We start from the raw sequence: 269,402 nt of genomic DNA, 5'->3' as shown, positions 1-269,402 counted from the left end.
TATAACTGGGAAAACATGCTCAGGGTAATGAAACAGAGAAACACGATGGCAGAAAAAGATCGTATGGCCCATCCAGTCTGCCCATCCACTCAACCAAGTCAGCATTATAATTCTCATTACTTCCCTAGAGAGCCCCTGTATTTATCCCATGCTTTCTTGAATTCAGATACTGTTTTTTTCTCCACCACCTCTACTGGGAGGCTGTTCCATGCATCTACCACCCTCTCTCTAAAGAAATATGACCGAAGATTACTCCCTGAGTCTACCCTTTTTCAACCTCATCTCATGACCCCTCATTCTAGAACCTCCTTTCCACTGAAAAAGGCCCACCTCCTGTGCATGGAAACCTTTGAGATATTTGAATGTTTCTAACATATCTCCCCTGTCTCGCCTTTCCTCTAGGATATACATGTTTAGATCTTTGTCTATCCCCATATGCTTTAAAACAAAGACCACTGACCATTTTAGTAGCCTTCCATTAGACAGACTCCATCCTGTTTATATCCTTTTGAAGGTACAGTTTCCAGAATTGTACACAGTATTCCAAAGTGAGGTCACACCAGGGTCCTGTACAGGGGCAATATCACCTCCCTTTTTCTGCTGACCATTCCTCTCCCTATGCAGCGAACAGGGCCAGTGCCTTCTACTTTGCGTCCAATCCGCCATCACGCAGCCCCACCCGGGCTCATGCACTTTCTCCCATTTCTCAGCACAGAGCAAACCAAAGCAAGATGGTGGGAGGTTGCACGAGCCAAGGTCCGGCCTAAGAGAACCACCACAGGAGAGGTGGGGGAGGGGGGACCACATTACTGCATAGCTTGCGAGCTGTCAATGCTTGCAAGAGAGAGAGAGAAGCGCTTGTTCGGGTGAGGATGGACAGGTCGCTCGTCAGTCGTCGCTACTGCCCCAGAGACCCTGGCACCCGAGGCCGCCACCTAATTCACCTAGGGCTTCCAGCAGCCCTGACAGCAAAGCATCGTTCTGGCTTTTACCGTTGCTGTATGCACCTGTTTGGCTATCATAAGACCATCAGATACAGTTACCCATAGATCCCACGCTTCCTTTGTGCTTAGAAGAATTTCACTTCCACTACTGTATCTTTCCCTTGGGTTTTTTGCATCCCAGCTTTATCATTGGCTGGGCCCATACTATGGAACACGATGCCCCCTGAACTCAGATTACAGAATAATCTCAAAACTTTTAAGAAAAAGTTAAAAACATGGCTCTTTAAAAAAGCCTTCACTAAAGAGTCTGGAGGGTAGAGAATGAAAGTACAGGGTAATGCAGATGAGAATGAATTTACTCAATCCTACATTTAAGAAGTAATATCTCAAAGAGATAGTAACTCAGTAATATATCTGGACTTGACCAACATTACTCAAATAATGATTTTATTTATGAAATTGTAACCGAACTTTATTGGCACCTGTTAGAATGTACGATAACCTACATTAAATACCTTAGTCTATGTGCCTATTTGTAAACCGTTGCGATGGTATATAACTTAGCGACAGTATAGAAAAGATTTTAAATAAATAAATAAATAAATGCATTACTCTGCATTTTTTTTTTAAGCATTAAATCTTAGCTACCAGACCCAGGCTTTATTAATTTAGCTTGGCACAGAGTAAGAATCAGCACTAACAGCTTTGAGTGAAAATTCACATTCATGTATGTTCTGTCTGCGCAGTCCATGGGCACAAGTCAGCCTACACAGTAGATGGTGACTGGCACTCATCGTTTTAACTTGACCAAAGGGCGTCAAATCCCTGGCTAGTGCAAGGAGGATCTAAACGGATGCGTGTGAATGGTTGTGTGACTGAATAGGGTTTGATCAACTCCCTCCCTCTCTTGGAAGAAGTGTGATGGATTGATCCTACTGAAAGCAATGAAGTGTGGCAGCGCGCCTGAATAGAGCCTAGACCATAAAATCTATTGTACTCCTGTAGCCCATATTTTATCTAAGCGCTCCTGATGCTTTCGCCCAGTCTGCTTTGCTGCCCCTGAATGCGAAAGGCTTTTCTCCCTCTCAGGGAAGCAAAGCCGATTCTCGTGGTTTATGTACTGTTAAAGTGTCCGCATTTTCAGACACCCACTGTCATTTGCTACTTCTGCTGGCCAAATAGCCAGTAAAAACGCACGGATTGTCTGAAAATGGAAAAGAAAATGAGGAATCATTAAAAAAAAAAAAATGTCACTCTTGTCAATATTTCTCACCTGTATTGAAATCTGTTTTTTCATGTATTTAAATGGAAGAACGTCAGTGGAAAATTGGCAGCTAATTTTACAGAATGCGACACGACATGTTGCTAGATTTAACTATTTATTTATTTTATTTATTTATTTACTTTTATATACCGGTGTTCGATTTTACATATCACATCGGTTTACATTTAAACAAAATTTGCAGGAACTTATGCAAACTAGTGACATTGCATCCCAGAATTCCTGAACTTTGCAGATATGACTGGGCATCACAGTCCTTGCACCTTCTAGATCTTTAAAAAATCAAAAGGAGATCCTCGTTCAAAGGGTTTGTGCAGTTTAACCAGACAAACGTTGGGTGTTTAAATTTCCCGCTCCTCTGAATACATCACTTAACTCTGGGGCATTATCCAGCTAAGTTTAGGACTGCCTCAGAGCAGTCCTGAAGTTATCTGGGTCAGTTTGGCTGGATAATGTGAACCTTAACTGATAATATTCAGAATATAGCCTGAGGCCATAGCAAGCAGAGGAGCCCACCTGCCCACGCCACCCCTTCCCATGAAAAATCCCAAGTAGGTACAGGGCGTCCTCCGAACTCCCAAGGATGCTGGGAGTGTGACTCATTCCTACCACTCCCCGATGGGCGCAGCTTGCTCTGACAGCAATGCCGGTAGCATATGCTGGCAGGAGTGGTAGAAACGTACCGGGCTTCCAGCGGCCTTAGAAGTTCTGGGCGGGCAGGTTGGCAGGGAGCCTGGAGCCTTCATGGCATTTTTCATATTGGGAAGGGGGGGGATGGCAGAATTCCTTGGGCCACTTTTAATTCTTTTGGAGGGGTATCGGGTGCTGAGCCCCAATGTGATTTTTACTTATTCCTGGAAAGATTTTTTTTTTTTGTTACTTAACTGGCTGTATTCCGTATAGAGCTGGTTCAGGTTGTAAGTTATCGTGGTAACTTTATATTACAGCCAGGTAGATGTAAACTTATTAATGTAAGTTAGCCCAGATAACTTTAATCAAGTATATTCAGAGACACAGCTAAAGTTGTCTGGATAACTTTACCCCGAGAACATTAACGGGAGACCTGACCCTCTGAATATTCGGTAACGTGATCCTGATAAAGTTAGCGGGATAACGTTGCCGCGTGCCAGCCTACTGAATTTGCATCTAAGGATGTTTAAGCAGGCTGTAATGCAGCCAGCCATTTCCAAGGCTCTGAAAGTCCTTCTGCATGTCCTTTTTTTTTTTTCTGATCTTAAAAAGACAGAAACAGAGAGAAAAGCCTGGAATAATGGCTTGAATGTTGTCGTCCTCACCTGCTATGACCTCTGTCAAATTGTTCTGAAGGCCTCACTCTGTCAGGGATACTGCATTATGTTGGAGACAATATGGATCCCTGGCTTATACTGAATGTGTCAAGAGTTTGTACCTATATTATTATTTTTTGTTGAATTAACCGCTGCAGCCAGTACTCCCAGATCTTCCTAAAACGAGTATTCTAGTAACCACCCCCCCCCCTTTACCTGTGAGCCAATGACCACAGCAATAAAAGCTGCTCCGTTTTACCTTATTTCAAGAACCAGGGCTGCAATAAAATAAATAAACAAAGATTTAACCATAGACAAATATGAATTTAGATACGGTCAAACCAATTTTCAATAATACTCTGCCTTATGGAAATAAACTATGAAGAATTACCTTATGTGTACTACAGTACCAAGGCCCCTGTATCCCTCGAGTATATATTTTACACTAATAACTGGAGCCAGTAATATATATACACAATTTCCCCCAGGCCCTCGGAGGGCAGCTGCTCTACTACATATTTAGTCCCTTAACTCTTGGGGCATAGTAGCAAAGTGATCTACCCTCAGTTCATCTGACAGCAACAAGCATTCATAAAGCACACAAAGAGTGCAACTGGGGATGTGGAAACCAATGCTCCCGTCTGCCCCTGGGGTACAGTGATGGGACCAGGCATGTAAGAGCTAAAATTGGAAACAAAGTACTTGGGTTTAATAGTAATGCACAGGCTTTGCTTATGGTGGTTCGACAGAAGAAAAATCAGGAAATAACCAGTATACAATTAGTATCCAAAAAATAACTCGTTATGAATGTGACTCTTTGCTGTCAGAAACCTCTTGAATTATTACAACTGTATTCTACTGTTAAAAATATGAACTTTATTAATAACACAATGAAATTACTATGAAAACAAATTTTTTGTTGAAAGAGGGAAGACCTCAGTATTGGGAAAGGATCCAATTGGCTAAAAAAACGTTTCTGAGACAATTGTTTCAGTCACTGGTCTTTTTATACCCCCTTTTTATTTTTTTTTCCCTTTTAAAATTCCTCGTTAGATTGTTATCTTCAATTTGTTTCTACTTTCACCACAGCAAATAGTCTTCAGCCATTTTACTTTATAGTCCTATTTTAGTTCTAGACGGAAAACCTCTTGCCGTTCTGAACTTGACTAAAAGAACATTACTTTATATGTTCCTTTATGTAAACTTTATCCCGACATTGAACAGCAAGGCACTTACCTCTCAACTTGCTCCTTGTTGTTTATCTTCTCATAACAAGTATGTGCCTTCCACAAACACTGTGTATTATTCGGCCGCCGACCAACAAGACTGAGGGTAGAGATAAAATTAGTCAACCCTGATGCAGCGTTGAAGCGAAACGTTGGCCATGTTGGTGGCGGCCGAATAATACACGGTGTTTGTGGAAGGCACATACTTGTTATGAGAAGATAAACAACAAGGAACAAGTTGAGAGGTAAGTGCCTTGCTGTTCAAAATGTCGGGATAAAGTTTACATAAAAGAACATATAAAGTAATGTTCTTTTAGTCAAGTTCAGAACGGCAAGAGGTTTTCAGTCTAGAACTAAAATGGGTTATAAAGTAAAATGGCTGAAGACTATTTGCTGTGGTGAAAGTAGAAACAAATTGAAGATAACAATCTAACGAGGAATTTTATAAGGGAAAAAAATAAAAAGGGGGTATAAAAAGACCAGTGACAAACAATTGGCTAAAAAAAGTTTCTGAGACAATCGGATCCTTTGCTTCCAGTGGTGACAAATGTCACTGGAGCATAGTCTGATGGCTCTCACTGATTTGGGCAATGGCCAGACCTCTGTCCCTTAGGGTGTATGGGCATGGTTGCTCACTGTCCCAACAATCCCTCTGAGTAGTGGACTTCCCTCTGCTCTGTGGGATCTTGACTCTCTGTGAATAAGGCTGCAGCGAGCATTGCCTTGGTCACTGCACACAGGGGCCTGACAGCAGCTCTCAACCACAGCAGCAATGGCAAAGGCTTAGCAGTGAAGTGATGCTGTAACGCTTAATGGATTATAGATAGTAGACAGCTTGGAACAAGACTATCTCCCACTGCCCAGCCTAGCTCGGATATTCACTGTGGGATCCTTATAAGGGCAAGCAGGCCTAACTGGGCAAAGTCACAGATTGCACGTCAGCTCCCCTATTCTCCTATCTCCCAACTGCATTCAGAATCCTGGGCAGATTTTAAACCTTTGTTCTTTCCAGGTTTCTGATGGACCATAGCCTCCTCTAAGCTCCCATTGACTTTTACTGTCATGTGATCAGAGACATAGTATAGTCCCATGAGAAAATGACAGATCAAGGTAGTCATATTGAGAAAGGCTGCAGCTGTCCCAGAAGGAACGAGTCAGCAACGTTCCAGATGCATCTTTCTGACAGTCATGAGGATATCAGGTGACTGCATAAAGCAAGGTAAGAGGTAAGCTACACAAGAATTTCTCTCTTATATTAATATGGATAATGAATTAGCAGTGTGTGTATAGTGTATAGTGACCTGATTCAATTGGGATTTCGTTGACAGAAAAAGTTCACCACATTTAACAATTAATAAAATGGTTGAAAAATTAAACAAACATTCAAAAGATTTGTTAAATTTAATTTTCTAATGGCGATAGTATCCTTGATGGCAGGCATTATACAATAATTGCTCTTTTTGTCTAAATGTTAGAGAATAAGAAGCATGGGGGCGGGGAGAGCTAGACAATAGAGAAGGCATCATATAGATAGATAGATAGTCATTTTTGTGATGATATTTGGAAGCTATCCAATTCAGAAAATCTGTTTTTATATCAAAGATTTCATCGTCGTTATCTTCCAACACTGCTACATGACCTGTGCAGTCCAATCTTCTACATCGTTTAGGAATGTCCTACATAGGCAGTCAATCTCCCACTTCCCAGCCTGGAGCATGGAAATTTCTGGGAGATGTGGGAGAGCGGTGGAGGCCCAGAAGGAAAGGGTCTGCGGCTTCCGTGGAGGTCACACATACACTGCAGCTGCTGGCAGCATTGGAGAGCTGTCAATGCACCAGAGAAAAGGAGAGCAAGCTAAGGCCCAGAGCTACCTTTCCGAAGAGGGGGAGGAAAGACGAGAAAGGGAAGGGAAAAGAGAGAGGGAAGATATAAATGGTGGCAGAGATATAATAGAAAGAAAATGGAGTAATGAAGGGAAAGGATTGGGGGGGGGGGGGGTGAAGTTGATTTAAGGATGAGAAGGAGAGGAGAGGTAAATGGTGGGGAAATGGAAGGGAGACTGTAAGAAACCTTGATCTCTACCCTGCCCTCTAGCTCTTGCCCCTGCCACACAAACACACACACTAATATAAGTAAGCTTTTATGAGGGACAAGCCGTTAAGCCCGTTAAAACGGGCTACATTACATTTTCTTTTCAGTCCATTTTCTAACACAGCACCCTTCTACACTTTTTCTCCCTCTCTCCCCCTTCCCCTCGTTCACTCCTCCCCTTTCCTCCACTCAGTCTTACTCACCCTCTGTCTCCCACTGCCTCCTTCCCCTCACTCTCACCTCCCTCCCCTTCCCTCAGTCACTCCCACCTCTCTCCCCTTCCCTCAGTCACTCCCCACCCTCTCTCAATCCCATCCCCTCCCCCTCAGCCCTCCTCCACTCCCTTTTTCTCTGCTCCACAACTTCTTACCCTTCCACTTACTCACATCCCTGTCTCTCACCTCTCCCTCTCCCCTCACTCCCTACCTCCCTCCCACACACTCACCCACTCCTCCCTCCCTCTCACTCAGTCCCTCCCCCCCCCTCACTCTCACTCAGTCCCTCCCTCCCCCTCCCTCAGTCCCTCCCTCCCACTCAGTCCTCCCTCCCACTCAATCCCTCCCTCCCTCCCTCTCACTCACTCACTCCCTCCCTCCCACTCACTCAGTCCGTCCCTCCCTCTCTCTCTCCTCCCTCCCTCGCTACTGGCCGCCGCTGCCGCCGCCGCCCAACACCACCACCACCACCCCGCCGTTGCCGCTGCCACCCGCCGCCGCTCAACGCCGCCATGTTTTTTTTTTCTGGCAGAGACCGACGTGCTCGCCCGCACATGCGCGGTAGAGCTGGTCTCTACTGCGCATTTGCGGCACATCGGTCAACCTTCAATTATTAGGTTGATATTTGATAAAAGAAGGAATGAGATGTGTTACTCTTCAATTGCCATGCATGGAGCAGTGGTTCTCAATCATTTTTTAATATTGGGACACACCTGGCAGATAAGGCTTACAGGCCTAACACACTGAACACTTGACCATCATGGGGATAAATGTAAACATATACTCTGCATCCACAGGAACCCGCACCCCACTCCCCCAATCCCCAAACAATGGATGCAGAACAGAACCAGGATATTTCAATTACAACTCACTATATAAAAAAAAGATATTCTGATTCTGGTGCTATCTCAGTAACAGAAACACAAACTCCCTTATTACCAGGTGCATTGTAAAATACAAAATCTGGAAAAAAAAAACAAAAAACACTCGCACATGTGTAGCAAACCTTCCGTACCACTGCAACACTAATTCTAAGAACTCAAACAGCAATAGCCCTTCCTATGAAAAGGCAGCAGTGCAGCACCAATGCATGTCCTATTGAGAATGAGAAAACGCAACAAATAAGATTGATACAAATCTCTACCTACTAGTAAAATACCTCACCTCAGTCACACATACAGACCCAACCTTTACCAAATACAAAATAAAAGACCACAAATTACAAATGTGGAGACAAAAACTAGAATGGAAACCTCAAAAAGCCACTCTGCATGCAGTGCAAAACTGGAGAGCTAGAAAGAGAAATACATATCCTCGTACCCTAAGCAAAAGTACAAAGATAGAAGAAATGCACATTCCCCATGCTGACATATTATGGTTCTTGCACCCGTCCCGCCCCTTCCATGCCTCCATCATCCTTCACTTTTCCCCAATTACACAAATTTCAGTCATCTGCTCACACTCATATCCCTGCCCAGCATTCCTGACCCCCTACATCCTCTTCCCTGTGCTCCCTCTCTCCTGTGCTGGACACTCCCTACCCCTTTCATCCCATTTGCCTGCCTGCCCAGCTACCCCAACCCTCTTTTTCTCACCCCTTCCTGCTCAGCAGCCCCCACATTCCTTCTCCATTCCACCTTCATCTTCCCAGCACCCCCAACCTCCTCAGGGTGAAGAGATCAGCAGCAGCATCACTCCCAGACTCAGCAGGGGAAGATAAAGTTTGCATCCCATCAGGCCCAGAACAGCAGGAGTTGGCAATGTCTCACTGTGATCTGGGTGAAGGAGGAAACAACCTCCCACTGGGCCAGAAAGAGAAGGAAGTGAGAGTAGCCTCCCATCAGGCCCAATGTAAGAGAAGTCAACCAACAACCACTGGGGCTGATAAGGAGACAGCAGCCTTCTGCTGGCCCTGCGACTCGCCTCCCAGGATCTCACGACATACCAGTGTGTCCCCACACACCTGCTGAGAACTACTGCATTGGAGGATGAGATCATTTCAATAGGGACACACTGTAAAAATGGTGGCCTACTTTACATTCATTTTCAAAGGGAAAATAGGTGCATGCTTTCCCTTCGGAAATTATCCCCCCAAAGCTATCTGCACACATTTACACCTGTTAATACGCGTGCATAGTTTTGGGGAAAATTTCCATGCTAAGTGCAAGGCCCTCCCTAACCCTGCCTCTGGAACGCTTCTGATCACTGTGCTCAGAGAGGCCCTACCTGTGCAAGCTTGCCTGTATATCGGGTGAGCAATTTTGTGAAAGCACTGTCTTACCTGTGGAAATGGTGTTGAAAACTTTCCTCCCAAGGTGCATGTGATTTGCCCCAGGCCTCACAGTGAACCTCCTCCAATAAAGCGGAGTCCTTATTTTTCCTGGCCTAGAACTTAGTAGAACTATAAATACCTTTTTGGCAAGCTATGCAAAAAATGTTTGAACAGAAATGTTTTCAGCGAGCGTAGGAAGTCATTACAGAAAACAGGGGACTATCCAAAGCAGTGATGAAATACCATCCTGACAAAAGGCAATTGTTAGGGCTGGGACTGTTCTTGAACATCACTGGCCTAATCAGACTGATTCCAGTGACCCAGCCTGAGTAGATTAACCCTGTGCAGCCTGACAGCTACCTCATCCGGCAGTGATTTATACAGACCGCTATGAAATTCTCAAACTTGCTTAGGTCTGCCGTTGTCGAATGTAAATTTCCTAACTCAAAAAAGAGAAGGGGAGTGGCTTAGTGGTTTTAGTAGTGAGCTGAAGCAAGGGCTCGAATTCTGCTTCTGATGTTCCTTGTGACCTTGGGCAAGTCATTGCCTTCCATTGCCCCAGGTACCAACTTAGACTGAGCATTCTCCCTGGGGCAGGGACCCACTGACACCTGTAGCTGAATTACAACTCACAGGCTTGGAATCCTGGTTAGTCATACCCATGGCGTGGTCACAAATATATAAATAAATGTGGTATTTAAATACATGTGGCTTTCATATATGCGATAAAACAGTTTGGGCTCACCACTTAATACTTATTACTTACACCACATGCAGGTTTTACAACACGCAAGGCTCCCTCAGAGCCAGAAGAACTGCAGAAACGGCAGGGAAATGTCCAGTTCCAGTGATCACAAAACCACATCCTTAAAAACTGCAGACACTCTTGGGTTTGGTTCCACTGGTTTCTGTTACGTTAGCAACAGCAAACCTTTCCAGCAAGATGTGAGCACGATTATGACTTTTATTTCTGAAATATTATTTTGCTCAGTAACATCCACATCTTTTGCTGTGTCCCCAGCAGGTCTTTCTAAACCTCCATGTTAAAATAAATAAATGGTAAATAATCCTTTTACAAAGCAGCATCTTTCAAATTTTAGGCTTTTGTAAAACAACAGAGGGTTGTTTTCAACAAAATATTTTTGACCTCTGAAGGGCAAATAGTTGAAACCTCCAAACAGCAATTGTCATAAAGGCACATATTTGGCAAAAAAAAAAAACCAACCCCAAAAAACTGTACCAGTCTAAAAAACAAAGATATGCAGAGGAGCCCCAGCCGATGCTCCATTAATGCCTTACACTCTTCCCAAAGACATGCTCATCCACTGTTTATTCATCGCCAGCAACCTTTTCTTCAAAATATTTACCTTGAGGTAAATATTTTGAAGAAAAATTTTTTTTTAACTAAGAAATTAATATTGCCATGAAGAAATAGACTAATCATGATAGATATATATATATAAACACAGAGACAACTCAGTATTAACATATTAACACCTTTTTTTAGATACATGTTATCAAATGATTAGTCGGATACAATTATATTGCACAGTAACATTTTGTTACCATGAAGGATATGCCTATGGTTTTATTCAATATGTTTTGTAAATTCAGTATCTGATCAATTTGAGCTCTATTAAATTAATTTCTTTTGCAATCTTTTATTTTAGATTGAAATCTGACATAAGAATTTGTTTATGTATTTTCGTTTTGACATCAGAAATCATGTGAGTTTTTAAAAAATAATTCTTGAGAAATATTGTGAAACTTTGTATAAATGTGATAAAAATTTGTTCTTAATAATTAAAATTTTTTTTTTTAATTTTATAATTTTAGCCCCTGATGCAGCCTTAACTGGTGAAACTCGGCCGGAGTCGGGCTCTGTAATTACACTTAATAAATCTTTCCACGGCATAAGGTTGTCCCCTTGTTGTTTTTTTGCCTTGTGCAACTATAGGCCATCATTTTATGAGCATCATATTTAATAAAGAATGAGAGACCCGTGAATATTTAATTTTCAGTTAAGTATACTTTTTTGTACATTGCTTTCCATTAAGAGAGTTTTTCAAATATTTGACATAAGCTTTGTTAAAAGATATTTAAGATACTACTACAAGTGTTTTTTGTTTTGTCATGAGTAGACCTTGTAGGCTCCTACCCCATTATCTGAGGGTTTAAGTGATCCATGAACATATCTTTGCACTTGATTAAGATAAACAGGCCTTTCTTGATTAAAATTCCATTTGAAGGTGTTGGGAATTTTGTGATAAAATTCATATACCATTGGACTAATTTCCTAAGTGTATTACATTATTGATCCATGGTTTTAAAAAAATGTTTGCTTTTTTTCTTTTGTGCAAGGATACAGAATTACCTTTTGCGGTAAGAAGATATATACTGTTTCAACTGAGTGAGACTGATGTAACGGATATTGATGAGAACATTGAGAAGAATTGGAAGGTACTTTTAGTATTCCTCTATAAAAGGATAAGTACACAGCTGAAAGAGAAATGTTTAATTGTACCCTTGCTAATGCTGAAGCCTTGCTGTGGATACTTGCCTTGATTAAATCAGTGTCGCTAAATATCTCCTGAACTTTTTGTATACTCTGAATTCTGGGAACTCCAGACATAAAAGTTGTTTGTTGATGACATATTTGTATGTGAGACCGTCGTTTATCCCAAGGCATGGGTTCGATAGAGGCTGGTCCCAATGTAGGAACAAAGTGGGGAGCAGTCAGAGGGGGTCACAGAAGGAAAATAGGTATGGCTAAGTTTCCACTTTAGACAATATCGCCTTTGCCTCTGTGCCAAGCCAACTACACCATCTGTTTGAACAAATGTTTGTCCCAGTGGTTTTCTTCCTTCCACAACTCTGAAATGCCTATAATGTCTATATCCTTGTATAATTCCATACATTCTAACTCACCAGTCTTGCTGTTCAAATTTCTGGCATTCACATACAAATGATTGCATGCAGTTTAGAGTCATTCATATCTAGGTGCTCTTTCTCTACATCTGTTTGGGCTATTTCAGCCTTAAAAACAATCTCACTACTGGGATATTCTAACTTCCCTGCTTTGCAAGTATTTTTGGAAAATACCTCTCTCCTCTGAACCATGTGCTTCTGAGCGACTGTCGGCTTTCCCCCATCATCTAGTTTAAAAGCTGCTTCGTCTCTTTTTTTAAAGTTGGAATCAGGCTGCTGATACTACTTTGGTCGGAACAGGTTCCCCCCTCTTCCCTAGAATGTTCCCCAGGTCCTAACAAATATAAAACCCTCTTCCCTGCGCCATTGTCTCATCCACGCATTGAGACTCTGGAGCTCAGCCTGCATCTTGGGTCCCGGGCATGGAATGGGGAACATTTCTGAGAATGCAACCCTGAAGGGGTGACAAGTCTGCTACCTCTGCAGCAGGCAGGCAACTTACCAAACGATTCTCACGCTCACCAACCACCCAGCTATTTATGTTCCTAATGATCGAATTGCCCACTATAACTGATGTCCTAAACATTCCCTCTTGGGCACACAGCCTTCGGGACACATCGTTGGTGCAAGAGGATAAAACATCACCTGTAGGGCAGGTCCTAGCTACAGGATCACTTCCTGCCACACTAAGGTGATGGTCTCCTGTCAGGTGACCTTACTCCTCCAAAGCAGCCCAAGGTCTGTTTGACTGGAGTTGGGATCGCTTTACTCTGTCCCTGAAGGTCTCATCTATATATCCTCTGTCTGTCTCAGCTCCTCCACATCTGCCACTCTGGCTGCCAGAGATCGGACTAATTCTCTGAGAGCCAGGAGCTCTTTGCACCGGGTGCACACATTCAACCTCTCACCCAAAGATAAATAATTATACATGTGGCACACTTGGTGCAAAAGACTAGATAGCTCCCAACTCACTGCTGGACGTCTGTCTACATCTTAATTTTATTGAGTTGCTAAAGTTTTAAAGCTGATTCAAGAGTAGGTATATCTCTCAATTTAAGGATTTTTAAAGTATTTACTTGGTGTCTTTTAAATGTAAAGTTTTTAAACTGATAACTATGTGACTTACCTAGTTTGTGAATGAGCAGCAACAAAATTGGGGTTAATTGTATCTTCTAAATCACTGACTTATTTTGAAGATTTTCCTGGGGTGTGGGTGTGTGTGTGGGGTATCTATAGAACAAAAAAGTGACTGGAATGGGTGGGAGATGAGGATATGGGGGGAGGGGGGGGGAATCGAACTAGTAACTAACTGTCCAGAAAGCAGTACTCTCACCTTTTCAGATCAAGTAAGTGATCTTTGCAAACTCACAATTCTAATACTTACAAGCAACTATTAATTCACAAAATGAATCCAAAGTTTATTCTCTCTAAACATACATAATTCTTAACACTTGCAAACTCTAAATTATCTAAAAAATAGGGTCAAGCATATGTGACTTCAAGATTTATCAGTCATGAGTAAAAGTTCGGCAAAGGACAAACTCATCTTGGTGATGAATACTGTATTTGATTGGATGGATGGTATCAGCAACTAAGCTTTAGTTTCTGGGTCATGGTTTGATAATAAACTCTGCTGAGAATAAATAGGGCACACCTGTCAAGAAATTGAAAGAGCATCTTTGCTCATAGATTCACCAGTTCTAGTGAGGAGGGTTTTTAAAACATAACATAAAAATTGCCATGCTAGGTCAGACCAAGGGCCATCAAGCCAGCATCCTGTTTCCAACAGAGACCAAACCAGGCTATAAGAACCTGGCAAGTACCCAAACACTAAGATCCCATGCTATTGATGCCAGTAATAGCAGAGGCCATTCCCTAAGTCAACTTGATTAATAGCAATTAATGGACTTCTCCTCCAAGAACTTATACAAACCTTTTTTAAACCCAGCTACACTAACTGCACTAACCACATCCTCTGGCAACTAAACTCCCAGAGCTTAATTGTGCGTTGAGTGAAAAAGAATTTTCTCCGATTAGTCTTAAATGTGCTACAATGATAAAAGCCCACAGGTAAGTAGGACATATAAAAACTATAATGAAATTGTGAGACTGGGGAGGTGTACAGAGAGTTCTTTATTAGCAGATGCACTGAGCCAGTAGTAAAATGGAAGGCATTCAAAACACCCAGTGGAAAATAGAAGTCTTGGAATGGAGACCTCAAGGGTATTGGTATAATTCCCAAGAAGGAACAGATAGGAAACAAGAAAGTGGAAGGTAGGAAAACAACTTGGAAAGTCAGGTGTGCAAATACTCGTGCTGTACTCATTGAGCTACAAGTCACCATCATATAAGGACATAGATGTGATTGTTACAACTGAAATCATAGTTTAGTGATAATCAGAACTGTAAGGGGAATAAATGAGGAATTGTACTCTCTTCAGAAAGGATAGGATAAGTAAAAAAAAAAAAAAAAAAAGGAGGAAGAGTAGGATTATACATTAGGAACAAAATAAAAGCCATTCAGATACCAAGTAAGCAAGGAGCAGCTGAATTGTTGAGCTGTCTTGAAGAGACCTAAGGCAATGTTTCCCAGCCCTCTCCTGAAGGCTTGCCTAACCCATCAGATTTTCAATGCAGTTTTCAGTGCAGATTTTCAGTGCAATTAGTATAGCTGTGTTTAAAAAAGGATTGGATAAGTTCTTGGAGGAGAAGTCCATTACCTGTTATTAATGAAGTTGACTTAGATAATAACCACCGCTATTACTAGCAATGGTAACATGGAATAGACTTAGTTTTTGGGTACTTGCCAGGTTCTTAAGGCCTGGATTGGCCACTGTTGGAAACAGAATGCTGGGCTTGCTGGACCCTTGGTCTGACCCAGTATGGCATGTTCTTATTGCCACAATGATTTGCATACCTGAGGTCTTCAATGTATGCAAATCTATCTCATGCATATTCATTGTGGCAATCCTGAAACCCAACTGGTTAGGTGTACCTCCAGGAGAGGGTTGGAAAACATTGACCTAAGGGGGTCTAATGTTTATACAGGTGAAATTGATAGCTGCTATCACAAGAGGAAGAGCTAAATATAGATATGATCAAAGCCAGCTAGAGAATGGGATACAAAGGTGAGGTGCTGCTAATGGGAGACCTAAATCTACCAGAAATAGCTGCAGGATCAACTAGAAGTAGGGGTGAACTGAAATTCTTACAATAAGTCTTTCATGCAACGTATTCATAACCTACCCATGATAGGTGACATTGGCCCTTGTACTGACAATTGGAGACAGTATCGCTGATTGATTTATGGTTGGGGCACTCTGCGGGTCAATGATCTCTATACCATGTGGTTTCAATATAAACACTTGATCAGAAACAAACTATACTCAAACAAGGTTTCCTAGATTTCAGAAGGGCTAACTTTTAAGAAAATGAATTATTGTTTAAGAAAGCTGTGGTGGGAGGAGGGGCTTTAAGAGATACAGAAGAACTGTAGACAACAATAAAAGGAGCATTAAAATGGCACAAGTCATTGTGTCAGCAGTGTTAGCAAGGGGAAAAGAATGAAGAGACCACTATGCTTCAGTAAATAAGTAGGAGAAAAAGAAAGAGCATTCAGGAAATGCAAACAAAGAGCATGAAAGGCAAAATTCACAGAAGAATGAAAGGGAGACAAGAATGGGAATAAGGCAAAGGCTCAAAGAGAGGAGGATATTGCCCAATCAGCAAAAGCAGGAGATAAAACTTTCTTCAAATGCACAGTATATAAGTAAAAACAGTAAGACCAAAAGGGGACTGGTAAGAATTAAAAGCGGAGGACTTGGTCCCAAAGCGGAGGGTCTGAAAATTGGCCACTGAAAATAGTTAAACTCATTTTAAGTCAGCCATATCCAGGCAAATTGATTTTTAGATGCGTGAAAGTACAAAAGTGTTTCCATAACACATATTTTTGGCCACCTAGAAAAGAGATGGAGGGCGGGGAGCATTTCGGAGTCGCATTTTAAAAGTAAGTGCTTGCATTTATTTTTCAAAAAAGTGTGCAGCAGGCATGCCAATAATGCAGATACTCTACACCACAATTTCTAAACAGGTATGGGCACGCGCGTACTTGTAGATGCCTTAACAACCTGACATTCCAACAGAATGTGCATGGGTGCCTTGCGCTGGCACACTGGCCTGTTTTATGCAGGCTTAAAAGGGTGTGCTCACGGCCTATTGAAAATGTCCCCTAGGGCAGTGTTTCCCAACTGCTGTGCCATGGCCGACCTGCAGGTGAGCTGCGAGAAGAGGAGGATATGAGAAGTTGAGCCGCCGGCAGTCTTGTTTCATTCTTTGTCCGCATAATGTCCTCCTGCCAGCAGAGGGGGTCAGAGAGCAGCACCTAGCTGCTCCTGCTGCCCTCTCTGTTAGCTCTCTCTTGCCGGGTGTGCTGGTCTCGTCCCGGAAGAACAGCAGCACCAGGTAAGCGCTGCTCAGACCTCTGCTGGCTCCAGGGAGGTCAGAGACAGGAAGCAGCAACAGCTGAATGGAGGGGAGGGGGGATATAATTGTGCCACAGAGTGTACGGGGGAGGGGAGAGGAGAGGGAAGGGAAGGTAATGATACCAGAGGGTGACAAAAAGGGAAGGTGATGATGACAAGGGCTAGAGGGACTGGGTAAAGGGGCAAGGAAGTTGATGATATACCAAGAAGGGTAGAGGGAAGGGAGGAAGGTGATAATGCCAGGGGAGAGGGAAGATTAAGATGATGATGGTGCCAGAGGGTGGAGGGAGAGGGGTGGGAAGAGAAAGTGGTGGTAATTCCAGGGGTGGAGGGAGAAAATGATACCAAGGGGTGGAGGGCGAAAAAAGGGAAGGGAAGAAGGTGATGATGCCAGGGGAGAGGGAAGATAAGGTGATGATAATGCCAGAAGGGTAGAAAGAGAGGGGAGGGAAGAGAAAGTGATGAAGCCAGGGGGTGGAGGAAGAGGGGTAGGGGGGGAGAGGGAAGGTGGTAATGATGCCAGGGGAAGAGAAGGTGATGATGCCAAAGGGTGGATAGAGAGAGGGAAGAGAAGGTGGAGATGATGCACGGGAGAGGGAAGATTAAGGTGATGATAATGCCAGATGGTGGAGGGCAAAGGAAGAGAAAGTGGTGATAATTCCAGAGGGTGGAGGGAGAAGGTGGTGATGATGCCAGTGGGTGAAGGGAGAGAATTTGGGGAGCGGGAAGGAAAGAAGGTGATGATATCAGGAGAGAGGGAAGAGAAGGTGGTGGTGGTGGTGGTGATGATGTGAGAAGGTTGGAGGGAGAGGGAGAGAAAAGAGAAAAGAGAAGGCAGTGAAGCCATATAGGTGGAGGGATACAGAGAGGGAAAGAAAGGTGGTATTGATGCCAGAAGGGTGGAGGGAGAGTGAGGGCGATGATGCCAGGGGAAAGGAAAAGGTGGCGATGATACCAGTGGGTGTGGAGAGAGGGAAAGGAAGACTGTGATGAGGCCGGGGGGGGGGGGGGGGCCGGGTAGGGAAAAGGGAAGGGAAGACAAGGTGGTGATGATTATGATGCCTGGGGGGGTAGAAGGAAGAGGGACGGGAAGAGAAGTTGATGGCGGCAGGGTTGGGGGGGGGGGGGGGGGAAGGAAAGGGGGGTAGAGGGAGAGGGAAAGTGATGATGCCCAAAGTAGGGGGGAGAGGAAAGAGAAGGTGATGGTGTGCCCTTATGAAATGAATCCTGTGCCAGCTGTGCCATGATACAAAAAAAGGTTAGGAATCACTGCCCAAGGATTTCACCTCGCTGACCTCGAGCATTTCAAAATGCCCCTGAGGCACTCGCGCCAACAAGAGGCGATGATCTCCTCCTACTGCTTGCCATATGCTGTAGTGACCTCGCAGCGGAAAGCGGAGTGGCTTCTGGTTCCAGCAGCAGTGGGATTCCTTTTCACCTAGGCTGTCTGGAAGAAAAAGAAAAGTACCTGTGAATCAGTAGAAGATGTTTAGAAAGGCATTGCTAATGGTACCTGCTGAGCCTAGAATAGGGAAATTAACTAGATTATTCGTAGTTAATGAAGAGTAACCACTGCAGACCTCCTGCCAAGAGGCTTGGGGATGCTGGAATAATGCAGTTATGAAAGTGGAGATGAATGGTCTCCTTTAACAGCCTGCAGGCTTGAGTCATTTCTAAGATAATTTGCTATGTAATTGGGCAGAGGTATTGCAAATCAAATTTTCTGTAAGCAATTTTTGAAGTACATGCTATTCACAGGGAAATGAACAACCAAAGTATAAGATCAAAGTCACCTGCCAGATTTGCTCTGAAAATAATTCTGTGCCTCTTATATTTCCCTGGCACCAAGTTCATCCGAACCTGTGCTTTGCTAAATTCCATACAGAACAGCTACAGCCGACCTTAAAGAATATTACTGTGGATAAACGCTGTTTTCACGTCCCATGTAGGCTGATTTAGAAAACATCTATTAAAAAAACAAAAACAAAATCCAATCCTTTCTGCGCTGTGTTTTTCTTTTGTTTTTTTTTTGTTAACACAATTTTTATTGTTTTTCAACATCAAATAAACAATACAGAGAACCTGGGGTCTCTGACACATTCTCTGTCGCTTCAATACAATAGAACAATAAATTGTAAGGTCTCCCTAACCCCACCCCACCCAAACCCTCCCCTCCTGAAGGTGAACATTGTTAGTCAGGGCTATGTTCCTTTGAGCAGCCAATGTTCTATCCACGATGCGTCACTCCGCAAAGAAATCGTCCAGATTAAAGGCCTTCTTCATTCAAAATCAGGCTGCAGGACCGATGAGAGAGAGAGTTTGTAAATAAAAGTCCCAAACTTTTAAAAACTGTTTCTTGTGCTGTGGGGATTGTCTCGAGGTTACTGCCTCCATATGCATCATCCGATGAAGGCTGTTACGCCAAGTCCAGTATGAAGGAGGTGCTTCCTCCCTCCACTGCAATATGACGACCTTCTTGGCCACGAAACATGTTTTACCAAATAAACAAGAGCGCGCCCGCAGCACGCACCTTCAACGGGGAAACGCAACCAAACAGCAGCCAGAAGGGAGACAGGGGAAGACTCACATCAAGCAAATCTGCCAGGTACCCCACTACCCTTTCCCAGTATTTTTGGATTGGGGGGGGCATTCCCAAAATGCGTGGGAGAGGGTGCCTCGCGCATGGTGACATCGCCCACATTCAGCCGAGCTGGATATTTTACAGTGAAATGCACCTTGGGCTGAAAGGTAGCGTCTGCGAAGAAATTTAAATTGCATTTCTCGATGACACATATTCCCTGAGACCTGAAAGACTCGTTTAAAACAATGGCGTAGGATAGCCCCGGTGATCGTAAAAACTCGGACCCTGTTCCATCTCTCTACAAGAATGGAATATGTATCAAGAGCCGATAAAAGCTGAAGACGTCTATGATAGGCCGGATAGGGAGGGCCCATTGGATTTCTCCAATGGAGTTAAAAGCGGAGGCTTGCTTGGACACTGGGTACAAAGACCCAATACAATGCTTAAGTTATAGATATGGGAACACCTCCCCCCCCCCCCCCCCCCCCGACAGTCCATACAGATCCCGCAGCTCAGGGAAAGCCACGATCTGACCCTCAGGCGATAATACGTGGCCCAGTGGCAAAAGGCTGCAGTTTGGGATCCCAGAGCAAATTCCGGGTTCCCTTGAAGGGGCAGCAAATAAGCACACAGCTTGTCCAATTTTAAAAGAGGAGTCAGGCTAAGCCAAGATGAACGCAATGGTTTAAACAAGTACATTTTGCACTAAGAAGGTGGGGGGCTTAGGGGCCTCTGCCTGCTGCACAAACCTAAGGTCTAGGGGATAGACTAACATTTTATCTGCCCGCACATCCGTAAAGGTGGAACCGCCCAACAGCCAATCCCAAATTACCCGAAGATTACTGGCCAGATTATAAAGAGCCAGATCTGGGAACCCCCAGCCCCCCCTGTCCCCACCTCTCCCGCAGCCAGCTCAAAGGTATTCTGGCTTCCCTACCTTACCAAAAGAACTCCCGCTGCGCCCTGTCAAGCTGTACTAACTCCACGTGCCGCATGTGAATAGGCAATGTTTGGAACAGATATAACCACTTTGGCAAAATAAGCATTTTAAAGAGGTTAACTCGACCACCCAGCGACAGCGGAAGCTTCTGCCAAGCAAACAATTTATCTTTAGTAAATTTAAGCAACGGTTGGGCATTAGATTTATAAAGCCGTATCAGCGTGCGTGGTATGGTAAGCCCCAGATAAGAAAAGGAGTTGCCTGCCCATTGGAGGGGGAAATCTTCCACCCAGGTACTCTGCAAGTCTTCAGGACAAGCCAGTGCTGTTGATTTCCCCATATTTAACTTTAGCCCTGAGAAAATTCCAAAAGCCCATATTAAATGAAGAAGGGGTAGTAGGGACTTACGTGGGTCAGTAATAAAAGCTAGAATGTCATCTGCAAAAGCGGCATATTTAAAAGTAACCGACTTGAACCATATGCCCTTTATGTCCCCGAGCCTTGAATGGATTGAAGCAATGGTTCTAATTGCAAAATAAAGAGCAAGGGGGATAGTGGGCACCCCTGTCTAGTGCCCCTAGCAAGTGGGAACGCTTGAGACCTTGCGCCATTTGCCATTATGGTTGCCTCTGGTGCATGGTATAGAAGGCGCACAGCATTATAGAACAGCCCTTCAAACCCCATCCTGCGCAGGAGATGGAAAAGATACTCCCACTCGACCCGGTCAAATGCCTTTTTGTCGTCAAAACTGATAGCTAGGAATGGGTCCCCCATTTGTTGACACATTAACCATAGCCGCAAGTATTTTACGAACATTGGTGAGAGCATACTGCTTCTTCATAAAGCCAACCTGATCTTCCCCTATCAGCGAGAGTAGCACCGCCGCCAGCCTATCTGCCATTATTTTGGTGAGAATCTTTTGATCAAAGTTCAAAAGGGATATTGGGCGATATGACTCTGGCTGAGTTGGGTCTTTCCCAGGTTTAAGGATAAGGGTGATATGAGCCGAGTTCACATGGGGAGGAAAGGAGCCCTGCTCCAGTAGTTAGGAGTATGCCCATACCAATGGAATACCCACAAGGTCAGCTACACCCTTGTAAAATTCAGCATTGTACCCATCCGGGCCTGGAGGCTTAAAGCGCTTTGCAGTTCGGATAACAGACAGAACCTCTTCCAAGGTTAGTGGTTTATTTAGCCCATTCCTTTATTCCAGTGTGAGCTCTGGTATATGTAATGAAGAACAGAACCGCTCACACGCTTCTTTTGTCCCACCCTCCCGAGGAATACAGGTTACTATGGAAGTCCCGAAACTGCTGCAAGATAGCCGTTGGTTCCGTGAGGATCGTGCCAGTTGCCGATCGCAGCGCTGGGATGTGCCGAGGCCCCCTAGCTGCACGCACCAAGTTGGCCAGCAATTTCCAGACCTTATTACTATGCTGATACAGCTGATACTGGTAATACATAAAATTCTTACTGGCTCTTTGATGTATCAACGTATTGCTCTATCCTTGCACTGTTAAAAATTACACCCGAGTAGAGCCCATATTGGCCCTATTCAAGGCTGCCCGAGCTCTGTTTAACTGAGCAGTCAAGGTCAGAAGCCTTCGGTCCAGGGCCTTCCTTCTATGGACCATATGTGAAATAATTTCCCCCCTTAATACAGCCTTAGCCATATACCAGAAAAGTACAGGGGAGGTAAGATGCTGAGCATTGGCCTCTGCATCTTGTGCCCATTTATCCCTTAAGTACTCTTGGAATTTGGCATCCTTAGTTAAATAATGTGGGTAGCACCAGGGGCATAAAGCTGTGCCGGCAGCATCTAGGTCCAACTCCAACCACACCGGGGCATGATCCGAGATAAGCATCTCGTCAATACCCATGGTGCCTACTTTAGACAGGGTTCGGGCACTAATCAAGAAATAGTCTAGCCTAGAAAGGTACCATGTGCCCTGGACAAGTGAGTAAAATCTTTCTCCCCTGGGTGAAGGATGCACCAGACATTAATTAGGTGCAGAGAGTGCTCCAAAAAAGAGGGGCCCTTGCCATATCCCACATCTTGGCGAAGAGGGGGAGATTTGTCTAATTGCGGGTCTCGGATGGTGTTGAAATCACCCCCGATTATGATATGATCACCAAGATGAGGAAATAAAATTTGTTAAATTCCCCTAAAGAAACTGGGACTGTAAGTATTGGGAGCATACAAGTTACAGAGGACGACCTCGACCCTGTGGACTTCAGCTACCAGAATAATATACTATCCCAAGTGATCTTTAATTACGTCCTGTACTCGGAGCGGCAAGTTTTTATGAACCAAGATGGCTACTCCCGCTGAATGGGTGGTGGCCGAAGCATAGTACACTCCCCCAACCTCCCCCCAAATATCTATGCAATTTGTCATGTTCCCCATAATTAAGATGCATTTCTTGGAGAAATACTACACTAGATTTTTTCTTTTTCAAAAGCGACAATATCTTTGATCGCTTAATGGACGAATTGACAGACATTCCAAGTGAGTAAACCAATACCATTTTTAGCCATATGAACAAAAAAATACAGCATTGAAAAAAACAAAAACAGTTTTTAATCTGCAGTGGGAGCCCTCCCAGCCCAGGCTCCCGCCTGCCTAACCTGTAGCCGTGCGGCGTGGTCGCATCATGAATAGAGCGGTAAGTACCGTGGAACACCGAACAAATACATACCCTAACCCTCCCCCCCCCAACCCCCCTAATCCCTCATCAATTCTTTTCCCCTTCTGTCTCAAAGCGAGACACGAGAACACTACCATGCTGGTCACCCCTCCTCCCCCCCATCTGCACCACAACAACACTGAACAGTAATATAACTGATACAGGGAAATACATACAAGATATTAAGAACATGTAACTTCCCAGCCTCCAGAAGTAGGCACTTTAAATTGCAGTTATAAGCTCTGAATATCATAAACCAGCAGGGGCAATACAAACAATTATATTACCCTAGCCCTTAGGGCCATCTGCAGTAGCCAGCCATAGAAAAAAAACAAACAAACCCATGACTGCCTACACTATTAAAAGTGGTAGGTACCAGGCAGCTGTCAGATAGAAGGCTCCAAAAATGAAACCTGGTCCCAGCGCCTGCTAAATTCTTGCCGAATACAAAGCTGCTAACTGCCATGTAACTTTAAGGCAAAGGGCTCGGGAAAAAAAAAACAACCCAGTCCCAACACTCCTCAATTTACTGCTGCGTGCCATTTCCCACATGGCCTGCTCACTCCTGCAGCTTTTAAACAGAACTAGGCCCCAGTCGATGGGCCCTCTCTATATGCAACCGGCCATGCATCTGTGAAAGGCTCAGTTCATTTTCCAGCCAGGTTTCTAGCACCGTGGGAAGCTGTCTGTTGTCGATTGATTCAGGCAGCCCTACAAATTGTAAATTTGAGCGATGAGATCGATTTTCAAGGTCTTCGAATTTGGTTGTTTTTCTACCGTTGCTTGCAGGGCTGCAATATCAACCTTCGCGGTCCGGAGGCCATCTTGTGTGTCCGACACGCGGGACTCCAACTCAGTAAACCTCACCTCAATCTTGCCCAAGTTCGCCGATATTTCAGTTACCTTGTTAGAGATGAGTTTTATATCGGGACCCAGAGCCTCCAGGACTGCAGACTTCATATCAGCATACCCCCGCCACAGGTGGCGAGTCTGACGGGCTGGTGGCAGCCATTACAGATGCTTCAGAGGGTTTCTGACGGTCTTTCCCCTTCTCCTTGTCTTTGCAGACAAGACGAGAGGTCATTCCAGGCCAGATCTCTGCCCCAGGGCAGTAGCACAAGCTTCCTGGATCGTAGGCTGGCTTAGAGTGGCTTTAGTGGTGCAGATGGGGTCCGATGCAGAAGGCCTGGCGCCGAGAGAGGGAGAGGTACATCCTCCTCCCTCACTGCATCATGTGATCTCCTGCTCTGTGTTTTTAATTCAGTACTATAACAGTGGGACTCTGGTGTCTCACGTCACTGTATGTAAGAAATGCCTGCAGTGATATCACTGTGAAGCAGCATTTGTAATGTAGACTTGAAGTCACGAACACTGGTTCATATTTTAAGGGTGGCATAGGAACATTTTTTTTTCATTACATTTGTTTATCATTTCCTTTTCTATTTCATTTCATTTTTCCATCTCTCATTTATTTCATTTGTGCCCTTCATTTTCAAAGGGGTCAGTATTCAGAAAGCCAATGCTGGTAAAATAGGCTACTACCTGCATAAGACTTGCCCTTAAACTATCCCCTTTGCCCGATCGAAATAAAACCGCTGGCATAATCTCTTATTGCAATCAACAGTCTACTTACCAGCCTCAACCTCGTTCTCGATACAGCCAAAACAGAAATCATGATCATTTCACCCCAACACAGCACCTTCACCCCCTCCCTTCCTAACACCCTCCCCTCCACAATCTCCACTTCACAACACGTACGAGACCTAGGTGTCATTATTGACAATCAACTTAATCTAAAAAATTTTATCAGCTCCACGCTCTAAAAAAAAAAAATTAAAAAAAAAAAAATTAGACCCCCCTCCTACACTACAACAACTTCCGCACAGTACTCCAGTCCATTATTTTCTCAAAATCGATTACTGCAACACCCTCCTTCTAGGCCTTCCCAAAAATGCCATCTCACCTCTCCAAATGCTGCAGAATGCCGCTGCCTGTATTTTCACTAACACCCGCAAAAACGAACATATCAGCCCAATTCTCAAAGAACTACACTGCCTCCCAATCTCATCCCGAATCATCTATAAGACCCTCACCATAATACACAAAACCTTACACAATCAAAATATGCAGTGTGGAGAGGTTTATTTGGCAGTTATCCACATAAAGGGCATATTGGAGCCCATGAGAAGAGATCAGTTTACCCAAGATGTAGAAGGAGAAGAGGTCAAGGACAGAGCCCTGAGGGACACCAGTCAATAACTGGATGGCAATGAAAGAGGATCTACTAGAGGATACACTGAAAGTGCTCTGGGAAAGCTAAAATGAGAACCTGGATAGGGAGGATAGGATAGTGGTCAATGGTATCAAAAGCAGATCGGGCAAGGAGGATAATGACGGAGTAGAGCCAGAGGAGCTAGCCTACAGCTACTTGTTATTCACTTCCCTTTCAAAGAAGGAATCAATCCTCATTCAGAAATAGGGGACCAATTTCTATTGATATGCAGGCAAAGAAGAGCCTGGGGTTAGCCAGCACCATTTAGGAGTATGGTGACAGTGGATCGGGACTGACCAGGGATCACACCTGTCCCCTTTGGAACCTGAGGACAGTGGGGAAGCTGGGGAAGAGTTCTTGGGAGGAATGGGAGCTAGCCTGGGAGTGGGTTTTGGAGCATGGGGGTAATGTTATTCCTCAGGGGGTAGGACTTACTACGAGAGCCTGCAGTGAATATTGTGCTGGGTGGGGGGAGGGGGAGGTTAAGAGAGAGTTTGGTATTGCAGTTCTGGCCACCAGGGGTGGGCTGGCATTCAAACGGATTTATGCTCTCTTTAAGCCAGCCACCCAGAAGGCGCATCACCAGGCACTTCTAGAGGTGTAGCTAACTCTCTCAGAGTAGTGGAGTGCGTAAAGCTGTTTCATGAGCTACACCACTGGTAGGCATCACAAACAGATCAGGTTTTCAGGGCATCCACAATGAATATGCATGAGATACATTTGCATACAATGGAGGCAGTATATGCAAATATACCTCATGCTTATTCATTGTGGATATTCTAAAAACCAGAACCTGCTTGTGGCACTCCAGATCCAACGCTGCCTACCTCTGAGCTATGCTATTCAGTATGATAACAAGCTGCTTTGCATGTGGTGTAGTTCATTACCATACCAGCATTGCACCTGATTTTTGTGATAGGAAATAATGCAAAAAAGTTTAAGAGAATCACACACTTTAAACATTTATTTCCCCATAGTGTGTTTTTTATTGTGTGACAAATGCTGAACTCGGCATTTACTGCATACAAATGGATTAGTGCAGCTTAGTAGGCTCCTTTATTTCCCATTACATGAACCTACTTACTTAAATTTTAAGCTCTTCAAGGGAGGGATTTTCTCTGCCTGTGTGTCATTGGTTGTGTGCCACTCTGGTTCAGGATCCCTTAGAAAAGCTGAAGTAAAGGAAAATTACATAGTTTTTCTTCCAAAGGCGTTTGAGACCTATGCTCATGCTGCCAGAAATCCTGATTTTCATATCGATTCATGGGAAAAACGTGAGAGATAATCCCTCACACTGCCACACATTTTATAAGTTATCTGCTTTATTACTTGCATATGTAGTGTCTCTGTTTTTATTCATTTATTTAATAGCATTTCTGAATTGGCTTTACGGATAAAACTAATCGCCCAAAGTGATAGACAAAGACCACAATTTAAACAAGATAACAAAATTCACATATTTAAAACAAAATCATTAAAAATATAACAAAACAGATAATTCCAGCCCCCCCCCCCCCTACAAATTTCTCATTCTTCCAGTACGAATTGTGCAAATTATCAATACATAGATAGGGTACTCTGCAATTAGCATGAAATTTCAAAAACTTGTTATGCACGCTTTACACATAAGGCTGTATTTATGAACAGTAGCACAGAAGCTGACTAGTTCATTGGAGAATGTGATCCACCTCAGGAAGAGAGAGCAAGCTTTCAGTCCAGGGCATTCTTATAAACTTAAATACAGTTCTGTCATAATCCCTACTTATTAAAAAAGAAAATAAAATCATGGCTATTCAGCCAAGCCTTCCCCTGTACTCTGCCCATCTTACTGCTAGGTACCCTCCCCTTAACTATGAAAACAGTGTTCTACTTTATGTGCCATGTTTACTTATCCTATTGCCAGGAATCCTCCCTATACTATGAAACCAGTGTACACTGTGTACTGCTACTTCTATAGTTTTATATTGTTCACAAGTTCTTTATGGCCACCCTATGTATTACAACTCAGATCTTTTTTTGTAATCTTCTTTCTCCCTTTTTTAGGAAAAGGCAGAATATCAAATGGAAATAAATAAAATACAATGATATAGTCAAGCAGCTTCAATCTCAGCTCATTCTGCATTGATCTGATGATGGGAGCAGTAACTCTGAAAACTTCATCACAGTTGTATTATGGTAGTCCAATAAAATGTTTCACCTTCAACTTCTTTGTTTATTTTTACTCCTAAAACAAAAGTACTCAATTAATTTGATTTGAGGCCGGAAAGGAAGCCATGGTAAATAGCTACTGGGGAAGGCCAGTGAATTAAAGAAAAAGAAAAAAAAACCCCACTGTTCAGAACTTGAGCAGAGGCTATATGGGTGACTGAATAGCAGCAAATTAAGTGATAATGAACATATAAAACATTTGGGACCTTTGTCAACTGCCTTGAGTGGCACAATTTTGGGGGCGGTAGCAGCAGAAAACTACACATGCAACACTGGTCCTGATTCCTTTCATTTGCCAATGCTGAGCCAAGCTTCAGAGCCCAAGTACTAACCTGTGACAATGAAAATATGGCGTGAAAGGCACCTAACCCCTGCCCCATGTAGCGCACCTGGCTGAGGCGCACTCATGTAATTAGAACTGGTTGTCCTGGGAGGTTGGGCCTTGGACTGAGAAGGGTGGAGATGCTGTTTAGCAGTCTGGAAATGAAGTGCATACGACCACCAGCAGCAAGGGAATGTGAAGTCACATGTGTGCTACAGTCATGACAATCTAAATCACTCTGCAGTGTCAGACTGTGGTGAGGGAGGAGGGGGAGATAGTGCCCAGAGCACAGCAAGAACAAGGCAGGGGAAGACTGGGAGGAATAAATGGGTGCAGCTGTGGCTCCGAGAAGAAGAGGTTGCGGCTGGGGCTCGTTTTATTCTCCATTCCCTTCCTAATAATCCCTAGCATTCTATTTGCTTTCTTGGCTGCTGCTGCACACTGAGCAGAAGATTTCAATGTATTTTCAATAATGACACTGAAGATAAACCTTCTCTCTTCTCAGTAGATGTGAAGTAAATTTTTGCAATAGGTGGAGATGCTTCAGGGGGGATTTTCAAAATCTCCAACATGTATTTTTTAAACTGCTTCAGTGGTGAAACAAGATTTAGGCTTGGAAAATTCAATACTCAAGTTTAAGTATCTAATGGCATTTTCTATATTCTCCAAACTCTTTGGGGTAGATTTTCAGAGCCCTGCTCGCCTAAATCCGCCCAAAACCGGGCGGATTTAGGCGAGCAGGGCCCTGCGCGCCGGGAAGCCTATTTTACATAGGCCTCCCGGCGCGCGCAGAGCCCCGGGACTTGCGTAAGTCCCGGGGTTCTCGGAGGGGGGCGTGTCGGGGGCGTGTCGGGGGCGGGCCCGGTCGTCGCGGCGTTCCGGGGGCGTGTCGGCAGCGTTTTGGGGGCGGGTACGGGGGCGTGGCTACGGCCCGGGGGCGTGGCCGCGCCCTCCGTACCCGCCCCCAGGTCGCGGCCCGGCGCGCAGCAGGCCAGCTGGCGCGCGGGGATTTACGTCTCCCTCCGGGAGGCGTAAATCCCCCGACAAAGGTAAGGGGGGGGTGTAGACAGGGCCGGGGGGGTGGGTTAGGTAGGGGAAGGGAGGGTAAGGTGAGGGGAGGGCAAAGGAAAGTTCCCTCCGAGGCCGCTCCGATTTCGGAGCGGCCTTGGAGGGAACGGGGGGAGGCAGCGCGGCTCGGCGCGCGCAGGCTATACAAAATCGATAGCCTTGCGCGCGCCGATCCAGGATTTTAGTGGATACGCGCGGCTCCGCGCGTATCTACTAAAATCCAGCGTACTTTTGCTTGAGTCTGATGCGCAAGCAAAAGTAGGCTGATCGCGCTTCTTTTAAAATCTACCCCAATCCATAGCCTTGCGCGCGCCGATCCAGGATTTTAGCGGATACGCGCGGCTCCGCGCGTATCCGCTAAAATCCAGCGTACTTTTGTTTGCGCCTGGAGCGCAAACAAAAGTAGGCTATTCGCGCTCGTTTTAAAATCCGCCCCACTACATCTGGGTGACCCACTGAGCCAAATGTTCCAATTTCTCCTTTTGCAAAGAAGTTGAAGACTCGGTAATTTGGATATGCCTGTGGATATCTGCAGTAGCAGAATCTAATGAAGAGAGATTTTTCCAAGGAGATCAGAGCCACCCAAACGTAGTCTAGTGTTATTACCGAGGGTTTAATCACATTTACCTTGTGGATAAGGCTAACCAGCTCTTCTTCACGGGGAGATCCAAAACCTTCCCAGTTCCCAGCAAGTTCCTCTCCAGCTGCAGGTGAGGAAGCTAGGACAGGCAAACTCCCCATGCTATTTCCTTCTCCAAGGCTCGGCGTTCTCCCAGCAACATTGGGTGAGCCACCCTAGCAACTTTCAGGCTTGACACCAATTCCATCTGCCCCTGCAACAGCACAGGCTCACCCAATGAGTCGCAGCATGGCAGAAAAAGGGTCGTCGGAGCTCCAGGGCTGAAATAATAATGCCTCTGTATCGCTCCATGGTGCAACCTCATCTTGAGTATTGTGTTCAGTTCTGGTCACATCTCAAGAAAGATATAGCAGAATTAGAAAAGGTACAGAGAAGGGCAACCAAGATGATAAAGGGGATGGAAAAAGTCCCCTGTGAAGAAAGGCTAAAGAGGTTAAGCGCTCTTCACCTTGGAGGAGAGATGGCTGAGGGAAGATATGACAGAGGTCCCCAAAATAAGTGGAATGGAACGAGTCAAGGTTAATCAGTTCTTTACCCTTTCAAAAAGTACAAAGACCAAGGGACACAATGAAGTTACTGGGTAATACATTTAAAACTAATAAGAGAAAATACTTTTTTACTCGATGCATAATTAAGCTCTGGAATTCGTTGCCAGAGGATGTAGTGAAAGCTATTAGTGTAGCTGCGTTTAAAAAAGGTTTGGACAAGATCCTGGAGGAAAAGTCCATTAACAATTATTAAAGGAGAGTTGCAGAAATCTACTGCTTATTCTTGGGATAAGCAGCTTGGAATCTATCTACTTCTTGGGATCCTGCCAGGTACATGTGACCTGGATTGGCCACTGTTGGATACAGGATGCTGGGCTTGATGGACACTTGCTTTGACCCAGTAAGGCAAATCTTATGTTTTTATCCTGCTGCTGTGAGTTCTGATTTAACTGCTATACTGGAGAATTCAGGAGAAAGTCAAATGGTGAGCTTTATTTTTCCTCAAGATCATGATTTAATACTGAGACTTTTTCTTAGAAATAGGAATATATTGTATTATGGGCAGAAGGTTTGGATATATCCAGATATTACCAGATTTACACTCTAGCTATGCGCCAGGAAGCCCAGGACCTGGGGGCTCAGTTTATTGTACATTACACATAAATGCATTTTGAAAAATCAATAATGCTAGATCAGTTTATTTTGAGCCATCTTTCGTAGATTCTCATAAATTACCAGTGGAAAGTTAATTAGCTATGGTTGTTATTGTTGTTCTGTCTCTTTTTTTTTTTCACATTGCCTGATTCCAACGCTCTTTTGATCCTTGGCCCCCTTATATTTCTTATATCCATTGTATCAATGTAAGGCCAGTTAAATATTTAGTTTTATACTGTAATTTATTTTTTTCTGTGTCTATATTTGAAGATGTGATATGGCCTCAATTTACAGTGACATGTATTTTTGTCTTAAATGATGTGAAACTTTTTAAAAATAAAATTAAAATAAAATTAAAAAATAGGTAAGTAAACATCCTTTATATACCTGTTCCACCCCATTCATAATTTTATAAACTTCTATCATGTCCACTCTCATCCATCAGCAGCAGTCAACCCTGGTGCTTATCCTTCAGTGTGGGGAGAAGAGGGAAGGAGCACACCGCAGATGTGTGTGCAGTACAAATGGACGGGACATTAAGGCGGCCTTTATTTGCTGATCTTAGATTCCTTTCTGGTACATGTAAGTGAAGAGCCGCGTTTAACTATTCTGTTTTATTGTAGTTTAATGATTTATGAATTAGGCCTAATGCCTGGTATTAGATTCTGTATTTTATCAAAAGTTGCAAAGCTACCAGAGTGGGAGTAATATGATCAAACTTTCTTCCTCCCGTAAGTACTCTGGCAGTTGCATTTTGCAGTAATTTTTTTTTTTTTTTTTTTATAGCATTTCACCACTTGATCCAGAAGAAGGTGCATCCTTTGCCATAATTTCTTTATCTCCTGCCCCATCAGGGTCACTACTGGGCAAGTGTCAGAGACGGGAATAGATCTGGGTATACGAGGATGAAGTCCAAAGAGAATATAAAAGGGGGCTGAACCCGTGGAATTTTTTATATGATTATTATGGATGAAGTCAGCCCAAGGAAATAGAGTGGCCCAATTATCTTGTTGTTGATTCACATAGGCCTGTAGAAAACCCTTGAGGCTTTGATTCACATGCTTGGCTTGTCTGTTACTCTGGTGGTGGTAAGCCAAGGTAAAGTCCAATGAAATTCCAAACTTTTTACACAAGCCTTTCCAGTAACAGGCGGTGAACTGAACCCCTCAGTCTGAGAGGTTGTGAAGCTATAGGCCATGTAGGTGGAAAACGTATTGAACAAAAGGTTTAGCAACTTTGTTGCGGATAGGAGACTAGGAAGGGGTATGAAATGCGCCATTTTCGAGAATCTATCCACTACTACCCATATGGTGGTGTTGTTGCCAGGGAGGGGAAGGTCAATGACAAAATCAGTGGCGATATGTGTCCAGGGTTCCTTGGGAGCAGGCAGTGGCTGTAACAACCCCAAAGCCGTACTCTCACACTTTCATTCAAGACATATGAAGGGCAGGACTCTACAGAACATTTAACCTCAGTCTTCACCTGAGGCCACCAGCAGTGTCACGCAATTAGTTCCAATGTCTGAGTGATGCCAGGATGACCAGACAGGTGGGAGTCATGAGCCCATTGAAGAACCTTCTGTCATAGGTGCCAGGGTACCAGTGTCTTTCCGGGCAGAGTGGTGAATGTGGCTACAACCACAGTTTTAGCTGGATCAATGATATGGTGTGGAGTCTCCAGGGTTCCCTCAGTATCAAAAGAGTATTGGTTTGGCAGTTCTTCTTAGTGGGCCGGTGCCACAACTCAAACTCAAATCGGTTAAAAAACAATGACCAGCACCTTACCTGGGATTTAGCCTCTGGGCTTGTGCCAAAATGATCCATGTGCTGTATCTATGGACCCTTGGGCTGAGGTGAGATTGGCTTCACATTTACCAGCCCACATTCTCCTCACGTTGAGCTTTTGGATGCCGGGGCTGACAGGACTTAGGCAAGGGTCTCTGCATATGACTGGAGACATGGTCCAAGGACAGCATAGGGTCATAGGCAGGCAGCAATTAAGTGCATCCAGGGTCCAGGCAAGGATTAAGGCAGGCAGCAATCAGGCACATCCAGAATCTAGGCAGGGGTCAAACCCAGGTATCCATCTGAGGAAGAGGAAAAGGGATGGAAAGGGCTAAGGCAGGCTGGGCAGATGGAGATTGGAACAGGCTGGGAAGCAACAAGCACTACTCAAGGTACCTGGACCTGTTGCAGAGGCAGGGAGCAGCACTGGTGAATTTATTACTAGAGGCTACAGGGACTTTCCCGCCACAATCCCTTTAAATAGGCTAACGGGTGCGCACATGCCTAAGGATGGGTACGGCACGTTGTGGATGGTAGAATCCTGCTATGTGGTGTTTGGCGGCATGTTGGTGGCATTTTGCTATGTTGGAAGACAGAGTGGCCGAACCCACCCCGAAAGTAAGGGCGTTTGTTTGCAGAGGCAGCCCGCAGACCACTGAATGCAACACCATGTAGATGGTTACTGGGTATTTATGTCTCTCCAGCAAGTGTCGCCATTCTTCCAAGGCCAACTTGATTGCTAGCTACTTACAATCACCAATGGTATAATTCCTCTCAGTGGGAGAGAATTTCTTTGAAAAGTAGGAGCGTGCCATTCTGGTTATGTTGCAGGACAGCATCTACCCTGAGGGGAAATGCATCTACCTCCAAGATGAATGGCTTGGACAGATCTAGATGTTGTAGACACAGTTCTAGAGTGAACTCTTCTTTGAGATGTTCAAAAGCCTGGATAGCATCCTTGGTTCAGTTCTTAGTATCAGAGCCCTTTTTAGTCAGGGTTGTAAGGGGTGCCACTAAGGAGGAGTAGTTGTGAATAAATTGTCTATAGTAATTAGCGAAACCCAAGAAGTGCTGGAGCGCTTTAAGGCCCACCGGACAGGGGCCACTCCAGTATGGCTTTTACTTTATTGGGGTCCATTAGTAGTCTTTGGCATGAGATAATATATCGTAGGAAGGGAAGTTTGTCCCGTTCGAATATACACTTCTCTAATTTGGCATAAAGATGGTGCTCCCAGAGCCCCTGAAGAACCTGTTTTACATGTCATCAATGCTCTGTCTGAGGTTTAGAGAAGATCAAGATATCATCCAGGTAGACTATCACATGGGAATAGAAAAGGTCCTGGAATATCTTGACGACCATAAATTAGAATATTGCGGAGGCATTGCATAGCCCTTGGAGCCCTTTTTAAATATTGGGGTTACATTGGCCACCCTCCAGTCTTCAGGTACAATGGATGATTTTAATGATAGGTTACAAATTTTAACTAATAGATCTGAAATTTCATTTTTGAGTTCCTTCAGAACTCTGGGGTATATATACCATCCCATCCAGGTGATTTGCTACTCTTTAGTTTGTCAATCTGGCCTACTACATTTTCCAGGTTCACAGCGATTTGGTTCAGTTCATCTGATTCATCACCTTTGAAAGCCATCTCCGGAACTGGTATCTCCCCAACATCCTCATTAGTAAACACAGAAGCAAAAAATTAATTTAGTGTTTCTGCAATAGTCTTATCTTCCCTAAGATCCCCTTTAACCCCTCTGTCATCTAACAGTCCTCACAGGTTTCTTACTTTGGATATATTTTTAAAATGTTTTTATTATGAGTTTTTGCCATTATGGCCAACTTCATTTCCAATATTCTCTTAGCCTGCCTTATTGATATATTTTTTTTTTTTTAATTTTTAATTTTGCATTTTCAGAATATAATACGATATCCATCAATTAGGAATTCAAGAGTATATAGGAAATTATGATTAAAGACAAACATCAAGGCAAATACAACTTATATCTCTCATATTAAGGAAATATTGAGGAACCAAGATTAAGGAAATTGGAGCTAAATTAAGTATTTCAATCAGACAGTAAAATAAGCTTCCCTGTAATAACATCCCAAGATTTTATACACTTTCAGATTTCCCATCCAGAAAGCCCCTTAATTGTCCCAGTTCTAGAAATATGTATGTTTCTTTTTGGTACTTCAGAACACATCTGCAGGGATATTTCAATATCATATTTGCACCTCGATTTATCACCTCTGGTCTCATACGCAGGAATACTTTCCTGCGCTCCTGAGTAGATTTAACAATGTCAGGATATATCCATATATTCTGTCCATAATATTTATCTGCTCTTTTCCTAAAGAAAAACTTTAGGACCATGTTCCTGTCATGCTCGAAGGCGAAAGAAACCAATAAAGTTCCTCTTGCTTTAATCTCTGTCTGAGATGAAAGTTCAATGATATCAGTTAGATTCATAGATTGTTGTTCCTGTCCATCCGATGCCTTATTGATATTTTACACTTAACTTGACAATTCTTATGCTTTTTGAAGGATTTTTCAAGGATTTGTTTTTGGCTAAAATATCCTGTTTCACCTCACCTTTTAACCATGCCGGTAGTCGTTTTGCCTTTCTTACACCTTTCTTAATGTGTGGAATACATCTGGACTGCGCTTCTAAGGTTGTATTTTTAAACAATATTCATGGCTGTTGTATACTTTTAACCTTTGCAGCTGCATCTTTCAGTTTTTTTTCTATTTTCTTCATTTTATCAAAGTTTCTCTTTTGAAAATTTAGTGTTAGAGCTGTAGATTTACATATTGTCCCCCTTCCAGTCATTAGTTCAAATTTGACCATGTTATGATCACTATTGCCAAGTGGCCCTACCACTATTACCTCTCTCCCTAAATTTATTATATCTTAAGCCCAGTGATAACTAGTGGCTTTCCCCAAGTCTACCTGACTAATAACTGTTCATGGACCTTTCCTTCAGGAATTAGTTCAATCCTCTATTGAAACCCACTAGGGTGGAGGTGAAGGTGGTGGCGATGGTGATGTCAGTGGAAGAGGCCTTGTGCCTACATCTTTGTCTTCCTCCTCCTTGTCCTCCGAAGTACTTGTGTCTGAAAAGAGAAAAACGAAAGCGTTACTGATGCACACAGTGAAAAGATCCCGAATGGCAGGGTGGAGACACAGCGATTATTATTTGTTATTGACATTATTAAACAAGAGCTCACTTCTTACACCTCTTGCATCTTCGTAAGTCTGTATTTGCCTAATATTTCAAAGTTTTGATGTTAAACCAACAACAAATACCTTCCTGCAGCGTACGCCAGGCCCGAAGGAAGTCCTGCTCCTCCCTCCTGCAGGGTTTTCTGGTTGGTACTACAACAGTGCATGTATATATATAATATACTTGTGATAATATACAAGTGTCACGCATGCATAATTTTATAATGTGTTGGGTGAAATGGTGCACAAGGTTGTAGGGTCCACAAGGCAGACTTCTTCACCCACTAAGCCACAGCTCTTGTTCTTCATTCCTGCACGAGCCCTATAGCCCTATTGTTGTGAATGCAAAGCACTAGACAAAAAGGCACCTGTCTTGAGAAGGCCACAGGGACTTCCTCCACTTCCACTTGCATGTCCTTTATCCGCTTCACAACAGTAAAGAGACATCATTTTGGTGTATCAGACACCTATTGCCATGGCCTTTCCAAGGCATCCATGGTTGTCTCGGCATGTGCTACCTTCCCGACACCAACATAGATGCTCCGCTTGGCCTACACCTATAGAGGCCTCGGAACTTACCTCCCATGGGAAGGCAGCCTGGGCACCAGCTGGGCCTCATCGGCCCAATTCTGGTCCCGTGGGTGCCCAGGGCGAAAATACAGGTGGTGCTCGTCCTGAATTAAACATAGGCCAGCATCCTGTCATCCCTCCTCGTGGTATGGCTACCCAACTGCGCTCAAAATGGCCATCTGGGCGAGGCTGCAGGGGAGGGATGTACACGTTCATGCATGTACATCCCTGAGGCTCCATGGGCCTTTTGGAGGCAGGGACACCGAAATCTAGAAGCCGAAGGAAGAGGCCTTGCGAGGCGTCCCTACCCCCAACAGGCCTGCGGAGCCTCAGGGACACCAAAATCTAGACGCCGAAGGAAGCCAAAATAATACTGTGATGCAAATGATAGAGAACAGATAGTCAAATAAAAAAAAACCCCAAAACTTTTTATCAGGTTTATAAAGCCAAAATTATACTTTTCAGTGCAGGGAACTTTTCATCCTTTGATCACAGCTCCTGAAAGAAAACATAAGACAGGATTAAACTTCTGCTCTACTGGCATGAAAAGGATAATATCAAGGATTTTGCAGAGGTATGTCGTTGAATAAAGGAGAGCATCAATATCAAGAGATATAGGTATAATTGATAACAACTTACCGTATTTTTCGCTCCATAAGACGCACCTAGGATTCAGAGCAGGAAAATTAAAATAAATAAATAAATAAATAAAATGGTGTGCTAAACTGGCTCTGTTCCTGGGCATCTGTGCATCTTATGGAGCAAATTAGGGGAGGGCATAAAATGTTTTTTTTGCCCCCATTCCTCATCCCAACCCTTTAAATTTAATTAACTACAACCCCCCACCCTCCTGACCCCCCCAAGACATGCCAAAAGTCCCTGGTGGTCCAGTTGGGGTCCGGGAGCAATCTCCTGCACTCGGGCCATCGGCTGCCAGTATTCAAAATGGTGCTGATAACCTTTGCCCTTACTATGTCACAAGGGCTACCGATGCCATTGATCGGCCCCTGTCACATGGTAGGATGGATTCACAAACAATATACCCGTATTTAAATTTTTAATATGTTATATATTTTATTCCATATATTAATTAAAAAGCATACATAAAACACACCCTATATTCACACACATTCACTCATTCATTCAACTACACATCAATTTATACACAATCTTTTAAAAATTATCAAATACATACATGTTCCACATTAACATTAAACATATAAATGTTACCCAAATATTGCAATAAACCCTAATTACAATGTAAACATATCCCTTTAATTCAATTACAATGTAGACATATTACTTCAAAAAAATTTTATTTCATTCCCTCAGATTAATTATTGTTCCCTGAACATCTCATGTTTAATATCCTTTATTTTATAAGATCTTTTCAATGCCTGTCCCTTAATCGTAATTCTGCTGCTGTCCCAGGGGAGCCAGTTTAGCACACCATTTTATTTATTTATTTTAATTTTCCTGCTCTGAATCCTAGGTGCGTCTTATGGAGCGAAAAATACGGTAAGTTGTTATCAATTATACCTATATCTCTTGATATTGATGCTCTCCTTTATTCAACGACATACCTCTGCAAAATCCTTGATATTAAACATGAGATGTTGACAAACAAATATAAATAAACTGGTTACAACATTAGCAAATTGGAAATTACAACTCAAATGCAACATTTGTGCCTTTTTTTTTTCACATTTTAGTTTTTTTTTTCATTAACTCAGGCAGTTGTTAAGCTCCTCTTCACCCCTTTAGCCACCCTCCCCAAACACAAAAAAAGCACATTTGGTGGTATAACAAGGTTGCAGTTTTACATATTTTCCGCCCTTCGCTGCCTCCAGCTTGAATCTGGTACTAGCCAGGCCAAGCTAGCACCTGTCACTGCCATCCAGGGAGCTGAACAACTGTGTGTCTCCAGCCAGTGGGCTGAGCGATGTCCAAATCTCTTCATCCTACCATTGTATTGCATACTACTCATTACCTCTCTCCTCCCGTTAGCTTACTTGCTGGGGTACACCCTTCCCTGAAGCTGCAACAAACACAGAAACCCTCCTAAAGCTCCCATCCCAACACCACACAGTTCCCTACACTCAGTCTTCCAGAAGGGTGGGTGACTGGAGGCACAAAAAGGAAAAAAAGAGGGTAATTTGGCTGGCTCACCCTTCCCCCATTTTTAATCCTTACCTGCTGGCCAGCCAGATCCTCGGGTGGTGCATAGCACTGCCAATGAGCCAACAGTCTTGCTCCCCCGTCTGGCACTATATTTTTTTTTAAACCTAGAACGCACATTTTTTTGTATACATCGATGTCTGTTTGTGTTACTTTAAATACTTCCCAACATTTGGAAAAATCAAGCCATCTGTGTACAGATGATGCATCCAGGCCATAAGGATGGGCCAGCACAATTGCACAATCTTGACTTGATGGATGTTGATCCGAATGCAGTACTTAAGGGTTCAGCCTCTGAGCAGGTTCCCCTTCTAGCTCTCAGTCTGTAAATAGGGAGATGAGAATTGCATTGTGAGGTCACACCCAGAAGTCATGTTTGAGGGAAGGCGAGAAATTACACAGCTACTGTAAGCTCATGGGGAAAAGGTTGACATGCTAATAGCCTCTGCATGAAATGATACAATATTGCTGTGCTTTTTCACACTATGGATTAGACATGTTAAGCTTTTCTTTTTCCTATAAATACAAAATGGGAGAAAACTCCCTGGCACACATGGCCTTATGTTTTTTTTTTTCATTTAGTTACTTACAAATATATTTCAATGGCCATTTAAATGTGACTGGATTCTAGAGTCACTTTCAGCTTTATTATGCCATAAAATGAAACTGCTGACTCATCTGTTACAGGTTTTCTTCTTGGTAAACAGCCAGTGTGCACTGTAGCCACAGCTGGTGTAATTGCATAATTGCTTTCAATTAATACATTTGTTCAAAAGCTGCAACTGTATGAAGCATATAGTTAAAGCCATAACAAAGGAAATGCCCATGGGTAATATAAAAGGAAAGATGGCCCTTTTCTGTAATTCCATTGAAAGGCAATTAGAAAGATACTGCTAATTAATTATATATAGACCTACTTTCACCTGAGACACTGCTATTTCTTACTGTCTTGAACTTTCCAATAAACATGCACCAACAACAAATGATTGGCCCTTGCTATTTTATATTGGTTTTTACATACTGTAGGGGGGCAACATGGTGATCATCAGGGGTAGCCTCTCCTGGGCGCCCAATGCTATATTTAAACGAGCTGGTGCTTTAAAAGTGACGTGCTAGGGAGAAATTGTGCTTCCCTACTACCCAGGAAGCGTGGCAGTGCGCTTATTGCTATGGGCGTTCAATACAAACCATAGAGAACATCATTAACTAAAGAATTAATTAAATGTATCCATCATAAAAAAAAAAACAACAAAAAAACTTTTCTGGATGCACAATACACACGCAATAGCAAAGGGCGAAATCAGCTTGGAGCATGTATATTGTGCAACCAGACTTAATAATCGATCCATTTTATTAATTTTTTTAGTAGATCTTTAGTAGATCTGCTGTTCTCTGTGGTGTTGCCTCTGTGGACCACCACAGAGAACAGTATGTATTTTCTTCATAAGTCCATGATTCACAAATGACTTAATGCCAGCTCTGGGATTGGCGTTAAATTTTCCAGATTAAGTGTGTGTTGGATGCCCGGGGATTTACTGTATCAGGGGGTAATAGGTAATAGCCTCATCTACATGGAAATTAATGTGATGGGTGCTATTAGCTACATGTTTGGGCATGCATTTTAGACACACTAATCCCCTTATTGCATCGGGTGTTACTCTAGTGCATCCAAAACTCGCATCCAACTGAAGCTAAGCCTGTGCACTAGGTTGGGTGCACTTTATTGCATCTGCCCCTCTGGTCAAGAGCCACAAACAGGCCTGATTTCAGAATATCCATGATGAATATGCATGAGAGATTCGCATACAATGAAGGCAGTGCATGCAAATTCTCTCATGCATATTCATTGTAGATATCATGAAAACCAGGTCTGTTTGTGACCAATGAGGACCAGAGTTGGCCACCCCTGGTGTGTATATAATACAAATATATGCAATTCAATATATCCACATGCAGAATAATTGATTAAAAAATATGGATTTCCCTTTGCAATAAATGAAATGTAACCCCTCTTCCACTCGGGGTTACAGCCCTGGGGAGCACTATGCTAACTCTCCCAGGATGGGATATGGTCACTTTTGGGCTGAGGGCTACACGTACAAACTGGGCTGAGGGCATACATAGAAAATTCACTGTCCACAGCAAATGTTGTGCTCCAGAACTAAAAGAAATTTAAATAATCAGTTCAACAGAGTAAAACAAGGATAATCTGCTCACAGTTCTTAGTTCACTCCAACAGCTAATACAGCAACCAGTTTCCAAGTAAAGAAAAAAAGGTCACAGTCCCCCACAGTCTTCTTGGCTCCCTCTCAAATCATTGGCCCTAGAACAGTAGATTCTTTCCCCAGTTTCCAGTTCTCACAAACTCCCTGGAACGGCCATAGGAATGCTCACTCCCTGTTCTTTCAATAATTAAATCTTCTCAGCCCTGCCCTGGTCCTGCTGGCTCCCAGGACAGCTGCTTCCTTTCCTCTGGTTGTCCTCTACTTAACTGTTACAAATTCAGATCTTTACTCAGGTCTTCTGAGGTCTTGAGAGAGCACCCCCACCTGAAATCTCTCTCCCCCCCTGCTTTCCACCCCAGGGAGGGGGTGACAGCTACATTCTTATTCCAGTTACTCTGGGGAAGTCCCGATCCATGGCTTATATTCCTCTTAAGCACCTGCTGCACCATATGTCAATCACAATGCAGTTTCTATTACCCCTTACCACCTTACTCTCCTTCTCTGGAACTTTTCCACTGTACACCGCAACCCTTAAAAGGACCTTCCCCTGAGAGAAAGCTAATATCTAACACACCTTCTAGTGGCACACAGAGGCCACATAAAATCTGATTCAAGTCACCTGAAAATAAGGAATAAGAATAGAAGGGGATTCCTTAGTCCATTAAACCATAGCTTAGGAGATGGATTGAGGCCTTTATCTAAATTCTTACACATTTCAGGTCTCAGGCCATTCATTAAGGGCTGCACATCTTGTGCATGAAGAAATATTGGGAAAACCTGATTTGTGCTTTCTATTCAGATCATTAAGACCAATTTCAGTATAAATGGGATGGGAGCACTTTTAGTATTTTTGTTGGGGATGCCAGGTAATTTTTGCCTAGCAAACGGCAGGGTCAGCTAACAAGGGAAGGAAGTTGTCTTAAGACTGCAACAGATTGGCCTTCTGAGCAAATTTCTTCTCTTGTTAATGGTACTAAACAGGCAGCCCTCGCCAAGTATTTCTAGCATGCATGAAGAGCCTTCCAGGGTCCTCTACCTTCTCCCTTCCCTTCTTAATTGGAATCACTAACAGATAAGAAATGTCTCCTTACCCAGCAATTTTCTGCCATTTTCATCCATACCACCATATGCAGCATTGACACCTTCTTCTGCCCAAGTGCATGGCACCTCAGGCTGAGCCTGACCCTCACTAAACACTCATTTTCCCATGGAGCTATATTCAAATTAAGTCTGGTGCAAGAAATAACATAATGCAGCGATAGGTGCTACTGTGAAGATGGAAACAAAGTCCTCTTTTACGTTCCATTACACCATGACCAGCTGAGATGAAGGCACTAAATAGTTTTTATGGCTTTCATCTCATGATAAAGCCAAGCATCATTTCCAACTTAAAATTGGTGGTCTTTGTGTGTTGTACATTTCTACGAAGATAAGGTTTTGCCCACACGTGTGATTTGTTAAAAGTGTTTAATGGCAGGACACAAGGAGGGGAGCATGGAGAAGCAGAGTCCCTTGGGGTGGGTGAAGTCAGGAAGGCTTGAGGATCAAGGACCTGGTGTGCATGGGGAGGACGTGGGGAGATAAAGCACATCTCCCTCTTCTGTCTTCCATGCACACATTTTCTCATGTTAACTGTCCCTCCCTCTCCTAGTCCTTCAAATCTGCTATCCTATCTCAGTTTCCCTCCTTTTTTCTCTCTCTCCACTTCTGCCCCCCCTCCCCCATTCCTCCTCCCCTCCCCTGGTGCTGCTGTTCCTCAGTTGTCAATTTCAAAACTTGACCGATCAATGTACCAACTGCTGGCCTGCAAGTATTGAGCCTGACAATTGCTGAAGCCAAGCAGCAACAGAGTAAGAAGAAGCGTTGAACTGTTGGGAATGGTGAGTGGGTGGAGGGGCCTATACAGGGCGACAGTAGCAGTGGGTGGAGGGTGTGGACCACTCTTCACCTCCTGCAGCTGCCATTCTCCATTTCCATAGTACCCACCAGCTTCCGCTCCACTCCCATCCTCTTGCTACCTCTCTGCAATCGCCACTCCAGTCTCTACCTTTCTGTTGCCACTCCTCGCAGGGACACAGCCTTCTGCTTCTGCTTGAGTGGCTGGTCATCTGCTCCACGCTCATTACCTCTTCCTCACTTAGTAATGGAAAGACTTTACTGTAATTGCTTTAACCCAATTGTTGACACACTTTTCGTTTCTACCCAGTTGATGACCTTCTGTTTTCCAACACCACTGTAAATGTTCTCAGTTGCATTTTTATCTATTTTTAAATGGACTGTAATCTGCCTTGTGGCCATTCTTGGTAAACGATGAAATATCAAATGTCTAAAAATAAATAGTGAATCGGTTGCTTCACTGTGGATATCAAGACTCCATTCAAGGAAGGGCAAAATATACAGAGATTTTTTTTATTGACCTATTTGTAGAAAATCATGCAATTTAGTATTTTGGCCTTTCTTTGAAACTTTTTATTTTTTGGAGAAAATACCTTATAAGCCAGAGTTGGCAAACCTTTCATGCACCAAGAACCAAGCAAGTAGAATTTACAGTACCTAAGAGCATCACGTTTTCAAGAGACCGGGGGAAGTGAGGGGCTAGGCGGTTCTAACAAGGACCCTCCTTCCCCCTCAACTCCACCAGTATCTATCAGTACCCTCCCCCACAAGTCTCTCAATTCCCTCTCCCTGTTCTGACTGGTCTTTCTCAACCCTCCCACCTTGCCCTCCTCAGTCTCTCTCAATCCCCCACCCAGTCCTCAGTCTCTCTCTTCCTTCAACCTGTGTCAACCATTCTCTCTCAATCCTCCCACTCTGTCCCAGACTCGTGATCAGTCTCTCTCAATCCCATCCTGTCCATATTATTATCTCCCTATTCCCCCAGCATGTCCCCACCAGTCTTCTCTCTGTCTTTCCATTCTGCCCCCTCCCCCCTTCTCTCTCAATCCCCCTACTCTTTCCTCACCTGTCTATCCGTTGTTCTTCCAGTCTCTCTCTATTCCTTCACCCTGTTCTGACCAATCACTCTTAATCCTCCCATCCTGTCCCAATCAGTTCCATCCTGGCCCTAATACTCTGTTGGCCCTCCCTGTTCCTATCAGCCTCTCTCAAACCTCCCACTAGTCTCTTTCAAAGTTTCCACTGTATCCCCAAGTCTCTCTCTTGTTCAGTTCCTATATCCTGTAACCACCAGTCTCCCTCAATCCCCATAATGCTCCCCCCACCAGTTCCTCTCCCCCACTCCCCACTCCTCAATTCCCTATCCTGTCCCTACCAGTCTGTTTTTCTCAATTCCTTCAACCTGTCCCAACCAGTCTCCCGCCATTCTTCCACTATGTCCCTACCAGTCTTTCCTTCAATGCCGCCACCTATTTCCCCCATCTTGACTCTTGGTAGCCTCAGCAAAACATCCCTCCACCCTATCCCTTGTGCTACTTTAGTCACCTACCCATCTCTCCACCCTCTGCCCAGCATCAATATCCCCCCTGACCCCTTTTCTTTTTCCCCTTGGCCACTCCTGCAATAAGCAATGTACCAGTACTGGTGGATCATAGTTTTTGTAAGCGAGTGGTAGCGGGGTGAAGGGAGGCTGCTCATCCTTTCCCTTCCCCTCCATCTGTAGAGAGTATTTTAATAGAAAATAATAGAGAGAATATATGTAATCAAAAAATTCAGAATATTTTTAATCCATTCCTATCAATTTACATTAGCATAAATTTAAGTAATATAAAAATTACAAAAATATATATGATTCACAAAAAGTCAATAAACATTTAAATTCTGAACATCTCTAGATGCATCATTTAACCCATAAAAATCATATCATAAGAACATAAGAAATTGCCATGCTGGGTCAGACAAAGGGTCCCATCAAGCCCATCATCCTGTTTCCAACAGAAGCCAAACCAGGCCACAAGAACCTGGCAATTACCCAAACACTAGGAAGATCCCATGCTACTGATGCAATTATTAGCAGTGGCTATTCCCACACAGGCCGATACAGTACAGTGTGCTCCGACGGAGTGCACTATTAGCCGGCATTTGGACGCACATTTTGGAAGCGCTAGCTTTACCCCTTATTCAGTAAGGGGTAATAGCATGTCCAAAACGCGCGTCCACCCTCCCCTGAACCTAATAGCGCCCGCAACATGCAAATGCATGTTGATGGCCCTATTAGGTATTCCCACGTGATTCAGAAAGCAAAATGTGCAGCCAAGCCGCACATTTTACTTTCAGAAATTAGCGCCTATCCAAAGGTAGGCGCTAATTTCTACGGGCACCGGGAAAGTGCACAGAAAAGCAGTCAAACCCGCTGACAGCCCCCGCTTCCATCAAAAAAGAGGCGCTAGGGGTGCGCTAGTGTCCCTAGAGCCTCTTATCGCCGGGCCTAATTTAAATAAATTAAAATACTGTTTCGTACGCACAGGAGAGTGGCCTATGCGCACGCCGGGGAGCGGGTGCTCGCCCGCCCGTGATTTTACTGTATCAGCCCGTAAGTAAACTTGATTAATAGCTGTTAATGGACTTCTCCAAGAACTTATCCAAACCTTTTTTGAACCCAGCTACACTAACTGCACTAACCACATCCTCTGGCAACAAATTCCAGAGCTTTATTGTGCGTTGAGTGAAAAAGAATTTTCTCTGATTAGTCTTAAATGTGTTACTTGCTAACTTCATGGAATGCCCCCTAGTCCTTCTATTATTCAAAAGTGTAAATAACCGATTCACATCTACCCGTTCAAGACCTCTCATGATCTTAAAGACCTCTATCATATCCTCCCTCAGCCGTCTCTTCTTTAAGCTGAACAGCCCTAATCTCTTCAGCCTTTCCTCATAGGGGAGCTGTTCCATCCCCTTTATCATTTTGGCTGCCCTTCTCTGTACCTTCTTCATCGCAACTATATCTTTTTTGAGATGCGGCGACCAGAATTGTACACAGTATTCAAGGTGCGGTCTCACCATGGTGCGATATAGAGGCATTTTGACATTTTCTGTTTTATTAACCATTCCCTTCCTAATAATTCCTAACATTCTGTTTGCTTTTTTGACTGCTGCAGCACACTGAGCCGACAATTTTAAAGTATTATCCACTATGATGCCTAGATCTTTTTCCTGGGTGGTAGTTCCTAATATGGAACCTAACATTGTGTAACTACAGCAAGGGTTATTTTTTCCCTATGTGCAACACCTTGCACTTGTCCACATTAAATTTCATCTGCCATTTGGATGCCCAATCTTCCAGTCCTGCAAGGTCCTCCTGTAATAAATCACAAGCGGATTGTGATACAACCACTCTGAATAATTTTGTATCATCTGCAAATTTGATAACTTCACTCGTCGTACTCCTTTCCAGATCATTTATATATATATTGAAAAGCACCGGTCCAAGTACAGATCCCTGAGGCACTCCACTGTTTACCCTTTTCCACTGAGAAAATTGACCATTTAATCCTACTCTCTGTTTCCTGTCTTTTAACCAGTTTGTAATCCACAAAAGGACATCACTTCCTATCCCATGATTTTTTAGTTTTCGTAGAAGCCTCTCATGAGGGACTTTGTCAAACGTCTTTTGAAAATCCAAATACACTACATCTACCGGTTCACCTTTATCCACATGTTTATTAACCCCTTCAAAAAAATGAAGATTTGTTAGGCAAATCTTCCCTTGGGTAAATCCATGTTGACTGTGTTCCATTAAACCATGTCTTTCTATATGCTCTACAATTTTGATCTTGAGAATAGTTTCCACTATATTTCCTGGCACTGAAGCCAGGCTCACTGGTCTATAGTTACCCGGATCGCCCCTGGAGCCTTTTTTAAATATTGGGGTTACATTGGCTACCCTCCAATCTTCAGGTACAATGGATGATTTTAATGATAGGTTACAAATTTTAACTAATAGATCAGAAATTTCATTTTTGAGTTCCTTCAGAACCCTAGGATGCATACTATCCGGGCCAGGTGATTTGCCACTCTTTAGTTTGTCAATCTGGCCTACTACATCTTCCAGGTTCACAGTGATTTCGTTCAGTTCGTCTGACCCATCACCCTTGAAAACCATCTCCGGAACTGGTATCTCCCCAACATCCTCATTAGTAAACACGGAAGGAAAGAATTAATTTAGTCTTTCTGCAATGGCTTTATCTTCCCTAAGAGCCCCTTTAACCCCTTGGTCATCTAATGGTCCAACCAACTCCCTCACAGGTTTCTTGCTTCGGATATATTTTAAAAAGTTTTTATTATGAGTTTTTGCCTCTATGGCCAACTTCATTTCAAATTCTCTCTTCGCCTGTCTTATCAATGTTTTACACTTAACTTGACAATGCTTATGTTTTATCCTATTTTCTTCAGATGGATCCTTCTTCCAATTTTTGAAGGATTTTGTGTTACTAAAATAGCTTCTTTCACCTCATCTTTTAACCATGACGGTAATCATTTTGCCTTCCTTCCACTTTCTTAATGTGTGGAATACATATGGACTGCACCTCTAGGATTGTATTTTTAAACAATGTCCATGCCTGTTGAACACTTAACCTTTGCAGCTGCACCTTTCAGTTTTTTTCTATTTTCCTCATTTTATCAGTTTCCCTTTTGAAAGTTTAGTGTTAGAGCTGCAGATTTATTTATTGTCCCCCTTCCACTCACTTATTGTCCCCCTTTCACTCACTCAATCACCACATTCACCATTCCATTATCATACTTAAAACAACGGTAGGTTTACAAGCATGTACATGTACAATATCAGTTACTTCTGGACAGGGTATGAAGTACAACAGACTTTCCTCCATAGAATGTAAAATCTTCAATGTCTATAAAATACATTAATGTGATTTCTTCTCTCTCAAAACTGTTGCCAGAAAAAATAAGGAAATCAGTCGTAACCACACCAGACTGCTGTAGATTCCTACACAGAAACTATATCCTGACTGCAGAATACTTCATCTCAGTCACCCAAATCTTTTTACATAGGGACATCACCAACAGAGACTGTTCTTTAAAACGAGATATGCTTCTCTCATAGCCCCTTTCTCCTCTCCCCGGCAATCACATCCACCTACAGATCTGTTCACATATTGGGGCAGATTTTATAAAACTACGCGCGTGCGTACTTTTGTTCACGCACCAGGCGCAAACAAAAGTACGCCGGATTTCAATAGATATGCGCGTAGCCGCGTGTATCTGTTAAAAATCCGGGGTCGGTGCGCACAAGGCTGCCCAAAATCTGCAGCCTGCGTGCGCCGAGCCGCACAGCCTGCCTCCATTCCACCCCCCCCGCACCTTTCCCTCCCTAACCCACTCCCCCAGCCCTCCCTAAACCCCCCCTACCTTTGTTGCACAAGTTTTTTTAAAAATATATGAAGTCACTCCTTCTCTTGTCCTTTTTGAATACAATGTAGCCCGGTATAACTATATCCCAGTCATGGTTTTCCATATTCTACATCTCCACAATAGACACACTATATCCAAGTCAGCCTCTTCTATGACTGCATCTAGAGTCCTGACTCAGACAATAATATAACAAGTTAGATGCATGCATATGAAGTCATTAACCTCTTTACAGAGCAGAGCTGGGCCAAGCCTGGGCATCAGTTATCTGCTCTTGGCTCTCATCATCCTTACAGACTATGTAAGTCAAACATAAGTCAACCCAGTGCTCCTTCCACCAGCTGTCAATATGCTGCAAATCCAACAAGTAAGGGAGTCGCATGGTGCAGGTGACAGAAGGAAGAAATGTTTGAATGGGTATAGAGGAGTGAGTCACAGAAGGAAAGGCATGAATGGAAGGCCATATAGTACTCAGGCTCCTCTTCTCTATCAGTTTTAGTTACTACCACCACCTATGGCACCTGAATATAATCCACTTTGAAGTGTCTGAAAGGCAGAATATATCAAATAGTTATTTTCTTACAGTATACTGCTTTTTTTTAAGTAGTCAAACAGTAATCCATAAGATTTTTGGGGATTGCTGCATCGACTGTGTTGATTGATTTTTAAAAAATGTTTTCTTAATGCTTTTGTTGTGTAAAGAGGAGCACGAGTAAAAATTATTGTATTGTGCGAGATACAAAAGAATAGTCTAAGAAGCTTAATGACCAAGCACTCTGGCCACTGAACACCAAATGGACTCATGCTAAGCCACTCTGAGATAAGCAGGCTTCAAGAGGAGGCTTGAAACCAGTAGGCCTCAAGAATAGTAAAGGACATTTTTCACTTCTATGCAAGTAAATAACCTACATTACAAGCCAGGACTCCACTGATAAGGACCTTAACCTAGAGACTGTATGGTGATTAGTTTCATTCGGCCAGCATGAAGATGTTTCACAGCTTGACAAGTGGTATGAGCCACGCCCTTAGGCGTCCTTGCAGAGACGACCAGGAAAAGTCACTACATACAGAGATGGACCAATGAAGAGAAGGGTATCCTGGACCAATGCCTAAAAGTCAGCATAAAAGGGCAAATAAGTTGAGTGACAGCCAATCTTCTGAATCCAAAGAACACAAGCAGATCAGACAAGACAAATTCCTGACCAGAAGGCAGACCTGAGGACTTCATCTGAGTTTCACTGAGAGACTCTTAATATTCTTTTGTGTTGTAACTGAATAAACATCACTATCATAGCATATATTGTGTGGTGTGAATTACAGTGTCTGTAGTGCTCATACATTTCCTTATCTCCTACATATGTAAGCCTCCCACCTGGTGCTTGCTAAAGAAACCACAATTCCAACAAGTCACCCAGTAAAATTTAAACCTATTAATTATGTGCACCAATCTTCTTTTTATATTTATTTTGTATTTATTTTATTATAATTTGTAGGACCTCCAAGTCCACAGTGTATATCAGTCACACACTGCTTCTACTCATAAGTCCAACTTTATTTTATTATATTGTATTAATTCCTCTTAAAACTGAACAACTTCAGGGATTTTAAACTTTCTTATTCAGTTTTTCTGTATCGGAGGTCACTACCAGAGCAGTCTTAATCAGCAACAGTCTTAATCACAAGAGCATAAAAACAGACTTCCCATTTATTTCAATGTTATCATCATTGCCCCGACATGGATCCACGTTTCAATATCTGCATCAGGGGGTCCCCTTTTATATATTGGAAACTCTTCTCATCTTTGGTCAACAAGACCGCTCTCAACCAGAACTCCACGTACTGCTATCACATTCTTTAATTCTCCGATACAGAAAAACTGAATAAGAAAGTTTAAAATCCCTGAAGTTGGGGTACAGTTTTAAGAGGAATTAATACAATAATAAAATAAAAGTTGGACTTATGAGTAGAAGCAGTGTGTGACTGATATACACTGTGGACTTGGAGGTCCTACAAATTGTAAAAAAATAATACAAAATAAATATAAAAAGAATAAGATTGGTGCACATAATTAATGGGTTTAAATTTTACTGGGTGACTTGTTGTTGGAATTGTCTTTAATTACATAAGCCCCCAGATTACTTTCAGGTAAGTTTCTAGAACTTTGACTGGCACCTACTGGGCATGCCCAGCATGGCACTAAACCTGAAGCCAGCAGGGGTCCCCCCTTCAGTCTTGTTTAAAGCTACAGGAAGTGCCAAAAAATAAAATAAGAAAACGTAACGAACCCAACACCGCGGGGTGGCGGGCGGGTTTCGTGAGGACTAACATCCTGCTGTCCTGTGAAAACACCTGTTACAGGTAAGCAACATTTGCTTTCTCACAGGACAAGCAGGATGGTAGTCCTCACATATGGGTGAGTACCTAGCTGAGGATGTCCGAGAAATGCACAAAATGTACCCAAGATGTGCAATAGGCACAAGGACTGGGGTGGAATTTGGTAGAGGTCATCCTGAACTCTAACGGGTAGGCGGAAGGGTGTTGGTACGTCAAGTTGTAAAAAGGTTGCGCAAGACAGACTGGCCGAAGATGGAATCTTGTCTTCCGGCCTTGTCTAAGCAATAATGGGCTGTAAAGGTATGGAGAGACCTCCAGGTAGCAGCCCTGCAAATGTCAGGAAGTGGCACTGAGTGTAGGTGTGCTACTGAAGTCGCCATGGCCCTCACAGAGTGTGCTTTAACATGGTCTTGAAGTGGAATGCCTGCTTGCTGATAGCAAAAAGATATGCAGTCTGCTAACCAGGAGGAGAGAGTCTGCTTACCCACAGGCTGCCCCAATTTGATGGAATGGAAAGAGACAAACAATTGAATGCTTTTCCTGTGGGCAGGTCTAAATAGAATGCTAGAGCACGTTTACAGTCAGAGCCTGTTCTCCTGGATTGGAGTGGGGCCTGGGAAAGAAGGTAGGTAGTATTATGGATTGATTAATGTGAAACTCCGATACTACCTTAGGTAAGAACGTAGGGTGAGTGCGGAGTATTGCCCGGTCCTGCAGAAGTTTAGTGTAAGGCGGATAGGTAACTAGGGCCTGTAACTCACTAACTCTGCGAGCAGATGTTATTGCCAAAAAAAAAAAAAATCACTTTCCATGTGAGATAGCGAAGATCACAGGATTGGAGAGACTCGAATGGTGGTTTCATGAGCTGACCCAAAACCAAACTGAGGTCCCAAGAAGGGGCCGGAGGGCGCAGTGGAGGCTTGAGGTGAAGCAAGCCCTTCAGAAAACGTGTTACGAGGTGTTGTACTGAAATAGGAACGTCCCCGACACCTTTATGGAAGGCGACCACCACACTGACATGCATTCTGATGGAGGAAGTTTTTAGACCTGATTCTGACAAGTGCCAGAGATAGTCTAGAAACTTCGTGGTGGAACAGGTAAAGGGATCAAGGGATTGAGAAGAACACCATGATTTAAGCCTGTTCCATTTGTAAAGATAAGATTTTCTTGTGGAAGGCTTCCGTGAAGCAATCAGGACACAGGAAAACTGGCTCCAAAAGGTTAAGGGGCTGAAGAATTAACCTTTCAACATCCAGGCCATCAGGGACAAGGCCTGAAGATTGGGGTGGCGTAGACACCTGTTCTGAGTGATCAGAAGCGGGTCCTTTCCCAAGGGAATGTGTCTGCAAATGGAGAGGTCCTGAAGTATTGGAAACCACGCTTGGCGAGGCCAGTGAGGTGCTATCAGGATCATGCTTCCCTTGTCCTGACATAACTTCACGAGAGTCTTCAAGAGAAAAGGAAGTGGAGGGAATGCATATAGGAGACCGGTTGCCCATGAGAGGGAGAACGCATCTCTTGGTTGAGAGTGTTGGCTGCGAGTGAGAGAGCAAAAGTTCTCTACTTTGCGGTTTTGAGGTGACGCAAAGAGGTCTATGTGAGGATAACCCCAAAGTTGGAATATTGAGTCCGCCATTGTGGGGTCGAGGGACCACTCGTGCGGTTGAAAGGCACAACTCAGCTTGTCTGCCAACACATTGTCCACTCCCGGCAAGTAGGTGGCCCTGAGGTACGAATGGGAGAGGGTCTCCACCCATATCTGTGCTGCTTCCTGACACAGTAGGTAGGAGCCCGTCTCTCCCTGTTTGTTGATGTACCCCATGGCCACCTGATTGTCCGTCTGAATCAGGATGACCTGGTTGGAAAGGTGATCCTGAAATACCCTGAGAGCATATCTGATTGCTTGCAGTTCCAGGAAATTGATTTGGTGTTTGGCTTCCTCTGGAGACCGAGATCCTTGTGTCTGCGAATTGGCGACATGAGCTCCCCAGCAGAGGTTGGAAGCATCGGTGGTGAGAATTATTTGAGGGTCTGGAGCCTGGAAGGGTAAGCCTTGGAGGAGATTGATCTGATTTTTCCACCAGGCTAGAGACTGACGAAGTGGGTTGATGATGTGGACAATGGTCGATAGAGGTTGGACAGACCGAGTCCATTGTGACCTTAGCGTCCACTGCATGACTCTCATGGCCAAGTGGGCCATTGGGGTAACCTGTACTGAGGACGTCCTGTGTCCCAGCAAGATGAGGAAGTGGCATGCAGTCGACCGGTGCTTAGACTGTAGCTGGTGTGTGAGAGAAATGAGAGTGAGAGATTGCTGTCGAGGCAGAAATGCCTTTGCTTGAAGGGTGTCCAAGTCTGTCCCTATGAAGGACAAAGTTTGAGATGGAACTAAGCAGGATTTCTCGTAGATTTCTCATGTGCAAGGTAAGATGTAGGGACGACAGAGCAGTTTGCTGAGTGGAAGCCCTGATCAACCAATCATCTAGATAGGGGTAGACGTGAACACCTTGAGTCCTGAGGAAGGCTGCTACTACTACGAGGCACTTGGTGAAGGCTCGTGGAGCAGATGCCAGGCCGAATGGTAGCACTCGGTACTGATAGTGCTTGGGGCCTCCCAGAAATTTGCGATGAGATGGAGTTATCGCAATGTGTGTGTACGCGTCCTGGAGATCTAGAGAGCAGAGCCAGTCTCCTCTTTGCAAAAGAGGAAGGAGGGAACCCACGGTTACCATCTTGAACTTTTCTCGGTGGAGGTACTTGAGAGCACATAGGTCCAGAATTGGACAAATGCCGCCTGATTTTTTGGGGATTAGAAAGTACCGGGAATAGAATCTTAGGCCTTGTTGGGAGTAGGGCACTGGTTCTATTGCTCTGGACTGGAGAAGGAGGGAAACCTCCTGTCGGATGTTCTCCATGTCAGCCGAGGTGGGGAATCTGGTGGGATGGAGAGAAAGTTCAGGTGATAACCTTGAGAGCTTATGGCAAGGACCCACTGGTCTGAGGTGATTGTGTGCCACCTGTTGTTGAAATGGCACAATCGACCTCCCACTGGTACCTGAGGCAGTGGAAGCTGGCTGCTGCTCTCTATGCAGGAGTCAAAAGCCAGAAGCAGGGCCCGCTGAGGAGCTGCTTGCGGCTTTTGTTTCCGAGGTTGACAAGACTGGGCCTTTTGGAAAGGTCTCGTGGAACGAATTCTAGACGGTGGTGGATAGGACTTCTTTGGACGGAAGAATGACTTTTTAGTATCCTTCCTGAATGGCTGTTTGGAGGAATACTCAGAAGGCATCAGAGAGAGTTGGCAAAGGGTCTCATGATGCTCCTTGAGTTCCGCCACCGTCCGTTGAATCTGTTCGCCAAACAGATTGTCTCCTATGCAGGGCAGATCATACAATCTGTCTTGTACTTCAGGGCTCAAGTCTGAAGACTTAAGCCAGGCCCATCTTCTTGCAGAAATAGGAGCTGCAGATAGCCTGGAAGTGGTGTCGAAGATATCATAAGAGGATCTTATTTCATGCTTCCCTGCCTCAAAACCCTTGTGTACCAGGGTTTGAAGCTGTTCCTGGAATTGCTGAGGCAGGGACTCTGCAAAATCCTGTATCTGCTTGAATAAGACCCTATTATATTGGGTCATATAGAGCTGGTAAGAGGCGATCCGAGAGATGAGCATTGAACCCTGGAAGACATGCCGGCCAATGGCATCCAGGAATTTCTGCTCCTTACCTGGGGTGAATGAAGAATGGGGTTTTGAGCAATTGCCCTCTTTTGGGCAGATTCTACAACCACAGATTGGTGATCCAGCTGAGGTTTCTGGAACCCCGGGGCTGGCTGTACCAAGTAAGTGGTATCTGCCTTTCGGTTGACTGGGGCTACAAAACCAGGGTGTTGCCAATTCTTTTTGAGAAGATCCAAAAGAACCTGGTGAATAGGGATGGAGGTTATTTCCTTGGGAGCATCCAGGAATTGTAACAACTCCATCATTTGGTGCCTATCATCTTGCTCAGTCTGTAATTTGAAGGGAACCAATTTAGACATTTCCTTCACAAATTTTATGAAGGATAAGTCCTCTGGAGGAGGACGCTTCTTACTTTCAGTAAGGGAAGGTGGCGATGGTAAATCATCGGTGACTTGAGAAGAATAGTCAGTCTAGGTGTCATAGGGATCAGCACCTGCCCCTCTAGGAACCTGAGAAGGATGGGACGATGATATTCCTGAAGGTCCTGGTCTAGGCTCTGAAGGCATCGAGGGAAGTACTAGAGGCACCGATGAAGGCATCGAGGGCACCGATGGATGGATCGGTGGCGCCGATGGGTGCATCGGCAGGACTCCCGATGGAGGAATGCGGAATGTTTCTCCTCCTGTTGACAGGGTAAGCGGGGAAGGCACCGGAGCCATCGGTGATACAGGAGCCATCGGTGGAAAAGCGGCTATAAGCGCTTCCATCTTCGAGAGCAGCGGTGCCAATGCTGCCGGAATGGGATTGATGGTCGGTTCTGCGACCGGCACCGATTTCGGCGCCAGGGGAACTTGAAGTCTGTGTATCACTTTATCGATGACCTCCTGAACCATCTGGTCCAGTTCTTCATGGAGACCTGGAAAAAGCAGCCCCGGCTCCGGAAGGGAAGAAGGAGGCAGAGGCATAGCCGGAGGGACCACCGTTAAAAGGCGGAGTCACGGCTCCCGATACCCGTCTGGGTGAGGGTTGCCTCGGTGACCCAGTAGCAGAAAGGGTCGATGATTTGCCTTCATCGATGGACCAGGCTTCTGGTGTCGATGCCGATGTTTCTCTTTACAATCCCCTTGGTCCTGAGGGGGAGTAGAGGTAGTCGAAGGCCGAGAAGTCGTCAATGCCGGCCGGTGGCCGATACTGGCACGAAGTGGACGGTGCCGGTTCAGATGACGCCAATGCAATAGACGGCGTCGGAGTTTGGGAACGGAAGAGAGGTTCCATTTTCTCCATTCTGGCCTTGTGACCTTTTGGTGTCATTAAGGCACATTTGGTGCAAGTCAGGACATCATGCTCGCACCCGAGACACATTACACAGACTTTATGAGGGTCTGTTATGGACATGGTGCGAGTACAGTTCGGGCACCGACGGAACCCCGACACCATGGCCTTTGAAAAAATTGAGCTTCGGTGCGGTCGATGGCCAGTAGGTCGCGAGGGTCAAACTCGACGGGAATTGACCGAAAACGGGTAAAAAACTTACCGGAGTACCGCGGAGTCAAAATACGAAAGAGGGACCCCTGTGGGATATAAAAGTTTTTAGTAATTCTGAGAGGAAAATTCCTGTCAGGAATCTCTGTGGAGCTCCTTAACCTGCATGGCTACTGCTATGCGGAAAAAAGAAGACTGAAGGGGGACCCCTGCTGGCTGCAGGTTTAGTGCCATGCTGGGCATGTCCAGTAGGTGCCAGTGAAAGTTCTAGAAACTTTGACAAAAGTGTTCCGTGATTGGGCTCCATCCGGTGATGTCACCCATATGTGAGGACTACCATCCTGCTTGTCCTGTGAGAACAGAGGATACGCATACATAACATTCTTGCCCCAATGATGGGCAAGGGTGTCAGAGACTGGTTTGCCATCTGACCTGCACAGGAAGCAGAATCGAAGCACCTTCTTGTTACAGGGGGAAGCAAACATCTATATCCAGGTTCCCCCAGAGGCAGAATATCCGATTTGTAACTCCTTGTCCAAGGACCATTCGTGGGCTCTAAAGGCTCAACTCAGCGTGTCCGCTACCATGTTCTCCGTCCTGGCCAGGTACATGGTCCTGTGCACCATCCCGTGAGACAGGGCCCATGACCAAATATGGACTTCTTCCTGACACAGGAGGCATGATCCAGTGCCTCCCTGCTTGTTGACATTCTACATGGCTACTTGGTTGTCTGTGTGGATCAGGACAACTTTGTTGGACAGCAGATCTTTTAGAGCCCATAGCTTGTTCCTCATTGCCCAAGGCTCCAGAAAGTTGTTTTGACAAAAGCGTTCCAGGGTAGACCAAAGACCCCGAGTTTCAAGCCCGTCTAAATGATTTTCCCACCCCAGGGTGGATGCATCTGTGGTTAGGACAATTTGGGTAGGGGGACTTCAAAATGAGACCCCCTGTTCCAGATTTGAAAGTACCCTCCACCAGGACAATGAGTCCCGGAGAGACGGGGTATCTCAGATGCAAGCCTGGTGGCTCTGAGTGGCCTGGCACCACTGCGACCTCAGGGTCCATTGGGCTCTGCACATGTCGCATCATATGCTAAACAGCCTTAACATGTGCCTATTGTATCTCTGCCGCTATGGTTGTCAAAGTGACAGCCCTCTGGCAAGGCAGGAGGGCCTTGGCCTGAGCCGTGTCTAGCAGGGCTCCTATGAAGTCTAACTGAAGTGATGGACAGAGATAGGATTTTGAGTAGTTGAGAACAAACCTTAGTGACTCCCATACCAGGATGGTCAAGTGCATGGACCTGGTGGCCCCTGCCTGAGATGTGTTCTTGATCAGCCAAGCATACAGATAAGAAAACATGTACTCTCAGCCTGTGGAGGTGCATGGCATTTTGTGAAGACCCATGGGCTTGATGCGAGCCTGAACGGCAACACCCGGTACTGGAAATGCTATTTTCCCCACCACAAATTGGAGATACTTCCTGTGAGCAGGGAAGAACTCAATATGGGCGTATGCATCCTTTAGATCAAGGGAGCATAGCTAGTCCCTTTTTTGCAAGATGGGAATCAAGGTGCCCAGGGAAAACATCTTGAACTTTTCTTTCTTTAGAAACTTGTTCAAGGCCCTTAGGTCTAGGATGGGACAGAGTCCTCCTGTTCTCTTTGGAATCAGGAAGTATCTGGAGCAGAATCCCTGTCCTCTTTGCCCTGGTGGTGCAGGATTGCCCGCTCTGGCAGTTAAGAGGGAGTAGTACCTCTAATAGTACCGCCTGATGTGCTATCGGCCCCCAAAATGGGCATGGAGGGCATAAAAACATGCCATACTGGGTGAGATCAAGGGTCAATCAAGCCCAGCATCCTGTTTCCAACAGTGGCCAATCCAGGCTATAAGTACTGCTCCTGGGGGAATTCTGCGCAAAAAACCTTAAAATTCTGCAAATTTTATATTGGTCAAAATAACACAATTTACATGACAGTCTTTAAGTAATTGCATTTTAAATTAATACAGAAAAAAGTTATTACTTAGAGATGCAGAATTTTACATATTTTGAGCAGAATTTCCCTAGAAATTCACTGTAAGTGTGTCCCCTTCCACTCACTCTCCCTACTCCCCTGGCCACTCTGCCCTCTCAGGCCCCAACTCCTCCACCTGCCAGTATCTCTCCCCTCCACCCCTAGGCTCAACCCCTTCCACTCTATTGCCATTCCCAGAGTTTGACCCTGTTCTCAGTACTGCCCCTCACACAGGCTCCCCTCTGTCCTTCCCTCTCTCTCACACACATGCTCCCTCTCTCTAGTACACATACACACACCCTCATACAGGCTCCCTCACACTCCCTCTCACTCTCGCACACACATCCCCTCATACAGGGTCCCTCTCTCTTGCATACAGACCCACACAAGCTCCCATTCTCTCTCACACGGGCTACCTATATCTCTCTCTCATTCACCCCTTCACACAGGCTCTGTCTCACACATACACAATCCCTTCACACAGGCTAGCACCCTCACATACACACGAGCTCCCAATCTCTCACACACACACTCCTTCATAATCTCCTCATATAGGCTCCCTCGCTTTGGCACCCACACTCAAGCATTCCCGCCCCCCCCCCCACTCTCTCATCTCCCATGCTCTCACCCAATAAGTTTAATTGGTACCCCTGACAGACAATGGACAGAACCCACTGGTCTGATGATATACTGGGCCACCGGTTCACAAAGAACCACAGCCTTCCCGGGTATGGACAACTGGCTTACACACCCTACGGCCTAGTCAAACCCCCATCCCTGGAGATGAAGAGCCGGCCGGGGCTTGGGGGCTCTCTGCTGCCTGGGTCAGTCATAGGAGCCCTGATGTTGACGGGAACGAGGCAGAGGATAGTATTTCCTTTGGCGAAAGAAAGACAGTTGTTGGAGGGTTTCGTGGTGGTCCTGAACTTGGGCCACCTCAACTCTCACCCTATCTCCAAAGAGATTCTCTCCAGTACATGGCACGTCAGCGAGTTGTTCCTGTACTTCTGGTTGGAGATCTGAGGCCCACAGCCATGCCATTCTACATTTGCCGATTCTCACTGCATAGACTCTCAATGCCATCTTGAAAACATCGTAGGTTGCAGACCTTGTGTTTTCCCGCACTCCAGGCCCTTATGCACTAGCAACATAAGGGTGGTCTTGCTGCTGTTGAGGTAGCTGCTCAGCCACCTCCTGCACCTGCTTCCAGATGTCCCACGAGTACTGGCTCATGTAGAGCTGGTAGGCAATGTGGGCAATAAGCATGGCACCTTGAAATACCTTCCTTCCAGGAGCATCCATCGCTCTATTGGTCCTTCCGCGGGAGCACCGAGGAATGAGTCCAAGAGAGCTTGGCTTCTTGAGGTTGGATTCAATCACCATCGACTAGTGGGGCAGCTGATGCTTATCAAATCTGGCAGCCTTCTGGACGAGGTAAATCCTGTCTGCCTTCTTATTGATAGGAGGCACTATGAGGGTTTGTTCCCATATCCTCAGCAGCAAGTCCTTAAAGGATCCCATGTACCATGACCACCATGATCTCCTTAGGAGGCTCCATGAACTGGAGGATCTCAAGCATTTTGTGCCTGGCATCCTCCTCCATCAATAACTGAAAAGGGATGGCTTCCGTCATCACCCTCACAAACCCTGCAAAGGTCAAATCCTCAGGAAGAGGCTTCCTTCATTCCTCTGGAGGGGAAGGGTCTTAAGGGAGTTCCCTCAGAGGACTCTGAAGCGTGTTCTCCCCAGGGGTCATAGGGTTCCTCATCCTGGATAAGTGCAAAGTGATAAGTGCAAGGTGATGCATATAGGGAAAAATAACCCATGCTATAATTACACAATGTTGGGTTCCATATTAGGTGCTACAACCCAAGAAAGATCTAGGTGTCATAGTGGATAACACATTGAAATCGTCGGTTCAGTGTGCTGCGGCAGTCAAAAAAGCAAACAGAATGTTGGGAATTATTAGAAAGGGAATGGTGACAAACAGAAAATGTCATAATGCCTCTGTATCGCCCCATGGTGAGACCGCACCTTGAATACTGTGTACAATTCTGGTCGCCGCATCTCAAAAAAGATATAATTGCGATGGAGAAAGTACAGAGAAGGGCTACCAAAATGATAAGGTGAATGGAACAACTCCCCTATGAGGAAAGACTAAAGAGGTTAGGACTTTTCAGCTTGGAGAAGAGACGACTGAGGGGGGATATGATAGAGGTGTTTAAAATCATGAGAGGACTAGAACGGGTAGATGTGAATCGGTTATTTACTCTTTCGGATAGTAGAAAGACTAGGGGGCACTCCATGAAGTTAGCATGGGGCACATTTAAAACTAATCGGCACATTTAAAACTAATCGGAGAAAGTTCTTTTTTACTCAACGTACAATTAAACTCTGGAATTTGTTGCCAGAGGATGTGGTTAGTGCAGTTAGTATAGCTGTGTTTAAAAAAGGATTGGATAAGTTCTTGGAGGAGAAGTCCATTACCTGCTATTAAGTTCACTTAGAGAATAGTCAATGCCATTAGCAATGGTAACATGGAATAGACTTAGTTTTTGGGTACTTGCCAGGTTCTTATGGCCTGGATTGGCCACTGTTGGAAACAGGATGCTGGGCTTGATGGACCCTTGGTCTGACCCAGTATGGCATTTTCTTATGTTCTTATGTTCCTCACTGAAAGCGACAGGTTCTCGGTCTACATCCAGAGATGTAAGTACCAGAAGACCTGAATGGGGGTAGGGGGGGTGCGGCAGGACTTGGTGTCTTTCAGCCTCTATGGAGCTTCCTTGGAGAAGGAACCTGTGATGACCACTATCGCTAGGAGGCGGCCTCTGTGCCCTACTGGGCACAGATACTGTTCCAAGAATTGACGCCAACTGGATTGGTAATGCTCCGATGATACGAGGACAGGCAGTACCGGGTTCGGTGCCGTCTGTGCTACGAGACCGAAAACTTGCAGCGCTTGGTCCACCACTAGCTGTACTCGATGCTCCAGCTCCTCCTCAAATGTTGCCAATGCCAAGACCAATTGGGAGGAAGGAGAGGTAGTCAAATCTACCTCAGACCTGCGAGGTGGATCAGTGACTGACATCAGGAACGGTGAAGACTGTCGTGGACCCCCAGTACTGATGAAGCATTGGCACTCCACACTGTGTGATCGCTTTGGGGGCATCATGACAAAAGCCAGTGCATCCTCAAGCCCGGCACTATACATTGACAGGGATCGGTGCCGATGCTTCTTCGGCTTCCCTTGATGCTCGGCCTGGTCCTTCCCTGGTGCCGAGGCCGATGAGGAACCAGACATCCTTGGCCTGGAGCAGATAGACGATGGTCTGTCTCCGGTGCCCCTATCCACCAGCGACATCGATGGTCCCGTCGATGGCTCGATGTCCATTGGTGCAGCTCCTTGGTCCTTCGATGCTGATGCCACTAATGCTGATGCAGATGGCTAGGACTTCCTCGACCCGAAGAGTTGATCCATTTTGTCAAGTCGAAGTAGATGTCCCCTTCAGGGTCATCTGGGCGCATAAGTGGCAACCTGGATGTCATGCAATGCTCTTAGGCAGAGGATACATCTCATGTGGATCTGTAATGAACATGGTCCTTAGGCACCAGGGGCATGGCCGAAAACCGGACATGGCCATGATGGACGAAAGGGACATTAATGTAAGACGATGGTGGTGAGCTGTCAATGGCCAGTGGGCACCGATGCACTGCCACAACGGGGGAACACTTTGGTAAGGCACTGAGAGGGACCTGGCAATGGAATGAGAAAAATCCCATGAAAAACAAGAGACAAATTAAGTTTTCCACAAAGCCAAAAAACAGCCAACGTGAGCTCACTCACACCATGATGCTTACAGCTCCAAGGGAAAAAAAAAAAAGACTGGAGAGGGACTCCGCATGGACGTGTAGTATAGGGAAAGCTGGGCATGTTCAGTGTGCCTAAAGTTCTAGAAACTTTGACATAAGTGTTTTGCATCAAGGCTCCATTTGATGTCATCCATGTGTGAGGACTACTATCCTGCTTGTCCTCGGAGAACTAGGTTTTACGCATGTAAATGAACATAAGAACATAAGAAAATGCCATACTGGGTCAGACCAAGGGTCCATCAAGCCCAGCATCCTGTTTCCAACAGTGGCCAATCCAGGCCATAAGAACCTGGCAAGTACCCAAAAACTAAGTCTATTCCATGTTACCATTGCTAATGGCAGTGGCTATTCTCTAAGTCAACTTAATAGTAGGTAATGGACTTCTCCTCCAAGAACTTATCCAATCCTTTTTTAAACACAGCTATACTAACTGCACTAACCACATTCTCTGGCAACAAATTCAGAGTTTAATTGTGCGTTGAGTAAAAAAGAACTTTCTCCGATTAGTTATAAATGTGCCCCATGCTAACTTCATGGAGTGCCCCCTAGTCTTTCTACTATCCGAAAGAGTAAATAACCGATTCACATCTACCCGTTCTAGACCTCTCATAATTTTCAACATTTCTATCATATCCCCCCTCAGCCGTCTCTTCTCTAAGCTGAAAAGTCCTAACCTCTTTAGTCTTTCCGCATAGGGGAGCTGTTCCATTCCCCTTATTTTGGTAGCCCTTCTCTGTACCTTCATGGACAAGCATAACTCTGGACCTTCATTTACAAGCATAACTCCTTTGAAAATTCACTCCATTGGGCTGAATTTTCAAAGGTTTTACATGCATAAATGGATTTTGAAAATTGCTACAATATATGCTTTTGCGCTTGTAACTCCTTTACATTTTGAACAATTAATTTTGATCTGATAATCGCTTGCTGTCATGGAGTCAAACAGCTTCAAGATCTGCTTCTGATGTAGGTACAAGAAGTTTCTCGTTAACTATCCAAGTCTGGAAGCAAGCCATGACATACCTGAATGTAATATGTGCTCAAACAATTGGGCTGATACAGTAAAATGCGGTTGTTGAACCCACTGACAGCCACGGGTTCGGAAAACGGACGCTGGCAGAATTGAGCGTCTGTCTTCCAACCTGCGGGCTTTTTTTTTTTTTTTTTTTTTACAATTTTTAATTTTTTTTTATTTTTGGGGCTTCCGACTTAATATCGTTTTTTCTGCTTTTCTGTACACTTTCCCAGTGCCGGCCGAAATTAACTCCTGCCTTTGGGCAGGTGTTACTTTCTGTATGGCGCGGGAATAACTAATAGGCTCATCAACATGCATTTGCATGTTGTGGGCGCCATTAGTTTTTGGGGGGTTGGACACACGTTTTCCTCACGCTATTACCCCTTACTGTATAAGGGGTAATAATAGTGCATCGAAAACGCATGTCCAGACGGGGGCTAATGGTGCGCTCGGCCTGAGCACACTTTTCTGCATTGGTCTGAATGTAGGCTGAAGCTGCCAGGAACCTAGAGAAGAAATACCAAGTTTTGCTGCACAAAGGCTGAAGCCAGCTTTAACTGGTCTGGAAGCCCACAGGGTCCATGAAGCTATATAGCAGCAATCAGGCTCCGAGGAAGACATGCACAGCTCATGCATTTTAGAGTGCCTCTATCCACAGGGCTGCACCAACCATGGAAAATCTCTCACCTGTGGATCACCCAGTGCTTATATCCAACAGAAAATAAAGCAGTCATAAATGCTATAAAACAGTTTATTCTGCAATAGTTTTATCATACAGAATTGCATATCTTTGGTAAAAATAAACTTTATAAACATTTCAATCAACAGAGGTTAGCATACAAAAACTAAACATCTGTTTGTAAATGGGCAAAATGAAATTTTTGTTTTTAGGGTTTTTTTTTCTCTTTTTAATTGAAAAAATGAATATTACTAGACTTATACTGGCAGTTACCCAAAATAAACTTAAGGACTCTTCTGAATCTACATTAGAAAACAAATTTAAAGAGAAAATGTTAACAGTGTATGTTGCTATGATCAGAAATTATTCTTACACCTTAACTTTGTAAATAAATAATTACAAGGAATTGGCAATTACAAATGGTTTCATATCACTATATAATGGCAACATAATACTTTTTTTTTTTTTTTTAATTAAGCATTTCTTTTTGGTTGAAGAAATGTTTGGTTAAAAAAAAAAGTTTTTGATAATGGCACTGGCAGGTAATGTGCTTTAAGGAATAATGGCAGATGCAACATTTAAAATACTCTTGCCTTTCAATAAATATTTGGACTACACCATCATTAATAGGAGCAAGTTTCATTTTAACCAGTTTTCAAGCTTGTTAAACATATATCCTATTTTTTTTTTTATTTTCAATGTTTGAGATTATTGAAAATGCAATAATTTAGAAATAAAATATGACTAAATGATGCAACTTGCAAAGCCATCCAAAATGTATTTCTCTGGAATGGATACATTTCAATTTACACAAGTCAAATTTCTCCATCCCCAGTCAAAATTTACATGTGATTCTTTAACACTTACCATTAAAGAATGCTAAAATATATATAGTTGGACTATTTGGTATGAACCCTTTACATATGTCACTGAAAAACGAATTGAATCGAGTCTAAATTACACTAGATTTATACTATATATACACACAAATATGGACACGATCTATAGCTTAGGGAAACATGCCTGTTATGAGAGCAAAAAGCATGGCATTATTGTACTGAACAATGTCCTGTCACCTGCACTTAATTTCCAAAGACCCAAAGCAACAGCTATTAACCAGTTTAGTATATGCATTGCTTTTAATCTGTGTGCCCACACTGATTCTTATCAGGACAATAAGGGCAGAGAAACAAGCCAGGATGGATGATAAGTGGTGAAGAAGTTGACTACACTGATCAACCAGGCTGAATGAATAGTATGAGAATCAATATGGAATGCAGCATTCATAATTTCAGTGTTTTCATACAACTTAAGTCGCTGGCTGGGGGCGGAGGCAGAGGACAGTTTGCTTGAAACGCTCTCAGATCATAAACTGATATTCATGATAACCCTGACATTACCATTCATCTGTGCACAAGATTTATGATATAAATAGTCACAAACCAGGACCAATGCCAAGGAACACTTACATCCCGAAAACCTGACTCATCATTTGGAGTGTTAAACATTTACAATGGTCTCATTTACAAAAAACAAAACAAAACAAAAAAAAAAAAGCTACAACAAACTGTATAGGGAGGTAATTAGCACCACAAAACTATAATAAAAAAAAAACATTCAATCAATAAATTAGGTTGACTGAGAGCAATGTTAAAAATAACATTTAATGGAAAAGGTATGGAGCTGCAAGAAGCATGGCCTACATATTTAGAGAGACTAGCTTTTAATGTTTAATACCAATGATTGTTCTAGTGGACATCTATAATGAAATAGCTTGACAATGAGATGATGCCATAATTGAAAAAAACAACACATGTCAAATGCAATCAGTATTCTGGCAAATTTTCCAATATCTTTTAAGCTATGGGAAAATCTTTATTCCATTGTGACCACATGAAAATATAAAATGGTACAAGAGAAAGCTCCTAGGCAGTCTGTCAAAACCCCCTCTCTCATTATTAAGAGAACACTGAAACTTTAAGACCTTGCATCCAAGTCAGTGTCCCAGCTAGAGAATTCTGCTGAAGCAAGGGAAATGCATCTTCCTCCCACCAAGCAGGCACCAATAAACTTGTTCTGCCTCCACATACAGACTATGACAACTCTGTTCGCTCCTGTCTCAAAGGTGCATCCACCTCAACTACGGCTCTGGTCCAACAGTCAGCAAACACACCTACCCATAAAGAGACATTTCATGTCACTACAGCGTCATTCCCCCATAACCACATTTTGGGATATATTCTTTACCCTCCACCATTCTTCTTAAAATTCATGACTTTTTTTTTTTTGTTTTCCATTAAGAAAGAAGAGAACAGCAGATGCGCTATGTTGGGGGGCGGGGAAGGAAATCAGGCTTCTGTCAGTCAGCACTAGAAACTCAGGCTGCAGCACTACACACCCCTCTCTCTGCTTCCCCCCCCCGGAGTAGAGATGGAAACCAAAGGCAAGGGTGTGAAACTGACAGACTGTGCAGCACCTGCAAATCAGCAGGGACAGATTTTTAGGAAGAAAGATGGGAGTATATCCTCAAATAGAGGGAGAATCCTTAACATGCCAATCCCCCCCCTCCCCCCCAAAAAATGCACATTTTTGTTGTGCCCACGAAGAAAGCAACTCTATAAGTCTTAGTTGTTTTTGTACAAACATTCTGAAATTCTACTTTTAGTAATCTTAAAACCACCCTGGCTAACACATTATGAATTCTAGTGGTCTAACACATTAGGAGGGAACATCAAATCACTTTCTCATTATATTGCTAAACCAATGATTTGGTCTCAGAATCCTCTGAGATAGCTACTTAAATTTGCTGGTTGAGCACAGGTCAACAGAAAAGAAGTGAAATGTTTAATGCCCCCCAGTAGAAAGCCTTTTTCCTACCTGCTTACGCTGGTGGTAAAAGAAATGCTCAACACTGTAAGACAACAGAGCTCGAGGCAGTCGCTGCCGATCCCAAGACAAAGCTACGTGGCACCAAACCCCAGGGACTTGTACAGAAACTGCACCAAAACGATCAACGAAAATCCAGGCACTGTTAACGGACAGCCTTCCCACTCCCAAAACACCTACGTACCCATTTTTCTCCCATTTTCAAAAGTTAAAATAAGCTCAATAAAAAAAAGTGTGGAAAACTGGTCAAAAATTGTATTTTGAGGATCTCCTGATATATACTAATAAGACTAATGGCACATCAAATAAGGTACCCAGTAAAGCCCCTCAAAGATAAAAAGGCTACAAAATACTTAAGCTTTACAGGATTCTGAAACATTCTTAACAGTACTGTACTGTCAACCAGCTTTTCCAATTAGCATGTCTGCATACTGATGCAGCAAAAATGACAAAAAAAAGACTTAACCAAAAAAAAGAAAGAAAAATTACCACCATACACCTATGAAATGTAAATAATATAATAATGTTTGCTTTATTTCTAAATCTTATGCCATTTACGTTATAAACCATCACCTTTGCAAGGCAAATGGAGAGAATTTTGTGGCAACAAAGGCAGTTACACTGGAGACTCTACCCCTCGGATACGGTGTGTACCCGGCACCCAATATGACACCCATGGTTCAAAAGGTCAAATAAATGCCCCCTCGATGAATAGAAGCTGTACATTTGGAAGGGGGCTTAAAACTGGTTTAAACTGCTGGCAACCAAAGAATATTAGTCAAGAGCCCTACATCAAAAGAGAAGGGATGAAAAATGACCCCAATGTCTTAAGAACAAGGAGTGCACAAGTAAAAAAAGAAAAAAAAAATGCAATCAATTCCACTATCCTGAGAAAGGGAACAAGCTCTTCAGTAATTTATCTTTCCTACCCACGTGTCAAAAACGCACCTCGGCAACAGTCAAATGGCCTGGCTAGTTATATAGTCCTCTCCAATGCCTTCCCACCTGGCCTTCAGGGAGGATGTACTTTATTACAGCCATTTCACTAACACCATTTACACCTGAAAGCAGACAAACAGTTTGTAATACTGCCATCTTCATCCCATGGCTTAGAAATATAAAAACATATGCAAAGATAAGCATTTGTTTCCCCATTTACTTGGCCAGTAAGAACATTCTTATATGGATAGGTTTTTTGATTATTTTTTTTTTCTTTTTGCTCAAATAAGAGCCTGTTTTTAATTCTTGAAAATGTAAAAGCACTTGAATCAATGGTCATAAATAATAGACTCTGGGGGGTTTGCAAGTCATGCATCTCTCCTATGAAAAGATTATGTAAATCATTTTCAGGAAATGCTTTAAAAAAAAAAAAAAAAAAAAAAAAAGGTCAAAAGCACAATTTAGCAGGAAAAACAAAAAACAGTTAACCAGTTCTTTTATGGCTTTGATCTCCTTTGTGAAGGACAAAAGTAGAAGAGTACTGCCACACAAAAAAAAAATAAAAAATAAAAAAAAATATATATATGCAGACTGCTGGAATTACTATTTTTTCCTATGCTTCTGACTTTGGGTTTTTGCAGTACTCATTAAAGAATCTAGGCATGTGTGGATTCCAGCCAGGTGAAGCAGTGATCCTGCTGCCTCCTTGAGCTCCTCATCAATATCCTGATGTAGCACCTTTCGAGACTTCTTCCTGGTTTGACCTACGTTGGCGGTATCCGTGCAAGGCTGAGACGCATAGCCACTGTCGCCCAGTGGATCGTCCTCGTAATCCGTGTCCGTCTCTTCGTCGCTATGAAAGCCTTCGCTGCCGTCACTTCCCGCGCAGCTGGGCTTGGGGATGAACTCGTACACTTCGTCGACAGAGGAGAGGGAAGACACGCTGGATCTGGACTCGCATCGCTGTGAAGTTCCACCACTTGCACTGTAATTGTGATCCTCCTTTGGGTCAATGTTGGCAGCCGCTGCGTCAGTCTCCTGGAGGTTCAAGGAACTGTGCTGACTGATTGCACTGGCATAACTTCTTTTCTTGGGTAGCACCACCTTGAGAGGCTGGGGCTTCTCGCCTAATCAAACAAAATATATACATATGAGTGAAATGGAAGAAAGAATCCCTGGTAATTTATCAGCAAGAGACATCCCCGCTCAAGCCCCCCACCTGTCAGCCAATTCAAAAGAAACATTGGGGCAGATTTTCAAGGATTTACGCGCGTGGGGCGGGTTATGCGCACCGGGCCTATTTTCAAAAGGCCCGGTGGCACGCGTAAAGCCCCGGGACGTGTGGCATCGGGCGCACAGGAGGCGGCTGTCAGTGCGAGTTAGGAAAAACTGATGCTCAATACAAGCGTCTGTTTTCTCCCACTACTGGCACAATAATCATGCACAAGATACCCGGCCTGATTTTTTTTTTTTTATCACCTGGATCTGCTTTCTGTGGGTCCTCCTACTTGGTATCCGGACGATAGTAAGAGGAGGACTCACAGAAAGCAGGACTGATTTTTCCCAATGAGCCCTGGAGCACGGCAGACCTTTACACCAGCCCTGGGCTGGGGTAAAACTTGCTGCGTTGCAAATGACGCATTGCCTGTGCGGGAAATTTTTTTAATCATAGGGATGAGCGCTATTAGCTTCATGGTGGTTTGGATGTGCTAACCCCCATTCTGCATCGGGGGTTATGGACACACGTCCAAGACGTGCGTCCAATCGCATGTAAAGCCATGCGCACTATATTGCATCGGCCAGTTAGTGACATCTGTACAAACAGCTGGACATTTATCACACAAGCTACCACAATATACAATAATCTGTAATCCCTGACCATCTGTGTGTATAAAGTATTAATAAGCCTATAGGATTGACACTACAAATATTGTTTCCAAAATATGAAAACTTCCACCCCGATACCCCAAAAAGTATTGCTTATTTGCAGCTTTATTAATATTTCCATGTAGACCACAGAATAGATGAGGCTTTTAAAAAAGGGGTAGACCTCTGAAAGGTTGATTTATATTTAAATGAACTTAGTGTGGATAAACCACCATTCCCGTAAATTTGTATTTTGAAACTGCTGTACGGAAAAAATAGTTCTCAATAAAGATGAACTGAAAAAGAAATAAAATGGGAAGTCCCTGGTATGCGCCAGCTTCCACTGCACTCTGCCTTCTGACCTCCACAGACTAACTGGGGGAAGCTGTTATATATCAGGATGAAAGAGACATGTCAGTAGAGGATCTGTACCTGAAAGTTTCTGTACGATTATTTGCTTTTAAGAACTTGTAACAAAACTTTTAGTATTATGTATAAACAGAATACAGAACTGAAAATGTTTAGTATTATAAACACCAAGGGTTCAAAATGATAAGGGGAATGGAACAGCTCCCCTATGAGGAAAGACTAAAGAGGTTAGGACTTTTCAGCCTGGAGAAGAGACGGCTGAGGGAGGATGTGATAGAGATGTTTAAAATCATGAGAGGTCTAGAATGGGTAGATGTGAATCTGTTATTTACTCTTTCGGATAGTAGAAAGACTAGGGGCACTCCATGAAGTTAGCATGTGGCACATTTAAAACTAATCGGAGAAAGTTCTTTTTCACTCAATGCACAATTAAACTCTGGAATTTGTTGCCAGGGGATGTGGTTAGTGCAGTTAGTATAGCAGTGTTTAAAAAGGGATTGGATAAGTTCTTGGAGGAGAAGTCCATTACCTGCTATTAAGTTCACTTAGAGAATAGCCACTGCCATTAGCAATGGTTACATGGAACAGACTTATTTTGGGTACTTGCCAGGTTCTTATGGCCTGGATTGGCCACTGTTGGAAACAGGATGCTGGGCTTGATGGACCCTTGGTCTGACCCAGTATGGCATTTTCTTATGTTCTTAGATGGAAGTCTGAGGCAGTGGAATTGTTTATTATATACCTTACATGGCTTGAAATTCAGAGAGGACTGGACTATTTCAAGGTATTTGCCATTATAGTTTTTTTTTCTGAGCACTTAGATCAAGTATGGCAAGTATGGTCCTCGAGTGCTATAAACAAGTCTGGTTTTCAGGATGTGAGGTATATTTGCATATACTGGGGGCAGTGCATGCAAATATCTCTCATATGCATATTCACCAAGGATATCCTGAAAAGCAGATTAATTAGATATCAACACAGAAAAGTCACAGGTTTTTTTTTGTTTTTTTAAAGAGCATTCATCAACTGAACACAAGTCTGAGAGAGATCTCCCAATACACTTTATTTCTATTAATTTTAAAACTAGAGATGAGCTGAAATGTTGATATTCTTGGCTGCAATAGTAAACCCCATTCGTTGTCTGGGTGCTTCTTGGTGAGCAAGGTTTAACCAATCACAGTCCACAATTGAACACAAAGCTATAAAAATTTGGGTCTTTAAGACTGGTATTTTTTGGGTTTGTTTTTTTTTAATTCTTAATCTCAAATCAGTCAAACCTCACCTACTGGGGACATGCAGAATCTGAAAACAATTTAAAAAATAGTGATTCTTCAGTTCACAGCTACTTAAAACCTGCAACCAGTGATCCACAAAACATTCACCCTGCAATTCACAATCAACATTTGTAGTTCATTACATTTCTGAGAATTATTTTGTGACTGATTTAGTGAAAACTTGACCCGCTGGTGTCCTGCAAGGGCTAGGAATGAATACCACTGTTCTACACGGTGTTCAAGAAATGGAAACCTCTGAATTCATTGTATGGTTAAGCATGGCAGAAAAGCAAAATTAAAAGGTTCTTACAATCTAAAGCTTGCTCCCGAATAGATGTGTTTAACAGCATCATTGCAGTGGCAGCATCTATGTCAGAATCTGCAAGGAGAAAAGATGAATAGTTAGCATTGGTTGTTTTGGTTTTTTAAGGATTGCTTTTTTGGGCACAATAGCTTGAGATTCAATATATATTTTGTGTACCTAGGTCTGAGCTCTGGTCATTAATTTCCTTCTGATCATGGGAAAGATGAATTCAAGCACAGAAGAGAAAATAGGGGGAAAGGACATAGGTCTTCCAAATGTGAGAACAGTCATACAAAATATTCTCTGTGCATATCAGACTGATGCTTTAGCAGGTGGGCAAACATCAAGCTTAAAACATCAAGATAATGAACAGAAAAATCAAGTCATGTTGAAGGGCTTGCAAGTAATATATTTTATACACAACTAGGAGGGAAACTTTCACGTAAAAAGAACTGAAATGCACCATGGCTGTCTGAACTCACAACTGAGCTGTCCAGCGCATGACTCCAAGCAAAGCTCCCAAAGCGAGCTAAGGGCAGCAGCAGGAAAACGTGTTGCATGGGGTGCGGCAGGGCTGGAGAGCTGACGGAGGGTTCAGTATGGGCATTTTAATGCTCATCTATCCAAAAGCAGAAGAATTGCAAGTAGGAAGACTGGATGGGCCAATTTGGTCTTTAAAAGAAAAAAAAAACCAAAACAAAAAAGCAACCCACATCATTTACTATGATTTACTTAGGTTTTTCCCTCAGCAGTCAGAGAATGGGAAAAGCGCCTTAGTAAATCAGACCCCCAACTCTTTTATAGTGCGAGAAAGGCATCCTTTCAGAAAAAGCCCGAGGGCTGGTGGCATTACTTCCTGGTACGTCTTTCCTTCATCAGGATTTTCGTGGTCTCACGTAGCTGTAACTTTGCTGTAATCTTTCGGCTCACCAGAGCTGGGCTTTTCGTACACTGCTGACAGCAGTGAAGATATGAATTACACCGAGCCCCTACTCTTTGTATGGTAAGGCTGGGCTGAGTTGTTCCAGGCATAGAAACATATAGAAACATAGAAGTGATGGCAGAAGATGACTAAACGGCCCATCCAGTCTGCCCAGCAAGCTTTCACAGTTATTTTCTCATACTTATCTGTTACTCTGACTGCTGAGGTCAGGGCCCTTTATTGGTAACATTTTGGTTCTAATTTCCTTCCACCCCCGCCATTGATGTAGAGAGCAGTGCTGGAGCTGAAACCAAAGTGAAGTATCAAGCCTAATTGGTTAGGGGTAGTAACCGCCACAATAAGCAAGCTACTCCCACGCTTATTTGTTTACCCTGCCTGTGCAATTCAAGCCTAGTTGGTAGTTGTCTGAATGTAAATCCTCTTATCTTCATTCCCCCCTGCCATTGAAGCAGTGAGCTATGCTGTATATGTATTCAAAGTGAAATATCAGGCTTAACTGGTTCGGGGTAGTAACTGCCAAATCTTCTCAACCCGTGACTTTCATGCTTTTATACGATTTTGAGATTTTAATGCTTGTTGAAAGCATTTCCTGGACTGTAAATTTAGGGGGGGGGGGGTTATTTGTGCATGACTTTGAAAAATGCAATTTGCTTTAAAAAAAAACAAAACAACAAAAAAAAAACCACATCGCATCCCAACAGAAATGGTCAAAAATGTTGCCTAAGCCTACAGCAAAAAAAAGTACAGCAATATGAAAAGAATGGCTGAACTACAAAGGGGCAAGACCACCCAATTTCCTACCTATGTCTTGAGATTCATTTCTGTGTATACTGTTTCAATATTGGCCTGAATTATCAGGCTGGATACATATTCAGTGAACAAGAAGTCAGACAATTCACAAGTCTGTCAGTCAGAGAAGAGAATTTGGAAGGGCAAGTGTTAGAAATTACATAGATACAGCAGTATATGATCACCTGTGGTAAGATCATGCCATTTTGTAATCTTTAGGTAGACAAAAGGATACTCTTTTTTTTTTTTTTTTTTTTTTTTACAGCAAAACTTTGTGTAACGTAAGGAGAGCTCACAGTACCAAGAGAAAGGAAATGCCACAATAATGATCAACACTGCCGTGTACCCCATAGATAAAAAAAAAAGGGCCCACCAGCTCCATACCATGAAGAGGCCTCACTGTGGAGTAAGTTATAGGAGGTATATGGAGTTAAAGCAGCTGGGTGCGGCTCCCCTTATGAATTCCAGTGATCATGAACAAGAGCTTTTCCTCACATGGCTCCATCACTCTGGAATACCTCACCTGCTGAACTTCGCGACATTTCAGATGTGAAGGTTTTTAGAAAACGGGTAAAAGGCTAATTTATTTCAAACTGCTTTTAATATATAATCATCTTTTGTATGAATTATTTTATTGTCTGTGATTTTGGGTTATGAATAAAGCAGTGGTTCTCAATGTTGTCTTTGAATACCTCCTAGCTAGTTTGGTTTTAGAATATTCATAATAAATATGTATGAGATATCTGCATAGAATAAGCACATAACATAAGAACAGGCCATACTGGGTCAGACCAAGGGTCCATCAAGCCCAGCATCTTGTTTCCAACAGAGGCCAATCCAGGCCACAAGAACCTGGCAAATACCCAAGCACTAAGAAGATCCCATGCTACTGATGCCAATAATAGCACAGGCCATTCTCCTAAGTCAACTTGATTAATAGCAGTTAATTTCTTCTCCAAGAACTTATCCAAACCTTTTTTAAACCCAGCTACACTAACTGTACTAACCACGTCCTCTGGCAACAAATTCCAGAGCTTAATTGTGCGTTGAGTGAAAAAGAACTTTCTCCGATTAGTCTTAAATGTGTTACTTGCTAACTTCATGGAATGCCCCCTAGTCCTTCTATTATCCAAAAGTGTAAATAACCTATTCACATCTTCCCAATGAAGGCAAGGTATGCAAATCTCTCCCATGCATATTCATTGTGGGATAATCTGAAAACCAGACTATTATGGGGTATTCAATGTTGAGAACCACTGGATTAAGGATTTCTAATGGGGGAGAAAGGGACAGGGTATAAATCACAAAAGTACCATTGAGAAGGTGTTATGACATTCCCCCCCCCCCATAAAAGGTATGTAATAAAACTATTTGATTAATGTGCTAACTGAAATTTCAGTTAAGATAATGAGACACAATAGCCAGAATTTTCGTTATGTGCGTGGCTGGGCCCTGCGTGCGTCGAGCACATTTTCAAAATGGCCCTGCCATGCGATTAAGCCTCGGTCATAGAAAAGGGGCGGACCGGGACAGTGGCCATTAGGCCCTGTCCTGGGGAAGCGCGTGCCAGCCGCCAGCCGGTGCTTGTAACTTATACCAGTCCAGAGGAGCGGGCAAGTTAAAAAAAAATAAAAAATAAAAAATAAAAATTCTAGGGTAGGTAAGAAGGGTTCGTAGCAGTACAGGGAACGGGGGAAGGCCTACTCATGTTGCCATATATTGCTTTTTAAAATCCCCCCTCCCTTGAGTCCCGACCCGCCCGCACAGATTTTAAAATGCGGCACGCATGTGCGCATGGGAACCGTATTTTATGACGCACGCATGTTATAAAATATGCTGCATCCATGAGTGCGCACCAGGAACCGCGTGCACATGGACGCCACGCCTTTTAAAATTGACCCCAATGGTTTCCTTTATAAATTTTTTGTATATTTAAAGCCAAATTTCTGGTGGTTTGCCAAAACTTTCTTAAAGTATAATACTCCAGAGCAGGTGTAAAAATGTCAGCGCGTCTCCCAAAGGTGGAAGGCACAACGCCAATAACCCACTAGGGCCAGTGTCAAAATCCTTTAATGCACATCCCCTTCATGTTGCTGTATGAACAATATCTTACACTTCAGATGTACAGAAGATTTCTAAATAGTTGTGTGTTCACAGGCACCTGGCAAGAGAAAGCTGGAAAATAAAAACATTTCAACCATCTTTACGGTCTCCCTTACTTTAACCCTATGACTTCTGTTATTCTACATTACTCGTCTTTTCTAACAGATTTCTATTTGTCCTCTTGAGAGTAAAATGGTTGTCAGGCTAGCACATGTGATATAGCAACTGGCGAAGATACTGCAAACTGTTCATTTGTCTGGTTTTTGAAAAAAACGTTCAAAAACTCTGGTTTTATTTTGCATCCAGGGACATCTCTTCCAGTCTAAGATGCTAATATATCACACTCATCTTACAGCGAGGAAGACTACAAGAGAGAGCAACGAGACCTCTATCTGCAGATACAGCACAGGGCTTGCGGAGGATACAACACCAGGAAAGGGAGATGCATGGCTTTAGGGTTAGCACTGTGAAGTGCACAGCAAAGAAGAAAAATGCTACCTTTACATTTGGGGATAGGGGGCAGAAAATCACACGCCCAGCCCCACAGCTCAGGCTGCGAATGAGATACAGCAGCAAAGCTAGCAAATAAAATATATATAACGTAGTTTCTAGTTGCGACAAAAAAAAAAAAAAAAGCTCTTGCTCTGATTTTGTTTCATTTCCAAACAAATCTTCATGTCTGAAGAATGTGAAAGCTCCCCCTTGCTTATTCTCTCACTACTGTGAATATAAGTAAATGAAAGGGTCACTGTGTGATTCTTATTGAAACCCTGTACAGATATCATGCAAAGCATGAATGTAGCACAAATAACTGAACTGCTGACTTGAAAAAAGCAGACTTTAAAAATAAGAGGCAAACATGCAAAGCATTCCTAAAGGCTGTGAAAATATGTAACGAGAGCATTGCATGACATCAAGGTCACTTTTTAGACATTCTGGCAACAAAGGCATCCAGGGATGCTAAGCATGAGCAGAACAAAAGGATTATATGACATACCTTTAGGAGATCTGCCTTTATTCGCTTTAAGTACGGAGGTTAAGTAGTGGGGAGGTGATAAGGAGCTGTAAGGCAACACAAATTATTCAAGTAGGCCAATTTTAAATGAGCAAAGATAATATGTTGAAAATGATTACAACTGCAACATCACAGAGTTTCAGGAAACAATTTGAATTTCTTTATTTCAAAACTTAACCCACCTAACCTCATCATTATTCTGCTGAACCCTTTCGCCCCCATAGCACCAGTAGAAAAGCTGTAGTTATTTCCAGTGCTACTGCCAGCGATAAGGTGTGAAACGTTATCGCCTGCCGCAGTACTGGCCCCTGGTTCAAAACCCCGCCCAAACTCCTCCCTTTTATTTTAAATTCAAATTCAAATATTCAAAGCGCGATGCGGTAATTATCGCGCTACCGCACGCAATAAGGCCCTATCGGGATTTGATGAATGACCCCCTAAATTAATAGGTGGGTTAGAACGACCCTCTCATAAAATGAGCGCGTCAGGTCAAGGACTCCCATCAAAAAAGCATTTTGGCTCAAATGGCTCCTGAATTCAAGATTTTTGGCAACAGGGCAATACTTCAACAGAAGAAAAAAAAGTAGAGTAGTGAAGTAAATAAAGCGAACAAGCGTCTTCAGATATGAAACCTAGTTTGATTTCAACTGTATTAACATGGTTTTAACCTGATTGCTCCAATAGCTAATCCATATCGGGGTTCAAATTTGATTTAGAGCCAACTTTCAGCCTCCATGCATGCAAAATAGCAATACAGATGGAAAGCATATTTTCGGGAACAGCATGAACTAAATTTATAAAAGTAGTCAAACCCAGGAATGATGGGCACTTAGCAAAGTTCAACCTTAAAATGCTTAGCACTCAATCAGAAGTCTATTTCATGACCAATAAAATTATTCCCTCCTATCAAAAACAAACAAATAAATGCATAGAGAAAAGGTGCTCGACTGATGCAAGCACAGTCATTATACAGTAACTTTAATTTTTTTTTTTTTTAATTTTCATTGTAAAGGAATCTGTGCATGTAGAGCAAAAGCTATGGTATAGGAACTCTGGGCAACCAAATCTTTCCAAAAAAAAAAAAAGGATCAGTTTGATGATATTTCACTTCGCTGTTAGCTTCTTAGCACCAAATACTTGTATTACGAAAAACTTCCATACCTGGTTGGAGGTGGAGCAGTGTAAAATGCAAGGGCTGAGGAAAATGGCTGCTTCTTCAGTGCTTGTATGAGATTAGGTTTATATTCAGGATCGACACACCACAATGACCCTTTTCCATTCACCTGCAAAAAATAAGGACTCTGTGGTATAAAGACCCATGAGGAAACTTCACATAAATTAGACTACATGTTAGAGCTGCTATTTTTAGCACAAAAATCTATTAATCCTTTATGTAAAATTAGCAAAAAAATGTTTTAGAGATTTGTGAACTATTCTTTCAAGAGTTAGCAGAGGAAGTACAACAATCTTTATCTCTGGTGAGAGTGGCGCAGTGAATCAATTCTGTGGATGTTATTATAATATAGGAAAATGGAACAGAATGACCTTTATCTAGGGTTGTTGAGTTCTTAACATGCAATATAATCTGGATATAATATGATGGATAGTAGTGATAGTAATGTGGTTTGATAAGATGAGTGACAATGGTTCAACCAGTGACTTACATATATGGGGGAGGAAGATGATATGGGAAAAGGTGTGGGGGGGGGATTGAGGAAGGTGGTTCACGGGTTATAGTTTGTATGTGTTATTTTGTAACGCTAAATGTGATTAAGGGGAGATAAAATGTTTTGTCATCTAAGTTGTGAACTGTGATGCATCGTTATATGTTGAACTACATTCATACACACCAAAATTAAGGTACATTTCATACCATACAATAGGATTATAGATATTATTCATATGCAATTGTCATATGGCACAACAAGATGGAAAGCATGGAGTCGGGACTTGGCGGAGGAGGAGATGGATACAGATAAAAGCAACTTTCCCTGACAGAGTTCACAAGTAAAAGTGTAGCGAGAGAGAAAATAGGTAATGAGGAGCTACAGAGTGAATGCACGTGAAAGAGAAGCTTTAATCTTAGGCAGCAGTGGTCAGAGAACCAATGTAACGACTTGAGAAGAGGGGCTACATGGTTATAGTAACACTGAAGGAAGATAAGTCATAGAGCTGAGAAAGATGGTGCAGTGGGAGGCCCGAGAAAAACAAGTTGCAGTAGATGATGGGAGGTGATGAGAGTGGATGAGCATTTTGGTAGCATGCTCTGAAAGGAAACAAAGCAGAGTTGCTTACCTGTAACAGGTGTTCTCCTAGGACAGCAGGAAGTTAGTCCTCACACATGGGTGAATACCGAGCTACAGGCTGCTCCTGAGCAACAAGAACCAACAGGAACCTAACCGGGTGCCAACGGGCACAAAAAACAGTGCTATTGTTAACAGGGTGAGACAGCCCGAACCCGAACATTGGGCCCTAGGCAGAAAGAGTTGGGTTCTACAGCTGAAAGATTCCAAAGGACAGATTGGCTGAAGCCGCTATTATGTTGATCATCCCTGCCCAGTCAATAGTGGGCGAACATGTGGAGAGAACTCCACATTGCAGCAGCCTTGCAGATTTCCGCTACGGGAGCTGCTCGCAAGTGAGCTACCGAAGCCACCATGGCTCTTACAGAGTGATTCTTGACATGGCCTCCAAGCTGAAGACCCACCTGCGTATAGCAAAAGGAAATACAATCTGCCAACCAGTTTGACAATGTCTGCTTGGTAACTGCAACTCCTAGTCTATTCTTGTTGAAAGAGATTAAGAGTTGCATGGAAGCCTGTAGCCTGCTGTCTACTCGAGGCAGAAAGCTAAGGCCCTCTTGCACTCTAAGCCCTTCTCCCTGGTGCAAATGAGGCCTGGGAAAAAAGGTGGGCAGAACGACTGACTGGTTAAGATGAAAATCAGTACCACCTTAGGCAGGAAGTTAGGATGAACATGCAAGACCACCCTATCATGAAAGAATTTTGTGTAGGGTGGATACATCACCGTCTGAAGCTAGCTGACCCTGCGCACCAAAGTGACTGCCACCAAGCAGATGACCTACTATGTCAGGTACAGATGACCTACTATGTCAGGTTGCAGGAGCTCGAAAGGATCTAGCATGAGTCGAGCCAACACTACGTTAAAGTCCCAGGACACAACAGGAGGCCACAGGGGAGGCTTCAGCTGAAGCAAACTCCGTATAAAACACCCCACTATGAGCTGGGACAGAGACGGGCGTACCACCCACACCCTGGTGATAACCACTGATGGTATTCAGGTGTACTTTGAGTTGGTCTTTAAACCAGCCTCCGAAAGGTGCAACAAGTAGTCAAGTAACTTTGGAGTGAGGCAGGAGAACGGATCCAAGCCATGGTTCTCACACCAGACAGAAAAACTCTTCCACTTCAGGCTGTAAGATTTCCTGGTGGAAGGCATCCTGGAAGCTACCAGGACCAGAGACATCATCAGAGAGGTCAAGGGACCGCAGAACTGGCCTTTCAACATCCAGGTCATCAGGGACAACACCTTGAGGTTAGGATGGGGCAGTTTGCCCTGAGCCTGTGTGATCAGGTCGGGGGAGGTTCCCAGACCTGCCTCGGCCAACAAGGGGGCAATGAGAATCATGGTCCCCCTTTCCTGCCAGAGCTTCAAGAGTCTTCCATCACCAGGGGAAGTGGAGGATACACATACAGAACGCCCTCACCCCAATGTGGGCAAAGGCGTCCAAGGCTGGTTTTCTGTATTCCCTGAACAGGGAGCAGAAGTGCCTCACTTTGTTGTTGCAGGGGGAGGCAAAGAGGTCCACATCCGGGAGCAAAGGCTGAAGATGCGATCCGCCACTGCTGGATTCAGGGACCACTCTTGGGGTCAGAACACTTTACTCAAGTGGTCCACAACCACATTCTTTGTCCCGGCCAGGTATATGGCTCGTAGGAGCATGCCCTGGGACTGAACCCATGACCAATCTGAATAGCCCCCCCCCCCCCCCCCCCCGACAAGGAATGACCTCGTTCCTCCCTGCTTGTTGATATACCACAACACTACCTGATTGTTGGTCTGGATCAGGACCACTTTGGTTGGATAAGCAATCCTGGAATACCCAAAGAGTGTGGTGGATCACCTACAACTCCAGGAAGTTGATCTGGCACTGAGCTTCCTGAGCAGACCACAGACCTTGCGTGCAGAGGCTGTCCACATGCGCATCCCAACCCAGGGTGGACGCACTTGTGGTAAGTACAACTTGAGTTGGGGGAGACTGAAAAGGTGCCCCCTGCTCCAGACTGGGTAGACCCTCCCACCAAGACAAGGATTTCTGGAGAGGTGGTGTAATGCGGATGCACACACTGAAGTCCTGGGTGGCCTGTTGCCACTGAGACTGCAGGGCCCACTGAGCTCTGCACATGTGCATCCAAGCCAAAGGGTAACATGGACAGTCATAGCCATGTGGCCCAGAAGGCGAAGCAAAAGGCAGGCCGAGACCTGCCGGCTTTGCCAGGGCAAGTGCCTGATTGCAAGGAAGATATGCCCTGGCCTGAGCAGTGTCCAGCCAGGACTTTGGGTAGTTTATGACAAACCCGAGAGATTCCAACACCTGAATGGTCAAACGCAGAGAGCAAAGCATCTCCTCTTGGGCAGCGCTCTTGACCAATCAGTCGTCCAAGTAGGGAAACATGTGCACCTCCAGACGGCGAAAGTGCGCACTCACTACTGTCAGACACGTTGTGAAGACCCACAGGGCCAAAGCAAGGCCGAACAGCAACACCCTGTACAGGAAGTGCCTCTCGGCCACGAGGAACTGCAGATACTTCTTGTGACCGGGAAGACCTCACTGTGGGTGTATGCATCATTTAGGAGGGGAATCAAGGTGCCCAGCGAAACCATCTTGAATTTTTCTTTTTGTAGAAATTTGTTCAAGGCTTTCAGATCCAAAATAGGATGGGGTCCCCCTGTTCTCTTTGGAACCAGGAAATAGCGCGAGTAGAACCCCTACCCTTGCTACCGCAGCGGAAGGGGATTGACTGCTCTGGCCATTATGAGGGCAGAGACCTCCATCAAGAGTATTTCCTAATGTGAGGACCGCCCCTCAAGAAAGGCACGGGAGAAAGTCCATGGAAACACCCTGGAAGTTCAACCGGTACCTTCGATGAATGATGGACAAGATCCACTGGTCCGAGGTAACCTGGGGCCAGTGGTCTGCACAGGATCGTAGCCGGCCTCTGACAGAGGGCCCGGTGTTGAGGGTACGGTCGCAAGGCTTATGCTCCCCCAAAGCCAGTCAAAACCCTGTAGCAGGGCTCGGCTGGGTGCCAGCTGAGGCCTAGGAGTCCACAGCTGTCTAGAGCGACTCCGGGAACCCCCATGTGAAGTACAAGCATACGAGGCAGGAGGATATTTCCTGTGGTGATAGAAGGACCGCCTGGAGCCCTGACGCGAAGATTTCCTGGCAGAGGATGGCAGGTCCGACGTATTGGCCGAGAGATGCTGAAGGGTCTCACTGTGATCCTTCAGTTGAGCCACAGCATCTCTCACCTTATCCCTACACAGGTTCTCGCCAGCACAGGCAGGTCCACGAGCTTCTCCTGAACCTCTGGTCAGAGATCAGGGGCTTGGAGCCATGCCATTCTACAGGCGCCGATGCCCGCTGCTGCCACCCTAGCTGCCATCTGAAACTTGTTGTAGGTGGATTGCACCTCATATTTACCTCACTTCAGGCCCTGCTGGGCGACTGCCAAAAAGGCTTCCTGCTGCTGCTGGGGAAGGTGCTCAGATAACTCCTGAACCTGCTTCCAGAGGTTCAGAGTATACTGGGTCATGTATAGCTGGTAGAAAGCAATACGAGCAATCAATATAGCATCCTGATGCTCCCAAATCCGAAGGAGCAACTCCTTAAAAATATCATGGACTGAACAGCCACTACCTCCTTGGGGGCATCTGACAAACTGGAGGACCTCCAGCATCTTATGTCGGAGAGGAATTGAAATGGAATGGCTTCTGCCATGGCCCGGACCGCCCGTAAAGGTCAGGTCTTCTGGCGGGGATCAGTGTCTATGGAGGGGACGGGTCTGAGGGAAGATCTCTGAGTCAGAGAAAGACTCGAAGGTATCATCTTCCCCCCCCACAGGTCATACAGGGCATCCCCCTCACTAAGGACCCCCTGGGGACCCTTGTGGAGGGCCCCCTGCCCAGGCCTCTCGGCTTGGTATAGAGGACATCAAGGCCACTGAGGGAACGGGAACCAGAACAAGTAACACCGGATGTGGTACCAAGGACCCCGACAATGGCGCAGGCCGCAGCAACACAATCCACAATGGGAATCGCACCAGGTGAAGGAGGCTTCGGTGGCCATTGGGGCGTTGACTAACCCTCAGGCACTGGCAGCTGCTGCATAGGCAAGTCACCCAGAAGGAAATCCAGGCGCTCCAGCACTGGTGCCTGCTCTGGCACTGGAAGTACCGGTGGAGCCGGCAGCTCGATGCCCTGCAGGGCTCAGATTACCGCCAGCTGTACCCTACGGTCCAGCTTCTCCTGAAAATCCACCAAAGCCAGGATGGATTGAGGAGGAGAAGGTGTCACAAGAACTCCCTTGGAGCCCTGGGATCGGAGGGGAACGACAGACTCCTGGGTTCGATGGAGGTCGATGACTCCTTTCTGTGGGGACACTTTGGGGGCATTGCGGTAGTCACCAGTGCAAACCCCGAGCCCGGTGCCATGCGATGACTGTGACTGGTAGTGATACTTCCGTGACTTCCCTCAGTGATTGGCCTAATCTTTCCCCGGCAACGAGGACGGAGACGATCCCGACATTCTGGAGTGCGAGGACATCGACAACAATCTATCCTTGGCCTCTCTCTCCCGAGAGGGCCTCAGTGGAGGAGTGGACAGTGAGGGTTCTGTGTCCATAGGTTCCCCGCGGCCTTTAGGCATCAATGCCCCCAACGCCAGAGTCGATGGATCATATTTTTTTGGACCCAAAAAGATTCTCCATCTTATCTAGATGGATATGGCAGCCTTTGGGGGTCATTTGATCACAAGAATGACACTCCCAGATGTTGTGCGATGCCCCCAGACAGAGGATGCAAACCTTGTTCGGATTCATGAGAGACATGGTCTGTGGGCACAGGGGGCATTGGCGAAAACCGGCCGCCATAAAAAAGAGCCAGCGAGCGGTCAATGACCAGCGGTCACCAATCAAACGACACACCAGGAATTGACCGCAAAGAAGGGGAAAAACTTATCACGCCACCCTACAGACAGACTGGGAAGGAGGAGGACCCAGGGGAGAAAAACTCGATAACTGACCAGGAAAAATCTTTGAAGAAGATCAGAGCTCCACAACCGCGACACAAACGCTTTGCGGAAAAAGATAGACCGAAGAGGGACCCCGCGTGGATGCGCAGTTAGCAGCATGCTGGGCTTGCTCAGTGTGCTAGTCAAAGTTCCTAGAAACTTTGACATAAGTTTTCCATGCCAGGCTCTATCTGATCATGTTACCCATGTGTGAGGACCACTATCCTGCTTGTCCAGGAGAACATATTTTAGCAATGCTATGAAGGAAGAAATGACATTTTAACAGTGTTTTGGATGTGTGTAGAGAAGAAAATAGAGGCATTGAAGATTACCTCAAGTTCACTCCAGAAGAGAGGGAGTGCCAGCATGGCCATTTGGCTAGGGCTATAATGTTCAAGGGGCCTACTTTTGTTGGGCAAAATTTAAAAAAAAAAAGCTAAATATGTCTATTTCTAACATGTATAAATAAAAATTTCAATTGTAATTGAAGAATTTGCTAACAAAAAAAATCTCGTAAAGCCTTCTTAAATAAATAAAAATGATTTGGGAAATTTAGAAAACGATTTCTCTTAAGTATGGCACGGGCCTAATTCCTGCTCTCTCTGGCCCTACACAAGTTTGTGGGCAAAGAGAACCAGGAGGATGAGAGCACTAACCTCAGAAGCTGAAAAAGAGAGAAGGGGGTCATCTTAACACAAATCTCATATGTACAAGATAACTATACTGGTAGTTACAATCCAGGAAGTAAGCCATATTATGTGATCATCCCATTGATCAGCGCAGTTACACAATGGAAGTATGAAGAAAGAAACAAAAAGAGAAAAGGAAAGGATCACAGAAAAGCGAGACACACAGATACAAAAAATATTTATAAATGGATGTCCACAACCTTTGATAGTGAGATATTTAGTTTCCTGTCAAGCAGCAGATCCTCCCTTTGAGATGATATAGATACATACACACACATATTAGATAGAGATATGATGGATATCCATCAAGTAGTCTCGCTGCCAAGCAGTGGCTGAAAATGCTCTTTTGTCTCTCTTCAAGTTGCCGAGGAGAATAAGTTGAGAGAGCTAGAGACACCCCACAACCAGAGAGATCCAGCGAGAAACAGACATTTAGATAGACACAGTTACTCCATACCCAGACACACAGACACAAAGATAACTTGACAGGCAGAATTACCACTCCTTGATAAAAAAAAAAAAAAAGCCACACAGACACACCAGACAGATTTAGAGAGAAGCATAGACACAGAGAGAGCGCCACAGGCAAACAGACCACATCACTAACAGTCATGGACTTCAGCTCACCAGACAAACATGGACACATACTCCACACCCAGACAGACCCAGAGAGCTACCACAGTGGTAAGGGCAGCAACATTTTTCAAAACACTTAGACGATAGCCTAACTTTTTGTTTTCTCTAGTTTTTCCATTTTTCTTAATTTGCCTTTTTTTTTTTTTTTTTTTAACATTTTCTTATGTTTTGATTTGCTTATTTAATCTTTTTACACTGTTTGCCTTTACTCTCTCTTCCCCCCCCCCCACCTCCCTTTTCTCGCTGGTCTTTGTCCATTTCCCTCCCCTAGCCCACCATTTCTTTTCCCCATGGGCGGCAACAGCTGTGATCTTTCTCTCCCAGGGCAGGGTCCCCGCAGCAGCAGGAACTCCTCCCTGAGGCTTGAGAATGGCAATTCTTCATGGGTTGTGTGTAACACCACAGTGGCTTCTCCCATGTCAAGTTCTGCTACAGAGTAAATGGCTCCCCAGCTAAGCCTGCCAGAGCAAAGGCAGCTCCTCTCCCTGGCCCACTGAAAGATGCATGGCTAAGCTGTGGCCTGCTTACAAAATTACTAACATTCTGGCAGTTCCTTACCTCCTGAGCCTGCAATACCTCAATGGCACTGAGACTCAGCAGCGCCATTTTTTGTTCCTAGATTGGGCAGCCAGTGTGCCCCCCCTTCGGAATTATTTGTGCTCCCCTGTTTGCTCACCCTGCCACAAGTGGGGTAAGCATGCAGGGGCATGGTTTTGGGTGTAACACCCCTTACCCTCCAAGTGTCTCCAGCAGAGCGTCTCACAGCAAGCTGCATCCAGGGGCCATGTATAGCTCAGGAAATAGGAAGTGCTACTCATATAGGCCCTGCAGCCAGAATTTCCTGGGGCGCTGGCTGGCATCACATTCTGACCTTTTGTATAAGGAAGCACTCTGCTACCAGCCAGCGCCCTCAGCAACAGGTCTCCAGCGCTTGTTGTTGCCTTGCCATGTCTTCTGCCTTCCTCGTTTGCCTTATCTTCCTCCAATTTCTCCTGTTTATCTCTCTCCTGTCCTTGTCTGTTTCCCAGGACCATTTCCATGCTTCCCTGTTTCATTGCTCTGGATGGAACCCCCAGTCCTGACCTTAGCCGGGACCTCGACTCTGCTTCTGGCTGCCTGCCCTGACTATCTCCTGGACCTCAGCTCCTTTGTCGCAAGTCCTGCTGGCCTCTAGAACCCAAGGGCTCGACCTGCGGGAGAGGGGGTTGACCCAAGTGAAGACACCGCACTCCTTGTGAGTGGGGTGTGCCTGCCATCACCCTGTCAGGGCCTGTCCTATCTCTTTACATGCCAGGCAATGCCAACTTGACAGCAGCCAAGGGCTCAGTTTCTCCCACTCGTGACACTGGGTATAGTTTCCAATATAGTTTTGTAGAAGGGGGAAATGGGGTTCTTACAATACATATTGAATGTGCGTTATGCGTCAGTGAGATTTTTATACTTTTTGCAATATGCTGCATTTGTTGCAACCATAGTGTAAGGTGGGCAGGGGAAAGAATAGTTTTCAAGGTGCCTGTACGTGTCTATGCTTCAGGCCTTAGGTAGGATTGTGGTGCATTTGGGAAGCAGAGGCTGCAAAACGTTGGTAAGCCGCCCCCAATTCCCAGCAGCTTGGCTCAGAGCCAAACTGTGGTATCCCAATTTGCTTTACTGCCACAAAACATAGGGGTGTAAATTCAAAGCAGATATGTTATCATGACTTTCTGTGACTCACTGAATACAGGTTTGGTTTCCTGTCAATGTTCTTTTTTTTTTTTTTTTTGTTAACTATTTATTTATATATTTCAATTACAATTTTCAATACCAATATCTTGAAGCAGAAATCCAGAATCGAAAAGCAACAGAAAAATTTAGGACGTTAATCATACATTCAATCAATTATTTTCCAGTCCTCAAAACAAGGGGATTCAATATCACTCCCCAAGATTAACAAAAGAAAGAGGAAAAATTATCAGCAGTTTTCAGTGCCCATTTGATTTTAGAGTAGAACAGTTTGGCACAGCTGAAATGATACTAAGACAGAGCTGTCGATGATAGTGATAAATATGTTCAGTCTGGCCTAAGAAACAGTTTCAACTGGCTAGGCTCAAAGAAAAGGTACAAAGCATCTTTTTATCCTACATAACATTTGCAAGGAAATTTTTAAGAACAATCCACCTGTTTTGTAAAACCCTCTGTCGCATAGGGGGAAATTGCTCCGGCTTTTTCTGAGTTTCTTTAGCAACGTCAAGTAACACTTTAACCTTAAGCTGCATGAAAGTTTCAGAGCACTGCCTAAAGAAAGAGATTGGCTATTAAAACCTATCTGGCTCCAAAGCAAGGGAAACGATTATAAACTGGCCAATTCACTATCCGAAGGCTGAAGCAAAGCTGGCATGTCCAAATTAGTCTCATTTTAAACCGAAGATAACTCTTGAAATTCCACATCTGTAGCACCTTCTCTTCTCTTGAAAGGGGGAAGGCAGGCAAAATAGATTATTCAGGAATGTGTAGTATTTCCAACAAATACTTCCCAAACATCCCTCTAGGAGATATCAATGGAAACTTAGTAAAAATTTAAAAAACAGATTTTTATTCTCGATCATGTTCTCCAAATTTTCCATTTGAGTTGACAAAAAATAAATGTTCTTTAATACGTTTTAGATCCGTTTAACATGACCAACTTCACTGTTAAATGTAGACATTTACTGTCCCAAATTTAAGGTGGAACCGAATATCTGAATTCAAACATTTCCCCACCAAGGGAATCAGCTGCAACATTATGAACTCCTCAGGCCCTCTATAGTATCCCAGATGGATTCAAGGGTAAAATGAATCTGTTATGCTGAAGCATGACTGTGCAGCTTTAAGAAGAGAACAATATGAAAGGCCTCTCTAAAGCTCCCATCAAATTCACTACCAGCTTGCTTCTCTCCTGGACCTTTGGCAATATTCTGGCTGGTCATTGCCGATAAGCTGCTTCCTTCCCATGTTCCCTGCCGTCTGAGCCAGCGTTGGGCGGCGGATTCTCCTCACCACGGTAAGGAAGCTCATGCTGCAGCAGGGTCCATAGGAATGATTCTATCCACTGGGTTCAAAAGTGCTATGGAGCCTGAAGGAGATGGGAGCACAACTTCCCCTCACAAACTCTCCAGTGGCTCGACCTCTGGCGGCAAGTGGCCATGGACAACGTGGGCGTCCATCGGACCAGATAGAGGTGGCACACTCAGGACTTCAGGTGAGTCCCAAACTTTGCCTTCCTCTGCCTTCATCTTCCACCCCATAGAAGTATAAAAGACAAGAAATTCAAGGAAAAATAAAGATCCATCCAAGGGAGCTCACAACACATTAAACTACCTGTCGGCCATCTTGAATTCTGTCCCCAAGAATGATCAATGTTCTTCTATTTAAAATACATATTCAGTATATCTTGAACAGTTAAAGTATTCTTGCGTACAAGATTTAGGATTACATAATTTTCTTATTCAGTTTAGTCATTTTTTAATGTTATGTTACAGTTAAAGAGCCTAATGTAATATGATGAGTAAAAATGTGTGTATTTCAGCAAATATTTTCTTAATGTATATGCTAAAAAAAAAGTTAATCCCCAATGCAGAACAGTAAGCTAATGGTATGCACATGCTTCAGGAGTTAAAAAGTGTGTAAACCTTAAAATGTGCACATGAATCCTATTTAATGCCAACCAAGGTTTACAAGATTTCTGTGCAAAACGTTTAGAGGCACAACATGAGTTAGGAGCACACAAGTTGTAAATGCAACTTTTGTGCACCAACCCTATTCTTTACAAAGAAAATACTATTTGTGTACAAATCGTATTTTCTGCATGTAAATGCCATGTACAAGACCACTACACCATGAACTGCAGGTTCAAACCAATAGACCTACACTAGACCTAGAAAGTTTACTCCATATCTGACCAGGACAAACTTCCAGCACTAAGAAAATGCAAGTTAAGCCTGAGCACTTCTCTGCATTGCTTAATATGAGATTTGAATGAAGAGCAGCTAATATGTGCACAGCTTTACTCGTGGTTGAATTACATTTTTTTTTTTTGCACTAAACTCCTTGTTATATCAGGACTAAAGATGTATGCATAAATACATGCCCACAATAGTGAGCTAACATGTATACATAGCCCAGCACACCTTATACTGGGGCAAAAGCAAGGCACTGCATAACATTCAAAGTAACAAGAAAAAAAAGAGCGAATATGGTTAACAACTGAAAAATCCAATCAATAAAATTCACAATATTCAAATTATTCAATTTATCTGAATGAGGAGGTGGTTCCTTATGCAAGATCATGAGCAGATTAGATAGGTAGTATGGTCTTTTTCTGCCATCATGTTTCTGTGTGTAATATATGAACAGCATGTGTTTTAATACAATTTATACGTCCTCTCTTGCACAACAGATTATACTTTTTCCTCATTCTCCATTTTGCATTGTGTCTTTTACTTTCATTTATATGCACTTTTTTGTGTCAGTGTGTTCAGATGTTTTCTTTGACTATGCAGAGATGTACAGAATAAGGATGTCGCCCTTTAGATCATGGTGGGTGACATCTTCATGCCAATAAATTGTCCAGCATAGATTTCTGGCGATATCTTTATGCTGGGTCAAAGCAGGACTTACAGAGCTGGTGAGGCCAGGGGAAACTCTGTGGCAACACTGAATTTAAAACCACTAACAACGGACACGTTATGGCAATTATCAGCATGATGAAATAGCCCAGAACAAAGAGAGGAAGCATGGTCAGCCAACGTCAATGAGGACATGGACATGTCATTATGAGAAGCAGCTGTGGTGATGGCACCACATCTGTTTGAATGTAGGAATAGAAAATACAGGCGCATATGTTGTAACAGACAAAAAAAAAAAATAAATTGGTTGAATTTGCACAAGTTTGATAGCTGTGAGCAGTAGTGCCAGCTGTAAAGGGAATGAGAAAAGGGATACAGAGTTAGACCGTAAATGTTGACGGTTCCAGTTTATGAAGTTAAATACAGTCTTTGTAAGCTACTGATGATGTATTTTGTTGGTTTGTTTTAATTATATGTATGTTTTATTGTGAACCGCTTTGGTTTAAAGTGGTATAAAAAAAACAACAAACAACTTTTAAATAAATACTGGTAATGTCTGAGAGCACCCGACTTGCCTTGGTATTTTAGAAAACACAAAGATGGGACACATCAGCAAGCCGAAGATGAAAATGTCTATTACCAAACCCCATCATCATCATTTGTAATTCTGAGACTCCTCACTCCTGCAACCCTGCAGTGCCTCAAAAAGACCCAATCAAAGAGCAGTTCAAAGGCCCAAAGGATTCTCAAAGTGGGCAAGTCACAGCAATCTGATGGATGCTGGATTCTTTTTACATCTGAAAGAGAACAAATTCTCCCCAGTTCTAACAGGCTAGACCTTAGCCACAGAAGACATACCACAATACAGAACTGCTGCTTTAACAAAGCATATTCTAGAACTATTTTTCTAGGAGGCTATTTTTAGTCATGATTGGGGGTGGGGACATCATGCCAAGCCCTTGTTATTTCCTGTTTGCCTGCTGACCTGGCCAACTAATCATTCTGCCCCACTCCTGTGAAAGCACTTAGGAGTCTACATAATCCAAACACCATTTGGTGCAAGCATAAGATTGCTGCTTATACTGCTTACCCACCCAGATAATTTACATTTCCTGCCCTAGCCCCCACATTCTGACACTGGGGGGGGGGGGGGGGGTGTCAGGAGCACCCTCAAGTATATTTCCTCTGCTAGATTGTCCTGTTTTATAAACCACTTTGCAAGAATTTGCATACTGGTTAAAAAAAAACCCCCAAAAAAACCTGAAACACTAAATTAAAGTGAATAGCTTGGAAAAGTTCTGGTTCTAGGGGGGACTACATTGTTTCCTGGTGGGCTGCAGCCCCCTTTCCCACTTCAGCGATCAGACATTACTGCCTTCCTGGCGGCACACCTGTGGGAGCCCCCTGCACCCTTGACCTCCCTGCCACCTTGCCCTAATTCCCTCTGGAAACCCGGTAGCAGGATTCCCTTTACCTCCTCTGCAACTAGTGTGCCTTTGCTGCTGTAAGGAGTCATCAGCATACACAACATATGTCACATACAGTAAAGAATCTCGCACATACCCAGATAGGACCTGAAAATAAGTCATGCTTTTTTTTTTTTTTTTTAATTTCAGAAATGAACACCTAAATTCTAGTAAAATGAAAGACGTTAAATATATATAATACATATAAACATACATATAATATGTATATATCAAAATCTTAAAAAAAACCAAAAACCCAGAAACTAAAGATTGCAAAATAATGTGATACTATCAGTTTCATGTAGAAAAAAAATAAATTAAAAAATGGCATGAAAATGGTTCAAGATATCAGATTTGGAAATCTGGACCTTTAATACCTGTAACCAAAAAAAGGATTTAAAATCATATTGGCATATAAAAAAAAATGATATATATATATATATATATATATATGCATGTGTGAAACATAAGCCAAGCATACTGACAGTTTATAAAATCAGTATCAGGTGGGGAGGGGAAGAACACACACATTTCTTGTTTCTTGTTAAGAGACATTTGTTAAGATGCATCCCGTTGCTGTTCAACTGCTTATTGTCTTATTATTGGAAAATCTGAATAAGACAGTTTAAAAAAAAAACAAAAAAAAAAATCAGTATCAGATTTCACTGTATAACTATAAATGCAATGGAAAGTCAATTTGCATCTTTACCAGTGCAATATCAACTTTAGCCATGGCATAAGCTACTACACTACAAATTATGAATCAGTTCTTCTGACCAGCAGGAACCAGAGACTAATTTGCAGCTGTAAACCTAAACTGGCCTCTAATTACTGAGCAGCAAAATGCCTACACCAATACTTTGAAGATTTGCTTTTTGTGAGGATGGAAGAAAGCAAGCAGATTTTGTTTATTCCTGATGTAATGCGATTATGAATCCGACAGTAAAAGGCCTCCAAATCTGTTTAAATAAAATTTTGATTCCAATATGTTTGCTGTAAAGTGATGGCCTCTCTGCAGAGTGCACCAAGAGCAACTGCCCAAGGTCAAGAAACTCCTCTACATAAAAAAAAAAAAAAAAGGACAACCCACGCAACCTTTAATGCCATCGTCTATTGTAGATCAGCGTTTCCCCAACCAGTCCTGGAAGGGCACCTAACCAGTCACATTTTCAGGACAGCCCCAATGTCATGCATATTCATTATGGACATCCTAAAATCCAGACTGGTTAGGAAACACTGACCTAGAAAACAAATTTCCTTTATCATATGGCCCGCAGAAATCAGGAGAACTCACATGGTCAAAGGTGGCTTATCTCCTTTTCTGTTTCAGATTTTCCTTCGGGTGCACACTGCTTTACTGTGGACTCTCTGCAGAAACATGCACCAGTTTAGGATTCTCTGCGCATCACATTACACCAAGTCTCCAGGGTAACTGAGGAGATGTTGATGGTAACCTCAGCAGCAGTTAAAATCCCAGCTTTTCAAATGTTGTACATTTCTGGCACTATATGGAGGCAGCCAGCTACAGTGAAGAGTATAATCACAAACCAAATTAGCAAGAGTGATTTAGGATTATAAACTGTTAACTGTCTGCAGGTGGATCACTTGGGCTTCTTATATTGACATTGAGGAACCTCACCTGTCAGTACCAGAAAACAAGGCTACAAAACGAGAGGAAGACAAGAGGCTGAAAATGCTTCAGTAGACATGAGCTTATTTTTTTCCACATCCCCAGGCACTAATTCACCTGTCGCAGACTGAATATAGGAGAAATATTTTAAAACAGTTTCGCTCTTGACTGCCAGAAAACATATATACTGAATTTGAAACAGACTAATAAAACTGGTTTTTGTTAACCAAAGTTTTAGAAAATGTATAAGCCAATTAAATTTTATTAAGCACAAGGAAAATGAACAGATAACAGTCTGCTAACCACTATTAATGCTTTGGAACAGCCTTGTGTGACTATCTGGCACCCCAGCCAGAGCTCTGCATTGGCCAGTGGAGTCCAGTTAAAGGCACAGTAGTTTTAAAATTCTGCTCTTTGACTAGAGAGGTGCTGGCCAAACGATCCCATTTCTAGGGTAAGGCAGATGTCAATTGTAATAGACATCTTTTTTTCTAAGCTGGGATCATAACACACGAGAAGTCCTCAAACACCGTTTTACAAAATACAGAGACAGGATTTGTATAAAAACTCGGAAAAAAAAAAGTGATGTATAGTTCCTTATACCTACAACAATTTACGCAGTTTATTACACTCAGATCAGCAATGGTTTGCAGTTCAATGCACATATTTTAGAGTTAATAAAGACAGAGGGAGACCTGCTTCAGTAAAGGCTTCTCTCCCAATCTGTGTCTATGGGGAAAAAGCTTAGTAAATATGGCCCAGAGGAAGATGATGGCTTTCTCGGCAGACATCGGACCACACCTTCCCTCCAGATCTGCAGGAACGCCCGCTTGTCTCACATTGTCAACAGTTTAGAAGCAAATACAGCTAAATGAAATGCTGCCATAGCAACCCAAACCAGGCTGTTGCTTCAGGCCATAGGCGGCCATTTCGCTACACAACTTCCAATGTCAGCTCTTCCAGTTTCATAGACTTCAAATTGATATCCAAACATACCATTGAGCCTGTCAAGACAAATACTTCCCCTCTCTTGTATTATTTTGTGACTACTCCGTATCTGTTGGCTATCCCTTCCAGGAGAACAGCTCCTCCTTGTGAGACAAGGGGATGAGTGTTTACAGCTGCAGGCCCCATTTGGAAATCCCTCCCAGGCAAGATATGAACTGATCCTTGTCTGGGATCTTGTACAGGAAAAGTAAAAACACTGCTATTCACTCAAGCGTTTGAGGTTATATATAATGCTATTAAAGTGGTGCTTTTCTATGTTGCAGAGTTGGTTGACAGTGAACGTAGCAATGTGCGGGATGTTTTTATGATTGTTTTACTGTACCCTGGCCTAATATTTTAAGACAGTGCGATTAAGAAATGGTTTTAAATAAATATTATAGATTTTAGCTGGTACTACAGTAATTATGTGAAGGAACAAAGTATTTCCTACAGAGTAGTATGAAGAGAGGCTAATGCAGAACATAGGTAGGGAACAAACTGATGCATCTCTCTTCCACCGCTACTTTCTGTTTAACTTAGGGGTAAGTTCTGCCACAAGGATCAGAAAAGTTTAAAGTCTGGTTTGAGATGATCTGAAGATTCAATGGCTCATTTGGATATGGTTATACTTTACTTAATATGCTCACAAACCCAGTTTAAACAATACCTTGAAATGTCAATGTTTTCCAACCTCTGTTGTAGTGATTAAACACATTTTTCATTATTTTTTCCTTTATCTCCCACCTTTTCCGTTTCTCTCACTTTCTTGCTTCTCTTTCTTCTGACCCAACCTTTCATTAAAACCGTCTTTCCCAGCCCTCAAGGACATCACTCACCAGCTTGCGAGTGCTATCCCTGAATTGTGATCATGGCTATGGCTGTCCCTGCCTCCACTTGCACCCCCTAACAGTGCAGGACTATGGACTTATTTTTATTTATTTTTTTTATGTTTGTTTTTTGTATACCGATATTCAACAATAGCCATCACATCGGTTCACATATAACAATAATGAGAGAGAGAGTTACAATGTGAATAGAAACAATGGTGTTAGACAAAGTAATAAATAACAAAAAAAATAAAACAAACTTAGTGCACACTCTGTCCCTACTGCAGCAGCAGCAACCAGGATCAAGAGTGGAAGTGCATGGTGTGAGTTAGGTTCACTTCTAATTCTCAAGGGTTGGTATTTCCCCTGCTAAGTGCCTTTTTATTCTACCTTCTGAAAGAAAGCGCAGTTGCTTACCTGTGACAGGTATTCTCTTAGGACAGCAGGATGTTAGTTCTCACATGTGGGTGACATCATCAGATGGAGCCCGGCACGGAAAAAACTTTGACTAGCAGACTAAGCCTGCCGCTATCCGCGCGTCCATGCGAGGTCTCCCTTCAGTCTCGTAACATAGAAAAATACGAGTGAGAAAAATAAACTGAAGATGAACCCAACATCGTGGGGAGTGGGTGGGATTCCTGAGGACTAACATTCTGCTGTCCTAGGAGAACACCTGTTACAGGTAAGCAACTGCGCTTTCTCCTAGGACAAGCAGGATGGCAGTCCTCACATGTGGGTGATTACAGAACTCCAGACTGCTCCCTGTGATCAGAGGGACCCACAGCAGCCGAACAAGGTGCCAACGGGCACAACACAACTGTGGCGCTGTGGGAAAAACAGGGACAGTCTGGCCCCACAGAAAGCACGATGAAAACAGTTGGGTTCAAGACTGGAATACATTGCGGAGGACAGACTGGCCAAAAGCGATGTCCTGACGACTATCCCTGTCGAGGCAGTAGCGAGCCGCGAATGTATGGAGAGAACTCCATGTTGCGGCCCTGCAGATTTTGGCGACAGGGACCACACGCAGATGGGCCACAGACGCCGCCATAGCCGGCACAGAGTGAGCCTTCACCCTGCCTGCTCGTAGCAGAAGTCAATGCAATCCGCTAGCCAGTTGGATAGGGTTTGCTTCCCCACTGCTGCTCCCAGCCTATTGGTGTCAAAAGACACAAAGAGCTGGGTAGACAGTCTATGACTTGCTGTACAGTCCAAGTAGAAAGCGAGCATCCGCTTGCAGTCCAGGGTGTTAAGGGCACGTTCCCCGGGGTGAGAATGAGGCCATGGGAAGAACATGGGAAGGATGATTGACTGGTTGATGTGGAAAGCAGTCACCACTTTTGGCAGGAATTTTGGATGTGTGCGCAGCACCACACGAACATGGAAGAATTTTGTGTAGGGAGCATACGTAACCAGGGCCTGGATCTCACTGACCCTGTGAGCGGAAGTGATCACCACAGGAACATAGCTTTCCAGGTGAGGAGCTTCAGGTCACAGGATTGGAGAGACTTGAATGGGTGCTGCATGAGCCGGGCCAGGACAACATTGAGATCCCACGGGTTGCCGGCAGGCGAAGCAGGGGCTTCAGTTGAACCAGGCCCTGCATGAAACGCCCGACCAGTGGCTGGACTGAAGTGGGCGCCCCAGCAACACCCTGGTGGTAGGCGCTGAGGTGTACTCGGACAGAGCTAATTTGAAGGCCAGCTCGGACAGGTGCCGAAGATAATCCAGCAGGTGGGGGAGCGGACAGGAGAAAGGGTCCAGTCCATGGCCGCCGCATCAGGTGGAGAAACGCTTCCACTTCGAGCTGTAAGATTTCCGGGTGGAAGGTTTCCGAGATTCAATCAAGACCCTGGAAACACCATCCGAGAGCTGTAAGGGCTGGAGGATCATGCGCTCAACATCCATGCTGTGAGGGCCAGGGCCAGGAGGTTCGAGTGGCACAGGGTGCCCTGGTTCTGCGACAGGAGGATGGAAGCCGTCCCCAGCAGAACTGTGGTGCGCTCATGGACAAGTCCTGGAGAAGAGGAAACCACACCTACCTTGGCCAGGAGGGTGCCACCAGGATCATGGTCCCCCAGTCCTCTTGCAGTTTTGTCAGAGTCCTCGAGAGAAGTGGAATACGGGGGGGTACGCATACATGAGACCTTTTCCCCAATGAATGGAGAACACGTCGCAGGCCAGATGATCCTTTCCCGGAATCAGGGAGCAGAATATGCTCACCTTGTGATTGTGGAGAGAGGCAAACAGGTCCATGTCTAGTGTGCCCCAGCAACGGAATATGTCGGCTGCCACCGCCGGGTTCAGGGACCACTCTTGTGGCAGGAAGGACCGGCTGACGGTCTGCCAGCGTGTTCAGGTGGCCTGGCAGGTAGGTGGTCCGTAGATAGATTCCCTTAGAGAGGGCCCAATCCCAGACCTGTGCCGCTTCTTGACAGAGGGGGAAGGAGCCTGTGCCGCCCTGCTTGTTGATGTACCACGTCGCCACCTGGTTGTCCATTCTAATGAGGACAACCTTGGAGGACAGCCTGTCCTGGAAGGTCCAACAAGGTGTACTGGATCGCTCGCAGCGGGACTCAGTCACAGACCAGAGGCCCTGATTATGCAGGCCGTCTTTGTGCGCCCCCACCCCTGAGGAGAGGCAAAAGTGGTGAGGGTCATCTGGAATGGCACGGGCTGGAATGGGAGTCTGAATTCCATATTGGACAGGGCCTGCCATCAGGTCAGGGAGAGACGAAGAGGGTCCATGACAGTCAGTAGTGCTTCCAAATTCTGGGATGCCTGCCTCCACTGAAACCGCAAGGCCCATTCCGGGTCCCTCATGCGGAGGCGAGCCAAGTGGGTCACGTGGACAGAGACCGCCATGTGGCCGAGGAGGTGGAACAGCAGATGGGCCGGTACCTTTTCTGTTGCGAATGAGGGAGAGGGCGACCGCTCGATCCCTGGGCAGAAAAGCTTTTGCTTGTGCCGTATCCAACCTGGTGCCGATAAAGTCCAGTCGTGGAGATGGATTGAGATGTGACTTGGGGAAGTTGATAACAAATCCCAAGGTGTGTAAGGTCTGAACCATCAAGGCTAGAGCATTCACGGCCCTGGAGCGTGATTCATTCTGGATCAGCCAATCGTCCAGGTACAGAAAGACGTGGACTGAGCGACGCCTGAGGTAGGTGGCCACCACCGCCAAGCATTTCGTGAAGACGTGTGGGGCTGAAGCCAGCCCAAAGGGCAGCACTTTGCACTGAAAACGTGCCGCCCCCACCAGAAAGCAGAGATACTTCCCGTGGTTGGAGACAATTGCAATATGGGCGTAAGCCTCCTTTAAGTCGAGGGAGCAGAGCCAGTCTCCCTTTCAGAGGAGCGGGATCAGCGTGCCCAGAGACCATCTTGAATTTTTCTCTTACAAGAAAATGGTTTAATGCCTTTAGGTAGAGCATGGGGTGAAAGTCACCATTCCTCTTCGGAATGAGGAAGTACCTTGAGTAGAAACCGTGGCCCCACTGCTCGCAGGGAACCGGTTCTACAGCGTCCGCCGCTAGAAGGGTGGAAAGTTCCGATTGAAGGACGACCTGATGGGCGGATGTACCCCATGATGGACATGGGGGAGCGGTCTCTGGGAACCTGCTGAAGTTCAGGTTGTAGCCCTGGCGGACAATGGAGACGACCCAATGATCCAAGGTATCGCCTCTCAATGGTGGTCGAAGCAAAGAAGCCTGCCACCAACTGGGGATTGACCGCCAGGGGAACTGGCGTTTGGCTCGTGGCCCCTGCCACCAGTCAAATGTTGGCAGACAGGGCCTGCTGGGGGGCTGGCTGGGTCCTCGGAACTCGATGCTGCTGGCCATGGCCCTCTGGGGCTGGACCGAGGCGGGCGAGTAGGGGCCGCTGGAGGGAAGTACTTCCTGAGCCGGTAGAAGTGATTGTGAGAGCCCGCACTGGAGGACTTCCTGGCAGCAGACGGGTCTTCAGAGGTTCTGGCGGAGAGTTGCTGAAGAGTATCATGCTAATCTTTCAGCCTCATCATGACCTCCCTTCACCTAATCCCCAAACAGGTTCTCTCCTTTACAGTGGAGGTCCGCAAACCTGTCCTGAACCTCCAGTCGGAGGCCCGGAGCCAAGCCAGCTGTCTGGCGCTGACACCTCTGGCGGCTAGGTGGGCTGAGCTTTCAAAAACATCATAGGTAGACCTGACTTCGTGTCTACCTGCCTCAAAACCCCAGTGAAGCAATGGCTGCAAGGGACTCCTGCTGTTGCCGGGGAAGGTCCTCCGCAAACTCCTGGACCTGTTTCCATACGTTGCGGTCGTATTGGGTAATGAACAGCTGGTAGGCTGCAATACAGGCTACCAGGATAGCCCCCTGGAACATTTCTCTCCCTATGCTGTTGTGCTCCCTGTATTCGCGCCCCGGAGGGGCACAAGCGGGTGACTGGCTTTTGTTTTGTTTTTTTTAAGCACGGACTCTGCCACCACAGACTGGTGGGGTAAGTGCCACCGTTCAAAGCCCATGCCCTGTTGGACCAGATAAGTTGCATCAGCTATCCAGATTACCGGGGCAACTGACACCGTGTGTTCCCACATACAGAGGAGGAGCTCTTTAAAGATGTTGTGTACTGGCACCGCCATGATCTTTTTTGGAGCATCGAACTGGATGACCTCCAGCATCTTGTGACAGGTATCCTCCTCCGACAGGAGCTGAAAGGGGATATAGCCTCTGCCAAGCCCTTTACAAAGCTGGCGAATGACAGGTCCTTGGGCGGAGATTGACGCTGCTCCTCTGGAGGCGAAGGCTCCGAGGGAGGGGGGGGTTCATTGGAAAACTCGGAGGACGCATCCAAGGAGTCGTTGCCTCACAGGTCAAAGGGACCCTCCTCCTCCTCACTAGGGTCTGAACGCAGAGGGCGGGAACTGGGAGGGGCAGTAGGCCTGGGCCCCACAGGCACTTAGGCCTGTGGAGGCACCGACGGCATCCATGGGCACCTGGTCCCCGAGGCCTCATCATCCTTGGAGGACCCGGTAATTGGGATTGCTCCGGTGGAGGGCATCTGTCGCTGAGGAGGTATTGGAGGCCTCTTGGACACCGGTTGAGCCAAGGATTTACAGACTCTCCAGCAGAGGCGCAAGCAGAAAAGGCGGAGGCTCGGGCACCAGTATGGGGGCTGGTGGCGCCGGCAGCTAGATGCTCCGAAGCGCTTTGAACACTGCTGATTGCACCCTGCGGTCCAACCCCTCCTGAAAATCCTGGGTAGTAAGGACTGATGGAGGGGGACAAGGTGTTGCCGGCACACCCTCGGAGGGATCACGAGGAGGCACAACGCCCAGCACCTTTGCCGGTGGGGAACGTCTCTGTCTACTGGGAGCACCGGAGGAGGCGGCCTCCGGTGGCTGGTGCCACTTCGATGGCGGCTCGGCATCTACTGATGTCGCTCCGGAACCGTGTTAAGACAGTGACCGGTATCGATGCTTCCTGGGTTTCTGGCGCTCAGCCCGGTCTTTCCCTGGCGCAGAGGACGAAGACAATCCCTAGGTTAGGGGGAGGGGAGACCACCAAGGATCAATCTCCCTCTCCTTGATCCTTAGAGATACTGGAGAGCGGGACCACCAGGGGAAGAGATGGGGACGGTTCCCTGTGATCCTTAGGTGTGAAGGGCACAGACGCCGAAGTGGAGGGTTTTGGAGAGCCAAAATCTTCTCCGTTTTATCCAGGCGCGCATGACGCCCTTTGGGGGGGTCATTTGATCACACAAACGACACCCTCAAATATCCTGCGAGGCCCCCAGGCAGAGGATGCACACTTCTTACGGATCCCTGATGGACATAGTCCTCTGGCACTGGGGGCACCATCAAAAACCTGTCACCAGTGGGGGAAAAAAAAAAAAAAAAAAAAGGCCGGCACGTAGTCTATGACAGATGACCCAAGGCAGGAGGTGGAAATAGACCATGAAAAACGACGGCAATAGCCATGGGGACCTACCGGAGGAACTGAATGCAAAGGGGGTCCCCGACGCAGAACCCCCCCCCCCCCGAAAAAAACCCAATAAAAACGCTTTCAAGGGTTTGGAGCTCCACAACCGCAAGGCTCCTGTACCGTGGAAAAGGAGACTGAAGGGGGACCTCGCGTGGACACGCGGACAGCGGCAGGCTGGGCATGCTCAGTCTGCCAGTCAAAGTTTCTAGAACTTTGACAAAAGTTTTCCATGCCGGGGCTCCAGCTAATGATGTCACCCACATGTGAGGGCTAACATCCTGCTTGTCCTAGGAGAAAAGTGCGTGTCCCTCTTTACCCTAAGAACTTGCATTTGGTGCCTTACCTACACCAGATTTTTAGAACATGTCCAGGGAAACACGAGGACTCAAAGGGGGAAGGGGGGGGGGCGGGTTCAGATAAGCATGTCCGTGGACTGCAACCCAGAAAGGAGGCTCCTTAACTTCTGGGTGGAACTTGTTCTCACTTCACTTTGCTCTCCAATTTATTCACCCCCCCCCCTCTCTGTTTCTCCTCCAGTTTCGTCTCTTTACTTTCCTTCTCCTCCAGTGTGTCTCCATCCCTTTTTTCATTTCCCTGCTTCTTCTCTTTCTAGCTTCCACAGCAATTCTTTCCTTGAAACCTTTTGCAGTCTTGACTTTCTAAACCCCCCTCGCACTTCCTGCAGGTGCTACCCTCCCCCTGCTAATTCACCAAAATCTGAGCTTTTTTCATCTGTAACATACAGCACACACTACACGGAAATACTTAGCAGTGGCAGAAGCATCAGCAGGAAGTTTGAACTGAAGGGGTGGAAGGCCATGGAAGTGGCAAGAGAAGGAGCCATCAGCAGTGTGGTCAGGGAGGGGCAGGAGCATTAGGAAGTAACCAGTAGTGGGACAGGCGTAGGTAGAAGGGGGTGGCATCCGAAGCAGTTTACCGAGATTCTGGGAGAAAAGCAGTCACAGAATCACAACAAACTGATGGCTTTGACTATAAGTAGCAATATGCCTCCTTTTATGCGCGGGTGTGTATAATGTATAACTATAATTAAGTCAGTGATTAAGCTGGTCAGATGCTCACTTCTCCACTTCTAATCTGCTCTGCTAGGTCCTTTGCTTGCATTGGCGCTATGTAAAGAGTCCTGTGACAGGACGTTCAGAAAAGAGCAGCTGCTCAGATGGCTCCCACAATTAAAACAAAAAACAAAAAAACAATAATTCTTAAATGTCAATAGAAGAATACAGGTCCACATTTTGAATTTTGCAAGAGCTAAATCGGCGATGAGTCAAAAAAATTGCCTATCACAATTTTCTGGCTTACCTTCAAACTAATAATTTGCTTATATATCCAGGATCTTTATGTGCCTTATAATCATTGTAACTCAGAAGAAAACACCCTGCTATTTTTTGGGCGCTAAGTCTAATTATATTAGCACCTGATCTTTGACACAGGGCCAAATGTACTAAAGGTGTTACCCATTTTGTGTCTAAGAAACGCCTCACTCTGAACATACTTGATTTGTCTCAATATATTTTTACTGAACAGAGACAACATTTCCTCGATTGGACGAATACTATCATGTTGTACAATGATTTATGTATAAAAAGCATCATTTTAGCATCAGCAACCAACATGCATATAACCTTTTAAATTTGCTGCAACTGAAGCCCGCACCCCAGAACTATGAACTGCAAAAATTACCCCAGAACAAACATTTGGCCCCCACAAGTCACAAACAGATGACCTGTAAAACGAATCTGCCATTCAACTTCTTCCCACAAAGAGAGACAATACTTCCGCCCAGTAAGTCTAAAAACAGCGATCTTACATTGCATACCAGAAACAGTCTTTCAAGACACTAATCACCTCTTACTTCTCCACTCAGTCGCGTTCCAGTCTAACCATCTCACTTATTCCAGACATATTCCAGCATTTTCCCTTCTCGCGCCTGTACACCTTCGTCTTTTCAATTGATCCCATTCACCGATTTTAATCAGCATACAATACACATAGGTACACAATGCCTGGTCCATATTAGAAGGTACCATTCCAGGAAAAAGGATCTTGAAGTCACTGTGGACAATACATTGAAACCCTCAGCCCAGCACACAGTGGCAGTCAAACAGAATATTAAGAATGATTCAGAAAAGAGTGGAGAATAAATATCATGCTACCTCTGTACTGCACCTTGAACTGTGTGCATGCAGTTCTGGTTGCCCCATCTTAAACAGGATAAAACTGAACTAGAAAAGGTACAGAAAAGGGCAACAAAAATGATAAAGGGGATGGAATGGATCCCGTATTTAAAATAACTTACTTAAAAAATTTCTAAACCATTTACCAGGCCCAATACAGGCCACCCAAAGTGGTGTACACAATCTTAACATTTTAAATAAAAAATTCAATTTAAAATTAAAAGGAGGAAATGCTAAACAGGCCAGGACTCTTCAGCTTGGAGAAGTGACAGAGGATTTTAACAGATTTACTAAATCACAAGTGGGGTGGAACAGGTAAATACGGGATGGCTTTTTTTATCCTTTCAAATAGTACCAATACACGGGGATATTCCAAGAAACTAACAGGTAGCAGATTTCAAAACAAAAATTGGAGGAAGCAGTTTTTTTTTCACTCAATGCACAATCAAACTGGAATTCGTGGCCAGAAGATGTGTTCAAAGCCATCTAGCATAGCAAAGTTTAAGAGGTGTGGGACAAGCTCCTGGAGGAGAAGTCCATATTCCCTTATGAGCCAGGTAGACTTGGGAAAGCTTATCCCTGGTAGTGAGCAACAAGGAATGGATCCGCTCTTTGGGATCGGGCCAGGGTCCTGTGACTCAGATTGGCCACTGCCTGGATACTGGGCCTGATGGACCATTTGCTCAGACTCAGCAGGACATCGCAAAGTTCTGATGTACCTGAAAGATCCCATAGCTACATCCCCCCCCCCCCCCCCCCCACTGAATAAAGTCCACATCATTCTCCACAACAAACATAAAAGAACTATTGCAAACTTCATACCAAGACTGTAGCAGCCCTTCTCAGATCCCAGCTTCCCTCAGTAACATTTACTACATTCAGTTTACCCTTAATATTATTAACATTTTCCCATCGTACCACCAGGAATCTTATACATTAATGTGCGGGCTCTTCAATGCACCCTCCCTTAATTTTATTTTATTTATTTTTAAAGCCAAGCATACATTTTTACAATCCCTGTAATGCAGAACATACTCTTATACTAGTTTTAGGCATTTTCTGACTGGGTGACTATAAATTAGATCAAGGGCATGCACTAGATGTGGTTTATTTGGATTTCAGCAAAGCCTTTGATACTGTTCCACATAGGAAGCTCATACAGAAAGTATGAACAGCCTGGATGTAGGTCCCAAAGTGCTGACTGATCAACCGAAAGCAGCGATACATGGAAGTCCCTCTGAGAAGGGACAGATGATTAGTGGAGCGCCTCAGGAACTGGTTCTGGGGCCAGTTCTGTTAAATATCTTTGTAAGCGATTTTGTGGAGGGCATAAAAGGAAAAGTTTGTCTTTTTGCAGTTGACACTAAGATCCGCATCCCTGAAGGAATAGAGAGAATGAGAAGGGACCTAAGGAAGCCTTAAGAGTTGTAAAAAGCTTGGCAGTTAAGACTCAATGTCCAAAAGTGCAATCATTCATTTGAGGTGCAGGAATCCAAAGGAGTTGCGATGGAGGGTAAGAGACTGATGAGAATGGACTGGAAGAGGAACCTCGGGGTGAAGGTATGATTTGAAGGTAGCAAAGTAGTGTAACAAGGTGGGGACTAAAGCCAGAGGGATGCTATGCCGCATAGAGGACCATTTCCCAACCAGCGTACCATGGAAAAGTCACCACTGCCTGATGCTCAGATCTGGACCAACCACTGAGCTCTGCTCTCAGCACCTTGCAGCAACAAGATGTACCAGTGGTGGCTCTTAAAAATGCACAGCAGTTCCTTTCTGAGGGACAATGGGCAGCATACATACAGATAGTTGGACCCTGCTTTGTGTAGAGCACACACTGCCCAGAGAATCTCATTGCCCACCTCCTGACCTCCTCTGAGTCCTTCTAGTCTGACTTATCCCCAGGCTGAGTGAGATGGGAAGAGCATTCTCTAGGCACTTGTTAGGGTGCTTTCAGGACGTTCTCTGTGAAGACAGGCCAGTTGGTGGTTGTGAAGGAGCAGAAATATCACAGCATAATAAAACTGAAATGATCAGACTTTTGGAAACCAGCAAGGGTGTAGGAATATTAAAGAATGCTAAGGGTTGGCCAGAAAGCTGAAGTATGTCAAAGGTCAGATTTGGTTTTGCTCCTCACTTCTGGGCTCAACTTATAAAAATTCATATGACTTACAAGTATGCAGTATTATTAGCATATAAGAGATAACAGTATTAACCAGTTAGAACAACGCTATGTTTTCAAAGAAACTAACATATTGGTGTGTAGGTTTGGGAAAGGTGACATATATACTGTATCCTCTTGCAGCTGAGTTCCCTTCAAGCCTTTGCATGTGTCTTATATTCTTACGGCAAATCTGTACTGCTCCTAAGATATATCTTGCTATTAAAGATTTTTCTCTTTGCTGGATGACAATATTCTGTGTTTATTCTTGCCCACAACAATCCTGGTGCTCAGTGTGAGGCAAGCTGTGGAAGGAGGGCCCACATGGTGTTCACTCTTTGTAGGAAAGGGATTTTTCCTTTCCCTTAGCACAGGGAACTCTCCATTTTCCCCCTCCCCATGCTTAAGGAAACACGCAATTTAAGCATTCTGCAAAATATTGACAACCGAGAGTCAAAATTTGACTTTCAGATTTTAGCTTTATTTTTTGGTTCCCAGGGCTGGGGGTTCCGCTGCAGGGTCCAGCGTTTACCTCTGGGGTATTTAGCAAATTTCCTCGGTAGAAGCAGGGCGAGTTTATGATTGGGTAAGCCTCAGGGTTCGATCCCCTGGGAAGGAGCTCAGATTAGTGATAATACAAAGGTCATCCAGCGTGAATGTATGTGCTTGAGTGCGATTAACTGAAGCAACTGCATGTTTGTTTTTGCCAGAATGTACAGCCACTTTGCATCTTGTGCAACGTTTGAGTGGGCTGATTTTGTCTGTCTTTCAAAGTCTTGGTTCTTCCTCCCATAATCTCTGGGTGACCAGAAAGGTCACAAGCTTATTGCACAGAAAGCAGGGTTCTCATCACAGAATCTTACCCTGGTGATAAAGAGCCGCTATCTTTGTTGGCTTGGTCCAATGCTACCTCATTCTTTTGGATATGAATTATTTTGAGTGTTGGGAGCAGCAGCAGCAGCAGCAGTGAAGGAGCTCTGGTACCACATGAGTCAGCCAAGATAAGTAACTGAGCTGGCTGTTCACACTGCATCAACTTCTCCCTTCTCCTGCAATTGAGGGAGCTGGGCAACCGTGACAAGCTCATGTCTATCTCTGCCCCCTCTCTCCCCCTTTGTTTTAAAATTTGGATGAGAGACTGGTGGGGCTTTAAATGCTTCCTCCTAGCTCTCGTTTTGGTCATACAAGCCTTGGCCATGTCTGCACTGTCCACTCTGTGGAGGCTGGTGTGCCACACAATTATTTATTTATTTATTTATTTTTAAAAAAAATAGGTGTGCCTTGGGTTTGAAAAGGGCGGAAAATCCTGCCCTAGATGAGAGTTCAATACATGAAACTCCAGAGTGGTAAACTCAGGATCATCAGCAAGAAATATTTTATCATGGAAAGAGTGGTGAATGCTCGGAATGCTCTCCCTGAGGAGGTGGTGAAGGCAAAAACAGTGCCAGAATTCTAAAGGGGTGAGAAACAGAGGATCCGCGCCTACATTCTGGGGTAACATATGGTAACTTTTCTGAATGTGGCTAACCTGCATGGAGTGGCAGTTACAAGACTTGAACACTTTGCTGGACAGACTGGATGGGCCATTTGGTCTTTTATCTGCCATCATTTGCTATATTGGGACCCAAGGCTGAAATTTGGGAGGAGGACCTGGGAGGAGGAACTTTTCCACCAGATCCTCTCCAGCCTTCTTCCTCCTCTTCTCCCTCTCTGAATCTTCTCTCTCCTAAACCTATGTTTCCAGTCCTTGAGCCTCTTCCCACCTCCAGTCCAAGGTAGTCCTCTAGTGTGTTGCCACCCCAACCCAGATTCTCTCCCTATTATGTTCCTTGTCACCCATAGTCCCTCTGCCTCCTACTCCCAATCTATTTCTTCCCTTTCCCTGCATGATCACTTCCTGGCTCCACTCCCTCCTACAACCCCCCACCCCCCATCCCATAAGTGGTCCCTTTCCCAGCTTCTCTCACCCACCCACCCACTTCCCTCTGCACTAGGCCTCATCAAGTCTGCTCCTTACTACTTCCATAGCCTCTTCCTCTCCAAACCCCACTTCATGGCCTCTTCTCAAGTCCTCTCCCTCCTCACCCCATAGCCCCTTTCAAGCTCCCCTCACTTCTCCTCCCAGCCCTTTCACAGCTCCTCCGCTTTCTATCATTCTTGCATGAACCCTTCTCAGTTCCTTTCCCTTCTCCCTACCTCATGGCCCCTTGCCAGCTACTCTCTTAGCTTCCCACCACCACCACATGGCCCCTCCAGACTCCAACTCTCCACCCCATGATCCCTTCCTGGCTTTGCTCCCATCCATCCCCAATCCACCCCCTCATTTGGGCTGGCCCTGGCTCTGGAAGAAATCTTCAGTATTGCAGCGACGGGAGGAACAATCAATAGGCAGAGGTAAACGCTGGACCCTGCAGTGTGTTTCACTCACCTCCAGCCAGGCTCTCAGGGTGCCCTGTGTCATGGGACCCCCAGGCAACGGCTCCAGGGCTGGATTTGTGCTCTCGGCATCCAGAGATAGTGCTGGGGGATGCAGGCATGTCCCCCACTCCCTCCCTCCTCGAAATTGGGGGGGCGGGGAGGGAATCCACTCCTAGCTGCTTAACTAAACAGCAGCATCCTGATCCCGTGGCAGCAGCAACTTTTCAAAAAACAAACATTCAGCGCGGGGTCTGCAACCGTTGCCTGCCCGAGGTCCTGCCCCATGCACGAGTTCACATAGTAACAGGAAACCTATCTGGGAGGAGAGGGCAGGGACTTGAGCTTGAGTCAGGCGGCTGCAGGCCCCACACTGAATTTCTTTAAGTTGCTGCTGTTGTGGGATCAGGACGCCGCTGCTTTAGGTAAGCTGCTGGAAGGCAGGCCCGGATAGAGGCAGAGCAGCAATGTTTCAACATCTATCAAAATTCGGCACTGGAGGAAGACGCCTATGCCTAAACCCAGGCTGCAGTAGTTCTGATTTACCCCCCCCCCCCTCACTCCCACCCCCGACCATGTTGGCCCTGCTCCTCCAAATTCTCATACGAAACCATGATCTGACTTTTAAATGTATGGCATCTTAGCTACAATTTCCAGGAATTCTCTGGAAACCTTTACACTTTGCGGATAAGCCATCAGGTCTGTTTATTGGGGATTAAGCACTGCTGTATATGTGAATTTAACTGTATAAACAAGAAAGATTCACAGCAATCAATAACATGCGCGAAAACCAGGACTTCATCTCTCTCTCTGCCCTGTTACAATAACTCTTCACAATAAAGACAAATACTCAGAGATGGGAATCAACAGGCCGCAGCTTTATTAAACAGAACAAACAACCAGCCCGAGCCCTCACAACAATAAACAAACTGTCATCCGCCACAAACCAGCAAGATGACTTATCCGCAGGCCAACCGGCCTACCGCTTATTAGGCAGTATCCCGCCACCTAACCTCCAGCCCCCGCCACCTGTCAGCAAGGAGCCAAGCCCAGAACAACCATTCGCCAGACAGGTATTGCCCAAACCGCTACTCCGTCAGGCCACAATATTGCATTAATGAGGATCGGGCAACCTGCTCATCCAAAGCTGCGACAGCAACATCTAAACAGTTCAGAGTCCAAAATCACAAACATAAGGGCGGGAGGGTGGGACGCCGCTTAGCCGGGACCCTCTAAGCAGGCTGAAAGCCCCCACCAAGCCACGCCTCACTTAAATACTCCCCCTCGTCCCGATAAACTCCTGTCGTGGCTCCATCCCATTGGGTGGATGCTGCGGGGGGGGGGGGGGGGCATTCAAAATTGAAATACTGTTGCACAACCCCCCCTTCACCTCTCCCCCCCCTCTTCTGGCATCAAGCCGCTGAAGTTTGCCTGGGGCGCCTGTTACATTCGGGCAGGCAGGCACTGCGGCCTGTCCGCCCTTCCAGAATTCACAAAATCATATTGTGTGCACGATAGCAGTTTGGCCAACTTCCGCATCACGTAGGCCTCACTGTTTTTCTTCAGAATTTTCCCCACTGCCTCCTTTTCTTATGCATATAACATACTAACCTCCATGCCAACCGATCCCCATTTAATCTTTCATTTTAAGGTTAGTGCACATGAACACATGCCCAAAGGCCATCTCCATTACTTCCTACATTTTCATATCTTCATTTCTATATTTTCTAGTAAGGCCTTAGGTCACAGGCAAAAATCACTGGTTCATATTTAAAAGGTTAAGTGGCACATTATCAAAAATCTGAAAGATTTTCATATAAGAACATAAGATTTTCCAAATCAGGTCAGACCAAGGATTCATCAAGCCTAGTATCCTGTTTTTAACAGTGACCAATCCAAGTCACTTGTACCTGGCAAGTACCCAAACATTAATCATCCCATACTACTAATGCCGAGAACAAGCACTGGCTATTCCCTATTGAATAGTAGCAGCTTATGGACTTCTCCAGGAACTTATCCAAACTTTTTTAAACCCAGCTACACTAATTGCTTAACCAAATTCTCTGGCAATGGAATTCCAGAGCTTAATTGTGCATGGTGTGAAACGTTTCTCCAATTTGTTTTAAATGTGCTACTTGCTAACTTATTGGAATGCCCCTTGGTCCTTCTACTATCCAAAAGAGTAAATAAAAAAGATTCACATTTACACGTTCAAGTCCTTTCATGATTTTGTAGACCTCTATCATATCCTCCCTCAACCATCTCTTCTACAAGCTGAACAGCCCTAACCGCTTTAGCCTTTCCTCATAGGGCAGCCGTTCCATGCCCTTTATCATTTTGGTCACCCTTCTCTGTACTTTTTCCAGTGCATCTATATCTTTTTTGAGATGCAGTGAGCAGAACTGCACTTAGTATTCAAGGTGCAGTCTAACCATGGAGCAATACAGAGGCATTATGACATCCTCCATTTTATTTGAGCAAATAATTTCAATGTAATATCAAAGATCTTTTTCCTGGGTGGTAACTCCTAATATGGAACCTAATACGTGTAACTACAGCATGCATTATTTTTCCTTATATGCATCACCTTGCACGTGTCTGCATTATATTTCATCTGCCATATGGACACTCAAACTTCCAGTCCTGCAAGGTCCTCCTGCAATTTATCACAATCCTTTTGTGATTGAACTACTCTGAATAATTTTGTATCTCCTGCAAATTTGATAACCTCACTCTTCAGGTACAACGGATGATGATTTTAATGATAAAGTAACTTATAACCCTACAGGTTTGAAATTTCATTTTTGAGTTTTTTCAGAAGCCTGGGATGTATAGCAACTGACAAACTGAAGAAGAGTAGCAAATCACCCAGACCAATCTGGCCTACTACATCTTCCAGGTTAGCTGTGGGTTGGTTCAGTTCATCTGACTCATCACCCTTGAATATTGTATCCGGGCCTAGATCACTACGATGCATCCTTCGCCTGCCCAGCTTGTTTCATAAGTAATCTCTGAAAGATTTTTCACAAAGAGTCCCATAATGCCTCTGCTCAAACTTAACAATGAGCCTTTGTGGTCCCACATAACAAATCTGCCTGCAGACATGAAACTCTCAAACTATACAAGCTTCACATGAACCATCTCATACGAATTCTTCCTAACTCACAGATTTTCCGCAGTTAGCAGAGCTGTTAACAAGGCTCCTATTTGCAATTATCATCATCATCATCTATTTATAGTCCCATCTTTCCACCACAAGAGTTTAAAGCAACAAATTAAAACACAACTGGACTCAGATTTCTAGGAAGATATTCTTAGACAAAGTCACAAATGATGAATTTGGGTGAAACCCTTTTTCTCAAATATTCATCTGTTTATAGTTAATTACGAAAGCAAGAAATAGTTGAACTTCAGGATATGCAAAAAATTTCTCTTGACTAAAAATTCCTAGATCGCAGGATTCCTAGCGAGGTCCTGAATGGCTGTCACAGATTGCAGCGGCTGTGGCGTCATCGAAGTTGATCTCAGGGGTGCTGATCATTTGGATCTTGTCCCCTTCCTTCCCTCATCCATTTATGGGCTTTAATCCTTTTATGGTGATTTTTTTTTTTTTTTTTTAAGTTTACACATTTATGCCCATGATTCAATTTTTCCTAGTTCTTTAGTGTATAAGTTGTATTTAAAAAATAAGAAAAAAAAAACTCTTAGCCAAGATTACAGTACAGTACATAAAGACTCACTGCTTCTCCCTCATGTTCTGTCTCCTCCACATAATCTCCATTTTGTTTTCTGAGAAAGCATCAGTAACTGTAGTTTTTCCAACATCCTCAGATATTTTCTTCTCTTTATTCACAGTGGGGTAGATTTTATAAGTTTACACGCGCGCGTACTTTTGTTCGTGCACAAGGTGTGAACAAAAGTACGCTGGATTTTATAAGATATGCGTGTAGCCGCGCGTTTCTTATAAAATCTGGGGTCGGCGTGCGCAAGGGGGTGCACATTTGTGCAACCTGCGCATGCCGAGCCCGGCGCGCGCTGCCTGTTCCCTCAGAGGCCGCTCCGAAATCGGAGCGGCCTCTGAGGGAACTTTCCTTCCGCCTCCCCTCACCTTCCCCTACATAACCCACCCCCCGGCCCTATCTAAACCTCCCCCCCTAACTTTGTTGGCAGATTTACACCTGCTGGAAGCAGGTGTAAATCTGCGCGCGCCAGCGGGCTGCTGGCGCGCCATCACCCGACCCAGGGGCTGGTCCGGAGGCCTCGACCACGCCCCCGGGCTGGCGCCATGCCCCTAGTCCCGCCCCCTGACCCCCAGACACGCCCCCTCCCGTCCCTTTTACGAAGCCCCGGGACTTACACGCGTCCCGGGGCTATGCGCGCGCCAGCGGCCTATGCAAAATAGGCGCGCGAGTGCCCTGCGCGCGTAAATCCAGCCGGATTTACACGCACAGGGCTTTTAAAATCCGGCCCAGTGACTTTCAGTCTTGGGGCTGGATAGAACAATCCAAACCTTGCTTTCGTATTTCTTAGTTGCTCTCACATTGCCAGAAGTATCTTTTCTATGCAGTGAGTTGATTTATGCAGTTGCAGGATTTCCCATAGTTGAGGTTAGCTGAAATCACGAACCACCATTGGTCTCAGCTTTGCTTTGTTGCTGATATTTTGGGAAGGAACACTGTGATCATTCAGTCTCTAAGTACTTCATAAACTATTTCCAGTAGCTTTGCAGGAAATGTCTCCAGAAATTTCCACTAGAGTTAACACCTTTCATTCCACCTGGAATCCCCCAAACTCCCCCTCTCTTTACATTTTTCAAGTCCCTTTTCTGTTCAGCAATGGATTATGATTTTGTCCGGCAGCAGTGCCATAGAGAATCTTGCAACAAGGAAATCCTTTCCCCCAATTCACCCCCCTCTTTTGAAATAAAGAAAAGAGCACTAAAAGGGAAAGCACTTACATTTTCAGTTGCATCACGCTTCCCTGTCACTAGTACTCTTAGGGATCGCAGCTCCTTCAGGATCAGGGTAAGGGAGGTGTCATTCTCAGTTCCTTGCTGTGGTGAGAACTTTTGACACGCTAATCAATGCTCCCCCCTAAGGATTGCGCGTGCATGGCTGTGCAGCATTACTCCTCAAAGCCACGTGTGGCAGAAGGAGCACGCCCACCTGTGGCCAACCTCTGCTTGAAAACAGCCCCTATGGGTCTTCCTGGCTGCTGATCGCTTGCTTTCCCGAGATCAGCATCCAAGAAGTGCCGGCCTGTGAATTCTGAATATGCCGCTCGTGCTGGTACAGAACAGCGATCGGCGGCACTGGGCCAATAAACGGCCCCCAGCTACTGCCCCCACCACTGGTTAACTCCGTAACCAGCGCACGATGCTCACAGCTGCAGCTGCCTGGAGTCTTTGCCCCCTAAGGCAGCCGGCAGTGAAGTTAGCCCTCCTGCAGCTGCACCACTTCAAAGGCTCCCCTGCTACGGACACCTTAGGGAGATAAAAAGGGCTGGTGGTGGTGTTTGGTGAGGAGGAACACATGATGGGAGGAAGGGAGAGTTGCTGGACCCACTCTGCTCGTGGGTGAATCGTGTGTGCAACAGTAAGGCACAGTCTGACTAAAAGGCAGAGGGAACACTGCATGTGATGCAGCTGAAGTCGCTTCTGCTCTGCCTGATTTACCACTGGCCACCAGTTACCTCTTGGGATGATTATTTGGAAGAGGGCACCATTTCATTTGTTAGGTTTATAGGTGTTTGGCTTCTTCTTCAGAAAGTAGACTAACATAGAAACATAGAAATGACGGCAGAAGAAGACCAAAGGGCCCATCCAGTCTGCCCAGCAAGCTTCACACATTTTTTCTCTCATACTTATCTGTTTCTCTTAGCTCTTGGTTCTATTTCCCTTCCACCCTCACCATTGAAATATCTAGCTTGATTAGTTAGGGGTAGTAGGGGTAGTAACCGCCGCAATAAGCAAGCTACACCCATGCTTATTTGTTTTACCCAGACTATGTTATACAGTCCTTATTGGTTGTTTTTCTTCTGTCCTGCTGTTGAAGCAGGGAGCTATGCTGGAAATGCGTGATGTATCAGTCTTCTCCCATGCCGCTGAAGCAGAGAGCCATGCTGGATATGCATCGAAAGTGAAGTATCAGACACATTTGGTTTGGGGTAGTAACCGCCGTAACAAGCCAGCTACTCCCCGCTTTGTGAGTGCGAACCCTTTTTTCTTCTCCCCTGCCGTTGAAGCAGAGAGCTATGCTGGATATGCATTGAAGGTGAAGCATCAGGCTTATTTGGTTTGGGGTAGTAACCGCCGTAACAAGCCAGCTACTCCCCTCTTTCTGAGTGTAAATCCATTTTTCCACATTTCCTCTTGCTGTTGAAGCTTAGAGCGATGTTGGAGTCACAGTAAGCATGTGTATGTTTATTGAATAAGGGTATTCTCATCTATTCTCATCTCTATCTGGCAGTAAGCTCTCTCATGTCCTCCTTCCCTTCCCCCAAACATTGACAACATTAATTTACTACAGTTTACAAAACACAATTAGATAAAGGGTCTGATTTACTAAGACTTTATCCTTTAGACACAGATTGGGAAAAAGACCTTAGTAGATCAAGCCCAAAGTGAATTAGTCAAGGTCACACAAAGTCCATAAGACAGCAGGAATATTACAAGCAGTCCCATGGCATAATTACTTCTCTGACCACCTTACTTATCATAACATTTATTTGTATAGCACTACTGGACATGCATAGCAGTGTACAATAGGGATAAGTATTCTATGAAAAGTCCCTGATCAAAAGAGCTTACACTAAGTGTTCCTGAGACAACGGGAGATGAAATGCCTTGCTCAAGCGAGTCAGTGGAAGCAGCAGGATTTCAACCCTGGCTTCCTCGATTTTATGCCCATCCTTCAACCACTAGATCGGGGCTTCTCGGCTTTTGGTTTTTTTTTGTGGCACACTTTCGAGTTTGCTCAATCCTCACGGCACGCCAAACCAAATTATGCACAATTCTCACTCCCCTTCCCCACACAGCGGCGGGAGGAGAGGAGCACTTTTCGCCTGCGTTCCTCATTCTGCTGGCTTCAATCTGACACCACGTGCAGAACCATCAGATCCCGGGGGATTACAGGGCCGGGCCCCGCCCCCCGCAGCACAGTCAAACATCCGACTGAAGCTGGCAGAGGAGGTGCACGCAGGAAAGGACCCACTCTCCTCTCCTGCCAGAGGGAAGGAGGGAGGGAGAGAAGATAAGACTACCAGAGTTCTGGTGGGTGCTCCCTGGAGTGCAAGTAGCCAGCCCTTCATTTTGGTGGGAGGGAGTAAGTCTGGTACAGACTGTCCCTGTGGAATACACACCTAAAACGCACATTCTTTAGGTATCGGTGCCACAAAATGTTTTTAGGTACAATAAAAAAAAAAAAAGCCTCTGTGCTGGTGGGTTTGTCCTGCATACAAGAGAATTATACACCAGAAACTCAAAATAAGCCATCAAAATTCAATTCTGTGTGGGAGACACAACCAGGTCAGAGACTTTGACCTGTGCACTAATATATTTTATACTGATGAGTTATTAATATTCTCTATCAAGCAATTCAAGTTTCCATCCTTTGATGTGTCTGGCTTGCTTTTCTGGCTGATTGACTTGTTCACGCTCAGGTCTTCTCCCGGTTCCTTTTCTGTTATCCTGCAACTCTCTGGTGTCTGCTTTTCTTCTTCGTCTCTTCCCTTGATGCTCTCTCTTTTTTTCATTCCTCCTCCATTATCTCCCAGAATTCCCCCACCCCTAAAACCAGGGTCCTCTCATATATCCCCTTCTTGCCCTATTCCTGAGTTATTTTTCTATCTTCCCAGTACCTGGTCCTCCCTTCTCTCTATCCTTGATCCTCTTTCCTTCTCCATCACCCTGCCCCTTAATTCAGGGACCTTTCTCCCTTCTTCCTCTCCCTCAGTCCCTGATGGTCTTTAACTCATCTCTTGCCCCTTATTCGTCCCCCCTGCTCCCCTTCTCTCTCTTTTTCCCCCCACTATTCCCCCTTCACACCTCCCCTGGTACGGCCCCAGCTGGTCTTCCCAATCTTCTCTCTACCCCTATCCCCCAGCAGCAGTGCACAATATTATGTTATCATCATCCCATTCCTCCTCCCCAAGCACACACACTCCTAACCTCCCCTCAACATTCACCGCCATCCTGGCACTGCCCCCAGCCCAGCCCAAGCATTCACCCATCTTCCCTTCCCACAAATCACTCTCTCACCGGGCAGAATCGCTGGGGTGATTCCCTACTCTGCTGTCATCAGAGTCCCAAGTCCCTGCGGCACAGATAGCTAGCGAAGGCCTGGAGCAGCAACTCTCCACGTAAACAGAGCTCAGCAGAGAAGAGCCCTGTACTCCAGAAAGCAGGTAGGGCTGAGGAGCGGAGCAGAGGAGCGGGAGAAGCAGTTTTTCCCCTGCCATTCACCGCTATGTGGGCTCCCCTGCTCTTGACCCTTCCTCAATGCTGTCTGGTTGCGGTGGAAACTGGGAAGGGAAGGGGGCTGAAGCAGGCGCGAAGAGATTTAGGGCACTATCCAATAAAATCCAGCATAAGCCCAGGGAGGAGAATCCTGCTGAGGCTGTCAGCAGTGGCAGAGGAAGAACTTTTCCAAGGCAATACCGGGCGAGAAGCGCTGCACTGGGAACGCTCTCCCCTCCCCCCCCCCCCCCCCCCCCCATGCTATCACTGAAAACAATGTGATAGGGGCTGGCAGGATTGAAGTTTGATTCCCAGACCTGATCCCTGGTCCTCAGGCCAGCTGGCACTGAGAAAGTCATAAGAGGGAGTGTTCCCCAGGAGGAAGACCCAGCCAGTAGCAGCACCTACTGTCTGGCTCAAAAGAGCATCTGTACCCAGTTGTGTGTGTGTGTGGGGGGGGAGAGAGGATGGGATCCTGGTCTGTGCTTATTGTTTGAAGAATTGCCATTGTAATATGTGAGCTAAATAAGAGAAAATAAAAAATGCAGAAAGTGCATGGGCAGTAGGGAATGAAGGTTGATTTCATCTAATCATTCCAATTTATAGTTCACACTCAGTTAAAGCAGATTCCCAACTTAGCTAGATACTCCAAGGAAGAGGAAATGGTAAGGAAAACAAAAAAAAATAGTAATAGTAATAATGTGGTGAGATAACATTTATGAAGTCTATGCATATATAAAGAAAAAGCACTGCAAACTTACAAAAAAAAACAAAAAACCACAACAAGTTAACATCCAGGTGATTGTCATGTCACAAATAAAGGTGAATTTTATTTCCTGTGCAAACCTTTAAATACTATTCAGCACCTGTTTAAAGCTGCCAAAGCAAAAAAAGCCAAAATTATGATGAAATGCACACCGACAAGATCCCTGCATCTCACCTTGCCGTGACTTCTCTCCACCTTCCGAAAACATTTATTCAAGGAAAGGTTGTGCCTTACAGAGTTCTTCCAACCCGTGGGGGCCGTGGCGAAGTAGGGGAAGCGATCCAGAATCCAACCATAGATCTCCTTGACCGGCAAGCACTTACTCGGGGAGTGTTCGATGGCCATGTAAATGAGAAGGCTAAAGGAGTAGGGAGGCTTGGAAGTGGCGGATTTCTTTTCCGCGTGCTGGCAGCAGGCTGGCGAGAAAGCAGGCAGGTCATCGCTCTCACTGTCATACAGGGGGCTCACGGCAGGAAGACCCTCGCTCCCGAGGCTGAAGTTATTTAAAAGGTTTGTGCTTTCGTGAAGCCAGTTCAAGTTTGTGAGCTCGTCGTCGGCTGAAACAGAGTCCACCGAGCTGGCCTTGGGCCCAGTGGCATCCACCGCTTCCGGCAGGCTCCCCATGCTGCAAATCTGGCTTAATCCGGCAACCTTTTCTGCTCCAGGTGTTTCAGCTTTCTTGTCTGGAGTCATTCCAGTTACTGGACCCATTTAATCCTATCGGGTCTATAACAAAGAAAACAGTTATTAGTCACTGTTAATCCTTAACATTTTAATCCCGTGCAACCACTAATCGTTCACACGCACTGAAGCTGGGCACAAGCTGCACTCAACGCACGCACCCAGGAGTGCCCCCATGACAACTACGATCTATAAAATGCTGGGACCGAGCGCCTGTCATTCTCCCCCCTCCCCACTTTATTTCTCAATTTGTTCGCTGCCGGTCTAATTTTAGCATTTAAAGATACACTAGTCAGCACTTTTATGATTGATCTTCACATTCTTGAACAGAAGTACTGTAAATCCAATGTGTCATCTTTAAAAACATTGCTTTGATGGCAGATTTCTTATCCACTCACCCCCCATTCCAAGTCTCAGATTGCTCTGTTGTTGGTCCTTGCACAGTATAAATAACAAAATGCATTTATGCGGACAGAGGCTGCACAGGCCAATGCAGACAGCAATCATTGGTGTTACATACATACTATTGTAAAACTAGCTTTCCGTCACACCCAGTCCTTGTGTTCAGGCTTCAGGATGAAAATATTTAAAAATGTAGCTCCTACATTGTAGAATTTGCTACCAATGGATGTTAGGACAGAAAGAAATGATCATAGCTTTCGGAAAATTTATTTATTAATTAATTGTTATTTTATCTATTTATTATTACTTCTTAATTGTTAACATTATTATATATATATTTTCCTGTTATTTGGATTAACCATGTTCATTGTAAACCGCTAACTTGAAGCGATAGTTACTGTTCATTGTAAACCGGGGTGATATGTATATTATACAGGAACCTCCGGTATATAAATCCTTAAATAAATAAATAAATAAAAAAATAAAAGTTAAGAACTGACTTTTCTCTAGAAATATCTGATTGAATGTGGGTTTAAATGCATTTTATTTTTTACAGTAGAGTTTTATAATTTAATGTTTTGGGGGGAGAGATAGGCACTGGCTGTCCTATTATGTTGGTATTTTAAGAAACTGGAGTGTATAGCGTGGTATTTTTGTGTGTTGTGGAATGTGTAAGCAGCATGTGTGTTTTGCATTTTTTCTGATATGTTCCATGTTATTATACATTTCTGTTGTTGTAAACCACCTTAGATGACTTATGAGCCAGGGGAAAGGTCAATATGAAGTTTAAAAATAATAATATTAATAAATTATCTTGTGCACCTATAGGAGCCTTTCTATAACAGTTTAAACCGATTTTCACCCTAAGATTAGATTTCAAGCCCTCCCCGCCACTGTTGGAAGGCAGAGTGGACAGAGGCACTTCCTGGCAGGCTCCCCAGCCCTTGTGCAGACCCAGAAGAGCTGCAGAGCATGGGAGCCAGAGCAAGCACATGCGGGCATCCTGCCAAAGCAGCACAGAGTCCTTCTGCTTGGGGCTGAATGGGAACCCACAACCAGCACTGGCAATGGGGTGGGGGAGAAAGGAAGAATGCTGCTGAGCAAAGGGGGAGGGGCATAGATAGGCCAGCGTAATAAGCAGCACTAAGCCTAGTGTGGGTTTTTACTCGCGTTTCAGTGTGGGTTTTTCAGCACTAACATTACCCTGGTATGTAAATAGGGCTTTAGCGCTGAAAAAAAACCAAACCAAAAACCTGTGGCAAGCTTAGCATGGGTGCAAGCAAATTAATTAGCTGTTACCCTGCAATGCAAAGAGGCGCGCGCTAGCGGGGAAGCTGCCTTACGCGGCTCCTACCACGGAGGGAAATTGAATGCCTGCTAAAAGGCAGGTGTTAAACTCCCCCCCCCCCCCCCAGCCGGCCTGACAAGTACTCGCTCCATGCCCAGGTTACCGAAGCTCCTCCCCAAGGTCTGCCCTGCAGTCACAAAATGTGCTTTTTCAGTTTAGCAAGCTTTTCTTTTTTTTTTACACTCCTGGTCTATTTGCATGTCATTAGCTTACTGCATTCTATGGGGACCGAGGCTTTTAAAACCCGGGCTAAAATCTCTCTCTGATTTTAGTGTGGGTTTTATTACATCTGCCTGAAAGTGTCTACAGATCTGGCCGCCTAAATAAATTCCGATATTTACCCGAAAAATAATCTGCTTCTCCCCCCCCCACCCCCCACTGATTTTCTCCTGTTTTCGTACTTCTTGTTATAAAACACTAAAATTCCAGGAAAATTAAAAATAAAACAAAAATGAAGATCCCTAGGCATCTGTTTTACTTATACAAACTGGAATTGATCTAGCACTTGGTTGAATTCAAAGGTCATTTAGCTGCTGGGGAGCAGTTTTGCCATAAAAGGCAATAAAGAAATTGGGCGACAACTGGCGACATCTGAAGAGTGAAGCCTAAAAAAAAAAAAAAAAAAAAAGGGGGGCTTAAACACAAGCTTAAAAGAGTCGGGCAGATATCCCTCCTGGAAAGAAAAAATGAGTAATCTGGTAATGAAAGGGGTGATAGTATCTTTACCTGTCTTCCAAAAAAAAAAAAAAAAAAAGGCGTTACAGACATTTAATGGACTGAAGGAAGGATTAATAGAGCAGAAGTGACTTAAGGCTTAACTGCATCAAAGCTGGACCATTTTAGCACAGCAGCCCAAGAAGCAACACGAGGGAAGGCCAGGTGAGAGAGTCACCACACCATGAGGACGCTCAAGAGAAGGGAAAAGAAACGAGTGAAGCTGGAGAGGAAGAAATGCTGCTGTGGCTGATGGTAGGAGAGGGGGAAGCAACCAACGTTAAGCTGTAAGGGGTGGATGGTGGGGGCAGGAGATGAGAGGAGATGCTGGGAGAGGAGAGATTGTACCACCCCCTACCCCTCCCTATTGCAGGGGGGGCAGATGCAAGGGAAGGCAAGAGGCAGTACTCCCAGGGGCGTGGCAGTGTGGCCCAACTTCCCAGAAATCGAAAAAAAATATCCTCTGCCATGCCACTGGGAACCCTGCCTGTGTCTCTCTCCTCGCCTAGCAAACTCTCAAGCTGGACCCCCCCCCCCCCCTCTCTGGCCCTCTCGGTTGATTTGAAACGTCCTATGTTGCCCTTCTATTCCAGGGTGCCACGTGTTTAACAAAACAGATAAATAAGATGTACACGCTGCTTGTGAACTGCAGCAGCCTGTTTTGCTAAAGCATGACAGCAAAGCAAAGGCTGGGAAAACTCTTTAAAGCCGCAGGTCAACCCTGCCAATAGCGAAAGAAACGTCAGTGGCACTCTTCCGTGCAGGGGTCGTATCTGCGAGACTCGCGCTGGCATTTGATTGTACACCCCCTACAACGGACAGCGCTGCGTACAGCAGTACAAGCGCCAGGTAAACCGTGCCGCGGTGAAGGACATGCGGAGAAGCGGCAGCAGGGTGCGCTGTCACCTACAACAGCAGCTGGGACACAGCCTTTACTCGTGACTCTCTCTCTTATTTGGGGGGATTAAGAACATAAGGCAGACCCATAGGTCCATGAGCCCAGCATCTTTTCACTGACAGGAAATCGTCTTGGTCACTGGGAGGAATCCAGCAGATCCTCCTAGGGAAGTGTTTTCCCCAAATTGCTCACTCACAGAAGTATACAGTGGAGAGGTCCAAATCTTTTTTTTATTTATGGACTTGTCCTCCAGAAGCTTGCCCAGACTGTTTAAACTCTGCTATGCTACCAGCCTTGACCACATTCTCTGGCAATACATTTCACAGCCTCAACTGTTTAATGACTGAACAAAAAAAAAAAAAATACATTTTAAGATTTATATCTGCTCCTTAATTAGTTTCATGGAATGTCCGCCAGTCCTAGTATTGTTTGTAAAGTAAAAGAATAAATAAAAAGTTTCCTATAAACTTGTTCTACAGCAGTCACGATTTAGTAAACCTCTATCATATTTCCTTCTCAGTTATCTCTTCTCCAAACATTTTTTTTTTTTTAAGAAGGGACAAAATTACTATTTTGTTTGTAGGTTATGCTGAAAGTGGCACTGTCAGACGTTTCTGGACTGATGTTATAAAAATGAAAAGTATTAGTAGGTGAAGCCAAGCAGGATTTCGTTTTACTTCCGGGGAACATTTTTGCTACAGCAGGTACTCAGGCCAGAGGAAATGGTGGATATAAGAAGACATAATTAAGGGGGCATTATTGGTGCTCGAGACCACCCGGCATGCCTTAATATTTCTGGCTGTGTCCTAAGAATACTCCCTACTGTCACGGGACAGGACATACTGAGGCTGGTCTGGATGCATAAACATTTTGTAACATTTATTTCAACTAGTACTGGTTACACTATGCTTTAATAAAGAAATGTAACACCACAAAACAGCTATTTTTTTTTTTCAGTGTATACGTGGAAGATATGTTGCTGGAGGGGGAAATAGCAATAAAGTGTCGACACAGAGAACCAAAATTACATGAATGCAAGAGCACAAACAGGCAAAACATTCCAGTTTATGAATTTCTGGCCTGTACCTTTCACCTCCTTCTGTTTAGGCACACGATCGCTAACTGGATCATAGGTATTAAAAAGAAAGGCTTTGGGGAGCACCGAGCCTCTCCAGACTGACTGTCCATGCTCCTAGGACTGAGGGGAGAGATCTCCCTGGTGCTCCTCAGCAGACACAAAGTCACAGTCCTGGTCAGGAGGGAGGGGCTGTTAATCTATTTAAATTAACACACCTTACAAAACAAAGTTTACACTACTTAAATAGAAAGTTCTAACTAGCTGTAAATGGCTAATTTATGAACTAATTTCCACCTCAATTGCTCCTTCTTAACTTCTGCCAGGTTAGCGAAAACCCAGTTAAAAGAGGAATTTAAATTAAAGCTACTGGGAACTACCGACTTGGCAGCTACCAACCAAAATCATTAAGATCAACCTTTCAGTTCTCGTTTCTGAGAAAAGAAAGTTTCTGAAGCAAAGTGGCATCACAGAAGGAAAATCCAGTGTGAAGGAGCACAGGAGCCTCCCAACGAGGGGGGCAAAAACCCGCAACAGAATTCAGCGGCAGTCAAGACAGTCGCACAGGAACGCTTTACGGCCTTCTGGCTGAGATCAAGTGTAAGGTCTGAGCCATGAGCCAAAACTGAGAACTTGTACAGTAAAGGTCAAGGGTCAATGCTCTCCCACTCAACCCCGCTGAGAACAATTACAGATTGAAAATAAACCAAACCCAAAACAGAGCAAAGCACGTGAAACGGGGAAACTGGACACCCATCTGGGTCTCGCGGTAATTTGTTGCCAATAATTACATTGCCATGGCACCGATCCTTGGCGAGGGCTCACCTGGAGTACTGCGCTCAGCTCCGGAGGCCGTATCTCAAAAGGGGTAAAGATGGAAGTGGTCCAGAAAAAGGCAACCAAAATGGTGCAGGGTCTGCATTGGAGGGCCTAAATATGTATGTTCTACAGGAAGAGGAGGGACAGGGGGAGAATCTATTTCACACACCTGAAAGGAATTAAATGATGCACAGAAATCAAACCTTTTCCAATGGAAAGGAAGCTGCAGAACTGGGGGGGGGGGGGGGGTCATGATATCAAACTCCAAGGAGGTAGACTCTGCAGCAACATGGGGGATGATGGATGCAAAGAATCCCCTCCCAGAAGAAGTGGTGAAAAGAGTAATGGAATTCGAAACGGCATGGGACAAACACAGAGAATCCCTAGTGGCTAGAGGATGGAAATGAAGAAACGGGCTAACAATTTTGGGTGTAATATTTCTGTCTGGCAGTGGCCTGCATGGAGCAACAGGCACCACCCTTGACAGAAGAGATGGTGGGGGAGTAACATGCACGCAGTAGCTGTTACTACCCAAAGCAACTTGCTGGGCAGACCGGATGGACCATTTGGGTCCATATCTGCCTTCGTTTACTATATTCTGCATTTCCACATTAGTGTTTACAGCAGGGGCTCTTAACCTTTCAGAGAATGGGGACCCCTTTTTCAGCCTCAAAGCCTTTATCTGTGGAAGTGGGCTTTTGAAAATTGCTACAATAGTATGTTATAGTCCTTTGAAATTCACCTGAAACTTTTAAAAATAGAACATAAGCAAGCTCTGCACCAAGTCCAGTCCTTGGAATGCCTAAAACGTGTGCCAAAATCGGGCTATGTGAGTACTTTTACTCGCACTGAGCCCTAGGCAATTTTATAAATGTTATTTATGCACAGAAAGTCATGTTTTTAGTTTCTTAAATGGCTTAAATGTCTATAATAATCCAATAAAGAACTACAGTATGTTTTGCTGTTTAATTAAAATGTAAGGTGCTTTTCTTAGCAGCCTGACATGAAAGTAGCAAAACTAACTTTTGTTCTGTGAAATCTTTCTTGCACCATTTGTGTGCTTTACAAAATACCATACGAGTTGTGGAAATGCAGTGCAAGGGCTCAGCCAACATATATAAAGCTAAGTAAGCAAAATACTAGGCAGCAGCCTGATCTCATTCAACAATACTGGAATTTCAAGGCAACTCGTCCCATAGGGGCAGACAAAACCAATGACCAAATCACAAATAAATGTATAAATATAAAACAAATTTCCTTTTCTTCCTGCTAGACCAGTCTAGGCCAATGGGATCTCTCATTCCACAGCTGCCAGAGACTGTGGAGATTTTTACTATTTTCTCTAATTTTCTAAAGAACCTAGTGATTCTCTCCACAATTTTAAAAACAGATAAAAATGAACCTTTTGCAGTACAAATCTACCAAGTTTAATTGACATTTAATAATCACACAGGAAAAATATTACATGAAAGCAAACCACACCTTTTCAGCAGGGCACAGTGAAATCTGCCAAACCTGTCAGCCACACTTATCAGTGAGAGCGAGAACATTCAAGCAGACTTTCTCAGTAGAAACAGATAGGATCGGGAGGATTGGGGGAATGGGAACTCAGCGAGGAAGCATTCCAACAAATACTGGACAGTTGGGGCACCCCCATCATAGACCTGATGGCAACCAGGGCAAATGCCAAAGACAGGCGATTCTTCAGCAGGTAAACTGAAAAAGGATCCAAACCCTGGCCACTGGACGCCCTCATGTAGGTGTTCTCCCCTGCCAACTCATAAGCAGGACCATAAAGAGGACAGGTGATCTTGGTCGCCCCCAATTGGCTGAGGTGACTGATATGCTGCCCTGGTAAGGCTCTTGGCCGGCCCTCCCCTGCCTCTTCCCAGAAAGCTCAGCATCCCGCAACATGATGAAAGACCTCCAAGCTTACTTACGGGCTTGGCCCTTGAAAGGGAGCACATACACGGAAGGGGTTATTGTTCCTTAGTTATATCAATTATATGCTGAGAGTCCATAAAGCCTCAACTTCCTCAGCCTATATACAGAACTGGTACATGTTTGAATGTTTTTGTCGCGATTCAAAAATATCCCCTTGGAAGGCAGATATTGTGAGTGTCCTAAATTTCTTGCAAATGTAGCTGGATTAATCCTTAACTCCCTGAAGGTACAAGTGGTAGCCATCTCCCATTACAGGGTTTCAATTAAAAAAGTGGCAGATAGCAGCACATCCAGAGCCTGTTACCCTATGGCTAGTACCGTCCTTTTTGCTTAAGGTCATTTCACCCTTTAATTTGAACCAATCTATCTTCAAAAGGTAGAAAGAGGCAGATGGGTGCTAGGAGGCTTCCTATTGAGATACCTTAAGGTCACTAACCAGTTTCACAAAATGAGTAAATTGTACATCCTGTTTGGAAGGCCTAGGAAGGGAGAGGTGGCTTCCTTTAGGAGGAACCCAACAAAAATCTGAAAGTACCATTTGTGTTATGCAGCCAAAAATTGCTCATAATCTTTATTTGTTTTATTAGGGGGGGGGGGGAAAGTCATTACAAGAAGTACAAAGCAAAGACAAACAATGCTGAGTGCCCAAAATTAAGTGACTCAAAAATAAGCCAAGTCCAACTGTAAGCAACACATCAAATAGGTTCAACCCCAAAGTAAACAAAGAAATCTTAATGTAAACAGGTAAAAACAAAATGAGAACATGTGGCCAGTTAAGTCCCAAAGCCACAAATTCCAAGAAGAAAGGCAAATATCTAGCATATAAATGCATTGTAAGAGATAAAGAAACAAAACCATTCAACAAGACACTATAAGACCCTCAAAGATTTGCGCCTCCCCTCCTTATCCAACATATCCAAAAAATGGGTTCCAAATGTTTAAAGCATCCAAATAAGTCTTACGTTCTGTTAAGTATAAATATGCCATAGATTATGAGGATCTGCTTGCTATTCAGCCTTCCTACTACCAGTGGTGCCCATGGAGCTACTCCTGCTCCAACCATAGTCTTCTCAATGGGTTCCATGACTCAGCAGGTTTTGGCCTATTTAACCCTTTTCTACCTTGTATTGCTCTGTAGCCTTCTCAGGCCTTCTGCCTAGCTCTGTGGCCTCCAGGTCTCCTAGTATGTCCTTGTCTGGCCTTTGGGCCTTCTGGTTAGTGACCTATGGGACTTCTGATCTGCTGCCTTTGGGCCTCTGTATTCCTTGTGTTCCCTGTTCTGTCTTGTCCTATATCCTTAACGATAGTGTCCAGTCCCGTCCCTTGTACCCAGCCCTTGCGTTAGCCTCCAGCCCTGCACTACCCTCATATACAGTCCTAGTCTCCAGCCACAGCCTAAGCCCTGCTGGCCGCCAGCATCCAAAGGCTCAACCTGTGGGGGAGCTGGCTGGTACAGGCAGAAGATTCTCTCTGCCCTGAAGTCCTGGGCTGCCCCCATGGTGGTCCCCAGCTCTAGCCAGACCCTCAGTTCTGACACAAATTTCAGAACCACAATAATGAGGGTTTAGAAGATCTGCACTGTAAAGCAATGAGGCATCTAGCAAAAGGGATGACATTTTAAATAGCCTCTCCAGCATGAAATACCATACAGATAGGAAGGTTTTAAACCTTCCTGAATACATACACAAATCAAGCCCCCTTTATTCATCCTAAGATCATATCCCACTCTGCTTATCTTAAAACTAAGATCCCTTTCCAAGTACTCACAATTGTATTCAGTAAGTAGGATTCCCCATTTAAAATATTATAAATAATAGCTATTAAATTTTTATTACCAAAAGCATACATCATTAACTTTTTAAATTCTACGTTCTCTACCACAAGACTTTTGGAATAGCTCCAAAAGAGCCCAACCCTTAAGTTGCAAATATTATTAAATGAAATTTCTCCTGAGATCCTCCAGCAATATAAAGGAATTACCATTAAAAAAAAAAAAAAAAATTGGTCCACCCTTTCAAAGTCACCAGCATGCCACAATGGAAAGTCTGCCCTAGTAAAGTGGCTAGGGAAATCCAGGTTATTCCACAGCGGAGAGAAGGAAAAGATGAGAGCTTCATCAAACCCGAGATCTTATACCACACTAACAAGACCAAGGAAATGAAGGGATGAGAGTCAAGGAAGAGGTGGTCAAAAAACGAATGGCAAGTTGTCCTTAGCTAACTCTTTCCACAGAGATCCAGCATTTATCTGGAAATGTATTCATCTAGAACGGCAGGATCTCCCAATATTAGATCGTAAAATCAGGAAGTTCCACTATGCCCTTACCCTTAAGGTCAGCCAGTATTTTGAACCACACATTAAGCCTCCTGCCCCACCAAATAAAGTCAGAAAATTTTTGGAGTCTCTTGCTGGGAGGAATCTGGATAGGTAGCATTCTCGAACAAGAACGGAGACCAAGGAAGTACATTCATTTTAATAGTAGCAATTCTATCAAATCATGAAATTTGTAGAGGAGCCCATAACGTTAAGTCAGTCCTCACCTTCCTCAAAGGCAAGTAATTGAACTGAAGTAAGTTGGACAAGTTGTTTTGACTTGATATATGGATTTACACACAGATTTTACTGAAACCTTTGCTCCACTTAAAGGGATTCAATTATTCCAGATCATCTTTAGGGTCAGCCCAAATTTCAAGAATTTATGTCTTGGTTTCATTTACTTTAATACATTCAGTAGGGTCTCTGGTTATAAATCACTTCTAGCACAACCTTCAAAGTTTTAACATGATTCATAAGAACATAAGATATGCCATATTGGGTCAAACCAAGGGACCAAACACAGTATCCTGTCTCCAAAAATGGCCAGTCCAGATAACAAGCACCTGGCAAGTACCCAAAAATTAAATATATCTCATGTTACTAATGCTAGCAACAAGCAAGGACTATTCCCTATTAATAGCAGTTTATGGACTTCTCCAGGAACTTATCCAAATCATTTTTAAACCCAGCAGCACTAGCTTCCTTAACCACATTTTATGGCAATGAATTCCAGAGCTTAATTGTGTGTTGAGTGAAAAATAATTTTCACAGATTTGTTTTAAATGTGCTACTTGCTAACTTCATGGAGTATCCCTAGTCCTTGTATTATCCGAAGAAGTAAATAACTGTTTCACATTTACCCGTTCAAGTCCTTACATGATTTTGTAGACATCTATCATACCCCCCTTAGCTGTCTCTTCTCCAAGCTTAACAACCGTAACCTCTTTAGCCTTTTCTCATAGAGGAGCCGTTCCATGCCCTTTATTATATAAACTGCGCAATACGATCATTACCATCAGCCCCCAACATATCCATGAAAACCCAACATGCTGCTGATCAATGCAGCAAAAGGTTCTACAGCTAGGGACAAGAGGGGCAACCCTGTCTAGTACCTCTAAAAAGAGGGAAATTCTGGGAAAGCATACAATTCAGTTTGAACCGAGCCATAGGATTTTGTATGAAGGCCCTTGACCCACTTGAGAAAATTCCTCCCAAAATCGAACTCAAGATGCATACAAATAAGGCCACTGAACGCTTTCTCTGAATCTAAGGAAACCAATAGGGGCTCCTCTCCCTTATTCTCCTCACATGGTACATCAAATTCAAGGTCTTTTAAACATTATCTGTTCCTTGCCTCCCTTTTATAAAAAATATTTGATCTCTATCAACCAATACTGGGAGCATCTACTTGAGTCTAATTGTCAGAATCTTAACTAAAAGCTTGTTGTCATAGGTTAGAAGTGAGATTGGTTTGTAGGTACTGCATTCCACTGGGTCCTTATCTGCCTTATATAATCACAGAAATATCAGCCAAAAGAGATGACGGCACCAAAGGCTCCCCCTATAGAACTCTATTGTACAGTGCTGCCAACCTAGGAGCATGAGAATACGAAAAAGTCTTATAAAATAAAAATAAGAAACCATCTTTATCTGGGCTCTTACCCACCTTACAAATTTTCTTGACCTCCTGAACAGCAATTAAGGCTCCAGATTACCAACCCTCTCGGCTGACAACTTAGGAAGAGAAACTGACCAAGAAAGAATTCGCCCTAAACGAATCTCATTTTTCTGACTTCACAGGAAAGTGATCTGATCTCCTTGATCAGGTTAAAGCAAGTTGTGCTCTTCAATGTGTGAGCCAATTTTATCTGCCTTATTTCCCTGATCACAGAACATCTGTTTAACTCAGAGAGAGTTTTACCAACTTTCTGCACAACAGATTTCAAAATAGCTTTTACTTAAAACCACTTTGCGCAGAACAAAGGAATGGTACTTCTGATTCACAGCCCAAGCCCTCTAATTACGACCTAGCCTTTTCTTCGAGAAGCTGAAATGAGCGCTTTCTAGCACTATTCAAAGCTATTAACTTCCCTCTGGATAGTAGCCTTAGCCGCCTCCCACAAGTAATTCCAGAAACCTCCTCAATGGCATCCAAGAGGGAAGAACACCCGTCCTCATCCTTCAGACAAATCATCCAACTTCCATCTTCCTGAAGAGCGATCCCCAATATCTAGAAAGCATTGCAAAATAACTGGGGCCTGACTGGACCACTACCACCACTCATTTCAGTAGGACCAAGCATCCTTTATCAATAAAAAGGAATTCAATTTACGTATACAAATTATGAAGGGTAGAATAAAAGGAATAATTACTTTCATTGAGATAAAAGTATTTGCAGGAATCCAAACCACGCTCTGCTAGCAGTCACTCAGAGCTCATTAGAAACTGGACCAGTGTTATCTAACCCAGGAGAAAAATTTAAGTTTCCCCCCCAATAAACATTCTCTCCTCTGAAAAAGCAAAGAGCTCAGCAAAACAAAAAGATCTGATCAACATTTAGAGAGTAAACGGAGGCCAGCTTTAAAGAGCACTCTGCCACCCTACATTTAACAAAAATGTAACGCCCTCTCAGATCCTTCCACACTTTACTTACTACAAAAGGAAAGTGCCTGGCAAAACGCAGAGCCACCTCCTTGGCCGCACATTTTACTTTCTGTATTTCGGGTGACTAATAGGCTCATCAACATGCGTTTGCATGTGATGAGCGCTATTAGTTTCGGGGGGGGCGCGTTTGACCGCACGTTCTCCACGCGCTATTACCCCTTTCAGTAAAAGGGGTAATAGCGCGTCAAAAACGCACGGCCAAACGGGGGCTAAATGGTGCGCTCAGCTGAGCGCACCGTTCTGTATTGGCCTGAATGTTAAGAAGGGGGGAATAAGAGTGATGCTTGAAAGGCCACCTAATTGATTTCCTGCAAAATATTGACTGTCCTACCAGAGGAGCGGTGTTCCAGGCCTCGATGGGGGATCTTGCTGGCCACGCCCCGAGTGTGACATCATTCACTGGAGATGCCCCGAGGCCCTTTAAAAATTGGGCTAGAAGCGGCGTGGGGCCGCCACCAGCGCGGCTTTCCTAGAACTTTGTTTGAACTTTGATGTTTAATGTTTTTGTTTCTCTATAATCCTTCTTTGCCTCCATATCAGGACCTAGCACAAATACCTATAAAGCGATGGTGGTGCACCCGATTGAGCCCTTTTCCTTTAAGGTGATGCCTCACTCAGTGAGAAAAAGGAGAGCGAGGGAAAAGGAATCCCTTCCAAATCTCGTATTAGGCCCAATGGATGCACAAGTTGAGCGGAGGGAAAAAATACCGGGAGTAAGTTTGTTAGCAGATGTTAGGGAAGAAGTTTCACCCGACATCTCCTCTGAACTATTAACATCTGTCCCCGATATTTCGGGTTCCACTAATTAATCCAGCTGAGGATAGGTTGTTGGAGCGATTGCGTACACAGGAGGGAGGTAGCTCGCTAGAAAGTGGTGAGGAAGGTGTTGTAAGGAAAACAGATGCTCCTACTGAACAAAAGAGAATTGGTGAAGATGCCGATAATGCCGTTTTGACATCAATTGGTGAGGAACTGGGGAAGGTTAAAAACAAAAACTGATTTGATTAAACCTAAGGAAATTTCATCAGACTCAATATGGGACGCCTTACAGGCAATTAATACCAATATGTTTAATCAAATGGTTCCATTACATGACTTTATTGGGAGGCATGATACTAGAATAGATAAAATTGAAAAAGATGTAAAGCAAACTCAGAAATCTATCCAGAAGATTGAAATAAAAGAAAAATCAGATACTTATACTTCCTTAATTAAGGAAAATCAATTATTAACATCTAATTAGAACAACTGGAGAACCAGTCAAGGGCAAAAAATCTAAGATTTATTAGTTTTCTTGGAGACCAGTTTACAGCTCCTAAAGATATGTTAAGGAAGTATATGCTGGATATTCTGAAAATTCCAGAACAAGCTATACCTATTACATCTAGGGTATTTTATATTCCTCACTATAAAAGGGGAGATGTAGTAAATCAGAATGAGGCACAGAAATTAGTCCCAACTGAACCATCATTGTTAAATTTAACAGAAATAATAGAAACATCCCAGGAAAAAATGATTACTCTTGCTACTCTTATAGTAGCATTTCTCCTAGAATCAGATAAGCAATTTGTTTTAAGAATGTTTTTCAGAAATAGATCTGCCACTTTTTTTTAATTTGAAAGTAAGCGCTTTCCCGGATTTTTCCAGGATAACAAAAGAGAAGGAAAGTATTTTTGTCTTTAAAAGCTAGAGAGGTAGAAATTGTTGCAATGTTTCTTCTTAAATTCCCATGCGAGTGCATTGTGAAATGGCAAGGTTTAACACATTTTATATTCTCCAGATCAATTACTTGTTTTATCAAACAAGAAAAGATTGCCACCTAGTACTTCGCCAATTGAGACTGAGCAGCAAAGTTAAGGTATTAGGTCCTGAAAAGAATAAATTCTCTCTCTGAAGTAGGTAATTTTCCTATAATTAGTTTTACATACGTTTTCCTACAGACAAGAAATAGGTTCTGAGTGAGGACTAGTAATGAGAGATTTATACCAATATTGGAGTTATTACTTGCTATTACGAAGTGTTCTTATAAAATGTAGTAAGAAACTGTTAGTAACTAATGATGATGTGACAGCAAGTGTAAAGTATGGATAAATTATATTGATGAAGTGTAATTAAATCTCTATATGTATTTCAATTCAAGATATTAATGCTTGTAAAATTATGTGAAAATGAATACAAAAAATAAAATAAAAAAATAAATGTGCGGCCAAGCTGCACATTTTACTCTCAGAAATTAGCACCTGCCTTTGGCAAGCATTAATTTCAGACAGCACCAGACAAGTGTACAGAAAAGCAGAACACACTGCTTTTCTGTACACCCTCCGACTTAATATCATAGCGATATTAAGTCAGAGGCCCCCCCCAAAAAAAAGAAAAAAATCTGCCTGCGGCCCACAGGTTGGAAAATGGACGCTCAATTTTGCCGGCGTCCGTTTTCCGAACCCGTGGCTGTCAGCGGGTTCGACAACCAAAGCCAGTAAAATTAAGCGTCTGTCATCAGAGCTGCTGACAGCCACCGCTTCTGCTAATGAGGCACTAGGGACGCGCTAGTGTCCCTAGCGCCTCCTTATTAGTGCGGGCCCTAATTTAAATAAAGAATTGTGTGCCCAGGAGAGGTGAAAGGGCGCGTGTCGGGAGAGCAGGCGCTTGCCTCAGAGCGCCAGCTCTCCCGTAGAGTTTACTGAATCGACCTGATTAGAAGCAAAGAGATAAGAGGCAAAATTCCCTGTCTTTTGCATTTCTTGAACAAAATAAACCAGAGCTTTTTTCCTACCAGCTTCCCTAAAAAGCAAAGTCCTTTTAGCAGGGGAATAGAGACCCTTCACATTTAACGAGCAGCAGGAAAAGAAAAAGCAGTAAGAACAGTCTCATCGTCTGGGACAGATTTACCCATCAAAACAAACATAAGAAAGTTGTACAGGAGGGCACATTACAAATACTGAGAAAATAAAACAAGGAAAACACCACCACAATTAATACCACCCACCAACCCCTAGATCCCAGGATAGCAGAACTAGTGCCAGGAACCAGCCTGATATCCAAGGATGAGAAGGAAGAAAAACCCTTCCAAAACTTAAACATTCAACGAGAAGGAATTTACTTATGAGTTGCTATCCCCAGCACTATATCCCATCCATTAGCCCAAATTATAAATAGATCTCTCTCACAGGGTCAAGTCCCATTGGCATTAAAGCAAGCAGTGATCAAACCCATTCTCAAGAAACCAACCTTAAACCCAAATGAACCTACAAACTACTGCCCAGTCTCCAACCTACCATTCATATCAAACGTTATGGAAAAAATAGTTAACATCCAGCTTACAGAATACCTAGAAAACAACAATATCCTATCCAACTCACAATATGGTTTCCGTAAATTCTTCAACACTGAATCCCTCCTATTATCACTATCCGACCACTTAATCAAAGGACTAGATAAAGGCCACTCATTCATACTTGCACTTTTAGACATATCAGCGACCTTTGACACCATAAATCATAATGTGCTATTCGATCGGCTAACCAAAATCAGTATCACAGGAACCCCCCTCTGCTGGTTCACCTCTTACCTAAAAAACAAAACACAAAGTAAGAATAGGCAACCAAGAATCAAAGCATTCAATCTACAACAAGGAGTCCCCCCAGGCTCCTCGCTCTCCTCAACCCTTTTCAACATTTACCTCCTGCCCCTCTGCAACTTCCTCTCAGATCTTGGACTCAAACACTACATATACGCAGATGATGTACAAATCGTCATCCCAATCACAGACTCACTACCTAAAGCCATTAAAACATGGGAAACTTCACTTGCAGCCATCGGTAATTTCCTCTCTAGTCTCAACCTTGCACTCAATACTGCAAAAACAGAAACCTTAATAATAACTCATTCACACAACCATCGCATCTCTAATCAACTCAACACTCCCCATAACTCAATTCTTACATCTCAACCTCCTCCAAACGCAATCATTACATCTCAACACGCAAGAAATCTAGGAGTCATCATAGACTATCAACTCAACCACAAAAAATTCATTAAGAACTCCCTCAAGGAATGCTACTTCAAGCTGCAAACACTCAAAAAACTGAAACCACTCTTACATTTTAACGATTTCCGGACAATACTCCAGTCCACAATATTCACAAAAATAGACTACTGTAACTCGCTACTCCTTGGCCTTCCAAAAAAAACACCATCTCACCCCTCCAATTGCTGCAGAACGCAGTTGCATGCATCCTCACCACCACGCACAAGAACGAACACATAACCCCAATCCTCAAAGAACTACATTGGTTATCTATTCAACAGCGCATACACTACAAAACTCTCACAATAATACACAAATCCTTACACAACCCAGATATGAAGTGGCCACATAGCACCTTCTCCTTCCGCAGTGCAAACAGTCCTATTCGATCACGCTATCTAGCAACTTTAAACATTCCCACACCCAGATTCACTCATTACAATGCCACCAGGGAGCGCCCCCTATCCATTGCCGGCCCCACACTCTGGAATTCCATGCCCACTGACATTCGCCAAGAACACTGCCTACACAAATTTAAAAACAAAAAACAAAAAACTCGGCTCTTCACCCAAGCATACTCATAATCTCAATTCCACTTTGCAGCCTACAACAATACATCATATACCACCCCTACTCCCTGCCCTCACAATAACATTCGCCCCCCCCCCCCCCCCCCCGCCACAAAGTAGCTCCCATCAAGGAGAATACTAAACTTCACCTTCCCATAGATTAATCTACTAAAACAGTCCAGTCCATACGCACAAATTTTATTATTTTAGATTAAATTAAATATCTATATACATGTCATTACAATGCAAACTCCTTTTGATCACTTTATTAAAGGAATTCTGCACTTAAATAAATATAATCTGCTTAGCTGGTTCTACTAAACTGGTCCTGTTAAACTGTCAGTATAGTATGCTATAAAAAGTGTTATATTGGTTACACTGTAAAGCACTGTTGCTATGTTGCCTGTAAACCGATTTGATGTCCAACAACGAAGGTCGGTATAGAAAAACCTTAAATAAAGAAAGGAGAGCAAAGGAATTAACCCAAATATAAACTGCAGAAAAAGAAAAACCCTAGAATTTACTCCTGCTCCCTGGAAAAACCTATATAAATCAAATTATTCCAGAAGTGCATACCACTTTATGGAGATCAAAGCACCCAAATACCAAAATATAAAAGTGGCGGGTGAAAAAAAAAAAGAAAAAACAAACAAAAAAAAAAAAAAGAGGTGGCAGAGATGGGAAATAAGAGTCTACATAATCCTTCTTTCATGCATACATAAACCTACAGATGTGCACTCATCCATAAAGAGTGATATAACAATTAACAGCTTACAGCAGATAGAAAACAAGCAGAGAGACGCGCCAATAAAACAGCAAGTGTCAGAATCCAGATATGCTGAAATGATTTTGTTCTCTTATAACTATTAACAGACAGATATGAGCTAGTCCAGTTCTCCGTTCGATTGTTCCGAAGAGGAGAACCTCAGTTTCTTCCTCTGATATGTTGAGGACCCTTAATTCTGGGGGAAGCTTTCAACCAATTACATTTTGCCAGGGTAGAGGGCCCTTTTTTGGGTTTTGACCTTCCCATCAGGCGATTCAAAATCTCCGATATTTTCTACTGTCCAGGTGAACTGCAATATGAAAAAAGAGCCCCACTGATAAAATATTCCTTTGTCTCTTAACACAGAAGCGAGGGGCTGAAAATTCTCTCTTCTTTTTAAAGTGCACTGGGACAGGTCTTGAAAGTTTGACTAATCAGTACCCCGGTGTGATAACAGAGGGCTGGCTTATCCTCAAAGTAGTGCATGCATGCCACAATGACATTCGGAAGTCTGTGTTCACCAGAAAGGAGCTTACCAACCCTGTGGGCTGTATCAGTTCTAATCAAGCGCTCCCCCAAACCCAGTATTCAGGTGTTATTGAGCAACTTAGCAGTACCTTTGTTTCCGCCCAACTTTGGGACTCTGGAGGACCCTCATGTTGTTCTGCTGGCGACGATGTTCCAGGTCATCCTGGTGCCCATTTCCATGGTCACTTTTTCCAAACCCTTACACATCTACAAAAATCTGTTGTAAAGTCAATCTGCTTTCCAATATGGATCTCATTTGGAGAAACCCTCTCCTTTAGGCCTATGATTTTAAGATCACTGATGGCATTACTCACATCAACTTAATTTACCTGACGAGATCAGAGAGAACAGATTCCACCACTGTGATGTCAGCACTCTGAGAAAAACTGGATGGTGTCTTAACCACAGGCCCTTCAGCGAGTTATTGTGGCTCGATGTGCTGCTGGTCATTCTATTGACTTTCATAAGTGTTATAGTGTATGAGGGCTTCTGTTCCATACCTGCAGCCACAAATAAAAGATATCCAAAAGAGGTGCCAGAAGACCAGGGAAGACAGCTAGGCCAAGAGTAAAAAGAGACCACAGTCCAAAAAAAATAAGATTCACCACCTAATTCATTATAGCTTAAACCACTGCACAGGTCAAGAAAAATTGCAATTAAAAAAAAGATTTAGAGAATATATGGAGCGTTTATGCAGAGAGAAACTTCAAGCTAGAAAAAGATGAGTTTTGCACCACGATATAGTTAAGAGCACAAACTCATGATGGGACAGAGTCTCTGCCCACTCTTTACCTCCCAAAACTGCAGACAACGCAGCAGATAGTTTGGGGCCTCCTCCATGGCTCTCACTTTGCAATGCAACCTGCTGAATGAAGGTATCCCATTTACCTTTTAATCAAGCTGGATACTGCTCTGCTGTCTCTTTGCTGCGGGCAACTTGCGCTCTGGAGGATGGGTGGCAGCCAGCTCGGCCTTCCCCAAGTTGTAAGGCTGCCAACCCACTTCCTGCCTCCAGGCCTCTGAAGGTCAAGCTGCCCAATCTAAGCTCCCCACAGCAAAGAGAGAGACATCCAGGATGATTAAAAGGTAAATGGGATACCTTCATCCAGCGGGATTGCATCAGAAAACAAAAACTGGGAAATAGAAAAATGCTCTATGAAGCAGGAAAAAAAAAAAGCAGTGAACAAAAAGCTTCAAATGGCATACTACAAAAACAAATGGAAGAGTTTTAAATAAAGAGAACCAGAATGCAATGAAAAATAAAAACAGATCCTCCGAGTTTACCAAAATACAGGATGAAGAATATATCAAGTGCATCAATGTACTGGATGAATTGAATAGATTAATATATAGATCAATGGCTGGAAGTTTTGGAACTGAAATGCTGATCTAAGTTTTGCTACTGAATTCATCAAAATATGTTGACCTGATGAAGGGTATGTAACACCTTAAAACTAGTCAACACATATATTCAGCAAGTCTAACACAGTATCACATTTTTTGTGGACCTTTTAGTTCCACACATCTAATACACAAAGTGCTCTGATGCAAGATAAACCTCAATTTAAGAAGGCCAATATGAATATCTACAGTACATTAAAACCAAAATCCTCATGCTGGAACAGGTTTGTAAAGAGAATGATTTATTTTCATATGTGCACATCAGCAGTTCAACTTGAACACCGTGAAATCAAAACAAGGCCTTCTCCCTGGAGTTATCAGCTGACACACACAACACAACACTTTGCTGGGGTATTTTCTCACAATTACCCAGTTATACACCTAGTCCAACATTTAATGACGGTGTGTCATCTGCTGCCTGCTGCCCTTTTTCTGTATTACATTTGAGACTTTTGATAATCTCATCGTGTACTAGCTATTGTACTGCATTTTGTTCAATGGCCTATTGTTTTGCTGACTTTCCATAAGGAGTGTGTTTCTAGCAACTGGTTTGCCTTTTGTGAAATACATTATTGTATGAATGTTGCAGCTTGGCAGAGTTTACAGAAGTCTGCAATCAACACAGCTCCATTGTCCTCTGAATCTCAACATGAAGAATATAATCCTGTATTCAGAACTTGTACTTCATAAAAAAAAAAGTACAAAAAAAAAAACACGCAGTATGTTCAGCTGCCAGCGGGGAAAAAAACACCACAAGTTACAAATAATGCCTTGCTTACTATTTTGCGTTTTCATAGGTGTCTTTACAGAAAACCAAAATGTATTTCAGAGACATACATAAACTCCGATTAAGCATACTTAAATGATATTTAGCAATGTGAAATTCTTAGGATGCCTGGGTGGGAGGGGGTGAGAGAAAGACTGAGCTTTTTCTTCACTTTTATTTTTTCTTTTCATCATTTCTTATTTGTCTTTTGACTTTTTTTTGCCATCACCTTCCAGCCTCACTGCAGCCCAGCAGTAGCTCCTGGTCCTCAGCTTTTTCTCCAGCAGTGGCACCCCTGTACTTTCTAAGTTCCAGCTCTCTCCCTGCTGGTGGTCCCTTCCACCTGGGCCCAGCGGCAGCCATTGAATTTCAAGCACCTATTTTTTTTTTCCCCTCAGCCCACCATTTCAATAATTACCAGGTCTTAACTACTGCAATATCTTGAATGTTAACAGAAGTATAGCCCATGACTGTAAAAGAGATTAATAGCAGACTGACTGCTGCACAGTATTTACCAAGAAGCTACTGGATAAATGTAACCGGTCTATTTGCAAAAGGAGTTCCCCTATTCTGTGCTTATAGCAAAAATTTGTTTGAAAATAGAAAAAAAAAACAGTCCAATTTAACTTGCAGATACATCTTAAATTTGGCAGAAAGCTCTAAACCAGTGCATATATTAATATATTTATTGGCACTGTGTCAAGATTTAGAAATGCTCATTTACATTAAAAACCTGTATTTTCCTCCCCATTTTCTTCCGTTGAAAAACGTTAATAAAGATAGAAAATTTCTCCATTGAGGAAAAGGCTAGAGCTTTACTAACAATTCCCCAGCCATCTGCTGTATAATGCTCAACTCGATGCTAAAGGATTCAAGCCATGGCTCTTTTATGGTCTACAAGGGGAGGACCAAGCCACAAAAGCAACTGCTCTCTGAAAGCAGCAGTACAAGCAAAAACATTTTTACATAAATTTACCTGCCAATTAAAATCACTGTAATGCCAGGGGATTTTTTTTGTTCAAAGTTATTTACTTGCTTTTGTTTTGTTTTTTTTAAACCTCCTAATTTGCCACATTTCCCATTCTGAATGCAAGTAAATCTTATTCCTGGGGGAATTCTGCACACAATATTTTTAAATTCTCCATACACAGTCAAAATAATAATCACAATATAATCGCTGTCCATCAGCATTAACAGTTAAACTAGAATTAAAAAAAAAAAAAAAGTTATTTCTCAAAGTTGCAGTCTTTAGGTTTTGGGTGCAGAATTCCTAAGAATACTGTAATAGTGCAGCCTAAGCAGGTATTCTGGTTTCCAGGATTTTAATTTGGCAATCCACGGAGCACAAGAAGAGCTCCAAGCTGCGGGAAGTGCTGACTTCTCGCTGCATCAATCCCTGCCACATTCAAGCTTGCTGCCAACAAATGCCAGCAGCTGTATGAAGTCGGTGCTACCGGCAGCTCACGGCTCCTCTCGGACTCTATAAACTGGCAAAATTAAGAAACCCAGAAACTAGAAGCCCTCACTGCAAGGCAATAGGCGACTCATTCCCAGCCCACTCTCCCCACCTGCAGATCATCCCCACCAGTCTTTGTATCCCTCACCTTTTTCCCCACCACCCCCCTCCCCCAGTACTAAAAGCCGATGCCTTCCGGCACCGCACAGCACTCGGCGGCACGGAGCTACCCAGTGCAGGCACTCCCGCGCTGTTCTTACGCGACAGACTGCAAGAACAGCGTGAAAAGTACGGACACCGTACTCTGCAAACTGACTGAGAGCTGTACAACGCCAGAAAAAAGCATCAATGTCCCAGAGGCAGCGCCAGGAAAGACCGACAGCGCACGGAGTGGGAGGACCCCCGCAGCTCGCTCTCTCTCTCTATGCTGCTTTTGCACCCGTTGGCCCGGACAAGCCACTGAAATTCTGTGGGAGAAGGGAATCCTGCACAAATCCTGTGAGGCACAGTGGCAGAGAATTAGCCACAGGAGTAAAATCAGAGCAGTGCTGTCCTAACTGAAGGATCCATTCATGAGAAGTATGGATACTGCACAAATGACTGAGGAGTGGATGCAAGACTTTTTTTTTTTTTTTTTAAAGGGGCAGAACCATAATAAAACGCACATGCAGCTTTTCAAACTAACCAACCCAGCTGGAGACAACTAACCCAGTTCGAGTGAAACTATAAAAATATAGTAAGACAAAAAAAATATATAAGAAAGTTAATCTAGGCTAAGAGCAAAAAAAAAAAAACACAAAAGGAAGCAACAGAACAAAACACACCAAAATTCAAAAAAAACACAAAAGCCCACCTCTTTAAATACTATAATCTGGGACAAATTCATATTAAATTAACATTCTCCCACTGGGGCAACTAAATGTAGTTTTATGTGAAGTGAAATGAAAGAGAAAGGAAAGGGTGGAGACTGGAGACCAGTAACAAGGCTTGTGCTGCTTAGGGAAGGGCCATGCAAACTTTTACAGCACTGACTAGAGGACTGGTGGCAGCTCCTGCTTCTTAACTGAGCAATTTTATACCCTGCTCTTCCAGTAGGGAAGTATGCAAAGCGCTGCAATGTTCTCTCTCAAATTACTTACAGTTTAAGTTTGGGCACTGACAGGCTAAGTGACTTGCCTAAGTTCACACACTGCAGACATGAGCTGTAACCTCTTATCCTTTCTTGCCAGTTAAAGCACTGGTGGGGCTGGCAGATATGAAAACGTATGGACTATTTATCATCCCTGATCACTTGCCCGATGGTCGGATTCTGAGAATTCTCCATAGTTCTTCCCATCCCCACTACAAAAACAAAACAAAAAAAAAAAAACCAAACACCACACATTTGTAATGCGATAGCCAGAAAAGGAATACAATTTGCTCTTGTGAAATTTCCCTGCAAGCAAAAGCACTTCTTTGCACAGGATGGAAGATCTTAACCAGAAGCGCTAAAATCCCTTCGCTGACTGCATCCAGAGCCTTTCGAGTACACCAAGCCAGAGGACTGGACCGATGCAATACTCTTTCCCTAAGAAACAGAACCTTGTGGAACACAACGGAAGCAAAATTTAAAATAAAAAAAAAAAAAAAGGTTTTGGGATCAACAAGAGTTTCATATCCAGAATTCTATGCTTGACTTAACTTCTATTCCAGACTAAATTTGGGTGGATGGGACAAAGCAGGGCAATTACCTAGGACCCCAGCACCACAAGACCCCTCTGGAAAAGCAGAGGGAAGTCACCGAAGCAGAGCTTCGGCGTACCAGACACTGGCTGGGCCTACTCCTTAGCTCAGTGTTTCACAGCCTCTCATTGCCCAAGGCACACCAAGATCAACAAAAAGATGTTGTGTGGCACTCCAACCTTCAAACAGCAGGCTGTGCAGACAGAGAGAGAGGACTCACAGTGCCAAAAGAAGAGCTAGGGAAGCACCGGAAGACCCGACAAAAGGAGAGAGAGAGGGGGCAAGGGCAGACAAACTTGGCATGATGGTCCAGCTGCTGCCACCTTACAAGTGAAAAAGGAAGAAGATGGTGCTCGGTTAGTTAGCTTGGGTTGCCGCAAGCAGCCGACAGAACTCCCTCACTGCTGCTGCTCCCAACACATAAAATATGAGTCATATCCCATGCTGGGTGCAGGCTCTTCCCATCTCACTCAGCCTGAGGATAAGACAGAGGCTGGAAGGACTCAAGACAGGAACAAGGAGGTGCAGTGGGCAAGTCTGCGTACCACACAAAGCAGGTCCCAGCTATCCGTGTCCTGCGCGCTGCCCGTAGATTACAATACGGGGGTTCAAGCCGTAGCTAGGAAGAGGAGTGCACAGTTACACATGTCCTGAGAAAAGGAGTTCCTACAAAGTTCAAGGAGCCACCGTTGGCGTCTCTCCTTGCGGAAAGGCGCTGGCCTGGATCTGAGCATCAGGCAGTGAGTGGTGACACTTGATTGGGTCCCAAAGGCTCACTGGTCAGGAGGCATTGCCTTCGTTTGAGTCGTGAGGCCGCCCCGCCGCGTCTAATTCCAGCCTTGCTTCTATTGTTCAAAAACTGCTCTGCTTTCCTTTGTCTTAGACTTTACCACGCTGTCCATTTCGCCAAAGCAGCTGCACAGATTGGAGGTCAGATTTGAATCCCAAACGCAAGCCCGAATTTGATTACAATGCTATATGGCATCATGTATCCAGGGCAACTGAAGCTTTCTGGTCTCTTGGGGATCCAGCAGCATCTTGGTCACAGCTTTAGGCAAAGAAGCATCTCATCTGCTGTCACTAGACTAAAATGTACGCAGCTGCTCTCTCTCACACCTAAAAAAACAAAGCTTTCCCAGAAGTGTTTGCAGAGAAAGAAATGCATCAAAACCTAAACTGTCATTTTTAAAGGCCTAATAATTATCTGTAAATAGGTTTAAAGATGATTTAATAAAAAAAGGAAAATAAAATTTGGCCTACTTTAAAAAGGATGATACAGTCATAGGTCAAAGAGAAAAAAAATCATTCAGAGTTAGTAACAGTTCAACAGGAAATGTACTTAAATGATTCACACTGACATGTACAAACTCAAATGTGGATAATGACACTGCCACTCATTCGCGCAAGCTCAAAAGGCAAGACAAACACATCTTGCTTTATTTTTCTATCTCCCTCCCCACCTTCCTCTTCAGACTTCTTTCGTCTTGTAGCATCTTGTGGAGGGCTATAGTGTTATGGAATTGTCCTTAATTATATTAAATGTAAAAGTTATTATTGTGACCAGAAAAAGAAGCATTCTTGGTATCTACAATTCCATAACTCCACCTTCAGAAAATGAGTCCATTCTCCGGAGCCCATAAAGTGGTAACCAGTTTTAATGTACCGTGCTTTAGGAAGCACCTACAGAATTATTTCAGATGCTCTGGAAGGAAGGAAAAAAAAAAAAAGTCTGATCTAATTTACAAATGTACCCATCCTATCCCCCTCCAGGACATCACTGGACAAAGATCGCTGCATCAAACTACTTTTGCCCCAGCATTCTACGCACCCATGGCCTGCTTCTGGGGTGCGCAACCTCTGCCATCCACAAGGGGCACCAGTGCTCCCTCCCAATGCAGCTGCACAAGAGCTGCTTCTCTTCCCGGATCCTTCCCTCAGGGTTGAAGAATTGCTACCACCCCAGGGCTGAAGAGCAGTTTCTCCTGCACTCCCTTCCTCAAGATGACCTACAGGGCCCAAAAGCTGGTGCCACCCAGCTTCCTCGTGAGTTTACTGCTCTTTCTCCCCCTTCCCCCTCCCATGATGGCCCACAATCAACCATTGCACACATACACAGCCCTCCCCCCCCCCCCCCCCCCCATCACTCGTGGCAGGACAGATGGGAGAAAAGAGCGGGTGGGGCTGTTGCTTTTAACTTCTTACTCCTGTTGCTGGCTCCTCTACCTCTTGCGTAGTTTGATTCAAAAAAGACCGATCTGCATGGGAAGAAGAGGAGCTAGCAGGAGGTGGGAGAAAGGGGGAAGTCAGAAGCAACTGCGTTTTTCTGTCTATGGGCTGCAAGGGAGGAGTATTGGAAAGGAAGAGAAGGTAAGAGAATGCAGGAGGAAAGACGGAAAGTTAGGGGGTGTTGAAAAGTGAGGGAGGAGAAAGGGGATGGAAAAGAGGAGGTTGGAAGGTGAAGGAGGGGAAGATGGAAGGTAAAGTAGAGGGTGGAAGGCGGCAGGAAGAATAGAAGGCGAGGAGTTATAAGTTGAGAGAAGGGAGGTGAGGGAGATTTCAAAGAGCAAGAAAAGGGGCATTTGTTGCAGGAAAAAACATGGGAAGCCAGAAAGCAAATCAACAAGGGGGAAATGGAGGGCTGAGATGAGGAGATACAGGAAGAACTGAAGGGAGAAAAGAGGAATGAAATCTGCCTATAAGTTTATAGTGCAACAGAAAGCGAGAAAACTGAGATGACAGGGAAAGAAAGATTGATGCCAGGGAGAAACTGAAGACAAAAAAAAAAAAAAATAGAAATACAGGAGACCCTAAAAAAGGGAGTTAGGAGACTAAGAAAAGCAGAAAAAAAAAAAAGATGCAGACCAAAATAAGTAGAAAATTGAAAGTGTCCAGGTAACAGAGGTAGGAGAAAGCATTTTTATTTTCATTGTATTGATTGGAATATATCAGCTTTGGGAACGTGTCTCTCTGATATCTTTGCATTTCACAGAGTATAAGAAGAAATGCATTTCTATTTTTCAGTTTTGCACAGCATGCAGTCTCTGGCTTCTAGGTGGTTTCTATTTCTAATTTATGGTCTGAGTATGAGGTAGGAGAGATATTTTGCTAGTTTGAAGCTTCTGTACAAGGCTCTGTCGCAGGTCTGCTCATTTTGTTTTTCCAACAAGAGATGTATTGTATTCTAGGCTCTTCTGCCTTTTCCGAGGTAGTGCTGTTGCTAGTGGAGTTGGTGCTGTTTTGGTATGGCATGTTTACCGTATACGTTTTGCAGGGTTTTATGCTGTAACACACAGTGCCCGGTAGTGGAGGGAGTTTGGATTGCGCTTAGTGAGAGGGCACCAAAATCAGAATTCTTTTTGCATGGTGAATTGAAGGGGGGGAACCTCCTAGCTCTGATAGAAGAGTTGTGTGGATGCACGCTATGTTTACTGAATTGAAGGTGCAGGGTTTGCACTGGAGATCTGTTCCATCCTGTGTAGACCCCAGGCTTCATTAGTGTCATCTGACCTATTTAGGGCAGGGGGATAGGAGGGGGGCAGGTATAGCACCCAACAATGCTTAACCATTGCTAGACAAGCAAAGCCAAAAAATTTGTCACAGAGTGATGAAAGGGCTGGGGGGGGGGGGGGGGGGGGAGACAGATCCCTGAAGAGGCTGCATGTGATGATGCGAGTGAAGCTGATGTTTTTAATTGGGATGGGGGCAGGGCACCAATTTCAGTTTTTGCACAAGCTGCTGGTCAGCATAAAGATGGCCCTGTACATACCTGCAAGTTCCCGCATTTTGGGCACATTTGCTTTATAAATAATCTCCGACAATGGGTGCGTCTATCGGTTTCAGCAGAGAGTTAAGAAATAACTATTAGGTATGGCAAAACAGCTAAAATAAAACCTTTCAATGAAATAAGCTTCTGTCAGAAACAACATTGCCACCACCCAATGACTGCTGAAAGGCCACACCCTCTTGTATATCCTGTTCCTAAGTGCAGGCCCATACTGATAGTCTTTTGTTACCAGCTAGCTGTACAAAGCACGTCAAGGTAATGTGCCTCAGAAAAGCAGCAAGTCCTTGGTCAATGTCAATGCATTTTACAGCGAAACAAAATAGAAGAAAACCAGAAAGCTAGGACTTGCTGATCTTAAAAGAAAGTGAAATAGAAACTATACATGGAAGATGTGTTTGTATTCTACAGGAAACCTATAAATTACAACTTAAAATCTTCTGATTTTAGGACCGTGAATCAGAAATAGGCAGATTTATTTGTCCCAGGACTCAAATTGGCTTTGCCACTTCCCTCTATAGTTAAGTAGAGCCAATCTTCTCCTGGGGTAAAGTGAAATGAGATTCCAAAATTGGGCTGAAAGAGCAGCTAAGTATAAAGGCAAACAACAACAGCATGCCACAGTGCTCATACATCACCATCTCAAGTCAACAAAATGGCAGAGAATGAACTTAGAACACATACAAAGTAATTACTCGTGGATGCAGCCTCCCCAGTCTTCAGTCAGCAGTTACTGGACACTGTGCTCTTAAAATATTGTTTTTGGGGACATTAAGATAAATTAAAGCTTCCTGTCCCTCCCAACTCACCTCCTTCCTGTGAAAATAAACCCTCCCTTTCATAACCATGCTAAATATTTTGAATTACTACAACAAGAAACCATTAAACACAGAATATGATAGCAAATAAGGACTCTAAGGCCCATCTATTTTGTCCAATTTGTTTTTTTACTTTTGCAGGGCCATGGACCAACGTGATCCCTGGCTTTCCCTTCACTTCTTAGCCATCAAAGATCCCTCTGGGTTTATCCCATGCTTTCCTGAATTCTGTTACTACTTTTTGCCTCTGTTACTTTCACTGGGAGGTTGTTCCATGCATCCATCACGCTTTCTGGGAAGAAATATTTTTCTATGCTGCTCCTACTTTTCTGCACATGAGATGGATTTTGCTGTGGTTATCACTTGTGTTGTTTTCATTGCCTTAGAACACATAGGCCTTTAATAAGGGCTTTTACTATTATCTTACGTACAATACAGCTATAGGTTAATCAGACCAATGCTTCAAAGCTGATGATGAAAGGTCCTTCCTACGAGGAGACTTCTTCAGACAAACTTCACATCCCAATCTTCAAAGTACTTCTGACATTTTTACAAAATGCAAGCACAACTTGGCTTCCAAGAACAGCCCTATAAACAGGAGAAATGTACAAGAGGTAAAATGTACTCTTCCCTGATCATTTTATTTCCTTAGGACTTATGAACTGGGATTTCTCTGCTCCTCAGCTGCCGGAGACAGAAGGCGCACATACACTTCATGCCCTCATTCTTGGCTGTAAAGGGCGGTGGCTGTAGGCCCTTGCAAGTAGCCTTCTGTCAACGCAACTAGCAAGGACCCCATATCACATACATACTGGTGTTTTGGGGTTTTTTTATCCCTTAAGGTCAGTCTCCCCTCTCAGGGAAAGGCAAAGATGATTACTTATTTCTTCATGAATGCACAATATGGAGTACACAATTCCCCTTATAAAACATTTAATGCAGACAAAAGAATATAAAATATATATTTGTGAAATTTTATGCTGGGATACCACCAACCAGAAAACTAGTTATTAGAACTGAGTGAAAAGGCTAACAATGTATTTAAAAAAAAATGTAATGCCTTAATTTCAAATGAAACTGTTAATGAAAAAGTCACCGGAAATCTGCTATCCTGACATTTTTTTAAGGCATGATTTTTCTATACTCATCTTTCCGATGAGTTTTATGAATCTCAGCTTTCCAGAGATAAAAGAATTTGTGTAACTCATTTTTTTAAGTTACTACGAGCTTACTGTGCAATAAAAATATTCTCAAGTCCAGAAACCTGCAGTAACCACAAGGCCTGTATAACACCTGTCAAATACACCAAAAGAGAACAAAAAGTGGAAAAAACTGAACATGGAAAAGGGGCTGGGAGTATTCGTCTCAGGGGCGGGCTTTTCAGGACGACTGCTGAAAGTTCTATGCTGGAACTGTGTGTCCTTCTGATTGACAGCTGTTTCAACCAATCTATGTTCCTGAATGGTGGGGAGGCGTCAATACTGTAAGCCTTGAAGATTTTTTTTTTCCTTAGGTTCAAAAGGCAAGAAGTTCCTTTTTTAATAAGGCCCTAAATTTGAAGCTGGCTATTGATCTGCATCCAGCTCAAACACCATTTCTACAAAACCTTTGTATGGATGGTGTTCAACTACTGTTAAAATAACAGAGATGCATAAGACCTTCATATTTATGTGGTGAGCTGAATACTGTGTCTGATGGAAATATTCCTACATGATCTCCTTGATTACTCAGTTCCTATTAGCAACTAGATGCGCTACTGCATTCTTCGTGGAATCAGTCCCTCCTGACAGAGCTGTAGTTCTCAAAAAGTCTGGCATATTGCTGCAAGGGAGACGTGATCTCATGCATGCATACCACAAAAGACAAGTGTTATGAAATATGGCTACCCTGTACAATTTGCTGGATAACGTGTCTACCTTTAAACCATCAGATCTTCTCTGAGCAAGTTACAATAAGTTCTTGATAATATGGGCAGCCAAGACTGACGCTTCTGCCCCCGGGCCCGCCCCTTTACAACCAATAATCCACAGACACTGAGTTGTGAGTCAACAGGCCGCAGCTTTATTAAACACCCCGGAGCCCGAGCCAGGCAAATATACATCTTCAATTCCCCATTTCTCCCATCCGCCACAAGTCAGCAAGATGGGCAAACCCAGGCTATCCCAGCCTGAAAACATGTAAACCCAGGCTGTCCCAGCCTGCCAGGGATGCTCCCCAAGCTGTCCCAGCCTGCATGAAGCGCCGCCCCTTTATCACATCCCCCCTCCCCCCCCCACCATCGAGCAAGGAGACGAATAAACCGACCCCCGCCGCCATCCAGCAAGGAGCCGTACCAGCCACAACTGCACCCAGTTGTTTGGCTATGGACCACTGACCTGCCCCCATTCAGGTCCGCCACCAGTTACCACAACATAACCCCCCACCAATCGGCTCGGGCTACCCGCTACCCCCTTGCCCCCCCCCCCCCCCACACACAAAAGCTGCGACAACAAGGCCCCAAACAACAAACAGTAACAACAAGGGCGGGTGAGTGGGATGCAGTGCCAGATGCCCAGCTATGAAGAAGGGCAGACCTGAGGGATTCACCTAATCCCTCAACCGGCTCCTCCCCCCCCCCCCCCCCTTTGCTAACCCATCGGGAGCCAATCAGCTCCCTCCACGATGTGGTTCAAAGAACCACCCAATCCTGGTGCAGCAAACTGCACGTGGGCCCGGGTGACCGTCCGGTCACCTAGAGGCTCCCCTCCCCCAGCACGGTGGCGGCCAGGCTTGCATCAGTGAGCCTGGCGCCATATTATCCTGGCCGGGCAGGCATGAAGCCTGCCCGACCTCTCAATCTCTGCAAAACACCAACTTTGTGTAGATCACTACGTACCAATCTTTCAGGTATACCTCATATGTATATGACTCATTAATCAACACCATTCATTCCTATTTTTGTTTCTTTCTATTATCTTTTTATAACACCAAGTCACAACAACAGAAGAAACTCTTAACCGCTTTGTGTGTGTAATGTTAAAAAATGTAACCCAGAGATATCTTTAGAGTGGACAGAGACCTGGCACGGTAATGAAATGCAGGGCCCTCACTTTTATTACTGCACTAGATATGCTTCTCACATTGCACCTTCCCATTTCTGCTCTCACCTCACACAGAGCCTGCCCCCCTACCTTTCCCTTTGTCTCCCACCTCTCTCATTACAGCCACAAGCGAAGGGAAGAAGCACTGACAACTGCTGCTGTTCTCCCTCCATCTCTTGCAGCTGATTAATTCTGTGGAACAAAACCAGCCACACATACATCTGGAAGAAGAGTGGACCTGGAGGGTAGGAAGTTGCAGCACTCTCCTGCTATGCCCTGGGGAGAAACACATGGCCTGCTTGGGGGGGGGGGGGGGGGGTAGCTGGGAGGCTCCCAGCTTTTCCCCTCAGCTAGTTTGCTCCTCCCCTCCTCTGCCACTGGCAGTAACCCTGTGGGGAAGCCTGTTCTCTCCCCTCCTGCTGCCGCTCTTTTTCGAACTGTGTGGATGAGACTTCCCATGGGTGCCTCCAGCTGCAGGTCTCAGTGCAGTCGCACTGTTTACACCAGCCTATAAAACGGCCCTGATGTAAACATAAAGGTTTATTAAAAAAAATTTAAATCCCCAAAATGTAACTTAGAACAATGTAAACAATGTAAACATTGACATACATTGATATATTTGTCAGATGCAGAGAAACTTTTTTTTTTTTTTTTTTGAGGCCTGGCAGCTTCCTCTTATTCCTTTGGCCTTCCAGCTCAAACAGAACTTGCCCCACTGGGGATATAGCAACCTGAGCTGTCACTCACAGCTAAGGAGAAATGTGTTCTTACCTGATAATTTACCTGATAATTTACTTTCCTCGAGTCCTCTTACTCATGGGATTTCTCCTTCCCTCAGATGAGAGTCAGAGGACACTCCACTTTTATGACCTCAATCTAGACTATAAGGGAAGTGTGGTCCGAAGCAGTTGCCAGTGACCTTCTGCCAGAGCATTGTGACAACAACCCCCCCCCCCCCCAAAACAAACATTTTGCTTTATGAACAGAGTCCACAAGGGCATTCCCTGAGTGATGCAAGAAGTGAGTGAGAAGATACATGCTCTCCAGGGCGACGTTACCTACTGAACCTGTGTTCCTGAGTGGGTCCTGGGCTGATCTAGCAGGACTCAAGAAAAGGAAGCAAGCACAAAATGTCTCCTTCCTCTTCTTCCTGATTGATCAATCTTTACACATGAGAGTTACCTAAGTGTGCCTCGCAGGGGAGCGGGGAAGACGGCTGTTTTACGGTCTTCAACCTCAAAGGCAGCATCTCCAATCTATAATACCTCATGAAGGAGTTAAGGATGACCAAGTGGTCACCTTACAGATTTCATCTAAAGAGGCTGAAGATGTCTCCATCTAAAAATGGAAGGTGATAGTCTCCCCGGGAAGAAAAAAAAAAGTAAGGATTCCTACATGAGAGGGCCTGTAGTTCCGAGATGAGTCTAGCAGAGCAAATAGCTAACAAAAAGGCAGTTTTTAGGAACAGGTCCTTTAAGGATGCCTACTTCATTGGCTTAAAGGGGACTTCACCAAAGCCCTTAAGACCACATTAAGGTCCCATTGCAAGACTATTGGTCTGAAGGGATGCTGAATATGCTTTACCATTAGAAATCATACTATATCTAGGTAGACTACTACCTGAGTGCCTTTAACTTGGCCCCTATAGCACGATATAGATGCCACCTGTATTTTTAGGTAATTAAGAGCTAATCCCTTGTCCAGGCCGCCTTCCAGAAAGTTCAATATTTGGCAGATGTCTGATTTCCACAGAGAGGATCTCTCTTTGAACATTTCCCAGATCCCGATAAACGATACTGGTGTAGAGGTTTTACATACCTTTAGCATGGCTGATATTACTGCTGAGGAGTACCTTCTCCCACACAATCATGCCCTATTGACGGTCAAGCCATAAATTAATGCAGGTGGCTTTCCATTAGAGCCAGCCCTCGACACAGCAGGCTGTGCTCCCTGGGCAAGCATAGAGGAGTTCCAATTAGCAACCATATTAGGTTTAATTACCAAGATTTCCTTAGCCAGTCTGGGCCACCAGAATGACCAAATGGTCCTCTATTCTTTTTGTCTATGAGAGGCCATGGTGGAAAGATATACAGCAGACCATATCTTGGCCATGGTCAGAGAAGGATATCTATTCCACTGGAGCCTACCTTCATCCTGAGGTTGAAGAATATGTCGACTTCAGCATTTGAACAGGTCACCATTAAGTCTGCGCATAGAGGACCCCACCAATCCACTATCCTTTTGAAGGACCCCAGGCTCAGTTCCCATTCCCCAGGGTCTAGCCTGTTTCTGCTGAGAAAGTCAGCTTGGAGATTCTACTTCTCCACTACGTAGGTTGCCAAGAGAAGGAGCAGGTTTTCTATCACTCATTCATATAGTTGGGCCGTTTTGTCTGCCAGCATGGGGCTGTGGGTACCTCCTTGCTTGTTAACATATGCCACTGCCAGGGTAAGGGCTGACTTTTCCCCTCTTATCAGAGGGAGAAAATGTCATAATGCAAATCTGATGGCCCTGGTCTCTAGTCTGTTTATGGACCATAATACTTCTTTCTTTGTCCAGTGCCTCTAGATTAGATGGCCCTGGCAATGGGCTCCCCATCAGCTTGCATCCATAGTCACGAGGAGCCAGTTGGGAGACACTAGGCTTATTCCCTTCTGTACATTAGAAGACTTCAGCCAACAATCCAGGCTCCATCTTATCACAGAGGATACCTGAAGTGGGAGCTGGTAATCTCAATAAGAAGGAGACCAGTGAGAGAGTAGAGACTACTGTAAAGGGTGTGTATGCTCTGACCCATGGGATCAGGTCTTGTGAAATGACATGAGCTCCAGCAGCTGGAGATAATCCCATATTCTGGGAGCCTTCTAAGAGCCTATGGGTAACACCTCAATCAGTTTGAAGACCATGTTGGGAGAGAGAGAGTAACTCACCCCTCTCCTGTATTAAACAGGGTGCCTCTAGGTTGCTCTTTGCATAGTTTATTACCTGAACTAATTGTTTCAAGAGGAAGACCACTGCCTCCAAGACCTGATGGTTTTCCTGGGCAGATCTGGCCTTTATGAGCCAATCATCCAGTTAAGGGTGTGCCATTATACCCTGTTTTCGATGGGCCACCACCACTATTATCATGACCTCTGTAAAGGTCCTAGGGGCTGTCATTAGCCCAAAAGGTAGTGCCTGGAACTGAAAATGTTTGCCAAGTACACAGAACTGTAGAAGGTTCCGATGGAAACCTCCCTGTATGTTCTTTTTTGGCAATACTACACTTCAAATCTCTCATTCTGCACAGAATCTCGGGGTCATTTTTGATCCAAGGCTAAACATGAAATCTCACATCAAATCTGTTATATAAACATCATACTTTAAGCTCCAACTCCTTCGATATATTAAATTCCTCCTCGACCTCTCATTTTCACACTGTTCTTCAATCTTTAGTACGCACCTAATTAGATTATTTCAATTCGGTCTCTCTCAGAATATCAGACAACTTCAACTTAAGAACATAAGAAAATGCCATACTGGGTCAGACCAAGGGTCCATCAAGCCCAGCATCCTGTTTCCAACAGTGGCCAATCCAGGCCATAAGAACCTGGCAAGTACCCAAAAACAGTCTATTTCATGTAACCATTACTAATGGCAGTGGCTATTCTCTAAGTGAACTTAATAGCAGGTAATGGACTTCTCCTCCAAGAACTTATCCAATCCTTTTTTAAACACAGGTATACTAAATGCACAAACCACATTCTCTGGCAACAAATTCCAGAGTTTAATTGTGCGTTGAGTAAAAAAGAACTTTCTCCGATTAGTTTTAAATGTGCCCCATGCTAACTTCATGGAGTGCCCCCTAGTCTTTCTACTATCCGAAAGAGTAAATAACCGATTCACATCTACCCGTTCTAGACCTCTCATGATTTTAAACACCTCTATCATATCCCCCCCTCAGTCGTCTCTTCTCCAAGCTGAAACGTCCTAACCTCTTTAGTCTTTCCTCATAGGGGAGTTGTTCCATTCCCCTTATCATTTTGGTAGCCCTTCTCTGTACCTTCTCCATCGCAATTATATCTTTTTTGAGATGCGGCGACCAGAATTGTACACAGTATTCAAGGTGCGGTCTCACCATGGAGCAATACAGAGGCATTATGACATTTTCTGTTTTATTCACCATTCCTTTTCTAATAATTCCCAACATTCTGTTTGCTTTTTTGACTGCCGCAGCACACTGCACCGACGATTTCAATGTGTTATCCACTATGACACCTAGATCTCTTTCTTGGGTTGTAGCACCTAATATGGAACCCAACATTGTGTAATTATAGCATGGGTTATTTTTCCCTATATGCATCACCTTGCACTTATCCACATTAAATTTCATCTGCCATTTGGATGCCCAATTTTCCAGTCTCACAAGGTCTTCCTGCAATTTATCACAATCTGCTTGTGATTTAACTACTCTGAACAATTTTGTGTCATCTGCAAATTTGATTATCTCACTCGTCGTATTTCTGCTGCCCATTTACTTACAAAAACAAAACTACACAATCATTATTACTCAAGTGCTACATTCCCTACACTGGCTGCCAATCCAGTGGCATATCACATATAAACAATCATCCATCATATACAATTTCATCAGCCCTTGGTTGCTCTCAATCCTACACTTCTATGTCCCTTCTGGAAATCTTAAAAACATCAAACCAACGCCTTCTTGAAATATCTTCTCTTAAACCCACCAGAACAGCTATCACACAGGATCAAGGCTTTTCAATTTCAAGCCCTACCATCTAGAATTCACTTCCTCTATTCATTAGATCAATACCCAGGGCCAAGGACTTTAAGAATGCCCTAAAAACCTACAATTCCTAATTTTATAGCCCTGCCCTCAGTCCCTCTTTTTCTAGCATTTTTTAGCTCTTCTTTAGATCCTGCCTAATCCAGTTTATTTCTTGTCATAGCTAGCTCTGCTTAAGTTGCATTTTTTGTTTTTATGTACTATATATGAACATATGTTATTGTAACCCACCCCAAACATTGGAGGGCACAGGCAACAAGTTCTTCGAAATAAATGGGGATATGAAAATATGCCTCTGCTAGGTCCAGATAGAGGCAAGGTACTCTCCTTTTCTTACTGGCACCATGACAAGCAGAGCGTCTCCATCTGGAAGTGGTATAAGAAGGCACCTATTTACTCATTGTAGGACAGGATAGAAAGAACTGTCCTTTGATACCACAAAACAGATTCAATAGGCACCTTGCCCCCTTTCCCAGGGAAGGGAAGCTGTGCAGCTATAGAAGCCTCCTGACTGCTACTCCTGAGGCTAGAGCCTGGGAGGACATCCTTACCAAATCATACACAGCATTTGATAGGAATATTACGCCAGACTCTAGCTATGCTGTCTTCATGCTCTCTGGGAGCTGCTGGATCCAGTCTAATGCTGCTTGGGTCACATATCCTTACAAATGGAGACCTGAATCAGCATGGCATTTGTAAAAAAATAGATGTTTTAGGATGAATTCTATCCTCTCTTGACAGGGATTATTTTGTGTGTTACTACTGAGATCAAAGATTCTACCCAAGGTACTCTAAGGAGACTGTTTCTCTCTTCTAGGGGCAAGAGAAATATTTTACTCATGGTCCTGCCCCCTTAAGCCCCCCCCCCTTGTGAATTATACCATTCTGTAAGCTCTGTGTAACAGGAACGCCTTTAGAACCCTCCTTATTCCATGAAGAATGGTGCCCCTATCATGATTTTGCCTGTTATATAATTACTCTGTGTCATAGTTCAGGCTGCTGCACAGTCTTTCCACCATCAGGGGTCCTTGGCAAGCCTCACCTATATTCTTGCCAAGTACCTCCAGAGCTCTAGCCCTATTTAACCCTTCCTTGTCAATACCTCAGTGCCTCTTCATTGAGTCACCCTTGGCTCTCTGACCTGGCTGCTCTTATCTTATTACCTTGTCTTGAGGCCTCTGGGCCTGCTTAGACCTTGTGCCTTGCTTGTGGCCTACTCGGATCTTTCCTTACTTTGTGGCCTCCAGGCCATCTGCCTCACTGCCTTCGGGTTTTAGTGTTCCTGTTCTGTGTTGTCTGGCCCTATCCTTGTCCGGTCTGTGTTGTGCCCGCCCAGTCCAATGCCTTGTTTTCATTCCCTGCCTTGCCATTGCCCCTCAGTATCCTGCCCAGCCCCTGTCCTTGTTCAGTAGCCTGTCCCAGTCTGTTTTTATCCAGCCCCAGTCCTTGCCCTGTATCTTGCTGCCAGCCTTCTCCAGTATCCAGTCCTCAGTTCCAGTTAGTGCCTGCGCAGCCTGCCTTGCTTTGAAACCATGAGGTTCAGTCATAAAGGCCAAGCCTTACTGGCCCCCAGAACCCAAGGGCTCAACCTGCAGGGGAAGGGGGAGGGAGGGCTGGCTAGGCAGAAGACAAACCCTAACCCAGATCTGTGGTCCTGCAGGGGGGCACCCGGAGTCCAGCCTGCACCCGTATGATAGTCCCCTTCTGCCAGATCCTTTGGGTTGGGGGTCCACTAGCTTTACAGCAGTTAACACTTGAGATAAGGGCTGAAAGCTCCTCCTTCTGGAATTGCCGGACTACTGTTGACTCTTCCTCCTCCAAGGAGCATTTTCCTCCCTCCTGAAAGCCTCCTCCAGGAGTTCCATAGTCCAAATCTTTGCCTGACCAAAAGCACTCCCTGGATTGATAGGAATGAGAGGGGGAGTTCAGATGCTTCCCTTGCCTCCTTAATACTGGCCCCTTTAGCAGATGGCTGCATCCTGAGGCCAGAGGCAAGGGAGGTCCCCCTGGCTCTCAAAGGGCACAAAATACTTGATGTAACAGCACTACAAATTCTGGGGAAAAACCTCCCTGCCAAGCCACCACTGGCCCTGGCTGCAGTCCCTGAGGGGTTAGCCACCCTACAATGTGAGCCTTTGATCCTGAGCTTCTCTCCTGCCAAAGCTTCCGAAGGGGCGCTAAGGGAATCTGCCCGCTGGGAGATGAACTTCCCTCCACTAAAACGGGTTGGGTTGGTTCAATCACAGAACTGATCCTCGATTGCTATTCCCTAACTGGGTAGGAGGGGTATCTTCTTCCTCCTGGGAATTCAGGTCCTGTCCACCATCACATACAGGACAGAAGGACACCATGATGATGGAGACCTGCTTTGCCCCACTGACCATGCAGCTCCTACTTCAGTCGAGTCAGGGTTGTCTATCTGCCATGGCGGTGTTTACTCTGCCACTAGAGCCTGCCGAGCTTCCCACAGCAGTCCCTACCCTGTTATCAACCTGCTACTCAAGGCGCTGCTCCACTACCGGCAGCAGGTCAGGAAACTGAATCAGGGCCCTCCTGCATAGCAGAGTGCAAGGCAGCCAGTAGATCATCAAGCCATCACCATCTAATAAAATGTATCTATTATATGTGGCCTCTATTTGGGTTTGATCAAGGACGGGGTCCTGGGGTACTCTCCCATTCAACATCACACAGCCCCCCCCGGGTGGGGGGGGGGGGGGGAGAATATACCTCCAAGGTCCCAAGGTGCAGGAGATGTCTCTCTCTTTCGGTGTAATATTACTGTGTGCATAACAGAAATAACTGCCAAAACAAACAACCTGAATACTTAGGCTGGGTGTTCCAAAAAACTTCCAATTTTTAGTAATTTGTTTATCCGGCAATATAAGAACATAAGAAATTGCCATGCTGGGTCAGACCAAGGATCCATCAAGCCCAGCATCCTGTTTCCAACAGAGGCCAAAACCAGGCCACAAGAACCTGGCAATTACCCAAACACTAAAAAGATCCCATGGTACAGATGCAATTAATAGCAGTGGCTATTCCCTAAGTAAAATTGATTAATAGCCATTATTGGACTTCTCCTCCAAGAACTTATCCAAACCTTTTTTGAACCCAGCTACACTAACTGCACTAACCACATCCTCTGGCAACAAATTCCAGAGCTTTATTGTGCGTTGAGTGAAAAAGAATTTTCTTCGATTAGTCTTAAATGTGCTACTTGCTAACTTCATGGAATGCCCCCTAGTCCTTCTATTATTCAAAAGTGAAAATAACCAAGTCACATCTACTCGTTCAAGACCTCTCATGATCTTAAAGACCTCTATCATATCCCCCCTCAGCCGTCTCTTCTCCAAGCTGAACAGCCCTAACCTCTTCAGCCTTTCCTCATAGGGGAGCTGTTCCATCCCCCTTTATCATTTTGGTTGCCCTTCTCTGTACCTTCTCCATCACAACTATATCTTTTTTGAGATGCGGCAACCAGAATTGTACACAGTATTCAAGGTGCGGTCTCACCATGGAGCGATAGAGGAATTATGACATTTTCCGTTTTATTCACCATTCCCTTCCTAATAATTCCTAACATTCTATTTGCTTTTTTGACTGCTGCAGCACACTGAGCAGACGATTTTAAAGTATTATCCACTGTGATGCCTAGATCTTTTTCCTGGGTGGTAGCTCCTAACATGGAACCTAACCGTGTAATTACAGCAAGGGTTATTTTTCCCTATATGCAACATCTTGCACTTGTCCACATTAAATTTCATCTGCCATTTGGATGCCCAGTCTTCCAGTCTTGCAAGGTTCTCCTCTAATGTAACACAATCCACCTGTAATTTAACTACTCTGAATAATTTTGTATCATCCGCAAATTTGGTTACCTCACTCATCGTATTCCTTTCCAGATCATTCATATATATATTGAAAAGCACCAGTCCAAGTACAGATCCCTGAGGCACTCCACTGTTTACCCTTTTCCACTGAGAAAATTGACCATTTATACATACTTGTTCTTGAGACAGTAAGTTATCTCAATTCTCCAAACTGCTCTTTATCTATGCAAGTGTCCCTCAGTATTAGGGCTCCAGGAATACCATAGCCTCCAGGGCATGGAAAAGTGAGGAACCTGGGTAGGCAGGGGGTAATCCTAGATGTGAGCAGAAGTTCCTTCTCAAAAATACTGGCAATCCAATTTTTATCCCACATTTCACAGCTCTCAAATGCATTCTCTTTTATTCCAGGGTTAATACCGCCAGTGGGGGGGGGGGGGGGGGGGTGTCTCCAGATAAACAAAAATGTTCTTACAGTCCTCTTCAGATGGTAAACTCACTCTCCACTCAGTGAGACTCCTTTCACCCTTACTTCTGGGCGAGAAGGGTGACAGCAAAACTTCCCACCCACAAAAAAAAAAAAGAAAACCACCACAACACACCAAAACTTCACAAAAAGGCAAAAACCTGGAACTCCCCTGCAGGGAGTCACCACTAGCTGTAGCATAAGGGAGTCCCTGAAATCCCCTACCCTAAGCAAAGGACCCAGGGTTTTCACAGGAAAACCTTCCAAAATGACAAGTTCAAAAATCTCTTACTGGCCGTGCATCAGGAAATTAACTGCCCACCCTTCCTATTCAGTGCAAAACCCAAGCAGTGAAGCCTAGCCACCAAGAACGGGGGGGGGGGGAGGGGGACACACACACAAAACACCACCCAATTCTTTCTCTGCCAACTGCCAATTCAAAATGCTACCCAGATTCTCTGATGCAGCCTGCCCTGCAGCAAGTTCGAGCCTCCCAGTGCAGCAACCACAGAAAAAAAAAAAAGAGTGCTCTAGCAAGAGGTTTGCTCCACTCAGGTCTTTGACGAAGGCCATCTGGTGGAGATACCAAATGTTTGCCACCCATACGGTTTATTTAAAAAAAACCCCAAAACCCCACACATGCCCGCTTGCCTGAGGCAAGTGGATTTTCTTGGCTGGCAAGGCAGGAAGCAGCAAGTGACGATGTCTTCATCCACCTTGGGACCGAGGAGGATGAGGAAGCACGGCCATCAGGAGCAGGAAGCAGCAAGTGACGATGTCTTCATCCTCAATGGGACCGAGGAGGATGAGGAAGCACGGCCATCAGGAGCAGGAAGCAGCAAGTGACGACGTCTTCATCCTCCTTGGGACCGAGGAGGATGAGGAAGCATGGCCATCAGGAGCAGGAAGCAGCAAGTGACGATGTCTTCATCCTCCTTGGGACCGAGGAGGATGAGGAAGCATGGCCATCAGGAGCAGGAAGCAGCAAGTGACGATGTCTTCATCCTCCTTGGGACCGAGGAGGATGAGGAAGCATGGCCATCAGGAGCAGGAAGCAGCAAGTGACGATGTCTTCATCCTCCTTGGGACCGAGGAGGATGAGGAAGCATGGCCATCAGGAGCAGGAAGCAGCAGCTTTGACTGGGGAGGAGGGGGGAAGCGGGAGATGTAGTCAGCCCCCCCCCTCCCCCATCTGGGCCACGAAGGAGAGTGAGACAGCAAAATGGGGGCATGTGGGGAAGAAGAGAGAACTGATGAGCGAGAAGACTGTGCCATTGAGGAGACTGAAGAATGTTGCACCAGGTTGCAGGAGGAGGAGGAGGAGGAGGAGGAGGAGGAGGAGGAGGATTTGTACTGCAAGGAGGAAAAAAAAAAATATATATACATATTTGCCATATATCTCCCCTCAACTCCTAACTAATAATTATTGGTGGGGGTAGAGCAGGAGTGTATGGCAAATGCATTTCATTCTTGGCAGGTAAGTCCTGGAATCCCATAGACGCTGCAAGAGCAACAGTGATGTAACACCTTATTGTTAAAAAGTAAATAGCAAGACAAACGAAATCTTATCAAAGCTACAGCAGAAGCACTCAGCAAATGCAACACACTCCATGGGGGGCTCAGGCAACTGTTGCGAGGAGGACAAAATATTTCTTATATCATGCCAACTCCAAGCCACTGGGGGAAAAAAAAAAAAAGTTTTCCTTTTAAGTGAGAAAAATACACCTGCTGGGCCATTTCAACATAGGTGTTTTCAACTGGCAAAATCCAAACGGCTTTTTAAAGTTAAAATTAAACGGGAAACCCTATGGAAATTCAGCAAAAAAAATATAACAATTTCTTACAGCACTCTCAAATAAGAGGAGATGGTTTGCCTAACACTTTGATTATATTTTTTAGTATTTTCCATATGACAATCACCAGGGGCATAACATTCGGAGAGAATGCACAGTTCCTTCAATAGCCCTCAATACTACTTCTAGTTTAAGCATTATCGTGCCGCGCGTGTCAGAAACCACGTGATATTTGTATACCTCGAATCCCACCACACCAAGCTCTCCTACGAGAGAGCTGTGCTGTTCTGGGGCCATGCCAGTTACAGAGCTTTCAAACTGCTCCCATTCAAAAGCTGAAGCGTTAGGAGCCAGGCTGGTAAGCAAGAACAGAAAAACTGCAGAACTGTTATACACAAATAGCAAACATTACTTGTCAGGTGGAAGGAATCTATACTTACGAGGATGTAAAACTGTTTTCTAATTTTGTCTCTCAAAAGACGGAATATAAACAAAAAATGACCAAATTCCAAAATATGATTAATAGATCTTGCAATACAGCAGGGAACAGATTACAGGGTGCCCTTTCAGTACAGGCGAACGACCATCTCTGTTACACTTGGGCAAGTTAGGGAGCTGCGATACTATGTATACTTAACGTTGCAAATGGCGTTCCCCACCTCCCTCCCCCTCCTCACCCCACATTCCCCTGAAGGATTTCTCATCAGCCATCACTGTAACTCCTGCTTAAAAAGCTCCGTGCAAGATTCTGAACGGGACAAACCGATCAAGACAGAGGAAAGCACGCGTCAGAGGAAAAAGGCAGAATGTGTGGAATGGTGACGATGAAAGGTATGTGAAGTCCCTGTAGGGGAGACCTAGTGCTATACCCTACTATGCTCTCTCCAGTGGACAAAATTCCTGAGGTGTAAAAAAAAAAAAAAAATTAAAAAAAAAGTCAAATATCTGGTCATTTTCAACCTGTGGGGAGTTTTCAACACAAACAGAGACTGGCTGTCTCAGGGAATATTCCACTCTTCTTCGGACACTTTAGAACTTCACAGAACCCAGCGGCCTTTGGGTTTCTGTGGCGAGGAACCCACCTCCTTGCCAGAGTGGGACCTCATGAGGCTGCTCCAACCGGAGGCCAAAGCTTTATTAGTTGAGAGTTCTGTGGTCTGGAATCCTCGGGAGGCAGTATTACAGCAATAATAAAAAAAAAAAAGCCTCTCCATGCACACCTAGGGGGTTCCCTGACTTAAAGAGCTTAGACCCATAGCATGTAATTTTCAAAAAAGATTAACCCCGTGTACATGGGCTTCTGAAGACTGCTACATTCACGAGCACAGCTCCTTTGAAAATTCGCTCCACGGGGCTGAAGTTTCTAAAGGTTTTAAACACGTAAATAGACTTTTTTTTTTTTTAAATTGCTACAGTGCATGATACACTTTTCGTAACTCCTTTGTGGAAAGAAATATTAAGATGGGGCAACTTAACAATGGTTTAGTGGCAGATTATGTATGAGTTAGCAGTTTTTATAGAGACTAGTTTATAGAGTGCCTTGCTAGAAAAATAAAACATCTTCAGATTAAAATGTGAGGATGGAGGAAAAAGGAGGCCTCATGTATTTGAATAAACTACAGTACCTGAATGTAATCCGCCTGGAAGTGCCTGAAAAGGTGGAATATAAATCAAATAAAAAGTTTCAGAGAGAAGGAAACAAGTCAGAAGGGTCAGGAGGCGAGAGTGAGCTTAGAGGAGAAACCACTGATAATCTCCAGGTGTGTGGGGGGGGGGGGGGGGGGAGGGGCAAAAAGAGAAATGAGGGGCCGAGTTGATGGGAGAGGAATACATCTGCACAGCCTGAAACGAGAGGAGGCAGGAATTTACTGTGGCAGCAGACAAGAGCCGGCAGAATGAATTAAATACATAACTAGCGGGCCATTGGACGCAAGTTTTCCCCTTACCCCTTATTCAGTAAGGGGCGGAAAACGCGCGTCCAACCCGCCGAACCTAATAGCGCCCTCAACATGCAAATGCATGTCGAATGCCCTTATTTATTTATTTAAAACCTTTTTTTATACCGGTGTTAGTGTGAACATCACATCGGTTTACAATATAACAAAATGAATAGAAAATACAATTAACAAGGGAATAAAACAGGTGGGCGAAGAGAGAGTCCCCGGGCGCTCTCTTCCGTTCGCCCGCTCTCCCGCGGACTTTACTGAATCGGCCCGTAGGAGGGGGCAGAGAGAGACACTCTCAGGCAAGGAAAAAGGAAGGAATTCTTCCCACTGCGTTCTGAACCCGACTGGAAAAAAAAAGGGGCAACGTGGGAAACAAGGGGGGAGTCGGAGAGAAAAGGTAAGTGCAAGATTATTTATATTCCAGAGCAAAAAGAAATCTGGAGCATTTGTGAAATAGTAGGCATTTGAGGGGACTGTGCCAGAGGAGAGGTTTTGCTGATATACTTATTTGTTCACTGATATTACTTGCATGACCGTCCTATCACTCTCAGAAGAAACAGAAAACAAGTTCACGTACTGTTCAGCCAAAAATCAATAAGTCTCTAGTTCTCTTTACATGTTCTCTCTTCCTGTCCTTTGTCTTGAAATTCTACCCCTCCATTTTGGATTCCCCAATCTATGGCTGTACCCCATCTCTCCTGGTCCTCGGAGCAAGTCTCTCTCTCCCTCCCTAAGGATGGCTCTCAGTCACCACAAATTCCACAGCTCTAAAAACAGAGCTTCCAATGCGTCACTTCCCACCACGGTGCATGGCACCACTGTCCTCCAAGTCTCGCAAGTACCCTTCCCAGTGGACACATTTGACAAAATCCTGCCCTTTGATCCCTTTATCCATTTGCTTTCCAATCCTTATCAACTGCACAGGGGAAGGCCTTCTCCACATGCGTACTATACTATCTATTTAGCATTTTATTTGTCCTAATTTGTTTTTTTTTCATGTTTTATGTATTTCACAATTGTACGCATATACAATTGTGAGCCACCTTGACCTTTGGATTGTGTGGCTGACAAATAGTACTAAATATAGTTTACTTTTTGAAGAAAGACCAGGATTGCTATTGATCTCCCTAACTCCTGATTTACACTCACATGCTCCTTGCACATCTTAATGAGAAGAGACTGGTGGAAGAGATGAATGAACCACAGAAACAGAAGTTGTGAACAAATGGCACTCAGGTTTAATATTGCTTTAGGAATTTGGTTTCTAGCATGAGCCGAAGTACATCTATTGCTTGGCTATTTATTTTTCAAGAAGCTGGTTAACAAACGGGTTTTTCAGCAAACATTTAACTGATGGAGGTGGGGGGGGGGGGGGTGGAATCAGTGCACATTTTACATTGTCCTTTCAAATGGGTTATATTTGGATTGCTGCTTGGTACTTTTATGCTGCTTCAGAATATATTTATAATAATGAATTTGAATAGCCTATGGATTATTACTCTATGTTATTTTTAGTTGAGTAACTATGATCTTTGTTTTACATAATGTTTTATTATGTTTTGGAGGTTGGTTAGGAAGGATGTTATGGATTAGGGCATCAATTTAATATTATGCCTTTCACTGTTTTTGTTCTGTTACTCGGTTTATGTTTTTATTGATATAACACATTGATTATGCTGTTGTAACTCTCCTAGAGCAGTAAGGCAAGTAACAAGTGTCAAAGAGAAGTCCATTATTTTTGCCCTTATGCCAATTCCCCTTCCAAATATTTAGAGCGCGAAAATCAAGAATAGCTATATGTTCAGAGTAATTTGATAGAACATTCTTTTAGAAAGAATCAAAGCCCAATTTTACTACATCATGTACAAGGATTTGGGTAGGCAAAGCCACAGGTGCCTGTTTTACAACCCACACAACTCTATCTTTATAACTTTACAGTGCTCTCTGATAAGCTGTAGGACAAAGAGGCATTTATTTACCTGATCTAATATAGTTCTGAGCTCTTTCACCTATAGGCTGGTAAAGCAAACCACCAATGACATCTACAAAGTTACTTTATACTCCAGGGACCTGCAGTAACGCCATGTGTGGAGACAATAAAATGGCAAGTGTGACAAAATGAGACAAACTATGAAGGAGTGTATCTTAGACCCTCCTTAAAAGCCTGGGATTAGGCATTCAGCCTGGTCCAACTTAAGCCACAAACAGGAAGGGAGTTCCACTCTGAGGGTGTTCTCCTTTGAAGGGGATAAGAAGCTAGGCCCAGGAGGAACAGAGCCTGGGGAAGGCGAATACTGCTAAACCGCAAGTTATACTGCAAACTGCGAAGGTAAGCAGAGCAGCTTCTATTTTGTTTTCTTGTTATTAACAAAGAAGTTTTATGAGAGAACAGCCAGAGTCCAGCCTGAATTTGTTCTCTGGCTAGCCCAACACTGCTCATGGTGTAACACAGGCTCACCAAGTCATGTTTTCTTAGGTGTAACCATGGACAAACGAAATTCACAGCAAGGATTAAACGGGCACATGATATAAAAGATGGACAGAACAAGTCTGAAAGTGGCATAGGGAGCAGAGAACCAGAAGTATTTTTTTTTTAAATCAATTCAGCCGTTTTCAGCTTCAACAATGTGGTCCTTGATCATCACAATTATACAATGCATCTTACTATCCCCAGTGTTATCATCATCTGATTTTTTTTTTTACACTGGAAATGTTCAGCTTGCTGCAAATGTTAGCTAATGTTCGAAGTCTTCATAAGCCAGATCTTTGTAGCTGATTTACAAATTACCTTGAAGCAGAAGCAGCTTATTCACTATTGTTTATCAATGCACGTGGCTTAACTAGCCATGGAATGGGCCTACAAGCCTTGCAAAGGACAGAATTAAAAAAAACAAAACACCTCTACAATGGGATAGGTGAACAGTTCTCCTACACTGCCCTAATACTTTGCACATTGAAAATACTGGATTTCACAGAAAGAACTGAAATGTTTCCATTACAGGAAAAAAAAAACCTAATACATTTGCATCTGTTATGTGACTACAGTAAATGCTTTTCAATTATTCTCAAGAAAGCAAGGATGAGTAGTTATACAAACGTAAACAAATAAAATGGTGATAACATACAAATTCTCTTTACTATACACACTCAGCTAGTAAAGTAATTTTCCTCTTTGTTTTAGTGTAATTTTGGCTTGGAAGTTTAATCCTGCTCCTTCCTTCAAACACAACCAGCCCTGACTGGGGGTCCAGTCGCATGTACCGAAGGTATTTGCTGTATTTTTCTAATAATGCAGGCCAGGAGCCACAAACCTAAATTCACTTGTAAAACCCTTTCAGCTAGGTGATACACATGCCCTTGGACAATAGTTAGAACTATCCTCCAGTCTCAGGGCTGCAAACATTACCTTCACAGGGAGCAAATGTCGGGCCTTCTGGAAATATTATTAGAAGCCTCACCTGTATTTTCCTTAAAACAACAAACTTAAAATGTATGATTTGATTAAAAACAGCTTTTCTCCCCCCATTCTGCAGCTATGTGGAGGAACTTCGTATACCCAGCCCACTGTTGCATCAAGGCATCTCACACAACTCAATTGTAAATACTTTGTCTAAAATTAAGAATCTGTGGACAAAATGGTGTAGTTGCTTGAAAGTAGGAAAATAAATATTAAGCAAACCAAATATACAAGCGAGCTAAATAAATATATTTCTTGACTATCTCAAGAGTTGACACTTCAGTGGGAAATCATAAATTACCAAGCCACAGATTTGCCTGGAGCCCATACAGAACAAAAACAAGTTTAAACTCACAGTGGCGTCATGAAACATGTACTGGGGATAGCTATGCAGTCTACCTTCAGCAAAAAAACCAAGATGAGAGTTTCCAAGCCTTCTTACAGGTTGAGTTTTACACAAACTGAAGGCAAATTGGATGCCCAGGATAACTATTACCATCCCTCAGTAAACACTGTGCTATTAACACCAATCTATAAAAATTCTGTATAATGTTACTAGCTTCATTTTTACTATTTTACTTTTCTTCTCAACAATCTAAATAACCTTCACAAGTTACACATTTCACCACTTGAAAGTACTCCTAGTATGTCCGTATTCCCACATTGCATTACTGTGCTATCAAACACGCCTCATTTATCAATAACAGCTCACAAAATAAACAGCTGCCTGTTCAATACAGCAGAGTAAGAAATTGCATATCCCGCCCAAAAGAAAAAGCGCCGATCATTGTTTTATACGATTTAAAATTGTGTCTGCATACAATTCAATTAATCTGCATAACATGCTTAGTCCCTATTTTTTTTTTTTTTTAGATCTGTAGAAAAGATGCTAAAGCTCAAACAACTGGGGTATTTTGAGGCAATCCAGTGATACATACATTCCTTCATTTTGCTCAGTTCTAATAGACGCTCAAGCGTCCCACTTCGACTGCAAGCGAACTCAACAAAAGGAAGAGACACCACTCATCCCCGCTTGCCTTCCCCGACACAAACTTGCTTAAACCTTTTTGTTAGAAAGCAAGTAGAGGGGGCAGAAAAAAAAAATCTTCACACCGCCCCAGGAGCACTAGAGGTCAACGATCGCTTTTTAGCTCCAACAAAAGAATGTAAAAAAGGTACACAGAAGGGAAAAGGCAGAGAGCGATTTTTCAAGAGAAGAAGCGATCAGTGTGGCGGCTCCAGGCCTCCGCCCTGCACATGGGCCGCTACTGCCAGAGGGGGGAGGGAGGGAGGCAGTGCCAGCCCCTGCCCGGCTCTCCCAGCACCACGTGGCTGTCACCCGCCGCCGCCAGCCCCTTGTGCGCTGGACTGTCCCAGTACCCATCGCTGGATGAGAGAGGGAACAAAAAATGCGCCCCCCCCCCCCCCAAGGGAGGCGCGTATCACCTCCGCCGGGATGAACCGAAACCCTCTCGGGAGGCTTTTCAAGGCGCACTGCAATCAGATGGTCGAGAGTAAGGGCAGCTGCTGCCCCGCTCCCTCCCTCCCTCCAACTCGGGGACCGACGCCGAGAGACGGAACCATGCGTCCGCCAAAGCCCGAAGGACACCGACTAAAGTACACGTGAAGCAAAGCCCGAGAAGAAGGCAAAGCAAAGAATGTCCCACTCTTGGGATTTCTGTTCATGCACCAGGCCGGTCCTCCATTCATGCCTGCCCAATTCGGCTCAAGCCGGAGAAAAGCTAACGTGGAAGGGAAGAAAGAAAAGAAAAAGCGCCCGACATCCCCGTCCTCCCCCGGAAAAACGCAGCCCCCAGCCTGTCTAGAGCTCAAACACAATGCCAAAAGGGTGAATCCCTCCAGCTTTCGATTCGCCCACCCCCATCCCCCTCCTTCCAAAAGCTACAGGCTCAACTCCCGCTTTAATCGCCCCGGAAAAAATAGCAACGCACGGCGCCGCCCTGTTCATGCCACATCAATGAGATCTGCTGCCCCCCAAATTAAAATATCATAAAATAACAACATGCATAAGCTGAAGAGTGAGCCGTTGAACAGCAAAGTGCAAGCCGAAAGAAACAAGCTTCCTAAGGCCGATACTTACAGCAGGCATGGAACGCGTCCCTGTGTACAATATGGCAGAGAGCGCGCGACGGGAATGTGTCAGCTCTAAGTCGCCGCATCCGCACAGAGTGAAGCAAGAGCACACCGCAGAGCGGCAGCAGCCACGCCACCAGGTGCCCCCGCGCGTGTCCATGGCAACGCACCGCCCGCCTGACCCCGCCCCTTCTCCTCCTCTCCTCTACGCCGCCCGCTCTCACGCTCTAGTTGCAGCTGCGCAGCATCAGCACGCCGCTTCCTCTCTGCAGGCTATGCTGGGAGATAACGGGGGTGGGCTTGTGCCGACGGCACTCTCCGAAGGAGTTTGGAAGCTTGAGGCAGGGAAAAGGAAACCTGCTCGGATTCATTATACACATTTACTTCCGTTCTAGGACAGCAGCAGTTGCTGAGGGGATGGTATGGGAAGCGAGGGAAAGAAGCAGATTTGCGCGAACAGTGACGTGGACAATAGAACCAGGGTTGGCGCGCGCCCTAGGTGCGGCCAGTGGGGAGGCGGGACAGGGCGGGGCGTTCTATTTATGTCACGACGTTGGAGGGTGGGGGGGAGCAGCTGGCGTCTGCGCCGGTGGCGTGGGGGAGGGGTAAAGCTGTTTCTGCCGTAATAGACTCAAATCCCTAGGGCGGGGTTATGCTGGATTCCTTCGCTGTAAAAGACTGGGGGAGGGCCACGTCTCAGTACTTCCGGTAGTGCGAAGTTACTGGAGGAATTCTAGCAGGCAAATTTAAGGCCGAACACTCCGCTGCCATCGTGCGGATTCTGTGCCGGAAGACAGGTGGATTTCCCAGAAGCGATGGCAGTAGTTTTGTTCTTTTTTTTTTTCCCCAGTGCTATTTTTTGTGGACAGAGAGGAAAAGGATAGGTGACGTCCAGATTGAGCTGTGCCTGCCTCGCCCCATCACTCCCAGTCCCAGACTATACTGTCTGTTACTGCTGCTGGCTCTTCATCCCAGTCTGGGCTATGCTTTTGTGCACTATCATACCCAGACTGAGCTGTGCCCACCCTGTATTTTCGCACTCAGACTAAACTGTGCCTACCCCGTGTCTTAGCACTCAGACTAGTAATCTGTGCCCACTTCTTCCTCACCCACACAGTTTGAATTCTATCAGCTGCTGCCACTTCTCACTAACTGGGACTGTGCTGCAGTATCTGCAGAGTATCAAATACATTTAAATAAATAGATTTAGTTCGTATACAAACTCTAGAATTTGTAAAAGTTATGAAGCAGGTCCAGGGCTATTCTTTCTTCCTTGCTGCTCAGTGAACATTTTCTGATTGCAACATTGTTAGTTTTAGAAGGCTATTTTTGCTGTTTCTTATATTGACAATTTATTGGACTCTGGTTTTATTAAATCCATCACATAAACCTTATTAACTACTGATAGTGCCACAGTGGGCAAGTTAGCTAAGAGTTCCATTCTCACTGACTTTGCCGGCCAACGTGCAGCTTCTATGCAGAAGGAATTTACCTACAGGAAAAGGCAACATTGACTGATTAAATGGTTTCATTGTGTCTTATTCATAAAATTCTTTTACACGGGACTTTGACCTTAAGTGCTTGAAGTAGTCATGCCTGTGCAGTATATTTACAGAGGATATTTCAGACCTCTCCTGGCTACTGTACTGTATATATTTACTTGGTATGCTTTTTTTTTCCTGCCACATACTCTTTCTGTGTTGGGGCTATTTATAACTGAGAGATGCAAGACTCGCTCTACCTTATAAACCCCCCAACATCCCCCCCCCCCTTATCGACTATTCCCACATAAATTCACACAAGTCTTTGTTTTTGGTAAGATAAAAGCCGCAGTTTATTGTTAAACACCCGAGCCCCTAAAATGTTAATACAATACAAATACAGAATTTCCCCCCCCCTTCTTGTCACCTTCCACTGTGCCCCCCACTTCTTCCAGTGGTAGAGCTCCACGTGACATCGCCTCAGAGCATCGGCCCCCCTTTTGCTCATTGGCTATCTCATGCAGCAGCCCCCCCGTGCTACACGAGATTCCCCCCTTTTTCCCAACTGTTTAACAATACAATAAAATTCACCATCATTTGGGCTCGGGTTTTCCGCCCACTGCGATGAACAAATTCACAACACTTAATAACAACATACCATTTCTCAAACTGTTGTGGGGCGGGGCGGGCGGGAAAGCCTCAACCAGCTGCCTCAGCCGTTCCTCACCAACTGGGTGCGAAACACTTCCCACAGGAACCTCATTCCTTGCCCAACCAATCCTCTGCCTTCTTTTGAATTTCTCACATTCCATTGGTTCTCATCGACCCTAACCCCCCCCCCCCATCCACTTGTTTACCCCAGCTCTAACAGCTCCCACTCGCTTGCCTCCAGTTATCCTCACAGAGCTAGACAAGCTCGCTCTGCTTCCACTAACTGAGAGATGCAAAACTCGCTCTACCTTATAAACCCCCCAACATGCCCCCCCCCCTTATCGACTATTCACACATAAATTCACACAAGTCTTTGTTTTTGGTAAGATAAAGGCCGCAGTTTATTGTTAAACACCCGAGCCCCTAAAATGTTAATACAATACAAATACAGAATTCCCCCCCCCCCCTTCTTGTCACCTTCCACTGTGCCCCCCACCTCTTCCAGTGGTAGAGCTCCACGTGACATTGCCTCAGAGCATCGGCCCCCCTCTTGCTCATTGGCTATCTCATGCAGCAGCCCCCCCGCGCTACACGAGATTCCCCCCTTTTTCCCAACTGTTAACAATACAATAAAATTCACCATCATTTGGGCTCGGGTTTTCCGCCATAGAACAATAACAATCTTCGTTGTCATTGTTCCCCCCACTGCGGCCCCTATCTTTTACAATCACTTGCTCTAATCCTTCCTGTAGTGCATTATTAAACAAATCAATACCCACATCGGATAAATGAATTCCATCGGATCTAAAATATCCAGGGATAACTTCCCTTGCCCACTCGTGTTGGACCCAGAATCCACCTTGCCTCACTAACCACTTGCCCACTTGTTTATTCAACTTTTTAACACCCTTATACCATAACGGTAACCCCAGAAATTTTAACCGCACTCCACCCCAACCGAGTAGCTGGCATTACATTCATCAACATGCTCAAATCTTTCTTAATTTTAACAATCAACTCCTTGCATGACCCCTCCCCGATATAATTACCCCCCAATTGGATCAACAGACATTTAGGAATATCATGCTCCAAAACACAATCCTGCAGGAAAGGTAAAAGGCCGTCCCATTTCATCCCACGATGACTAAGCCATTTTATGCTCGAATTCAGCGTTTCCAGCTCAAGGTGTAGTCTGTACGGCCTCCGTTCCGCTCTCTTCTTCGCCCAATGTATAAAAGAATGGCCCACGACCCAGACTCATTCTTGTTCCCCCCGACCTTTTCTCCAGTCTGTAAAAAATACACAACAGTTAGAACCAATAACCAAGCTTCTCGCCCTCCCAATGTTTCTCGGAACTGACATTCCTTCCCCTTTTAAAGTCCTTGTCGCATGTATGACATGAAAGCGTTGGACTTCCAACGCCCAATGGATTGTATGGCACTACGTGACAAACCACTCTCCGCCGCAGATGTCGCAGCCCCAATTCGAAATGAATGTGAAGTATAACGCCGCATATCCCAACCCAAGAACCTCAGCACTTTCTGTAACACTTGCACAAATTGATAAACTGTCAATGGCGACCCGTCTTCGTGAACCAAGAACGAACCTCAGACATTAGGTCTCGCCACCAAAAAACACTGCACATTTCTTACCGGGCACACTAACCTATCTACTGCAGGAACTAAAGTAACAAATTGGCCCTTCCTGTATTGATCGACCTTGGAGCGATGAATGCAAATGGTAACGACACTACTGCGAACCCACACGTTTTCCACCTTTAAACCTGATCCCGCTGCATTTGATTTAGATGAGGCCACTAGCTCCTGCACACTCATCGCCCCAAAAAATGCTAACACAAACGTCGTCCTAAACAAGGTCTTTTCGTATTCAGACCAACATACTTCCTGTAAACCTCCCACCAATAACCCCAGGTCCTCGTAACGTATCGGAAGCCTCCTATCTGGAGATAAACCTTTTTCCCTTCTCCATCCCCCCAAAATTCGTTTAACTAAAAACCTCATAGCCGGATTTCCCCAGCCCCTCACTTTTTGGAAGAAAGAAAATCCCACCAGGTGCGAACGCACAGCCGTTAAGGAATATCCCATCTGCTTTACCCACAGTATGAATCTAACTATCTCTTCCTCCTTTGCCTTACCTCCAATCCATCCCTCCCCTTCTAAATAACGGACTACCACCCTGTATCCCCGTATATAAGAGTTCCAAATCAACGTCCACGCTGAGACCGACCCAACCGCCAAAGATGCTGTGGAAACGGCTCCCTTTCCAAATTTGCTCTTGGCGCCAATTCTCGGAATTCCTGCCACTTAAAACGAGAGAGAGCATCCGCTATTATATTCAATTCCCCTGGCACATGCCTAGCTCGAATGGTTACATTCAACTTCAAACACTGGAAAACCAATTCCCGCAATAACTCTGACACCCTTGGACATTTAGCAGACTGTCTATTAATAACTTGAACTACCCCCATGTTATCGCACCAAAACAATACTCTCCTGTTCTCTAACTGCTGCCCCCATAAAAACAACGCTACCACTATCGGGAATAATTCTAAGAAATTAATGTTCTTGGTCAACCCTTCTGCCTTCCATCCCTCCGGCCACTGCTCAGCACACCACTGTCCTTGGAAATAAACTCCAAAACCTAATCCCCCTGCTGCATCGGTATATAACTCTTTATTGGATACTTCAGCTTTCTCCATTAAAATGTGTCCAAAAAGGACTCCCAGACTCCCAACTCATCCTTCACTCTACGAGTTACTCTGATACTGCATGATATTGGATACTGCATGATATTGGACACTTCAGCTTTCTGCATGATACAAACTCCATTAAATGTGTCCAAAAAGGCCTCCCAGACTCCCAATTCATCCTTCACTCTACGAGTTACTCTGATAAAATGGTGACTAGCACGAACACCAACCATTGCACTCGAAAGCCGCCTAATAAAGGCTCTTCCCATAGGGATCACCCTGCATGCAAAATTCAGTGCACCTATAAGAGACTGCATCTGCCTTAACGTGACTTTGGATACCCTACGTACCTTCTGTACTAATTCCTTCAATCTTGTGACCTTCGCATCTGGTAAACGCGCCTCAAATGTTACTGAATCAAGCTCGATACCCAAAAATACTAATTTCGATACTGGGCCTTCCGTTTTATTAGCAGCCACCGGGACTCGAAACCTATCAGCGACCTGCAAAAAACCATCTAATTGCCTCTGACATAAATCTGACTTAGCAGGGCCCACAAACAAAAAATCATCTAAATAATGCAAGATCCCCTCCCCTCCTGTACTTTGTTCAACCACCCAGTGCAGGAACGTGCTGAACGTTTCAAAAAAAGTGCATGAGACCGCACAACCCATTGGCAAGCACTTATCTATATAATACTTGCCTTCAAAGCAAAACCCCAACAAATGAAAACAACTCAGATGAATGGACAATAACCGGAAAGCAGATTCAATGTCCGCTTTAGCCAATAATGCTCCCTGTCCTGCCGATTGCACTAAATTAACCGCCCCGTCAAAAGAAGCATAATGAACCGAACAAAACTCCCGAGGTATATGATCATTCACTGACTTGCCCCTCGGGTATGATAAATTAATGATGAAGCGGAACTTACCCTGCTCCTTCTTTGGAATAACCGCGACTGGGGACAAGTGCATGTTAACGTACGGTTGTGAAACAAACGGCCCTGCCACCCTCCCTAACCGAACTTCAGCCTCAATTTTGTCTCTAGCTATATCCGCGTGTTTCGTGGCAGACTGGGCATTCCTTCCTCTATTACCTCCACTCGGTCCTACATAAGGAATAACAAAACCTTCCTTAAACCCGCCAAATAAAAATTGAGCATGCTCCCTATTAGGATAACGCTCTAACCAAGGACACATTGCTTGCAAGGAAACAGGAGAGGACGCCAACCTACTCCATTCTCTAAGCTTTTCCCCCCTGTCCTTGAGTGCTACTGACTCCTTGTCCGCATTTGATGGCGGAGTGCGCACCCCCACAGATGGAACAAGCATGTCGGAACTTGCAATCTGGGAATAAGCACACTGCTTTGTTAAATCTCAAGCACGTGTCATTCCCTCCCACTCTGGGCTTACCTCCCTGATTACTTTTAATAGCTTGCCCTCCCGCCCGAAAGGAATGTCCCACTCCTCCACTACCGCCCCAACCCAGCTCCCCACCCCGAACCGCTGCTCGCTAAACTTGTTCCTTGGACCCCGCTAGACCCTTTATATGTCATTTGTGTTAACCACAAATTAATGTCTTGAGAACCCCAAGACATTGCTTTGCTACCTGCCATCTTGTCCCGGAACTTTTCATCGTAGTTGAGCCAAGTCCAACCCTCATAGTCCCGGAACACACCAAGGATACTATCTGCATAAGACGATAGAGCCCCGTACTGGGATGAATCATAATGCCCTACCACACTAGCCAGCCTCAAAAATCCCCTTACCCAGTTGACAATGTTCTTAGCTACCTTGATGTTCCCCGATTTATGATGTTTCTTTTTATCTTTCTTCTTGCTCCTTTTTACTCCCCTCCTCCCTTCCAATAATCTAAAGATATTGACATACCTTCTCTTACGTATCTTCCTGCGAAGCTTTCGTGGCACTCCCTCCCATAACTCAGCTAGGGTAGCACTAGCAGAATGACCAACCCCATGCAAAGGTCCCTCCTCCAATACTGCCTTATACTTGGGGCCTGACTCAGAGGAATCTTCCGATGAATCTGAATCGCTAGATGACGAACTAGAAGAAGAACTCCTCTTTCTCCGTTTCGCCTTACTTTTCTTAATCATCCCCTCTTGTACCTTCTCACCTGTGCCCGTAGCTACATCGATCCCTTGACTAACTGCAAACTTTCGTCCACCCGATGGAACACTGCTGCCCTCGTGGCCGGTCATGTCACTTGCGAAATCCCTCTCTCTCCAGGCTTCTTGGCTCGACGTCCCTGGCCGGACGTCCTCCTCCCGATCTGCAAGGAAAAATACCTCCCTACCTCCCTACCTCCCCCATCCCCAAATACCCTCTTCCTCTTATCTTTTAACTCACTACTCCTCCTATGTCCCGGACTCCGGTCTGGCATGTTACTCCTAGGGACCGGACCTGGGTATGCCGCTGTAGTACCGCGGCTGGGAACTGCGCTGGCCGGCCTGGCTGCGTCACCCTTCCTAACTGGCCAGCCTCCGAAACCTTCCCAATATCCCACGTTATGGCCCTCGTGCACAGTCAAACCCTGACTCCGCAGCCCCTCCCTCTCAGCTTCTCCCTCAGACTCGGATCGCTCACCTGCGCCCCAGGGGACCTCCGCTGCTTTATTATGCATGAGCGTGACCTGCAAATTAGGTCTGGGGGGCGCGGCGCTCCCCCTGCTAGCACCTGGCAGTGGGAAACTCATCCTAAAACCCCTATCCCTTGGTACTGCAGGGGACCGGTAAACACGGGCCCCGGGGGTATCCTGGGGGCGCCGCGCGCTATTAGCAGCCCTCCCACCCTCATTCTTGTGGGAACCCCTGGCCCCTCTGCTCCCGGGGGCTCCCGCCCGCTGTCTAGACCTGCCCCTGGCCGGCTCGCGTCCCTACCCTGCTTGCCTACCCTGTGCGCCTGCAAAGGAGGCTGCTGAGCATCAGGGGCGCAGGGAGGGGAAGCTCCGCCCTCCGACAGGAAACTGAAGTCGAGTGCCGAAGCATTGAGGGAAACCTCTACTGCGTCTCCCGCCGGGTAGCCGCCGCGCACAGGGGGGGAGGAGGCAGGCACACAATCCACCTCAGCGGACTCGGGCCCGCTCTCGCCCGAGTCCGAGTCCACGAACATAGAACCCGCGCAAGGCGGACCCGGGGGGGAGGGGGGACCGCCGGCGCTGGAAGGGGAATGGCCGCCGCGAAGGTAGGGGAATCGGGCAGCGCGCGGCGGTTGAGCTGAGGAGGCGAAGCTGAGGCAGCGGCCACAGGCGCACAGCGGGAGGCCGCCGGGGGTGCCGGCTCAGGGGAGCCCGGGGAGAAACGGACGCGCTCCTTCACCTTCTTGGGCATAACGGACAAAGGAGGAAAGCTTCCGAGGAAGCACAATATTTATTTACAAACTTTTTTTTTTTTTTAAAATTTTATTTTTTAAGTAATGCCCTCCCTGCTAACAAAACCTGAAAATACAAGGAAATATAAGAAATTCGACTACTGATTTATATATATATTTTTTTTTGTAAACTCTAAATTCCTGATACAAAGAAGCAAATCATACCCTACACCCGAAAGCCTCAACCAGGTGCCTCAGCCGTTCCTCACCAACTGGGCGTGAAACACTTCCCACAGGAACCTCATTCCTTGCCCAACCAATCCTCTGCCTTCTTTTGAATTTCTCACATTCCATTGGTTCTCATCGACCCTAACCCCCCCCCCCCCCCCCCCATCCACTTGTTTACCCCAGCTCTAACAGCTCCCACTCGCTTGCCTCCAGTTATCCTCGCAGAGCTAGACAAGCTCGCTCTGCTTCCACAAAGGTTTAAATCCTTTACTGGATAAGTCCCAGTTAAACAGAACAGGATACTAATTTACTCAGAGTTGCTGTTTAAGAAACACAATGACAGGTTTTAATGAAAGGAGTAATTACTGCTAGATTTCTTGAAGAAATAGTCTATTTTTGCCAAAAGTTTCAAAAAGTCACTGTAATACTATATTAAGTGTGAACGCCTCTGACTTCAGGCAGTATTATGCCATTGCAGTGATTGATGACAGTAGCATGGTACTTGGAAAGGTCAGATCAGGGGAAATCACTTGATGATCCACTTTTACTCTGCACTAGTTGAGTGTAAAATATACTTTCACTTATTAACTGCGGGCTTGACCTGAAAGAGAGGAGTAGAACATACACACTCTTCTTTTACCACACTGTGATCATGTGAAAAACTTGAACATGACATACTTCTGGCTTTGCATTTTTGATCGATTATAGTTATCTAAGTGGGGTTGTTGCTGTTTCAGATGCTGCATTTACATTGTTGTTAGTATTTTGGTGATATGGGAATCATAAAAATAATTTGCCACACATTCAGCAAAGTTACTGACCCAAAATGTTTGCTAACTGATTGAAATGTAAGGAGTTGCTGATTCATTTTATAAATGCTAATCATTGTGTCCTGTTTTGTTGTGAAGGTCAGAATGGCTATTCTTCTCCTATGTCTGTTTCCTATTCATGTGAGGTGTGCAGTCCTAGCTATACTATTTTTGCTTGAGTCCAGGTCTCAATGAAATTACTCCAGGCAGAATTCTGCACCAAAACAAAAGAAAAACAATTCTGCACACAATATTTTACAATTCTGCATGTTTTATTTGTCAAAATAACATAGTGCCATCATTGTCTGAGTCAGGGGTGCTGAAACCGGTCCTACGGCCCACCCCCCCAGCCAGTCAGGTTTTCAGGATATTCCTAATGAATATGAGATTTATTTGCATGCACTACCTCCTGCATATGCAAATATTTCTCATGCATATTCATTAGGGATATCCTGAAAACTCGACTGGCTGTGGGGGGCCCATAAGACTGGTTTGAGCACCCCTGATCTGAGTAATAATTTGAACTGTAATACAGAAATCTTACTCCAACAATTTAAATGTTTTGATGCAGAATAACAAAGGAATACTGTAATGCTACATTATAAGACAGTGAACCCCTTCTCCAATTGGCCTCTCTCTCTCTTTTACTCTCCCCACTTTCTATTCTGTTCCCAAAACTCTCTCATCTCTTCTTTCATGCCTGGTCTCATCATTCTCTCTCTTTTTCTCCTCTTCCAGGCCTGCTAGCCCCATTTTATCTCTTCCTCCCCTATCCCCCAGGCCCAACACAATTTTTCTGCTTCCCCCTCTCTTTCCTCTCAAGCCTAACCCCTTCAAGATGGACACTATTATAGTGTCCTCATTTCACAAGCAGGACTCTTATCACTCTTTTCTTTCCCTCCCCTACTCAAAGCCATATGCCACCTCTTTCTCTCTCTCTCTCCTCCAAGCTAGATGCTACCACTCATTCTTTTTCACAACCCCTTCCTCAAGCCAGACTCCACCACATTCGCTACCCTCACTTCCATGCTAGACCCCACAACGCTTTTTCAAACCACTCCCTCCTCCTGCTGCAAGATGAAACTATCAGCCTTTAATGATCCTGCCTCAGAAGCTGTAGCTGTTGCATACAGGCCGTTCAAGCCTCCTCCCCATCTGTGGGTGCTGCCACCTATCCATGCCCATTGAGGCTGATGAGGCATGATGAGGCTGTGAGGGCCAAATCTGTCCTATATCAGCTGATGGTGCCTCCCTTCATCCAGCCTGCCCAAACCAATGCTACTTTCTCTTTCCAGTTGACACCTCCTCCCTTTTTCCAGCTCATGTGGGCCAGCACCAACTCCCTCCATTTGGCCCGTGCTGGTCATCATCTCTTCTCTTCATCTGTCCCACACAGGCTGAGAATATTTCCTCTTTCTGGCCTGTGTGGGCCAAATCGTGCCTGTTGCTGCTTCCACCCACTCAGGCAGGTCAGTGGTGCGGCTGCAGTGACAGATTCTACACACAATTTTTACATTTCTGCCGGGCCTTTCTTCCAGTCATACCCATGCCACTCTTTGGGCCCGCCGGGCCTCACAGCCCCTTTCCTTTTCTCCTCTAACTCACACCCCTCCTTACCTTTACCTCTTTTCTCACACTGCCCCTTTTTCTCTCCTCACTCATGCCCCCTCCCCTAACTCATCCTCGTTCACTCGTCACCTCCCCCCACACTCTCATCCCCCAGTCACTCCTCCTTCACCTCTCTGATCCCTGTTCTGCACCCCACACATTCTCTTACCCTTCTCCTTCTCCTCTCTTCTCCTCCTTTCCTTCTTTCTCACCAGTTCCTCTCATGCACTCAACTCCTTCTCTTCCCTTGATTCTGTCTTATTCATCTCCCCTTTTCCTTCACTCACACCATCTTATCTTGCCTTGCCTTCCTTTCTTTCCTCCCAGTTTTTTTTTCTTCCTGCTAATGTAGCTTTTATGGTTCCCTAGGCTCTGCTCTGCCTACTGCCTCCAGGGGAGGAGGGGACCAGAAGTGACTCATACTGTTCTCTGGGCTTATAAAAATAGAAAATTAAGCCCTGGCCAAGACTGGGGAGAACTGCTAACCCAAAGTAACATAGTTCCAGATGGAATCTTGCTTTTCCTTGTGGAATCAGGGCTGGTGCAAGGGTAATAGGTGTCATTTGTGAACCTTACAGCCTTGCACACACTCCTGGCCCCACCCTTCCCATAAATAATTAAAAAAAAATATGCATTTATAGTAACAGATTTTACATGAAAGAACATTCAGTGTTCTCAGGTAAAAATATCACTTACAACATGTATATTATTTACATGCACTGCTATAGTACCAATCAGAACATTTTGAAAAACAAAAAGACACCTGCAGGCATATGGTATTAGGACTATTGTAAAGCATGTCGTCCTTAAGAAAGCTTTAGATAAACTGAATTACAATATAGTAAATCTCCCATATGAAAACAGCACTAACTGCTAGCACTCAAACAGTAACAGCCCTATCTATGAAAAGGCATATGTTACGGGGCGTGGACCCTTGGGCCGGTTGAGACTGATGGCGTTGCACTGTGGGAAGCCACAGTGGGCGTCGTAGCCAGGAGGCGGCGCTGAAGAGGAGTTCCGAAGGCGGCTTCACCACTGGAGACCCGAGGTCCCCCCAAGAGGAGCCTATAGGGACACGGGCCTCTTAGACTTAGGAGTGATCCTATGTGACCAAGGACCAGAAAAGCAGCCGAAGAAGTCGTCGACGGAAGCGGTGGAGCCCAGGAGGCAAGAAGAGACTTCACCCTTGGAAGCCCGAGGTCCTCCCAGGAGGAGCACTTGAGGACCTGAGCCGCTGGGACTTAGGAGAATCCTCCGGGCAAGCGAAGAACCGGATACCAGTAGAAGAGCTGAGGATTGAAGCCGGAGTCTAGGGACAAGCCAAGGTCAGAAGTCCGAAGTCAGATGCCGAAGACAAGCCAGGAACTTGAAGCTGTAGCCAAAGTCAGTGGACAAAGCAGGATCAGAAGTCAGAAGCCAAAACCAGGAACAGAAGCTGAAGCCGGAGTCAATGGACGAAGTAGGGTCAGAAGTCAGAAGACAGACCAGAGTCCGAAGCAGCAACTAGTAACTCTGAAGAGTGAACCTCGTTGCAAGGCTTAAATAACCCGGCAGCGTCTGACATCATCATTGGGGCTGTCTTCCATTTCCCGCGCCGACCCCTTTAAATCTGGAGCCCCGGCGCGTGTGCCTAGGGGGCGGGGCCAGTGACGGGAAGTCGACGGCATCTCCCTCGCGGAGGGGACGCTGCAGCAGGCTGGGTTTCAGGCCTGGACGGCCGGGGAAGGGTTCCCATGGCCTGGCCTGGCCGCGAGGTGAATGAAGTCCCGGGGCATGGCCCGGGACCGTAACAGCAACACTGCAAATATTACACCAGGCCCTAAAACACCAATACACCTGATATTAGGAAAACAGAACAAGCCAAGCTGTTATAGATCCCTACATAGAAACTACATGCTAGCAGAATACCTTACAGATCCTCACCAAATTCAGAATAAAGAAACAAATTATAACTAGAAACATGCAGAAAAAAACTGAATTTAAAATCATAAGACAGATTCTGTATGCAGTGCACATTAGAAAAAAAACCAGAAACATCACCATTCCTCATTAAACATCAAACAATAACATCAAGATATATAAACCATCATAATCATAAAACCATAAAGAGAATAAATATTTTAAAGCAGTTGATGAATAGAACATCCATTGATTAAAAACATGCAATATTGATTTTTTAATTTTCCAAAATTGAATAAAATATTCCAAAACAGACACATGAAAGAAATATCCCAAAATTAAAAATAATCCAGCATTAAAAATCTCCAGCTCTCCATACTTGGGATCTTTTGATTGTTGTAGATTGGGGGATGGGGGCCTCACAATCTTTAACTTCTCTCTCACTGTCTCACACACACACACAGGCTCTCTCACTCATATATTCTGTCAAATTCAGAGGCTCTCTCATAAATACGCAGTCTCTCACACATACATAGGCTCTCTCTCACAACCATGTTCTCACACACACACACATGCAGGCACTCTTCTACACACCTGCAGGCTATCTCTCTCTCTCACATACACATGCAGTCTATATTTCACACACATGCACCTTTTAGGCCTCCCCCTTTTATCTGGGCCTTTTCTTCGCTGGTTTTGAATCACACCGCTGCTCCTTACTCCCCAAAGGGAGGTGGAAGGAGACCACGCTGCTTCTGCAATGTTTTGGGAGGGGAGGGCTGCGCTGCCTTGCAGGCCTCACTTCTGCCGTGTTAGGATGTTCTCTGCCGTGGCCTGCAGATCCTCCAGCGGCTCTGCAGATCTCTCTTTAGGCTGGGCACTGCCACGCCCACAGGTCTCACTTCTGGTGTAGCTTGATCGGCTTTGCCGCAACTTTGTAGACTTCTCTTCAGGCCGTAGCAGCCCATCTCAATTTCTTTGGTGGGAAGCTTTTTTTAAAAAAAAAAAAGTGATGGGAGCGACCGGCCCACCGGGGGAAGCCCGATCCCCCGATAGGCCAGTGCTCCCCAGATGATGTCTATAAGTAAAAGACCGGGATGGGAAATTTTCCCCCCAGAAATCAGACAGCAGTAGAGGGAGTCCCAGTTTTTGGGCACTTCCAAAATCTGATGCTGAAGGCACATCCCTATGTTGCCTCTGCCTAAATCCGGTCCTGAGTAGATGGAAATAGTTGAGTAAATCCTGTGATACATGTTAGATTCCTAAGGTTGTGTTTTCATAATAAAAATCAGAACTTAGGTCTTATGAATATTTATATAAAGAAGTATATTGATAGATTTGATGGATTTTCTCAAAGTAGATGAAAATATTTAACACAGTTAGAAATGTTGAAGTAGCTGAAACATTAGCAGGAAGAAGCGCTGAGTGGGCGGAGGCCTCGGCACAACTTAAAAATAAGATACAGGGCTGGTTTGTAGAATTTAGAGCAGACCTGAAGGCATTTAAACAAGAATTACTGGCTTCTATGTCAGACATCCATGATGAGATCGCCAGCTTAGGAAACAGGGTAGATGGGCTAGAGATGAGAGTGGATACCCAAGGAACTGCTCTTAATAAAGTGGCTGCACAACAGGATATCCTGGATGGAGAAATAATCACTATACAGGAAAAGCTTGAAGATTTGGAGAACCGCTCCAGGCATTGTAATGTTAGAATTAGGGGAGTCCCTGAAGCCCCAGAATACAGCAATGCCCTGGAAGTGGCAGGGTTAATCTGCCAAACAATTCTACAGGCCGGCCGTGCTATGGGAGACGTGCAGGAGGAGAATACATCAGAAAACATCAAAATAGAAAGGGCTCATAGAGCCGTCGGCCCCAGAACAGACTCCAAACCTAGAGACATTATCCTTTGCTGTCATAGCTTCCTTAAAAAATCCAAGCTCATGGAAATAGCACGTCAGAAAAACTCTTGGCCCTGGGAAGGGCATACCTTAAACATATACCAAGATCTTGCTCCAACCACATTATGCAAGAGATTTGATATGAGAGAAATCACTGCATACCTCAGAACAGAGAATATCAGTTACAGCTGGACTTTTCCGTTTGGACTCCAATTCATGGTGAATGGGGATGCTTGGCGTGTTAAGTCCCTCGCAGAAGCGGTAGGAGCCCTTAACAAGGCTGGTCATCAGCCCAACATAATAGCTCCGAAGAAGTCCACTAAGAATCTGAGGATGGATGACCACCCAAAATGGCGTAGGGTGGGCAAAGGCGGGAACCGGCTACGCCGACACTCTGAGGATTCTCGCTCGGCGATGTCAGACCAAGGGTAACCACAATGAGCTGTGGAATCTCCGACTTTTCTATGGACTACATCTTCTAGAAGCTCAACCAGAGGCGTCTTCAGCAATTTAAAGCTTATCCGCAGCATGACTTCCCCAGATATGCAGAAGGACGGACTACTAGAGGGGCAACATGAGTCGTGAGCATACATATGTTTGACTGATTGAAAGTTAGAGGTTATGGATTTAAAATACATTCAGAGTCTCGGGGGGGGGGGGGGGGGGGGGGGGAAGGGGGTGTTTCATGCCGGCAGAGAGTGACTCCCAGAAGAGGAGTTATTCCACTCATGTGGTGGGGTGGGGTGATATAATGCAAACGGATGTATTTGGGTCGTTCTCTTTATGGGACGCGATTAATTGCTCCTTTATTCCTTGCATGGTACAATGTCAAGCTGGACAGTCTTTTCCACCATGTCCAGGTTAAACATACCAGTGTTGGGTATGTCTACAGGTGAACGTGTAATGTCACTTAATGTGAAGGGCCTTAATCATTACCGCAAAAGGTTTTTGTTAAACCAAGGGCTCCACACGCATAATATATGATCCAAGAGACACACCTTCAGAAACGGCATGAAAGAGTACTATCTCTACGCCAATACCCCTATATGTATCTCGCAGCTAGCACAAAGAGATCCAAATATGCAGGAGTGAGCATCCTGATCGCTAAAGATCTTGTACATGAGGTTATGGAGTTAGTACGGGACCCTCTTGGACGGTATGTATTATTGAAATTAGAGTGGGGAAAAGGATAGTTACTTTTGGTTAGCCTATATGCCCCTAATACAGGGCAAAATGTTTTCTTTAATACCCTAGATGAAGTATTACTCAAACATGCTGAAGGCTCCTTAATTTTGGGAGGGGACTTTAATGTGACACACAGCCCCAAATTGGACAATTCGCTGCAGCGTCCTCCACTCCTAGTTTAGTTCGTCAGCGATTGTCATCATTGATATCGCATTGGCAACTGTGAAATGTCAGGAGACAGAGAAATCCGCATTCAAGAAGTTACACCTATTATTCGCATGCCCACCAACTGTACTCTCAGCTCGACTATTTTCTAGTTGACACACAAATTCAAACACGGGTGACTAACACGGGGATTGAACCCATTGTGTATCCCGTATGGATACAAGTGAATCTTTCTATCCAGGATCAAGGCCAAAGGTTTTGGTGGTTAAATGAGGGACTATTAAAAGACCCCAGCTTTGTAAAGCTGGGGTCTTTTAATGCTTTAGATGCTGATGCTATCACCTTTCAAATGGAGATTACTAAACAACAATATTATGAAAGGGGAAACAAGGCTGGTCGTCTATTAGCCTGACACTTAAAAGCAGTTCTTGCTCAAAATAATATTACCAAAATCAAGGATAATGGGGGTAATCTTATAAACTCATCTGAGGGGATTCGACAATGCTTCACGAATTTTAATGGACAATTGTATAACCGAGATAATGATATCGTAGTGGGTGAGATAGAGAAATACTTAAGGAATCTGCCTTTAGAGGCTATAACTGTTGATCAACGGCTGTACTTGAATAGCCCCATACTTATTTCAGAAGTACAATAGGCGATTAAAGCTCTAAAGCAGGGAAAATCCCCAGGCCTTGATGGCCTAACCGGCAGTTATTACAAAAAGCTTTCTCATATCCTGGCAGAACCACTTACAAATATGTTCAACTCTCTTCGTGGTACTGACTCCTTAGCAAACCATGCTAATGTAGCAGGTATTACTATTCTGGCAAAACCGGGAAGGGATCCCATTCACTGTGGGTCCTACCGCCCAATATCACTTAAATTTAGATCTCAAAATACTTGCACAAATATTAGCAGAACGTTTGAAAGGCATTATACCATCACTTGTTCATAATGATCAAGTGGGGTTTATAGCGGTCAGAATGGCCAGCGATAATATCAGAAAGGTAGTAGATCTGATAGATTGGGTCCATCTTAGACAGATACCTGCAGCACTTCTCGCAATTGACGCCGAAATGGCTTTTGATTTAGTGCACTGGCCTTTCTTGTTCCAGGTACTTGATAAAATGCAATTTGGTTTTTTTTTTTTCCAAAACTGGATTAAAAAATTGTATGAATTACCTCAGGACAGAGTAAAAGTGAACAGGGGATATGGCCCGCTGCTTAACATCCAAAGGGGGACCCGACAAAGTTGCTCACTTTCACCCATGCTTTTCGCATTATTTTTAGAACCTTTTGCAACGACAGTTCGCCGGACGGAGGCTATCACTGGAGAGCAGATCGAACATTTCCACTTCAAACTTTCATTATTTACGGATGACATCCTCTTTACATTAACTAATCCCCAAACATCATTACAAGGAGTTATGACTGCTTTGAAACATTTTCATAGGGTTTCAGGTTTTACGGTAAATGTAGAGAAATCAGAACTACTGAATCTCAATCTACCCAACCCAATTGTTACTACCATCATTTAGATATTCCCCTTTAGATGGGCTAAAAGCTCTATTAAATATTTAGGGGTTCAGATTGGCTCACATAGTTCTAAATTATATACACTTAATTACCACTCATTGTGGAACAAAATAGATAGAGATCTCCTAAGCTGGAATAGGGAGTATTGTTCTTGGCAGGGGAGGCTAGTAATCATTAAGATGGTTATCTTACCTTGCCTACTATATTTTTTTATCAACTATACCAATTTATATACCAACAGCCATATTAAAAAAATGGCAAACAAAAATCTATGGATTCATATGGCGAAAGAGACCACCTAGGGTGGCCAGAACAACTTTATTCTTATCCAAGTGAGCGGGGGGCCTGGGAGCACCGAATATAATCTGGTATTTTGCAGCGGCCCAACTATGAGCTCTAGTAGATTTATATAATAGCGTTGATCTCAAACAATGGGTTCAATTAGAGCAAACACAGGTAGGTTCTATGCCTATCCAAGCACTTCCGTAGCAGCCTAAATCTACTTGGAGACAGCTAACTTACGTGACCCCAGCTCTGGGTAATACATTGAGAGTGTGGAAATGCTGGAAGACTAAATTAGTAGGAATTTCGGAATACCACCAGATGTCGAGTGTTCCATAACACACATTTTAGGGCTGGCATGGATAACCCTCGATTTATAATCTGGGAAAGGCAGGGGATTGTCACCTTTAGACAAGTACTTATTTGAAATACTATATGGTCACCAGAGGCACTACAACTACCAGGTACCCTGGGACTAGGACAACTATTGGCTTATGCCCAGGTTTGGCACTTCCTACAGCAGCAAATACAGGCTAACAGAGTAAAATCTTCAAAAACACCTTTTGAGAACTACTGTATACAATCTGGCAGAATGAGGGGCATATTCTCAAAAATATATAAATTGCTGAATAATGGTACCCCCTATTCTGCAACTCACGTAATCGCCTGGCATAAGGAATTGGGTGAGGACCTGGAAAATGAGACCTGGGACCAGATATTTTACCATATAGCTAAAGTGTCGATTGCTGCCACTATACAAGAATAAACTCTTGCATAGATGGCATTTGACCTCTGAGAAACTACATAAAATGATACCCATGATTACAAATTTGTGCTGGAAAGGTTATGATAATATTGCCACATACATTCCTGTATGGTGGGAGTTCCCAAAGGTAGTTCCTTTTTGGAAAGGAGTATATGACTGGCTAGCCAGCGTGGTTACTGGAATTGGTGACATGAACCTTAAATGTGCCTTACTTCAAGTACCCTTGGACAGACTCACGAAATATGAAAATAAATTTTGTATGCAAGTTTTTGTAGCAGCCAGAGGGGAAATAGCCAAGGCCTGGAAGACGTCAGATATACCATCTATGGCAACCATAATCCATAGGCTACATAACCAGTACCAAATGGCTCGTCTTACAGCGGTAAGGCACGATACTATGAAACCCTTCAAATTGATATAGGATCCCATGATTATGTGGCTTCAAGGTCAGTCTGAAATCGCACCTGAGACATGTTGGACACATGTTGGACTTGGTGTGACAATGCCGAGAGGAATTGACCAGACACTTACACAATAATAGATTGCAAGGAATACTTAGCATGATACCACTATATATTTTTCTTTATTTCAATGTATTACATTTTCTGTTTTCATATGACGTTAACTTGCTAAAGGGGTAGACATGAAGAGTCAGGGAGGGGGGGACAGGGGGTATATAAGGGGGGATTCATACACTGATATACAAAAAATAAGCACATGTGTATATATAACGATGTCACTGTTCATTTTAATTTTAGTATAGCATTAAGCTTAAAGTATACTTTGTAAAAGGTTGATGGGGACTATTATATTCAGCATATGTTATCTTTATATGTTTCGTAATGGCTTGTTCGCTGTACTGTTCTTGATATTATTGCTGTAAATCTGTGTGTATTTAATGCTATGATCAATAAAGCATGTGTATTATAAAAAAAAAAAAGAAATGTTGAAGTACACATGCAGCACTTTTACAAGAAAAGTACTGTTTTAAAATCTAAAAACAATTTTTTGTACAATTCAAGGTACAAATCATATTTCCTATGCATGCCTGCTTAAAAATGGCCAATCCACAGGCTCTGTAGCACTACCACTGGAGATAACTCAAGAGCGCACCTTGGCAGAATTGCTTAATGAAGTGTTAGAAGGGGCTCTGGGGAGCCTATTGTTAAATTACTTTATGATAATGAAGAGTATCTCATCAAGTGGAGCAGAGTTAGCAAGAGCCCCTTGATAAGAAATTGGTAGCATATCACTGGGCAAGGTTTCTCATTTCATGGGTGCAAATTGCTAATATCAGAAGTTGACTGTGCACAAAGGCACATGGTGGTACGACTCAGTATGTATACAGTTTCCAGTAGATAATAGCATTATGGTACCAGACAAGCACTTGGATCACAATCCTGACAAGTTCCAGAGAATAAAGTGGTTGTGATCACATGGGACATTCCCATACAAACTCATAAAAAGTTATATGCCAGAAGACCAGACATATTTGTAAAGGAGAAAAATGCAAGGAAAGCATTGCTAATAGAAGTGTCAGGTATCAGTACTAAGTGACTATTCTGTACTTGATACAGACAGAAGATCATCATATATAAGGAGATGCAATTAGAGATGAAAAAATGTGGCAGAAAGATTCAGAGATCATTCTAATTGTCTTAGGCCAGTGGTCCCCAACCCTGTCCTGGGTTTTCAGGATATCCACAATGAATATTCATGAGAGAAAATTTGCATATTATGGAGGCAGTGCATGCACATTTTCTCATATGCATAGTCATTGTGGAAGTCCTGAAAACCCGACTGGCTGCTGGGCCCCCAGGACAGGGTTGGGGACCACTGTCTTAGGCAACTCTGGTCTGATTAAAAAAAGCTTCCAGGGTTGTAAGCTAGCTGCCATATGAAAGGTCCCTGATTCAATCCCCAAGTTGGATCTTCTGCTCCCTAGATCAGTTGGCGCATTCACAGTCCTGGGGGGGGGGGGGGGGGACAGAGAGGCAGGCCTCTGAAGGAACCACTCATGAGGCAAAGACAGGCTCTAGACTGGGAGGACATCTTCTCTAGGTGGAGAACCCTTTTCAGGAAGGAAATAGCAGAGCTCTAGGCTCCAAAACCCATGGACATTAAAGAAACATAGGAGTCCCAAGACAATCCTGAGCTCATGGATACATAAGAATAACTCCAGGGGTGGTAGGCCCCAGCTGGGGGAACTAGGACACAGATCTTTTGTATGTTAAAAAAAAAAAAATAGAAAAAGCTCAGGACTGCACACGTGGATTTCAGTGGGTGGAGAGGGAGGTTGAAATCCCCAGCAGCATTATACTGCAGCAGAGGACATGGGTACAAAAGAGACTTGTTAATACATTTCTCTGCTAAGGAGAAGTTTGCTGCAGTGTGGTGGTTGGATGTTTAAGACAGAAAAACTAAACTGCTGGCAATCTCACAACGATGTGAAAAAGCCTTTGTCAGGACTCTTTTTTTTGTTTGGGTTCTGTTTGTGTTATACACAGACTGAAAGGGACAGCAATCAATTGGGTTTGCTGATTACAGCTGCAACAAGTGAATAGGGAACTGGTTACCTGCAGGGTTTTTTGGGTTGTTTTTTTAAAGACTGAAAGCCTTAGCAATTACTGGGGTTTACCAATTAGGACTGCAACGTTTACCCTGTTTTTTGTTATTGTTGTTAAGAACTTAAGAACATAAGAACATGCCATACTGGGTCAGACCAAGGGTCCATGAAGCCCAGCATCCTGTTTCCAACAGTGGCCAATCCAGGCCATAAGAACCTGGCAAGCACCCAAAAACTAAGTCTATTCCATGTTACTGTTGCTGGTAATAGCAGTGGCTATTTTCTAAGTGAACTTAATTAATAGCAGGTAATGGACTTCTCCTCCAAGAACTTATCCAATCCTTTTTTAAACACAGCTATACTAACTGCACTAACCACATCCTCTGGCAACAAATTCCAGAGTTTAATTGTGTGTTGAGTAAAAAAGAACTTTCTCCGATTTTGGATTTTTTTCGGACTCTGGGGTAAAAGGCATAGGGAGCCTCCCTACTAAAGGAGGGGCAGTCTTTACTAAACTTTCTTTTGGAGCTGTTCATGGATGTGTAGAAACCTGGCTGCTCTTCATTTTTGGATTTTTTTTTTGCATGGAGCTGGAAGTTAATGCTGCTTTGGAGGAAGGAGGACAAGATACCAAAGACTATTTCTCCAGAATACCCATTGCAGGTACCCGGAGGCCAAGCCACGACAGAGTTGGACCACCACTCCAGCCCAGGAGACCATAGATGTTACACTTGTGGACCCTTGGGCTGGCTAGAAGATGTAAATGCAGTGCTGGAGGGTCACCTACAGCGAAATCGTAGCTGGGAGGCGGACAAAAACCAAGGTTCCAAGAGGATCTTCACCACTGGAGACTCAAGATCCTCCCGGGAGGAGCCCTTGGGGACCTGAGCCGCTTAGACTTAGGCGCGGACTCTGTAGGTGAGGTATGAAGAAGGTCCCAGAGACCAACAGGAAATTCATCACTGGAAGCCCGTGGTCCCCCCGGGAGGAGCCCGTGAGGACCTGAGCCGCTTGGACTTAGGCGCGGTCTCCGGAACCGGACGTCAAGGATCTCATGTACTTGATAGATGGTTTTTCCATCGGCTACTACAGCTGGAGTCTTTGGTGGAAGAGGATGGAAATGAGACAAAACTACTGGTTTGAGTAGAGAGACGTGAAATACATTATGTATCCGCAGGCTAGCAGGTAGATGTAGGCGATATGTGATGGGGCCCAGTCTATCGGTGACCACAAAGGCCCTATGTACTTAGGGGCTAATCGCATCGAGGGGATGCGAAGGCGAATGTGGCGTGTGCTTAGCCAAACCTTTTCCCCGGGTTTAAAGAGTGGAGCCACTCGACAACGTCTGTTGGCATTTTTCTTGGCAACTTCCGTGGCTTTCAATAATTGATGTTGTGTAGACTCCCAAAGGGAGTATAGTTGGTGGGTCGATAACTGGCCTGCTGGAGAAGGAACTGTTAGCGGAAGAGGCAAAGGCAGCAGAGGTTGCCTTCCGAATACAACTTGGAATGGGGACGCTTTGGTTGCAGAGTGTATGTGATGATTGTAGGAGAACTCGGCCCATGGTAGCAAGGCTACCCAGTCATCCTGCCTTTCACCAACAAAGATGCACAAAAACGTCTTCAAGGAGTGGTTGGTTCACTCAGCCTGACCATTATCTTGGGGGTGGAAGGATGAGGCAAAGTGCTTTCCAGTATCTTGCAGAGAACTGAGGTCCTCTATCGGAAGTGATATGCTGGGGAAGGCCATGTAGGCGGAAGATATGTTGCGTAAAAAGCTTAGCCAGTTCAGGTGCTGTGGGAAGTTTGGGGAGCAGTAGAAAATGGGCCATTTTCAAGAATCTATCCACGGTGACCCAAATGACTCTCTTTCCTTTTGATGGTGGGAGGTCTACTACAAAATCTGTAGAGATGTGGGTCCATGGCTCAGTTGGAACTGACAAGGGTTGCAACAGACCCCAGAGATGACCAGGCAGTGGTTTATGCCAGACACATGTGGGGCAGGAGCTGACATATGCGTAGACATCCCGAGCAATTTGCGGCCACCAATAGTGGCAAGTGATGAGTTCTAGAGTTCTGGCTTTTCCTGGGTGCCCGATGGTTAATGAATCATGTGCCCAGGTTAGTACCTTCTTGCGTTGGCGTAGCAGAACAATGGTCTTGTCAGTAGGAACCAAGTTGGCAGCAGACAACAAGACTCTAGCAGGGTCTAAAAAGTATTGTTGTAAAGGTGATGTATCTTCGAACTTGGTAGTCCGGGAGAGAGCATCTGCTCTGATGTTCTTAGACGCTGGATGGTATCGAAGGGTGAAGTCAAAGCGACTAAAAAACAATGACCAATGTGCTTGCCGTGGGTTGAGACATTGGGCTTTACACAGGTACTCGAGATTCTTGTGGTCAGTATATACTATTATAGGGTGTTGCGCGCCCTCTAGACACTGTCTCCATTCCTCGAATGCCATTTTGATGGCTAAGAGTTCTTTATCACCTATGGCGTAGTTCCTCTCCGCTGTGGAAAACTTCCATGAGAAGTAGGAGCACGGAAGGAGTATGTCGTTGTTGGAGAGTTGGCGAAGGACTGCACTGACTGCCAAGTCGGAGGTGTCAACTTCCATTACGAAAGGTCGCGAGGAGTCTGGATGCCAGAGGCATGTGTCGTGGAGGAAGGCTTGCTTCAGGTTTTCGAAGGCTTGAACAGCCTCCGGTGGCCAGTCCTTGATGTTGGCCCCCTTTCTGGTCAGAGCCGAGAGGGGCGCTACAATAGTGGAGTAGTGAGGTATGAAATGACAATAAAAGTTCGCAAAGCCTAGGAATCACTGTAAGGCTTTAATTCCACTTGGCCTAGGCCAGTCTTGGATAGCAGTCATCTTTTGAAGGTCCATGTGGAATCAAGTGGAGGAGACTATGTACCCTAGAAATGGTAAGGACTCCTGTTTGAAGGCACATTTCTCAGCTTTGGCAAAGAGGCGATTTTCTCGAAGTCGTTGTAGTATCCTACATACGTCTCGTCTGTGGGACGACAGATCCTTGGAATATATGAGAACATCATCCAGGTACACAATGACCGATGATTGGAGCATATCTCTGAGTACCTCATTCATGAGGTTTTGAAAAATCGTAGGAGCATTACACAAGCCAAAAGGCATGACCAGTTACTCAAAATGCCCATCCCGTGTGTTGAATGTGGTTTTCCATTCATCGCCAGCCTTGATCTGAACTAGATTGTATGCTCCCCTTAAATCCAGCTTAGTGAAAAGCTTAGCTCCCTGCAACCGGTCTAGGAGCTCCGGGATGAATGGCAGGGGGTACCTACCTTGGCGAGTAATGGTGTTTAAGCCTCGATAATCGATACAAGGTCTGAGGGTTCCATCTTTTTTGGCCACAAAGAAAAATCCAGCCCCAGCAGGCAATGTGGATGGCCGTATAAATCTTCTGTTCGGGTTCTCCTTAATGTACTGTGTCATGGCTTGTATCTCAGGAAGAGATAGAGGGTACACCTGGGGGGACGTTGTTCCTGGCAGCAATTCAATAGCGCAGTTGAAGGACTGATGTTCTGGTAGTATTTCCGCTTGCTCCTTAGAGAAGACATCGCTGAATTCCCTGTAAGGTTCGGGTAAGGACACCGATGTGGCCGCTACGGTCAAGCTGGGTTGAGGTACTGCGGAGATGCAGTTTGAGAAACAGGTAGGACTCCAAGCTACAATTTGAAGAGACTCCCAATTGATACACGGAGAATGTTTCTGGAGTCAGGGCAGCCTCAGCACAATGAAGTGAACGGACCTTTCTAGGACCAGGAACGTAATTACCTCTGCATGGAGCACTCCAGTGCAAAGAGTCAATGGCGCTGTGGTCGTAATAAAACTACCAGGAAGGGACGTGCCCTGAATGGAAGTGATCCATAACAGGGGAGTACGAGGAAGCACAGTAAGCTGTAATGGTTGGGCCAGTTCTGCCAGGATAAAGTTTCCCCCTAATCTGGAGTCTATAAAGGCTCGGGTGGAGAAGGTCCCTCCAGGGAACTCCAGAGTCACTGGTACGGGCCATTGAGGAGCAGAATTAGCACAGCCTATGGGTAGCTCCTCGACGATGCCTAGGCTTTAAAGTTTTCTGGATGTTCACCACACTGGGCCAAAAAATGCCCCTTTCCCCCGCAGTATAGGCAAAGACCCAGCGAGCACTGACGTCTCCTCACTTCCGGGGAAATGGAACGCCATCCTAGTTGCATGGGTTCTACACCTTGCCTGATGGGACAGAGGGGAGAGGATATGGGTTGTGAAAAGACAGGTGCCAGGGTCACTGGTCTTTGAGCCATCCTTCCTTCTCGAGCGCATTGCTGAAGCCTGTGGTCGACCCTCCCGGCCAGATCGATCATGCCGTCAAGATCGTCAGAAAGATCCCTGGCCGCCAGCTCATCCTTGATGCGGGACGACAGTCCTTCCAGGAAGATGCCATGATGACTGTCTTCTCTCCAACCTAGCTCCGTTGCCAGCATGCGTAACTCGACCACATATTCGGCCAGAGGCCGGCAGCCCTAGCGATGGTGCAGTAATTCAGCCACCGCCGTGGATTTACATGCGGGCTCATCAATTACCTGTTTAAAGGTGGAAACAAACTGCTGTAGGTTTCCTAGGAGTGGATCACTGCACTCCCTTAAGGGAGAGGCCCAAGCCAGGGCCCTCCCGTCTAACAAGGACACAATATAGCTGGTTTTCACCAGGTCTGAAGAGAATTGTGTAGGCAGTAGGGTAAAGCATATGTAGCATTGGTTAATGAACCCTTGACATTGTTTAGGGTTGCCTGAGTTTCGAGAGGGCAGTGGTAGCTGTGTAGAAGCCGCTGGTCCGGAGCTTGGAGCCAGAACTGGAGCAGGAGGCTCCACTGGGGGATGGGGGGGTGGAGTCTAACTGGGTTGCCAATCTTTCTACTGTTGCTGCCAGAACATCTAAGCAATGTTGCTGCTGCTGCAGCTGCTGGGCGATACCAGGAATGGCCTGAAAGCCGGCAAGGTCCGCCGGGTCCATGGCCTTGCAAACTGTTACACTTGTGGACCCTTGGGCCGGCTAGAAGATGTAGAGGCAGTGCTGGAGGGGCACCTCCAGTGAAATCGTAGCCAGGAGGCGGACGAAAACCAAGGTTCCAAGAGGATCCTGCAGCAAGGATCTGCTTTCCAGGTAATGCATTATCCTCTTGCACCAAGGATGACTCTCGAAGGACTTGAGCTCAGGAGGGAAGGGTTAGGTCAGCCATCATAGTGATTCGATCTTTAGGAATATAGATAGCTGGATGGTTGGTGGACATGATGATTGCTTGGTACCTTGCTTGCCTGGTGCAAAGGTGGCAGACTTCACACATCACCTAGATAAGGTTTTAGACAATGCTGGGGAGGAGTTGGCTGTCATATTACTTGTGGGCACCAAAGACATAGGAAGGTGTGGAAGGGAGGTTCTGGAAGCTAAATCTAGGCTTTTAGGTAGAAAGTTGAAATCTAGAACCTCCTGGGTAGCATTCTCTGAAACGCTCCCTGTTCCCTGCACAGGACCCCAAAGACAGGCTGAGTTTTGGAGTCTGTGTGGATGAGACAAAGATGCAGGGAAGAGGGCTTTAGTTTTGTTAGGAACTGGGCAACATTGGGGAAGGGAAAACTATCATCCACAAAATTCTATACGGAGCTATGACAGATTGGTTGAATACCACAATAAGATTACACGTACCGCAACATGACCTGAGATCATCTAATAAGGGTCTACTCACAATTCCGAACATCAGATCAGCCCACTTATGTGAAGTAAGAGAATGCGCCATATCTATTGCGGGTCCTAAATATTGGAACAATATGCCACCAGAACTGAGATTATAGCCAAATAAGAGACAATTTCGGAAAGGACTAAAAACATGGCTATTCCAGCAAGCATATGCAGATGAGAAAAATTAACATAGGAGCCTTATACATTTTAATGTGTCTTAACTTTTTTACTTATACTGCTTTTACTTTTTATCTTTTGGTAATTTAATAGTTTTAAAAATCCAGATTTTTTAATGTATATTTATAATATAATAATTGTATTTTTCTATTTTCCCCCCTATTTTTTAACTCTATGATTAACTGTGAACCACTGAGATGGATTTGTCCGTGCAGCGGTATATAAAACTGTTTAAATAAATAAATAAATAAACCAGGCTGCTGGCACCAACCTTTAAAAAGAAGATAGAGCAACTTTTACACTAGAACTTGGGGGATAGTCAACAGTCACTCAGCAGCACATGGTTTGGAGGGAGGTATCTTGAAAGGATATTAAAATAACAGGGCACATCCTGATAGAGAGGTTCAAAGAAAAGCATGCTTAACTCATTTGCCTATAAGTAAAGAGCAGATTGAGTTAAAATATTCCAAATTATCCCTGTCAATTGCGAAGAAAGTTGTATATAGAAATGAAAACCAGACCTTGAAATATCTGTATGTTAATGCCAGAAGTCCAAAAAAGTAAGATGGGAGAGTTAGAATGTACAGCCCTGAATGAAAAGGTAGACTTAATTGGTGGAAGGAGGATAACCAGTGGGACAGTGCTATACCAGGGTGGATCAACTTGGCGAAGGGGGGATGGCATAGAGTTCAACAAGACAGGAGACTAATTGCACAGTAGAATCTTTATGGATGGAAATTCCATGTCTGATGAGGAAAAATGGCCAACATGAACAGATGGATGATGAAATGCTAATGGAAATTAGGGAAGCTAATACATTTGGCAGCATAGTAATAATTAAAGATTTCAGTTACCCCAATTTTGACTGGGTCAATGTCACACCAGGTAAAGTTTCCAGATGAAATAAATGACTGATTCAAAAAGAAGCTGGTCTGAGAGCTGATGAAAGGGGGAGTCATTTTTGACCTAATTATTTCTGGAGTGCAAGATTTGGTGTAAGAGTTAATGGTAATGGGCCCACTTGGCAACAGTGATCATAATGCAATCAAATTTGAGTTAATGCCTGGAGGGAGGAGAGGACATTAAGTAAATCTACTGCTTTTGCATTTACATTTCAAAAAAGGATACTTTGATAAAATAAGGAAAATAGAAAAAACCAAAAGGTGCATCTACAAAGGTAAAGAGTTTAAATCAGGTGTAGCTATTGTTAAAAATCACTATCTTGGAAGCCCAGACCACATGTATTCCATGCGTTAGAAAAGGCGGAAGGAAGACCAAATGACTGCCGGCATAATTAAAAGGTGAGGCTATATTAGCCAGAAGAACTTCTTTCAAAAACTGGAAAAAGGATCCAACTGGAAGAAAATAGGAAAAAGTATAAGTATTGGTAAGTTAGATGTAAAACATTGATAAGGCAGGCAAAAAGAACATTTGAAAAGAAGCTGGCTGTAAAGACAAAAACTCTGCAGTAGGAAGCCTGTCAGAGAGTTGGTTGGGCCATTAGATGATCATGGGGTTAAACAGGCAATTAGGCAATTTTAAAAGGTGCGCGTGGGAGTAGATTTGTTCGCGCAACCCGGCGCGATCAAATCTACTCCCGATTTTATAGCATGCGCGCACAAGATAGGCTCGGCGTGCGCAGGGGCAACTTTTCGGGAGTTACGCGCGTAACCCTTTGAAAATCTGCCCCTCTATATGCTGTTATTTTTCAAACATGCACAGGTTTTAAACGGCTTATGGTTTTCAATACAATACTTTTCTAACACATATTGGGGCATTTCAAGTCTACAATATTGATTTTCCCTTTAAAAAAAAAAAAAAAAGTTAATATTAAGACATGACAGGGCAAGGAGGGGTGGATGACAGTGTGTGTACTCCCCCCTTTTAGGATGTAAAACAAGAAAGTATGCAGGGAGGACACCAGAATTTGAATATTCTGTGCAGTGTTAGAGAGCTGTGGTATTGTATCACTGGTAATCAGAATATTCTTTTTTGCATAGTGAATAGTAAGGGGAAGCTTCTAACTCTGCTCTGTGGTTACATGTTAAACCTTTAAATATCCTTTTAAGAAATATATTACTCAAATTATCATTATTTCCCCCACAAAAACTCCATTTAGCCCTGCATTTTGCAGTCCTCCCAAAAGGTGATTCTAGACCTGCCCCTCTGTATGGGGAAGAGGAGCACTGCTGTGCAACCCCTTTTTTGGCCATGATGTCATTTCCGGTGATGTCATCAAAGATGGCTGCCCCTGTTAGCCGTGATGTCATTTCCAGTGATGTCGTCCAAGAGGGTGCCCCCCTTTTAGTCATGATGTTATCCAATATGGCAGCCTCCAGGCAGCCAAGAAGGCTGTCCCATGGGCAAAAAAAAATGACATGGTTTGGGTGGAGCTGGGTTGAATGTTAACAAAGGGGCAGGGTTAAAGTAGAAAAGGAGCAGGACTTACCTTGGAAGTGAATGCTGATTGGCTGGGGCAGGGATTAAACTAGAAAAAGGGGCATGGACACCTGTCAAAACAGAGTTTTGACATTTACTAGGCCCCATATACTATTCCTGTATGTAGAAGAAGTACTCATGTATTTCGTCCAAGCAGATTATTCTAAATGATGGGACATCGGGTAAGCTCTGTGAAGCTGATCTGAAATGCCGAGTTTGTTGGTACAATTTAAGAATGGCCTTAAAGCTAGGCGGGGCAAATCCATTAAAACGTTTGAAAACAAGCATGATTATTTTAAATTTTGTGCACCAGTTAATCAGGAGCCAGTGATATTGGACAAGAATGGGTGTAATGTGGTTTCAAATATAAATACCTAAAACAATTTGTGCAGCTGAATTCTGGACTTATTATAATGCTCAAATAGTCATTTGTGGTAAGTCAAGGTACAAGGCATAGCAATAATCCAATAATGACATTACCAAGGAGTGTAAAGTTGTCCTAAGGTCATTCTAATTTAGAAAAGAAGCCTAAGCAACATGTGCAACTATAAAAGGCACTTCTAACTACATGATTAACGTGATTTAAGGGTGAGTTTAGAATCCATAATGAATCCTAAGTTATGGGCTTGACTAACAATAGGAATCTGAACCCTATTCACAACGATGGAGCTAGAAACATCATTTGAGGGAAGTCCAGCAAGATACTAGATCTCTGTTTTGTCCATATTCAGCGAGAACTTATTGCTTCTTAACCACCTCTTGAGCATTTCCAGGCACTATATCCAATGGATATGGTTTATTTGGATTTTCAGAAGGCGTAGTCCCCCATGAGAGACTTCTGAAGGGAAAAAATTGTATAATTCTGACTGCTGGACTGCTGAGCTAGGTCCTACTAAGTTTGTGCCAGCACATGTCAAATACTTGCTGTAAGGAAAGCGGTTGCAGGACATGGGCCTAAGTCAGCGAGAAGTGAAGGACATGGGGATGGCTCACATACAATATATGTGTGGTCTGTGTGAAACCCAACTACAAAGGAAAGTGCAATCATTGATAAGAGATGATCAATGTCTTCCTTCAAGCTGTGGGAAGAAAGTAAAAAAGGAGAACATTTGGGCAGGAAAGAAAGAGAATGAATGTTTGAGTGCAGGTGGTCTAGGGTAAGGAAATCAGGCCAGAATGACGTATTTAGAAATGATCAATACTTGGCAAAGGTAACTAGGAAAAAATGTATATAAGCTTTGTAAGATTGTGACATAGGCAAGGATGAGCTTAAGGGCTTCTGATAATTTGCAGAGTTTATGCTTATCCTTCCCAGACACCTGGCTATCATTTATTTACCATAATAAACATTTTACTAAATTTGTAAAATATCTCCGAGTCTCATGTCTGGTCTATGGGGGCTATAACACGAGGAAAATGTAAGAAACTGAGGTTTAAATATCTATTTTCAATCAATTCAGCTCTTCTGGAAATACTGCCACATGCCTGTATAAATGAAGCTTGAACTGATTTCACAGTCTTGACTTCATCTGCATCTGGTCCTAGCATTTAAGATCCTTTTAGGAGAAGGCCCTTCTCATTTTCAGAATAGGATTTCTTGGAAATGCTCACTGAGAGTTACATGCTCCTAGTAAGGCTCCCAGTTGCAACTTCCCTTAGCTAAAAGTTTTCATCATGTAAGACTGGTCCTTTTCTATGTCAGTCCCCAAACTATGGAATAATCTCCCACTGGAGGTCAGGGAAGAAACGGACCTGATGAGATTTCAGCACAAAATAAAAATCTGGCTGATGATGACAGAGCTTCTGAATTAAACTCTGGGAAAGTTATTCGGGCTTAAGGGTTGGAGATGTCAGCGTAAAATAAAACCTGGTTGATGATTACAGGGCTTCCAAATTAAATCCTGAAGTTGCTCTTTAGGCTTAAGGGACTGGAGGTGAGGCTTGAGTTTGTGGAATATCTTTTATGGTTGCTATAGAGGGATGGTAATTTGAAATGTTATTTTATTTGTTTTAATATTTACAGATTTTTTATTGTTGGTATAATTTTATCTGTTAAGCATGTACATCGCTTTGGAAATTTTTATTATAAAAACTGGAAAGCGATTAATACACTTTATAAATAAATAAATATTGCAAAGCAGAAATTTTTCCAGCAACAAGCAGGCGCTGAGAATCAAAATCAGCTGATTCCAATTTGCTGGCAACAGAGTCAACTGTAGAAGAGCACTGAGAGAAAGCAAATCCAAATTTAGCCATTAAATCCCATGTAGCATCCAAAGTCACAGTCTCCAGTTCGGAGGTACAAAACAAGCACCGCTACAGACAGTACCTGGAATAGGTTATGAAAGTCCAGCATTGCCCATAGATGAAAAAGAATCGGCAGTAACCGGCAAAGTCATTTCCCCTGATGGACACAGGGAATGAATGCTGAACTCCCTCTCCTCCGAACTTCCCTCACCACCAGTGCTGCCCCCATTATCAAGTGGGGGCACTTCGGATGAGTTATTCGACAGGACCGAAGGTTGTCGATCATCAAGGAGGCTGAGTGAGCCCTCTTTCACAGCTGAATCCAGTGCTTCTCCAACAGAAATGGTAATGTGGACCACCCCCTCAGAAGCAGGAACCTTGACAGAATCAATCAGACACTGCCTTGTCAAAGGGTTGGACTCAATGGGGTAAGTCCTAACCTTCTCCTTCCTCTTTAAAGGCATAGCGAACATAGTAAATTAGAAAAACAAACAATCCTGAAGAAAACCCAGAGAGCGTCCTCACCTTGGACTAATCATGCAGTCATCTTGCCCCCCCTGACTCTCTTCTGTGTAATAGGGAACGAGTGAGGTGATCAAATTTGCAGATGACAAAATTAGTGAATTCATGAGCAGATTGTGATAAATTGCAGGAAGACCTTGTGAGACTGGGAGATTGGGTACCCAAATGGCAGATGAAATTTAATGTGGATAAGTGCAAAGTGATGCACATAGGGAAAAGTAAGTGCTGTGTCCGTCGGTACCCGACGCCCTCTCTCCACCCTCCTTACCTCTTTGGCGCCTCCCTCTTCGTCCGCGGGAAGATTGGCTGCCACAGCGTTCTTCTGCCGAAGTCCTCCGGCATCCCCGGACCGGCTGGACGCTGCAAACTGCCATGTTTCCTGGAGGCCTAGGGGCGCGCATGCGGCGCGGCCCCAACTGAAGTACCAGTGATGGCGCGAACCTCGGGGGCGTCCCCCGAAGATGACGTCACCCGCGACAGATATATAAGGTCTTAAAATTTGCTAACACATTGAGTTAGCAAGGGTTACTCTACCTAAGCTACTCTGCCTCCTCGGACTTACTATGGGTACCCGCTCCTTGGGGGCCTCGCTCTCTCCTTTGTTTTTCAGGTGACAGTCTGGAACCGGTACTCGCTCCTCGAGGGCGCCTCGTTCCCAGACTTACTCGGTATTCTCTTCTGCCTGGAAGTCATCACTGCCAACTACATCAGTGAGTTACCATCGCTCTCTCAGAGCTTTCCCTGGAACCAGGTACTCGCTCCTCGAGGGCCTATACATTCCAGCTCCTGGGCTTCTATGAGACATTGTGTGAGTGTTACCATCTGGTTCAGTACATGAACTCTGCATACTCTGCCTACTCACTATATTTTAGTTTCTCTACAGCTCAGCCTCCAGGGATCGCTGTACCAGCTTCTGAGGGACTACAGCCCAGTCGGGCATTCCAGCTCACCACTGCCACCTCTGGTGGTTCAGTTTACTGTCTAATAAAAGAACTAGTGTGTGTCTGTCTCCATACTCTGAGCCTGACCTGTGGTCCCTCTCGGGATCTTCCCCCCCGGGGGCGTGGTCATCTGCCACCGGTCCAAGGATCCACTCACAACTCTCCTAATTAATAACAGATTGCTAATCCCAAGCAGACTGTTAACTCCGAATTGAACAGTAAGTCACACTGTAGTTACACAATGTTAGATTCCATATTAGGAGTTGCTACCCAGGAAAAGGATCTGGACATCATTGTGGACAATTCTCAGCTCAATGTACGGTGGTGGTCAATAAAGAAAACAGGAATTATTAGGAAAGGAACAGAGAATAAAATGTAGAATGTCATAATACCTATGTGACGTTTCTTAGCGAGACAACACCTAGAGTACTATGTGCAATTATGGTCGCTGCTTCTTAAAAAAGATACAGTTGCATCAGAAAAGTGCAGAGAAGAGTAATCAAAATAATAAAGGGAATGGAATGGCTCCCCTGTGAGGAAAGGCTAAAGAGGTTAGGGCTGTTCAGCTTGGAGAAGAGATGGCTGGGGGGTGGGTATGACAGAGGTTTATTAAAATCATAAGTGGAATAGAAGAGATTAGAGAGAATTTTATTTCACTCAATACACAATTAAGCTCTGGAATTTATTGCCCATGAATGTGGTGAAAAAAAAAGCAATAATATTTGGGTTTAAAAAAAGGTTTGGAAAGTTCTTGGAAGAGAAGTCCATAAACTGTTATTAACCAGATAGACTTGGGAAAAGTCACTACTTATTATTATTATTATTATTATTATTATTATTAATAATAACCACATATAGACTTGGGAAAAGTCACTACTTATTATTATTATTATTATTATTATTATTAATAACCACATATAGACTTGGGAAAAGTCACTACTTATTATTATTATTATTATTATTATTATTAATAACCACATATAGACTTGGGAAAAGTCACTACTTATTTCTGGGTGTTAGCAGCAAGAGATCTATCTACTGCTTGGGATCCTGCCAGGTACATGAAACCTGGATTGGCCACTGTTGGCTTGATGGACCCTTGGTATGGCTATTCTTATATTCTTAATTTTTAAGGCTCATGGCTGCAGATCCCAACCCTGATTCCTTTTGAGCTAGAAGTTCCAAGAAGCAGGAGGAATCTTTTGGGTCAAACCCCCCAAAAAAATTCCAGGCACTTCTTATATTACCTGAACGTGTTACACATTACAAAGTTCATAAAGAAACTATTTTTGGTACAAAATAAGTATTAAAATGAGCACTAGCAGTGTACCCTGGTCCCTGGCTGTGAAGAGCAAAATTCATTTGTGTTTTAGTATGCATACAAGAAGCCCAGCTGGAGATACTATCCCTGGAAAAATGTTCTGAGACTGTCTGTAGTGAAATCTCTGATATTCTAGGTTCTTATATTTGACTCTGTTTCATTTACCATGTACAACTATAATGTAGATATAAATTATGGATTTAGCATGAAGGCAGGGGCAATATTCCAACTCTCCATCAACATTGCAGTTCCACAGGTACAAATCTGCAAGCTAATTTTTACTTTAGGACTAACTTTAACGTTGCCTGCATTAGTGCATAGTCTGTAGGTACTAATGGTGAATAAAACAGAAAATGTCAATGCCTCTGTATCGCTCCATGTTGAGACTGCACCTTGAGTACTGTGTACAGTTCTGGTCACCGCATCTCAAAAAAGATATAGTTGCACTGGAAAAGGTACAGAGAAAGGCGACCAAAATGATAAAGGGGATGGGACAGCTTCCCTATGAGGAAAGGCTAAAGAGGTTAGGAATGTTCAGCTTGGAGAAGAGACTGCTGAGGGGAGATATGATAGAGGTCTTTAAAATCATGGGAGGTCTAGAACGGGTAATGTGAATCAGTTTATTTACTTTTATGGATAATAGGACTACTACGGGGCACTCCATGAAGTTAGCATGTAGCACATTTAAAACTAATTGGAGAAAATTCTTTTTCACTGAACGCATAATTAAGCTCTGGAATTTATTGCCAGAGGATGTGATTAGTGCAGTTAGTGTAAATGGGTTTAAAAAAGGTTTGGATAAGTTATTGGAGGTGAAGTCCATTAACTGCTATTAATCAAGCTGACTTACAGGCCGATACAGAAAAACGTGCGGGAGAGTGGGCGAGTGCCCGCTCTCCCGGCGCGCGCACAGGCCACTCTCCTGGGCACGCGATTCAGGAGGGTGGCCTATGCAAATTAGGGCCCACGATAAAAGGAGGCGCTAGGGGTAAAGCTAGCGCATCGAAAACACGCGTCCAAACCTGGATCTGTTAGAGAATAGCCACTGCTATTACTGGCATCAGTAGCATGAAATTTACTTACAGGTCTATCCTGTAAAGTGCAGCCGCATTTACCCTGCTCCTAAGCCGCGTTTTACTCACTTTCCGGCCGCGTTATCCCTTCCTGCGATCCCGAATCCACTATAACCTACTCCTACCGCGTCCTAAAATCCCCGGCCAACCCCTTCCGCACGCGGCATGGATATTGCATGCAAACGAGCGAATTAGCTATTCCCTAGCATCCCGTAACCCGCGCCCCGACTATCGCTATCTTTCCCTGCCGTTTTGTCGCGCGTTTAACCTGCAAACTTACCGCCTACCCTGACCCTGCGGTAGAGGCAGGGGTAAGGGTAGGTGGCAAGCTTTCCCCCAGCCCCCGCTCACCTGCCCCGGCCGCGATCATGGGTGCCGGTCTCCGTGGCAGCCCCCGTCCTCTCCCCTCCTCCCGAAGCAAAAAAAAAAAAAGCGAAAATAACGTTGCAGCCCCCCTCCGATGTCCGGAGGGGGCTGCAAAAAGTAAGTTGCTTCGCCGCTGTCAGTTCTTCCCTCCTCCCGGAGCTGCTTTTTCAGTCTTGCTCCGGGAGGAGGGGAGAATAGACACTGACAGCGGCGAAGCGAAAAAAAACCAAAAGCAATTTTGTTTTTTTTTCAAAATTTTGGTTTTTTTCCAAAAGCGACTTACTTTTGGGATCTGTCAAGATCCCAAAAGTAAGTCGCTTTTGGACGCCTGCACAACTTACTTTTTTTTGCAGCCATCAGCAGGAACACATGGCGATTGTGGCTCCCGTAGCTCCTCCCGACGAAGATGGCCGCCTGCACGGGGGAAAGCGTGCAATTGGCCGCTGAAGACGTGACGTCACGACGTTTAGCGTAACGGGATGTGACGCCACGTCTTGAGCGGCCAATTGCACGCTTTCCCCCGTGCAGGCGGCCATCTTCGTCAGGAGGAGCTACGGGAGCCACGATCGCCATGTGTTCCTGCTGATGGCTGCAAAAAAAAGTAAGTTGTGCAGGCGTCCAAAAGCGACTTACTTTTGGGATCTTGACAGATCCCAAAAGTAAGTCACTTTTGGAACAAAACCAAAATTGTCGCTTTTGGAAAAAAACCAAAATTTTGAAAAAAAACCAAAATTGCTTTTGGTTTTTTTTTCGCTTCGCCGCTGTCAGTGTCTATTCTTTGTTCCTCCCGGAGCAAGGCTGCTTTTCGCGCCCTGCTTCAGGAGGAGGGGAGGGGGGACTGGCAGTCCCGACTTCCTGGTATCTGTCATTTGAAATGACATTTGAAATGACAGATACCAGCGTGGCATGAAGCGTTAGGCCTGCGCACCCAGGATACTGTATAGGCGCTCTATCCAGTAAAATGGGTTGCGCGGGCCTAAGGCTTCACCCACGTGGTTTACATTTACATAAAATTAATGTTCAGGATCGAGCGGTAGGTGTGCTGCACTGTGCGTGCGGCAACCGCGGGTGCCGCAGGCGCTAACGCAGCTCTTCCTACCGTTTGGTACAGGATAGACCCGTTAGTGTTTGGGTACTTGCCAAGTACTTGTAGCCTGGTTTGGCCACTGTTGGAAACAGGATGCTGGGTTTGATAGACCTTGGTCTGACTCAGTACGGCAATTTCTTATATTCTTATGTATTCTTTCCAGCAGACTTTACACTAATTTTCAAAGTGATATGTTAATTTTTATTATTTTCCCTTTGAAATTTAACGCAGAAAATCTACCCACACATATTTTACCCCTGCTAATTTGTGCAGGTAATTTTTCTGAGAAGAAATATACTCATACTTTTGAAAATAAAAATGTATGTGTAAGCGCAAACTTCTCCCCAACCCTGTCAACAAGAACGCCTGATGGGCGGGTAATTTTTGAAAAGCTCATTTTCACAGGTAAGGCTTTCACAATTGCTCTCCCTAAATGAGAAGTGTGAAGATAAACTATTCTGGCACTGAAAGACAGATCTAGCAATAATACCAAAAGTGAAAACAGGCAAGAAAGAGAGGGATAATGAAGAATCTAGCTAATATTGTTAATTTTAAAAATATTTTTCCTTATATTTGTAAAGCTTAGGTAACACCTGTTTCTTGACTTCAAACTCAAAGCATTTAGGCCCAATAGATATTTTGAAACAATCACTATTAATATAATAATATTTTGCTTACGGATTTAGTCTTCATAAGAGAGGAACTGATACAGGACTGCCTAGCCTAAAGGCAATGGCAATGTCTCTTCTACATGACTTGGCAAGAATTAAAGTGAAATACATTGATGGGAGCATAACTTCCTAGACTCGGTGGACGTGCTGAAGATGGCACAAGAAGCGAAACAGAAAATAGCTTTAATTTTACAAGTGTGGCCGAGTCAATTGTTTCTGCTGTGTGGAGGCAAAACGAGTCCTGCATTTTAGTAGATAGCCCAGTGTCATCTTGCAGACTAGCCAGAAAGGCTTTGTTTTGTAAGGAGGGCAGAAATCCTGCAGATTTAATGGCCAATAAATCAGCATGACCTCCACTCCATGGCACTTTTTTTTTTTTTTCCTCCGCAATGATCTTTTGAAGCAGAAAATGAAGAGGCTGATTTTACAGTGTGTGCACACTGCCATCGGTAAGATAACAGCAGTAACACATGGAGCTCCCTCCAATAAAGGCCGTGTGGGATCATCAAAGACTCCATTATTGACGTGCAGTTTGTTTTTGGCAGTGTTATTGGGATGTCTGTTGGTTGCAGTGACTGAAGTGTTGCCTTTCTAACAGCAGCCCTTCAACTTGTTTGACACCGCCTGGTTTTGTTGCACTTTAAATTATTTTGTTTTGACTTCGCTGCAATAGAGACATCATATTACTTGAGGCCCTATCCACAGCTACAGTTCTATGCTTAAAACGTTTTTGCGTCGGCTTTAGTTTGCAGATGGCCTCCAGCTATTCTGACCCTTACTCCTTTCTGCTTCCTGGTTTCCCTTTGTGTCCGGAGACAAAACTGTTAGCTCTGTGCACGCAGATTTACTGCCTGCCATGTGGAGAAGCCAGAGGCAGACTTTTAGTGGTGCCTATCAATGCTTTCTCTATCTATCCTCCTTTTACAAAATTCTTTGTGGGTGATATATGTACATGTCTCCGTTTGGGGATGAAGTGCCTGGCTTTCTCACTGCCAAAAAAAACCAGGGTTGTTGTCCAAATCACAGTAAATTAGTGGTGTGTTACATTATTCCAAGATCAAAGGATTGTAATGTGCTTTGGTTTGTTTATGCGGTAGAATTATTATCTTGTTGCCTAATTCATTATTCTTTCTAGGCAAGTATCGTGTTTATAGTGGGATTGTGTTTTTTTGCCATGTCAGCTCACTACATTGGGATCGAGTCACCTCAGTGTTTTTGGTCTCCAAAGAGTGACTAATAATTATGTCCTGACTATGTTGGGAAATTTGGCTATTTCCTATTAGCAATTGTCATAAAAAAAAAAGGTTTGAGATAAGAGGGGTGCTCAAAAATATTCTGCATGGCTCTAAAAATGAAATTCAGGGAGCACAGGAGGTATAGTCACCATAGATCCTTCATTAATACTCTCCATTCCACCCACTTACTGGGCCAGAAGCACTATTTAATTATTGCGCTGAACCCAAAAGCACACATATTTGCATGGATTTCTGCCTAGGGCTGACATAGCTCTGGAAGGACCCTTGTTGCAGCTGTAATGGTGTATGAGAATGTTTCTTTTCTTTTAATTTTATTTTAATCTAGTGGTTAAATCAGTTAACCTAGCTCAAACAGATTTGAGCCATTTTATTCGATTACATGCCATGAGATGGAAAGGTGAAAATCTTGTGCCTCTTTCTCATGGGCAAAGCTGCTTTTAAAGAGGCAGTCAGTATTTTCCAGCTGGAGGAAAAAGGCAGACTAATAGCATTGGCCATGTTTCCTCCTGTTGCCCTTTCTCTGGCAGTGGGATTCCTGCGCTTGATCTCTGCAGTTTTATAGTGTGCAGTGCCATCACACGATGAGAACACCAGAACAGGGACCATGTCTCTTTTTCAGAATCGAGACATTATTTTGGCATGATAGTGTGTACGTGTTGCCACAGTAATATATAAAATGGTGTAACCCCCTTTCAAATATCTCACTGGGCAAGGAGGACATCTGGGAGCTGTTAGGTCAACCTGCATCTGACGGGGTTTCCTGTGTTTCCTTTGGCAGGGGGAAAGGTTGGCTTTATTTATTGGAATTTATCTATCACCTATACAAAAACAGACTCAAATTTAGAAAGTCAGTCCTGGTCAGTTTCCAAAGGTGCCAATATAGAGTCCTATATTCTATGAAAATTGACTTGTTTCTTTCTTTGCTTGCAGGTGATAATGATTACCTCTATTGGCTTGACTGCTAAGTCCATTCCACCAACTGGTCGTTGCCTCTAAAGAGTATTGCAGTTGCACCCAATGCTCCATAAGGGCCTTCATAGAGCACACCTTTCAGCTGCTCAAAAGACATTTTCATTGACTAGATCACATAGGAGACACACATCTTTTGTATTCATTACTGTCTTCCCTGACTAGGCAAGGTAGCTGTGAAGAGTGAAGACAGAAGAGAGGCATACAGATGAACAAGTTGTGAATGTTGAAGGGTCTAGTCTATGTTCAACATCCCAGAGAACTAGAATAGTGGCCAGTACTTCACCTGAGGACTAACTGGGTCATGTGAAAGTGTATGGTGTGTAAGTTTTGTCATAACATAGTAGCTAAAGATGTTTAGATGTTGTGTGTGTGTGTGTGTGTGTTTGTTTTTTGGCCTGATGTGACTCTGTGTTGCACCCATTCACAGACAGCTGCGACCTCTGTTGCTCACCTCTTTTTTCCCTGCACCAGCGATTTTTGGAAGAATGGCAGTCTCCGCCTGCAAATGCCGCTTTCCCCAGCGTCCCCGGGATGGCGTAGGTGATCCTGTCTGCCATCTTGAATCGGGGATTACCTAGGGCACGCACGTGCCAGGCCTTCTCTTAAACATGTCATGGCGGGAACCTTGGGGGTGTCCCCTCCGCATGATGTCACGCGCCAGTGAATTTAAGCTATTCGGACTTTGCTTCCTACGAGTTAGCAAGGACTTCCTTCCTGCTGAATTTCACTCCACTTGGAGATGCTTCACTTTTCACTACTCTGAACTCGTTCTTGCACTCTGGGTCTTGAACGCTTTAGGTACCCGCTCATTGGGGGCCTTGTTGCATTCTGGCTATCTGCTCTTCAGAGGGCCTTCCTGCCTGGAGAATCCATCTACTCATATTGGGACCCAGCCTTGTTCAGCCTTGTAAGTACGATACTCGTTTGTTACTATCTTGCTGATGGAACCTTCGGTGTACCCCGTGCTAGGGATGTGCAGACCAAAAGTTTAAGTTCATAAGTCCATAAGTCGAAAGGGGGTCCCATTTGCGGTCAATATGGACATATGGAGAATTCCATAAGTTGAGTCTATGTCCATATGTGCAAATAAAAATTTAAACCCCTCACCCGCCTTAATCCCGCCCCCCCCCCAAGACTTACCAAAACTCCCTGGTGGTCCAGCGGGGTCAGGACGCCATTCCTGAACTCCTTTGCAAGGAGCACGTGACGTCGGCGTCACGTCGGAGTGACGCGGCGTCACGTGATTCCCCTCGGGTTCGCTCCCGGACCCCTCGTTGGGCCCAAAAGGAACTTTTGGCCAGCTTGGAGGGGCGCCAACGTCACGTGATTCCCCTCGGGTTCGCTCCGGGACCCCTCGTTGGGCCCAAAAGGCACTTTTGGCCAGCTTGGGGGGGCCAGGAGGCCCCTCACGTCGGAGTGACGCGGACGTCACGTGATTCCCCACGCGTCCGCTCCCGGACCCTCACGGAACTTTTGGCCAGCTTGGGGAGTTTTGGTAAGTCTTGGGGGGGGGGATTAAGGAGGGTGAGGGGTTTAAATTTTTATTTAGATCAACAATCGCGATTTCCAACGTATTCAACATAGCTATGTTGAATAAGTTGGAAATCCGATCGTTTACGCCTCATCATTTTTTTAAGTTAAAAAAAAATAATAAGTTGCGTTTTCCATTTAAGTTCAAAACGAATGCACACCCCTACCCCGTGCCTCAGGCCACTACCGGCTCGCCTCATCATACCTCCTTCTACACTTCGGAGTGAGTACCATCATCTAATCTGCTCTGCTGACCTCCTGCACTTCTCTTACCAACATCAGTGCTGATTCTCGGCATACCCCGCGCTGAGGGCCACTACTGGATCTACCCCTGAGGAGTGTTCAACTAGAGGAGGAATTCCCTGGCGTACCCCGCTCCGCGGGCCACTACCGGGGATATCATCGCTGAGCCACCTTACTACTCTGGACTGTGTCTTTCTTTCCACTCGGTGGGTACTTCACCAATGTTCCAGTCTAATAAAGTCTCGTTACTAACTGTGGCCATCTCAGCTGAGGCCACGCCTATCGTGGTGAGTCCACAACCATAACAGAACATAACACTCTGCTTTTATTTTCTCTTTCATGTGCTGTTCTGTTTAAAGTACCCCATGGCATGGCAGCTATGGCTTCTTTTCATGCTGCTCCTATTTTTCTGATGGTAATGTGAGCTTTGAGGCTAACCTAGCATTGGCGTGAAGCTTCATCAAAATCAGAGAATGGTGTCCTTTGCTATTAAAGCTGCCAGTGTTGTATCTTTCTGGGCAGAAAAGCTGTTCAGCAGGTAAGAGGAAGGTAGTATCCAGACATGCAAGAATATAATTAGTTTGCTTAGAAGAGGGGTAGAAGAAGCCAATTTCACAGGCCCACGCACGCGCCCATGTGCGCACGGATCCTGGAGCGCGCACATGGACACGGAAATTTTTATAATATGCGCGCGTTGCCCTGTCCATGTTATAAAATACAATTCGCACACACACATGCGCCCCAGATTTTAATATCTGCGCGCGCATGTGCAGGCGGGTGGCCTTTCACGTGCGCGCAAGGGGGGATTTTAAAAAACAACGCACGGCAACGCGAGTAGGCCTTTCCCATTCCCTCCCAGTCTGCTCCAATTAAGGAGGGGACTGGGAGGGAACTTTCATATCCTCCTTACTCCTCCTACCTTTTCCCCTCTAATTCCCAACCCCTAAACCCACCCTGACTCCTTTAAATTTTTTTGTTTTAAAACTTACCTGCTCTAAGGAGCAGAAGTAAGTTGTGCGTGCTGGCCAGCTACCGGCGCGTGCTGTCCCGGCTGGCCCCGTCTTGCTCCCTAGCCTGCCCCCGGCCTTCCCCTTTTGAATGGCCCGGCACTTCTGCACGTACCAGGAGAGATGTGCGTGACCGGGCCATTTCTAAAGTGTGCTCGGCACGCGCAGGGCCCAGCCACGCACGTGTCTCCCGGTACCTGCACGCGCTGGGCTTTGAAAATTCGCCTGTTACCTTTCTTCATTCCTTCTATCTTCCTAAGCCATTGCCAGTTTTTTTCTTTAAGAGTTTTGTTCAGGTGTCTTTTGCTGCTGATTTTTTTCTCAATGGTTTCCTATAGTTACAACCTATGGGGGTTGTTTTCTAAACGTTTATCACGCGCTAGGGCCTTATCGCATGCGACAGGATGCAAATCAGCTGGAGGGGAGGAGTCGGGGTGGGGAGAGGGAGGAGTCGGCTGCGGCACCGCTGCCGGCGATAATGTGAGGACATTATCGCTGGCAGTAGCGCGGCGAATAGCGCCACCTTTTAAGGTGGCGCTATTTGAGTGAAAGGCTGCAGCTGGCTGCACTGCGGCTGGTGAAATTGCACCGCCGTGGTGCAAACGGCTGCGACCTTTCTCAGGCCCGCCTCCCCTTTGCCTCCCCACCCCCTTTTTCGCTGGATTCATCATTCTGCGAAGAATGATGAATCCAGCCCTATGTTTGTGTTTGGGAGGATATTTTAATAAGGCAGTGAGGTGATTGAAATACAAGCAAGTGTTTTTGGTTCTGTTCTTTTTTTTTATTATTTGTTTATTTATGAACTTTACAATAATCATAAGAAGGCCATTAAGACCTTTGGTAAAAAGTATAGAAGACGTTGAAATGAAAGTCAATAATGTAATTACTGATAACATTAAGAGAGATCAAATTATAGAGTCAACCCAGGTTGACCTAAAAAAAGGTAGCTGAAAAGAATGTAATGTTAATAAAAGAGAATCAATATATTACTAGGAAAATGGAAAATCTGGAAAACCAGATCCGTAATAAAATTTCAGAAATTTCGGCGAAGGAAATGTGGAACAAGTTTGCCTTGGAGTTTTAAAAAATTCCACAGCAGGCTTTGCCCCCATTGAATCAAATTTATTATCTTCCATCTTTTAAAAAAAAGAGATAAAAGACCAAGATTTCCCCATTGAATGTTTCTGAACTCCTAGAATCTTCTAGTCTAGGAGAAGCTCAACTGGCCACTTTGGTTATTTCTTTTTTTGTTAAATACAGATAGAGATTGGATCCTAAGGCTATATTTTAGAAATATTAAAGAGAAATTCTATCAATTAAATGTCAGGATATTTCCTGATGTTACAAAAGAAACACAATCAAGAAGAAAGCAGTTCCTTTAAATGAGACCCAAATTACTACAGATGGGAACTTTGGAGGACCGACTGGAACTAGTGTCCGCTCGGAGGGTGTAATGTGGGTCCCGTTCTGCGGGGGGGGGGGGGGGGGTTAAAGGGGGGAGGGGAGGATGAGAGGAGCGCGACCGTTAGGTCAGCGCGAGGACAGGGAGCGAGGGGAGGGGGTCGGTAGAAGGAGCGTTGGGCTCCATTCGTGGCGGGCAGGGATTGGAGGCAGTGGGTGCGTTGGGGTGACGGAGTAGGCCGCTATTGGCCAGTGGGGAATTTTGTCGGCTTAGGTGGGGGGGGGGGGGGGGTTGAGCAAGGGTCGCGCGGCACAGACCGGGGACCGCGCGGCACTTGTATCGGCTCCTGAACGGCCAATTTCGCTTCCCTCCCACCCGCCCGTGTTGCTGTTGTTTAGTTGTTCGGGGTGTTCGCTGTCGCAGCGGGGGAGACGAGTTATGCGGATGGCCCGAGCTATCACAGTTTATATGTATTGGTTTATGTTATGATGGATTTCAGCGGTAAGAGAATGGAGGTTGACAACTGGGGCTGTTGTCGGTTAATGGCTCCTTGCTGGAAAGAGGCGGGGGCCCCTTGGCCAGACTCCTTGCAGGTTAGTGGCGGGGGTCCACCCGGGTTGGCTCCTTGCAGGCGGGTGGCGGGGGTCTGAACCTGGTGTGGGGGTGCTGGAACATCGAGCCGAGTGGCTGGAGCTGACTATCCTGCCGGGGAGTGGCGGATGGCTGGGGGGTTTGAATGCTGAAATCTGTAATGTTATTTCTTGTGCCTAAGGCTCGGGCCACCAGGTTGTTAATAAAGCTGCGGCCTTGATTTACCCAAGTTAATGTCTTTTGTAATTTTTGTAATTTAAAGGGTGGATGCGAATGAGTGAGGTCCTGGATGCCCATATTGGGGTTGATCTTTAAAAAATACGCGATCGCGTACTTTTGTTCGCGCACCAGGCGCGAACAAAAGTACACTGGATTTTATAAGATACGCGTGTAGCCGCGCGTATCTTATAAAATCCGGGGTCGGCGCGCGCAAGGGGGTGCACATTTGTGCAACCTGCGCGCGCCGAGCCCAGCGCGTGCTGCCTGTTCCCTCCGAGGCCGCTCCGATTTCGGAGCGGCCTCGGAGGGAACTTTCCTTCGCCGTCCCCCCACCTTCCCCTCCCTTCCCCTACCTAACCCCCCCCTACCTTTGTTGGCAAAGTTACGCCTGCTGAAAGCAGGCGTAACTTTGCATGCGCCGGCCGGCAGCCCCGCTCTGTCCTCCGGTCCCGGGGGCTGGTCCGGAGGCCTCGACCACGCCCCTGGGCCAGCGCCACGCCCCCGGGCCCAACCCTGAAACGCCATGGCACGCCCCCGAAACGCCGCGTCGTTTCGGGAACGCCCCCGGACATGCCCCCTCCCTCCCCTTTACGAAAGCCCCGGGACTTACTCGCGTCCCGGGGATTTACGCGCGCCGGCGACCTATGTAAAATAGGTGCGCCGGCGCGCACAGGCCTTTTAAAATCCGCCCCATTATGTTTAAATTAAGATTCCCATGTAGACGCTGCATACTCTATCAAAATGTCAGGTATTGTTTTTACCAACCTTCACAACTTATAAAATTCATTACAGATAGAACTAAAGATGAAGGTTTGGTAATAGCAACCCCCTAGAGAGTTACAGTTAGTTCTCAATAATAGATAATAACTCCTCAGTTGGATTGTATTCTATTTCTTAGTATATTTGCTATTATATTGTAACCCTTAGAGTGTTTAAAGATAAACCCTTTCTATTTGAGGACTTTGGATAATATGGTTTTTGAATAATAGGTACCTCATAAATGTTATCTGAATTGTTAATTGTTATTATTGTAAATCATATGATGCTTGATATACCAAGATGTTCTTGTGTATGTAAATTGGGAAATTGATAAATTAAAAAAAAAAAATAATCATAAGAGTGAAAAAAAGGTATTCCAGATATTACAAGTTATTACATCCTTTACTACACATAACTTTAACTATAACTAGGAAAAGTACATAAGCCAATAACCCGTTTATACCTTATTCTCCTTCAAAAAAATTCATTTAATTAAGGTAAATATATAAGATTCCGCTTTAAACTAGAAAATAATACCATAATACCAAATACATGGAAAAAGCAAAAAAGGAAATACCCAAATTATTATACTAAATTTCCTGAGCTGGTTGGGCAGGCCTGTTCTCAGTTTTATGATTGTCCAAGAAAAATCTCAATTGGGATGGCTCAAAAAAAAAGGTATCGTATATTATTGAAAAGGAGCAAATATTTACACTGATATCTCACTGATAGCTTAGCTCCCATCTGCCGGGCTTCCTGACCCATATCTAAGAATTTCTTTCTTCGAGTTTGGGAAACCCGAGTAAGATCTGGGAATACCCAAATCTTTTGACCTAGGTACATTTTACTCCTATTTCGAAAAAAGGAATTCAGTACTAAATCTCTATCTGATTACAGAGGGATGCTTTTGGTAGCATTTGGTTCTGTTCTTATTTCCATATTTTATTTTTTAATTCCCCCTTCCTTTGTCTTATTTGCATCCCCAGATTTTTTTATTTGTATTCTTCTCCAATCTTATTATATGATTTTATTTATTTTATTTTGTGACGTGTTTTATTATAGTCCCTTTTTTCTGTATTTCCTTTAAGGTGCAAAATGAAGCCCGAATTTTAAGAGACCTGCGCGCAGCTAGGCCATGTGTGTGCCAAGTGCATTTTAGGAATGGCCCGGCCACACACATAACCCCTGATATGCCAGAAGTGCTGGGCTAGCGCCAAAGTTACTTCTGCTCTTAAGAAGCAGTAAGTATTAAAACAAAAAAAAAAAATCTAATAGTTAGGTATGGGTTAGGGGTCAAGGAGGAGAAAGGAAAAGGTAGAAAGGGTAGTTAGGTGGATAGGGAAGTTCCCTCCTAGTTCGCTCCTTAATTGAAGTGGACTGGGAGGGAACTGGGTAAATCCTACTCCAGTCGCCATGCGTTGTTTTCGAAAATTCCACCCTTGTGCCTGGAAGAGGTCACCCGCCCACACATGTACATGTGGACGTTAAAATCCGGTGCCTCTGTGTGTGTAGGAATTGTGTGTTATAACATGCGTGCGCCGACACGCACATATTATAAAATATCCGCATCCATGTGTGCGTGTCGGGAACCACGCACACATGGACGCATGTGCGGATTTTTTCAAATCAACCTCTTTGTGTTTAATAAATATGCTTAATGGGTACTCTTTTTATATTTACAGTTAGTTTAGATCTGCAGCAAAGATTTATATACATGATCTTGGTACCAATAGAGACAGTGCTGTCTATGATTGAGTAACATGGATTAAAGTCTCAATTGAAGATTTATGCAGACAAAGGTCTAAACTGAATTGCACATACAATATATTTATTTATTTATTTATTTATTTATTTATTTATTTATTTAACGTGCTTTTATATACCGACATTCATTGGGGTATATCACTCCGGTTTACATGTTAACGCAGAGAATAGAAAGACTAACGTGTCTTAATATTTTTACATTGTAACGGAGGCAACTCAACAATTAATGGGATTACATTTTAACAGAGGGGAAACATTGTAACGGAGGTACCTCAAAAACAACTTAACAACTCAGCATCAGTATAATTACACTAGGAGGTAGGCATCTCAAGAATTGTTACATTGTATAGATAAGTACAAAGGAAACTTAGTGGCACTTATTGTGTTACACATCTCAAGAATTATTGCATTGAACATAAGAACATAAGAAAATGCCATGCTGGTTCAGACCAAGGGTCCATCAAGCCCAGCATCCTGTTTCCAACAGAGGCCAAACCAGGCCACAAGAACCTGGCAATTACCCAAACACTAAGAAGATCCCATGCTACTGATGCAATTAATAGCAGTGGCTATTCCCTAAACCTTTTTTGAACCCAGCTACACTGCACTAACCACATCCTCTGGCAACAAATTCCAGAGCTTTATTGTGCTAACTTCATGGAATGCCCCCTAGTTGCGATGGAGAAGGTACAGAGAAGGGTAGCCAAAATGATAAAGGGGATGGAACAGCTCCCCTATGAGGAAAGGCTGAAGAGGTTAGGGCTGTTCAGCTTGGAGAAGAGACGGCTGAGGGGGGATATGATAGAGGTCTTTAAGATCTTGAGAGGTCTTGAACGAGTAGATGTGACTCGGTTATTTACAATTTCCAATAATAGAAGGACTAGGGGGCATTCCATGAAGTTAGCAAGTAGCACATTTAAGACTAATCGGAGAAAATTCTTTTTCACTCAATGCACAATTAAGCTCTGGAATTGGTTGCCTGAGGTTGCGGTTAGTGCAGTTAGTGTAGCTGGGTTCAAAAAAGGTTTGGATAAGTTCTTGGAGGAGAAGTCCATTAATGGCTATTAATCAATTATACTTAGGGAATAGCCACTGCTATTAATTGCATCAGTAGCATGGGTTAGTGTTTGGGTAATTGCCAGGTTCTTGTGGCCTGGTTTTGGCCTCTGTTGGAAACAGGATGCTGGGCTTGATGGACCCTTGGTCTGACCCAGCATGGCAATTTCTGGCATGTATTATTGAACCTACCAACAGATGCGATAAATAAAGAGGCCCAGCACTTCGCACAAGTTTTTATTGCAGCGAGAATCGAACTTGCAGCACATTGGAAATCTAATCGGATACCTAGCCTTCCCAAAGTCCAACACAGACTGCATAGTTCTTATCTACTAGACCGCCTCACTGCAGTACACCATGACCGCTTACCCTCATTTCAGAAGGTCTGGAAACTATATATCCAGTGGGTGGAAGACCAAGCCTAAATGGAGACTTAGGAGTTTCTTTGTCGCCCAGTTCTGGCCTTAGGGTTTTCTTGGCAACTGTTAGCAGCTATACTGTGGGAAATATAAGCTTTGCCAGCAAGCCATATCAGGGTTTAAACACTAACTTCCCTTCTCCTTGACATTTGCCTGAATAAAAGCATCACTTGTGCTTAAGTCTCTGCCTGGGAAAGGATACCTGTTGGCCCTGAATTCCTGGGGGAGGGGCTGGGTGTTCCCTAGTCAGAGGCAGGACAAAGTCAGGAGGTATAGATTTCAGCAGCCAATGATATGATCCGTGCACACCCCCTGAGCCAAAGCCAATGGTGTAATGACTCTTCTGTTGGAATGGAAAAGTAGCCAATCATGTAATGACACATCATCTGCCTTTGTAAGAATGAACAATAAAAGAGAGGGCCACACTGTGCTCAGCCCTTTTTTGACCTGCCTACCATGAGAACTGCCTCAAGTGTCTTCTTTGCCTCCATACACAACATGTGGTGACCCTGACTGTGATACTCTTTGCTCATTCGGCTGGACATAGCTTAGATGCGCATCGTTCAACAGATCTGCTAATCGTAAGTATATTAAAGTACTTTTTAGTATATTTAAGTATTTTTTAGCAAGTTTGTTCCCCACACTCGTGAGCAAATGGGAGGTGATTTATCCATGCAGCAGAGGCTACATGCTAAAGAGCTGCAGAAGATCATCAAGAATCATTATTTTGTTACCAGGGGGGAAATAGCACAAGTGAGATTAGGGGATTTAGAAAAATTAATAAGTGAAAAAGCTTGCCGCTGCCCTTGGTATTCAGATACAGGAACTTTAAATATACAGGACTGGGTGTCAATAGGCAATTGTCTTCATACTGCTCCAAGGTCCCCAATCAGGCAGTTATTGTTATGGCAAAAATGTACGGAAGCCATTGAGCACATGGGGATTAAAAGTCTCAAACAATCTTCAACCCATGTGCCTTTAGAAGCAGACAGTAAAAAGGCAGGCAATACACTCCATTCACCTACCCTTCCCCCACCTTATCTTCAAAATCCCTCAGAGCCAGCAAATTCTTTGTATCCTCAGCTCCCCATACCTACACCCAAAGCACAAGCCATTCACACATCTCCGCCCTCTTTAGAAAACCAGTTCCAGGGCACAATTAAACTACAACCTGGCATGGGAGGGGTGGTCCGCATGGGGTTTCAGCAGGAGCAAGAGAAAGGAAATCTTACAGGAGAAGAATTATTAGAAGGGCTTCAAGCCTTTCCCATTACAGAAAGGATCAATGATCAAGGCGGGACAGAATATAATTGGACCCCCCTTCCCTATAGTATCCTCAGAGAACTCCGTACAAGCATTAAGGAGACAGGTTTCCATTCCTCTTACACCCGAGGTTTGTTAGAGGGTTTGTCTAATGGCTACAAATTAGTTCCCCAAGATTGGAAGGATTTATCCCGCATGCTCCTTACCCCAGCCCAGTATGTAGTATGGGAATCTGAATATCAAAGGGAAGCATTAATAGCAGGAGCCAATTCGGGTGGCGCTTACCTCCCAGAACAGCTATATGGGTCAGGTCAATTTGCTACCATGGAACAACAAGCAATTGGCATACCAGCGGTCGCTTATCCAGCATTAGTCCGCTGCGTGAATAAAGCCTTTAAAAAGGTCCCCGATTCAGGGAAGGTTACAAAGTCATTCACAATGACCCGCCAGGCAGCCACAGAGCCCTATACACAATTTATTGATCGCTTGCAGGAAGCCATTCGGCGACAGGTAGACAATACAGAAGCAAGTGTGGAACTCATAACAAAGTTAGCTTTTGAAAATGCAAATGCCGACTGCCGTAAGGTTTTACAACCCATAGTTGGCAGACCTGATTACACCCTAGCAGACATGCTTAAAGCATGTGCAGATGTAGGTACCCATGCTTTTCAAATGGATGCCCTCGCTCTCGCCCTGCAGAAAGGCCAACCCAAAGGTACATGCTTTAATTGTAAGAAACCTGGCCACTTTAAGCAACAGTGTCGAGCCCCATAAGAGAACCGACTCTGCAGGGGACCCCAGATCACGGCCAAAAACTGTGTGCCCCAAATGTAAAAAAGGGTTCCATTGGGCTAATCAATGTCGAAGTACTGATCAGGGAAACTAGTTTCCGGGCCAGCAACAAGCCCCAGCCCAATTGTTGCCACCCCCATGATTCGAGTACAGCCAGCCGCAGCAGCAACAGTCGGCAGCGCTGGCATAGATTTATTTATTTATTTATTTAACACTTTTCTATACCGACCTTCATGGTAGAGACCATATCAGGTCGGTTCACATCGAATAGGGGAACTGAACCAAGAACAGTAACCAAAAACAAAAGGTTGAACATGAAAAAGCAAAGTTACATTTAACAGGGAAATTAAACTTGGAGGCATAGACTGCTGGAAGGAAGGAAAGGCTAGAGATAGCGGAGACATTATTAGTATAAACAGAGCAGTCAGGAGGCTCTTATTCTGGTCTTAGGGGTAAAATGGAAATCCATTGCTCCTAAAGGAAGTTCTGTCGACTATTGTGTGTCATGGGTATCTGAGAAGGCTTGGCGGAAAAGCCAGGTCTTAAGTTTTTTCTTGAATGTTGGTAGGCAGGGCTCCATTCTGAGGTCAGCTGGGATGTCGTTCCAGATAGTTGGGCCTGCTGTTGAAAAGGATCGGTCTTTAGTTGAGATGAGGCGTGTAGCTTTTGTAGGTGGGGTATATAAGATATATATAAGTGGGGATATAAGATATATATATATATATATAAGTGGGGATATAAGATCTTGTTAATCAAGACACCAAATTTGTAGCATTCCCGGGGCAGGTCACCCTGATGCCCTCTCAGCTTACAGGCCCTTTGCCTGAACAAACTGTCGGGTTAATTCTACCTCGATCCTCTGCAAGTAAAGCAGGGATCTTTGTTATCCCAGGAGTAGTGGATTCTGATTATGAGGGTACTCTTATGATTCAATTTGAAACAAAATCCTCCCTCACATTGCACAAAGGGGACTCCTGGGCACAGCTAGTCATGGTTCCATGTGTCTTGCCCGTAGGAGAACAGCAGACTGCCAGAGGCTCCAGCGGCTTCGGATTTACCCGAGCCCCGGCACTGCACCCTAGTATCCTAGCAGTGACTCAGGCAATCAAAAAAGAGAAACCGAAGAGAACCTACTTGCTAGACGGTAAGCCCTTTGAAGGCATTTTAGACTCAGGAGCCGATGTCTCAGTCATAACCGCTGATAACTGGCCCACTGACTGGCCAACAGTAGACTCCCCCTCGGTGTGGGGGGTAGGGGGACGGCAGCCGGCTCGCCGCAGTGCTCGCTGGCTAACTGTGACAAATCCCTCTGGCTCAGGCACAGCAAACTTAAAACCTGTAATTCTCCCCATACATATTAACCTTTGGGGACGAGATTTGATGAGTCAGTTTCAAGCCCGGCTAGTAATAGAAGATTAAGCATGTCTCACAGTAAACCCACTGCTCTCCCCTTAGCTTGGAAATCCACCACCCCCATCTGGGTAGAGCAGTGGCCCCTGCCTAACGATAAACTTCAGGCTCTCAATGAGTTGGTAAATGATCAATTAGTTGCTGGTCATATTGAACCCACTGTTAGTCCATTTAATACACCTGTTTTTGTTATAAAAAAGAAATCGGGAAAGTGGAGACTCCTCCACGATCTTCGAGCCATTAATGCTATTCTGCAACCTATGGGTCCGCTTCAGTGCGGCACCCCAAACCCAAACATGATTCCTAGAGATTATCAAATTTTAATAGTAGATCTGAAAGACTGCTTTTTCACTATACCACTGTGTGAAAGGGATAAACAATTCTTTGCCTTTACGGTCCCTGTTTTAAATAATCAGAGACCTACTAAACGTTATCAGTGGACTGTTCTACCACAAGGAATGTTGAACAGCCCCACATTATGCCAACACTTTGTGGATAAAGCGCTGCAAGGGTTTCGAAAGCGTTTCCCACATGCATTGATATATCATTATATGGATGATATCTTAGTGGCTGCACCTCAAATCCCAGATGACTGGCTGCTCCATTTATCCTCAGAACTAGCCAAATCCGGGTTGAAAATTGCCCCTGAAAAGGTGCAAAAACATGAACCATTTTTATATTTAGGTCATAAGATGCTGCAGACTTACTCAAGTCCTCAAATCCCACAGCTAGAAATGAATGATGCTTTTACATATGTACAATTACAGCAACTACTGGGATCCATCAATTGGCTGCGGCCCTATGTGGGTCTGCCTACCCATATGCTCAGCCCTTTATTTGATGCTTTAAGGAATAAGACAAATCCATCAGAATTGATCATTCTAACTCCTCAGCAGAAACAGATTTTCCAACAGGTCAATGAGGCACTGAAACTTATATGGGTAGACAGATGCGCTGACAATGTTCCCTTCACTTTAATCCTGATTCCGACCGCGAAACAGCCTACAGCAACCTTAACACAACTAGTCGAGAAGCAGACAGGGAACAAGACGCTAATCATTGAATGGTTATACTTGCCACACTCTCCTTCGCATACAATTAGCATGTTACCGCTTATGCATGCAGAACTAATTTTTAAAGGACGAGAACGTAGCAGAGTTTTGCTAGGACTTGATGTAGCAAATATAATAGTGCCTTTACCTCTTAGGGACTGGGAAAGGATGTTATGTCAATCAGCAGTACTGCAGGCTGCGCTGGCAGAATATGTGGGTAAGATTTCCTATCACATACCATCAGATCCTCGTATCCTTGCATTTAATCAGGTCCCACTCTCAGTCTATCCAGGACTATCGCCTACCCCTCTTCCCCAGGCACAGACGGTTTTCACCGATGGTAGTCCGAAATGGGGAGCGGTCGCCTGGCAAGTGCAAGGAAAATGGGTGACAAAAATTACACCACCTCAGCGGTCAGCGCAGAGAGCAGAACTAGCTGCAGTCATTCTCGCCTTACAATGTTTCATGAATGCTGATTTAAATATTATTTCTGATAGCCAGTATGTTTGTAACGTTGTTTCTTCTCTTCCAGGAGCGTATGTAACCCCTTCATTAGATGAGGATCTGTTATCCCTTTTTCTTACCCTGCAGTCAGTCCTCCAACACCGCACACACCAACTCTACATTGCCCATATCAGAAGCCACCAGCCTTTCCCTGGATGGATTTCTGAGGGCAATGCGGTCGCAGATGCGGCCACAAAACAGGCAGTGCTTAGCGTCACTCCCTGGAATAGTCACTCCATGTTTCATCAAAATGCTAAGTCTATCGCGAAACAATTTGATATCCCACTAGAGCAAGCCCGAGCTATTGTACAGCAATGCCCCCAGTGTTCACAAGTCACCTCTGCCCCTTCCATGGGCGTGAACCCACGAGGCTTACACGCCAACGAAATCTGGCAGATGGATGTTACCCAATATCCCTCCTTTGCCCCCTGGAAGTTTTTGCATGTAACCATTGATACCTTCTCACATTTTCTATGGGCCACGCCCCAAAAAGGAGAAGCTACCAAGCATGTTATTAATCACTGTATAAAAACTTTTTCTATAATGGGGTTACCCTCTGTCCTGAAAACGGATAATGGCCCTGCTTATAGCAGCCATTCCTTTGCTGAATTTTGCCAACAATGGAACATTAGACACATATTTGGCATTCCCTACAATTCCACAGGGCAAGCCATTGTGGAGAGAGCCAATCTTACCCTTAAGACAGCTCTTGACAAACACAAACAAAAAAGGGGGAATGCCATTGGACTTCCCACTAAGCAAGACTGGCTGAACAAAGTATTGTTCATTTTGAATCATCTAAACATATCAGGTTCAAATCAGACCACAGCCATGAGTAATCATTATGGGACTAGGGTTAGTCACCCACAGCCATCAGTTTTGTATAGAATATTTAATGTCTGGTACGGTCCCGTCCCCTTATCAAAGGGACGAGGATATGTTTCTCTGCTTGCTTCCATAGGTATATCAAGCCGTGGAAAGATGGAAAGGTGTCCAGGTCTACAGGACCCGATCCCAAACTTCTCCATGAGTCTCCACAGCCCTCAAAAGGACAGAGATCGGACTCCTTGCAAAAAGCAGCACCACATGACCTGGGGACAGATCAAGGCCCTATCCAACCAGTCTGCACAACTCTTGGAACAGCAGGGCCTTGAGAAAACTCCAGAAAACTTCTTATTGGCCGCCTTTTCTTGCCTGAATGCCAACTCATTAACAATTGTGTTCTGCACCCTCCTCCTTTGCCTTATTTCTCCAGCTCTGGCGATTTCAGAACAAGGACTCTGGCAGGACAACATGTACATCCTCGATGCACAGAACTTTTCACACCTGCTGAATCAAACAGACTGTTGGATCTGCACACACCTGCCAACCCATACCCGCGGAGGACTAATGATGCATGCCGTGCCATTTAATCTTACAGGATGGATGAGTTTCCCGTGGCCGGGAGGTTATCCCCTTAACTCTCCAGTTGGTAACACCATAATACCCATCAGCAGCCGTATTCAAGAGACTGCCGCTCTTTGTTGGGACTATAATACCGGGGATGGGGAGGGGCTTCGGGTGGGAAAATATCCATATTGTAACCGCACCATTGTATTAGAAGAAGTCATGTTTAGATCATATTCTAATGTAACAGTTTACCCTGAATTCCCAAATAACATCACAGAATACTTGCATAGCTTTACCCACCATATGTGCAATTGGCTGATCTCAGGATGTTCCGTGGGAGAACCAAAAAGGTGTGATAGAAAAGAAAAATTCTCAGACGGGCAATTTAGCCTGTGTGAGTATGTAGCCGCTATGGTACAACAAGTCAAACAGCCCCGTAACTGGTACACTAACCAGATAGGGAACATTTGGATGCTGTGTGGGCGTAGAGCATATATGCACATTCCCCCCAGATGGAGAGGCAGATGCACTCTAGGCTACATCCTCCCCTCTTACTATGCAGTCAAAAATTTACCCAAAGCAAGGCTCCGTAACAAAAGGGAGGCGATTAATAATCCCATAGAAAAGTTTACAGAAACTCAGGTAGCTAGAAGCCTGTTTCCTCCCATGGGAACAGCTATGAATTACAGGGACTTACACATCCTAGCTAACTGGACGACTGCCCTATTTAATCAAACAGTCCATGCATTAAAACTACTCACAACAGAAGTTTCTCAGATTAGACAAGTAGCATTACAGAACCGCTATGCCTTAGACACCATTTTAGCATCAAAGGGTGGTGTTTGTGCATTAATTGGATCTCATTGCTGTGTGTACATATCAGACTATAAAGCAAACCTCACACATACCATAGAGCAGATAGAAACCATGGTTGCTGATGCACCATTTTCAGACAGAATACCAACTTCTCCATGGGACTGGCTATGGTCCTGGCTCCCTGATATTTCTGGTCTCAAAAGGGTGATTTCTATTATAATTACTGTAATTGTCTTAATTATTTGCCTGTGCTGCTGTATTCAGTGCATACCCAACCTCATATCCTTACTGAAACCTTGCTCTCAGCCCAGATATAAAGATGTCTTGTATGCTGCTTAATGGGGAATCTTGAGCCCTGCAGAGTTGGCACACCACCTGCACCAGCTCTGGGTGATATGGAGATTCAGGAGCTCATCGGCAGCTGGCACACCACGTCGAATCAGCTCTCTTCTCTCCATAAGCCCCCTTCCCCTATTTCCAGCCCATACCATGACATAACAGATTTCAGTAAGGGTCTAAAGCTTTATTTGAGCTGCCCTAAACAAAAACAGAAAGGGTGAGATGTGGGAAATATAAGCTTTGCCAGCAAGCCATATCAGGGTTTAAACACTAACTTCCCTTCTCCTTGACATTTGCCTGAATAAAAGCATCACTTGTGCTTAAGTCTCTGCCTGGGAAAGGATACCTGTTGGCCCTGAATTCCTGGGGGAGGGGCTGGGTGTTCCCTAGTCAGAGGCAGGACAAAGTCAGGAGGTATAGATTTCAGCAGCCAATGATATGATCCGTGCACACCCCCTGAGCCAAAGCCAATGGTGTAATGACTCTTCTGTTGGAATGGAAAAGTAGCCAATCATGTAATGACACATCATCTGCCTTTGTAAGAATGAACAATAAAAGAGAGGGCCACACTGTGCTCAGCCCTTTTTTGACCTGCCTACCATGAGAACTGCCTCAAGTGTCTTCTTTGCCTCCATACACAACATATACACTGTGACCTATTAATATATTTTTATGGCCCCTTCTTATTCATTATTAATTACCTTATTAATAATTATTAATTACCTTAATTATTCATATCAAATTCTATCCCTTATGATTATATGTACTGATTTTAGTTGCCAGGGGTGGAGAGTGGGGAAACTTCTTAAACAGAAATTTGAAGCAAATATTTGTACTATGTTGTCATGTCTGACTTTATACTAATATGTTTGCACTTCTGCTATTTCATTGACATTGTTGTACATGTTATATTTTGCTTGATTTAATAAAAATGATTAAAATAAAAAAAAACTAATTAACAAAGAGGGTATCTCTTGCCAATGACAAGTTTCTAATGAGGATAAAATTTTACAGACATTCAAGGACGAATTTCTTTCTCTAACAAAGCCAACTTGATCGCTAATAAGAGAAGGCAACAATTTGGATAATCAATTCACCATGGGGCGGATTTTAAAACGAGCGCGAATAGCCTACTTTTGTTTGCGCTCCAGGCGCAAACAAAAGTACGCTGGATTTTAGTAGATACGCGCGGAGCCGCGCGTATCTGCTAAAATCCTGGATCGGCGCGCGCAAGGCTATGGATTTTGTATAGCCGGCGCACGCCGAGCCGCGCAGCCTACCCCCGTTCCCTCCGAGGCCGCTCCGAAATCGGAGCGGCCTCGGAGGGAACTTTCCTTTGCCCTCCCCTCACCTTCCCCTCCCTTCCCCTACCTAACCCACCCGCCCGGCCCTGTCTAAACCCCCCCTTACCTTTGTCGGGGCATTTACGCCTCCCAGAGGGAGGCGTAAATCCCCGCGTGCCAGCGGGCCTCCTGCGCGCCGGGCCACGACCTGGGGGCGGGTACGGAGGGCGCGGCCACGCCCCCAGACCACCCCGGGCCGTAGCCACGCCCCCGTACCCGCCCCCAAAACGCTGCCGACACGCCCCCGAAATGCCGTGACAACCGGGCCCGCCCCCGACACGCCCCCGACATGCCCCCGACACGCCCCCCTCGGAGAACCCCGGGACTTACGCGAGTCCCGGGGCTCTGCGCGCGCCGGGAGGCCTATGTAAAATAGGCTTCCCGGCGCGCAGGGCCCTGCTCGCGTAAATCCGCCCAGTTTTGGGCGGATTTACGCGAGCAGGGCTCTGAAAATCCACCCCCATGATTTTAGCTATCAATTTTACATCAAAGTTAAGGAGAGAGATAAATCAATATGATTCTGATCGAGTAGGGTCTTTATTCTCCTTGGGTATAATTGTAATATGTGCTCCATTATGATAAAAAGGGAAATTTGGATGGGAAATGAGATTATCTATAATAGCACTTAAAGGTAGTGAGATCTGAGGTAAGAATATTCTACAAAATTCAGCTGGGTAACCATCAGGGCCTGGGGCTTTAAGCATTTTGGCAATTTTAATGTTATTGTATACTTCCTGAGCCCGAATTAGTTAATTTAAACTTGCTACTTGGGATGCTGAAAGATAGGGCAGGCCTGAGTGAGTCAAATAATCTCAAAGGGCCCCTTGATCTTCAGGATCCACCTTATACAGAGTTTGATAATAGGTACGAAAAATCTCCCCCATGTCCTGGTCAGTATTCCTAAGTAGGCAGACAAAATAGCAGTGGCTATTTTCTAAGTCAACTTAATTAATAGCAGGTAATGGACTTCTCCTCCAAGAACTTATCCAATCCTTTTTTAAACACAGCTACACTAACTGCACTGACCACATCCTCTGGCAACAAATTCCAGAGTTTAATTGTACATTGAGTGAAAAAGAACTTTCTCTGATTAGTTTTAAATGTGCCACATGCTAACTTCATGGAGTGCCCCCCAGTCCTTCTATTATCCGAAGGAGTAAATAACCGATTCACATTTACCCGTTCTAGATCCCTCATGATTTTAAACACTTCTATCATATCCCTCCTCGGCTGTCTCTTCTCCAAGCTGAAAAGTCCTAACCTCTTTAGCCTTTCCCACACACATGCTATCTCTGTCCCTCACATAAACACAAATGCTCTCTCTCACTCTCCTACACACAAGCACAAATGCTCTCTCTCACTCTCCTACACACAAGTACACATTCTTACTCTCACTCTCCTGCACACATGCTCTCTCTCTCTCTCTCACTTCCTCCTTGACGTAGCAGGCAGCAGCAATCTCCTTCTTCAGCCCCCCCTGGCCAAGGGAATGATTTCTGGCCACGGGGCCATGCCAGCATTGGACTATTTCCGGCAGGGGTGCTCCTCCTTCTCTGAAGCAGCGTGGCCCCACCAAAATTATCGGTGTGGTAAGCGTGGCCTTAGTAAATGGAAAAGCAGCATGGCCCTCCCAGAATCAGCAGCGTTACCAGTAAGGCTGTGCTGCTTTTCCACTTACTAAGGCTGCGCTTACCACTCCGTCACTTTTGATGGGGCAGTACTGCTTTTCTCTTCCATTTCTTCAGCCGCTGGCGGCTTGCGCTCCAGCAGCGGCTCGTGGCACCTCTTTTATTTTTCAGCTGCCACTGTCCAAGATGGCTCTGCTGCGGCCCCGCAGGTTCCTCTTCGGGCCGCAGCGCCAGCAGTCTCTCTTCTTCTCTTTCACCATGAAGTAAAAAAAAAAAAAAGGCATAATAAAGTTAGGGTGAGGTGACTGTGGCAGGAAGGTTTCAGGAGCAATTTTGCCGCTTTGAAATCTTGCCACCTGAAGCAGCTACCTCACCCTGCCTCATTATAGAACCGCCCCTGTCCAGAGGTCAAAATATATACTATAATCTTCTTACCAGTCACTGTTCCCATGTCACTAATATATGGTTGTTCCAGTAGTGCCTTGATCAAAGATGGCAGTCTGTAATCCAACATATGGTGTAGCTATTTAGTCCTCCACCACTGGAATACTCATTATATCCTCCCTCATGTCAAACATGGCTGGCAACTCCTGCCAATGAAACCATTAGAGCCACTGATTCAGAATACATCCAACAAGCTGCCACTACTATCTTTGTTCCCTCAATGGCCTCTACAGGATTCAAGTTTTACAACATTGCTTGTTCCCCAAAGCCTATAGCAGGTTTAGAGGGCTGAAGTACATTAGAGAGCTGAGCAATTAAGTGATGAAGACTTTCCTGGAGGGTCAGAACCAATATTTGGCTGAGAGGAGGTGAGGTATTTTAAACATATTTCCTGTCTATAACTGATCTTCTAAAGAAAGCTCCTTGTTTTCCCTATACGTTTCACCATATATTTGGCAAGCAGGTAGAGAGATCATGCTAGCACCTAATGCAGGAGCCATTTTGGTCTCCTGCTGCTGCATCATTTTCTAAATCCTAAGCAGGGTTGAACTAAACCTGAGAGTACAAGTAGTAACTCTATGAAATTCCCCCAGCTCACAGGCCCAGTTCAATGTTCCTCTCAAGAAGTGACTATCTTTGTATATAAAATGAGTGAAATTCCTGCGCTATTTTCTTTTTTTTAAATAAATTTTAATTTGAATCCTTTACTTTTAGTCTTGTTGACTTAGTACATGTTTGAAACTTGTGTGCAGTAACACACAAATTTCCCAGGCGTTCCCAGGTATTACTGACTTAGGTTAGCCGCTGGGGTTCCTATTTTAAATGCAATATAGTAATTATACTAATTTATTATTTTTCTTCCACACTGTGTGAACTAAAACCTGTGTACTTTTTCTGCATAATTACATCTAGTCTAATAGTTTGTTTTAATAGTTGATGTGATGGAAATTTTCCCAGAGGCTAAGTAAATGTTGTAATGAAATAAATATTTTCAATTTTTCACTGTCGGTATGTCGAGCTAAAAATTATTCAGGAAATTAATCCAGTCCAGAAACATTGCAAGAACGCACCTCATTCTGCATTTAGGGTCTAATTCAGTAAGACCTGTCTCCCATTTTGTGTCTATAGAAAAACACTGATGAAGCAGACTGTCTGGTGGCTCATTATGGGGGTAATTTTCATATTTGTTCACATCTTTGCAAAATTTGTGGGTACTTTTACCTGCAGGCTTGCACCAGTGTTCTAAGAGAAAATACATGCATTCTTTCTCTTTGGAAATGATGCCAGGAGAAATTATTATTATTTCTTGAAAGCAACTCATGTAGGTTGGAAAATCTAATTTGCCCGCAGTTTCCATCCCTCCCCTGACCTAAACCTGCCCCCCCTCCCCCCGAGCCCACCTGTCTTACATGCGTTGTTGATCCCCATGCAATCTTTTACCCAGGAGCAGTAGAACACCTTTCATTTTGTGCTGGGCTGTGTTGCTGTGTGTGCAAACAAAACTACCTCTGTCCTTGCATCCCTAGCTCCCTAGTTGCTGAGGCCTTGTTGGGTAAAAACTTGGACGGGTCATGGCCATGGTGGCCCGTCCTGTTCTGCTGCCTGTGCTTGTACCTGGATAAAGCGTAGACAATCTTCAAACAGCCAATTTACCTGAGTAAATCGGTATTTACCCAGGAAAATGGCTTCTGAAAATTGCCCTGGGCCAGCGATAGGAATAGAGTAGGATGAAAATAACTGCATGTTTTAAAAACAAAGGCAGGTGCGATGGCGCCCCTGGGACGATGCAGTCCCTCTATGTTTAAATAATCTGCTGCTTTTCTTCACATTCCGATAACTCTGACAGCAAACCGATGGCTAACAGCAGCACTGCTGGCAACATTTTAAAATAATTCTGCCACAATTAAAAATAAATTAAGATCGCCTTTTCATTTTGATATTTATTTCACTGCTCTGTCAGCAGCCAGCCCCATCATTTAAGATTATCAGGGAACCGCTCTCATGATGCTTATGAGAACCGCACAAAGGCATCACACTGCTACATGTATAATATGAGTGCAGCAGAGAGAACATGAGAGGAAAGCATGCAGAGAAGCCTTTCAAAACAGGGCGGATGGCCATAAAAGAAGCACTATGCTTTTATTCCAAAATAGGTACAGAAACATAAATAAAATATTAGGTCAAAATGGAAAGGAACCCTAGGAATAAGACCTAAAGAGGAAGCAATAGAGCAATATAGGGAAAGGAATTCACATATGGAGTTTATAGCTGGTATTGCTGCTTTGCACTGTACTATGCTCAGGTATTTTAACAACATAACATTGCTTTGACATAGGGGTTGAAAGGGGATACATTTCACAGTTTTATGAAATTGTGATAACTTGCTAACGTGTTACTGCACATTAAATAGGCCCCAATGATGGTAGTAAGGCCTATTTACTAACAATGCACATCTGCGCATTATTGCAGTTTGATAAATAGGGCTCTTAGTGTTGTGCATGGAAGATTGTTGGCAGACTGCTGGCTTGCTGACTGAGGTTCGGGGGGTTTTTTTTGTACTTTTGATTCATTGTACCCATGCAGGCTTTATCTTATGACTTACTTGTTAAGTTTTTAGGGTCTTGGAGTTTGGAACCCCTGTACTACAGTAATAGGAGGAGCATTCCAGCTTTGGCTGGTCTGTATCATTTTGCTTGTAAAGGTGACATGCGAAAGCAGTATTTGAAGGACAAACTTGTTAAGTTCTTCTGTTTAATATTTCCTCCAATAGAAGCCATGTCTAATGCTTAAAGATGATAAAAATTGATGTGAAATAAACTTTTGGATCTAATTTGGAAGTGACTTTTCACTTATCCCAAAGTTTTACAGACATGTTTTAACAAATACTATGAAGACAGAAAACAAAAGTTGCCACCGTAATCACATAAAATCTGTACAGTGACTAGCGTGATCATTTGGAGACAATGCATTATCTAAGAAAATAGCTTAATGGCCAGGTATCCCTCAGATTTCCAGTTATGTGTTTTATTAGTTGTTTGTTTGTTTTTTTTCTTTTTTAAGTACAGATATTTAAAACAAAAGCAAGAAGCAGGAGTGGGGGGCCTTAAACATTTCTCATAATGATTTGGCAGCCAAAGGTCTCTTGGGGCCACAGCTGAATCCAGACTTCCTGGCTCCTGCTAGTTGGGGGTAGAGAGGGGAGGAAAACACCTTTTGTATGCAGCAGACTGAGAGTCACTGTAACTGCAGCTGCTAGGCATAAAAAAAAATCTCAAAATCCCTAGTTAACGTTGCATATATTACTCTGCTAAAACAATTTTCCCGGCCGCAAAGGGATGTTTGCTTTTCAAATCTACATGTCTTTTCTTGGTTTATATACCAAGAATCTTCATGAAGATGTTATAAATGCAACTGATTGGTGATCGAAAAGAAAGAGAAAAACAATAAACGGGCCGTTACAGTAAAAATCGCGGGAAAGCGGGCAAGCGCCCACTCTCCCTGCGCGCGCACAGGACATTCTCCTGTTAACCCATAAATTAATTTATTTAAATTAGGGTCCGCAGCAAATAGAGGCGCTAGGGACACTAGCACGTCCCTAGCACCTCTTTTTGGACAGGAGCGGCGGCTGTCAGAGGGTTTGACAGCCAACGTTCAATTTTGCTGACGTCGGTTCTCGAGCCCGCTGACAGCCACGGGTTCGGAAACCGGACGCTGGCAAAATTGGGCATCCGGTTTTCAACCCGTGAGCTGCGGGCCTATTTTAAATTTTTAAATTTTTTACTTTTTTTACTCTTCGGGACCCCCGACTTAATATCGCCATGATATTAAGTCGGAGGGTGCACAGTAAAGCAGTGTTTACTGCTTTTCTGTGCACTTCCCCGGCGCTGGCAGAAATTAACGCCTACCTTTGGGTAGGCGCTAATTTCTTAAAGTAAAATGTGCGGCTTGGCTGCACATTTTACTTACTGTTTTGCACAGGAATACCTACTAGGGCCATCAACATGCATTTGCATGTTGCGGGCGCTATTAGGTTTAGGGGGGTTGGATGCGCGTTTTCGACGCGCTATTACCCCTTACTGAATAAGGGGTAAAGCTAGTGCGTCGAAAATGCGCGTCCAATCACGGGTTAACAGTATTGGCCTGAAAGAAAGGACTTGCCTACTTTTACTGGCTTGAAAGACCAACATACACCTTCAGATAGAGGGATGTAGAATATTAGCACAAACACCTAACCAACTCTGAAGATAAACTTTGAAGCACAAAGTAACTTTTTAAGCTTATTTAAGGTTTTATCCACTTGGAACTTGGTACCCCAACCAACTTATACTCCCCAAAATCCTTCAAAACTTTTCTCAATCATCTATTCTCTAATTCTGCCTGCTAAGGAAGCATTGTTCCCTATAAGAAATTCACATATAGTAGCACTAGCAAGAAGTGAATCCTCCAGCGTATCTCCTAAGACCCATTTCACCCTCTGTCTGGCTTACTCAAAGGACAGAGAAATACTATTTATCTTACCCCCTTTGTCCAGAGTACTCAAAGAACAGAGATATTACTCATCTTTGTCCAGGGTATTCAGAGGACAGGAAGAGTTAATTTCTGTTAGGGTGATGGATGAGAATGTGGACCCCTTGCCCAAGGGAGAGTTGGCACTATCTGAGAGGGCGAACCCCCGCAGGTACCCACTGGGAGGTGAGGCCAAGCTTGTGCAGGGGCCGGCCGGCTGGAGCTTCGACAATACCAACCCCATTCCCCGCGGGTTGAGCCTTTGGGTGTTGGGGGCCGGCTGGTCTTAGGTGGGTCCCTGTGTAGGTGGCTGGATAACAGCCGGAAGGATCGCCGATAGCCAGTCCAGAGTCAGAAGCCAGAGGATTGCCAATAGCCAGACCAGAGTCAGAAGCCAGAGAGTCACCAAAAGCCAGTCCGAGGTCAGAAGCCAGAAGATCCATCCACAGGAACCAAGGATGGGAGGAGGAACCAGAGCAAGAACAGGACTGGAAGGCAGGAACAGGAACGAAGGCACAAAGAAGCACAGAGAACTCCACAGAAGTAAAGCAGACTCGTTGCAAAGTCAAGGAACAGGAAAAGGAAGCTCCCTGAAGTAGTCCCAGGCCTCAGACATCATCCGGGAGGCTGGACTATACTTTGTGTGGCTGGCCCTTTAAAAGATCGCAGGAAGCGCGCCACGTGCCTAGGGATGTCCCAGAGAGGGTTGCAGGTGGCAATGGCCTGCGGCCTTGTGCCACGAAGAGGCTGTCAGGAGTCATCCCTACTGCCGTGGGGGGGGGTGTGGCACAGGCCCGGCGGCAGAAGCCGCGAAGGTAGATGGGGCTCGGCGCAAGTGACAAGGAAGCCTCTCCGTGGCCTCGCTGGTCCGGGTGGAGCTCCCGGAGCCAGAGGGGAAGGTAGGAGGAGCTGGACATGGCCATCCGTGGCCGGGACGCCTAACAATTTCCTTCTCTGCTTTCAGAATAGACCACTAAGCTTTTTTCTACAAAGTATTTAATTGAGTGACAAAAGAATCTGAAAAATCAGTGGTAAATGTGATAAATATGGATATGAACAGTGTTTAGCTCTGCCTGGAGGAGAATGATTGCAGTTGATATGTCCACCATCTAAATTGCCAGGAAACATCTTAGCCCAGACTTGCTAAGACTAATAACATTGACTTTTTATGCTACTGCCGGGATTTTTCTCTAAAACAAGATCTATGACAAAAGACTGAGGAAATTTGAAATGTCCTGGAGGAAATTCCAAATTATAGCACTGAATGTAATAAAGACAGAGGACTGTGACAGGGTCACGAAGGGGCTCTACATGACCTGAGACTCTTGGGATTGCTATACTTCTTAGAAAAAGTGAGGGCCTATTGAAGGCATGGGTGTTGCAGTAGGGATTTTAGCTGAAGGTCCTTGGCAGCATTACTGGGGTATTGGGGTGGGAGGACAATAAGGAAATCTCGCATTTTTTGGACAGTTCACATCTGGTACTCACGCAACCTGTCCTGCTCTTCTGGTCAGTAGGCAATGTTCATTATAACAGGCAGAAAAATTGGCAGCTTGATGTAATGTCTTCTTACTCTCAGAAGTGCACAAGCCTTTCTGTGCATCTCTGTGGTTTGCAGTGGTTCTCATTAATTGTGTTGTGATGACAGGGATGCTGTCATCATGGGCAGGCACATAACTTTTCATGTACTTTCCTCCCTAATGTGGTGTTGTGATGGGATTAGTGGCCATGTTGTGTCACAGCAGTGAATTCAGGAACCCTTTGGGCGCTATCTGGGTGAGTGCCATTTTGTGTATCTTCCCTCCTGTATACAAGACACGTAACTATGGGTTTGTTTCAGGGGCCTGTTCCCCCTCATATTAGGCTAAGGTCCCCTTCCCCACCAGCAGGGACATATCACATCTGAGTCAGCCCTTAAAAGTGCCACAGCTAGAGGGCCTGGAAGTATTGGAATCAGTGCCAGTCCATGAGCCACTGTGCTTTAAAGGATACTAACTTGAACACTGAAATGACACTGCCCTTAGGCTAGTTCTGTAAAAGTTTGAAGCCATCAAAATTTTTCTGTTTACATTTGGCAATTATCCCTCCTCCTCTCAGCACTGTCAAAGTGGAGGAATGCCCGGCCTTGGTGGAAGCCTATTTGCAATTTTGCCCTTCAGCATCTTGTATAAAGCATCTGCCAAAAACCACAGAGGGAGAGTGAGAAATGGTCAGGCAGGGCAAGGTGAGAATGCAAACACAGAAGATTCAGAAATTAAAAGGTTTTTGTAGTCATTGCCGTGAAGATCCACTTAGGATGGGAGTGGGGCAATGGGTTAGCACAGAGCCCATCCATGTTAACCACGGGTCTCCACCCCTAGCCCCCCCCCCCCCCCCTGAAAAAAAATAATTTCTGAATATGCCACATACTCATTGTGAGGGGGGCTTTGGATGTAGGTTTGTTCCTAGCAGGGAGAAAGCTTTACTTCAAGATCCTTGCAAACTCTCCTGGAAAGACTTGGGGCCCTGTCTCTAACCCAGAGAGCATGCAGGTATACTTGGCAGTGTCCCAATTTAAGTAATTAGGTGTACCTGCATGGTTTGGGTGGGATTGACAGCTGTAAAACAGGAAGAAAGAAGATTGTCCGACAGAAGCTGAACACTGGCACATAAACCAGGGACCAAGCTGGCAACAAGACTTTTCTCTTTCTCTAGTTATTCTGGGTCTGAGGATTTTGCATGGATAGGGAATGGGAAATGAACTGTTGCAGTAGCACTGGGTAATAAGTATTTAAGAACATAAGAACATAAGAACTTGCCATACTAGGTCAGACCAAGGGCCCATCAAGCCCAACATCCTGTTTCCAACAGTGGCCAATCCAGGTCATAAGAATTTGGCAAGTACCCAAAAAACTAAGTCTATTTCATGTTACCATTGCTAGTAATAGCTGTGGCTATTTTCTAAGTCAACTTAATTAATAACAGATAATGGACTTCTCTTCCAAGAACTTATCCAATCCATTTTTAAACACAGCTATTCTAACTGAACTAACCACGTCCTCTGGCAACAAATTCCAGAGTTAATTGTGCATTGAGTGAAGAAGAACTTTCTTTAAATGTGCAACATACTAACTTCATGGAGTGCCCCCTTGTCTTTCTATTATCTGAAAGACTAAATAACCGATTCACATCTACCCATTCTAGACCTCTCATGATTTTAAACACCTCTATCATATCCCCCCTCAGCCATCTCTTCTCCAAGCTGAAAAGTCCTAACCTCTTTAGTCTTTCCTCATAGGGGAGCTGTTCCATTCCCCTTATCATTTTGGTCGCCCTTCTCTGTACCTTCTCCATCGCAATTATATCTTTTTTGAGATACGGCAACCAGAATTGTACACAGTATTCAAGGTGGGGTCTCACCATGGAGCGATACAGAGGCATTATGACATTTTCTGTTTTATTCACCATTCCCTTCCTAATAATTCCCAACATTCTGTTTGCTTTTTTGACTGCTGCAGCACACTGAACCGACGATTTCAATGTGTTATCCACTATGACGCCTAGATCTCTTTCTTGGGTGGTAGTACCTAATATGGAACCTAACATTGTGTAACTATAGCATGGGTTATTTTTCCCTATATGCATCACCTTACACTTATCCACATTAAATTTCATCTGCCATTTGGATGCCCAATTTTCCAGTCTCACAAGGTCTTCGTGCAATTTATCACAATCTGCTTCTGATTTAACTACTCTGAACAATTTTGTATCATCTCCAAATCTGAGTAGCAATCTGTAATGAATCTGATATAGTTGTAGGTGAGTCCTTGGGCCGGTGGCAGATGACCACGCCCCCGGGAGGATATCCCGAGAGGGACCACCGGCTAGGCTTGAGTATGGAGACAGACACACATTAGTTCTTTTATTAAACAGGTTTTTGTAAACCACCAGAGGTGGCAGTAGTGAGCTGATATGCCCGGCAGGGCTGTAGTCCCTCAGGTACTGGAACAGCGATCCAGGATGGCTGAGCTGTTGAGAAACTGTAGAAAGTGAGTAGGCAGAGTAGGTAGAGTTCATGAACAGAACTAGATGACAAAACTCACATAAGGTCTCAAGGAAGCTCAGGAGCTGGAAAGGTTTAGGCCCTCGAGGAGCGAGTACCTGGTTCCAGGGAAAGCTCTGAGAGAGCGATGGTAAATCACAATTGTTTGTAGCAGCGATAGCTTCCAAGCAGTAGCGAACATAAGAACATGCCATACTGGGTCAGACCAAGGGTCCATCAAGCCCAGCATCCTGTTTCCAACAGTGGCCAATCCAGGCCATAAGAACCTGGGAAGTACCCAAAAACTAAGTCTATTCCATGTTACCGTTACTAGTAATAGCAGTGGCTATTTTCTAAGTCAACTTAATTAATAGCAGGTAATGGACTTCTCCTCCAAGAACGTATCCAATCCTTTTTTAAACACAGCTATACTAACTGCACTAACGACATCCTCTGGCAACAAATTCCAGAGTTTAATTGTGCGTTGAGTAAAAAAGAACTTTCTCCGATTAGTTTTAAATGTGCCATATGCTAACTTCATGGAGTGCCCCCTAGTCTTTCTAATATCCGAAAGAGTAAATAACTGATTCACATATACCCGTTCTAGACCTCTCATGATTTTAAACACCTCTATCATATCCCCCCTCAGCCGTCTCTTCTCCAAGCTGAAAAGTCCTAACCTCTTTAGTCTTTCCTCATAGGGGAGCTGTTCCATTCCCCTTATAATTTTGGTAGCCCTCCTCTCTACCTTCTCCATCGCAATTATATCTTTTTTGAGATGCGGCAACCAGAATTGTACACAGTATTCAAGGTGCGGTCTCACCATGGAGCGATACAGAGGCATTATGACATTTTCCGTTTTATTCACCATTCCCTTTCTAATAATTCCCAACATTCTGTTTACTTTTTTGACTGCCGCAGCACACAGAATTGATGATTTCAATGTGTTATCGACTATGATGCCTAGATCTCTTTCTTTGGTGATAGCACCTAATATGGAACCTAATATTGTGTAACTAACTATAGCATGGGTTATTTTTCCATATATGCATCACCTTGCACTTATCCACATTAAATTTCATCTGCCATTTGGATGCCCAATTTTCCATTCTCACAAGGTCTTCCTGCAATTTATCACAATCTGCTTGTGATTTAACTACTCTGAACAATTTTGTATCATCTGCAAATTTGATTACCTCACTTGTCGTATTTCTTTCCAAATCATTTATAAATATATTGAAAAGTAAGGGTCCCAATACAGATCCCTGAGACACTCCACTGCCCACTCCCTTCCACTGAGAAAATTGTCCATTTAATCCTATTCTCTGTTTCCTGTCTTTTAGCCAGTTTTCAATCCACGAAAGGATATAGCTACCTATTTCATGACTTTTTACTTTTCCTAGAAGCCTTTCATGAGGTGCTTTGTCAAACGCCTTCTGAAAATCCAAGTATACTACATCTACCGGTTCACCTTTATCCACATGTTTGTTAACTCCTTCAAAAAAGTGAAGCAGATTTGTGAGGCAAGACTTGCCCTGGGTAAAGCCATGCTGACTTTGTTCCATTAAACCATGTCTTTCTATATGTTCTGTGATTTTGATGTTTAGAACACTTTCCACTATTTTTCCTGGCACTGAAGTCAGGCTAACTGGTATGTAGTTTCCCGGATCGCCCCTGGTGCCCTTTTTAAATATTGGGGTTACATTAGCTATCCTCCAGTCTTCAGGTACAATGGATGATTTTAATGATAGGTTACAAATTTTTACTAATAGGTCTGAAATTTCATTTTTTATTTCCTTCAGAACTCTGGGGTGTATACCATCTGGTCCAGGTGATTTACTACTCTTCAGTTTGTCAATCAGGTCTAACACATCTTCTAGGTTCACCGTGATTTGATTCAGTCCATCTGAATCATTACCCATGAAAACCTTCTCCAGTACGGGTACCTCCGCAACATCCTCTTCAGTAAACACCGAAGCAAAGAAATCATTTAATCTTTCCGCGATGGCCTTATCTTCTCTAAGTGCCCCTTTAACCCCTCGATCATATAACGGTCCAACTAACTCCCTCACAGGCTTTCTGCTTCGGATATATTTAAAAAAGTTTTTACTGTGAGTTTTTGCCTCTATGGCCAACTTCTTTTCAAATTCTCTCTTAGCCTGTCTTATCAATGTCTTACATTTAACTTGCTAACATTTATGCATTATCCTATTTTCTTCTGTTGGTTCCTTCTTCCAATTTTTGAATGAAGATCTTTTGGCTAAAATAGCTTCTTTCACCTCTCCTTTTAACCATGCTGGTGATTGTTTTGCCTTTTTTCCACCTTTCTTAATGTGTGGAATACATCTGGACTGTGCTACTAGAATGTTTTTTTTTTAACAATGACCATGCCTCTTGCACACTTTTTACTTTTGTAGCTGCTCCTTTCAGTTTTTTTCTAACAATTTTTCTCATTTTATCAAAGTTTCCCTTTTTGAAAGTTTAGCACGAGAGCCGTGGATTTGCATACTGTTCCATTAATTCAAATTTGATCATATTATGATCACTATTGCCAAGTGGCCCCACCACCATTACCTTTATTTATTTATTTATTTATCGAGTTTTATATACTGTTGTTCGGTATCGCCATCACAACAGTTTACAAAGAATCAATTAACCAAATATTGCAGCATAATCCCCACATTAGATGTTTTAAATAAACTTTTAATAATAAAGGCTTGATTTAAAAGCCAAGCTTTTAGATGCCTCCTAATAAAACTTTATTTCATAACATAGGACCAATGGTACTAAAAGCTGATTTTCTCATCTCTGTCCATTTAGCCATTAAAAGAGATGAAAGAGATGACTGACAAACTGAAGAGTAGTAAATCACCTGGACCAGATGGTATATACCCCAGAGTACTGAAAGAACTAAAAAATGAAATGTCAGACCTATTAGTAAAAATTTTTAACCTATCATTAAAATCATCTATTGTACCTGAAGACTGGAGGATAGCTAATGTAACCACAATATTTAAAAAGGGCTCTAGGGGCAATCCGGGAAACTACAGACCAGTTAGCCTGACTTCAGTGCCAGGAAAAATAGTGGAAAGTGTTCTAAACATCAAAATCACAGAACATATAGAAAGACATGGTTTAATGGAACAAAGTCAGCATGGCTTTACCCAGGGCAAGTCTTGCCTCACAAATCTGCTTCACTTTTTTGAAGGAGTTAATAAACATGTGGATAAAGGTGAACCGGTAGATGTAGTATACTTGGATTTTCAGAAGGCGTTTGACAAAGTTCCTCATGAGAGGCTTCTAGGAAAAGTAAAAAGTCATGGGATAGGTGGTGATGTCCTTTCGTGGATTGCAAACTGGCTAAAAGACAGGAAACAGAGAGTAGGATTAAATGGACAATTTTCTCAGTGGAAGGGAGTGGGCAGTGGAGTGCCTCAGGGATCTGTATTGGGACCCTTACTTTTCAATATATTTATAAATGATCTGGAAAGAAATACGATAAGTGAGATAATCATATTTGCAGATGATACAAAATTGTTCAGAGTAATTAAATCACAAGCAGATTGTGATAAATTGCAGGAAGACCTTGTAAGACTGGAGAATTGCGCATCGAAATGGCAGATGAAATTTAATGTGGATAAGTGCAAGGTGATGCATATAGGGAAAAATAACCCATGCTATAGTTACACAATGTTAGGTTCCATATTAGGTGCTACAACCTAAGAAAGAGATCTAGGCGTCATAGTGGATAACACATTGAAATCATCGATTCAGTGTGCTGCAGCAGTCAAAAAAGCAAACAGAATGTTGGGAATTATTAGAAAGGGAATGGTGAATAAAACGGAAAATGTCATAATGCCTCTGTATCGCTCCATGGTGAGACCGTACCTTGAATACTGTGTACAATTCTGGTTGCCGCATCTCAAAAAAGATATAATTGCGATGGAGAAGGTAGAGAGGAGGGCTACCAAAATTATAAGGGGAATGGAACAGCTCCCCTATGAGGAAAGACTAAAGAGGTTAGGACTTTTCAGCTTGGAGAAGAGACGGCTGAGGGGGGATATGATAGAGGTGTTTAAAATCATGAGAGGTCTAGAACGGGTATATGTGAATCAGTTATTTACTCTTTCGGATATTAGAAAGACTAGGGGGCACTCCATGAAGTTAGCATATGGCACATTTAAAACTAATCGGAGAAAGTTCTTTTTTACTCAACGCACAATTAAACTCTGGAATTTGTTGCCAGAGGATGTCGTTAGTGCAGTTAGTATAGCTGTGTTTAAAAAAGGATTGGATACGTTCTTGGAGGAGAAGTCCATTACCTGCTATTAATTAAGTTGACTTGTGATAAATTGCAGGAAGACCTTGTGAGAATGGAAAATTGGGCATCCAAATGGCAGATGAAATTTAATGTGGATAAGTGCAAGGTGATGCATATATGGAAAAATAACCCATGCTATAGTTAGTTACACAATATTAGGTTCCATATTAGGTGCTATCACCAAAGAAAGAGATCTAGGCATCATAGTCGATAACACATTGAAATCATCAATTCAGTGTGCTGCGGCAGTCAAAAAAGTAAACAGAATGTTGGGAATTATTAGAAAGGGAATGGTGAATAAAACAGAAAATGTCATAATGCATCTGTATCGCTCCATGGTGAGACCGCACCTTGAATACTGTGGATTGGATACGTTCTTGGAAGAGAAGTCCATTACCTGCTATTAATTGACTTAGAAAATAGCCACTGCTATTACTAGCAACGGTAACATGGAATAGACTTAGTTTTTGGGTACTTGCCAGGTTCTTATGGCCTGGATTGGCCACTGTTGGAAACAGGATGCTGGGCTTGATGGACCCTTGGTCTGACCCAGTATGGCATGTTCTTATGTTCTAAATCACCAGAAGACCTTGGTGTGATGAATCAACCACCTACCTGATATATAAGGAATTACCATCTCTGCTAGATAATCAGAATCCATTCAAACATTTAAAAATAATAGAATTTTAAACTGTATTTGTCAATAAACCAGAAAGCAGTGCAAGTCCTCCAGAATTTGTGTAACATGTTCCCTGGTGCTGAAACCAGTCCCCCATTTATAACATTGTTCTAATGGGACAACAGGTTTTGACTTACAGCATTTTAATTTAAGACAGGATTTTCAGGAACCATTTATGACTTAATCTGAGGACTTCCTGCACTTAGACCCTATCAGAATCTTTGCAGCTGTATTCTGGAAGAGTTGCAATTTCTTTAGCCCTGGTTGTGGTAAATCTTGGTAAAGCAAATTACAGTACTCTAATCTGTTAGTGATTAGGGAATGAATCACTGCTGCCAAATCAGAGCTCGCAAGAAACAAATGCAGCTTCCTGATATAATACAAGGACATAGAAGAGGCCTTTACCACACCGGATATTTGAGGAATGAATGATAGTTTAGAATCTAATAACACTCCCAAATAGCATACTACCCCTTTAGGTCTTAATTAGGTGCCCATAATGGAAGAAAAAACTGTAAACATTCTCTTCTTTCTTGAAATACAGAGGAATTCTGTTTTCTGAGGATTCAGACAACATAAATAAGGCTAACCAGTCAGCAATAGCCATTAAATAAGCATTAAAGGTAGTAACAGCTTCATCTTGATCATCACCCACTGGGACACACAGCAAAATATTATCTACATAGACATGACATGCTACTCCAAAATCCTCAGTTATTGTAAACTGTTATGGCTCCAGCTCAGGTGGAGCATAAGGAACACCACTCTGAGTGGGGCAGGATGGCATGACAAAGCTGAAGCAAGACTTAGGTAAGCTGATAAGGCTGGAGCAAGGCTTGGACAGGCATAGCGTGCAGGTAAGACTGGAACTGAGGCTTAGACTAGAACAGCGTGCAGGTAAGGCTAGACTGAGGCCTCGACAGGAACAGACTAATATGGGACACAACAGGATGAGACAAGTACAAGACAGAACATGGAGCAATCAGGCCCAAAGGAAGAAATACAGGAAGGTCTCGAGGGGCAAGACAAGGAGGGACCTAGATAGGCCACAGAGCAAGGCAAGGCAAGGCCTATATAGATCAGAGGTCAGGGGAAGAGGTAAGAAGACCTAAAGGGCACAAGGCAAAGCAAGGGTCAGAAGGCCTGGGGACCACAAGGCAAGGCAAGACAAAAAAAGGTCAGAAGACCCGGAGGCCATGAAGCAAAGCAAGGCAATGCTGAGGACAGAAGACCCAGAGCCCACGAGGCAGGGCAAGGTAAGGCTGAAATCAGAAGGCCAAGAGGCCACAAGGCAAGGAAAGGCTGAGGTCAGAAGGCCCAGAGGCCAGGAGGCAAGGCAAGGCTGAGGTCAGATGGCCCAGAGGCCATGAGACAAGACAAGGATAGGCCTGGGTAGGCCGTGAAGCAACAGTGGCTAGGGCAAGGAGCCAAGGGCAACTCGATGTGGAAGTATCTTGGGTTTGGTAAGGCAGGGTTATATAGGGCTTGAGTCTGGGTATGGTGCAGGCAGGAAGAAGGAGCTTGGCAGGGCAGGTGGCTAAACTCTCTGAGGGCTCCTGGAGGCTGGGAGACTGTAAGACAGGCTGAGTCATGAGATCAGAGACAAGATAGTGAGAACAGTTCAGAGCGGGACTCACCAGAGGCCTCTGCTGGTAGGGAGGTGTCCTAGTTAGGGTACATTGAGGCTGAATAGCAGATGAAATTCTACTATAACCAAAGTGGTCAAAAACACATTGAACAGTGTGGGAGACAACAATGAGCTTTGGAGCACATCACACTCAAATATACGGGTGAAGAATTAATTCCCTTCGATTCCAATTCACATACTGAAGCCACTCAGACAAAAAAAACAATCAAACACTTAAGAGAAATTCTCCCTTATCCCAAAAGACAGCAATTATTAAAGAAATAATTCATGATGAACTATTGAAGGTTGCAAATAAATGCAAGAAGACCAAAAGACAATCTTTTCTTGTACCCATGTGTCTTCAAATAATTTATTCAGTTTTATATTCTGCATCTCCAAAGAAAATGTTCAGTGTGGATTATAATTATAGCATTTATAATAAAACAAACACAAACAGAAATCACACAAAATAACAATTAAAACCAAAATTCTTCAAAACTGTTTAAAACATCATTTACATGCTTTAATAAAATATAGAGATTTAACTTTATTCCTAAAAATCTTCAAATCTTGCTCATCATTTAACAAGATCAGTAGAACTGATTCAATACCATTATCATCATTATCATTATTGGTTTTATTTATATTCCACTTTTTGGCATTTCAAATCAGATTATAATCAGGTACTCTAGGTATTTTCCTATCCCCAGAAGGCTCACAATCTAGTTTGTACCTGAGGCAGTGGAGAGTGAAGTGACTTGCCCACGGTCATACCAGTCTGGCCTTGTCTAAAGCCCAGACTGTCATGGAAGTAAGATGTTATCCAATTCCAAAAAACCAATCAACTGGGAAAACACTACCTTCTCAAGGATTTAACTCAAAAAGAGTAAATATGACACTGAATGAGAATGTGCCAAAACCAGATAATCTAAACCTGTTGTTTTAGTAATTGTTTGACCACAGCCTTCTTCATACTTAGCGGGAAAAGACCTGAGTCTAATGAATTATTGATTATCTGTAATAGCCATAGAAGCAAATCAGTACAGGTCGTTTTAATTAGACCTTAAGGAAGGGGATGTTAACCACCACAAAGATTGGTATTAGCTGAAAAAAAGAATATATTGTAAATCCACTAGGGTCACTAATATAAATGTACTCCAGCTCTGGCTCTCATCTTAAATTCCAAAAGGTCCTCCTGAAATAGCATGCATAACTAATTCAGCTCCATCAAAGAAATTTGCTTTTCATAAATTAGATATCTCTGTCCAGCAGAGTCACCGACCTGACACAAGCCAGGAGGAGGAAGACCCTGTGTCATTTCTCCCAGTAATGCATTTAGCTGGACAGAAAACAGTCTATCAATAATGAAATCCTCACTGTTAGCAACCCTGCATCCCCTGTGTTCAAGAAAACTAAATATTCTTCAGAAATGTTTTCTCTGTCCAGCTTAGCATTACCCTGAAGCCTAACAATACCATTGGGGGATCTCTGCTGCAGAGGAGCATCTTTACTCTGAGTCAACAGGGAGCGTTATAAATTCTCAATCTTTGTCTTAAAAATTCCAGCAAAATCTTCACACCCCAACTCATCCTCATGGACTTTGAAACTTCCATTTGGTTACCAGATAAGGCTTTAACTAGTTGAATTAACCTTCTGAGATAATTATTTGCAGAAGACAGCCATGCTGAAAAAATTGCTGTCTGGCCACTTTAATTGTCAGCCTATAGCTAACGGACGAAGTCTTATACTGTTTCACAGCTTCCTCAGATTCACATTTTTATCCTTTCCTCTCCCACACTGAACCTGGAGTTTAAGAAGAAAAATACCATTGTGAAACCAAATCATGGGGAATTTCTAGCAACTATAATCTCCCATGATCATTCAGGGGTGAGTGTCTCATAGATCAACTACACAATATTATTCCAGGAGTCTACAATTGTATCAAAGTATAATTAAACTTGAACTTCAGAGATCAAATTTTGCACCTGTTGTGACAACACCATTTATTAGGGATGTGAATCGGATCCGATATCGGATCCGATTCTGGTTCCGATTCACATCTCTATAGATGTGAATCGGATCCGATATCGGATGTGAATCGGATCCAATATCGGATCCGATTCACATCCCTACCATTTATGTTGCCCTAGTAGCCCCAGTAGCAGCAGGGATCCAGAAACAGCTCACCGGACCCTGGAACTGCTGGAGACTGAGAATCCCTTAAGACACTAATCAAGCACTGGAGAGCAGGAGCAAAATACATTGAAAAAATGCTGCCCAGCCAGCTCTTAATAGTACCAATCTAGATATGACATCACAGGAGTCAGGACTTCAGCCCAGGTAGCAGCAAGGGACCATAAACAGCTCACTGGACCCTGGAAGCACTGGAGATATCAGGAAAGACCAAGGTGGGTATTCCTCAAACCACCAATACCCTTGCATTTATCCCATCCAGTTCCACTTGATGTTTATAAAGTTTACAAGATCTATTATTAAATTTACAATCCCAGTTCTCTGGATCACTGGAGTTACTGTCATAAGAATAAGGCTGTCCTGACATTCCACACTAAGCTTCCTCAAACTTTTGGTCTGGAAGCAACATAACTTCCTCCTAAACAGATAACACAGTAGAAAACAGATGGAGAGCAGATGCAAACATCCACCCATCTCAGCCACATTTTGAAGGTGCAGTCTTCATAATTATACACAGTAATCCAAATGAGGTCTTACAAGAGACTTGCACAAAGTCAATATCACCTCCTTTATCCTGCTGGCTATTCCTCTTTCTTATGCCCTCAAGCATCCTTTTGGCTTTTGTCATCAACATCTACCTGTTTGGCCATCATCAATTATGATAACTCCCAGATCCCACTCTTTTGTGCACAGAAAAACTTAATTCACAATATTGTACTACTCTCTTGGGTTTCTGCAACCTAAACACATGACACTGCATTTTTTAGCTTTAAATTTTAGCTGCCAGACTCGATCATATATGGTCAACTCTAGTCCTCAAGAGCCATAAACAGGCCTGGTTTTCAGGACATCCACAATGAATATGCATGAGATATGTCTGTATACAATGGAGGCAATGCATGCATATTTTTCTCATGCATATTCATTGTAGATAAAGATATCCTGAAAACCAGGCCTGTTTGTGGTCCTTGAGGACTAGAGGTGGCCACCCCTGCTCTAAAGCATTCCTCAAGATTCCCTATATCCTACTTTGTTTTACACACCTTCTAGGGTATCTACTCAGTTGCATATTTTGGTGTCATCCAATAAAAGTGATAACCCTTCAGCTATCAAGAGAATGTTGAACAGAACTGGACTGAAGATAAATCCCTATTGCACACCATAGGAAACCCCCCTTTCCTTGGAGTAAACTCTTTTTACCACTACACTTTGTCGAATCCCACTCAACCAGTTTCTAACTCAATCATTGTAGGCCAATACCTAGGGTAAGTCATCTATGACGAATAGTATCAAAGGTCTTGCTGAGATCCAAGTATATTGCATCTAGTGTTCTTCTCTGATTTAATTTTGTGGTCATCCAGTCAAAAAATTGATTAGATTTGTCTGACAAGACTTACCTGTAATAAAACCATACTGCCTCAGATCCTGCAATCCATTAGATTCCAGAAACGGAACTATCCTCTCTTTTAGCAGCAATTCTATTAATTTACTCACTACCGAGACAGGAATAATGGGCCTGTACTTCTCAGACTTATCCTTAAGTCCATTTTTGTGAAGAGGATCCACATCTACTTGTCTCTAGTCCTAATTCTAAAGAAGCATTGAAAGGTCAGACAGCAGATCTCCAGGAACTTCCGTAAGTTCTCTTAATACCCTTGAATGTATCCCATCCAGTCCCATTGTTTTATCTACTTTTAGTTTTGTTAGCTCCTCAAAAACATAGTCTTCTGAAAATTGTGTGAGGTCTATCTCACTCCATTCCTATTTGTGACAGTTTTCTGTGGTTCAATTCCAAGCCCTTATTCAGTAAACACATTGAACAAATTCCACTTTTTCCTTGTTAGCTTCTACAAATTTTCCCCTTTCAACTTTGAATCTTACAATCCCACTCTTGCACTTCCCCCTTTACTAATATATCTAAATTAAAGTTGTATCCCCTTCCTTTACTGTATTAGCTATTTTTCATCTGTTTATGCCTGTTGCTGTCCTGGCTACTTTCCCATCTTGTCTTAGCTTTTCCAGATATTGTTGCCTGTCTTCCTCTTTCTGCGATCCATTAGGGACCTTCGTGTTCAATTTTTATTTTATTTTATTCAGGAATTTATCAGTATTTATTAAAATGAACAAAAAAAGGGAGAAAAATCAGTGGGAAAAATACTTAATTTCTATTTTTATTTATTATAAACAGGGCTTAATTTGTGGGGGAAGCAGCCTGGAAGGCAGTTCTGGTGCTTCCTTTCTGGTTTAAGAGGCAGAGCAGCAGGGGTGTTCTGCTCCAGCCCTTCCCTTCCAGGCAGCTTGCAGGGAAGAGAAGGGGAGGGGATAAGCCCAGTGCATACGGAGAAGAGAATAGCCACTTTGCTCCCTAATCCAGCCTCTCCCCACTTGTTCCCCCTCCCCTCCCACCTCTCCTCCTGTTTTGCAGGAAACAGAAGGGAAAGGGGTGATACCAAAGTAGACATTGCAATGAACAAACAGAAAGAGTTTGGATTAGTATAGGTTTGAAACTTGTGAGCAGCAGTGCCAATTGTCAAGGCTTAAGCCCTGGCCTTGGTGAATGGCATCACGGCTCACAATTTTCAAACCTGTGCTAAGTCAGGGTTAGGCAACTCTGATTCCGGAGCGCCACAGACAGGTCTGGTTTTCAGGATATCCACAAAGGAGGCAGTGCATGCAAATCTACTTCAAGCATTTTCGTTGTGGATATCCTGAAATCCCGATCCATAAGTGACACTCCAGGACTGGAGTTGCCTACCTCTGTGCTAATTCAACCCCTTTATGTGTCGATTACTGAGAGCTTAATTTCTGGTAGTCTAGTCTGCCACCTTTTTTCTGGAACTTGAGAAAATGGAGCAGAGCTGGCAGTGTTATTCAGTTTTGATTCCCCTGAGGAAACGGAGCAAAGCCAGTAGTTGCATGGATTATTTATGCTCCCCCCATCCCTTGGATGAAGCATAAAAGAACAGAGAGTGTTGGTTTTTGTGAAATTTCCCAGCACAATTTAGGAGGCTGTGGAAGGTAAATAAATAAATAAAGATGACACAGGATGAATGTCTGTCAGCCTCACTGTTTCTGTCACTCCTGGGTGTGTCGGCTTCCTGATTCTGCTGTCATCCCAGGCCCTACCTCCTCTGCTGCTGGTGACCACACTGGCAAAGGTGAAGGGGCCAAGAGTGTAAATGAGAGAATTTTGTGTGTGTGTGTGTGGGGGGGGGGGGGGGGGGGGGGGGGGTAGTGATTGAAGAGATCAGAAGGAGGAGAAGATTGGATGTGGGAGGGCAAAAGAACGAGTTCTAGATCAGAGAGGCTGTACTTTTATGTGGGGGAGGGGGAAAAGTGAATCAGGAGATCAAAGATGCAGATGTGAGTAAGGGGTTTGAAGGGACTATCTTTGAGTAAGATTGGAATGAGGGGCAGTCTGAGTGAAGAGGTCAGAGGGAGTGGAGAAAAAGTGAATGGGGAGATTGGAATGAGTGGTGGGAGAGGGAAAGAGAGAAGAGAGTGAATGAGGAGGCCATGCGGCATTGCTCCTTTCCTTCCATGTACATGGAAGCAAAGATTAGGCCATGATTTTGAATTTTAGGCCCCACGTCCCTGTCCGAGGACAACAAATAGTGTGCCTCAGTCTGCTACCACCCCCCCCCCCCAAAAGCAGAAGTGAACCAGCTGATTCTAGTTTGAAGAGACCTGTACATTACTAGCCAAGGAGGAGAGGAGGAGAGTTGCTAGAGAGGGTAATTTTCCAGGGAGAGGAGGGGGCTTGAGGATCACCAGGGATAGGGTGTTAGACTTAGGGGCTTTTGGACCATTGTGGGCCTAAAGACAAAGATCACTGGGGAATATTTGGGGGGGACTGGAGATGGAGGATCAGAAGCACCAGGGCAGAGAGGAGGAAGAGGTTAAATAGAGCCCCATTCTCTCTACCCACCTTCTCCTTACTCCAGTTATCCTGCATCCCCAACCTCCAGTCCTTCACCTATCAGCTCTCATTGTGTATGTTAAGAGGGTGAAAAGTGTGTTCGGATATATGTGTGTACGAGGGAAAATTCACACCCACCCCCTGCTCTCGCCCCTTTGCACAGGTCCCACCTGGTCCCATGCATCTCACTCTCCCTTCCTCTGTGCCACTTCCTTTTTGTCTCCAAATTAAGCCCTAGTTATAAACACCAGTGAAGTCCCAGCAAAATCCACCCCCCCCCCCAAAGAAAAGTAAAAATGCAGGTCCTTACTTGTAGTTCATGAATACTAACCCTTTTTTTTCGCTACTTTTAGAAAACCACAGTTGCCTCTTTTCCTTTATCTTTATTTACTTTCCTAACAAACAGGTTTGTTGCCCTTCCAATATGTCCTCTTAGTTTTTACCACTGCTCTTCTACTTCCCCTAGTTTATTCCCTCTAGTTAATGACTCCTTGAAGCACTCCCCATCTTAACAAAGTTAGCTTTCCTGAAGTCCGGGGCCCTTGCCTTTGAATGGACCACCACTGCCTGTGCTCTAATACTGAACCACATGATCTAGTGATCACTGGATCCCAGAGTATAGCCTGGTATCACGATATCGCAGTCATAGCTCTTTGTGTACCACATCTCTGTGTGTAAATTGTCTCCACAATTTATAAGGAGGTCCATATTTAGCCGCTATGCGGCTGTGCTAGTTAGTCGATTATATAGTCACGCTGCTGAATATAACTAGCTATCTTAAAGCTAGCTGGTTATGTATATCCGGCTAACTTTAGGACAGCCCTATGACCCGACCAGAGTTAGCTACGTCCAGCGGGTTAACTTATGCAGCTATGTCAGCTCCTCCCCAGAACGCCTCCTGCTCAGCCCCTGAATGCCTTTTGTCTTATCCGCTGAATTCTAGCAGGGTAGCTAGTTTCCCAGCTAGGATTTAGCTGGATAAGGGCTGAATGTAGCCAGGTAAGCCATTTAGATGGATAGCTATTACGTGATTAGTCTAAATGGCTTTTGAATATGGACATCTAAATGTTTGTTATACTGCCAACTTGTGTCATCTTATGAAATTGCTTAGCCTGGAGTCTCTGGAGGATGTAGAGCTCCTTTTCCTGATTGGTTATTGTTGGAATGTTCTGGAACATTCTATTGAATCTGTTCCTGTTTTACTCTCTCTTTTTCTCTGTCACCCTCCTCTTCCTTTTTTGGTTCCTTGACCCGAGGCATGCTGAGGCTGTTTACTGCTTGGAGGTACTTTCAGTTGTAAAAAGGCACTTGGCAAGCTACCAGCTCATCCTGAATCTTTCCCTACAAGTTCCTAGAAGCATCGCTTTTTCACCTATTCTCCTATTCACTAGAATTTACAGCTTCTAAAACAGCTGCAATTCATCTCCCTCTGACTACTGGGCTTCCAGGACTCATAACAGCTGAACCAGGCACTGCTGTCTGTACAGCACTTAGCCAGATAAGTCTGAAAAGTGCTACTTGTCTGTCTAAGTAGCAGCAAAGATGCTTCTTAGTCAGATAAGTTGGAATTTAGCCGGATAATTGTGCACAAATTATATACCCACGTATCTGAATTTTAAGGGGATATGTGAGTAGATTTTACTTGCTTTATTTAGATGCATTTACCCCCCTGTAAATCAGTTTTTACGTGCGCAAGTCAGGGAATTTTGTCATTGAAATAACCAGTTTTACCAATTAGTCTACCGATTCACCCAGTCCATCTGCAGTTAATGAAGACCCTCTTGGCTCTTCAGCCTGAAGTCCCCCCCATTTCACCCAGGCCCCCTACCTAGACGCTTCACTTTTAAGATATTTGCGATCACTTAATCCTGATATTGAGTAGGAGTAAATATTCGCAAGTAAAGTGCCACATTTACATGCATAAATTGCTTAAGAAATAGCAACTTACTAGCATAAATGTTGACCCCTCCCTGGAATGCCCCTAGCCCCCCCCCCCCCTTTTTTTGCATGTGTAAATTTATTCACAGACCCTGATTTACACAGGATGCAGGAACTCACGGAGACTCAGGAACACGAAGACGCTGGAACACGGAAACGCTGGAACAAGGAGACACTGGAACACAGGATAAGGCAAACTACTACACCATGGTGTCGACCCGATTGCCAAGGCGAGGTCCTGGGGACAGGACCTCGCTATATTTAGGGCTCTCAAGTGATGTCATCAATCAGTGCCCATCTTGGTTTTCCCGCGCTTGGCCCTTTAAGTTCAAGCACGTCGGCCGTGCGCGTGCCTAGGGGCGGGGCGGAGGCAGCCGAAAACGCAGAGCCCCGATGGGATCTCCGCTGCGAGGCCTGCAGTGTGGAGGAAGCCGTTCGTATATAACAAAGTAATAGAATGAAAAAATTTCCCCTGAAAAACAAATATCTGAAGAACCTTATAAAGGAAGGGCCAAGCAACCCTATCAAAGGCCTTTTCTGCATCACAGATTTATTTAGACTGGATTCTAAGGCTGCATAGATTTTACAGATATTAGCTGTTGATCGTCTCCCATGAACAAACCTCACTCGATCATTTGAAATTAACTTTGGCATAAGCAGTCTTAACTGATTCGCCAAGATCTTTGCATAAAGCTTTATATCCAAATTTAAGAGAGATATTGAATGATATGATAAGGGCAGCTGACTATTTCTACCAGATTTTGCCAACACTAATAGTGTCTGGCATCCGTTTCTGAATTCACATAGCCTCATATACTTTCCGCAATGTTTCAAGTATTTGCTCCATTAACGATTTATGAAAAAAAAAAGAATCCAACCCATCAGGCCTTGGAGTCTTGAGGGTAAGCAGAGTTTTAATTTCTGTTACAATCTCATGGATTTCAATGGGTTTATTCAACTTTTGAAGTTCTTCCTCATTCACTTTTGGCCCTATTACATCTGCCAAGAAACTTTGCATTACTTCATTACCAGCATCAGTTGCTGCATGTAACTCTTGATAATATCCTAGGAATATTTTTGCTATTTCCTCAGTTAGAGATCACAGAGTACTCCTCTGATTATTATTCACCCATATGAATTTTTATTGTTTCTGACTCTTCAACACATTTGCTAATAGTCATCCTGGCTTATTTCCATATTAGAAAAATTTACATTTAACATAAGGCAAATAGGCAGTAGCTCAGTGATGTAATAGGTTATTTAGTGCAAACAGTAGAAACACTATCATTGACACTCAATTTGTATTTGAGATGGGGATCAGTTATCGCACATGATATTATTGGAAATCCCCGCCACTCTAATAACAACCCCTTTGGCGACACACTGCTAGTATGACCTTCATAATAGGCATCATTGTGCGGCAACACGTACCATTTATCACTCTGCCTTATTTTTAATCATTGGTCAGTCCCATTTTTTTCTGAATTTTTTGTGCTTAAATCATAAGTGCTCCGTGTTTTAAAACTCATTTCTTGCCACGTATATCTATTTCTGCATTATATTCAAATTCAATGTGGGAATGTTAGAATCACTTAGCTTATAAATCCAGTATACATGAATATTATTGCCCAAATTTCTTCACATCCGATGATATAGCAATGCGATCTTGCTTCACACTGCCATACTGTGTCCGTGCCCAACACTGTACAATGTTTCGGACGTTGTTGTCCTTCCTCAAGGGCCAAATTCTGCGCCATGAATAAAACAATCATTACCTTACATCTTATCTTATTTCACATGGAGACATTATTCTAACGTGCATAGCTCCTTACTCAGCATTCCACCATTATACCTCTCCGCGTTTTTTTCAACCTTCTCTTCCGGTTTCCTATTTCCCGCCACCACTTTTAAACCCCTGTCTGACGTGACGTACCAACCACGTCACTTCTGGTGTTACAAAGAATACCACTCTATCATGTTATTCAAACCGGTTGGGCTCACTGTGTGCATCCAAAAGATCCATTGTTGCTCCTTCAGATTTAACAACACATTGGGATCGCCGCCCCGTTTATTCATTGTGACTACCTCCAACACTCGCCATCGTAACTGTTGGAAATCATGCTGTTGTTCTTGGCAGTGTGTCACCATTGGGGCCATGGTTTTGCCCGTAACTATGCAGCTGCGATGTTCAATTAGTCGCACTCGTATCTGCCGTTTTGTGCGACCTATGTAATACAGATCACACGGGCAAACGATAATATAAATCACTCTAGATGTATCACAGGAGGAGTATTGCCGTGCTTTATGAATTTTCCCATATTTATCGGTCCAAGTTTCACCCTCTATGACCTGACTACACACCGAGCAATGTGTGCATGGCCAATGCCCAATCTTCTCATCCGTACTACTTGTAGTTGTTATAGGCATGAAGGAGTGTGTCACTAGGTCCCCCACATTCTTCCCTCTACTGTATGCTATAATTGGCGGATCCTTAAAGATATCATGAATCTTTAAAACTGACCAGTGATCATGTATTAGCATGGCAACTTTTCGTGACAAATTTGAATATGGTATAGTGCAAACTATCCGTGATTCTCCACTATCAGTTGATTTATCAAGGAGCAACCATTGGCGCTCGGCATTATACGCTCTCTTGTAAGCCCTTTTTATATATTTCGCCGGATAGCCTCGTTCAAGTAATCTTGTTTTAAGAAAGTCTGCTTGATGCACGAATTCAGCTCGTGTGCTACAAATTCGCCGTATGCGAAGAAACTGCCCTATCGGCAAACCAAACATCCAATATAATAAACTTGTCAGAGATTGCATTATCAGATATACAATCACAAGTTTTACAAAAGGGATTATCTTTCGTCCCGTATAAAGCCTACGATGCATTTATTAGTCGTCGTTTCTTGTACAAATTTTTTAGAAGACTACAATTGCGATTGTTCTTTTCAAAGATTGATTTCCAAAATGATTGTTCTTTGGTATATCCTAAGTCCAATTGGTTGCCTTCGGGCAATGTAGACGCAGCAATAAAAACATACATTGATCTCGTATTATGGGATTTAGAGCGGATTGAGGAAATAAAATTACCTCCTTGCTATAACCTAAATCGTGAACAAACAGCGGCGTTACACAGTTTGAAAAACGATGATAGAATTGTCATTAAAAAGGCTGATAAAGGAGGCTCAGTGGTTATTTTAGATCGGGCAAAATATGTGGCGATGGTCACTGAACATGTACAAGACGCTACCACGTATGAAATATTACCACAAGATCCGACTGAACAACTCCAATCCAAAATTGAGCAGTTAACTGAAGATGCCTTTGCAGAAGGCTATTTGACCAACAGAGAAGTTAAATTCTTACGGGTAAAATTCCCGACCTCTCCAACCTTGTATATGGTTCCAAAAGTGCACAAAGATTTGTACAATCCTCCGGGACGCCCCATTATAACTACCATAGGTTCCCTCCTAGAACCATTCTCTACTTTGATAGATTTGATTATACATCCCATGGTGGTAGATGCAGCATCTTATTGTAAAGATACAAAGCATATGTTGTCAAAATTACAGTAAATACAGGTAGAAGAACCAGTATTACTGGTGACTTTAGACATTAAATCGCTGTATACATCGATACCGCAGGAAGACACTTTACTAATTTTGGAAAAATTTTTGGATAAAAGAGAACGGCCACATCGTATTCCAACATCCTTCTTAATGGCCATAGCGCGATTAGCGCTATGTGAGAATTGCTTTACTTTTTTGAATATCTGGTACAAGCAAATCAGTGGCACCGCCATGGGGGCGACAATGGCCCCTAGTTTGGCTAACTTATATGTACGCCAATTTGAAGAAGAAAAACTGTATTCGCAGGCAGAGTTTAGTCCAGTGTCAGATTGGACGCGGTATATAGATGATGTTTTTTTCATTTGGCATGCAGATATAAATACATTACAGCAGTTTCTACGATGGATAAACACATTAGATGGGCACCTACAGTTCACCAGTACCTATCATCAAACAGATATTAACTATTTGGATATTGCTATTAAATTAGTCGATGGTCGATGCACAACTACGTTGTTCCGGAAAGAATGTGAGAGGAATACCCTCTTACATTATACCAGTTTCCATCCACAACAGTTACGCAATAATTTGCCGATAGGGCAGTTTCTTCGCATACGGCGAATTTGTAGCACACGAGCTGAATTCGTGCATCAAGCAGACTTTCTTAAAACAAGATTACTTGAACGAGGCTATCCGGCGAAATATATAAAAAGGGCTTACAAGAGAGCGTATAATGCCGAGCGCCAATGGTTGCTCCTTGATAAATCAACTGATAGTGGAGAATCACGGATAGTTTGCACTATACCATATTCAAATTTGTCACGAAAAGTTGCCATGCTAATACATGATCACTGGTCAGTTTTAAAGATTCATGATATCTTTAAGGATCCGCCAATTATAGCATACAGTAGAGGGAAGAATGTGGGGGACCTAGTGACACACTCCTTCATGCCTATAACAACTACAAGTAGTACGGATGAGAAGATTGGGCATTGGCCATGCACACATTGCTCGGTGTGTAGTCAGGTCATAGAGGGTGAAACTTGGACCGATAAATATGGGAAAATTCATAAAGCACGGCAATTCTCCTCCTGTGATACATCTAGAGTGATTTATATTATCGTTTGCCCGTGTGATCTGTATTACATAGGTCGCACAAAACGGCAGATACGAGTGCGACTAATTGAACATCGCAGCTGCATAGTTACGGGCAAAACCATGGCCCCAATGGTGACACACTGCCAAGAACAACAGCATGATTTCCAACAGTTACGATGGCGAGTGTTGGAGGTAGTCACAATGAATAAACGGGGCGGCGATCCCAATGTGTTGTTAAATCTGAAGGAGCAACAATGGATCTTTTGGATGCACACAGTGAGCCCAACCGGTTTGAATAACATGATAGAGTGGTATTCTTTGTAACACCAGAAGTGACGTGGTTGGTACGTCACGTCAGACAGGGGTTTAAAAGTGGTGGCGGGAAATAGGAAACCGGAAGAGAAGGTTGAAAAAAACGCGGAGAGGTATAATGGTGGAATGCTGAGTAAGTAGCTATGCACGTTAGAATAATGTCTCCATGTGAAATAAGATAAGATGTAAGGTAATGATTGTTTTATTCATGGCGCAGAATTTGGCCCTTGAGGAAGGACAACAACGTCCGAAACATTGTACAGTGTTGGGCACGGACACAGTATGGCAGTGTGAAGCAAGATCGCATTGCTATATCATCGGATGTGAAGAAATTTGGGCAATAATATTCATGTATACTGGATTTATAAGCTAAGTGATTCTAACATTCCCACATTGAATTTGAATATAATGCAGAAATAGATATACGTGGCAAGAAATGAGTTTTAAAACACGGAGCACTTATGATTTAAGCACAAAAAATTCAGAAAAAAATGGGACTGACCAATGATTAAAAATAAGGCAGAGTGATAAATGGTACGTGTTGCCGCACAATGATGCCTATTATGAAGGTCATACTAGCAGTGTGTCGCCAAAGGGGTTGTTATTAGAGTGGCGGGGATTTCCAATAATATCATATAGGTTATTTAGTGACATTTGAGTTGGCTTAAATTCTTCCCTTGTTCTTTGATCTGAGCTCCTTATCACTTTTTGTTTCAATTTTTTCTTCGTATAGCACACAAAATTAATTATGTCCCCTCTCATTACTGATTTGGCAGAGTCCCAAAATAAAAATGGGGTATCCCTATACTGGGTATTGAAAAACGCATAATCTCTCTATTTTTCCTATAAAAAAGAAAGAAAATCAGGGTCATGCATCAGATCCGGAGGCAGTCTCCATTGAGCTGGACCCATCTTATCTTCAGCTAATGCCAGTATACAGGAGATAGGGTAGTGATCTTATATATTGAGGGAGGAATAGCCTAGTGGTTAGAGCAGTGGACTATGAAGCAGGAGACCAGGGTTTGAGTCTTGCTGTCGCTCCTTGTGACCTTGGGCAAGTTACTTTACCCTCCATTGCCTCAGGTACAAAAACATAGATTGTAAGCCCTCTGGGGATAGAGAAATACCTACAGTACCTGAATGTAAACTGATGTGATATCTCGATTGAGATCAAATGTCAGTATAAAAAAATAATATAACTAGATCCTCTATATTCACTTTTTGTATCTTGGGTAATAAATATTTAGATATCAAAAGATGATCCATGTTTTAGTATTTTGCACCCTGGCAATATATGTGAAATCTTTCTTAACAGGATACAGCACTCGCCAGAGATCTATCAGCTGAAAATAATTACATAAAAATGTACCTCTTTTTACCCACTCATTAGGTGAGCTACTCAGATTCGGCTTTCTATCCCAAAAAGGATCCAAAACACAGTTGAGATCTCCTCCCATCTCTATAAGATAGGATCCTATCTCTACTATATTAGAAAGAAAATTAGCAAAAAACTTGTGGGCCATATGCAGATACCAATATAGTAAGATGCCTTTAGTTTGTCTTTCTCCTTTCTGGTTGTTTTAGTTGACATTTCTTCTCTGTTTTAAAAATAAATTTGTCCATATAGTTATTAGTAGTCTGTCTCCCAATTAGATTCCAAATTGGCTGATTACAATGGAGAATATAGCCTTAATAGGAAGGTGGCACCTGGAGCTTAGCTGAGGCATGTCTTACCGAATCCACCACATCACCTAACCCCCTGATCTTTTTCCTGGGTGGTAACTCCTAATATGGAACCTAACATTATGTAATTATAGCATGGGTTATTTTTCCCCTATATGTATCAGCTTGCACTTCTCCTCATTAAATTTCATCTGCCATTTGGACACTCAGTCTTTGAATCTCGTAAGGTCCTCCTCAATTTATCACAAGCCGCATATGATTTAACTATTCTGAATAATTTTGTGTCGTCTGTAAATTTGATCACCTCACTCATCTACTTTCCAGATCATTTATAAATGCAGTATATTGAAAAGCACTAGTCTATTTTTATTATTTATTTATTTATTTATTTATTTATTTGTTGATTTTTATATACCGACATTTGTCGGAACATCATACATTGTAACAAATTAACAAGAGAGTGAAATACAATAAACAGGGAAGGGGAAGGGGGAGCAGCAATGAAGGAGGAGAGAGGACAGCAGTAGGAAGGATAGAGAAGGAGAGATTTTATAGGAACATTCGAAATATAAATTAACAATAAACAATATATGTACAGGTGGATATTTGAAAAATATAAATTAACAATAGACAATATATGTATGTACAGGTGGGCTGGTTGGTACCAGATCATTGATGTCAGTGAGAGGGATAGAAGGGGGGGGGGGGGAGGGAGGGACAGGGAAGGATAAGCTAAGGGTGGAGGAGGGGAGCTAATAACACAGTATTTAGGAGTCTTTGCTAGGGGGAAGAAACACTGTATTTTGGAGACTTTGCTTGGGGGGAAGAGAAGGGGAGAGAAAGGAGAGGCAGATTGGAGGAGGGGATGGTGAGAGGGCTGAGGGGTTAGAGTGCAAGCTAGGTTTGGTCAACATCTGGATATGCTAGTGTGAAAAGCCAGGTTTTGAGCCCTTTTTTAAATTTAGAAAGGTTAGGTTCTAGGCGGAGGGCCGTGGGCAGGGTGTTCCATAGGGAAGGGCTGGCAATGGAGAAAGCCCTTTCTCTGGTTGAGGTGTGGTGAACAGTTTTTAGGGAGGGGGTGTATAGAGTTCCAGCAAGGTTGGATCTGGAGGGGCGGGTTGATGATTGGAAAAGTGGTGCATTCTCGAGCCAAGTGTGATTTTGATTGTACAATAGATTGTGGAGAATGGTGAGTGTTTTGTATTTTATGCGGGAGGTCTCAGGTAACCAGTGGAGGTCTTTTAGGACAGAGGTAATGTGATCAGATTTACATGTGTTTGTGAGAATTCTGGCCATGGCATAACACTGGCCTTTTACATCTTCCAGATTCACTGTGATTTGGTTCAGTTCATCTGAATCATCACCATCGAAAACTCTCTCAGGAACTGGTATCTCCCCAACATCCTCATTAGTATACATGGAAGCAAAGAATTAATTTAGTCTTTCCACGATGGCCTTATCTTCCCTAAGTTCTCCTTTAACCCCTCGATCATCTAATCATCCAACTGACTCCTTCACAGGTTTCCTGCTTTAGATATATTTTTAAAAGTTTTTATTATGAGTTTTTGCCTCTATAGCCAACTTCGTTTCAAATGTTTTCTTAACCTGTCTTACCAATATTTTACATGACAATACTTATGCTTTTTCCTATTTTCTTCAGATGGATCCTTCTTCCAATTTTTGAAAGAAGTTTTCTTTGGTTAAAATAGCCTCTTTCACCTCACCTTTTAACCATGTGGTAATCGCCAGGTCTCCCTTCCATCTTTCAAATTTGATCATGCTATGATCACTATTGTCAAGGGTTCCCACCACCTTTACCTCTCTCACCAAATCCTGCATTCCACTAAGAATTAAATCTAAAATAGCTCCCTCTCTCATTGGTTCCTGAACCAATTGCTCCATGAAAGACTCATTTATTCCATTCAGGAACTTTGTCTCTAGCATGTTCTAATGTTACATTTACCCAGTCAATATTGGGGTTATTGGAATCTCCAACTTAATAATCAAGAGAGTCAATACTAGTGACCCAAAAAAGGTCAACTATAATAATGAATGGCACCAAGTAATACTTTTAATTTAAACCCACCTGTATGAAGGTGTCAGCAAGCCTGACATTGTATATCTCAACAGACACAAATCGGTCTTTTAATCATTCACCTTCATATAAAAAAATGTTTTTATTATTCAGAAGAACTTTTTCTTTTTATATTTTTCTATTTTTATAAAATGTCCCCGATCCTCAGAGCATTTGGCAAAAAGACTCTTAAATATTTCTTGTAAACAAGCCCAACACGGCCACGACTCAGACGCTTATGTACTACTATGGCAGAATTTGAAATTCAATCTAAATCTCTTCAGGATCGTTTTCTAGCTCGTGGTTACCCTCATTCTTGTGTCCGGAAAGCCTATCTGTGTGCGACATTTTTTATATGAAGGTGAATGATTAAAAGACAGATTGGAGTCTGTTGAGATACACAATGTCAGGCTTGCTGATACCTTCATACAGGTGGGTTTAAATTAAAAGTATTACTTGGTGCCCTTCATTATTATAGGTAATTGAAATCTCCCATTATTACTGTACTGCCAAATTGGTTAGCTTCCCTGATTTCTCTTAGCATTTCATCGTTAATCATTTTGGCCAGGTGGATGGTAACACACACACAGGATTTCTACCCATATGGATTCTACTGTGCATTTAGTCTCTTGTATGATCTTTATCCTGTTGGACTCTATGCCATCCCAGTCATAATGCATCCCCCCACCTTCACCAAGTTGATCCTTCCTTATCATTATGATATAATTTGTATCCTGATATGGCACTGTCTCATTGATTATCCTCCTTCCATCAGGTCTCTGAGATGCCAATTATGTCTATCTCATCATTCATTGATATACACTCTAACTCTCCATCTTACCTAGATTTCTGGCATTGGTATATAAACATTTCAAAGTGTGTTTTTTTTTTTATATATCTTTATTTATAACATTTCACTAAAGCATACAACTTTGCATAGAAATTACAGGAGTCAAAAACAAAATGATAAATAAAGACATCCTTACAAAGAAACAGAAAAAAATCTTTCACATCCTGACAAAGAAACAAAAAGAGGGGCGGAGAATTCAAGGGATTAGCCGAAAATAAGTGCAGGATATTAAGACACTGGGGAGAGAGGGAATGAAGTCAAAACTTTTCTGGCATTTAGAAAAGATTTAAGCTGTTCCCATGGAAAAAAACACAAAGGAATCAGAGCGATACTTGACAAACCATTTACAAAGATAACACAATGTAAAAGTAGCCCCAATATCCACAGTCTCTTTTCTTAAAGCCAGGAACCCCCTTCTTCTTTCTTGGGTGACTCTGCTGATGTCAGGAAAAATTCTAATCTTCTGACCATGAAATTCTGAATCCAAGTTCTGAAAATAAGAAGACATCATGAGACGAACATCATGATCAGCTATGAAGGAAACTACGAGAGTAGAATAAGCAATAATCTCCAAAGTAGATGTCTCCAGAAATGTGGTCAAATTAGATGTTACCATAAGCGTTCTTAGCTGAATTAGGGGAGCAAGATGAAACAGAAACAAAGGAAATTTTGTTTATTAAAGAAAATGTATCCTGAGGGATTTTTAAATCCTTAATAAAATATCTTTTTAATGTCACCAAAGGCAGTTCCCCTACAAATTTTGGGAAATTTAGAAAACAGATTTAATCTACGTGAAGAGTTTTCTAAAAACTCAATACAATGAGACATAGATCCATGCTCCTGAATAGTAGTAGCTTGAACAACTTTAATTTTCCCCATGTCCCGTGATATGGAATCAATTTGCGCTTCAATATCCTGAAGTCGAGTCTCGTGATTTGATACTTGAGGTTCCAATTTGGATAACACTGAGTCAATCTTAGAGGTGGAAACACTTAGAATTTTTGCAAAGTGCTCCATGAAATCCCAAACCATGTCCAATGTAACTATTGCAGGTTTTTTTAAGCTTGGAAGCCAACTCACCCGGTACAAAATCCCCTGAGAAACCAGAAGCAGCCAAATTAAGTGAAGAATCAGGTTGAGGAGCCGAAGAAGTCAAAACCACTTCTCTACTAAGATTTGCCAATGAACCAAGTGGACTCAAGCCTGCCGGTTAGAAAAGCAGACCAGCACAGTGGTGCTCTGCAGACTCCTCTGCCCCTCCCGCACAGGTACACGGAGCACATCATTATCAGGCGCCAGCGCCGCTTCCTCGGAGGTGCTGGATGGTTGCACCGTGGTAGATCCTGCTCCCGAGGGCTGAGGGAAACCTCTTCCCCTGGCAGAAGCACTGCTCCCTCAGTAGAGACTGCAAAGGGGATCTCCTCAGAGCAATCAGGCATGCCAGAGAAAAAGGAAATGAGGGACTGCTGGCCAGGAAGGTAAGTAGGTATGGCAAGGAAAAACCCTCACCTTTCCTTTTCGCTTAGGAGCCATGTAAGTGCAAGCCAAAGAAAAACAGAAAGGTCAGCGTCCACTGTCTCAGCTCAAGGAGCCATCTAGGTCTGCCCCCATCAACGTGTGTTTTTTGTTTGTACTAACAGCCTGCTTTTCAATTGATAGGGATAATTTGGAATCCTTTAGCTCAGGGGATTTTTTACTTATAGGCACATGGACTACATTTGCTTTTATCGGAACCTCTCTGTTGAGATACCTTAACTCTCCTAAGTATCCTTTGAAAATACCTCCCTCTGAACTATGCTCTGCCTTCCCACTTGTTCTAGTTTCAAAGATGCTCCGTCTTCTTTTTAAAGGGTCAGCAGCCTGGTTCCCCTGTGGTTAAGTGAAGCCTGATCTTTTAGAAAACACTCCCCCTTTCAAAAAAGGTTGCCCAGTTTCTTACAAAATTGAATCCCTCTTCCCTGCACCATCATCTCATTCATGCATTGAGATTTTGGAGCTGTGCCTGCCTCTGATGACCTGTGCATGGAACAGGGAGGATGTCAAAGAATGCTACCCTGGAGGTTCTGGATTTTACTTTCTCTTAGACTGGACCAATTGCCTTACCGATGAAGTCCTAGCAACTCTGAGGTCTGTGCTATCATCAGTGTAAGACCCTTTCTCCCATTTCCACTGGTTCTGAGGCACTAGTCATCTGGACTAGCTGTGCTTCTCACCTCAAAAAATTGGTACAAATCTGGCAATGGAGACAGGCATAAAGTCTCTCCAACACTTTCTAGAGCCGCTGGAAGCATGAATACTTCATTATGCTGCAGAGCTGCTACAAATGGCAGTCTAGCAAACCAAATGTCCAGGAAGGTGACCTTCTTCTACTCAAAGATGGATGAGTTCAATGGAATGGGACTCAATGTGAAACCCTTTCCCAGCAGTGACAGAAATTTCCACAAGATTGAAATCAAAACAGCAAAACAAGGAACAGTGAAGATATTCATCATAGAAGAAAAGAACATAAGATTTGAAATACTGGGTCAGACCAAAGGTCCATCAAGCCCAGTATCCTGTTTCTGGCAATGGACAATCCAGGTCACAAGTACCTGGCAGGATCCCAATAGGTAGATAGAGTTCATGCTGCTTATCCCAGGGATAAGCAGTGGATTTCTGCAACTCAGCCTGGAGAAGGACCATTGCTGGTTGACAAGACCGTAAAAGGAAATGGGCTAGACACAACTCCCTTAAAGAAGAGTAAGTATGGGAAGAGCTATGAAAACTGAATGTGGACAAGTCCATGAAGCCGGACATCCTGGGAGAACTCAGAGATGTCCTGGCGGGTCTGCTAATTGCTTTTGATTAAAAAGCGGATAAATATAAGTATGTAGTGGAAATAAGTGGCTTTAGTTAGCTGCTCTGTGGGAGTAAATTTTCAAAATGCCAGGTCTTGCCATTGATGTACTTCCCTGTCTGGTAGCTATATCCTTTTGAAAGTGGACCCTAATATCTCTCAGAATGCACTGTATGCAGGGCCGGCGCGTCCATGTTTCAGCGCCGACTGTTTCTATTTCTCTTTGCTGCGAGCGGGATAGGCCCCGCTTGCGACACCACGTGGCTGCTCTTCGGCGCCCCCTATGGCTCGGCACCCTGAGAAGCACACAGTGAGCACCGAAACAGGTGGGGGGGGGGGGGGGGGGGGGCGCGACCGGGGAGGGGGTGCGACGGCAGCGCAAGGGTTGCCTAGGGCACCCAATACCCTTGCACCGGCCCTGACTGTATGTAGTTTTGTTGCTTTCATTGCATGCCTGCTTTATAGGCCACATGTACTATGCACTTTCTTTAGATCAGAGACACATAATGGAAGAAAATCCTTAGTGCAACTGATCCTATATTTGCACAGTGACAAATCTTAGGCGTAAGGTAGGACAAATGTTTTTTTTAAAGCAATTTAAGATGAAACAGCAATGAAAACAGAGTGCATACAAAACCTAAAGCTTCCATTATAATAATTTATATTGCATCAATAATGCAAACAAGATCCCAGTGCACTTTGTATTGATTATACTTTGTAGACATAGGTGCAGCCACCTCTAGGGTAGACAGTATGGATACCTTCCTGGCAGCAGAGAAGCTGAATGGGCACACACTAAAAAGTAATATCATGTATGGAACAGTTTCTCTCCTTCTTAGAGACAGGAATGTGGTGACACAATTTTATCAATTATTTTTATAAAATATAATAGGGTTTTGGGTTTTTTTAGCTTTCTAGTTCCTCTTTTCTGCTATTTTTTTTCCAGCTCAGTCTGAACCTTTGCTGGGATCCTGGTACCACAAGCCTTCATCTGTAACTACACAGGGATTTTCCCTTATTTTAATAGATCCTGCTGTTCTCATTCTGGTCATTCCAGCAATGGTAGTTAAACCAGGAGGCATGAACCAGGGCCGTATCATGGGCTCTAAATCTAGCTATCAGATGTCATCCTTAATGATGAGCATGGCTCCCTACCTTCCTGTTAGGAGCTCCAAATGCACCCTGTGCAGAATACCCGGCCTTAGCCGACCTGGGGTGCAAAATGCCTGATCTGGAAATCTAACCAGGGACCTTCCACATGGCAGTGCATAGGCACCCAAGAGTATAATAAGAGTTTTAAATTGTCTTATGGTATTTGTAGTCAGAAATATGTAATAATTTGAGAAAAATATATGAGACTCCTCATTTAAAAATGTTCAGATACGAAATGAAACTACTTTTGTGTGCAATTAAAATCTAGTTTTTCAGGGCCAGCCCAGAGGCAATCATTGCACACGATTGTAGAGGACTGGGGTTTGATTCCCAGGCCAAGCCTCTGCTCCTTGAGTCAGCTTGGAGTGGGGGAATGCTCTGAAGGCACTGCTCATGATCACTGGAAGTCAGAGAATCTCAATCATTATGCAATGACAACCCATAGTACCCAAGCTTAGAACCCATTTTTGCAAGGTTCTCGAGGAAAGCCTCATGCATAGCCTCCAGCCAAGGATTGTTGCTACAAGTGACTCCGGCTATATTATATGGGAGAGGGATATAAAACAGGGGCGAAATACCAGATAGGTGTAAATGAAGGCTCATACTACTAGGGGTCAGGTCCAATCGAGCCAGAAGAGCAAATAAGAAGGAGGAAACTGCCAAACCCACATAAATTAAAAAAAAAAATAAATCTGTTTTTAAAGTAAAATATCAAAGTTGAGAAATAAAACATATGTATTCACAGCTGAGATTCAGGAGCTTTTAAAGGAAGATTGCCACTCATGAGACATTTACATACCCTACAAGTTTGTGATTCTCCAGAGAACTTATGTTGTGAGCCATGCAGTCATGAAGCATTTTGAGCCTGCATGGGACAAAAAAAAAAATGACATTACAGCTGTTGTATGTTACTCTTGGCCATCTGTGCAAAATGACACTGACAGTTTTCTTCTCATTTAAAAGTTAAAAATTAGTTTCTGCACAAAGCCTGGTGCTGCTTTCACATGCTTGCATACAGCTGCACTTGCTTAGCTATGCCTGGAGATATGCACGCGGCTACCAGGGCAAACACTATCCGGTTTATGGTAATTAGCCATCTGCCATCAGTTGTTCCACCAAAGACAGTGGCAAAGCCAAGCCAAGCCAGTCTGTAAGATTTAATGAAACAAAAGTGTGATTTCTTGTCTAGCAGGGCTGGTGTCAGGAGTATTCAGAGCTTCAAGCCAAGCTCTTAAATGGTGTCTATAGTTCCCTGTAGAAATGTGACCCTCCCCCGAGGCTTTTAAGGATGCAGTTTCAGAAATTCTTTGAATCAGAATAAAGGCCTTTCATTTCTTCTTTTATTCTGGACAGGGTGCAGACAAATCAGACATTTATATTTCATCACAAGCGGAAGGAAAATGATGAACCACAAGGAGTAACTAGGCATAGAGAGTTTGCCGGCCTGCCTTTCACTGGGGCCTATATTCCAATTTAACTCTTTCTTATACTTTCATTGGGGCCGATGTAAGAAAGTACGCCCAGCCTAGGGCACAGGTTCACGAGCGGTTGGACGTGCTAGACTAACCCCCGATGCAATAAGGGGATCAGCGCATCCAAAACACACGTCCAAATAAAGGCGTAAGTAATAGCGCTCATCACATGTAAATGCCATGTAGATGAAGCTATTAGCTATTACCCCCAATGCAAAAAAAACCCACCATGCACCCGACGCGCACTTTTTAACCCATCAAATTTAACGCCTGCCCCAGAGCTGGTGTAACTTAAAAAAACAAAAATACTGCTTTTCCGTGGTTGCTGCTACTCAGTATCGTCGCAATAGTAAAGTAGGAGGAACCACAGAAAGCAGCATCATGAAAATATAAAAAGGCTTGATGGGAAAAAAAACATTTCAGGGTGCACAATATGCACCCACACCAGGCCGTGTAGATTGTGTGTGTATATTGAGCCGGTTAATTAGCTGCCGCAGGATAAAACGGATGCTCGTATTGAGCAATCAGTTTCATTAATCCGCCACGTCTCCTGGGCGCCCAATGCCAAGGACGCGCTAGGGACGCACAATTTATCCCTAGCGCATCCTTTTTAGCTCGGCAGCTCCTTTGATTATTGCATCAGGTGCCCAGGAGAGGTGGCTGTTCACACGTTGAAAAAAACAGGCGTCCAGTTTAGACAGCTGTTTTTCCGCACATGATTATGCATCGGCCCCACTATGCGCAAATCGATTGTCTATGGAGTTATATCATTGAATTACTAGGTTACAGAAAGAATACTTGCTGGTCTCTTCCTTCTCCTTTGCTAATTATCTTAATGTTGGTTTTTTTTGTTTTTTTGCTGTCATTTCCAAACATTTAATCCAGAGCTAGAAAAATAAAGAAAAATCATAAGTGAGCCACCGCTCCTGGAGGATCAGTTACAGAAATAAATATTCCCCGCTCTTTCAATTCTAGCTTTCCAGCAACTACCTAAATCTGAAGCAAAAGGTCTTTTGAAACAAGCTTCAAACTGAAATTTGAAAAGAAGAAAATGGCCTGAAAGCACTTCAATTTCAATAGCCCATATCAGGGAATCCGGGTGAGAAAGGCATTCCGCATAACGGGGATAACGCTCTTGCTTCAACGCAGAAAATACGAAGGGGAATTCTACATTGAATGTGTGGGTCAGAAGTTAAAGCCAAGAGCAAACCTCCAGATGAGAACACAATCCCAGAGAAGAACAAGGTGACGCTGCTGCTGGGGAACGTTTTTCCTGGCCAGACCATTGCAGCGACGACCTTATAATCGGACTACTAAACGGAGTGCTTAAGATAGCCGGCTATGTATGAGCTGGCTACCATGAATAGATTGGTTACAGCTGCAAATAGGCTTAACTGTAGCTGGCTAAAACCTTGCTGGCTAGATGTAAGCCTGCAATCGCTCCCCTCTCCGTGACCCAACCCTGCCAGAGAAACCAGGCGGCTATCTCTAGCTTCTCATTTTCAGCCATTCGACATGGAACAGAACTTTAGGGTCATTACTTTCTTTACTCATTACTAGACATGAAGGTAGATTTAAAAAAAACAAACAAAAAACCCCACATGGGTGTCCGTGTGCATGTGTTATAAAAACGGATTTTGTATCAGCGTGCACGCGGGTGACCAGTTGCACGCGTGGGGGGGGGGGGGGATTTTTGAAAAACACGCCCGGCGATGCGATCAGCCCGTTCCCAGTTCCCTCCCAGTTTGCTCCAATTAAGGAGAGGACTGGGAGAGAACTTCCCTACACCTCTTCCTACTCTGCCTCCCTTTTTCCCTGACCCCTAAAACCCCTTTCCCTACCTTTTTTTAAATTTCAGAACTTACTTCATCTAAGTAAGTTCCGCGCGCCGGCGCACTACCGGTGCACACTTGCCCGGGACAGCGTCTAATGGCACCGTCCCGGCCGGCCCCCCCCCTTACCTGCGTATCGGGCACGCGTGGCCAGGCCGTTTCTAAAATGTGCTCGGCGCGTGCACGGCGCGTGCACGGCCCTGCCATGCGCGTATCTCCTGGTATTTGCACAAGCGGGCCTTTTAAAATTCATCCCATAGTCTTCCTATAGCTGTAGATTTTGCTGGTCATTTTTTTTTTTGCCTCCCCCAAATTCCTCACTCCCCTCTAAAGATATAATTCCCTTATCCTTTTGCTTAAGAATTCTTTACAACTTTAAAAATAAGCATAGATGTAATCCAACCTCCAATTTACTTGCATATTTAGCAAACATTATCCTTAGCTTTTTTTTTTTTGAATGGAATTTCTTTTCATCAAACAGTTTCCTCTCGCTCCTTTGGGCTTCCAGCACAGTCAGAACTAGCCTCGGTTGGGCCATAGTGCCATGACATTTATTTGGAGCTACTTGGCGATTTTCCCCCTATTTTAAATTCCTCCCCCCAATTTATTTTAGCAAAGTTATTGCAGTGTCCTTGGCTGAGGGTCATGCATTAGGCCTCCTTATAGAACCCTGCATTCCTGCATTTATAACCCCGAAGTCTGGCCACTAGGTGACACTATTGCAAAATGACTAGGGCTCTCTCCCTCAAAGGGGTTGTGAATTCTGCTTCCACAGTCTACCCAACCCCAGCCAACCGGGCGGGGACAGAAGACCTGAGCCAGGAATGGAACGCAGGACTTCTGCATGGCAGTAAGCAGCTGAGCAACTGGGATGATCCCATTTTATATTGACTTAACGAAGGGAACAGTTCTCAAAATTAGTCACAAATATATTATGTTAATCCCAAAATAAACATCACTCCCAGCAACTTGTTTGTTGACCTTTATTTCTATGTAGCAAAGTGAACTAGGACAGCAGCTACATACTTTGTTCAAGAATTATTCCTGAATAAAGTAGCGAGGTTGCTGTGTTAGTTAGAAAGCTAATTACAAATGTATTACATTAATGCAGGAAAAGGCATAAATCTATTACTTGTTTGTTGGCCTATATTTGTAATATGCTTTCCTGAAACCAATGACTGAAATGCTCTCCCTTAAATTGAAATGGCATTTGATTTTTCCACTTGTTTTCTCTCTTTTTGAGAGCTTAACAAAAGATGTTTAATGTGCTACAATAATATGTTCTGAAAAAGTAGCAGTCAAAGATACAGTGTCATCCACGTTGTTACCACCAAAATGTGACAGAGTTGTTACATACTAGGGGTTGTTATGGCAACTGGTTGTAGTGCCATTTTCTTTAATGAAACCAACTGTAGGTTACCGTGGCAACCTTGAACTACTGCCTGGATGCCTCAGCAGCCAGATGCTGGCAGCTGGCGCTATAAAAAAGGCTCAGTTTAAAATTGGGTGCATAAAAAGCACTTACTGGACTAAATTTTAAAAGGGGTTTCAGGGGTAAAAATAGCATATCCAGAAATAAGTACTAAGTAGCATATACTCATGGATATGCTGTTTCATAAATGTTAAGAGTATTTTCTATTTTACAAGTACGTTTCACCGCAGGAAAAAATAGTGGGCTGTGGCATTATGAAATGTAGTTCAGAAGTACGGGCAGTAAGTGCTATTTTGTAAAGATATATGCATATACATTAGCTAACTTATTTGTACACTTTTACACCTGCTCATTGGCTGATGTAAATGAAAATGAAATCACATTTGTCTGTTGGCTGTAGTTTTTGGCTGGGAGGTCTGGGTAAACTGGTGGGGGATCAGGATGGTCTAGGTCAGTGGTTCTCAACCCTGTCCTGGGGACCCCCCCAGCCAGTCGGGTTTTCAGGATATCCACAATGAATATGCATGAGAGAAAATTTGCATGTTATGGAGGCAGTGTATGCAAATTTTCTCTCATGCATATTCATTGTGGATATCCTGAAAACCCAACAGGCTGGGGGGGGGGGGGTCCCCAGGACAGGGTTGAGAACCACTGGTCTAGGTGAACTGAGGACTGACAGGGCTGTAATAGAGGGTGGCAAACTGGCCCATACTGGGGAGGGGTGGGGGGGGGGGGTATTTACTGGGATATACTGGGCTATACTGGGGACACACGAGTGAATGTACCTGGGACTGACAGAGCTATAATAGGAGGTTGGATTCCATGGTGGTGAAACCATATCCAAAATGATTCTCATGGGCTTATGGGCACTCATGTCACAACGCGTCCATCTCCCGCGTCCATCTCCCATGCTGACAGCTCCGGAGCAGCCCCAGCCAGCCCCGCTTCACTGCCTGACCCCCTAACTCCCCGGGACAAGACCGAAGTGAATCGGGCAAACTTTCCACCAGCCCCCGCTCACCTGCCCTGGCCGCGTCCATCTCCATGGAACCTCCTCTCCACATCATCAACCAGGCAAGAATTGTGGTCACTGTGGCATTACCTGTCCCTCTGGGAAAGACAGTGGGCCCCAAACTCCTGCAGGAGAAAGTACTTAAATGGGTTCATGATTTCCCCCCAGCAGGCCACTCTGGAGTCGCTAGAACCTTAGAACTTCTGTTTTGCCACTACTGGTGACAACAAGTAAAGCATGATATGTAGTGCTACTTAGAGTCCTACCCCCCAATTTTATAGCTAATAAGAGCTTCTATGCTTGCCCTTGGGAGCTGTTACAGCCATTGCCAGTCCCGAGAAACCCTGGACCTATGTAGCCATGGACTTTGTCAGTGACCTACGTCTTTCTAATGGCTGTACTTCCTTTTGGGGTGTGGTGAGTCGGTTCTGCTAGATAGCTCACTTTACACCATTCCCTGGACTCCCATCTTCACCTGAATTGGCCCATCTCTTTTTTTTTTTTTTCCATATATTCTAATTTGACTGTCTGCCTGAACATATTCTCTTGGATTGGGGGGGTACAATTCAAAGCTTGCTTTTGGAAAGGCCTATGCAAAAGTTTGGAATCTCTCTGGACTTCTCATCTGCATACCAGCCACAAAGTAATAGACAGATGGAGACAACCAACCAATCCTTGAGGGATTTCTGAGGGCATATGTCAATGAACAACAGGATGACTAGGCATTTCTCCTGCCCTGGGCAGAATTCTGCCACAACAACCATGTTGGAAACTTATCAGACTCATCCTCATTCCAGATTGTATTCGGAGACACCTGTGGATTCCGCTTCCTATTATAGTATCCGTCCCCTGTCCCTCTGCCAACATAGTGAGTGATTAAAGACTTATGGCAGAGGACCTGCCAATTCCTTATAGAGGCTGTTGAGAGATACAAAAAACAAGCAGAAAGCGAATACAAAAACCAAAGGGGCACCCCCATCTCTGGAGAGTTAGTATGGCTCAGTACCCGCAACCTATGACTCAAAAGTCCTTCAGACTATCTGCTTCTGACACCTACGCACCTAATTTTAAACTGAGCTCAAATCGTATAAAGAAAGGATGCGCAGCTTCCTGGTTCCTGAGCAATGCAAATGGACCTGGTTTGCAAAACATCTACTCTGCCATCAGCTGTGTCTTGCATTCCTCCTCCCAGAATAACCTCAGACCTTTCACTCTGCTTCATCTTTCTCTTCTTGTCCTGTACTTTGCTTTCTTGTTTTCTTCAATCTGCTTCAGCTTCTTCTCCCC

At 44.1% G+C, this 269,402-nt stretch overlaps 1 protein-coding gene across 2 annotated transcripts; it reads right to left on the bottom strand.

The window, feature by feature from the left end:
• Positions 1–64,609: 64,609 nt before the first annotated feature.
• Positions 64,610–166,172, bottom strand: FOXN2 (forkhead box N2). Of its 2 annotated transcripts, none has more exons than XM_029593389.1 (6): positions 165,691–166,172; positions 115,711–116,262; positions 76,614–76,735; positions 75,435–75,499; positions 70,609–70,677; positions 64,610–67,916 (listed from the first exon to the last, which is right to left on the bottom strand). In XM_029593389.1, exons 2-6 carry the CDS (start codon positions 116,245–116,247, stop codon positions 67,393–67,395), a joined length of 1,317 nt encoding a protein of 438 aa, XP_029449249.1. In that variant the 5' UTR covers positions 116,248–116,262; positions 165,691–166,172; the 3' UTR covers positions 64,610–67,392. The 2 variants fall into 2 exon arrangements, with proteins under 2 accessions (XP_029449249.1, XP_029449250.1); XM_029593390.1 differs by lacking the exon at positions 165,691–166,172 and adding an exon at positions 134,617–134,923.
• Between the last annotated feature and the right edge of the window lie 103,230 nt (positions 166,173–269,402).

Source organism: Rhinatrema bivittatum, chromosome 3, assembly GCF_901001135.1.
Source record: "Rhinatrema bivittatum chromosome 3, aRhiBiv1.1, whole genome shotgun sequence".
Lineage (NCBI taxonomy): Eukaryota > Metazoa > Chordata > Amphibia > Gymnophiona > Rhinatrematidae > Rhinatrema > Rhinatrema bivittatum.
The sequence above is the reverse complement of the archived record's forward strand: the minus strand, read 5'-3'. Positions and strand labels throughout refer to the sequence as shown.

Coding starts and splice junctions, on each gene's coding strand:
- FOXN2 (XM_029593389.1), bottom strand. CDS start 116,247: ATGGGTCCAGTAACTGGAATGACTCCAGACAAGAAAGCTGAAACACCT. Junction 76,736..115,710: donor TGGAGAGAAGTCACGGCAAG/GTGAGATGCAGG, acceptor TATTTTTTGCAG/GTGAATGGAAAAGGGTCATT. Junction 75,500..76,613: donor ACTGCTCCACCTCCAACCAG/GTATGGAAGTTT, acceptor GTTGCCTTACAG/CTCCTTATCACCTCCCCACT.